The 240,021-nt window shown below is 33.5% G+C and overlaps 6 protein-coding genes across 15 annotated transcripts; 3 read left to right on the forward strand and 3 right to left on the reverse strand.

Moving 5' to 3' along the window:
* The first annotated feature begins 6,552 nt into the window (after nt 1–6,552).
* Nucleotides 6,553–149,752, forward strand: ACC (acetyl-CoA carboxylase). 3 transcript variants are annotated; one of them, XM_088229246.1, is made up of 48 exons: nt 6,553–6,745; nt 23,578–23,711; nt 26,206–26,366; nt 87,410–87,530; nt 88,343–88,450; nt 90,298–90,438; nt 92,063–92,243; nt 93,240–93,347; nt 95,439–95,533; nt 97,780–97,873; nt 98,671–98,786; nt 99,940–100,110; nt 101,081–101,243; nt 102,590–102,752; nt 103,324–103,468; nt 106,101–106,210; nt 108,134–108,300; nt 109,768–109,979; nt 110,311–110,604; nt 110,720–110,919; nt 112,170–112,339; nt 113,121–113,230; nt 114,545–114,673; nt 116,455–116,637; nt 117,378–117,517; nt 118,352–118,544; nt 119,118–119,225; nt 121,194–121,351; nt 122,885–123,065; nt 125,121–125,236; nt 125,376–125,496; nt 126,477–126,680; nt 128,190–128,291; nt 129,550–129,747; nt 129,849–130,019; nt 131,158–131,377; nt 132,634–132,772; nt 134,902–135,115; nt 135,712–135,916; nt 136,511–136,638; nt 138,240–138,354; nt 139,947–140,124; nt 140,416–140,552; nt 141,370–141,461; nt 142,827–142,892; nt 144,261–144,431; nt 145,739–145,879; nt 147,861–149,752. In XM_088229246.1, the coding sequence occupies exons 2-48, from the start codon at nt 23,628–23,630 to the stop codon at nt 147,990–147,992; spliced, it is 7,056 nt and encodes a 2,351-aa protein (XP_088085372.1). In that variant the 5' UTR covers nt 6,553–6,745; nt 23,578–23,627; the 3' UTR covers nt 147,993–149,752. The 3 variants fall into 3 exon arrangements, with proteins under 3 accessions (XP_088085372.1, XP_088085373.1, XP_088085371.1); XM_088229247.1 differs by lacking the exon at nt 6,553–6,745 and adding an exon at nt 7,092–7,121; XM_088229245.1 differs by lacking the exons at nt 6,553–6,745; nt 23,578–23,711; nt 26,206–26,366 and adding an exon at nt 68,828–69,550.
* Nucleotides 149,753–163,286: 13,534 nt separating this feature from the next.
* Nucleotides 163,287–171,103, reverse strand: pen-2 (presenilin enhancer, gamma-secretase subunit). Its single transcript, XM_088229261.1, has 3 exons — nt 170,951–171,103; nt 170,753–170,857; nt 163,287–167,163 (listed from the first exon to the last, which is right to left on the reverse strand). The coding sequence occupies exons 1-3, from the start codon at nt 171,009–171,011 to the stop codon at nt 167,024–167,026; spliced, it is 306 nt and encodes a 101-aa protein (XP_088085387.1). The 5' UTR covers nt 171,012–171,103; the 3' UTR covers nt 163,287–167,023.
* Nucleotides 163,528–163,966, forward strand: LOC148279879 (uncharacterized). Its single transcript, XM_088229260.1, has one exon. It carries the CDS (start codon nt 163,528–163,530, stop codon nt 163,921–163,923), a length of 396 nt encoding a protein of 131 aa, XP_088085386.1. The 3' UTR covers nt 163,924–163,966.
* A 2,879-nt stretch (nt 171,104–173,982) lies between the features above and the next one.
* On the reverse strand, nt 173,983–183,568 carry LOC148279880 (uncharacterized). Of its 4 annotated transcripts, none has more exons than XR_015822762.1 (4): nt 183,269–183,568; nt 180,526–180,766; nt 176,566–177,882; nt 173,983–176,527 (listed from the first exon to the last, which is right to left on the reverse strand). XR_015822762.1 is itself a non-coding variant. In XM_088229258.1 (3 exons), exons 1-3 carry the CDS (start codon nt 183,274–183,276, stop codon nt 177,043–177,045), a joined length of 1,089 nt encoding a protein of 362 aa, XP_088085384.1. In that variant the 5' UTR covers nt 183,277–183,559; the 3' UTR covers nt 173,983–177,042. The 4 variants fall into 4 exon arrangements, 2 of the variants coding, with proteins under 2 accessions (XP_088085384.1, XP_088085383.1); XR_015822761.1 differs by having other exon boundaries at nt 173,983–176,518; nt 183,179–183,269; XM_088229258.1 differs by having other exon boundaries at nt 173,983–177,882; nt 183,269–183,559.
* Nucleotides 183,569–186,116: 2,548 nt separating this feature from the next.
* Nucleotides 186,117–190,020, forward strand: LOC148279881 (uncharacterized). The gene is made up of 3 exons (XM_088229259.1): nt 186,117–186,328; nt 186,924–187,402; nt 188,661–190,020. Exons 1-3 carry the CDS (start codon nt 186,252–186,254, stop codon nt 189,362–189,364), a joined length of 1,260 nt encoding a protein of 419 aa, XP_088085385.1. The 5' UTR covers nt 186,117–186,251; the 3' UTR covers nt 189,365–190,020.
* A 5,858-nt stretch (nt 190,021–195,878) lies between these two features.
* LOC148279882 (uncharacterized) lies at nt 195,879–203,662 on the reverse strand. Of its 5 annotated transcripts, none has more exons than XM_088229255.1 (3): nt 203,357–203,626; nt 199,077–199,779; nt 195,879–198,318 (listed from the first exon to the last, which is right to left on the reverse strand). In XM_088229255.1, exons 2-3 carry the CDS (start codon nt 199,732–199,734, stop codon nt 197,354–197,356), a joined length of 1,623 nt encoding a protein of 540 aa, XP_088085381.1. In that variant the 5' UTR covers nt 199,735–199,779; nt 203,357–203,626; the 3' UTR covers nt 195,879–197,353. The 5 variants fall into 5 exon arrangements, 2 of the variants coding, with proteins under 2 accessions (XP_088085381.1, XP_088085380.1); XM_088229254.1 differs by having other exon boundaries at nt 203,336–203,626; XR_015822760.1 differs by lacking the exon at nt 199,077–199,779 and having other exon boundaries at nt 195,879–196,204; nt 203,336–203,626.
* Between the last annotated feature and the right edge of the window lie 36,359 nt (nt 203,663–240,021).

Raw genomic sequence — 240,021 nt, forward strand, 5'->3', positions numbered from 1 at the left:
TAGCACAGTAAGAAACACAATGGTTAAAACAATTTACAATAACTGTTCACAGAAACTGTGGGTAGTACTTTTGAGTGATAGTTATTTGTAAATATATATTTTATAAATATATTTTATATATATTTTATAAATATATTTTAAATATTTTTTTACTATTACAATATTTGAGTTTGTCCAAATGTTCGTAGACAAAAGACTGAATTTTACCCCCTCGGGAGTCATTAAAATCAACAAATTATAACAGGGATGGAGAATACCTTAAATAAGGGAATATGGAAGTCTAGGCATTTACAGGGCTTATGACCTGTCATTGGCTGGTTTAAGTGGCCACTTTACACACTGTGTAATATTCAGTTTTCAAAAAAAAATTGTTTTCAGGCGTTGCCTAGTATGTGAAATAATTCAGTCATATGAATCTGTTCGCAACAATAAAGGTTTCAGCTCTTTAACTTCACTAAAATCAACAAATGGAAGTATTGAAAAAATATGGATGTTCAAACATAGGCAAAACGGTGAATGTTACACAGTGTGTAAAGTGGCCACTTAAATCAGCCAATGACGGGTCATAATCCCTGTCAATGCCTAGACTTCCATATTCCCTTATTTTAGGTATTCTCCATCCCTGTTGTAATTTGTTGATTTTTTAACTATGTTTTAACTTAATTTTTTACCATGTTTTCACTACATTTATTGCTTTGTTTTTACTATGTTTTTGCTTCATTTTTTACTATGTTTTTACTTCATTTTTACTATGTTTTTACTACAAGTTTTACCACGTTTTTACTCCATTTTTTACATTGTTTTTCACTGTGTCCACTGTCTTTATAACTGCTTCTAAATATTGATTAATGTTTTTATTTTTTTACTGTCTTAGAACAGGGTAAATAACCATAGTTAGGCAGTCAAAGCAACTTTGTATAAATTATAATTTTGTGTATGTAATATAATATGATAATAAATAAATAAAAATCTATGCAGCCTTTACAAGTTCTGTGTGTGAAGATAATTCTCTTAACTTCCCATTGCAATCGGGGCCCTGGTCTACAAAAATCGGGAAATTTCAAAGCATAATAATATTTGTGAAAGTAAATTATTCTATCAAATCCCAAAAGGAACACTCCCACACTACCAGAAGTCAAACTAGAGGATGGGTCATGGGGTCTATCACAAACTCTGAATTCGGGCAAAGAAATTTCAGGTTTCTGGGCCCCAAAATATTCAATATGTTGCCCAAAGATTGCAAAACCATGACCCGGATTCAATTTAATAAATTTGTAAAGAATTGGTTACTGGGTTGAGGTCGAGAAAAATCGGAAAATTTACTTAAAATACATTCCTAAATAATAAATTAATATTGTAAAACTTCATAGTAAATTAACATGTAGGTAGTAATGTTATTGATTATTTTTTGCATAAATATGTCTGCCTTAAAACAGGTTGTACCTAGTTAGGCAGACTAGACATGATCCAGAGAAATCTATTACCTAAGTGTGTATGTAGTAGATAAAGTTATTGTTATTTTTGTTAATAAACTTTGATCATTATTATTATTATTGTTCTCTGAAATAGAGGCTAAGCGGGTTATTTTTGCAAAATGTTTTTTTTTTAAATCTAATGCGATACATTTTTTTTTGCATGCAGTATCGGCTTTTTATGACATAGTAATAAAAAAAATGATAGGCGCGTGTTCGCTTGGCATTTGGCACCGGTAATCTACTGGACGGATGGCGTGTGACCCGACAGAGTTGTATTGTGTAATTAATCAAATTTCAATAAAAGTTATTCATTAAAAATACCATATTACAGTCAATATTGCAATATTTCTTTTCATGTTCCCAACCATGTCACCAGAAGTCGAAATCTGTTATTTATTCAATCTTCTAAGAGCAACTTTTGTTTTTATGCCCCAATGTCCAGAATGTGTAGATTAGTCAATTCATCACACGACTTGGAATTCTTTGGGAATGATCTTCCGGCTTTTCGTACATTTCTTCGCCACTAAAACAGTCTGGGATGAAGATGGATTGACATGGTTTAGCTCGAAGTTTATATGTCTATCGTTTATATAAATATATACCATTATTATTACCCTTTTTTGTCTTTGCTACCGTTTATTTAATGATTAAAAAATCTACAGACATCTTCAGACTGGTTTTCGGTTTGGTTTTCAGACATTTTTCAGTACAGAGATAATCTATACAAAACAAAAAAACACGCAAAGTTTTGGGATAGATCTTCCGGCTTTCTAAACAGCGTGGGATGAAGAAATTCCAACCGTCATTGCGCTCAGTAGCATCAAGACGTGCTGGGATATTTATTTATTGTACAGCGCTCGTGAGGTGGTTTTCACAAAAAAAATGGCGCTGTATAAATTATCCAATTACAAACAAACAAGATGGATTGGCATGGTTTAGCTCGAAGCCTTGTATGTTGATCGTGTTTATGAATATATTGTATAGCATTATTTTATTGCCCTTGTTTGTCTTTGCTACATCGTTTTATGTTCTTTTTGTTCAGTTTCCTCATGTAACTGTTGTAATAGGGAAATATCACGTTTTTTTAAAACGTTTTTATGTTAATAAGGGTGTCTATTATAACCACATAAAAAAAACAATTTATAGTACATATAAATTACATTATATTATGTATCTACTATGTAGGTACAAATAAAATAATTTTTATTAAAGCTTACCTGTAAATAAAATCACCGTTTGCCACTGATGTAGAGTCCCCTTTACTCTAAGTCAGTTCGAATTTCCGTTGTTGAGTTTTTTGGAATGTTTTTGCCGATAAAATAAATCAGTCCAATCCTGTTAATTTCTGGACTTCTGGCCTTCAGGCACACGACATACTATTTTCGATATAATGAGATACAGCGTGTAATTTTGGTAAATACTTACATAATATAATAATTATTTGTCTTGGTAGGTCAGGGGAAAGCCACCCGTCGGGTCACAGGTCACATCCAACACCTCTGTACTAGCTGATTGATATGCATATTCGGATTGATATATTTAAAAAAAAAAGATTTTAGAGAAATCTGTGAAAGTTTATATTATAAGAGAAACATTGTATAAGATTTCGGGAATGTTTTAAAATATCTCTCACCGCAGTCTTGAATCTCTGTATGGTTGTTAACTTCACTCTGTGTGGTAGATCATTGCACATTTTCAGTACGTTGCTTAGCAGTCGAGAATTTCCTATTTTTGTTTTTACTGTCTGTGTATGGTAATTATGTGAAGTAATTGTGCGTGTTAGATACTTTTGTTAGTACGATGTCGCCATCTTCGATGGGGCCTAGTGTGAGTTTGTCTATTAGTTTGAGGGTTTAAGCTTTCTTATGTTGTCTTATACCCGTATGCAGAGACAAAACTTAAGGTTAGGAAAGTACATTCTAATTTCAAATGCAGAGAATAACTCGAAGATGAAGACAATAGAATGTACTTTCCTCACCTTAAGGTTTGTAGAGACAAAACTTAAGGTGAGGAAAGTACATTATAATTTCAAATGCAGAGAATAACTCGAAGGTGAAGACAATAGAATGTTCTTTCCTCACGTTAAGGTCTGTCTCTGCATACGGGTATTATTCTAAGATGTTGTTGAGTTTTGCACAGTGTTATTGTCGGTGTTAAGTAGTCTAGGCTGTATGCATTTTTTGATATTTTATTTTGTTGTCTTTGTAGTTTTTGTATTTTTGTTCTGTTTCCAGTTCCCCAAAAAGGTATAAGATAGTTCAGTTTGATTTTTACATAATTATGCCTAAAAATTAATCTGTTTTCGCTCTCTGTTGCAATAAATTTAGATCTAAAATATCATACATATTTTTAAAAATCCTTATTGAAATATCTACCAACAATAGGGAAATATCACATACTACGAATACCGATAAAAATATATGAAATTGATTTATAAAAATTAATTGTACATTCAAAATCAATATGGATATCGTGGAGACATTTTTTCATATACAGGATATTCTTTGAACCCTGTCACATCCGAAACCACGATTATCAGTATGACCAAGAAGACATATTGGCACATAAAAATATTTTTTTAGAACAAATAAAATAAAATATTTAAAAAAACAAATGGTTGCTTACTTCTGCAGGGGTGAAACGAGGGGAGGGGAGGGGGGAGTCTGATATACCGTCAACCGCGCGGCGGCGCCCCCTCGCTTCTCCCCTGCAGAAATACGCAACCATTTGTTGTTTTAAATATTTTCTTTTAAAATAAATTTTGTTCTAAATATTTTTTTTAATATGCTAATATGTCTTCTTGCCCATACTGATCATCGTGATTTCGGATGTGACAGGGTTTAAAGAACATCCTGTATAATTTTTAAAAATAAATCTTAAAACTAGAAAAACGCGATGCTTTGGCATTGATAATTGTGACGTCAAGATTCGCGATGAAGTTCTATAAAAATTTAAACGGTTAGGAACAAAGTTGAAAATTAACATGAGTCGTGACGTATTAGAGGCGTGGCCAATGCAATGACAGTTTTACGGGAATTCAAAATTACAATTTTAAGATATTTTTTATGATACCAAGAAGTAGCAGAAAAATTTTTTTTACTTGTAATTATTTCATGGAGTCATACTTCAATTTTTTTTTTTAAAACGTGATATTTCATTATTATATTAGGTTGCCGTTTTAGTGCCCCACGCGCCACGGAGGAGTGAGAGTACGAAGGAGCTGCACTCCGCTATCTGCTATCTCCGCTGTCTACCGTATAACGGAGAGCGGAGGTCAATGTGTTGCCATTGACAGAACTTTACATAATGCCTTATCGTTATTGTATCCGAGTTAATTTGAACCATTTCGTGCTAACCTTTCAGGGGAGATCAACTTTACTAATTATAATTTTCGGAAGTCAATATTTAAGTCTGCAAAAGCTACCAGTGCCGCTACTCGTATGTAGTATCTTCATCTGTACATATCGAGACGGTACACTTCACTTCTGTACTATCTCTATCTACCTCGGTATGTTCTACCGACTTGCCATCAGGACGTCATATGATCGAATCCAACCAATGAATGACCCCGAAAATTTAGTCCGCGTTGGTGGTCATTACTATATTAAAATTTAAAATAGTTCTTGTTTATGTTTTAAATCGGCTTCTGTGATAAAAAGTGCCCTCTTCAAAGCGATTATTAACTCCCATATACATATTTATCCCAATTCAGGCAACAAATGCTCGCTTGAACATGATTTTTATATGACTTTTGACAATTACCAAGAGGGTATGTTTAAAGATTGTCCGTATTTATCTACTGAGCGATTAAAAAGCCGGCTCCTTTAACTTCTCGATATGTACACTCTGGAAGATAGTAAATCAGTTGGAGAAAACATAATAACTATTTTTTTTTTATAGTGGCAACATTTTGACCCCACTGCTCTTATATGTTAATAGAACATAATCTAGGTACATTTTATGTGCATCTAGGCATTCGTTTTCAAAACTGACAGAGTTATGTCGCAATTTAATTCGACTTCAAAATTTACTCATTTCTCCCTCGTGTTTTTAATAGGTTTTTAAGAAAAACAGTGCCAACCTCAAAACGATCAAAAATTTCAGTCTTTGTCTACAGAAATCGAAACAAAATTAATTTTTAAATAAATCCTTTTTTAACATCAAAACATTCATGAAGTGAAAAATAAACACAATTGAGAAATATGACTTTTTTTACAATTTTAAATTAATAAGGGTCCATGGAATAGGTACTGTCGAGTAAAATTGTGTTTATTAGTAACAGAAAATATTTTTAAATTTTCCGCGAAAACGGTTCATTGCATTGGCCACTCCCGTAATACTTATTTATTTATGCCTTATTAAGTTAGTTCATAACATCTTAAGAACTAATATAAACTTTTGATAATATTACAATTTTTTTATCAAAATTTCTCAATAACATATTATTTCAAATTAATTTGAAATATTTCATTTTTTTATATTTCCTTTATTTCTTCAGGTAACTCATTGTACAGCTTCAATCCCTTGTACAATGAGTTTTGAGATTCTGTTTTTTTTCCTCATTGGTAATCTTATCTTTTTTTTACCCCTTGTTTCATATGTATGACATTGTTGGTCAAATTTTAACATTGTTTTTATTTTATTTATCCCCTTAATTATTTTATGTATAAATACGTCACGATTCGGTTAAATTTTAAACTTTGTGACCGTTTAAATTCAAATATAATATCGTCACGAATCTTAACGTCACAATTGTCAAGGCCTAACATGCCGCGTTTTTGTAAAGACATATTTTTCAACAATTTCGTATTAAAAATTATGTATGAAAACATTTCTCACAATATTCATATTGATTTTGAAAATGCAATTGATTTTTCTAAATCCATATCTGTGTTCGCGGTATGTGATATTTCCATGTTCAGGTTGAACTTGCCAAAAATGAGTCTGGCTCTTGTGTTTTGCGATACATTCAAAGTATCGTTAATAAGAAATAAAAAATATATTTATCGTCCGCGATCCCTTGATCTAAAGCCCCCCTTTTCGTGTTGTGATTCTGCGCATATCTATAGACTCCTCAGTCGCGTCTTTAACTTGTCATTAAAATCACCTCTCGGTACAGATAATATTACGTACATTATAAAGATCTAATTTACCAATAAATTCATTCGGCCAATTTCAACACCACCAACAGTGTCACAAAAGCGCCGGTTAAGCGTCAAGTTTGGTTCCGTGTTCTGCGAAAGGAGGATATCCACTGCCCGATTTGTAAAGTACGACAAATTTTTACTTAACACGTTTTTACTTGAACTCGCAAATCTTCAAAATATTGTGAAAAGCATTTTATTTTTCATTTGCGGAAGTGTGTCTGTCTGTTTGTGTTTTTTTCACGTCGCAGGGGCGACCGATCGACGTGTTTTTTTGCAAAGCCGGAGAGCTGATATCCACTGCCCGATTTGTAAAGTACGAAAAAAAAATTCTGTACACGTTTTTACTTTAATGCGCAAATCTTGAAAATATTGTGAAAAGCATTTTTTTTATTTGCGAAAGTGTGTCTGTCTGTGTGTGTTTTTTCACGTCGCAAGGGCGACCGATTTACTTGTTTTTTTGCAAAGCCGGAGAGCTGATATCCACTGCCCGATTTGTAAAGTACGACAAATTTTTGCTTAGCACGTTTTTACTTCAACTCGTAAATTTTGAAAATATTGTGAAAAGATTTTTTTTTATTTGCGAAAGTGTGTCTGTCTGTTTGTGTTTTTTCACGTCGCAAGGGGCGACCGATCGATGTGTTTTTTTGCAAAGGGATAGCTGACAAGTGTCACATGCTACTTTTCATCCCGCAAAACATCATACTCCCTCGGAAAAATTCATATTGTTAAACGACAAAACTAGTCAATTAACTAATTAGGCACAATTTTAGAGCCTAACATTTTTTTAATTTATCAAAATCATTGTCATAACACTCGCTCTACTTATAATGACGGTTGAGTGATCCCTAAAATTACTAATAAATATGGAAGTAGAACATTGAATTGTATTGTACCTTAATTTTTTTATTTAATTCCTTCTGACCTTAGATTTAATTATAACATGTTATGTAATAAGAAAAAAAATAGTAATTGGCTTCTTAATCAAGAGTTTTTTATATTAATGTTCTATAAATATTGTGTTCAAATTTTATTTATATGTATATTATTTTTTTGACTGAGCGGATACAATCTTAACTACTGCCCCTTATTTTGACTGTAATTGTTTATGTAAATATATTTATTTTTAAGTAGGTTAATATTTTATTTAGTAAGGTAAACTTCACCAACAAGCCACAGAAAGTGGCCTGGTGAGGTTTTTGCATTTATTAGGTATATATATTTTTTTTATATATCTTAATTTTTATTCATGTGTACTTTTACAATAAAAAAATAAATTTTAAAAAAATACCACGCGTGCAAAACCGCTCGTAAAAGCTAGTAATCTATGTGTGAGCAAAACTTGTATACTCGTACAGTTTTGCTTTATTTATTTATTTGACAAAGTGTTGTCTGCGTTACCTTACGGGCTGTTAAACCCATCACGTAATACTGTAGACTGTAAACATAAGTTAGAAATTGATTAATAGAAAGCAGATAGCTGCTCAACTGCCCATATGTATAGAAAAATAGATCCATATTATCCGCAGATGCTGTATTCAGTAATCTAATCGCCCTATTACTGGATAAATTCTGACTTGCGTTTGTACGGCTTCTGGGTGTATAAAACAGTGAATGAGATCTCGCTCTAGTATGATTATTGGGAACATACAAACTGATCTCTTTCAGTATATTTTAATTATATTTACTTCCAGAAGTCAGCTTATAGAAATGTTTCCAGAGAAAAATTTGGCGACGAGATTCGAGGGTGTTGTCATCCAGCATCCAGCTAGAAGCAATGATGTTTAAATTGAGACTTCATTACGAAATTAAAAAATATATATATTAATTTGTAGAAACACGCTTTTTTTTACCTTGTAAAATAATGAAATTCAATACATATTTTTGGGTCTATGTCAAAATCACGAATCTCCAAAATAATAGTTACAAGTTTATTAGGATTTTTAAAAATTTATCAACATCTTTCCCCTTTCCGCACCCAGTGGTGTATAGGGCACTGTATTCGTTAACTAACTAAATGCACTGTGTTTCGACGATCTGTTACATGAAGGAGGCGATCAATCTTACGCTTCAGGTGCCAATTAAATATTTCAGTTTAAACAACCTGTGATCAATCAATATTTCACGTTCAACTTGCTGGGAATTCAACCCGGGAACTCATGAGTGGTAGGCGAATACGCTAACCACTACACAACGAGGCGGACTTATCGCCACTCCCCCACTAATCTGATTTTATTTCACACACAGAACTGCATTCTAATAGTTGTGCCTTAGATAATAAAACACGGTAGTCCACTTTTTACCATTTTGAAGTTAAAAATGCAGAAATTATCGCAAAAGCCATTTTACACTTGAATAAAATACTAAAGTCCACTTACGTCATATAAATGTTTTATTTTTGAATTGAAATAAAAATACAATTTGTTTTAATGCAAAAAACCTATGTTTAATAAATAAAAAAAAAATCTAAATTTGTGGCAACACAGAGGGAAAACATTTTTGAGAAGGGAATATAGGAGTCTACGCATTTACAAGGCTTATGACCTGGCATCGGCTGGTTTAAGTCGCCACTTTACGCACTGTGTAACATTCACCATTCTACACATGCTAAACATCCACATTTCCGAAACTCTTCCATCTGTTGACTTTTGTGAAGTAAAAGAGCTGAAACCTTAACCACGTGGGTGAGATTCATCCGGCTGAACCAATTTTCCTACTAGGGAATTCCTGAAAACAATTTTACAATTTTACGCTTTGCCAGTATATTGTCGAAATGCGATCCCTCGAGCAAATGTGTTGTAAAACGATGTATGATAGGTGCACAAATGTCGAGATCCGTGAACTATGTAAGGCTAATACTTGCATTATCGACAGCATCAGGAAAGGGGCGCTGCGTTCATTTAGACATGTAGAGCGAATGGACAGCAAAAGAAAGGCTTAAAGGATCTACGATGTGAATGTTGATGGATGCAGAAAACGAGGAAGACTGAGAAAGACATATCACGATCGGGTCCATCAAAAACTTTAAGACATGTCAAAAGTAGGAATATTCGGCGTGCGTGCATAAGAAGATGTATGAATGTTGAGGAAGCGAGGTCTGTGTGCAAAGACAGAGTGATATGGAATTCCATTCTCTCTGCCTATCTCTACGGGGAAACGGCGTGATGGTTTGTTGTTGTTGTTGGGAACGTCTGAAAACAATTTTACACTTTACCAGTGACTTGATTAATCCAGTTTTTTTTCCCGGTTTTGTATTTACAAGCCTTATACTTGGCATAAAATCACGCCTATAGTCCTTAAAATATAGCTTGATTAGAATGACAGTTGTCAGCAAAAGTGACGACATAACTTTGTAGTGACGTCTAAGGAGTGATTTATATTGGCACACGAAAAATCATTCGTATCTGGCATGTTTATTTATTTTTTTAATACAATGCTTGACATATACATCAACATAATTTTATAAAATCAACCTTAAAACTAAAAAAACTAAAATAAACCTAATTATTAACGACGTTCTTACAAGGTTACGTCATTTTGCAAAAAAATTAGAAATGAACAAATTGATCAACGTAAATCGATAGATTAAAAAATAATTCATTTGTTGTTGTTCATGAAAAAAAGTATTTTATGTCTTATTTTTTGTAAATAATTATCTTAAACACACCATAATTGGCTTGTTTTTGCGTTTTTTTAATCAATTTGATATATTACGTATCTGATATATTTAGTGTAGGGTATTGTTCTTATAGAAAAAACCTTTTGAACTTTTTCAAAGATGGTGAATGGTAATTATATTTATTTATTCATGCATTTCATAATATATACAGTTTTTGATCACTTTGCCCAGCTGTATGAAACAGTACTTAAGATTTTCTTGTTGTATTACTGTAGAATGTTTTATTATTTAAACTTTCTACTGAATATGCTGTATAATTTTTAGGTTTATTTTTTTATAAATCTTGGGTATAAGGAAATTTATGTTTTTCAAAAAAATATATTATGCCAAATATGTTAGTATTATAAATGTTTGTAAAAGGCAGATTTGCTGTTTATGTTAATGAAATAAAATTTCGGAAACAGAGTTTCATGTTTACTTGATCAGTGATCATTAATTTCCCATCACTAGTGACATTAGTTTGGCAGCTGTCAGTTTAATCAAGCTATATTTTAAGGACTATAAGTATGGTGGTATGATTCGGATTAGGATGCCATCCTTATTCTACCACTATAATAAGGATGGTATACCCATCCGAATTATACCACTATATTTTGTCGTAAATTTATGCCAAGTTTATTATTTATAAGGCCATAATGCTTGTTAATAGAAAGCCGCGAAACAAATTTGACTACCCTGGCAATACTAACATAATAATGGTTAAATAATCGAATTTATCTATTTATTTATTTTATTAACATAAACGGCAAATCTGCCTTTAAAAACACTTATAATACTAACACATTTGACTTAATATTTATTTTTTTTAAACATAAATTTCCTTATACCCAAGATTTATAAAAAAAAATTAAACTTCAAAATTATACAAGATTTATATTTAAAAAAATAACCTAAGAATTATACATCATATTCAGTAGAAAGTTTTAATAATAAAACATTCTACAGTAATACAACAAGAAAATCTTTAGTACTGTTTCATACAGCTGGGTTAAGTGAACAAAAAACTGTATATATTATGAAATGCATGAATAAATTAAATAAATAAAATGAATTCTTTATTAAAATAATATTACTGGTGAATTCGCTTCTTACGCGCGAAATGTGACCCTACCGTATTCCCTTTTAATCCCAGCAATATTTTGACACTTGCAAACGACACAACACGGCATAGTTGAATTTAAATCGGCAGTTGCGTACTAAGCGACGTCTACAAAGTACCTAATGGCTAAACGTAAAATTAGTAATTTGTGAGTAGTTTAGTCGGATTCAGTTTGATGCGCGTATGCGATTTCTAGACTATTCTAATTCTATGACTCTTGAGTTTGAAGAAAGTTAAACGATCTTTGTAATTTTTGAGATTTATCGGAATTAATTCGTAGGTTATCATAACTTGACACGCGCTAAGATAATTTGTCGGATAGTCGCCAATAAACAATGGCTAAATATTCCCAAGAAATGTTTAACCTTGTAATTATGCGTTTCGCAACTGCATGGTGTATAGAACATTATATTTACGTCATTTTATTGTTGCATTTACTCACCTGACCTGACCCACGTTTTATGAGTCGCCCAGTTTTAGGGCTGCAGAGCAGCGTTTATTTTAATAATTAAAAAATACATATAAGAATTTGTTAACTTTTCGGTGGGACATATTTTTTTTAATTTTTATGACAGGTTTATATTACATTTATTTTATTTATAGATAACAATTTTATTTATAAACAGGCACTATAAAGTATCTAGAAGATATTTCTTCAGTTCTTTTTTTTTCATTTGAAGATCTTTCATGTTAATGATGGTTTGTGGGAGATCATTGAACAACCTTGGAACAACGCAATTTAATGTTCGCTCTCCGAAGTAATTAGTAATTCGGGGAACAAACAAGGAGCCCTTAGTTTTTAATCTAGTGTTGTGAGTGTGGGAAACTCTTTTTTTATATTCCGGATCAACAAAGTGATCCACAATCAATTTGTAGTCACAGAGTTGTTTTACCGGCAGGACATTACAGAATTTAAAATATACACCTTCGCCCATATATTTCGCCTCACGGATTATGCTATCCGGTACAATCCCCTCAACAGTCTCACCTGAATATCATAAATTTTACCCAGATGAGACTGGAAGGTGAGACCCCAGGCCTAGACACGCACTCCGTAAGATATAATGTATTCAATGAGCGAGGTATATATGTATCTTAACGTTTTGAAAGGTAGTATGCTTTTGATTTCATAAATCACCTTAAGCCAGTACCTTAATCTGTCGCAGATTCTATCAATGTGAACACCCCAGCTAAATTTAGAATCAATAATTAATCCTAAATATTTATGATTATTTACAACACCTATAATAGGACAATTACATTTATCTGATTATATATTTGAATTTAAATGAAGGCAAAAATTTATATGAGCTCGTATTTCTATTTCCATTTACATTTAGTAATATATGGTGAGGATACATGAACAATTTTAGTTTTTTTAGAATTAATTACTAAGCCATAGTTATGCGCCCATTTAACTCTTGTGTGGCTGTGATGTCACACGAGTCGACATAGGATACAAGACTTAATGTATGTCTCTTATTTTTTTTAAAATCATTAATTAGTATTTTTTGTAATGTTCAAATGGACATTTTCACACCCGATTTGGAAAGTAAAATTTGTATAACTATGCTATATGTAAATACAAAAAATATTTATCCTTGCTACGCGAAGAATGAATGTCCGCTAATTCAGCAACATATGTATACAGATACCTTATACAAGACAGAGCACGAAGATAAAAGTTATGACGTGTTATGACACGGAAGACAGAGACGCTGTTCCGCGGTTTGTGTAGTCTTAAACAGATTTAGTCTTCAGTCGGTTGATGACAATGATGGGAAACACACGCGCGTAACATGAGCGGCGTATTTGTGATTTTTAATTTATTTTGCTATAACAGGGCTAAATTATATGTCTATACCTATTAATTATGGAAAAATAATTATTAAGCAGTGTTCTCCATGTTTTTCTTCTTTTTTTTTAATGTCTGAGCTTTAGAATATTCCGTCTTTTACTAGTGGTAACACGATGTTACATCACCGCGCGCAAAGGGATTATTTACCACAGTCTTTTAAGAGTTAATGAGATTTGAAAAATCTTCTTGAAGCGTTTTTTGGGCAGTTTTTACATTTGAATGGCTTATTACAAGGGCAATTTCAATATCGTTTTTAATTACCCTTGTGGTCTATCGGCTTCTGGGCCGCGATTATGATGGGAAGCTAAGGACGTCACACCTTCGCCATGACGGTATAGTTGAAGATAAATTCTCTAGAGCGGTCGCGAAGATACACTACCGACCCCCCACCTTCAAGTTTTAGGTAGGTACATCGATATGTAACAAGGGGAAGCCTACGTTACAGTACACATATCGACGCACCTAAATAAATGTTTTTCTCGACAGTATTTGATAGACCCTTATTACCATGTATACTTCGCTGAGAGAAACTTAGATACATGAAGATTCCCGAGTTACGCGTATTGTAGTTGTAAATATCATGACCAAATGTGTATTTGAAATTTGTGTGAGCAGAAAAGTTTATGATATTCAGAATAGTATTGAAAATAAGTATTTTTGTCGGTCGGTAGATATCCTTGACGTGGAAATCCCATTTCAGTTCAAGAATGTTTCTCAGAGCTATGTTTCAAAGAACTTATATCTCCGAGATCTGATTTTTGCTGGCAAAACTTAATTTTACTCTGTGGATAAAATTGAAGATAAATGTTAACTTCCCATTGTAATCGGGGCCCTGGGGTGGTATTCCAAACGCTCTCGTATTCACATACAAAATAAGCGAGATAAAAGTGTTTTCAACGGCCGCGAGAGCGGTTCAGAATAGCACCGCTGGAGATCAGTTTTGCGTATAGCCGTCACCCGTTTGGCTGTGAAAAAATTACTAACCTCAATATTATAATTATGATAGCAACATAGTTTTTTTTTTCAAATATTTTTGTGTTTTGATTACAATGTGGGGTTTATTTTTGTAAGTATTATATCGTATTGGAAAAACAACAACTATCATATTGCAATTTCCTGGCGGCACAAATTTTGTACCTTTTTTTAAATAAAAAGAAATAAAAAATATATATAACTGTTTTCAAGCAATAAATAACATAATGAGGAAGTTCAATGGTTTTTAAAATTATTTTATTTGCTAAAGCTAGGGTTTCCTAGGACAGCGGTGCCCGTATCTTAACGGCCGTAGTGAACGGTGATGCGGTGGACAGCCGTCGTAACGTCGACTAGAGAGGGGTTTCCTAGAGAAACGGTGTTAAATGGTGTTGATAACACCGTTTTCCTAGGAAACCACTCTCTAGGCACCGTTACGACGGCTGTCCACCGCATCACCGTTCACTACGGCCGTTAAGATGCGGGCACCGCTGTCCTAGGAAACCCTAGCTTAACAGATTATTCAACTAAGCCAAAATCAAACAAAATAAAAAATACTATCGTATTATCGTATTGTAGCGCTTTGATTAATATTTAAAAAATAAAGTTTTGTATTTCTGAAATTAATCCGCGTGTGACGTCTCAAGTTCTCTTCCGCCTCTTCTCGGTCAGTTCTGCCGATTGGTCCGTTGTCTTACAGTAAACTGGAAATCTTTCACAACATTATTATTATTGGTTGATTCATATGAACTAGTGACGTCAATCTAAGTACTTCGTTTTTTTTTTTAATTTTCGTACATTTTCAAGAAGATTTGCCGTACAATTTGATGCTGTAATTTTTACTGCGCTTAAGAAAACATTATTCGCATTCAATTTCCCGTAGGGCTGAAGTCCCTCATTCAAAAAATATATTTATTTTATTTTTATTTATTTATTGCAAAACAATAATATACAAACTTAATAACAGGGAATCTATATAAAACCAATTAATGTAAAATGAAAACGGAATGTTCTCTGTTTATGATAGTCTACATCTAACATGGCACAGCCTGTTCTAAGATGGAGATTTTCTATCTTTATAGCATAAGTAGTCCTATACTAATAAAACAATAACATAAAAAAGAAAAACTAAAACAACTTTATTATAAATGCCTAGATAATCAAATGTAAGAAATTAAAAATCCTTATTATACAAATATAAAGTATATATATGTGCCAAGTATACATAAACATAAGTAATATAGTTAAATATATTATAAAACAAATATAAAGCAATGAAATACATAAAAATATAAATAATATGTGTACCAATTATATAAAGTACTACGTTTTTTGATTTACATATATTTTTCAAAAAAATCTCTTGCTACACTATTTATATGTGCAGTTATTTTTATTTTAAAATTAGTTTTACATTTTAAGTCTTTTATATTTGGCAATAAATCATTAAATATTTTTAGCGCAATTACATTGTATTGCTTTTTACCAAAGGCGGTTAATACAAATGGGACAATTGTAATAATTGTTTGTTTTTTAAGTTGGTCTTCTTTGTTTATTCTCAAATGTAATTTTAAAAAACTAAATTGTTAAGTGTCCTCAGCACGGAAAGCCCCAGTGAGGTCACATTATTTTTATTATTAATTATAGTTTGTAAGCGAAAAATATGAATAAATAAATAAATAAAATACAGTTAATTTGTGATGCTGAACGAGTATTTACATTTTGTTGGGTTCTTTTGACCTCACTATTAGACTATGTTTATCATAGAATCAAATAAAATTAATACCTAATAAAAATAAAATAAAATAAAAAAATTCAAAAACAATTAAATCATTGTTAAAAAGTAAAGAAAAACAAATAAATGAAAACATACAATTTCCTAATGGAATAGAGGGATCTAATATATCTAATAAATTTAACAAATATTTTATAAGAAGCGTGGAAGAGATAAATGAGAATATAGAACATATAAATTATAATTTTAACTTAGATGAAGAACAGGAAACCAAATTAACATTCAAAAAATTAACACAAAAAGATCTTTACGCAATAATTAAAACAATTAAATCAAAACCTAGTCCAGATGGAATTACAATTAAATTATTGGAAAAGACTACCCATCATAGGAAATTACTTATTGGATATTATAAATGAATCGTTATTGCATGGAGTCTTCCCGAAATCATGGAAAACATCATGTGTCATTCCAATAGCAAAAATAAAAAATTCAGTGAAGTGTGAAGAATACAGGCCCATAAACACCCTTCCAAAATATGAACAATTATTGGAATATATTGTAAAGAATGAGTTAGTTAATTTTTTGGAACAATGGGAAGTATTATGCAAAGAACAATGTGGATTTCGAACCAATCAATCTTGTGAAATGGCTATTAACTTGGTTTTAGAAGATTGGAAAGAGGAAACCGATAAGAACATGTTCGTAATTGCATTTTTTTTGGATTTTAAAAGAGCCTTCGAAACAATAGACCGAGAAATAATTATTAAAAAATTGAAAAAAATAGGAATAAAAGGAAAAACTATAAAATGGTTTGAAGAGTACCTTGGCGATAGATACCAAATAACGAAGGTGAATGATGAAATTTCCGAGCCCCTCAAAATTTCATTGGGAGTACCACAAGGATCGGTTCTCGGACCGGTTTTGTTTATTATATACATAAATGATATTGTCGAAACATTAAAATATTCAAAAATAAGACTCTTTGCAGACGATGCCTTAATATATATATCGGGAGAAAATTATAAAACAATTATGGACAGACTAAATCATGATCTTAATAGTGTATCACTGTGGCTAAAAATTAATAAATTAAAATTAAATGTTAACAAAACTAAATATATGAATATAGGAAACAAAAGAATAGAAATTACACCATCAATTGTAATAGAAAATGAAAAACTTAATGAAGTCACTGAAATTAAATATTTAGGTGTAATGTTGGATTCAAAACTTACATTTCACCAAAACGCTAAGATGGTAATAAATAAGATTGCAAAAAAAATATCAATTTTGGGAAGGATCAGAAGATTTATTGATAAGGACTCCTGCAAAACTATTTACAAAGCAATTATTGAACCACACGTTAACTACTGTAGTAGCATTTTATTTTTATCAAACAAAGAAAACATAGATAAACTAACTGTATTACAAAATAAAGCCTTTAGAATCATTTTGAAAAAAAAACAGATATACGAGGGTAAAGTCGATGGTAAATGAAATGAAATTATTAACATATAAACAAAGAATATTTTACAATACAATGATATTTGTTCATAAAATTATAAACTCTAGTAAAAAAACAGAATTTCGGAAAAAAATTGATCGGAACCAGCATGAGCACGATCACAATACTAGAGAAAAGAACAAAATTAGACTTCCATTTAGGAAAAAGGCAAAGTCACAAAATTCAATTTTATTTAAAGCAATTAAAAAGTATTACGAAATGGAAAAAAATATTTATGAAGAAAAAAACATATCAAAATTTAAAATAATGGTCAAGACATATGTGATAAACAATTTATGAATTAAATATATTTTTAATGTTATTATTAGAACACACATAACAATATGTATGATATGTGTGCCCTACTTTAAGATTTAAATAAAAAAAAATTAAAAAAAAACTTTACTATATCTACACCGCAAGACAAATAAATTTACGAGTTCTCAAAAAAAACTAAAATTGACATATAATGAATTATTCTTGATATTTAATTAGTTTTTTTTTATATTGTTTGACATATGTGATGACTACTCGTTATTTCAAGGTTAAAATAAAAAATCTTACTCATGAATTGTACTTAGAAATTGCCATTATATATCAGGTATCAGATTACCCGAACCTTAGAGACCCATAACGGTTCATTTATGGTCGAGTGTTTGTGATGGAATAATAAAAGACATGTTATTTTTTAATTCATATTTAAGAAGTAGGTTCTTATCGCTTTATTTTAAATTAAAGTATTTTACATTTAAACATATTTATAACATTTAAAAATATTTAGTACTTAGTGAATTCACCTTTATTTTTTATAACATGTAAAATTCTATTATTTAGAGAAGCGTAAAGCGAATCTAAAATTTCTGATGTTATTTCTTCTTCCCAAACTTGAATTAAGTTTTTTTTTAATTCCTCAATGTTTTTTGATTTTTTTTTCCCGACTTTTTTTTTCATAATCGCCCATAAATTTTCTATCGGGTTCAAATCAGGGCTATTCCCGGGCCACGTCAACGATTTTAAGCCAATTTTCTCCTTGAATTCATTGATCTATAAAAAAACAATAAATTATTTATCATGTGGTCACAAAATGCATTTAAAAATATATATATTTGTACTCACAGTGCGGGCTCTATGGCACGGCGCAGAATCGTCCTGAAAAATTGGGTCCGCGGTATACTGCGTAATGTCCTCGATTGTTGGAATAATATGTTTTTTTAACACTTTTTTGTACTGAATGGCATTCATCGTACCCTGTACAAAATTTAGAGGTCCTAAACCGTATGCTGTCATGCACCCCCAAATCATCACGTAGGGTGAATGTTTAACGGTTCGAGTGACGCACGACGGATGATATCTTTCCCCACGTTTTCGTCGAACTATCTTTCTGCCGTCTGGACCAAAAAGGTTGAATTTTGATTCATCAGAGAAAACAACATTTTGCCAATCCTCCAAGGTCCAATTCTGGTGCTCTTTCGCCCAATCCAGTCTAGCCTTCTTCATTTTGTCCGTGAGTAATGGTTTCTTTGCGGGACTCCGTGCTTGGAAACCATGCTCCAACAGCCGCCTGGACACTGTTTTTACTGAAAATGTTGATGTGCTGGTAGACTGCACCTCTGCGTGTATTTCAGGTGCCGTTAAAAATCGATCGCGCATAAAAATTTTTTTTATTAAGCGATCATCTCGGGCAGATGTCACGCGCCCCCGTCCGCTTCCTTTTTTCCGTTCTATGGATCCAGTTTCTTGGATTTTTTTAAATAAAAACCTCACTGCACCTTCTGAATACCCAACTCGACGAGATATTTCACAATTAGATATGTTTTCTTGCGACAATGTGATTATTTTGGATTTTATCGCAATCGACATTTGCTTTGCACTTTCCATGATTGTTGTGTTATGTTCACTCAAACGCGGGTAAAACAAGACTGTTGAGACATTTTAAAATGTAAATATTGTAGAAAGGTGACACATAGTGTCCTTAATTTATTAAACAAAAGAAAGAGGTATCGATAAAGGATTTCTTAGAAAAAGGGTTCAGTAAAGTCAAGGGGCGCGGTAGCAGGTAAACTCGTATTTTTTTTTTGTCTTGCGGTGTATGTTCAGGGAACAAATTGTTAAAATAGTGATGAGAAAGCTCGGTGGTTTTTTTGTATTTTTTTTATTTGTTAATAGACTCTTGAACTAAGCGAATTAAAAAATATATATATACCTATGTATCGTATTATCAGCGCTATGTTTTTATAGTATTTTTTTAAATTACTACGCTTGTAATGTCTCAAGTTCTCTTTTCCTTCTCAGTGAGTTCTGCTGATTGTTTAGTTGACTTACAGTAAACCTATAATCTATCGCAACTCTCAATATTCACCATCTCTTCAGTGTAGTGTAATTTCTTTAGTTAATATTTGTTTTTAATTTTTGTATAAAATAAAAAATTTTTTTTTTGTTAATTTTTGTTTTAAATTGTTGTATAAAATAATAAGATTCTGTTCAAACATGTCCATGTACTTGTATATTTTTTAAAAATTTGACGGTTTGGGTAGGTAGAAAGAAGTTGCCTTAAGACAATATGCCCGCCCTTATATGTATACAGGGTGACCGGAACTGAAACCGCCATAGCAAATTTTCACATAGAGGTCATTTGCTAATTATTCGACCTTACTTTCCTTAGCTAAAGTTTAATAGTTTGGGGGACATGTCAATTTTTGTACTTTTTTTTTTTTTATTACAAAAGAAATATTTACGTTCTCATGATTAACCCAAATATTTAGTTTTGAGGGCCATTTTCAACGAGTTGTAAATAACTCGCTATTAAAAAATAGAATAAAGTTGGGGTAGAGTGGGATTCGAACCACGGACTTTTGGTCCGTGAGTCCGAGACACTAGCCACGGGACCATAACCCGACAACCAAAAAAAAGGTGACAAACTATAGAACTAACTTAGAGTAGAATAAATTATTGAAATACAATTTCTTTATATCAGGTTGAATTTGATCGTAAAGTTTTTTTTTTAAGCGTAAAATCTTTTTTTTTATTACCTTAGTTTGAGGGAAGTTCCGACGTATTTTAATCACAAATGTTTATGACTACCAACAAATAATAAAAAAAATCTAAAATAATATAAAAAAAATAATTTTCTGAAGGCTTGAAAGTCATATTTTGGAGAAATCTCAATAAAGTATAAAAATTTATATATTTCCCAGACTATAAAACTTTAACTAGGGAAAGTAAAATCCAATAATTAGCAAATGACCTCCTCTATGTGCGAATTTGCTGTGGCGGTTTCAATTCCAGTCAGCCTGTATAAATTGTATATGTATACAGGGTGTTCTTTAAACCCTGTCACATCCGAAACCACGATGATCAGTATGAGCAAGAAGACATATTGGCACATTAAAATAAATTTTTAGAACGAATACAATAAAAATAATATATATATTAAAAAAAAAAACAAACGGTTGCTAACTTCTCCGTTAGAGATACGAGGAGGGGGGAGTGGGGAGTCTAACACACTGTTAACCCCCCTCGCTTCTCCCCTGCAGAAGTTAGCAACCATTTGTTCTTTTTAATATTTTATTTTTACAATTTTTTTTTCGTTCTAAATATTTTTTTTAATATGCCATTATGTATTCTTGCCCATACTGATCATCGTGGTTTCGGATGTGACAGGGTTTAAAGAACATCCTCTATAAAGTGTAAAAATAAATATCGTCGGTTAATTCGGAAGAACTAGTGACGTCGTTCAGAGTAGTTCTTTTTTAATTAAATCTTTTTTTTTCATACATTTTTAAGAAACATCGCCGTACAATTTAATGCTCAGTTTTTACCGCGCTTAAGCTAGGGTTTCCTAGGACAGCGGTGCCCGTATTTTAACGGCCGTAGTGAACATTGATACGGTTGACAGCCGTCGTAACGGTGACTAGAGAGTGGTTTCCTATAAAAATGGTGTTGATAACACCGTTAAAAAATAAAACCACTCTCTAGTCACCCCTACGACGGCTGTCCACCGCATCACCGTTCACTACGGCCGTTAAGATACGAGCACCGCTGTCTTAGGAAACCCTAGCTTTACTTTTTTACCCTAGCTAACATTTTTAATGTCCGATTTCCAGTAGATATTAACTTCATCATTATGTCAATTGAAGGAAACCATTGTGTTTGAAAAGGGAATGATAGTGACTGTGAAAGTTTGGAATTTTATTTCAGAAAAATAGTTATTTCTTGTACATGTTTTTTTTTCTTATTCAGATATGTTATGGGACAGTCGGCTACAAAAGTAATTTCTTGGTTCTACTTTTACTCGCGTAAGTTTTTCTTCAACCCTTTTTTTTCACTGCACTTTTGAAAGTTGTCGCTTTTTCCAAAAAATTAATTCAGCTAGATTGTGTAGAGCCGAATTTACGGCGATTTGCACTGTCTCAAAACAAACCGATTTTGAAATTTATTGCGAGAGAGAGGAAGCGCTTCGGTCAACAGACGGAAGATTTGAGGAAATGTGGATGTAGTCAGGCAGAATGGTGAATGTTACATTTGTTATTTTCTTGGGTTAACCTTTTCTTTTCTTTTATTACTTTCTTACTTTCATATTTCATTTATATTTCATTTTTTAGATCTTAATTTTAATATGTACTTTTAATTTTTTTACTATTTTTTTTTCTGTAGATATGAATTGAAATTCTCGATTTACTTTACTTTGTTTAATTTATTTTTTTATCTTGTTTTGATTACATTTATGAGCACACACTATTTATATATGTGTCTATTTTTTTTTCTTATATTTAAAATATATTTAAGTAAATTACTATTCTTGTATTATTTTACTCTATTTTTTTACTTAAAAATTTTTTTTAAAAAAATCTTTAAACTATTTTTATGTTTATTATTTTGTACGTATACAGTATTATGTCTGTACTCTTCTTATTTGATTATTAATTAAAACTAATGTCTGAGCACCCGATAACAAACTATTATCGAATAGTTTATCGGGACAAAATATATCTTAATACTTTGTTTTCTTTATAATGTATTAATATTGTAATAATATGTGTATTTTAGTGAATAAAGACTCTATAAAAAAATTAAAAAATACATAAAATCTGTAAAACATATTTAAAGTTCATACAGTAGAAACTTTAATTTTTTTTTTAATTATAAGTAATATACAAATTTACAAAGAAGAAAAAATAAACGAATTTGAGATAAATAAGTCGCTCAGTATCTCAATCACTAATAACTATCGACGTGCTAATAAGCGACGTGATAACAATTTCTCACCGTAGTTTGTTAATCGTATTCGCGATCACAATGGAACATCCGTGAACACCTAATATTAAATGTTAAAATATTTACGTTTCGCGACGTATAATCCTGCTGCGCAATCACATTTCAATTTCACCGGTGTAAATATGAAAAATATTCCAAAACTGCTATTTGTATTTATTTATTTTTTATCATGTTATTTGTTGCATTTAGCCGGCGGTTGGCGAGCCAAATGTCAAGAAAAGCAGTCGCCATAGTAATTGTAATTTAATTTTCACTTTTTTGTATTAGATACTCCTTACTTTTTCGCAAATGCAATATATTGTATTATTTTTTACAGTAAACGCCGATTTTTAGCCAGTAAACTGTATTTATTTACGAGGAAAACAAAAAACAAACCGACACGAGCGTTGACTTACGACTGCGATAACTTAAGCATGTTCATTATTGTTCATTGTGATCGCTCAAATGCTTAGCATGCTTTAAAGCACGTCGATAGTTATTTGTGATTGAGCTACATATACCACAATAATATAAAAATTCCTGAATTCCACACAAGTCATTGTTATAATTCGAAGAGTGCTATTCTTCATATAATTAGTCTGTGAGCTTGGAATGTCGAAGGGTACAGAATGGCGAGTTCTACGGACAGGGACTAGATATGAAATGCTTCTAACAATTTCTGGCTATCGATTAGGTTAGTAACAATTTTATAGAGAAAGCGCATATCCAACATAATATGCAAGAAATATTACAAATTAAAACTATTTTCCTATCTGCACTCAGTCGTGCAAAATTAAATGATCAAAAACGTATCAATTTTATTTATTTCAAAACAAAATATGTTTTTTTGTGCAGATTCGGCGCTGGAAGAGTCCAGTAGCGAGGGGCTCACGGCTCCTGGAGGCATGGAGCCAGAAGGGCAGACCAGGTGCTCGTCCAGCGAGAGCGATCCCTTCGAGAAGATTGACGCCGCCGAAGATGTGGAACCTGTAAGTATACAGTGTGTAAAGCAACCATTTTTTTATTTGATGAAGAATTGTGCAAAAAACCTTTAGGGATTATTATTGCATTGTAAGTGCCAATGTTCTCCTCTATAAGGCGTAGGTATCTTTTGATCCTGATGGCAGAGAAAAATCGGATGGATTATTTACCAATTGCTGTGTGGTATAAAAAGTTTGAATGAACATAATAACTGGTTGTCATTTTCAGCGTGCATTTGAGTTGAAACTCCCATCAGATTTTTAAATCTTATTTGTTAAATCTTAGGCAAAAAATCTGATTTATGGGCCAGTTTTTTAAAAAACATCCCGTAACCTCGTTTAAAATCATGTTTTTGCCATTTTCTTTTATATTTTCTACTTTGTTTTTTTCTACTTTCTTGGAATAATGTTTTTTCAATGTAGTATGTAGCGACAACCCTAGACGTGGGCAAAATTGTCAAAACACTAGCTAAGAAATCTAAGACAATTTTGCCCACTTAAATATCTATTGTGTTTGTTCAAATAGATATACAGAAATACGTTCTATAGCGCCTTTATTATTTATGCAATGAAATATATAAAACTTACTTGCCTCCTTTCAACACAAACTCCGCAGCAACAAAAGTTTCGACAATATTTGTAGATATGCACAAACAGACCTTTAAGTTTAACTTCAAATTTCAAGTGATCAACTGAAGCTGGCGGTAAACTAAATATTTAGTTTTGCCATGGAACTATCAAAATATACTTACCAAATGTAATTTTTATGATACCAGTAACTTTTCTTACTTTAAAACTTGATTTTGTTAAGGATTTCGGCAGTGGGCAAAATTGTCATGGCTGGGCAAAATTGTCATGTTTGACGGTAATGCAAAAAAGTTTTATCTTTTTAGCATAATTTGAACAAACGTCTCACCCTGTATTTAACTCAGTATTTTTTATATTGTTTGGTAACATGTTAAATATTTTAGGTATACTGTATTGCAGTGTCCTTTTGCCATGTTTATCGCAATATCTAGGAGCAGCTAGCTCTAGTACAGCCATACTAGTAAACCTAGTGTTGTAATCATGTACCGACTTGTGTTTATACTCGAAGTGCGACGCATGCTGACAAATAAATTTGTACCAAAGTAGAGCCCTAACAGATAATTTATTTACAGATTTATACATCAATGATATTGAAATATTCTGTCTCTGGCGGTATACATAAAACAAACGTCAAACCAAAACGAACACGCGCAACTAAATATGAAAATTTTCATTGAGACCATTACTGTGACCTTAAGAATTACCTAAAACAATTACGTTGAATTGATAAAAACGTATTCGTTTTTTTTCGTTTTTAAAGCAGTTTTATACACCATTCGACGTTTAATCATCAGTGTGGCCATTATATGAAGCAAAGAAAAAAATATAAATCTCTAAATTAATCACTCTCTAGGGGGTAGAGAAGATCCAGAATAGCATCCCTGGGGGGTCTGGTGATGTTCACATACTCCACTTTAAAACGGACGAGGAAAAAGAAGATAATAAAATATTTAACCCCATCACATTAAAAACCGCAATGATCAGTCTGAACAAAAATACATATCATATTTGCATGTTTAAAAAAAAATTAAGCGTTTAACAACACGAAAATTAATATCTACAAGATCAAATGGATGTTTTGACGAAAATATATATCTACAGGTCTGTTTGTGCATATCTACAAATATTGTCGAAACTTTTGTTGCTGCGGAGTTTGTGTTGAAAGGAGGCAAGTAAGTTTTATATATTTCATTGCATAAATAATAAAGGCGCTATAGAACGTATTTCTGTATATCTATTTGAACAAACACAATAGATATTGAAGTGGGCAAAATTGTCTTAGATTTCTTAGCTAGTGTTTTGACAATTTTGCCCACGTCTAGGGTTGTCGCTACATACTACATTGAAAAAACATTATCCAAGAAAGTAGAAAAAAACAAAGTAGAAAATTTAAAAGAAAATGGCAAAAACGTGATTTTAAACGAGGTAACGGGATGTTTTGTAAAAAACTGGCCCATAAATCAGATTTTTTGCCAAAGATTTAACAAATAAGATTTAAAAATCTGATGGGAGTTTCAACTCAAATGCACGCTGAAAATGACAACCAGTTATTATGTTCATTCAAACTTTTTATACCACACAGCAATTGGTAAATAATCCATCCGATTTTTCTCTGCCATCAGGATCAAAAGATACTTACACCTTATAGAGGAGAACATTGAAAAAAATGTCATAGCGACACGGAAACAACAGACTTTGATGCCTACTCAGTTGATGAATCAACAGATTTCTGAAAAATATATTTTTTTTAATCACCAGTGTGGCCATTACATGAAGTCAAGTGTCGTCACATCAAAAAAATTTAAATATTCATATTCATCACTCTCTAGGGGGTAGAGAAGATTCAGAATACCACCCCTGGTATTCAAACCTATCGACATAAAACGCACTGTATATTTGATTGTTTCTTCGTCAGGCCGGGCGCTACAAGCCCAACTTCACGCTGGGCGCGGAGGACAATGGCGAGGAGCAGGACTCGTTCCCCGTCACGGAGGCGGAGATCGCGCGGGCGCCCAGCTCGGGCAGCCTGACGCACGCGCAGACCCTCGCGCTGGCCGAGAAGCGGAGGAAACTGAGGTAGGTGCCATACAAATAACTTGGAGATTTGCAAGAACAAAAGAAAAGAAAGCAAGAAAAATGCCCACTCCAGTGGACAAACGGCAACGCATAAACAAGTCCAAAGTTTCTTTTAGATTTTTTTTTATTTCTCAAACTGCGTCCCATTCTACCGCACATTCGCGGAGACTGGACCGCTGTACACGTGCAAACCACGAGCCCACTGCGTGATATCGCATAATCGCATAATTAAATATATATATATATTTTTTTTTTTTTTTCGATTTTTTAAAAACTAACTTAACTTCTAAACACAGTTATATATTTTATTACTTTATATTGTATTTTTTTAAATTTATGTTGTTAATACACTCATATTTTTTATTTTTATACCAACTATAGGTACTTCTTAACACTGTTCCTATCTTTTATTTCTTTATATTGTATTTAAAACAAAAAAAATGTGTTTTTTATTTATCATCTTCTTTTTTTTTTCTTTTTTTTATATACCAACTTTACTTCTAAACATCGAAAAGACGAAAAAAATATTATGATGATTTTTAAGTAAATTTTATTTTCCCAGACTTTCGTATATATTTTATCTGTAAACCTTCACGGACGTAATTATACACTAAAAACTGATTTTAAGCACCATTTTTTCAAAATCGTGGCATGAGCGGTGGTCGTTCAAGGTCACAAACTTAAGGTTTTACCAATGACCCTATGTCCACCGATCCTGTTAAGTTTTAAAACATAATAACCCTTTTTATAAAGAAATGTGAAAAAAGTACATACCGAATGACCTTGAACGTCCCATACTTCTAATAAATCTCGACAACCTCCAGATGGATCTAAACCTGGTTTTTGCAGTCATGTAAAGTGTCCTAAAACAAAGCTACTCGTATTTGTAATATCTTTAAAAAATAAAAATAAGTACGTCAAATTCGTTTCTTACCGAAAATTACCGTAAAATACCGTAGATTACGGTATTTTACCGCGACTTTTGGTAAAATTACGTAATTTTACATCCATAGTGTTGAGTGAGCTTATAGAAACCGTATCTCAATTATCAATTCAATTCTGTTTTTGTAGATATTATTTTTCTATTGATTTCAATGATACTATTATTTTGTATATTTGATTATGTATGAATCTAAATTTGTATAATTTATAATTTACATTTTTAAATATTTATGTCTGATTATCTGTTTTAAATTGTATTCTTTGGAATTTTATTATTTATTACTTATACCTTTTTTTCTGGATTGTTATTATATTATTATTTTATTTACATAAACGACAAATCTGCCTTTTAAAAAAAATTATAATTCTAACATATTTGGCTTAATATTTTAATTTTTTTTTTAAAACATAAATTTCCTTATACCCAAGATTTATAAAAAAAATGAAACCTAAAAACTATACAAGATTTATATTAAGAAAATTAACCTTAAAATTTTACAGCATATTCAGTAGAAAGTTTAAACAATTCATGAATAAATGTAAAAAAATAAATAAATAATAAAATATTTTAAAGTAATATAACAAGAAAACGTCTATTACATACAGCTGGGCAAGATTATCTGTTTTAAATTGTATTCTTTGGAATTTTATTATTTATTACTTATACCTTTTTTATTGTAATTATATTATTATTTTTTTAACATAAACGACAAATCTGCCTTTTATAAAATTTTATAATACTAACATATTTGGTTTAAATTTTTTTTTTTTTTAAACAAATTTCCTTATACCCAAGATTTATAAAAAGAATGAAACCTAAAAATTATACAAGATTTATATTAAAAAAATTAACCTTAAAATTTTACAGCATATTCAGTAGAAAGTTTAAACAATTCATGAATAAATGTAAAAAAATAAATAAATAATAAAATATTTTAAAGTAATATAACAAGAAAACGTCTATTACATACAGCTGGGCAAAGTGAACAAAAAACTGTAAATAAATAAATATGATTACCATTTACCATCTTTGAAAAAGTTCAAAAGTTGTGTTCTATAGGAACAATACCCTACACTAAATATATCAGATACGTGGGAATAACTGTTGCCGAGTTCATGAAGTCTGTTTAATACGGCATTACAAGTATACACTGTCCGTGAATTGTTGCTACAAAACGGTGGCACCTGTCTAGTCATTCTTTCAGGCACCCTGCATATTGCATCACAGTCATTATATTTGAATCTATTTTATTTTACTATGTATTTTTACTGTTAATTATTATGGCTTGACACGGGCACAACTTTAAAAGCCTTAATTAGTTTACTTATGTTTAAACGAGTGTAATTTTGAATGAATAAATAAATAAATTTATGTGCATAATTAATTGTTACTTCAGTGAAGTGTATGCCCGTGTTTAGTGTGATTTTCTTTAAAAAAACGCACATCATGCCGTGTACCTGCACAGAAGTCGTGAACTTTAGATCCTGACGCTCGAATATATTATTTAATGGATTCCAGCGTCGTCAGTAGGAATTTGCCTACGCAATGTGCAATTATTATTTTTTTCATTTTCCCCGCAAACTCGAGTAGGCAATGTCAACCGTCCACCGTATCGGCAGTCGAAGGTGGCCGTATCATGTTATTGGCGGTAAACCGACACCGACCAATCACGACGGAGGACGCGAGTTCACCATTTTCCTAAAAGGGTGTTCGGAAAATGTACGTGTTTTTACTATACGTATGAAAAGTTAGAAGTGATTTATTTACAACTCGTTGAAAATGTCCTTTAAAATTAAATATTTGGGTTTTGAAAATTTGTATGGAGTCTTTATTCAATTAAATACACACATTATTACAATATTAATATATTATTAAAAAAAAAAACAATGTATTAAAACATATTATGTTATATTACATTATCTTATTAACATATTATGTTATTTTATCTTATATATACTTACTGTCAACTAATTTTTATTATTTGTTTTAACAATAATTTGTTAATACCATTTTTTTCATATGTATAAGTATATGTATAAATATATATTTATTTTGTTTAAATTCTTTACAAGTTATTAACATTTTTTTTTTCACTCAATTACTTTTCTTATATCCATTTTTTTTTCTTTTTTACTATGTAAAGTTTCACTTTTTATTTTGCATGGCAGTATGCTTTTTATTGTTTCTACATGTATAAAAAAAGAGTTGTTTATCTTTTAACAACAGAATGGTGAATGTTACACAGTGTGTAAAGTGGCCACTTAAACCAGCCATTGACAGGTCATAAGCCCTGTAGATGCCTAGACTTCTACATTACCTTCTCTTAAATGTTCTTCATCTCTGTTGTAATATGTTATCTTTTAAATTATTACTTACTATGTTTGTACTTACCTGTATATTTTTTGTAAATGCCCCTTGGGCGTATTGGAAAATTAAATTTTTTAAAAATAAATGTATATTTTGCCCCTATAAACTATTAAATAATATTTAAATTTGCTGCAACAGAGAGGGAAAGCATTTTTGAGAAGGGATATGGGAGTCTAGGCATTTACATAGCTTATAACCTGTCATTGGTTGGTTTAAGTGGCCACTTTACACACTGTAACATTCACCATTCTGCCTATGTTTGAACATCCACATTTCCTCAATTCTTCCGTCTGTTGACTAAAATGAGCTAAAACCTTTATCATGCGAGTCTGCAAGCATTTGGACATACTCAAAACATTGTGGTATTAAATAATAGTTTGTCACCGGGTGCTCAGACATTAGTTTTTATTAAGAATCAAAAATAAGAGTACAGACATATTACTGTATATATATAAAATAATAAACACATATTATTTTATTTTTAATGATTTGAAAAATTAAAAATATTGTTAAGAAGATAGAAAACTCAACAAAACCAGATAAAATCCAGCTTAATTTCCATTGATTTAAATGTCAACGCTGAGCACTGACCGATTCCTTTTAAAATGAATAATGCCAAAAACGGCCACTGCATACGCCACATGTCCTATGTGATGCATAATAATACCCTTGAGGTATTATATTACGAAAATGGCACTATATAAGTTATCCATAATTATTATTATTATCAACGGTATCCTATCAAAGAAAAATAGTCATTCGGAAATAATATTCGAAATACTAGTTTCCAATTAGAGAATCTTCAAATAATATTTGTAATCTGAAAGCTTGTTTTAGTACTAAAAACTCGCTTCCATAGTCCTTAAAATATAGCATGATTAGAATGACAGTTGTCAGCAAAAGTGACGAAATAACTTTGTAGTAACGTCTAAGGAATGATTTGTACTGACACACAAAAATTATCCGTATCACATATAAATCAACATAATTATATAAAATCAGCTTTAAAACTAAAAAAACTAAACCAAACTTAATTATTAACGACGTCCTTACAAGGTTACATCATTTTGAAAAAATGTTAGAGATGGACAAATCGATCAATGTAAATCGATCGAAAAAATATTTAATTCATTTGATGCTGTTTATGAAAATAAGTATAAATGTCTTATTTTTTGGTGAATAATTGTATTTAACATACTATAATAGGTTTGTTTTTGCGTTTTTATATCAATTTTTGGAAACAGAGTTTCATGTTGGCATGAAAAAACTGATAAAATCAATTTGATCGGTACATAATCACTGATCAGTAATTTCCAATCACTAGTGACATTAGTTTGGCAGCTGTCATTTTAATCAAGCTATATTTTAAAGGCTGTAGGTTTAAGACGTAAAATAAAGTGTATTTTTTTGTATGGAGGAATAAGCTGAGGTAATCGGGTAGTTTCATCGTTCACTGAGAACGGGCTAGGCGCTGATTTTTTTTGTAGGAAGATATGAACAGTGGTGGTAATTTATAATAAACAAAAATTTATTTAAACATTTTGATTATGTCCAAATGCTTGCAGACTGGCTGGATTTCCTCCCTAGGGAGTTGTTCATATTTAAATTTATTTCAACAGAGAGGGAAAAATTTTGAGAAGGGAATATGGAAGTCTAGGCATTTACAGGGCTTATGACCTGTCATTGGCTGGTTTAAGTGGCCACTTTGCACACTGTGTAACATTCACCATTCTGCCCAAGTTTGAACATCCACATTTCCTCAACTCTTCCTTCCTTCCTTCCTTCTTGGGCAGAATGGTGAATGTTACACAGTGTGTAAAGTGGCCACTTAAACCAGCCAATGACAGGTTAAATACTCTAAATTTTTTTGCCCCGTAAGGTAAAACTGAGATGTGTAGACTTTTCAAAAAATGTATTATGCAACATAGGGTTGTTGTACGTGCAATATAGCGAGAGATCAAAAGTAATTAATTTATTTATATTATTATTATTTAAATGTTTACCTTTTCAATTTATTTTTTAACTGTTGTTGCCTTTTAAGTATACTTATATTATTCTCGAAATTATTTTCTCTTTTCCGGTGCACTTTTATTCAGTCCAGAAAATGCACACGCGTGTTCTGTGTCGGTTCCTATTTTAAAATTCAAATTAATCAAATTATACGCATACGTACCTGGCCGCATTACTTATGCAACGAACAACCATACACTTGAAAAACCGCTATTGCTGTCCCCTTCCCCCGTCTTCTTCCCCTCTCCAAACTCTCACTGAAACCTCGAGAGAGAACGAGACAGAGGGACAACAGAAGAATAAACTAGTTACTAGCGATGAAAATTAACGTAGTTTTTACTTAATTAAATTAACATGCTAATTTAACTGAACGCTATTGTTATTTATGCTTAATTCCTGTTTCATTTATGACATTAAGAATCTGTAATTTCTTAAATAAATATTAGCGTTCTTGAAATTTACCTAAATATTCCGTTTTTTTAAATCCATTTTCAACGAGTTGTAAATAACTCGCTATTAGAAAGCTCTGACCCCTGATCCGCGATGAGTCCGCGACACTAACCAAGGGACCACAAACTGGTTCATTTCTTATTTTTATCGTGTTTAACTTTCATTTTTATTTCTTTAGTTAGTCTTTTTCAATATTTAATTTTTTTGCTAAGGGAAACGTTTTATATAATTTTGAAACCTGCCCCAAGCAAATATTAAACAAAACTTTTTCTTTAAACCCTTACTAAAACCTACTTATTTTTAGAGCTATCAAGGTTTTGTCATTAAACATATTTATGTGCTTTTATTGCTTATTTTGTATTTTTTATGAATTTGATTATGTTATTATGATTAATTTTTTTTAAATTTTTTATCATTTATACATCTTTTTGTTTATTTTGCCCAGCTTACAAGGGTACATACCCCGATCCAAGCTAGGCAATTACATTATCATGTATAATAATAATTTAATAGAAAAACAGACTATAAAAAATAAACTTACTAGTATACATATATTAAAACATTTATATAAATATACATATATTAAAACATATATATAAATATACATATATTACACACAAACATACACACATACATACATATACAAGATGTTCTTTAAGCCCTGTCACATCCAAAATTACGATGATTAGTATGAGAAAGAAGACATATTGGCACATTAAAATATTTTTTTAGAACGACTAAAATCTTAAAAAATAAAATATAGAAAAAAAAACAAATGGTTGCTTACTTCTGCAGGTGAGAAGCGAGTAGGGCGCGGCCGTGCAGTTCAGACTCCCCCCTCCTAGACTATCACACCCTCAATTTTAAATCTGGAAATATAATATATCACTTTAGTTTAGTTAGAATATAAGTTTAGGTATACAATTGTAAAGCGCCCTTGAGGTGATTTTTTACAAAAATGGCGCTATATAAATCAGCCAAATATTATTATTATTATTATACCAATGCGCATACACATATATACAAACATACATAAAATATACACAATTTAATTCACATATCATATACGCGAATTTTGCCTATTTAGTTCACATATGTAAATATGTAGCTATGAAAAATAGATATGTAAGTACTTAAATAAAATAGAAATACGAGTATGTATTAAAATATATTTGTCGGCCTCGTGGTGTGAGGTCCAATTATTGAAATAATAAGAAGAACAGAAGAATTTTGATAAAAGTACAAAATTAATACATATAATATCCCCTCATACCAGCACTTTTGCTGTTTGGGAATTTTTCGTACAAATAAAATATGTAATGTAATATGTAAAGTTTAATAACCTTGTATTTTGTGATAAATAAATAAATCAAAATCTAATAAGTCAACGCGTGTGGGAAATCTAAGTCAACGCTCGTGTCAGTTTGTTTTCCTCGTAAAAAAACAGTTTATTGGCGGAAAATCGGCGTTTACTATAAAAAATAATACAATATATTGCATTTGCGAAATAGTAAGGAGTATCTAATACAAAAAATTGAAAATTAAAATACAATTACTATGGCAACTGCATTTCTTGACATTTGGCTTGCCAATCGCCGGCTAAATGCAATAAAAAGCATGATAAATAATAAATTAATAAATAAAAATAGCAATTTTGGAATATTTTCAATATTTACACCGGTGAAATTCAAATATGTGAATGCGCAGCAGGATTGTACGTCGCGAAACGTAAATATTTTTACATTTAATATTAGGTGTTCACGGATGTTCCATTGTGATCGCGAATACAATAAACAACCGTGGTGAGAAATTGTTATCACGTCGCTTATTAGCACGTCAATAGTGATTTGTGATGGTGATGTGTGGCTAGTACACATTGCATGTAATGACTTTAATATCTCTATAAATATAATAAATTATGGTTTAATATTTTTGGTATTCCTCTGTTACACATTAACGTATCGGTTAAAGTATTTATTTTTTAAATAATGTAATTAATGCTTATTGGGAAGAGATAAATAATGTTATTTAAAAACCAGATACAAATCACCAATACATTAGAAAGTTTACCAATGCGTCGTATGATCCGGAGTACGTAGTTAAATAGAATTCCTAAAATATTATTTCCTCACGCATTTTCGACGTCTCACTCTTGATAATACAAGTATATTTAGGAGCGAGAGAGACGATTTCACGCGTCAAACGTGCAAACAGCAAAGTTTCTAGTACTTTTCCCAGGCGCCAGTTTGTAGCTGCCCGACCTTCGTCAAGGGCGGTTCTTTCGCCCGCACTGCGAGCATGAGCTTATGGTTATGATTTTAAATTTCGTATTAGGCCAATTCGGACGTAATACGGACCTGTGGTCACGCTCACTTCACAAATCTAGGTATCTTTTATTATTTGTGGTTGTGTTGTACGTCATTCGAAATAAAAATTTCTGCCCTAAAATATTTATTTAAAAGGGCGTTTTCACACCGCAGTGCCCTATGCACCATTCGGTGCGGAAAGGGAATGATGATGAACAGAAAAAGAAACAGTTTTGTGTATACAGCCATAAAGTTCTACGATTCACTTTCCAATGACTTAAAACATACACAAAACACATACACACTTAAAAAAACCTGTTTTTACAGCCCATGTGACGAGTGATATGAGATGTTATTTTATCGACTTTTTTTAGTTTCATAATATTATATATCCCCTAATACCAGCACTTTTCCTGATTAGGAATATTTTGTACAAATAAAATATGTTAAATAAAACGATGTATTTTGTCATAAATAAATAAATCTAAAAATAAAATTAAAGAATATTCTTCGAAATCGAGTACAGGGAGTCGATGGTAACTAAAATCGACCAACTCGTTCCGAAGATACAACTGAACTGAGCGCGCGCCGTACCCACACAAGCCCAAATTTAGATCCCCACGTGCAGTGCTGTGACGTCACCTCGCAACTCGTGACTGATAAATGATGGTCGTGGAAAACCTTACAAGACACTGAGAACGAACCATGATTTCTTTATTGGCATTTACTTCAAAACCGATACAACTTAGGTGAACACCTAATACACTTTTTTAACTGACTAAAAAATCGTTTTTACTACACGTCTTGAGGTACAACCCCATGGACTAGTGGAGGTCTATCATTTTAAGAATGGTTTCAGTAAATTTCCAAAAAACAAACATTGCGAGGCATTCCGAGGCAGTTGAGGCATTCCTCAAAGAAACTCTTCATCTCCGTTGAAATAATTGTGAATCTTAATCGACTCCCTAGGATATTAAAATATAGCTTTAATATATGTATTTATTTACTACGGAAATCACACAGTCTTTTTAACAAACTCAAGGTAGGTACAAAAAAACAATTTTAAAAAGTAAGACCAATTACAGATTTCACATTTATTTATATTATAAATACAAAAGGAGAGGAAGAAAAAATCAAACACTAAACAAAAATGAATATTATAAAAAGTACATAAAAGGGAGAAGACATGGTAGAGAATGAAGAGATAAAGAAAATTTTAGGGATGGGAATATCGATGTCTAGGCGTCTACAGGGCTTATGTTCTGTTATTGCCAGGTTTAAGTGGCCACTTTACACACCGTGTAACATTCTGCCTATATTTGAATAGATGGTATTTTAATCATTCCATCTGTTGATGTCTGTGAAGTTAAAGAGCTGAATTCTATATTGATATGGGTTATTTATTTATTTATTTATTATATATATACGGCCTAAGCCAATTACAACAGTTACATGAAGAAACATAAATGCAAGAAACTGAACAAAAAGAACATTAAACTATTTAGCAAAGACGAACAAGACAAAACAATAATAGTATACAATATATTAAAAAAAACGAAAGATCAAAAATTTTGAGCTAAACCATGCTAATCCAACTTCATCCCACACTGTTTAGTCACGAAGAGATCTACGAAAAGCCGAAAGATCTATCCCAAAAAATTCCAAGTCGTGTGATGAATTGACTAATCTACAGATTCTGGACATTGGGGCATAAAAAACAAAGTTGCCCTTAGAAGATTTTATAAATAGCAGATTTTGACTTCTGGTGACACGGTTGGGAACATGAAAAGAAATTGATTGCAACAGAGATGGGACATCACTTAAAGCATATATTCTCATATTCATTTGACTAAATTATTTCTCCCACATACAGCCTTTTTATTAAATTAAATTACCTACGTAAATTTATGTATATTAAAAATCTTTTTAGTAAAAAACAAGTATTTTTGATTTTTTTAAATCTTGAAGTAGTCACATACGAGAATTCTTGTGTGCTCCAATGATAACTCCCTATTTTTATTATATATTTATTTATACATTATTTAATGATGCAGATCTTTTAACTTGTTGTACGCTGATCATGCTGTTCCTTTAACACGCACCAACGAGGATCTGCAACAAATGGTCTAGAATGTATGATGTATGCTTGGAGAGCGAATTGGTGATGAACGAAAGTAAGTCAAAAGTGATGGTATTTGTAAGGGAAAATGAGGATACAGACTGCATAATAAATGTAAACAACGAATGTCTCGAACAAGTAGATGAATTTGTGTATCTGGGAAGCATGTTTTCAAGAGATGGAAGAGTAGAAAAAGATGTTGAAACGAGAGTGAATGCGGGCAAACAAATAAATGGCGCACTAAGCACTGTAATTGCTAATAAAAATATGTCTATCGAAGCTAAACTGGCAGTGCACAACGGAGTTTTAGTCCCGGAAATTATGTATTGAAGTGAAACATGGAACTGGCAAAAGAAGGATGAAATCCGAGTGAACGCGGTCAAAATGCGATCTCTGAGACGAATGTGTGGGAAATATATGTATGACAGGGTTACGAATTATGTAATCAGGCGAGAGTGTTAATCTGAGTCAGGTATACTTGATAAGAATAAAAAAAAAACTCTGAGATGGTTCGGTCATGAAGAACGAATGGATGACGAAAGAATGGTAAAACAAGTATATATATAGCGAAAATGAACGGTTACGTGAGACGAGGAAGACCGAGGAAGACGTGGCATGGTCAGATAAACTAAAATCTTAAGTCTGGCCGTGTCAATGCAGGCATAACCGACGGGCATGTATGGCAAGATGTATGAATGTGGAAGAAGCTAGAAGTATGTGCTAGGATAGACGTGTATGGCGGTCCATTCTCTCTGCCTATCCCTACAGAAGCGTGACGGTAGGAGTAGTAATTATTAAACTCACAATTTCTTATTAACCTTAAGTTTGAATTTTTATTTTCAAAATTCTTATGAGTTTTTTCCCATATTTTAATGAATTGTTTTTTGCCTTGCATAAAAATGTAATTTTGTAACTTCGCCCTTTTCCTAAATGGGTGTCTATTTTTTATCTTTTCCCTGGCATTATGATCATGTTCGAGATGGCTTCGATTTTTTTTTTCCAAAATTCTGCGTTTTTTTTTTAGAATTAACAATTTAACACACAAATGTGGTGGTATTGCGAAATTCTTTAAAAATCGTTCTTTTTAGACAAAACTTCAGGCACTTTCTAGAAGTTGCTATTGCTATTGTGAATTCGTTGCGAGTTCGCGTTGCTAATGCTAATAATTATGCCATAACTACTACCTGTTATGTTACTACGTTACCAGTCCATTCTGTCCGCGTTCGCCGCGAAGTTGCAACGCCAGGATTGTCCGTTCTCAATTCAAATTCAAAAAGTTCCAAACGAAATAAAATCGCTCTTCCGCGAAATCCAACAGGTACTTGAACTCGATTCGCGTGAAAAGTGCACTTGGAAAATGAATTATCGCGTCAGCGCACGCGGTGCCGCGCGATCTATTCTCTAATTGTTTTAAAAAGTGTTATTTATGTTATCATACGACGCCGACGTCTGTCTGTTTATGTGAAATTGATTCAGGCTTGGTAAAAATAGGCCTCTTTTGTGATCAAATGTTTGCGCAGATTACACGTTCCGCGTAAATAAAGTATAAAGAATTTGTTTCTTGTAAATATTTTGAAAAACGAATGCTGTGTTACTATAAGTGTGTTCGAATCAGTTCTTAATTAAGGTTGTTAAGTGCGAAGAAAAGATTTATGAAAGCGGGAACAATCGTTAGATTGCATATCTACATAATAATTTTCTATGGAAATTAAAAAATCATATTTTTACTCTGTTGATGCTTCTATACCTTATACTATAAATAGGAAAATATCACATATTGCGAATACCAATAAAAATGTGTGAAATAGATTTAGAAAATATAATTGTATTTTCAAAATCAATATAGATGTTGTAGAGAAATGTTTTAATACATAACTTTTAAAATCAAATTGTGAAAAAAGAGGCTCTACCAAAATGTGTCAGGTTTGGCCTTGACAATTGTGACATCAAGAATGCATTTTTTTTTATTTATTCATTAAAATACATGTATGTTTTACGAAAAAAAAAAAAACGTATTCCTTGCTCTATGAGGCATGTAGAAGCATGCACATTATTGAATCGGGTTGTGGTCCCGTGGCTAGTGTCTCGGACTCACGGCTCAAAGGTCCGTGGTTCGAATCCCACTCTACCTTAACTTGATTCCCATTTTCTAATAGTGAGTTATTTACAATTCGTTGAACATGGCCCTCAAAATGACATATTTGGGTAAATCATGAGAACGCAAATATTTATTTTAACCAATAAAAAAAAAAAACGAGAATGCTAATAATAAAAATTAGATCATAAAAATAAATTTCAATAAACATCTGAACAACACGCTTAATTTATTTTACATTTTACAATTTTTTTTTTTACATTTTACAATTTTTTTTTTTTTTGCACCACAACAGGCCAGGAGGCCTAATTACAGTGGTGAATTACATCACAGAGCACCCAGGCTTGAGAAAAATCACATTTTAATTTTTGTGTTCTCACCGGGAATCGAACCCGGAACCTTCCGTGCGTGAGTCAAGCGTCTTGACCACTACACCACGGGTCCAAATTTATCTATATACGGCATTTGTGCCATTTACATTTGTACAGGGTGTTCTTTAAATCCTGTCACATCCGAAACCACGATGATCTGTATGAGCAAGAAGATATATTGGCACGTTAAAATATTTTTTTAGAACAAATAATTTTTTAGAACAATTTTTTTTTTAAGTATCAAAAAAAGCAAATGGTTGGTTACTTCTGCAGGGGAGAAACGAGGAAGGAGAGGGGGGAATCTTATACTGCGCCGCGCTCCCCTCACTTCTCCCCTGCAGAATAAAGCAACCATTTGTTTTTATAAATATTTTATTTAAAAAAAAATCTTTGTTCTAAATATATTTTTATATATGCTAAAATGTCTTCTTGCCCATACTGATCATTGTGGTTTCGGATGTGACAGGGTTTAAAGAACACCCTGTATAGTATAAAGAGTGCTTGAAAATAAGAATTTTTAAAAATTAAGCATGATATATTATACTTGTAATAAACAAATTCTAAATTACTTGAAATACATACATATTTTAAAGTAATTATAAAATCAATCAAATTATAACTATTCTAACCCGATCTCCTGAAGTTAATTTGCTCATTTTTATAAGAATAGTACCATATATAAATCTATGCAAGTCTCGCAGCAGTCTCCTGCAATGGTCTCTTCCCTTAGACAAAATCCAAACTTGTACAATTCTCTTGAAAACGGCTTTGATTCGTGACGATGTTTATTTGAATTAAACGGTCACAGACTAAGTTCGAAATTGACCGAATAGTGATGTATTAGTGGCGTGAAATGTTGCAGGGTTTCAAGTGGCCACTTAAACCAGCCAATGACAGGTCGTAAGCCCTGTAAATGCGTAGACTTCTATATTCCCCTATAAAAAATATTTTCCCTCTATGTTGCAACAAATTTAAATCTAAGTAACTCTCTAGGGAGAAAGTCGAGCATGTCTACAAACATTTAGGCATTCTTAAAACATTTTTAAATAATTTTATAATTTTTCACAGTGCCTACTTAATATTAAATCTAGGCACACGGAGGTAATGAGTCGTAAAAATAAGTTTTTACAACAAACGCGTAACGGACGGTTTCGGTTTGCGCTTGCAATTCTCGACCTGGGCCCGTATTCTAATGGGAAATTAAAATTTATCCCCAATTTTATTTATAGAGTAAAATGAAGTTTTCTTCATGAATTTTTTTATTTATTTTACACATTTTTAATTACAGGTAACAGATAATTTTAATTTTAATTCAAATATACACATTTTTCACTTAATTTTCTATATGTACCGATAAATATAACGTTTGTAATAAGGGCTCCGATTACATTGAAAAGTTAACATTTATCTTAAGTTTTATCTATACCGTAAAATTAAATTTTCTGTATGAAAAGCAGAATACGTATTCATGTTTTTCATTTAAACACGTTCAATTATAGGTAATCGATGAAGATACTTTAAATGTTCATGCAAATATACTAATTTTCGTACACAAATATCGATTTTTCTTTATAGATAGTCGAAGATAACTCGGTTAACTTCCCATTTGTAACCGGGGCCCCGGGGGCAATTTCAAACGCTATCTTCATAGGTACATATCGAGACGGTATAAACTACATCGATATTTATGTACGAAAATGTGTATATTTGTATGGAAATTCAAAGTATCTTTGTCGGTAACCTGTAATTGGACGTGTTTAGTAAAAAAAGGGCACATACGGCCCGTTTTATTGCTGTATCTGCATCTAATTTGTTGTTGATAATCGATGGTTTTTGTCCGTATGGGCAACTCTATTAGTCGGTGGCGTATCATTACTCTAAAACAGTGATTCACAAAGTGGTCTTTATCGACCCTCAGGGGTCTATGACAATCTGCAAGGGGTCTACGTAAACGAAAAAAAAATTTGGGGTCCAAGAAATGAAAATGGGGGTCCACGATAGTGGATCTCAACATACACTGATATCAACAATATTTTTATTTTGTCCAAATTTTTGTAGACTAGGACTGGATTTAACTCCCTGGGGAGCTGTTTATATTAACATTTTACATCAGAGATGAAGAACATTTAAGAGAAGGTAATATAGAAGTCTAGGCATCTACAGGGCTTATGACCTGTCAATGGCTGGTTTAAGTGGCCAATTTACACACTGTGTGACATTCACCATGCCTATATTGAAACATCTATTTACTTCAATTCTTTCATCTGTTGATGTTTGTGAAGTTAAAGAGCTGAAACCTTTATTTGTGCGGGTGAGATTTATCTAATTGAATTATTTCACCTACATACTAGGCAACGCCTGAAAATCAGGGCTTATGACCAGTCAATGGCTGGTTTAAGTGGCCACTTTACACACTGTGTGACATTCACCATTCTGCCTATATTGAAACATCTATATTCCTTCAATGCTTTCATCTGTTGATGTTTGTGAAGTTAAAGAGCTGAAACCTTTATTTGTGCGGGTGAGATTTATCTAATTGAATTATTTCACCTACATACTAGGCAACGCCTGAAAATCAGGGCTTATGACCAGTCAATGGCTGGTTTAAGTGGCCACTTTACACACTGTGTGACATTCACCATTCTGCCTATATTGAAACATCTATATTCCTTCAATTCTTTCATATGTTGATGTTTGTGAAGTTAAAGAGCTGAAATCTTTATTTATGCGGGTGAGATTCTTCTAATTTAATTATTTCACCTACATACTAGGCAACGCCTAAAAATCACCCGCATAAATAAAGGTTTCAGCTCTTTAACTTCACAAACATCAACAGATGAAAGAATTGAAGGAATATAGCCAATGCTGAATCAACTGCTCCACAACTGTATGGCTTATGTTAGGTTTTTGTTGTTTTAATTGTGTGTTTTGTAATATAGATAATATAGATGTACATAAATACCTTGTTTTTAAAACTGTCTGAATAATTGTTAATTATGTTTGTTTTTTAAGTGAGTCTTCTTTGTTTATTCTCAAATGTAATTTAAAAAAACTAAATTGTTAAGTGTCCTCGGCACGGGAAACCCCAGTGAGGTCACATTATTTTTATTATTAATTATAGTTTGTAAGCGAAAAATATGAATAAATAAATAAAATAAAAATAGATGTTCAAATATAGGCAGAATGGTGAATGTTACACAGTGTGTAAAGTGGCCACTTAAACCAGCCATTGACAGGTCATAAGCCCTGTAGATGCCTAGACTTCTATATTACCTTCTCTTAAATGTTCTTCATCTCTGATGTAAAATGTTAATACATTGATATCTTATAATATAAATATATGTACATTATTTTTAAAAGTACCTATGAAGTAAAAAAAATATATACGTTTATAAAATTGTGTAAGTTGTGGATGTAGGCAATATAGCGAGGAAATTTTTAATTTCCTTTCCATCATCATACCCAGTGGAAAGGGGGTTCAGCGCTGTTACCAATCTCCTAGCGAAAAAAGAAACAGACTAGACATCATTGGCCGAGGAGATTTAAGATTAAACCTGACAAAATTGACGCCAAATGTTGATAATTTATTATCAAAGCATCTGGTTCATCCTTCCCACTAAAAACATTTACTTATTGCTTAGTTTATTTTATGTTTATTTTATTTTATATAACAGATACAAAATTTTATTTTGATTAGTTTTAATTTAAATTCAATTAATAAATGTATAAAACTTAACATTTGTTTTAACTTTAAGTTTTTAACACTAAACTTCACTGCAGTCGGAAATTTATGAAAAATCAATATCAGGTATGTAGGTCTACCAAAAACCGAAAAACATGGCAAGGGGTCCACGACACAAAAAAGTTTGGGAACCTCTGCTCTAAGGTTTTACTCAGTAGTTTTTGTTGTGCACACTATTTTTCATGGATATAAATCGGTAGAATTAAAACCGGTTAACATTATTTGATAATTCAATGCGGTTAACAAAGTATTATAATTATTTCCCGAGAGTGAATAATAGGTGTTATCAGTTTAAATTAGTAACGCCATTAAGGGACAAAGCGTAAATGGTTCAAGTTAGGGGGTCTACCAAAAACCGAAAAACATGGCAAGGGGTCCACGACACAAAAAAGTTTGGGAACCTCTGCTCTAAGGTTTTACTCAGTAGTTTATTGTTGTGCACACTATTTTTCATGTATATAAATCGGTAGAATTAAAACCGGTTAACATTATTTGATAATTCAGTGCTGTAAACAAAGTATTATAATTATTTCCCGAGAGTGAATAATAGGTGTTATCAGTTTAAATTAGTAACGCCATTAAGGGACAAAGCGTAAATGGTTCAAGTTAAAGTGATGTTTCGATGTCCTCCCACTTTCCTATCTGAGACATTGTTCCAGTTCCTAAAGGTACTGGACATAACAGACAGGCGCTGTGGCGCAGTTGGTAAGACGGCTAACTGTGAAACTGGCGTCGCGGGCTCGATTCACGCCAGTTGCAAGAAAAAATCCAAGAAAGAGTTCTTTCTCAATTGGTCTGGGTGTTGTGTATTTTTCATTACCTCCTTCCATATCCCCTCTATCCCACCTGCTGACAAGCCTCGAAAATGGAGGCTTAGCGGGTTGTTCCTTAAATAATTAAAAAATAAGACTTTTTAAAAAAAAAAAAGTGTTTTTCAAATTTCTGGTCATGCGGTGGTTACAAGAGTAGATCCCAGCCGAATGCTCGTACGAGATTTTCCTGTAATTTTGTTTTTTTTTTAGAGAAAAATAAATATTTGCGTTTTTATAATTTACGCAAATATTTAATTCTGAGGGCCATTTTCAACGAGTTGTAAATAACTCACTATTAGAAAATGGGAATCAAGTTGGGGTAGAGTGGGATTCGAACCACGGACCTTTGATCCGTGAGTCCGAGACACTAGCCACGGGACCACAACCCGATTCAAATTTTTAATTATTTATTACCAAAAACACGAACTACGTTTGTTCACAAGAATTTCTCTTTGTGGCCCCAAGAGTGTTCAATGTCCTGGATGAACTCTCCCAAAATATCAAACTCATAAACTTCAATCTGTTTTCAATGCAGCAGCAAGGCTTATTACGGGAGTAAAAAAATATTCTCACATCTCACAACATCTTCGAGATTTGCACTGGTTAAAAAGCCCAGAGAGAATAAAATACAAGCTTTGCCGGACAATTTTCAAATCCCTTCATAAAATGGCTACAAAATACCTATAGGACCTTTGTATTAGGGAAAATAAATGTCGAAGAAAATCTACTCTTAAGTTAGCATTTGATTCAGGAAGAGAATAACTTGTCGAAATCCGGCGCTCCCCAAATACTAGATTTGGAGATCGTGCTTTTGCCGTTGCCGGCCCCGCTGCTTGGAACCAATTGCCTTCAAACTTACGAATCATCGACAGTCCCAGTCAGTTCAGATCCCGACTAAAATCCCCCTTCTTTAGACTATCATACCCTCAATTTTAAATTTGAAAATATAATATGTCACTTTAGTTTGGTTAGAATGGTTTAGGTATACAATTTTAAAGCACCCTTGAGGTGATTTTTCACAAAAATGGCGCTATATAAATCAGCTAAATATCATTTTTATTAAGTTCTCCAAAACAAAAGCCATTTTCAGAAAGAGTGAACAAGTTTGAATTTTGTCTAAGGGAAGAGACCATTTTAGGAGACTATTGAGAGAAACCCGTCATTTGTCTCGTTATTTGTTGTTTTTCTTTATGTATAGTTTATAACTATGACTATGTTGGTTTTAAAAATAAATAAAATATTTTTTTTATTTTTTTATTTATAAATCATATAACACAAAGTATTTTATATTGTTTTATTGTGGATAACCTATATAGCGCCATTTTCGTAATAAAATACCTCAAGGGCGCTTTACATGGTGATTCTATTGTTAAGTTAATTTAATTGAAGCTTTTAAATTTGTAATTTAATTAAAATAATTTATTTTGTTGTCACGTGCTACGGATTTATTCAAATGATTTAGAGAACAAGTGGGTTTTAAGTTTTTTCCGAAACATCACTTCACTTTCACAGCCTCGCACCTCTGCTGGGAGAGCATTCCATGCCATAGGGCCTGCGACCGCAAATGCGCGCTCACCAAATTTAGTGCGCTGTTTGCGTAGAGGTATAATAACTCTTCCTCTCGCCGTAGACGTAGCTGATCTAAGCGTGAGACGCCTGTCAGCTAGTTCATCTGGAATGCATAGTTCCCTTAGATATTCCGGAGCCGAGTTGTGCAGTGACTTATACATAAGCCAACAGAGTTTGTATTCGACTCTCTGTGGAAAACGTAGCCAGTGTAGTTCCCGAAGTAGTGGAGTGATATGACTGAACTTAGAGATTCCGAAAATAAGTCTCGCTGCGGCATTCAATACAGATTGTAGGCGAGTCATTTTGTTCATTGGTAGACCTGCATAGATACCATTACAATAATCGACTCTAGACACTACAAACGCATTTATTAATTGACGGGCGGCATCAACCGGCAAATTTTTGCGTATGCATTTAATTTGTCTCAGCTGGTAGAAGCATGAACTTATCGTTCTACTTATTTGAGCGTCAAGAGATAGGTCAGAATTGAGTAAAACTCCCAGTAGTTTAACGGTGGGCAAAACGGCACTCCCTACATTGGGTAGAGCCGTATCCTGGATCAAATTCTGTCGTCTGGCTGAAGCCACCCACAGTTGTTCAGTTTTTGATGGGTTTAATGTTAGTCTGGTTTCAGCCATCCAGTTTCCTATTTTCTTGATGCATCCATCAATTAAATTGACAAGCACACTTCTCTCGCCTGGTTTGCAATAAAAATAAATCTGCGTATCATCTGCATAGCAGTGCGACCACAATCCACATTCTTTGATAATGTTCTCTATATCTTTAGTGTAAAGGAGATAGAGAAGTGGTCCGAGTACTGACCCTTGAGGCACTCCTGTAGACATCCGAAAGTTGGTTGAGCTTTTACCCTGGAACACGACTGCATATTCTCTTTTATTAAGATTTGAACTGAACCACATATGTGCCTGATCACGGATACCATAAGTTTTCTCCAGACGTTCAAGCAAAATATTATGGTCTACAGTATCAAATGCAGCGCTCATGTCCAGAAGAGCCATCAACACCAGATTACCAGAGTCCACCGACGTTATAATGTCAGACAGTGCTCTTATCACTCCCGTCTCCGTGGAATGAAAACGTCGGTATGCCGATTGCCTTACCGAAAATAAAGAATTCCGCTCGATATAGTTAACGAGCCTGTGAGAAACTATTTTTTCTAGTATTTTTGATACGATGGGAAGATTTGAAATAGGGCGAAAACTGGAAAGATCTTCCACATCTAGTTGTGAATTTTTTAAAAGTGGATTTACATTTGCTTTTTTTATGGCTCTCGGAACAATGCTGCGCTCCATGGATGTATTAAATAAATCTGTTAAAAATGGAGCTAATACGTTAATGCATTTTTTCAAAAGCCATGTTGGCATCGGATCTAATATACATTGTTTGTTGGGTAATGCCGCAACAATTTTACATTTTACAAGTATAATACGTTGAATTACATTCCCAGGAGTTACAACAACTCAATTCGATACATAAAAAATATTAACGTTTATAAAATAACACATATTGAAAACAACAAAGAAAAAAAGGAAGTTTAGCACCTTTATAACTAAATATACAACAACAATATATACGCCTAAAACCTTTTCTTACACAAACAGAATAAATATATATAAAAAAACGCTTTTAAGAATAAAAAAAATTAGTGAATCCACTAAGGGAGATAAGGTCATTAACATCACATGCCATGCAGATGATGCTGCCATAGTGATGATGAGAACATATCCATCTCAGTTAGTAAACATCTGGATGCCTAAGAAACGTCGTATAGTACAATGAACACATGATTATTGGAAACATAATTCGGATATACAAAACGTGTGTCAGACCAAATTATGGTGTATACAACAGAGGCGACGATAGACAGAGAGAAAATAAAAAATACGAAAAACCAAGTAGAAAAACTAAATAGAAAAACCAAATAGCTGCTCAGAACGTCAGAGATGAAAGTACTAAAGGCAATCAAGTTGTTCAAGTAAATTGCGTTCCATTAATAATTTGAGTATTGTTACAAAGTACAAATGTTTTATAAAAAAACGGTTTGACAAGAGACCAATCAAAAGGTCTACCGCGACAAAAAAACATCGATTTTCGGATTCGTTCGCTAATCAGCGTAGACTCTTACATTTATGCCGGGTAATCAGAAATCAATGGCCAACCAAACAGACATGGTTGAACCTTGTGACCGAATGTAAATACTACATTATGTGAATACTTATTAATAAATTTACATATGAATTTATCGATAAGCTAAACAACTAGTTTTTAGTATAAAATTTAATCCTCAAGTCTCGTCAAATACGTAACTATGTAGAGTTTTTTTTGTCGCGATATAAATTTTATGTTTCATTAATTAATTTGTTTTTATTTAAAAAACCAACAGTTCTGCATACATATTTATAGTAAACAACAGATGCATTGTAGTGAGTTATTTTCAACTCGTTGAAAATGGCATTCAAAATTTAATATTTGGGTAAATCATAAGAACTCAAATATTTATTTTTTAATAAAAAAAATAAAATTGTTAAGCCCCAGAACCAATATTTGCCCACCACAAATTTTACACAGTGAAGAAAATATTATAATACACTAGTGGACCTGACAGACGTTGTCCTGCCCGAACGTTGGCTTGCCTGCTATTAGCTTGGAAAAAGACTTTTCATTAATAAGTAGGTACCTAGGTACTTGTTCATGATTGAATTCCAAAAGTAAAAATTATTGATATTCAAATATTGAATTTAAGTAAACTTATACTTCACAAAAGTCAACAGATGGAAGAGTTGAGGAAATGTGGATGTTCAAACATGGGCAGAATGGTGAATGCTACACAGTGTGTAAAGTGGCCACTTAAACCAGCCAATGACAGGTCATAAGCCCTGTAAATGCCTAGACTTCCATATTCCCTTCTCAATTATGTTTTCCCTCTCTGTTGTAATAAATTTAAAAATGAACAACTCCCTGAGGAGGAAATCCAGCAAGTCTGCAAGCATTTGGACATACTCAAACTTTGTTGAATTAACTACCTGGTAAAAGAAGAAGTATAAAAAATGGAAAATTGTTTTCAGGCGTTGCCTAGTAGGTGATTTGGTTCAGCCGGATGAATCTCACCCACGTGATAAAGGCTTCAGCTCTTTTACTTCACAAAAGTCAACAGATGGAAGAGTTGAGGAAATGTGGATGTTTAAATATGGGCAGAATGGTGAATGTTACACAGTGTGTAAAGTGGCCACTTAATCCAGCCAATGACAGGTCATAAGCCCTGTAATTTCCTAGACTTCCATATTCCCTTCTCAAAAATGTTTTCATTTCTGTTGAAATAAATTTAATATATATAAACAACTCCCTAGGGAGAAAACCCAGCCAGTCTGCAAGCATTTGGACATACTCAAACATTGTCGAAATGTTTTTCGTTCATTTTATGTGGTGCTTCTTCCGAAAGAAATATTTGCTTGCCATATTTTTTTGATGGCTTAAAATTAACCCAATACTGAAATATTAATTCTTCAGTCCCGTGTATCAAACTACATTTTTTATCTGTCCACTGCACTGGGCCGGCATCAGTAATATTACTTTTTTGACTATGGCTTTATAAGCAGGAATCGAAAAAAAAAAAATAATTAAAATCATGGTTTATTAACAAAAAATTACCATTTCTTTGTCTATTACATACATACTTAGGTAATAGGTTTCTCTGAATCATGTCTAGTCTGCCTAACTAGGTACAACCCGTTTTAAGGCAGACATTTTTATGCAAAACTAAACAATAACATGACAACCTACTAGTTAATTTTTAAATATACCATGAATTATTTTAATATGTTTTTGAGAAAGTTATTCGATTTTTCTCCACCCAAATCCAGTAACCATTTTCTTACAAATTTATTTAATTGAATTCGGCTTATGGTTTTGTAATGTTCGGGTAACATATTGAACATTTTGGGGCCCAGAATCCTGAAATTTTTTTTGCTCGAATTCAGAGTTTGTAGTAGACCCCATGACCCATCTTCTAGTTTGACTTCTTGTTGTGTGGGAGTGTTCCTTTTGGGATTGGGTAGAATAATTTGCTTTCGCAAACATAATTATTCTAGATATATATATAATTGCCTTATATCTAAAATATTGAATTCTTTGAACAACTTGACGCTGGGGTACCTGAAGGGCTTTTTAAAAATTATTTTAACAATCGATTTTTGAGCAGATTCGAGAGATCTTATTTTGAAAGAATCTGATAGGGATCCATAAAATGCGAATGTTGTTCGTAAACATTCAAAAACAATTTTTTTTGTACCTAAAAAAATTAACATCCTTTATTTTTTTTATATGCATTCACGTCAAACGCAACCCTGGTAGGTCGATGAAAAAAAGATTTATGCTCCTAACTTTTTTTACACATTAGTTTGAAAATTTTAATATCAACGAACTCGCGCAGCGCTAAGATCTACATTTTGCTGAAAACCGCACGTAAATCACACTACAGAAGAATTATATATATATATAAAGAAGATAATATTGTGTAACGTCTAACATTCATATTGTTTACCTGTCGCTATATCGTACAAATCAGGTCACCAAATCAATATCACCTGACGGTTCTACTTGATTTTCCATAATCGATATGGGGTCTCTATTATGTATATGCGTCGAATTAATATGCGTTGCACAGAAACATATTGTTTTCATTTTATAAATATAAAATAATGTTTTCGTTCTCATGATCGGATTCTAAATTGAAATTGAATTCCGCGACACTAGCCACCGGACCCACAACTCGGCTCGTTTTACAACCTGTCATTTGTTTAAAAATATATATAAGGCTTTTACTATTCTTGGTAATTCTAGTCAGAAACAAACATTATTTACAAATTATATTTATGTTTTTCGTAGATATTTCTTGATAAAACTCCATAGTTAATGATTCAAATAAAATTATAAATAATATCACCAATAAAACTTTTTAGTGTATTTATTTATTTATTACACAGGGTGTTCTTTAAACCCTGTCACATCCGAAACCACGATGATCAGTATGAGCAAGAAGATATATTGTCACATTAAAATAAATTTTTAGAACGAATAAAATTTACAAAATAAAAATATTAAAAAAAAACAAAAGGTTGCTTACTTCTGCAGGGGAGAAACGAGAAGGGGGAAAAAGGGAGTCTGATATACCGTTAACCGCGCGGCGGCGCCCCCCTCACTTCTGCCCTGCAGAAGTACGCAACCATTTTTTTTTTATTTTTTAAAGTTTGTTCTAAATATTTTTTTAAATATGCCAATATGTCTTTTTGCCTATACTGATCATCGTGGTTTCGGATGTGACAGGGTTTAAAGAACACTCTGTATATACGGCCTAAGCCAAATACAAAAGTTACGTGAAAAAACATAAATACAAGAAACTTAACAAAAAGAACACAAAACTATGTAGCAAAGACAAACAAGGTCGAAATAGTGGTATACAATATATTCATAAAAACGAAAGCAAATGACTTCGAGCTAAACCATGCCAATCCAACTTTATCCCACACTGTTTAGTCGCGAAGAGGTCTAAGAAAAGCCGGAATATCTAAAAAAATAAAGGAAAATGTCACAAAAATGTATGTGATTTAAAATGCTTTTATTTCTTTTCAAAAATAAAAATAATACATTTTGCTTCGGCCACATTCACGTTCAATTAATTATCTTCAAATTATTGCGACAAATTTTAGTTCAATACTTAGTCTTTATATGAGAACCCAGATACCTAAGTTTAGTCTAAATTTGAAATGGCGTAATCTGCCTGTCAAAAAGTAATTGTATTTTAGTTACATAAAACTTTTAAGCTTTTTTTAAATAGAAATACCTTTAAAAATTATTGTTTTAATCTAATTTATGTTTTTTTATTATTGCGCGATTAAAAAAACATTCGTTTTAAAATGGCAAAATCGTATGATTTCCTCATTTTGCGTGCGTTTTACCAGACTACAGCCTTAATTTGCTGTCGACTGTATACACTAATCAATTATTTTTAAGTTGGTTTTAGATTTTGTTGTGAGTTTTTGGTTCATTGATCAGCATGATATATAAAACACCTTGATTAGGATATAACGCAGCACTCTTGGATTAAAATATATTCCAGATGTTGAATATAATGTGGCTGCAAAATTGCTACTCTAATAATAATTTGTTCGCTCAACAATTATTATACTGATCGTTCTAAATAACTCTTAAATCAAATTCGTATTTTCAAGTCGCCATTTTCAATATTTGTTTTTGCCCCTAGTCTTTCGCCACTTAGTATTTCAGTACGCCATAATTAGTATTTTTGAGACCCTTGGTTTGAATTTATATTCGATTATTTAAATACTACCCTTTAATTTTGACGGACGAGCGCTTTCGCCTAAGAAAGCATCTTCAGAACTGGTAAATTGCATACAACATTTTGAACTTTTATAATATTTAGTACAAGGATTGGGTAAAAAAAGATCGCATAAGTATTTTATTAAGAGACAGACAACATAAATATTAGCACAACTGGTTTGCAAAAACTGTTCATTTTTCGGAAAGTTTTATACCGAAATTGGAATTAAGTCCCAATAATTTTTATAATTCTTATTATTTTAAGGATAAGGAAAGAACATATGGAAGAAGTAACAGAGTGGAAAACACACTTTTGTCCAGATAATTAACAGCCAAATAAACAAATTTTTTCTTTAACGATAGAAAGAAAATATATATAAAATATTTACACATAAGCTAGTTTAATAACTATTCATATTAACATATTACAACAGTGATAAAGAACATTTAAGAAAAGGTAATATAGAAGTCTAGGCATCCACAGAGCTTATGACCTGTCATTGGCTGGTTTATGTGGCCACTTTACAAACTGTGTAACATTCACAATTCTACCTATATTTGACCTTCCGAGAAGTAGAATAAAAATTTAAAAACATTTTCAAGCGTTGCCTAGTATGTAGGTGAAATAATTCAATTATATGAATCTCACCCGCAACAATAAAGGTTTCAGCTCTTTAACTTCACAAACGTCAACAGATGGAAAAATCGAAGGAATATAGATGATCAAATATAGGCAGAATGGTGAGTGTTACACAGTGCGTAAAGTGGCCACTTAAACCAGACAATGACAGGTCATAAGCCTTGTGGATGCCTAGACTTCTGTATTCCCTTCTATAAAAAGTTCTTCATCATACAAATTAATATAGAGAAAAAAATATATATTCCGTTCGAAAATAAAATTTCGACATACGAAAATGACCATTATGTAGCGTTGACACCACGATAAAAAGGTTCAAAATTCTGTGCGCGAGTATAAAGGACAGACGCAATCAATCAATTCTAGAGTATTAATATTATAGATAGACAACTTAAAAATTCTTCTCAAACATGTACCTACCAGAATACATGTTTCTCGTGTAACGATGGTTTAGTAGTACAAAAAAAATGTTATAAGTATGGCAGCAGAAGTCATAATTATTTATTTAAATATGAATTGTTTAACAATGTTTTGAGTTTGTCCAAATTTTTGTAGATTCATTTTTTTACTGGATTCAAGTAAAAAAAATGAGAAATATTTTCAAACGTTGCCTGGTATGTGGGTGAAATAATTCAATCAGATGAATCTCACCCACATCAAAAAATGTTTCAGTACTTTAACTCCACAAACATCAACAGATAGAAGAATCGAAGGAATATAGATGTTCGGTACAAAGATTAATTATTAAAGTTATTTTAAAGAAACCCTCAACATTCAATACGGAAAGTCTATATAAAATATTTAAGGTTCATACAGTAGACACTCTTTATTAAATAAATTTTATCATACAAATTTGTAAAGAAGAAAAAAATAAAAGAATTTGCGATGAATAAGTCACTCAGATACCAAAATAATATTAAAATTCCTAAATTCCACACAAGACATGGTCAAAATAGCTTTGTCTTTAAAGGTGTAAAAAATAATATAATAAATACATTTTTTGAACACGTAAAAACTGCATTAAATGTTAGTATGAATGTATTATTATTTTATGTTTTTTTCTTTATATATTCTATGTTTTTATTTTTTCTTCTTATAAACTCTAATAAATAAACAACTACAACAGTGTAAGTAACTCTCCAAGCACAAGAGTGATACCCGTACGCAGCAGGGGCGAACCGTGTATAGAAGCTATTATGCGCAGCTTACCTTTATATTTGACTAATTATAATAATGTTTTATCGTAACTTTATTTACAGAAAAACAAATAAAAAATTAACATTTATTTTAAATCGTTTCCACCGTTTGTATTTTTATCCTAATATAAATATTAATATTAATAAAGCGCGCCCAGCGCCTGTGGTGAGCCAAGAAACTAGCCGATTATTCCAACTTATTTTTTCATACAAATAAGTGTACTGTATTTTGAATGTATTAACCCCAGTGTGGGTTTTTTCTCCTAGATTGAACGTGCAGATTACACAAATTATTTGAGGATTCTTGATTTGAAAAACAGTATTTCAAACATTGCTTCTTAAAGACTATTTTTCTTTGAGATGGTACTTTTGACATATGACCATATTTCTTTCATGCGTCATATTGCAGGACATATAGCGCTCCACGCGGCCGTTTTTAGCACTAATAATTACTAGAACAATTCGGCCAGTTGACATTTCAATTGAATACCTTATATCGACTGAATTCGTTGTGGTATTTTTAATTTATATTAAAGTAATGAATAATATATCTTTTTAATAGAACATAACACGAAGTTACATAGTTTGAGTTGATTTTATGGATGAGAGTTGTTGTATCACACAGAACAATATTAATTTATAGCATATATTACTTACATTATATTATGTACCTCCTATGTTGGAAATATATGATATTTTTTTATAGCTTACCTGTAAATAAAATCACCATTCGCCACTGGTATGCAGAGACAAAACTCAAGGTGAGGAAAGTACATTCTAATCTCAAATGCGGAGAATAACCCGAAGGTGAAGACGGTAGAATGTACTTTCCTCACCTTAAGGTTTGTCTCTGCATATGGGTATTAGTCTCTTTTTTTGGAGAGTTAAACTGATAACATTCACTAGATGTATAAAAGTAGATATGTATAGAATTTTTTAAAAACATGTACCTATTATGAAATTCATTTATAAAAAATAAAAATAAATAAATGATCGGAAACTCTGATAGAAATAAACTATATATATGTATATATGCAGAATTGTGAATGTTACAGTGTGCAAAGTGTCCACTTTAACCAGCCAATAACAGGCCATAAGCCCTGTAGATGCCTCGACTTCTATATTTCCTTCTCTAAAATGCTCTCCATCTCTGTTGCAGTATGTTAGAATCTCATAAATTTGTTTAAAAACCGAAAATATGCTTTAATTAGAATTTTTATCACTACGTAACACTTCATCGCTCATTGTTCGACGGTTCAAACGGCGTTCTGGATAGTCTGTTACATACGCTTATAGCAGTGTTTACCGACTATTTATACTAATCTAAATATGGAGAGTTCAACTAGGTACTTCTACTACTACTACTACTACCATCACGCCATTTCCCCGTAGGGGTAGGCAGAGAGAATATACCGCCACACACGTCTATCCTGGCATACAATCCTAGCCTCTTCCACATTCATACATCTTGTCATACATGCCCTTCGGTTCTGTCTGCTTTTGACATGACCAGACTTAAGATTTTGGTTTATCTGATCATGCCACGTCTTCCTTGATCGTCCTCGTCTAACGTTGCCGTTCATTTTTGCCATATATACTTGTTTTACCATTCTCTCGTCGTCCATTCGTTCTACGTGACCAAACCATCTCAGAGACTCTTTCTTAATCTTATCAATTATACTTGTCTCAGATTTACACTCTCGCCTGATTTCATCATTCGTAACCCTATCATACATTGATTTCCCACACATTCGTCTAAGAGATCGCATTTCAACCGCGTTCACTCGGCTTTCATCCTTCCTCTGCCAGTTCCATGTTTCACTTCCATACATAAGTGTTGGGACTAAAACTCCGTTGTGCACTGCCAGTTTAGCTTCGATTGACATATTTTTATTAGAAATTACTGTGCTTAGTGCTCCGTTCATTTTGTTGCCCGCATTCACTCTTCTTTCAACATCTTTTTCTACTCTTCCATCTCTTGAAAACATGCTTTCCAGGTACACAAATTCTTCTACTTGCTCGAGACATTCGTTTTTTACATTTATTATGCAGTCAGTAACCTCACTATCCCTTTCAAAACTAGGTACTTTATTTATTTATTTATTATGGATAACTTATGTAGCGCCATTTTCGTAATAAAATACCTCAAGGGCGCTTTACATGGTGATTCTATTGTTAAGTTAATTTAATTGAAGCTTTTAAATTTGTCATTTGTCATTGTACTGCACAAGTTTCTGAGAAACCGCTATTTTTATTTCAACCATTTACATTAAAATCTGCATAGTTAGCACTTAAACAGTAAATGTCACGCTGACATTATATGTAACATTTTTTTAAAAATATTTTTCATTTATTTTACAGAAACAAACGGTCGACAATGATATAATAAAAGATACGGTTTAAAGACAGACCAGCGAAGTTTCTAAATAAAAATCATACACAAATATTAAACCCTCTTAAAATAGTACAAAGATTAGTTATTAAAGTATTTTTTTAGAAACCCTCAACATTCAATACGGAAAGTCTATCTAAAATATTTAAGGTTCATACAGTAGACACTCTTTTTAAAATAAATTATATTATACAAATTTATAAAGAAGAAAAAATAAAAGTATTTGAGATGAATAAGTCACTTAGACATAATATTAAAATTCCTAAATTCCACCCAAGTCATGGTCAAAATATCTTTGTCTTCAAAGATGTAAAAAAATATTATAATCTCCCCAATGAACTAAAAACTATTAAATATAATATATCAAAAATAATATGTTATATATCAATTTAAAGTAAATCTAAAGAATTTTTTTGAACACATGTAAAAACTACATTAAATTTTGATTAGTATAAATGTATTATTGTTTTTCTTTATATATCCTATGTTTTTATTTTGTTTCTCATGTACTCGTATATTTTAAATTATATAAACTCTTATAAATAAACAACTACAAAAGTTTAGTGTTTAGATTTTATGTGTAGTGTATAGACCTTTTATAAAATTTATTTTTAAAAAAAAATTAGGTACAACCAAAGGGTGTATTTGTATGAGAGTAAGTGTTCAGGTGTGTGCAAGTGTGAACATCATTAAATAGCAAGTGGGATCGTATCGCAGCCAGAAAGAATGAGTCTTAATTTATTTTTAATTAAATTAAGGGGCGTGTTAAATATATCAATAGATGAAAAAAAAGCATTTTAGTTAGAGCAAGAACGATAGAGGAAAGAGTGTTGTGCATAGTTAGTGCTACAGACTGGCAGATGGAATAAATACTTATTTCTTGTCCCGCGAAAGGGGACGTTGAGATTAATTTTAGAGAGAAGGTTAAAAGAGTGTACTTTACTATTTAATAATTTATATAAATAGCATAATTCAGATATAGCGCGTCTATTTTCAAGGTGAAAAATCCATTTAATAACAGAATGTTGAGTGAATTTTTCTTCTGTTCAGTGTCGCATAGTCGTGTTTATTAGAGATGCCACGAATATTCGGCCACTATTTAATTATTATTATTATTATGGATTACTTATATAGCGCCATTTTCGTAATATAATACCTCAATGACGCTTTACATAGTGATTCTATTGTTAAATAAATTTAATTGAAGCTTTTAAATTTGTAATTTAATTATAACAATTTGTGTTGTTATCACATGCTACGGATTTATTCAAATGATTTAGAGAACAATTGGGTTTTAAGATTTTTCCGTAAACATCACTTCACTTTCACAGCCTCGCACCTCTGCGGGAGAGCATTCCATGCCATAGAGCCTGCGACCGCAAATGCAAACAAACAAACAAACAAACCATCACGCTGTTTCTCCGTAAGGGTAGGCAGAGAGGATAGAACGCCACAACACTATCTTTGCACACAGATCTCGCTTCCTCTACATTCATACATCTTTTCATGCACGCGCGCCGATTATTCCGACTTTTGACATGTCCATCTTTAAGTTTTTGTTGGATTTGGTCATGCCATGTCTTTCTCGGTCTTCCTCTATTTCTGCATCCATCAACATTCGCATTGTAAATATTCTTAGCCGTTCTCTCGCTGTCCATTCGTTCTACATGTCCAAACCAGAGCAGAGCTCCTTACTTGTTTTTGACGATAATGCTTGTCTCAGCCTTACATAATGTACGGATCTCAACATTTGTGCATCTATCGTACATAGTTTTACCACACACTCGCCTGAGAGATCGCATTTCTACAGCATTCAGCCTACTTTCATCCCTGTTTTTCCAAGTCCATACTTCGCTCCCATACATCAGGGACGGGACCAGGACTCCGTTGTGAACTGCCAATTTTGCCTCTTGTGACAAACATTTATTTGCCAAGGTCGATTTAAGTGCACCGTTCACTCTGTTCCCGGCCCTCACCCTCCTTTCAATATCTTTCTCAGTCATTCCATCCCTAGTGAACATACCGCAAATCCGCGTTCACTAAATTTAGTGCGCTGCTGGCGTAGCGGTATAATAACCTTTCCTCTCGCCGTAGACGTAGCTGATCTAAGCGTGAGACGCCCGTCAGCTAGTTCATCTATAATGCATAGTTCCCTTAGATATTCCGGAGCAGAGTTGTGCAGCGATTTATACATAAGTCAACAGAGTTTGTATTCGACCCTCTGTGGAAAACGTAGCCAGTGTAATTCCCGAAGTAGTGGAGTGATATGACTGAACTTAGAGATTCCGAAAATAAGTATCGCTGCGGCATTCAATACAGACTGTAGGCGAGTCATTTTGTTCATTGGTAGACCTGCGTAGATACCATTACAATAATCGACTCTGGACACTACAAACGCATTTATTAATTGACGGGCGGCATCAACCGGCAAATTTTTGCGTATGCATTTAATTTGTCTCAGCTGGTAGAAGCACGAACTTATCGTTCTACTAATTTGAGCGTCAAGAGAAAGGGTAAAACTCCCAGTAGTTTAGCGGTAGGTAAGCGATACTCCCTGCATTGGGTAGGGCCGTATCCTGGATCAAATTCTGTCGTCTGGCTGAAGCCACCCATAATTGTTCTGTTTTTGGTGGGTTTAATATTTGGTTAAATATTCGACCTATTCGGGCACTTTTTTTGATGTCCGCTTTTCGGCGCAATACTTCGTACCGTTCGTACTATCCAAACTTGATCAAATTAACGGTCGTCCGTTCTACACTTCACTGTACGAGTGTGTTATGTAAAAGAGAAATTTAGATTATGAATTATTAATCGTCGTTTAGTATAATTAGGTTCATTAGGGTCTCGATTTCCCTCGAAATGACGGCGTTCCGCGAAAGTGCGGCGAAGATAGTGTAGAATAGCCACACTTTACTCGGCAATGTTTCGTGTATGTCCAAATGCTTGCAGACTTGCTGGATTTCCTCCCTATTCATATCTAAATTTGTTGGAACGGAGGGGAAAACATTTTTGAGAAGGGAATATGGAAGTCCCATAATTTAAAATAATTTTTATGCTACTAATAATTAACAAAAAATATTTTTACTGGTCAGTATTTCATACAGTTTTCATACAGCACTGAAATCTTTCCAGACTAAAAATATCAGTTTTTTTGAGTATTTTTTTGTTGTGATTTCTTGATAGCTTTTCATTCCAAATTATTGAGCAACACTTTTTTTTCGTAACCTTATAGTTTATTTTTAGATTTTCGATTTTTTTCGCACAAAAATGAAAAATGCTCATATAACTTTAAAAATCACATATTTATTTAAAATAAAATTACATAGGTACATAACACTAACAATGATCAAAAACCGAAACATCAGTACTTTGTTGTTCCTCCTTTTTTTATGGATCAATTTTTTTAAAAAATATTATTTTTTTTTACATGAAGGTAAGATGATCAGTCTTTCGCTTCAGGTATCAGTCCAGGTACTATGAATTATTCTAGTGTAAAAAAGCTTTAATAAATAAATATTTCATCTCAACCCTGTCGGGAATCGAACCCGAAACCTCTTGCATGGTAGGCAAACGCGCTGGCCACTACACCACGAGGCCGACGTTTTCGTGTCGAAATATTTTGTCTATGGATTAATATGTCAACGGTTTAATTTTTTTTTTTATTTAAAAAAAAAAAATCCAGTAAATGGAGTCAATGGTTTTCACCAGAAAACTATTTTTACAGTTTTTATGAAAAGTTTTTTTAATGGGTTGTATACATGCTAACTTTTGATTTTATCAGTAAATAAAGCTCTAAAAATTACAACTCCATTTGAAACATGTAATGTGTACTGTCAGTTCCAGGATGCAGAACTAAGTTCGCACAGAGGCACTCCTTACATGTTGGTCCGAGATCCTTCAATCTTCTAACTAAGAAACTACAAAACATTAAATCACTGGTACAGTTTGAGATCTTGGATTAGCATGGTAGGAATAGATAGACACCTTCTTTAAAATATATATATTTATATAATGAAATAATGCAAATAAATGCTGTCTTTTGTTCTATCAGCATATGTTAATCTTGTATGTTTTGTTTTCTTTCTTTTTTTTTCTTTTTGGTTATGTCATACCATAATTATATGCTGAGTTTGTCTACTGACATTTCTTGGTGGAACTGCATTTTAATTATAGTAATTAAAATACTTTATAGTTTTATTCCGCTTTTTTTTTTTTTTTTTTAAAAACTAGTCTGACGATGTCGGTCACGACGAAACCCGGTCACTGGTAAAAAAATTATAAATAAAAGTGGAATAAAACTATAAAGTATTTTAAACTTTTAAATCATTAAAAAAGGAATGGCCCAAGCTCAGACGCTGAAGTCTTTGTGAGCATTTTTTCAAAATAGTGTTATAGCCTAATCTTGAGATGTATTTTTTTAAAGTGTATTTTTGTAATTAAAATTCTATGCAAATATATGTATGTAAAAATAAACAAAAAAATGTTTGCTCCAGTTTTGTCATTTAGAGAATTTTATCAGTATACCGTCGATATTTATAAGCGAACCCCGTTTTCCAATAATCGCTCCTTAATGAAATTTTTCCCATTCGCCGAGAACCTCGAATTCCTTTCTGTTCTAGAATGTCAGGTATGCAACCTCATTATATGTGGTGCCTAAGGATATCGATATAACTCATTCTCCAGCTTTCATAGCATTCTCCCACGCATAAATAATACAAAGGAACCGGTATTTTAATAAAATATTTCAAAATGGATAAAAAATTAATAAACTGAATTTTAATGGATGGGGAGGCACTTATAAATCAATATTAAAACCTCTCGTATCTGCTCAAAAATCAATAATTAAAAAGTCCTTCCGGCAACCCAGCGTCAAGTTATTTAAAGAATTTGATATATTAGATATAAGGCAATTATATATTTTTAGAATAATAATGTTTGTGAAAACAAATTATGCTACCAAATCCCAAAAGGACCACTCCCACACTACCAGAAGTCGAACTAGAGGATGGGTCATGGAGCCTACCACAAATTCTAAATTCGGGCAAAGAAATTTCAGGTTTTTGGGCCCCAAAATATTCAATATGTTACCCGAACATTGCAAAACCATGACCCGAATACAATTAAATAAATTTGTTAAAAATTGGTTACTGGGTTTAGGTACAGAAAAGTCGGAAAATTCACTCAAAAACATTCTTAAAAAATAAATAAATATGAATTAATATTGTATAACTGTATAATAAATTTACTAGTAGGTAGTCATGTTATTGTTTATTTTGCATAAAAATGTCTGCCTTAAAACAGGTGGTTCCTAGTAAGGCAGACTAGACGTGATTCAGATAAATCTATTATCTTAGTGTGTATGTAGTAAATAAACATTTTTTTTTTTTTTAATAAACCATGATTATTATTTTTAATATCGCAAAAACAAAATATATAATGGGAGGAAAAATATACCTACAGACCATTAGGATAAAATATATTAATATTAATAAAGTAGCTATAAATTCCGTGAATGAAATAAAATACCTCGGAGTATACCTTAGAAAATTGACGTTTTAATCATGTCTATGCGTAACAAAAATATTTCTTTGGACTTGATGACTTATTTGAACGTTGTTATGCAGAAAGCAGCCAGCTATAAGAAAATAAAACTGAAATAATAGCATTATATTACAACAGAGATAAGGAATATTTTATTGAAGGGAATAATAGAAGTCTAGGCATCCACAGGGCCTGTCATTTATTTATTTACATACTTAAGTTTATTGTACATTATTTGAGACATAAGTCCCAACTCCATGGGACTAAAAGTCCTGTGTTAAGATGGGACGAGCAATTATATGACACAGACACATAAGTATATCACCACAAATATAGGATCAGAAACACTTTTTTTTTTAAACATTCGTATGGCACATCAATATGGTAAACAGTAAACTCTAACATTCGGAAAATTATCAAGGAGTTTCCTACTCAAATACCTCCCACTAAAGAAATTCCAGTTTTTGTCCTTGAGAGCTCAATACGTTATTCTAAAATATAAAACACTCGGTGCGATAAATGAGAGATGTCTCTGAGCAAAAGTTGTACATGTTTTGGGTATGGCATAATTCATGCTCTGGGAAAACCTTGTACGGATATTTTGCTGAGACCTCTCTTTTTGTTCGACCAGAAGTGTGTAAGTGCTTCTTTTAGGTACAGTTGTCTCATATCCAGCACCTTCATGCATTGGAACAACTGTTCTGACGGCTGGTTTCAGTGGCCACTTTACGCACTGTGTAGCATTCACCATTCTGCCTATATTTGAGCATCTATATTCCTTCGATTCTTCAATTCGTTGAAGTTTGTGAAGTTAAAGGGCTGAAACCTTGATTGTTGCGGGTGAGATTCTTCTGATTGAATTATTTCACCTACATACTAGGCAACGCCTGAAAATATTTTTCAATTTTTAAACTTCTTTGACCAGGTGGATTTATCAACAAAGTTTTGAATTTTTCTAAATTTTTGTAGACAAGGACTGGATTAAGTACCCTACTGTTTGACGTAGAAAAACATAGTGGCGATCAAATTGAGGTAAATTCAAAGGTGTCATTACCTAAACGTTTATACAAGGCATGTTTTTGTAAATTTATTGATAATTTTAAGTTGCCAGAATTTCACTCGTCCATGCACTTTGTAGCTGCAAGACTCAGTAATCTAGCTTCAATAGGTAAATATTATCAACTATCAAATATCAAAATTTAGGAAATGAAGTCTAGAATTCCAAACGTCCATGCGCTCAGTATCTGCAAGACTTGTTGTTATCTAACTTCTATTTTTATAAATTTGTTTTTTATTTCATTTTTTTAAATATCACTAAAACTCTAAACTCCATTGTCAAATAAAAAAATAGAAATGTAAATAGGGGCTAGATTTCTTATTGTCCATGCGCTCTGTAGCTGCAAGACGTGTAATCTAGCTCCTATATATCATAACTGGAGACGAGAAACAAGAATCCTAGCCGTCAATGCGCTCTGCAGCTGCAAGACGTGCTGGGATATTTATTTATTGTACTGCGCCCTTGAGGTGATTTTCACAAAAACGGCGCTGTATAAATTATCCAAATATAAATAAATAAGTAAATAAGGCGACTGGCGTTCGGTAATTAGTTTGTTTTGCAACCAACATTCAATCTATTCTTCATTATCCAAACCAGTTTTTGATTGCTACAATTATGGGAATTAATTATTGAAGTTGCTTATTACGTTACGTGAAATAAAGCAGTTGTAGACCAATTGAAAAATCCAAATTAATCATCATATCCGATGGTCCAAATGTTCAGCTTTGGAACACCATATGCCAAGAAATGCAATATAATACATTTCGAAACACAAAAAAAGAACCATAACATGAACATAAAAATAAACAACGAAACTCTTAAAGAACTAGAACATGTGACTTACCTAGGACTCACAATGGACAGACAATTAAAATGGACAAAACACATAGACGGACTCACTAAAGTAATGGCATCACTACATAGCCTCTTCTACAAAATTAAAGATTTTATATCAAGAAAGGAAAAAATTATGATGTACGAAGCCTATGTCAAAAGTAAATTGAGTTACATGATCGCCTTCTGGGGAACTGGCAACAAGACAGACATAACAAGAATACAAAGACAACAAAATAAAATTCTTAAACTAACATACAACCTACCCTACCTGACCTCTACGACTGAACTGTACAAAAAAACACACCAGTTTGACATAAACTACTTGACTAAAATTGAGACCTTAAAAATTGTGCACAAAATAACACTGGGAAACATACAAGACGACGACATTATATTAGTCAAAAATGCTGACATACATAAATATAACACCAGACAACAAAAACACTATCATATTGAAAAAGCAAAGACAAACACAGGACAGTCAAAAATACTACATAATGGACTTAAACACTACAACGACCTACCTTACTACTTGAAAACTTTTAATGGAGACAAATTTAAAATCAATCTGAAAAAGCACATGATGACTGAACTAACTAGACTAGACGAGACATAAAATGACTAGACAATATTAAATTTCTAATGTAACCCTAACGGGTTTTTTAAAATTGTAAATAAATAAAAAAAATAAAAAAAAGTATCTATTACTTGGATGTTTGACTGGGGCCTAAAACGGAAGCCTTTTTTGAAACTGCTCTTGAAAGAATTCAGAGTACTTAAAGCTGTAGTCTGGTAAAACGCACGCAAAATGAGGAAATCAAACGATTTTGCCAATTTTTTTATTTTTTTATTCACAAATTTCATAAAAAATAATGTTTTTGGAAAATTCCAAACATATCTACGTTTACACATCTAGTAAATCTTATCACTGTAACTCTCCAAAAAAAAGGAGACTAACTCTTGTGCTTATTTATTTACTTGATACTTTATATACATATTGACCTAAATTTACTGTCTTATATTTCACTTAAAGATTCTTCTCATCGTTTCTTTGAATCCTTTAAAATAAGTATGTGTAAATTTATGTTTTTCCTTTTTTTTTATAAATGTTATTACTATTTTATTTTTACATCTGAGCATGTTTTTCATTCTTTATTTCAATTCTTAATTTTTAATCACTCTTACAAATTTTCTTCATTTTTAATATTATTTCCATTTGTAAATACTCACTACAAACTACAAACTTTGAAATATATTTTTTTCACTTAAATTTTAATTTTTAAACAACTTTCATTTATGTTTTTCTTTTTCCTTCTCTTTTTTTACACTTTCATAATTAACCTTACATATAATTGCTTTATAATATGGAAACTTCACTGGTCCATTAGAATTAAGTCTAATTGTGTAAAATATTAAACTTTGTAACTGTACTGTATGTTTCCTGAATAAAAGAAAATAAAATAAATAAATAAATATATACATATAAGGGCGGGCATATTGCCTTAAGGCAATTTCTTCCTACCTACCCAAACCGTTCAGTTTGAGAAAATCATAAATACATATTAAATCTTACAATTTTAAACAAAAATTAAAAGTAAAGATTAACAAAAATAAATATATATAGGAAAAAAATAACACTAAGCAAAGATTAACAAAAATGAATATATATAAAAAAAATAACACTATACTATGAAGAGAGGAGAGGGGATGAGAAGAAAAGAAGAAGGATAAAGGAACAATTTAAATATTTAGATAGTGACATTTCAATCTTGACTTAAATGAAAATAAAGAAGGGGCGTCTCTAACATTAGTGGGTAGATTATTCCACAGTCGAGCGGCTACTACTGTGAAAGAGGAGGCAAGAAAATTAGAGCGATGACAGGGTATTAAAAGGGTTCTCTCGTTACTGTGCTTGGAGAGTGACTTACACTGTTTTAGTTGTTTATTTATAAGAGTTTATATAATTTTAAATACGAGTACACGAAAAAGAAAAATATAAACATAGGATATATAATGAAAAAACATAAAACAATAATACATTCATACTAATTAAAATTTAATGTTGTTTTTACACGAGTTCACAAAATTTCTTTAGATTAACTTAAAAATTATTTATTGATATATTATTCTTAGTAGTTATTACTTTTAAAAAAATATGTTTATTGAAATATTTTAGTTGAAACCTATAAAATGGTATTCTCTTTTTTTTTTTTTTTTAATACAATTCTGGTTGTAATATTCAATTTCTAACAATACCGGTGGCGGTAAGGGCCGGGATGAAGGTAATAAAATACTAAATAAGATATTAGACGACATTTAATAATCATTTTTTTTGTGCATTTAAAAAAATTGTCGTTTGATTTAATGCTCTAATTTTTACAGCGATAAAAAACAATTTTTTGTATTCGATTTCCCGTAATGCTGAAGCAAATAAAAATAAACAAAATTTCCTTCAGTCCACTCCTGTCTAGTTTTAATGATCGTATCCATTTCACATTACGCTTCCCATCCTTACAAGATAAAAAAAACTTGATTTATTTGTTACTACTACTAGTATTAGCGCTAGTAGCGCCTTTGAGGAAGTTTATTACGAAAATGGCGCTGTATAAGTTATCCATAATAATAATTATAACTTTTTTTTTAATTTGCAATTTTGAATTCCCGCAAAAACGGTCAATTCATTGACCACGCTCCTAATACGTCACGATTCATGTTAATTTTGAACTTAGTTCCTAACCTTTAATTTTTTTATAAAACATCGTCTCAAATCTTGACGTCACAATTATTACATGTCGCGTTTGTTCTAGTGGCATATTTTTTATTTTTTTTTATGTCATGTATGAAAACATTTTCCCACAATACACCTACCCATATCGAGTTTGAAAATACAGTTAATTATTCTAAATCTATTTCGTATATTTTTATCGGCATTCGTATGTGATATTTCTCTGTTGTAAATAACTCTTAGCTAATTTCAATTTTAAACCCTTTTACAATGAGATTTGAGACGTGTTTACTGAACCCCTTTATTATTTTATGGATGAAAACCCTAACATTATATTTTAATAGTTAAAATGTGTTATTAGAATTAGACCCATGGACCTATTCCAATGTTCAATGCGATTTGTGTCGCACTGGCAAAGGTCTGACTAAAATCATGTATTTCTGACCAGACAAATAAACTCCGCTCCACTACTGTCGTTTATTTCTTGTTTCCGACCGTTATTCCTCTTCTTTCTTCTTAAGACAACACAGTACGCAAGAACAGATCAAAATGCTGATGGATTTTTTTCAACCGCAATTGATTCATTTTCATGGGATTCCGACAGACACACAATAAGTTTTTGGAAGGGAATATGGAAATTCACAGTTTGCACATTGAGTTATTATGGGTTTTATGCCGTGTGTCGTTCTTATTCTATCCCTACGTTTCGGATCGCATTACAGCGTTCATCATCAGGCCTAATGTTATTTGTGTAGATAATAATATGGCGCACTTTAATGCATTATTACGTATTTTTTATTTTATTGACATAAACGGCAAATCTGCCTTTTACAAACATTTATAATACTAACATATTTGGCATAATATATATTTATTTTTTAAACATAAATTTCCTTATACCCAAGATTTAAAAAAAAAATGAAACCTAAAAATTTTACAAGATTTATATTTTAAAAAAATAACCTTAAAAGTATACAGCATATTCAGTAGAAAGTTTAAACAATTCAAGAATAAATGTAAAAAAAAAAATAATAATAAAATATTTTAAAGTAATATAACAAGAAAATCATAAGTGCTGTTTCATACAGCCGGGAAAAGTGAACAAATAACTGTATATATTATGAAATGCATGAATAAATAAATATATATACCATTCACCATCTTTAAAAAAGTTCAAAAGGTTTGTTCTATAGGAACAATACCCTACACTAAATATATCAGATACGTGGTAATAAATATTGCCGAGTTCATGAAGTCTGTTTAATACGGCATTACAAGTATACACTGTCCGTGAATTGTTGCTACAAAACGGTGGCACCTGTCTAGTCATTCTTCCAGGCACCCTGAAGTCGATGAGAGATAATAGTTCAGGGCAATCCCACATTGAATTTACAATTTTGAATAAATTTAAAAGGTCTATAATTTTCCTTCTATCGTTAAGTTTTAACAAATTTAATGTTTTTAGTAAAAAATCGTAATTTAAAAATTCATGACTGATTCTAAGTTTAAAATTTATATACCGTACGAATTTTTTTTGGACTCTTTCAAGAGAATTTTGGTGACAGTTGTAGTAAGGAGTAAGGAGTCCATATTGTAGAGTTATACTCTAACTGGCTTCTCACTAATTTTTTTTATATATCATATAACACAAAGTATTTTACAAGTATAATACGTTGAATTACATTCCCAGGAGTTACAACAACTCGATTCGGGACATAAATAATATGAGCATTTTGAAAATAACACATACTGAGAACAACAAAGAAACAAAGCAAGTTTAGCACCTTTATAAATAAATATACAACAACAATATATACGCCTTAAACCTTTTCTTACACAAGCAGAATAAATATATACAAAAAAACTTTTTAGAATAAAAACAAGTTGTGAATCTACTAAGGGAGATAAGGTCATTAAAATCACATGCCATGCAGATGATGCTGCCATAGTGATGATGAGAACATATCCATCTTAGTTAGTAAACATCTGTATGCCTAATAATAATGAAGTATACATCAACTTCAAAGTGCCTATGTTTTTGAATTCCTTAGTCACACGTAACATGAAGCATTTTTAGAGATTTACTTGTTATATTATTTATGTACCTAATAAAGGATAATTTTTGATCAAAAACGATACCCAGGTCGCGCACCTCAGAAGTTGAGCCTAATTGCATATTACCCATCAAATAATCAAATAAAATTTGGTATGTATAACGTATGTTAAGATTGCATAATAATGTAGAAAGTAATGCTGATATTGATATCTTTAACGATACATTGAATAATTATAGGAAAATTGTAACCCAATTTATAAAATCAAATAGTCACTTATGTTAGTTAAGTTAAATAATTTGTAATAACCCATTACTAATACTTTATGTAATAACTTTTATAACAATCATATAATTCAATTAAGATTTTAATTATTTGTGCACGCTGTGTTCACATTTAATTGATGAACAATATCTAAAATAAAAAATTAAAAAAATAAAAATAAAATATGTGATTATTCTACCAATGTTATTTGTATTGTTTATTGTTTGTGAACCATAATAAATAAAATAAAATATCTATGTAACGTTGTGTACTTAGGATTTGTACCGTGGCGCAGTCGTTTCTGTTTGCAGCTTGTTAATTTAAATCCTGTTTCGGAAAAGAGTACAAACGATACTCTGTATAATCACCCAGAAAAACTCATTGTGCATCTGAATGGCCATAAAAAATCTAAGATGTTTTTATCGTCCGTTCTAAGAAACAATATTTTTCTCTCACTGGTAGAATATCTTTCAGTCTAGATAAATCCATTTTGGATTTAAATCCAGCATTCGTCTTTAAAAATACGTGCGTATTTATTTCGCATTATTTAACTTTTGATTTAGTTTTTCAAACCTAACAAATAAGGTTATTAAAAAAGTGTTAATGTGGTAAAACCGTGGTTTTTGGTTTGTTTAGCGTGGAGTTGCTCATGGTACGCACTTTGTGCCAGTACAAAAAGTTAATCGAATTCGTTGGTTCTGAATCGAGTTGTCCGCGGAACGCAGTTCCGAGGAGATCACCAATGTCTCCGAGTGCATGACCACCGAATGCGAGTCAGAAGTCACTCCTTCCTTCTTCCGTCGCATTTTCTCTTGGATCCGACCGCGCCACATGTTAAAGCGCCGCACCTCGAAACGGTTCGTGCTCGCCGAGTCGGGAGAGCCGAACCCCACGTGGGAGTCCGGGGAGAATGTCATTCCGGCCATCAATCTGGAAAGGCGGGCCAGCCTCGATCGGTACGGAGGCGAAGAGCGGCGCGCGAGCCTCGCCGAGCGCAGGCTCAGCCTCGCCGACCGGTTCGAGGACCGACGAGGCAGCTTGGCCGAGCGATTTGACGGACTGGTCGACCGCCTCGACGAGCGTCATCCCAACATCTCCGAGGAACGCGGGACCGCCCCGCTCGACCGTCGGCCCGCCCAGGGTGACGCGGACGACCGGGCGGGGCTGTACAGCGGGGCCAGGAAGGGGAGCTTGGATGGGTACGATGATGAGATGAGACGGGCCAGCTTGGAGTTCTACTGCGGTGGGATCGAAATGAAAACACCGGCCAGAAGAAAAAATAGCGAAGGTGAAGCACTCCGACACTCCAACTTACTAAGGCCGCCGCAGGCTACTTTGACGTGAGTATTGTGCAAATTGTTTTCACTTTTATTCTTATTTACTCCGCCCCTCTACCCCGGTTCATACAGGGTCGGGCCTCCTTGTACATAAGCGCCAGGGTCGTCTGTCCTGGGTTGTCATGAGGGGAACTTCTCGTACAGCCAACTACGCAATGTTACACCACCATATTGCAAGGGGTCAGCATCTCAATTTTCAATACAGATTACCTTTAATGACAGTTTTAGTGACATCGACATATTACATTGTAAATACCATAGTTTTATCAGATCTGTTAAAGACATTTTAAATTTATTTCCTGCTTGACTTTTAAATGTTAATTTGACTTTTAATTTTAACTTTATAACTTTTAATTTAAACTTTAACTTTAACTTTTATTTTTGATTTTAATTTTAACTTTTGATTTATTTCAACTCTTAATTTATACTTATTCATATGTACATCTACTACCTGCATCTAATAATCAATTATTGTTGGTTGTGAATTTTTACAAAGAAATATAAATGTTCATGGAAGCAGAGAGAGACGGGAGAAAAGTAGAGTTGGTGCTATACAATGTCTTCTCCCTTTTATGTACGTATTATTTAATATTCATATTTTTACTTTTTTAGAATTTAATTATTTTTCCCCTCTCCTTCTGCATTCATAATAAATTAGTGTGAAATCTGTAATCGGTCTTACTTTTTTAATTGTTCTTTTGTACCTTGTATTTATCTAAAGACTGTATGATTTCTTTAATAAATAAATAAATTTAAATAGGCACAAACGAATCTAATACATGTCAATCCACTATGATTTTACCGTGCCGTTTAGATTAAGATGATATGTGTGAAATAAACTATTCTCTGTCGGGTATCACGCGGCTGGTTTGTTTATTTGGAAATTAGAGCACAGAAACCACGTCCGTCTGCGACCGCCAAACGGCCGTTATGAATGTAATAAAAACCCAAATAAGACATTATTTAAAATTGAATATTACAACTAGAATTATCGTACTGAAAAAAAAATACAGTTCTATAAAAAAAGGTTTTAACCAAACTATTTCAATATTCTTTAATTTTTTATGGTATTACTGATTGCATAATTTTACGTAGAAATAAAGGCAAAATTTATGTGTTTTAAAATTCTTTTCAAAAACAAAAAAATAAGATTCTGCTGCGGCCATCTCCTTTTTAAGATTATTATCTTCAAATCATTACAAAAATTTTAGTTCAATACTTAGTCTTTATTGAGATCCCAGATTAATAAGCTTAGTCTAAATTTGAAATGGCGTAATCTGCCGGTCTAAAAGTAATTATATTTTAGTTATATGAAATTTTTAAGTACATTTTTTGATAGAAATTCCTATAAAAAATATTGTTTTTATCTAATATATAATTTTTTTTATTGCGCGATTTTTAACAAACATTCGTTTTAAAATGGCAAAATCGTATGATTTCCTAATTTTGCGTTCGTTTTACCCGACTACAGCCTTAATTATATCACTCCAAGATTGTAACTTTCTCCTAATAAAACCGGCTACCTTTCATTCATCCACTCAAGATACTGTACCGCGCTAGTTCAAATCTCGGAAAATATCAAATTAAAGCAGGAAAAGAGAACATTACAGAAAGGGAAGTTTACAGAGCTTATTTTTATTTTATTTTCTTTTATTTAGGAAACATGCAGTACTGTTACATAGTTTTATATTTTTCACAGTTAAGCTAGGGTTTCCTAGGACAGCGGTGCCCGTATTTTAACGGCCGTAGTGAACGGTGATGCGGTGGATAACCGTCGTAACGGTGACTAGAGAGTGGTTTCCTAAGAAAACGGTGTTATCAACACCAGTTAACACCGTTTCCCTAGAAAACCACTCTCTAGTCGACGTTACGACGGCTATCCACCGCATCACCGTTCACTGCGGCCGTTAAGATACGGGCACCGCCGTCCTAGGAAACCCTAGCTTTAGACTTAACTCTAATGGACCAGTGAAATTTCCATATTCTATAATAATTATATGTAAGGTTAAAGTAAATTAAAGTATAAAAAAGAGAAGGAAAATAAACATAATAGAAGTTGTTTAAAAATCAAAATTAAAGTAAAAAAATTAAGAAAATTGTAAAAGTAATTAAAAGTTAAGAATTAAAATAAAGAAAGAAAAACATGCTTAGATGTAAAAATAAAATAAAATATAATAATATTTTTTTAAAAAGGAAAAACATAAACATACATATACATATTTTAAAGGATTCAAAGAAACGACGAGAAGAATCTTTAAAGAGTCTTTAAATAAGAAAATAAATTTATATCAATTTAAAAAACATCTTCAAAATTGATGACACATAGTAAGAGCAGCAATATATTGATTTCATATACATATACAATATAAGTAATTAAAAGTTAATTAAAATTATAAAAACATGTCAATGCAGCAGAGAAAAAAGAAGGAATAACAGGTATAGCAAGTAATATTTAAAATTTGAAAAAGCAATATAAGGAGAAGATTTTAAACCAAAGGTAGTTGATAAAATTTTAGTAAAGCGATGGTCTGTCATCTGCTGCTTTAAGTGGCCACATTACGCACTTTGTAAAATTCACGATTTTACCCATGTTTGAACATACGTATTCCTTTAATTCGTCCATTTGTTCATTTTAGTGAAGTTAGAGAGTTACCTTTTTTGTTGGGAAGGGAGTCATCTGATTTTGTTATTTCACAGACTGGGCAACGCCTAAAAAAAATAAGTTTCTTCTTGGACCAGTTGGTTTAATTTATTTTATTTTATTTTATTTATTATATATACGGCCTAAGCCAATTACAACAGTTACATGAAGAAACATGAATACAAGAAACTGAACAAAAAGAATATAAAACTATAGAGCAAAGACAAACAAGGGCAATACAATAATGGTATACAATAAAAACGAAAGACATAAGACTTCGAGCTAAACCATGCCAATCCAACTTCATCCCACACTGTTTTAGTCACGAAAAGATCTACGAAAAGCCAAAGAATTCCAAGTCATGTGACGAACTGACTAATCTACACGTTCTGGACATTGGGGCATAAGAACAAAAGTTGCTCTCAGAAGATTTAATAAATAGCAGATTTCGGTTTCTGGTGACATGGTTGGAAACATGAAAAGAAATTGCTTTCAACAGAGATGGGAGGTTTGATTACAATATTTTGAATTTTTTCAAATGTTTGTAGACAAAAGACGGGTAGGGAGTTAAATCCGATATTTTGTCTACCAACATATCGAGAAATTAAAAATTTTATTTTAAAAGGGGTTTTGAATATCTCTAATTTAAAATATCTAACATAATATTTATTATTTCTGTGTCCCGTGCAATTTGTGCCGTGCCGCAGACGGCTGGTTTGTGTTTTAAATCGGTTTATGATTTTATATTCAATTACTTTTATATTAATGAAGAAAAAAAAAAATATTTTTGATAATTTTTATTGTTAATTTTATTAAAATACGTATTTTATTCATGTTTATTTTATTATTAATTCGTACAATAATAAAATTGAAAAAAATAAAATATCAAAAAAGCAAATGGTTGCTTACTTCTGCAGGGGTGAAACGAGGAGGGGGAAGGGGGGGATGATTTTTTACTAAAAACATTAAATTTGTTAAAACTTAACGATAGAAGAAAAATTATAGACCTTTTAAATTTATTCAAAGTTGTAAATTCAATATGAGATTGCCCTGAACTGTTATCTCTCATAAACTTTTTTTTAATTTATTTATTTTATTTTTTGCACCACAACAGGCCAGGAGGCCCAATTACAGTGGTGAATTACATCACCGAACACCCAGGCTTGAGAAAATTCACATTTAATTTTTTTGTGTTCTCACCGGGAATCGAATCCGGAACCTTTCGTGTGTGAGTCAAGCGTCTTGACCACTACACCACGGAGGCCGCCGCATAACACTGGGCACAACAATTACTATAAATAAATATATGAACAACTGTAATTTTGCAGAAGCAATTGCCTTATTGATTACGACGTAATCCAATTGTATGATTATATGAAAATTGATCAATTGTTAGAAACGCAAACCATTTTGTTAAAGTGATCACGCGATTTTTGCAATGATTTTTAAGCCTTTTTTAGAAAAATAAGGCATTCAACAGGCTTATGAAAGCTCCAATGGTTTGGCGTTAATAATGTATAAAACATTGAATTTACCTAACCTTAACAATCTTAGAATCAACAACATTTTTAGTTTGTCCAAATTTTTGTAGACAAGGACTGGATTCAACTCCCTCAGAGGTGCGAGGCTGTGAAAGTGAAGTGATGTTTCGGAAAAAACTTAAAACCCACTTGTTCTCTGAATCGTTTGAATAAATCCGTAGCATGTGACAACAAAATAAATTATTTTAATTAAATTACAAATTTAAAAGAATCGCTATGTAAAGCGCCCTTGAGGTATTTTATTACGAAAATGGCGCTATATAAGTTATCCATAATAATAAAAATAATAACATATTACAACAGAGTTGAAGAACATTTAAGAGAAGGTAATATAGAAGTCTAGGCATCTACAGGGCTTATGACCTGTCAATGGCTGGTTTATGTGGCCACTTTACACACTGTGTAACATTCACCGTTCTGCCCATATTTGAACATCTATATTCACTCAATTCTTTCACCTTTTGATGTTTGTGAAGTTAAAGAGTTATTTATGCGGGTGAGATTCATCTAATCGAATTGTTTCACCTACATTGTTGATACATTCACCTGGTCCATGAAGAAGTATAGAAATTGAAAAAATAACATTTTCAGGCGTTGCCTAGTATGTAGGTGAAATAATTCAATTAGATGAATCTCATCCGCATAAATAAAGGTTTCAGTTTTTTAATTTCTATTTTTTAATTTTCTCAATTTCTCAAAATCTTCATTTTTAATATTATTTCCATTTGTAAATACTCACTACAAACTGCAAACTTTAAAATATCATTTTTTCACTTTAATTTAATTTTAAACAACTTTAATTGATGTTTTTCTTTTTCCTTCTCTTTTTTATACTTTCATAATTAACCTTACATATAATTGCTTTATAATATGGAAACCTCACTGGTCCATTAGAATTAAGTCTAATTGTGTAAAATATTAAACTTTGTAACCGTACTGTATGTTTCCTGAATAAAAGAAAAAAAATAAAAAAATAATAATAATAATAAAAATTTATGCATGTCGAAAATGGAATCAAAAGTTATAAAATAATACGTATGACAGTGATGATATATATACACATATACGCATATGGATAATAATGAAAACAGCAGCGATGTTATATATTTATTCCCGAAGCAATCTCATACAGTGGTCTCTACCCCTCGATACAATCCAAATATGGATCTTCATCTTAAATATAGACGTTGTTTTGGAGAACTGAATATGTTCATCCAAGACGTTGAACGCTCTCGGAGCTATATATGAAAAGTGTCTCCGAGCAAACATCGTACGCGTTCTCGGTATTAAGTAGTTTAGGTTACGCGAAAACCTCGTACGGGCATTCTGTTGGGACCTCCTTCCGTAGTCGCCTGACCAGAAAATTGTCAATTAGTATGAATGTATTATTATTTTATGATTTTTTCTTTATATATCCTGTTTTTATTTTTTTCTCGTGTACACGTATATTCAAAATTATATAAACACTCACTTTCCAAGCACAAGAGTTAGTCTCTTTTTTTGGAGAGATACAGTGATAACATTTACTAGATGTATAAAAGTCGACCTGTAGAGATTTTTTTTAAAAACATGTACCTTTCATGAAATTTATTATTTAAAAAAATATATAATAAAACAAATGTTGCGATGTTAATACTATTAACATATTAACAAATAAAAATAAGAATAAAACCACTCAACTTCCTCATTACCACGTAAACTTGAAATTTTCGTTTGACTGCAATGTACGTTCACAATCAAACACTTTTGAACTCTAGCATTTGTAGTAGATAGTACTCGTACACGATCGATAGCTAATTTTAAAACGACGCGGTATTTAATAAATAACGAAACCAATATATTTATGAATATTATTACTCTGGCCGACAAACCAAAGTGTAATAATTCGCGATGGACAATACTGTACACCACACGTACAGTCCACGGTCCAAGGTAATCTGGACTCCAGGCATATTTAATATTTACAACCAATTCAAACATCGCGTTTCTTTGTATTATTGAGAACATCAATTGCCAGCCATCGGTTCTTCAGCTCGCAATAATGATATTAAAGTGAAGAGTGACATCAAGACGAATGGTTTTTACATAAGCCTGACTTTTTCCTTGAATATTTTATTGTGATTCTCGACAGTTGACATTGGCTTTGATATTAATTTATTTACGTAAGTCACTGACGTATGTTACATTGACACGCTATTCCTATTATGCTACGTAGCAAATATTGCGTTGCCCTCACAAATTTTTGAAGCTTGCATGATAAATCCATTTTCTTAGCCATTGTGTGCTATGCAGCTGGCTGTTGGGCACACCGATGTGAGTTGCAATATTTTAAGCGAATCATTTTAAGCGTACAAAGGAAACCTCTCCTGGCTCTTGCTAGAGCATATAGGACATGCCCGACGGATGCACTCCCGGTTCTAACGGGCTTGTCCCCTTTGGATCTGGAGGTACAGCGACGATCCGCGAATTTCCACTTAAATAGAAAGCGTTCCTCTGTTATTGGTGGCGTCCATCTACTGTCAACTGATGGAATGTCTCAATAAGATATCAAAAATGTCTTTAAATGCTTGGCAATTGCAAAGGGAATCTTTCCCTTCAGGGAGGGTTACCTTTCTTTTTTTCCTTCATTGGACTACGCAGTTTTTATCAGGTCATAGTAAATTTAATAACAAATTATTTGTTTTTAATATTGTCGATTCCCCTTCGTGCTGCTGCGGATATCCTAATCAATCTTCTGAACAAATCCTGTGGTCTTGTCCCTTGCCCCTCTCTATGATGATTCCATTCAGAAATTCCATTCATGACTTCAGTCAAAAACTTAGGTATTATCATTCATAAGCATTTAGGGTGGCACGATCAGGTTAACGAAGTTAGTCGTAAACTTTATATCAGTTTGCACTCACTTAAAAGATTACAGAATTTCGTGCCGATTAATGTTAAGCAAACATTAGACCAGAGCTTACTTCTTCCACTCCTTGACTACGCGGATGTATGTTATCCAGATGCTAACTTTGAATTGCTTGATAAGTTAGAACGATTGCAGAATATTTGTATTCGTTATATCTTTAATCTTCGCAAATTTGACCACATAACCGAGTATCGCACGCAACTACACTGGCTCAGTTTCAGGCATAGAAGAAACATTCACATTCTTCTTCACAATATTTTTAATAATCCCACTTCGCCTGTTTATCTGAGAGAGCTCATCCAACCTCTTTCACAACACGGACTATCTCTTCGTTCTAGTAACGAGAGAACCCTTTTAATACCCTGTCATCGCTCTAATTTTCTTGCCTCCTCTTTCACAGTAGTAGCCGCTCGATTGTGGAATAATCTACGCACTAATGTTAGAGACGCCCCTACTTTACTTACATTTAAGTCCAGATTGAAATGTCACTATCTAAATATTTAAATTGTTCCTTTATCCTTCTTCTTTCCTTCCCATCCCCTTTCCTCTCTTCATAGTATAGTGTTAATTTTTTTTTTATATATATTTATTTTTGTTAATCTTTGCTTTTAATTTTTGTATAAAATTGTAAGAATCAATATGTCCATGTATTTATAATTTTCTCAAACTGAACGGTTTGGGTAGATAGGAAGAAATTGCCTTAAGGCAATATGCTCGCCCTTATATGTATATATATTGTATATGTATATAAAGTGTCAAATAAATTAATATGATTACCGAATGGAGCTTCTCGCTACTATATGTGGCCCTGTTATAGGTCCTGTCGGATATACAGATCCGGTGGCTTCCAAAAATAATTTCACGACCATGAAAAAGTTTTGTAATCATTTCGGCGAATTGATCATGTCCAATCAATTTAATCCCAGTCTGTGAAGAATTCACTTCCCTCTTTTCTCAATCCGATGACGTGCATATTATCTACTTCTAGATTACCTCCTTGCTACCAGATTACAGAGCTCCTTCGGGCAGCTTTTCTCGTTCGGCAACGGGCATCTGTTCCCTGTATGCCGGCGCCGCCGAGGAGACTTCTCCCCTTTAAATTTGGAAAAAAAGTGTGTAGAAAATAATCACGATACACGAGCAGACGTTTGTGTGAGAAAGAAAACCCTGAGACATTGTTCTGTGACCGACCGATGTTTCGATTTCGGCCGATTTCGGCCTACAAAACGACTCTCGGCTGCGGTTTCGGTTTCGAACAAAAATTGGCCGTAACGGCGCATCCCAAAGCTGCGGTCGGGATGTGTCGGATGACGCTCGGCTGTATAAGCTATATGTATTTATGATTTATTAAATTTATTTAAAATAGCAAATGGCGTATTGGACCTTTGGACGTCGCGGAATCAATAAGTATTATCAGCCTTAAAGTACCTGTTGGAAATACTCACCTATAGGCACCTAACGTTATTTTTTTAATCTCCAGCTGTGCTATTCTGAACCGCTCTCGCGGCCGAAGAAACACTTTTATCTCGCGTATTTCCACACAAAAAGTTTTTTCTACGGCCCTGACCGCGACTCTCGCGGCCTCATCATTATTCCCTTTCCGCACCTGGTGGTGCATAGAGCACTGCATTGGTACACCAATTGCAGCCTATCTTGATCATTTTTTTGTTACATGAAGGTAAGATGATCACTCTTACGCTCCAGGTACCAGTCCAGGGGCTATGACATAGTCGGGAATTGAACCCGAGATCTCTCGCATGGTAGGCAGATGCGCTGACCATTACACCATTAGGCCGACAAAATACATACATACATACAAAATACACGAGAAAAACTGCTTTCTCGCGCCGCGAGAGCGTTCAGAATAGCACCCCTGGCAGTCGCAATTATTATTTCAATTCACCACTACCTAGACTACAGTCTACACCGGCCAGCGGCCAGCGGCTAGGTAACGAGTATGGTGAAATTGTTATTGTTCGTTTGTCTTTATATAATTATAGGTTAAATATTCTAAAGGCTATAAATTAATCGGTGTAAAATATCTTAATATTATTCCTTATTTACAAAAATTTTACTAAATGTTTTTTTTTTACGTATCTTTATAATAATGTATATATTTATGAATATGAGTGTATATATATGTATATATATGTATATATGTGTATGTATATGCACTTAAAACCCACTTGTTCTCTAAATCATTTGAATAAATCCGTAGCACGTGACAACAAAATAAATTATTTTAATTAAATTACAAATTTAAAAGCTTCAATTTAACTAAGTTAACAATAGAATCACCATGTAAAGCGCCCTTGAGGTATTTTATTACGAAAATGGCGCTAAATAAGTTATCCATAATTAATTTGATTAATTTAATTAATTTAATTATGTATGCATATGTTTACCAAAATGTTAACGAAAAGGCTGACAGTAAATGAAAAACGCATTTCATTCAGTTTTGTGATATTTGAAGAAAGGATAGGAACATGGAATGGATACCTACCTTTGATATGATGTGAATGTTCTTCAATCTTAACCACTGGATGATGAAATGCACTATGAAATGTAACAATGTACATATACCATGACGCGCGACGAATCCAAGAACTTTTTATGCAATTGTATGTGAAGTGTCAAAATGTTATATTGTTTTATTCCAAATCCAAATCTTCTAATTTTGTATTACTTCTATCTTGATGTTAGGTAGGTACAATAAGGATGGTTCAAGAGAAGGATGGGAAAGAAAGGTAATCGTGCAGGAATAGTATCGATTAATGCTGTTATTTACTTATCACATGTGTATGTATGTGCGTATATTAATATATGTTAATATATTTAATACCTTACTACCTATAAACCTATGTGGGAACATTTCCTTATTTTAACTTGTTGTTGTTTCTTTTAGTCTTTCCAATGTTATTCTTACTTTTAACTTCATTTATTTACTTATGTTTCACTGCTGCACTTGAATGTATCGCTAATATAATATAATAATAAAAGCCCATAGGGCGGTTAAACATTAACTTCTCTAACCATGCTGAAAGTATGCAGTACCATGGAATAAACTCTCTTAAAAATCGAATAATAATGTTAGACCAGTTATTTTTATTCAAATTAATAAAAAATAAAATTGATTCTCCTAACCTACTTGAAAGACTTACATTCCGTGTGCCATCTAGACCGACAAGACAAAATCTTCTGTTTTACACAGAAAACGCGTCAACAAACTATTTTAAACAATCTACAATACTTAGAATATGCGACCAATATAATAATATATTTACCGAGGCTGATATTTTTTGAGAGAAAAATTTATTAAACTTTATTATTATGTACATATTTTTTCATTTCGTTTCTTTTACATTTTTTAAATTTTTTTATTTAAATCTTAAAGTAGGGCACACATATCATACATATTGTTATGTGTGTTCTAATAATAACATTGCAAATATATTTAATTTATAAGTTGTTTATCACATATGTCTTGACCATTATTTTAAATTTTGATATGTTTTTTTCTTCATAAATATTTTTTTCCATTTCGTAATACTTTTTAATTGCTTTAAATAAAATTGAATTTTGTGACTTTGCCTTTTTCCTAAATGGAAGTCTAATTTTGTTCTTTTCTCTAGTATTGTGATCGTGTTCATGCTGGTTCCGATCAATTTTTTTCCAAAATTCTGTTTTTTTATTAGAGTTTATAATTTTATGAACAAATATCATTGTATTGTAAAATATTCTTTGTTTATATGTTAATAATTTCATTTCATTTACCATCGACTTTACCCTCGTGTATCTGTTTTTTTTCAAAATGATTCTAAAGGCTTTATTTTGTAATACAGTTAGTTTATCTATGTTTTCTTTGTTTGATAAAAATAAAATGCTACTGCAGTAGTTAACGTGTGGTTCAATAATTGCTTTGTAAATAGTTTTGCAGGAGTCCTTATCAATAAATCTTCTGATCCTTCCCAAAATTGAGATTTATTTTGCGAATATCTAAGCCATTCAAAAGCCCAAAAATTAAATTTACATTGTTTAAATCATTTGTTCATAGCTTGTTTGAATTTAATTCTATAATATGGTATCCTAATTATAATACTCGCATTCATATAACGCGGATTGAATCGCTGCAACGTAAATGTTTAAAATCGTTAATATTCAAAATCGGATCAAATACTTTCATAATTCACTCTTATGGTCGTCTAGAGTATTTTCATATCTTCAGTTTAGAATTAAGAAGGATTTTGACTGGTTTGATATTCTTGCAAAAATTATTATCTAACTGCATAGATGCCCATGATATTCTTGCTCAGATTAACCTTAATGTACCTCACCGTAACTCGCGTACCAATGCGGTCTTTGCTGTGGGAAATTATAAAAACAACAGAAAGTGGCAATATTTGTGTACATACTGTTTGTTTACCTAATAAAATAAATAAATAAATAACATAACCAAAAAGCGCTATAAATGAACAAATTTTCTCATTGAATTTATGCCTTTTATTTAATCGTGAATTTTATTTTACTTTAATTTAATTAAGCGACCGTCAACTTATTTCAATGTTCCGGTTTCGGCCAAAACTAGAACAGAAGCCGAAATTCGGTTTCAGTTCCGGCTGAAAATCTTCTTTCGGTCGATCACTTGGCGTTTCAGAGCCAGGCCGCGAAACTTCAGAGGAACGTTCTTCATGGTAATCTTTTAAGAAAAACTTTTTTTATAATGATTTGAAAATGGAGTAAATCTTTGATTTTCAAAGAAAACTAAACGAATTCCACAATAAAAAAAAAGGAAACGACTCGTGCTTGGAGTGGGATATTATAAAAATATAATCAGCAATTTACTAATAGCTTAGTAATTCAATATTTCAATTTCGATTTATTAATTTATACGTTTACGTACATTACAAAAAATATATGCAAGTCATAACAAGACGAAAAAATTAGCAATATAATTTGAATGCTTGAATTGCTTCGGGAATAAAAGCGTAACATCGCTGCTGTTTTCATTATTATCCATATACGTATATTGTATATGTGTATGTCATCACTGTCATACGTATTATTATATAACTTTTGATTCCATTTTCGACATGTATTATAAATTTTTATTAATTTTATTTTTCTATTACTATTTTGTATATTATGTATATTGTTTTAATTATTTTGCATATTTTTTATAAGTGGCCACTTAATCCAGCCAATGACAGGTCACAAGCCCTGTAATTTCTTAGACTTCCATATTCCCTTCTCAAAAATGTGTTCATTTCTATTGAAATAAATTTAAATATAAACAACTCCCTAGGGAGGAAACCCAGCCAGTCTGCAAGCATTTGGACATACTCAAACATTGTTTAAAGATACCAGTCTCAAAGATGTCGCGAAAGCGATTAAACTGGTCAACCAATTTTTGTGGATTTCAGCATCCTCTCCTTTTATTTCTATAATAAATAACAGCTAACTTCCACCAAGAATTTTCGCTAACAGACTTGAATTATAATTTCATCAAAAATCAAGATTTTTTTAGTCAATTGCTAAAACATATTTTCGCAGCTCCCTTAATAAATGCTACAAATAGTTGAGTCGCAATGCATTAGAATAATAATGATTTGAATACACGGCTTATTTGTGTAGCATTTATGTAGAAGGCTGAAAAGAGGCTTAAAAATGCTAATTTTGAAGTTACATAGCTGTAATAGTTACCTAACGATTTTATACTTTTGTTTGTAATAAGCTGTGCGTTTCCCTTTTATTCAAATTTTTAAAAATGTGCTTCTTTGATATTTAACTTTTTTCTAGATTTCTTGACCTACAACACTCATTTAAAAAATATACACGTTAAGTCAATATTGTGCTCAGTCACAATAATAACTAATTAATTTCTTATCATTCCCTTTTCCGATAAAAATAAACCAGGCAGGAGTAGGAACTGTTATCTGGATTGATCGATTTTTATCGATTGGCAACAATGCGTCACGAGCGCTGGTGTGTCGGAGCGAGATGGCGACGTTTGAGTTTTCCTTTATTTTTATTTTTCCGTCCGCCGTGGTGCCGTTTCGTTGGGCGGCCGCTAATCGCTGTCAAAATGCCGGTATCGAGATCGGGCATATCTCTCGCTATAAATAACGTTATAATCAAATCACATTCGGTTGAAATAACGATCGTCGAACTGGCACTTTTCTGGAGAAATTTCTGAATTCAAATTTGCAACATGGCGGCGCGATGCGGCTTGCCAGGCGCAGGGCTACCTGAGAGGTTAGTCGCAACTGTTTTTGGACTTTGAAGTAAAATTTTCACGGAATTGCGGCGGTTGATAAATTATTTAATGTGTGTCGTGGAATTTCACACCTCGGTTCGCTTTTTTGCTGTGATTTTGAATATCAATTTTCCGTGTTCATCACCTGACAAAAGTTCAATGTTTACGTTTTAAAGTGTCAACAAATAACGAAGTGAATATTCTTCTCGGTATTGTATATATTATTATATCGGGAAATGTTAAGCTCCACGGTTCAGTATTGATTTTTTAAAGACTTCAATGCCAGATTAAAGATAATTAGAGTTAACTTATATTTTATTACTGGATTCTAACTTGATCCCATTACGATACTTTAATTATACACCGTATTTCTGTTTTTATTTTTATGGACTCTATTCGAGAAAATATACGTGTTAATTTTACATAATGAAACGTAAAATATTAAACAATATTCTCCCCAATTTACCATTACCGAGGGTTACGGTATGTATTTATTTATTCATATTTTTCTCTTACAAACTAAGAATAATAATAAAAATAATGTGTTACCCGTGCCGAGGACACTTAATAATATACTTATTTGAAATGTATTTACATTAGAGAATAAAAAAGAAGACTAACTTAATGAACAGAGAAATACTCAATAGATTTAAAATATTCTTTCCAATATGCTCGTACATACAAAATGATACGTCAATCCTCAAACCACTCTCATACACACTTTTGTCTAATAATAATGTAAAAAATAAATAAAATTGAGCGGGAATTTCATACTCATTATAAAACGAAATAATACAGACTAAAATGGATACAAAGTCATTGGAACAATAGGCTTCTTTCCCCCTCCCTCCCTCCGGCAACTACACGTGGACTGGACCATCTTCTAGGAATTTAGCAAAAACATGTGTTTGCACTTGTGCGATACTGCAACAGTGACTAGTGTCTACCGAACATCTACAAAAGCTACCCTTCGGCTATTTTTATCTGTTATGTCATCCATAGTGTTGAATTGCTTTATCTGTTTAGTTTTTTATTGTTTACTTTTTAGCACGAACACTTTACAAATTTACTATTATGCTCAATGTTTGTTTTTGTAAATTTATTGATAATTTTAAGATGCCAGAATTTCACTTGTCCATGCACTTTGTAACTGCCAGACGATTAGCAATTTTGCTTCAATAGGTAAATGTTATTAACTATCAAATATACAAATTTAGTAAATGAGGTCTAGAATTCCAACCATCCATGCGCTCAGTAGCTGCGATACTTGTTATCTAACTTCTATTTTTATAAATTAGTTTTTTATATATATATATTTTAAATATTACTAAATCTCTTAACTTTATTGTCAAATAAAAAAATTAAAAATGTAAATAGAGGCTAGATTTCTTATTGTCTATGCGCTCTGTAGCTACAAGACGTGCTGTAATCTAGCTCCTGTAAATCATAATTGGAGACGAGAAGCAAGAATCCCAACCGTCCATACGCTCTGTAGCTGCAAGACGTGCTGGGATATTTATTTATTGTACAGCGCCCTTGAGGTGATTTTCACAAAAACAGCGCTATATAAATTATCCAAATATATATAGAGATAATTAACAAATATCAGACAGTTTTAAAAACTAGGTACATATATATGTCCATCTATATTATTTATATTACAAAATGCACAATGAAAATAACAAAAACCTAACATAAGCTGTACACTTGTGGAGCGGTTGATTCAATATTGGTTTGGGCGAATGAGACAATCCATTTTACTTCTACCTAGCTCCACTATCTATTTTTTTATAGCCTTCCAATTGTTATTAGTCTACCAGGAAGTATATGGGATTTAACAAAATATTCCAATTATATGTGGGAAATAAAAAGATTTTTATGCATTAATTATGAATTAATTAAGAAATTACGGTCACCCATATATTATAAGTTGCTACTACTACTACCATCACGCCATTTCTCCGTAGGGGTAGGCAGAGAGAATGGACCGCCACACACGTCTATCCTGGCATATATTCCTAGCTTCCTCCACATTCATACATCTTGTCATACATGCCCTTCGGTTCTGTCTGCTTTTGACATGACCAGATTTAAGATTTCGGTTTATCTGATCATGCCACTTCTTCCTTGGTCGTCTTCGTCTAATGTTGCCGTTCATTTTCGCCATATATACTTGTTTTACCATTTTTTTTTTTTAAAGAAATATTTTCGTTCTTATGATTTACCCAAATATTTAATTTTGGGGGCCATTTTCAACGAGTTGTAAATAACTCACTATTAGAAAATGGGAATCAAGTTGGGGTAGAGTAGGATTCGAACCACGGACCTTTTGTCCGTGAGTCCGAGACACTAGCCACAGGACCACAACTCATTCTTTCATCGTCCATTCGTTCTACGTGACCAAACCATCTCAGAGACCCTTTCTTAATCTTATCAATCGTACTTGACTCAGATTTACACTCTCCCCTGATTTCATCATTTGTAACCCTGTCATACATTGATTTCCCACACATTCGTCTAAGAGATCGCATTTCAACCGCGTTCACTCGGCTTTCATCCTTTCTCTGCCAGTTCCATGTTTCACTTCCATACATAAGTGTTGGTACTAAAACTCTGTTGTGCTTAGTGCTCCGTGTTGCAATGATAATAATTTTCCTCTTTGCAACAGCGCAGTGTAGTGTGCCAAATATTATTTATCCATTGACAGTATTATTATTTACTATCTTTTTATTAATAAAACATTTATGTTAGTTAGGTAAAATAATTTGTAATAACCTGTTAGTAATAATTTATTGTAATAACTTTTTTAACAATCATAGAATTCAATTAGGCTAGCCAATTAAAAAAAAATCTATTATAAACTTTTTTTCTTTATTGTGCATGCCGTGTTCACACACAATTGATGAACAATATCTAAAATAACATTTTGTGATTATTATACTATTGTTTATTGTTTGTGAACCATAAAAAATAAAATAATTTGATACATGAACAAGATATTATACTTAAATTTATTTCAAGAGAGAGGGAAAACATTTTTAAGAAGAATATATGGAAGTGTAGGCATTTACAGAGCCTATGACCTGTCATTGGCTGGTTTAAGTGGCCACTATTTTAAAAATAAAATATTTAAAAAAACAAATAATTGCTTACTTCTGCACGGGAGAAGTGAGGGGAGCGCGGCGCAGTATCACACTCCCCCCTCCCCCTCCTCGTTTCTCCCCTCCAGAAGTAAACAATTACTTGCTTTTTTTAATATTTTATTTTTTAAATTTTACTTTGTTCTAAAAAAATATTTTAATGTGCCAATATGTCTTTTTGCTCATACTGATTATCGTGGTTTCGGATGTGACAGGGTTTAATGAACACCCTGTATATATGTATTTTTAAAAATTATTTTTTATGTTTCTGATTCTATATTTGTGGTGATATACTCATGTGTCTGTGTCAATTAATTCTCGTCCCATCTCAACACAGGACTTATAGTCCCATGGATTTGGGACTTATAGGTCTCAAATAATGTAAATAAACTTATGTATGTAAATAAATAAATATATTATAAAATCTGAATCATTTTCAAAATTCAAATCTGGTTTGACCAATAATATTTTTTATATAATTTAAAGTTCTTTATGAAAAAAAAGATTATTCCTTGAATGTATAAAATATATCAAATGTATTCCTTGGCCCAAGATTCCCCAATGAGGAATATATTATAACCAAATTATGTACATTTAAATGTCTATGAAATGCCTAATAAATAAAAACAATATTAAAATAAGTAATTAATTAATTTATTTTTATTGCAATCTAGTAGTTTGACATCAAAATGAGTTATAGCAGGCTTTCATATAGTCATAAAAAGATGCTCATTCCATGGAGCCTGTAGCTCAATCACAAATAACTATCTACGTGCTTAAAAACATGCTAAGCATTTAAACAATCACAATGAACAATAATGAACATGCTCTACTAAGTTTATTTTATGTTTTCCTCGTAAATAAATACAGTTCATTGCTGAAAAATTGGTGTTTACTATAAAAAAATAATACAATATATTTCATTTGCAAAATAGTAAGGAGTATCTAATACAAAAATGTAAAAATTAAATTACGATTACTATGGCGACTGCTTTTCTTGACATTTGGCTTGCCAACCGCCGGCTAAATGCAACAAATAGCATGATAAATAATAAATAAATAAATAAAAACAACAGTTTTGGAATATTTTCCATATTTACACCGGTGAAATTAAAATATGTGATTACGCAGCAGGATTACATGTCGCGAAACGTAAATATTTTGACATTTAATTTTAGATGTTCACGGATATTCCATTGTGATCGCGAATACGATAAACAACCATGGTGAGAAATTGTTATCACGTCGCTTATTAGCACGTCGATAGTTTGTGATTGAGCTACTGCTTTACAAAAGGTTTCAACAAACATTTTCATTAATGAATTAAACACATGTCTTTTAGTTTCATCTTTTAACGTCTGCTTTTAACTTCTTTCCAGACCGTCTATGTCCCAAGGCACGGTGTTGATGCACAATAACCGCCTGCAAGAGAAGGACTTCACAGTTGCCACTCCCGAGGAATTCGTACGGAGATTCAAAGGGACGAGGGTTATCAATAAGGTAAGATATTTTGAACCTGTTTAGTTTGCAATATTTACATACATATTTATTTATTTTATTACCATAAACGGCAAATCTGCCTTTTACAAATATTTATAATATTAACATATTTGGCAAATTTTTTTTTTTTTTTTCAAAACATGAATATTTTAAAAACAAGATTTATAAAAAAAAAAAAAATCACACCAAAAATTATACAAGATTTATATTTAAAAAAATTAACCTAAAAATTATTCAGCATATTCATAAGTACTGTTTCACACAGCTAGGCAAAGTGAACAAAAAATTGTATATGAAATGCATGAATAAATAAATATAATTACCATTCACCATCTTTGAAAGTTCAAAAGGTTTGTTCTATAGGAACAATACCCTACAACTAAATATATCAGATACGTGGGAATAACTATTGCCGAGTTCATGAAGTCTATTTAATACTGTATTACAAGTATACACTGTCTGTGAATTGTTGCTACAAAACGGTGGCACCTGTCTAGTCATTCTTCCAGGCACCCTGAAGTTGATGAGAGATAAGATATTACTTCATGTTTTGCTTCATATTTTTTTTCTCTTGTTTCTTATAACTCGCGTACTGTGAACATTAGAAAATAATTACTAGCCCAGTAATGTTTTGTTCTGTATGTGTCTGTAAAGGTACGGTTTCCTGGGAAAGCGCTGCCATTATCTAGCGGTCGTAATATGTGGTGATGCAGTGGGCATAATAAGATGCTCTATGTCTTTCTTAAAATAGGGACTCGACTAAATCTGGGACGGTTGATATGTAATCTAATACACTATATTTTCCATTTCAGGTGCTGATCGCCAACAACGGTATCGGAGCAGTAAAATGCATGCGATCAATAAGGAGATGGTCCTACGAAATGTTCAAGAACGAACGTTCCGTGAGATTCGTCGTCATGGTACGTATAGCAATATGACGCCAGTTACCTGGAGTGTGAATCTGAAAATCTTCTCTTCTGGTGTATTATTAATAATCGTCAATATGCCGAAAATGAAGAATGGCACTCTAACAGTGTATCAGTGACATAGGTTCCATATAGGCAAATAAGTAGTAACTTCCCTATCAGATTGTCATAAAACACATGTGAAAAAGAACTCACTGAAGCTCCGACATCCATGGAAAATGTATTAAATAATAAATGTAATACGAAAATAAACAGGAGCAAAACCAAAGTAATGACTGTGGCCCGTAATGAGCAGCGAACGAATATAGTAATGTCAGGAGCACCTCTGATAAACGCAAAAGAATTTGTGTACCACGGAAGCAGAATCACCTGGGATGGGAGAACAAAAAGAGAAGTCGACTGCCGCATACATCAAGCGAGGCTTGCGTTTAACAAAAAATCAAAGATTTTTGGGTCTAATAATATAAATCTAAAACTCCGCAAGCAACTTGCCATGACATATGTATGGAGCATATTGATGTACGGTTGTGAGACATGGTGCCTTACCGAAAGAGATAAAAAAAGACTAGAGGCCTTCGAGATGTGGTGCTACAGAAAAATATCAGGAATTTCCTGTAGAGACCGCATAACTAATGACGAGGTTCTCAGCAGAATCGGCAAGGGAGAGGGAATGACTGAGGGGACGAATTACAGAATGTGCCCCCAGCGGGAATATTTGAAGCAAGTGTGCGAAGATTTAAACTGCGCCTCATATGTCGTGCTGTAGAGGGCAGCAGAGAATAGAGACTATGGAGGACGAGATGCAGGACGTTGCTGCAAACCAATCCCCAGGATTGAGACTGCGAAGAGTTCGACTAATTTTCCTCTGCCTGAATCAAATGCTGACCTAGGAGTATATTTTCTTTGACTGTCCACCACAGCTTAAAGCTTAGCAACAAACCGAATAGAAAAACTTGTGCACTTATTCTACAATTTATTTATGCTTTATTAAGTTAGTTCATAACATCTTAAGAACTAATATAAACTTTTAATAACATATCAATTTTTTAATCAAAATTTCTCAATAACATATTTTTTCAAATTAATTTGAAATATTTCGAACTTTTCTATCTCCTTTCAATTCAGTGTACAGCTTCAATCCCTTGTACAATGAGTTTTTCTCCTCATTGGTAATCTTATATTTTTTTATCCGCATTAAAATTATTTTTTATCCACATAAAACCAGCTTTAAAACTAAAATAAACCTAATTATTAACGATGGGACAAATTGATCGAATAAAAAAATTATTCATTTGATGTTGTTCATGAAAAAAGTATAAATGTCTTATTTTTTGGTGAATAATTAATAAACCCACTAAAATAGGCTTGTTTTTGTGTTTTTATATAAATTTTCGGAAACAGAGTTCCATGTTTGCATGAAAAAACTGATAAAATCGATTTGATCGAAACATGGTCAGTGATCATTAATTTCCCATCACTATTGTCATTAGTTTGGCAGCTGTCATTTTAATCAAGCTAAATTTTAAGGACTATAAGGATCTTATTTCGAAAATGATGTTTTCAAACAATTTAAGAATTTTTGCTGAACTCATACAATACAATATTTTTGTTCAGTATGTCTGAGAAGAAGCTCGTTTCAAAAGTGAATAAATGTATGGAGAAAACGACAAACTTAAATGTCAACCAATGTTTCCTCATTATATCCGAGATCTTGCTTTTTCCGTGATCTTTATAACTAAGTTCGACTGTATTCCCATATTCCCTACTCTAAAGTATTCTCCATCTCTGTTGTAATAATTTATTTTTCTACACCGTACAAATAAAAGTTGAAATGATTCCAGGTAACCCCCGAAGACTTAAAGGCAAACGCGGAGTATATCAAAATGGCTGACCATTACGTCCCAGTTCCGGGAGGATCCAACAATAATAACTACGCCAATGTGGAACTCATTCTGGACATTGCCACGCGAACGCAAGTGCAGGTAACATTTTCATTTATAATTCCGAGTCAGCCTGCGGTCCCGTGATAGGCTGACTCATGGGTCAGAGGTCTGAAGATTTTATAAAATCATAAATATTCAATTTTTTTTTTTTGTCTTAGGAATAAAACAAAACAAAACAAAAGCACGCTGTTTCTTTTCTCCTTAACTTTTTATTTCGGTTACTGTAGGCCTCGCGGAATAGCGATCAGCGCGTTTACCTTCCATGCCAGAGGTCTCGGGTTCGATTCCCAGCATGGTTGACATGAAATATTTATTTAAAAATGTGTTCTTATTGGATATTGGTGTACCAATGTAGTGCCCTATGCACCATTAGGTGTGGAAAGGGAATGCTGATGCTGCTGTACACTGGATCGGTTCTTTTTTTTATTTTCTTTTATTCAGATAGCAAACATGAAACAATATTACCACTAAATACAATTTTTACATTAATTAAATACATATATTTACATCAATGTTTCCCATTACGTAAAAGAAAAAAACAATTCTTGTGTACATAATGAAAAGTGAAGTCTTACAGTAGTTTATTTATTTTATTCTAATTATTAATATTTTTAGGATAACATATATAAATTACAAAAAATTATAATAGGAACGGTGTTTTTAATCAGTTCTACATAAATAAGTTGTATTCCTGACTGTACTTTTTATTTTCTTGTTTCATTTTATTAAAGAAAAATATTCCTGTGTAAGTATAATGATGTGCTGTAGTTGTTTTTAATTTGGGAATTAAGATATGACCACCTGTTCTTGGATCCACTTTTCCCTCTCTTGGCTAAGAAGTGTGACTTTCCATCTTATTTTATCATCAAAAAGATTACCGCGATGGGCCAGCCGTTTCTCAAACATTGATTTACAGTAAAGTTGAAAAATAATATGTTTTTTTTCTGTATATTTAAAATAATACAGTATTTATTTGTGAGAAGGGTTTATTTTTTCATTATGATGTTCACGTCATGAATATTGAATCAGTTCAACATCGATTTTTGAGAAAGATAGGCTGGAGGTTGGGCTTATCCAGAGACCTATATATGTATAATGAGTTAGAAACTACCTTAAATATATCTTCTCTTCAAGACCGTCGAAATAAATACGACCTTCTAGTCCTGTTAAAAATTCTCAACTCACTCTTTGATGCGCCTGAACTTCTGAGCTCAATAAAATTAAATATCCCAACTAGAAACCTCGGACAAAACTTACTCTTTCATACCGATAACCATAGAACTAACTATGGTTTTTATTCCCCTTTCCCCAAAATTCTGAAGTCTGCCAACAAACATACCAGTCTTGGTTTCTTTACTAACAAGTTGTATTCTTTCAAATGATCACTAAATCAAATTAAATTATCAACACCTCTCTCCCACTTCCACTCCCACAAAGTCTACTATAGACCATTGAGTCTTTCTACTTTTTTAATAATAATTTTCTATGTATTAATATGTCCTTAAAAATGCCCATTGGGCGTATATATAAATAAATAAATGTAATAAATACATATTAAACAGCAACCTCGTTTCTTCTGTCAATCTCTAACTGGGGTAGGAGCTCCAACCCTCAATCATCAAATCCTACAAATGTATAAATGTCTCGTATTTTTGTATTGCAGGCGGTGTGGGCTGGTTGGGGGCATGCGTCAGAGAACCCCAAGTTGCCCGAGCTACTCCACAGGAACGGCATAGCCTTCATAGGCCCACCAGAGAAGGCCATGTGGGCCCTCGGAGACAAGATCGCCTCCTCCATCGTGGCGCAGACGGCCGACATACCCACGCTACCGTGGAGCGGCAGTGGTAAGCCAAATGCTTTGCAAACATATTACTTCAGAGACGGAGGACATAATTGACTCTCTGTTATCATAGTAGAAGCAAAATAGACAGGACAATAATGTCATTTTCCAGCTCTGTAAAAAGCTTCGATCGTCCAGGACAGGACAGTTGAGCAATACCGTAGTTCAAGAACGGAACACTGCAAAAATGGATAAACTACGATGCGCGCGTGGTGAGCGTAAGTCATTGTCCCGTGGAGATCTGCCCTTCTATGGACAATATCTCGGTCCAAGTTTCTGTTCACACTAGGCCGATAGGATTAAGACAATATGTCTGAGGCTGGGAAAAGATAGTATTTTCGATTTAAATCTATAGCAACAGAGTAATTAAGCCAGATGAATTTCGAAAAAAAATTGTTTTCAGGCTTTGCCTAGTATGTGAAATAATTCAGTCAGATGAATCTCTTCACAACAATAAAGGTTTCAGCTCTTTAACTTCACTTATATCAACAAATGGTAGAATGGATGAAATATGGATGTTCAAATATAAGCAAAATGGTGAATGTTACACAGTGTGTAAACTAGCCACTTAAACCAGCCAATGACAGGTCATAAGCCCTGTAAATGCCTAGACTTTATTCCCTTATTTAAGGTATTCTCCACCCCTGTTGTAATTTGTATAAAAAAAAAATTAAAAGTTAGAGCATTTAATTGTATTTCAAATTTTCTTGAAAATGTATGAAAAAAATTACAAAAATTAACTAATTTGATCGATGTCACTAGTTCTTCCGAATTAACCAATGATAGTGTGATAGATTTCTGGTTTACAGGAAGCCAATTCAGAAGAGAACTTGTGAGGTCACATTACAAAATGATCAGTGATTTCAGAAGTACAAAACTTTTTTAAAAAATCATAGAGCTGATGATGTTTTTTTTCTTTTTTTTTAAGCTACTAACTTCCTCATTCTGTAGCTCTACTCGGATACATTTTCTAAGCATGTTGTCTTTGGTAATATTACAGAACTGAAGGCCCAGTACAGCAACAAGAAAATTAAGATTTCCTCGGAACTCTTTGCCAGAGGGTGCATCAACTCCCCGGAGCAAGGCCTGCAAGCTGCACAAAAGATCGGTATGCCACCTGTAACTGTTATCGCAGCTTCAGTGCTGACAGGCGCCGTGTCGCAGTTGGTAAGACGGCCAACGGTGGGACTGGCTTCACGGCTCCACATTGTCTTTTATAAAAGAAGTATTTGCGTTCTTATGATGTGCCCAAACATCTCAATATTGAGGCCATTTCCAATTAGTTGGAATTAAGTTGTTTTTAGAGCTCGGTTCAAACCGTCCGCGACACTAGCTTCAGGACAACAACCCTTTTTTGTCATAATTTTTTTTTTTTTTAATAAAAAATAAATATTTAATTTTGAGGGCCATTTTCAACAAGTTGTAAATAATTCACTATTAGAAAATGGAATCAAGTTGGGGTAGAGTAGGATTCGAATCACAGACCTTCGTTCCGTGAGTCCGAGACACTAGCCACAGGACCACAACCGGATTCATTCTTATTTTTAATTTTTAAAAGCAAAATTTTTTTGTTTTTTCATGCAAAAAATGTATTGGATTTTAACGGAAGTTTTGTCTGTTTTTTTCCCAAATGAACAAGAATACCCAACATAATTTATTTTTTTTACAATCTTCTTCTGAGTCTTCACCGTACACTGCACAAATATCGCGAGCAGCTTTGGCAGCTTTATTCCTTCAATTGAAGACAAACGGAAGGAGGTGTCAAAAATGCTCACTTTCGTCTACTTGACGTCACTTAAACACAATATCTTGTAGAGCAGAAATTTTTCTTTCAAATGACCCTTTACCATTTTGTTTTACATCTGGTGCGTATTTTTAAATTCGGAAAAAAATAGATACAACTTTTTTAACACGTCATAATACAAATATTTCTGTGGGTTAGGTCTAAAAGGGCCAATATCGAAAATCACAATATTAAATGTGAGTAATTTTTAAGGCAACTTCTGGTGTTTTTATAATTATTTTTATGTCATTGTTTAGGCGGCCTCCGTGGTGTAGTGGTCAAGACGCTTGACTCACACATGGAAGGTTCCGGGTTCGATTCCCGGTGAGAACTCAAAAAATTAAAATGTAATTTTTCTCAAGCCTGGGTATACCGTGATGTAAGTCACCACTGTAATTCGGCCTCCTGGCCTTTTGTGGTGCAAAAAAAAACTGCTTCACGTTTTTGAAACTACCATCAATAAAAAAAAAAACACTACCGAATGTGTATATACAAAAATACAAAATAGTAAAATACATATTTTTAATTAACATTGACCATCTACAAAATGCTGGCAAGAAAAAAACAAAATCTATCATTGGCCTCTTTAAACTCAAGACACCGATTTTTTTACGTTTTTATAATCTTAAAAAAATATATATATATGTGTTTCAAACCCCTCCATACTGCCGTCATAAGAAAGAAGGACGCATCTAACATTTTTTTCGAAAAGGAGTTGAATACATATACGGAATCAAAAAAAAAAACGCATCTACTAAAAATACATCCATCTTTCTAAAATAACCACAACCCTATTATTTTCACTAATAAATGAGACTAAACTGCAAAAAGTCTCGAAGATTACTAAATATAAAAGGCTGTTCTGACTTATATAATTATTAAAGACTGATTAAAATACTTATTTTTTCTTCTATTCCGTTTTTTAAAACATCTGAAATGAATGTACCTACTCGTTTTCAATTAAATTTAAGATCTGCTGGTAATTTCAAAGTTAATTGATTATTAGGTCTATTAACACTAAAAAAGAAAGACGTTTACTTAATTATTAAATAAAAGGGGTGTTTCTAGCTAGAAACGTCTTTTCATTGCAGTATAACATATTTTCTTATTTTTTTTTACTAAAAAGAAGATGAAAATGTAAATTTTTTAAATATATAACGTAAAATTTATTAAAATTAATATATATATTACGTTAGGACAAACCATAAAACATACTATCGCATAATAATGTACTTAATTTTTGTAGTATTTTTCACACAGCGAATTTTCCAATCTCCGGGTTACAAAATATTTATTTTCTCCATTTTTTGTTCAATGTAGAAACGTCCGTCTTTCTTATGACGGCAGTATAATCAAAATTAAAAAAAAAAAAAATGTTTTAGATATAATTCCAACATAAAATTATCTCTGTTAAAGGTTTTCCTGTGATGATCAAGGCATCAGAAGGTGGTGGTGGTAAAGGCATTCGAAAGGTGGACAACCCAGATGACTTTCCCAATCTCTTTAGACAGGTACCATCTCCATTAATAATTTTTATAATTTAAAAAATATCAATTATTCTAATATGAAATGTCAATCAACTTTTTGTTTTTTTTTTTAATTAAAAATTTTTCAAATGAGATATATGAAAAGCATAATTTGCTTTCCTTGCTTAGATTAGATTTAGATTTATTTATTTATGACAAAATACAAGGTAACTTTACATATTACATTACATTACATATTTTATTTGTATGAAATCATTCAATTTTTCCAATCATTTCAATATTGTTAAAGAGAAATCTTTACAAATGCTGGGCTTCATACACAGAATATCCAAGCCATTTAGAAATGCAGCATCAATAATTTGTTTGTATAATTCTCTTGTACGTAGCAAGTTGGAATTTGGAAGTATTGTTTGGTCACCTCATTATGTGATTTATAAAAATATAATTGAAACTATACAGAACAAATTTCTTCGTTCTTTGTCGTTTAAGTGTAACATGGGCAGAATACTTCAATGTTATGAAGAGCGCTTGGAGTATTTTAAAATTGAAAAGTTAGAAACTAGGAGACAAATTATAGATATGATGTACTTGTATAATATAATTCACAATAATGTTGATTCAGTGTTTTGTGTTCAAAGTGTGTCATTGTACGTTCCCCGTAGGCGCCTTAGATCACCTAATACATTTTACCTTCCAATTTTTACAAACAATATGGCACATTTTAACCCTCTTGCAAGTATGTTAAGACAAAATGGAAAAAAAAGTTAATATTGACATTTATCATGATAGAGCAAATGGTTATAAAAAAAACATTACTATGTATCTTAGATCAAATGCCTAATCCTTATTTTTGTGTATGTAAATTAATTTTAGTCTATTTTATTATATCTTATTTGTTTTTAATTTCTCTTTTCTTTTCTTTAAAAAAAAATAAAATCTTTCTTTATTTTTACCTTTCACTAAACTTAATCTTTATTTCATTTTCATTTCATTTTTTTTGCACCACAACAGGCCAGGAGGCCCAATGACAGTGGTGAATTACATTACAGAACAACCAGGCTTGAGAATAATCAAATTTTAATTTTTGTGTTCTCACCGGGAATCGAACCCGGAACCTCCCGTGTGTGAGTCAAGCGTCTTGACCACTACACCACGGAGGCCGCCAATTTATCATTACTTAAATTGATTTTACACTCTTATTTTATAAAATTTATGAAAGATGTTGGAGTTCTATAATTGAGAATATATGTAAAGAACGTTAGTTATGCTCACTTAAAAAATGTATGTATTTTATGTATTCTTCTTGAACTTCCAAATAAATAAAAAAAAAAAAATAAAAAAAAAAGAAATATTCCCAATCATCAAAAGTGCATCAGGGGGATATTATATATAATAACACAGTAGTTTAAACAAAAAGTCAATTAAAAAAAATCACATATCACTTGTTACACGGGCTGTAAGAACTATTTTATTTAGGTGTTTTTTAAGTACGTATATGTTTTGTATATTTTTTAGGTCATTAGAAAGTGAATTGAAAAATTTATTGCTGTATACAAAAAAATGATTATTTTTCTGTTAGTCCTAGGTTGTTCGCAAGTTGAATGATTTGACGCTCTCGTATTGATTTTATGTATGTTGTAGTTAAAATTAAATTTAATATTTGTCTTTATTTTATTCTTTTTCCGTCTTAAATATCATTTTTATTTTTTCTGTGTAGATTAATTCCTCTAGATTGAGCATTTTTGTTATTCTATATAAATCTGTGGTTCTAGTATATTTATTAAAATTAAATGTTACTTTTAGTGCTTTATTCATTGTTCTTTGTATTGATTCTTGCATCTGTTAACTACATTGCGACCATATTATTAATCCATATACAAGGTGTGGAAGTATAAAAGCATTGTATATCATTAATTTTGTGCTTTTATCAAAGACTTCTGTTCTCCTCATTATTCCAATAATTGGACCCAGTTTTTTTTATAACTGCTTTAATATGTTTTGTCCACGTTCATTTTTCATCCACTTCCAAACCCAAGTTCTTTACATTTGCTTTTTGTTTGTTTAATTTGCTCATCTTTAGTTATTAGGTTAAGTTTTTTTGGGGCGTTCGTTTTGTTTTATTATCATATATTTAGTCTTATTTGTATTTATTGTTAATGAGTTATTATCTAACTAGTTCATAAATTTATTCAGATCCTCATTGATGTTGTTTTGCAGTCCCGCTTACCTGTTGGAATGAAATTTTTAATGTCATGTGGTAAAATGTTCAGGTCCAAGCGGAAGTTCCCGGATCTCCGATATTCGTGATGAAGTTAGCTAAATGCGCTCGCCATTTGGAAGTCCAACTCTTGGCTGATCAGTATGGTAAGTTTGACTGGGTATCGACTTTTTAACAATTTCAATACAACCGATGCTTTCATTTTTATTTGTTTATTTAACTTTTTGAGCATACATTAGCGAGCCCATCGCCAAAAGGCAATTTCTTCAAACCTACCAATAAAATGTGTTACAGTTAAACCCCTAAATTACGTTTTTTAAGGGACCTATGAAAAATAATGAAAATGGAGGGAAAATGTAAATGGAGAATAAAAACAAACAAACCATCATGCCGTTTCTCCGTAACGGTAGGCAGAGAGGATAGAACACCTTGTCATTCTGCCTTTATTATTTATTTTTTTTTTTCACATTACAAACAATAATTAACCCTTACCAGTCCAATGTCAAATCTCATTCGACGTCGATTTTTTCCATATATCATACTTTGGAAAATCATAAAATATAGATAATAAGGCCATTATTATGTACATTTCAAAAATAAATCTCGTTTTTACTACAAATTAAGTTTTTATTTTTTTTATATGGAAAAATTCGTTTCTATTATTTTCCAAAGTATTATATATGGAAAAAGTCAATGTCGAATGAGATTCGACATTAGACCCGTAAGGGTTAAGAATAAAAATAATGTGACCTCGCAGATACATACAGATCTCGCTTCCTCTATATTCATACGTCTTCTCATGTGCGCGCGCCGATTATTCCAACTTTTGACATGTCCATCTTCAAATATTTGTTGGATTTGGTCATGCCATGTCTTTCATGTAAGTTTATTTCATAAATTAAAAAATTATTAAATAAATAACCGTGCGTCATTTGTTTTTCAGGTAATGCTATCTCTCTTTTTGGAAGGGATTGCTCCATCCAACGTCGGCACCAAAAGATTATCGAAGAAGCTCCGGCGACCATTGCTAATCCTGATATTTTCTCGGAAATGGAGAGGGTAAGCGGCCAGCGTCATTTATGCAAGAATGAGTGTATCTGGGAAGTATGTTATGGAGGGAAAGAATGATATTGAAAGGTGGGTGAGTGGCGAGAATAAGAAAAATTATAATAATTGGAAAATTGTTTTCAGGCGTTGCCTAGTAAACTGGTTCATCCGAATGAATCACACTGAGGTGATAAAGGTTTTAGTTCACAAAAGTCAACAGATGGAAGAGTTAAGAAAATGTGGATGATTAAACTTGGGCAGAAAAGTGAATGTTACAGAGTGTGTAAAGTAGCCACTTAAACCAGCCAACGTCAGGTTATAAGCCCTGTCAATGCTTAGACTTCCACATTCCCTCCTCAAAAATGTTCTCCCCACTTGTAACAAATTTATTTATTTATTTTTTGCACCACAACGGCTGATGAAGCAAGTCATCGTTTTCTATAGAATCCAATACAACATATTATGCAACTCTAACAGTGGTGTAATGGTCAGCGCATTTGCCTACCATGCGAGAGGTCTCGGGTTCGATTCCCGACATGGTTGATATGAAATATTTATTTAAAATGGTGTTTTCACACCAGAATATTTCATAGTCCCCCGACCGGTACCTGAAGCACAAAACTGGTTAAGGTACGCTGCGATTGGTGTACCAATGCAGTGCCCTATGCACCATTAGGTGCGGAAAGGGATTGATGATGATGAACAGTATTGCGCATAAAGACGAGAGCATCGTCCTGCAGTACATTAACATCGTCCCTACCATGGAGATATGAAGAACAAGAAATGTGGCCTATAAAGAGACCACAGGACGCAGTCAACGCCCAGTTCAGTCAGTCACTCAGTTCCAGCATGTAGTTCAAGTGCAGTTACTTCAACACCTCATCGCTGTAACCCTCGCGCGACATAATTCATTATTTATTCGCCATGTAATAAATACACCTTAAACAGCAACCTTGTGTCTTCTGTCAAACTCTAACTGGAGTAGGAGCTCCACCAACCCTCAACGGCATAATCCTACAGATATCATGTCTTGTATTTTGTTTAGACTCATGTGACATCGTAGCCTCACAAGGGTTAATTTATAGATGCAGAAAGCAAATAAGACTGAAGAGGATAGGGCGTTGCTGAATTGAAATGAGAAATGATTTGTCTGTTGTCTCGCCAGTCTGCCGTCCGCCTCGCCAAGATGGTGGGATACGTGTCGGCCGGCACCGTGGAGTACCTGTACGACCCGTCCGGCTCCTACTTCTTCCTGGAGCTGAACCCCCGTCTGCAGGTGGAGCACCCCTGCACCGAGATGGTCGCCGATGTCAACCTCCCCGCCGCCCAACTGCAGGTCAGCGGTGCCTTTCCCCTCGAAAGATCTGTTGGAACTTATGAATTCATTTGTTTTACTACTAAAAAACTGCGCTAAATAATTTCTCGAAACAGCGATGTAATGTTGTGTTGCATTAAGCAAAAGACAACATAGTTGTTAGGGAAATATCACGTTTTTTCTTTTACATTTTTAAAGTAATAAAGGTGTATGAAATACTGTCCAATAAAATCAAAAATCGCTAAATTTAAATTTGTAATTTTGAATTCCCGCAAAAACTGTCATTCCATTGGCCACGCCCCTAATACGCCACGATTCATGTATATTTGTTCCTGACCATTCAAATTTGTTTAGAACATGGTCATGAATCTTGATGTCACAACTATCAAGGCCAAAGATGTCGCGTTCTTCTAGCGACATATTTAAATAAAAAAATCTTTTTAAATTTATATATGAAAACATTTCTCCGCAATATCCATATTGTTTTTGAAAATACAATCAATTATCTAAATCCATTTCATATATTTTTATCGGTATTCGTAGTATGTGATATTTCCCTATTGTATAATGAAAGCTAAATTTCAGTAATTTCTTCAGTTTTAATTATTCTTTTATATTTCATATTGTGTATTACATTATTAATTGTTCACTGCTGTGACTATTTCTGTAAAACATTGTTTTGTAAAAGGTTCTTTGAACTATTTATGAATAAATGAATTAATGATAATCTTCCAATGAATAGAAATATTTTGTTGTTATATGAGTACCTAAGTTTGGTCTAAATTTCAAGGGGCATAATTTGCCAGTAGAAAAATTATTTCATTTTAGTTGACACAAAACATTCAAGTATATTTTTTTATCAGAAATATCTTTTTTATTTATTTTTTTAATGGCGCTATTTCGAGAGAACTATGTTTTAAAATGGCAAAATCACATGAATTCAACACGATAATTATGAAGACCACAAGCCTTAACGGTTTGTATATTTCAGATTGCTATGGGTCTGCCCCTGTACCACATTAAGGACATCAGATTATTGTACGGAGAATCTCCTTGGGGTATGTCGGAGATTGACTTTGACGATCCGAGGCAGAAGCCGCAACCTTACGGGCACGTAATCGCTGCGAGGATCACCTCTGAGAACCCCGACGAAGGTACGCGCCTACAATTTTCATTCATTCAGTTTACATCGCTCAATAGAAGATTTGAAAAAGTGAAATCACAGAAATCCTCCCAATAAAAAAATCAACATTCATTTGGCTAATGCATTGTAATGCTGTATGTTACTCATTACTTCTCATTACGGTAGATAGCAGCTTTTACGATGAAATAGATTACCAGCATGTGCCAGAAATCTGACGATATCATCGCCTTAGTTTTTGTCTGTTTGAGATTATGAATTAATGTTTCTCACCTTTCAAAGTATCTTATAGCTCTGTCATCTGAACGATGAATATGTTGACAGAAAAAAGATAAAACACATTTTTCAAATAACGAGTTTTTCAAAGAAGATGTTTATTCCTTGGAATACAGCCTAAATCAGTAGGCGGTCAGTAGTACAATAGATCTAAGTTTTTACACTAGATAGAGAAAACATCTTTAAAAGGGAAGTCTAGGCATTTACAGGGCTTATGATCTTTTGATTTAATTTTTTTTTTTTAATTAATTTGTTTTTATTTATTTTTACACCACAACAGGCCAGGAGGCCCAATTACAGTGGTGAATTACATCACAGAACACCCAGGCTTGAGAAAAATCTCATTGTAATTTTTGTGTTCTCACCGGGAACTTCCGTACATGAGTCAAGCGTCTTGACCACTGCACTACGGAGGCCGCCATTTAATATAGTAAATTTTCTATAGTAAATTAAAAATTTTATTAATTTATAATTTAAAAAAAAAAATTCTAATAAATTTAAATTTATTATCTGCATATAATTTAATTATCATCTATAGTAAATTAAAATTTTAATTTATTTATAATTTAAAAAAATAATTATAATTAATTTATATATATATATATAAATTAATTATAATATTTTTTTTTTTTAAATTATATATCTGTCATTGGCTGGTTTAAGTGGCCACTTTACACACTGTGTGACATTCACCATTCTGCCCATGTTTAAGCATCCACTTCTCAAAGATGTTTTCTCTTTCTGTTACAAAAATTTAGATCTAAATGACTACCTTAAAAGGAAATTCAGCCTGTCTACCAACATTTGAACATACTCAAAACATTGTTGAGTGGTACAGTAGTTTAAATATGTTTTGATAAAACAATAAAAAATCGTGTACGCCTTAAAAACAAAATATTTTGTAAAGATAATCCACTAAAGTTTCATAGAAAAATACTGTTTTATAAAGTTTTTATTGTCTTCTGTAAAGTTATCATTTAGTCAATTCCATTGTATTCAAATTAAGGCGACAATATGTATTTTCAGTTTTATAATATTGATTTTTAAGCCTAAATATAATCTGTATTTTTACCATGTTTCCAGGTTTCAAGCCATCGTCCGGCACGGTCCAAGAGTTGAACTTCCGTTCCTCGAAGAACGTCTGGGGCTATTTCTCTGTGGCGGCTTCGGGTGGCCTGCACGAGTTCGCCGACTCTCAGTTTGGCCATTGCTTCTCGTGGGGAGAGACGAGAGAACAAGCCAGGGAGTAAGTCACACTTTGCTATCATTTTATCTTATTCTCATTAATGGCAGTGCCCTATGCACCATTGACGTACGGACTACAAACCATGTCTGTGACACAGAAAATTAGCCAGAAACTAAAACGCCCACAACGATCCATGGAAAGACAGATGCTCGGTGTATATCTAAGAGACAAAAAAAATGAAGAAATGAGGCGCTGAACCGGAGTCAATGTCCCGAGTCGTGCAGCAAAATCAAAATGGCATTGGGCAGGACAATATATTTAGTATGTCCAAATGTATGTAGACATGTCTGGATTTTATTCCCTAGGGAGTTTTTAAAAAAAAAATATGTTAAGGCAACCCATTCTTAAAATGAAGATTAAAATTTATTGCAACAGAGAGGAGAAACATTTTTGTAAAGGATATATGAAAGCCTTGTCTACCAACGTTTGGACGCACTCAAAATGTTGTCAGATAATTTAATTTGAAGATTGATGAATTGAAAAAAAATTGTCAATGAAAATCAATAAATCCATTAAAAATAAACTGCATAGATATAAAAAATTAACCCTTTGAATTTTCACATACTTCCAGAAACTTGGTGATTGCTCTCAAGGAGCTGTCCATCCGCGGAGACTTCCGGACCACCGTGGAATACCTCATCACCCTGCTGGAGACGCAGAGTTTCCAGGAGAATACGATAGACACCTCGTGGCTTGATGCTCTCATATCGGAAAGGGTGAGAATATTCACTGATGCTGTTTATTATCACCATCCCTTTGCCTCATTGATCGTACGTGACATAAAGATAAATTAATCAGTCTTTTACTTTAGATGACACCTTATTTATTTTTAAGACGTAATTTTATCACTGAATGTTTTGGTTTTAACTTAATGAAAATCATTTCAATGAGGTATTATGATCAAAGACAAATTTTTTAAATAATGCCATCATCGTCATCGATGCCATCATCGTCATTGATGTCATCATCGTCATCGATGACATCATCGTCATCGACGACATCATTGGGACAGGTAAAATTCTATATTCCGGCTCGTAGATTGAGAGAAAAAGAAGTGCTGTTCATCGATCAGCATAGAACAAACCATAGCCTTGATTCTCAAATGACCCGTCTTTGTCGTATTGTTAACTCGAGTCAAGATCATCTGGACTTTTTTGGTTTAAGTTTACAAGGATTTAAACGAGCACTCAATAAATAGTCCAGATCTTGTCTCGATGTCCCTAATGTTTGTCAATGCTTCTTTTCTTATTTTTTAATGTTTGTAACTGTTCTTATATTGTAATATTTATCCCTATGAATTGTATAAATGGACAATGTCTGTAAATAAATTCTCTTGACCTTGAAATTTAGCCGTGCGACCACGATAAACTAATCCACGTCCACCGTGATCGGTCAAGTTTCAATCGACCTGATAAACACACGTGAGGTAGGGTTGAGGCGGAATATGGCACGAAGTGAAAGACGGATCGCTGCATTTGATTTACCAATGCAGTGCCCTATTCATCATCGGTTGTAGAAAAGGGGATGATGATGATGATTTTTCTTAGTGAATTTGGGAATTGTTCGTTATCAGATCGAAACATGGATTCTTTACCTTCAATATGTCACAAAAAGTATTGTGACTGCCTCTTACTTTAATAAATTTCCAAAATATTCCATTGTTTGGGCTCAGATGGGTATCAGCTTACTCCGAAGCATTGTAAGCCACAACTACATGATAATATAATACACAGATTTGCTTTTGTCATTCAAATCATCAGGAATATGTGTCTCTCCCAATGTAGTTAGTTATTATTTACTTTTCCTAGCATCTGTTCGGACGTTTAAAATGTTCAAAATGGTATGTTGTTTTTTAAAAATCTTTGTACTAAAAAATGTTCAGCCTTTTAAACTTTATTTATTTTACACTAAGCTAGCTCCAATTTATAACTATTGGATTTTTTTTTTTGTGTTTTTAAAACAATCCTAGGTCATTGCAAGACTATTGGTAGCGAAAAGAGGGCTATAGCCTACGTGGAACTGAAGTAATTAAGAAGTTTAGTGGTAATCTAAGCTCTTATCACAATACAATATTATTATTATTAATTTTAAGCGAGCAGCTTAAAGCTGATATGCTTAAATCTATTTAAACGAAAGTTAGTTGTTGGCGCACTTTAAATTTTCCAAAAACAAATCTTGTCCATTTTAGGACCCATTGAGACTACACATTGAGATCAGCTCTTGTGGCAGCTTATTCCAACCATCAACAACCCTATTGCTCGGGAAATGCTTCCGTGGATTTGAATTGAATCTCGTTTTCTCCAGCCTGAGACTGTGGCCTCGAACACAAGGATCTTGTTTAAGCTCGAACATGGGATCCAAATTTGGGCAGCTATAGTGACTGTTGAGTATCTTGTATGTCTATCGGGTCACCAGTCTCCGCATATGGAAGCCGTTTTAGGCTCGGCGACAACTTTGTAACTCGTCTTTGGACTCTTTCCAACAAGTTGATAATTATTTTTTTAACATAAACGGCAAATCTGCCTTTTACAAACATTTATAATACTTACATATTTGGCTTGATATATATATATATATTTTTTAAAAACATTAATTTCCTATTTAATTTGGTAATGTATCCAAAATAAAACAAATTTATTTGATTATAATTCTACTTTATTTTTTATAAAATATACAAAGGGTATATTGTGACGCGTTTCGTCTTGTTAGGACATTTTCAAACAAACTATTGTTCGAGTTTGTTTGAAAATGGTCCAACAAGACGAAACGCGTCACAATATACCCTTTGTATATTTTATAAAAAATAAAGTAGAATTATAATCCAATAAACTTATTTTATTTTGGATACATTACCAAATTGAATATGGAATTCTACCAATTGTCTGCATACACAATAAATAAATTAATTTCCCACTCAAGATTTATAAAAAAAAGTTAAACCTAAAAATTATACAAGATTTATATTAAAAAAATTAACTTAAAAATTATACAGCATATTCAGTAGAATGTTTAAATAATAAAACATTCTACAGTAATACAACAAGAAAATCATAAGTACTGTTTCATACAGCTGGGCAAAGTGAACAAAAACCTGTTTATATATCCTAACAAAATAGGGATTCCATATCTGAAAATCGTATTCGAGAGTAGGTCTGAAATATGTTTTGCATATTTTTAATAGCATATTCGGTTTTATATATGAGAAGGCTTTTTTTATCAAGTAGATAATTGAATTGGATTTTTTCGTTATGTTTAAAATGTGACAATAGCCTGTGTTTCTCGCGTACGAGTTTAAGGAATATACTCGCAATGATTTACAAATCAATTTCGTTTTCTTGTTCATTTTAGATCCAATCCGAGAAGCCGGACATAATGCTGGGAGTCATCTGCGGGTCCCTTCTCATCGCCGACAAGCTGATTTCTAGAGAATTCCAGAACTTCCAAACTGCGCTTGAAAAGTAAGTCATCATTTGCAGCAATATTATGAGTTTGTCCCAATGTTCACAGACAAGTACTCTAGAACCATTTCGTGATCCTGTAGCAGTGCTACGAACATTCGAGCGCTACTCTACTCGAGAGCATTTTTTTTCTACAAGTTGAAAATAACTCGATGAATGAAAATGAAAATACAGTAAAACCTCGTTTTTACGTTCCTCGATTGTACATTTTCCCGCTTTTTACACCGAAATATTTAGGTCCCATTTTTCTCCATACATTCTCATTCAATATTCCTCCCAATTAACGTTTTTTACGTTTTTCATAACCCCGGTTTTACGTCGAAATTTTTCCACAACTCATTGGATCTGTCAAAAGACGAGCCGCGCGCCGCCGCGTGAATGGAAAATAAAATCGAGGTAAATAAAAAAATGTGTAAATTATTGTCTCAAACTAAATTCAAAGTAGGTGCAGTGTAATTGACCATTTTGTTTAAGTGTCTAATTTTGACATTTCACTAAATAGTGACATGCAGTTGACGCATGTTTAGGAAGATTAGTCTTTACATCAATAAATTACGATGCAGAATGTTTAAAAAACTGGCAATAGAAAAATTAATTGATTTTATATTCTTCTTCTTCTTCTTCTTGCTTTTTTCACCCCTAACTGGGGTGTTCTAGCCAATTGATTTTATAAACATAATGTGAAAAGGAGATAGTTTAAACAATGTAATAATCCATAAGGGTTTATAAATAAATGTTCAAAAAAAAATATAAAAAATTATCACAAAAGTGTGAAATTGCCGCGATGTAAATGACTGTTGTAATTTTGTGGTGCCATACTAAAAAAATAGCGCTATATATATATAAATAAATTATATAGCGCCATTTTTGTGAAAATCACCTCAAGGGCGCTGTACAATTAATAAATATCCCAGTACGTCTTGCAGCTACAGAGCGCATGGACGGTTGGGATTTTAGTTCCTCGTTTTCAATTAAGATCAATCAAAAATTATAACAGATAGGAGCTAGATTACAGGACGTCTTGCAGCTACAGAGCGCATAGACAGTTAGAAATTTAGCCCCCATTTACACATTTTAAAAATTGACAAATAAATTTAGCGTATTAAAAAATAATAATAATATGAATTATAAAAAGGAGTAAGATTACAACACGTCTTGCAGCTACTAAGCGCATAGACGATTGGAATTCTGGACCCCATTTGCAAAATTTAGGTATTTTAAAGTTGATATATGAAAGCTAGATAACCAATCATCGTGCAGCTACAAAGCGCATGGACGAGAGGAATTCCAGAAAAGTTAAAACAATATCAATAAATTTATAAAAAATAGAGTATAGTAGTAAATTGGTCAATCAAGGAATGTAAAAATGAGGTTTTACTGTAATTGCTTGAGAAGAATTCTAAGCATAAGGTGGTTCGATTTTATAACTAACATTAAAGTCCAGGAACGGACGCAGCAGCCTCCTATATCGAGCGTTTTGAGGGTGGGGCGGTGGACCTGGCTTGGAAACGTGCTGCGCATGCCTCGGGAGAACCTAAACCCGGGTCGCCCCGTTTTTACACCTACGGGCTTCCGTCACCCTGGAAGACCGTCGATGACGATCTTTCGGCTTTCTTTGGCGGAACTGAGGGACGCGAGATTAACGTGGGAGGAGGTGAGAGCGCTGACTGACGATAGGGTCTCCTGTAGGCGTCTGGTGCTGTCCACATGCTCCACCTGGGGCAGATGTGGAAAAATTTGTTAGTTAAAAATTTATGCTATCTAATTTCTAAAAGCAAATTGAATTACGAATTCTGTTTTTTTTTAGAATTAAGAATGTTATAAACAATCTCTGTACTTATAATATTGGAACGTCTGACTAATGAAATGTTCGATCCACATTATCTTTTCGTGTACACAAAATGTGATAAAAATGAATTGCAGGGGCCAAATCCAAGCCTCCAACATTCTGAACAACGTGGTGGACGTGGAGCTGATCAACGGCGGCCACAAGTACAAGGTGCAGGCCACCAAGAGCGGCCCCAACTGTTACTTCGTGGTCCTCAACGGCTCCTTCAAGGAGATCGAAGTGCACCCTCTCACGGATGGAGGTATTCTATTTATTCTTACTTTTATTCCTGGTAGCTTATTTATTTATTTGACTGTTTTTTTTTTTAATTATTGAAAATGTTTTTTAAACATAATACCGAAATGTCACATACTACGAACATCGATAAAAACATGTGAAATGGATCTAGAAATATTTATTTTATTTTCAAAATCAATATGGATATTATGGAGAAATGTTTAACACGAGTTAAAAAATAACATTTTTGACATTTTTGGCCTCGATAATTATGACGTCAAGATTCGTGACGGTGTCCTGTTTAAATTTAAACAGTCAGAAAATTAGTTCTAAATTTAACTGAATCGTGACATATTAGGGTGTGACCAATGCAATGAACCATTTTCGTGGGAATTTGAAATTATAAATTTAATCATATTTTTATATTCTGCTAATAAGTGCAAAAAATTTTTTTTTTTACTCGGCAGTATTTCATAGACCCTTATTTATTTTAAATTGTGAAAAAAACTTGATGTTTCCCTGTTAAACACTTTTTCAATTTAAATAACATGTGAGGCCAAAAATCCAAATGAAAAAAAACTACCTAAAATTCTACCTTCATTTTCATTATTATTTAATATGATATTGTCTATAATGTTGTGTTGTGCTAGCGCGTTTTCTACCCCCTAGAGAGCATTTAGAATCGTACTGCTAGTCTCAAAACTTTGATGCTAGCATTATTATTAAAGATAACTTACATAGCGCCATTTACTAATGCAATATCTCAAGGCCGCTTTACAGAGTGATTCTATAAATAAATAAATTTAATTTAATGTTTTTAAATTTTTAATTTAAGTAAGCCAGTTTAATTTTTATCATATGCTATGGATTTACTCAAATGATTTAGAGAACAAGTGGGTTTTAAGTTTTTCCCGAAACATCACTTCACTCTCACAGTTTCGCACTTCTGCTGGAAGAGCATTCTATGCCATAGGGCCTGCGACCGCAAATGCGCATTCACCGAATTTAGTGCGCTGATTGTGTAGAGGTAAAATGTCTTGAGACTTGAAATTTCATGTCTCCAATGGAAGCCTTAATTGCGACGTGAAGGAAACACGAACAGATAAAACCATCTCTCCTTTATAATAAAGACTGATAAATTAAATAAAATAAAGTTTTTATTGGCTTAACAGAATAATATAAATTCGCATAAAGTATTGTAAAAAAATACTAAGAAATGAAATTAAGTATTTGAATATTATACTAAAAAAGCGTAATTAAAGTGGTTGATACCATCATACCCACCACATACTGCACACCGCTTCCGAGGACTTAAAAAAAGCTGCCCGAGGGAGCTCTCTGTAATCTGGTAGTCTTAGCGTCTTTGTGCTGAAAGAAGGTAACCCAGAAGTGCACAATGTGTCATTTGTACTAGATTTTTAAAATCATTGTTGTTCATTTTGTTTACCGGTATCTCGTAATAATATCATTTTTACCATTTTGACACTTGCAGGTATGCTCTTGTCCGTCGACGGTTCATCGTTCACGACGTACATGAAGGAAGAGGTGGATCGTTATCGCATAGTCATCGGGAACCAAACGTGCGTCTTTGACAAGGAGAACGACCCCTCTTTACTGAGGAGTCCTTCTGCAGGGAAACTCATCAACATTCTAGTGGAGGATGGCGGTCACGTCACCAAGGGACAACCATACGCAGAAATTGAGGTTAACCATTAGTAATATATTTTTTTTAAATACCACTATCCTCAAAATTTATTGCAGAAGAGGAAAACATTTTTGAGTAGGGATCATGGAAGTCACAATGTGATCCCTGTGAATAGAGGAAAAACATTTCTGATAAGAGATTATGGAAGTCGAAATGTGATCTCTGTGAACAGAGGAAAAACATTATTTATTTGGGATTATGGAAGTCATAATGTGATCTCTGTGAATAGAGGAAAAATATTTTTTAGTTGGGATTATGGAAGTCGAAATGTGATCTCTGTGAATAGAAGAAAAAACATGCATAAACAATAACGATTTATTTCTTTCAAAGGTCATGAAAATGGTGATGACGCTCTCAGCGCCCGAGTCCGGGCAGGTGATCTTCGCCAAACGGCCGGGGGCCATCCTCGATGCGGGCTCGGCCATCGCGCACCTCGAGCTGGACGACCCCAGCCTGGTGACCAAGGCCCTCGTGTACAAGGGCCAGTTCCCGCAGATAGACATATCCAGCCCGCTCGCGCCGGAGAAGCTCAACCACATGCACAACAAGTACAGGACCATACTGGAGAACACCCTCGCCGGATACTGCCTGCCCGATCCCTACAACGCCCCCCGCCTGAGAGAGGTTTGTCACATTTCATTCGTGGCACTGTAGCAATTATGCTTGTGAATGCGTGGGAGCTCCCACCCAGTTGAAGGTGAAAGAAGAAATCAACGATGTGTGTTGATGTGATTTTCAGGTGATGGAGAGGTTTATGCAGTCATTGAGAGACCCGTCTCTGCCACTGTTGGAGCTGCAAGAGGTGATCGCCTCCATCTCCGGAAGGATCCCACTGTCCGTGGAGAAGAAAATACGAAAGCTGATGACGCAGTACGAGCGGAATATAACCAGTGTGTTAGCACAGTTCCCGAGCCAGCAAATTGCCAGCGTGATTGACAGGTAAATAAAAAATATATGCATAACTAGCTAAGCTGACGTTGGCTTGCCTTGGGAAAAGACTTTTTATTGATAAGTAGGTACCTAGGTACTTGTTCATGGTTGAATTCCAAAACATAAAATAAATATTATTTCAAATATGACATTCTTTTTGCAAACGTCAAGCTCCGGTCTTCTCACCAACAGAGGGGTGGACTTGTGTGGGAACACGATTTTTAAAAATGTATTGAATTTAATATTATTTTAGTATTACCAAAAATCTAATAAAAATAAATAAATGGATAGAAATTATAAGGAATTTAAGGAAAGAATCTGATTGAGATCCACAAAGAACAAATGCTGTTTGTGAACATTAAAAAACAAACTTTTTAATAATAATATAAGAACATTGTTAAAAAATCACAAATCTGGGATATACCAATTAAATGGTAATGATTGCGATTCAATCTACATTGGAAAAACTAAAAGAAACTTTAGTATTAGAGTAAAAGAACACTTAAGATGCTTAAATAATAATAATTTTTCTGAATTTGCAAATCATCTGATATAAAATAATCATAACTTCAATTAAGACACTGGATTAAAAGTACTTCATGTTGAAAATAAAATATTAAAATTAGACAACTTAGAAATTAAAAAAGCGATTCACAATAAGAAAACAATAATTAATAACCAAATAAACAATATTTCTTTTAGTCCTCTCCTGGCTTACTTCGAAAATAAAGATATCAAATTACCACCCGTGTAAGGAAAAAACGACTTGATTTATTGGGTCCACGTGTAGTATTTAGTGAACATGATTTAAAAAAAAAATTGTGGTTAAAAACAAAGTTGTTTTATTTATTTTATTAAAATAAAATAAACTTATATTTAAAAATACGAGTTAGATTATAACAAGTCTTGCAGCAAAAATATAACCATATATTTCAATAAACATCTGGACGACACGCTTAATAGTATATAAATCTATGAAATATCCCGCAGCAGTCTCCTGCAATGATCTCTTCCCTTAGCGAAAATCCAAACATGTACACTTCTCCTGAAAATGGCTTTTATTTTGGAAAAATTAATATGTTCATCCGGGACATTGAACACCCTTGGGACAAAAGAGGAATTTCTCTGAGCGAAAGCCGTATGTGTTTTTGGTATTAAATAATTAAAATTACAGGAAAACCTCGTGCGAGCATTCTGCTGGGATCCTATTGTTGCTCTGAGTAAGCGTTCACACGATCTCCGTTACTTTTTGTTCGCAGCCACGCGGCCACTCTGCAGAAGCGATCCGACCGCGACGTGTTCTTCATGACGACGCAGGGCATCGTGATCCTTGTCCAGAGATATCGCAACGGCATCCGCGGCCGCATGAAGGCCGCCGTGCACGAACTGTTGAAACAGTACTACGCCGTCGAAAGCCAATTTCAGTTGGGTAAGCTGAGCTGATGTTTTATAATTGCATTTTCGCGTTTCACTTGTTTCGATCAATGACACTTGGCCTGTAGCTCAATCACAAATAACTATGGACGTGCTAATAAGCAACGTGATAAAAATTTCTCACCATGGTTGTTTATCGTATTCACGATCACAATGGAACATCCGTGAACACCTAATATTAAATGTCAAAATATTTACGTTTCGCGATGTATAATCCTGCTGCGCAATCATATATTTCAAAAATATGGAAAAAAAAAAAACTGCCCCGTGGTGTAATGGTCAGTGCGAATGCTTACCATACAAGAGGTGTCGGGTTCGATTCCCAGCATGGTTGATAATATGAAATATTTATTTCAGTTTCAGTGCTGCAGAGCAGCGTTTATTTTATAATTAAAAAAATACATATAATAATTTGTTACCCACTAAGTCTAAAGACTTTTCGGTGGGACACATGGTGGGACACATGTGTAACATTCACCATTTTGCCTATTTTTGAACATCCATATTTCTTCAGTTCTTCCATTTGTTGATTTAAGTGAAGTTAAACAGCTGAAACCTTTATTGTTGCGAAGAGATTCATCAGACTGAATTATTTCACATACTAGGCAACTCCTGAAAACAATTTTTCAATTTTTAAACTTCTTCTTGGACCAGTTGCTTTCATTACAATATTTGAGTTTGTCCAAATGTTCGTAGAAATCCAGTCTTTTGTCTACGAACATTTGGACAAACTCAAATATTGTAATTAATTATTGATTTTTATTGATTTATTTCAGGACACTATGACAAGTGTGTCACGGCGCTCAGAGACAAGCACAAGGATGATATGATCACAGTCACCAACACAATCTTCTCGCACAGCCAAGTCTCCAAGAAAAACCTGCTGGTAAGGGTGCCATTTTATTTTCTGAACAACTTCTTCTCTTAGTGCCCTGTCAGGTATCCCCGGCGTTGGCAATCTCTCTGCCGAATGTCTCTCTGTCCCGTGCTGCCCGTAAAATCTGCTCCACAGTCCTGAAAGCAGTCCAGTCTCGTATATTACGCGGCCGGGACATCTGTCTTCTTCCAGCCCCTAGGTGACCCTCAATCTTGCCCTTCAAAATTCAATGAAGCAAGCGGTACGCATTATATGCCCCAGATACGAAATTTTACAAACTTTTATAGTGGTTAAGAGTTCTCTGTTCGTTATAGCTTGACTTAAAACTTCCGAGTTCGTTGTCAGGTCTGTCCAAGATTTCTTAAGCATTCTGCTTTGCAACTTCATTTTGTTGATTATCATTTTCGGTAAAGGCCGGTATGAAGGTCATAAAAACGTACATAAGATGGTGTTTTAAATTAAATATTACAACCAGAATTATCTTCTTTTTTTAAAAAAAAAAAGAATACAATTCCATACAAAAAGGTTTCAACTAAAATATTTCGATAAATTGGATTTTTTTTTAGTATTACCGAAGGCATAATTTTACGTAGAAATAAAAGAAAATGTCACAAAAATGTATGTGATTTAAAATGCTTGTATTTCTTTCTTTCTTTCACTTTCATGTTCAATTTATTATCTTCAAGTTATTACAACAAATTTTAGTTCAATACTTTTTTTTTTTTTTTTTTAAAAAAAAGAAATATTTGCGTTCTTATGATTTACCCAAATATTTTATTTTGAGGGCCATTTTCAACGAGTTGTAAATAACTCACTATTAGAAAATGGAATCGAGTTGGGGTAGAGTGGGATTCGAACCACGGACCTTTGGTCCGTGAGTCCGAGACACTAGCCACAGGACCACAACCCGACCCACAACTTAGTCTTTATTGAGATCCCAGTTACCTAAGTTTACTCTAAATTTGAAATGGCGTAATCTGCCAGTCTGAAAGTAATTATATTTTAGTTACATAAAACTTTTAAGTATATTTTTTAACAAAAACACCTTTAAAAAATATTGTATCTAATTTTATTTTTTATTATTGCGCGATTAAAAAAAACATTCATTTCAAAATGGAAAAATCGTATGATTTCCTAATTTTGCATTCATTTTACCAGACTACAGCCTTAAGGAGACGTCCAAAATTTGTCTTTCCGTAGACCGCTGAGTGCGCTTAATTTTGTGAACGCTTCTGGCAGTGCGTGACACGGTTGGTTTCAAGACCGTATGTTGTCACCGAAGACTTTGGCCTTCAGATATAAATGAATCCTTCTGTTTTGCAGGTTACTCTCCTAATTGACCACCTGTGGTCGAACGAACCAGGGCTGACCGACGAGCTGGCCACGACGCTCAGCGAGCTCACTTCGCTCAATAGGGCGGAGCATTCTCGGGTCGCACTGCGCGCTAGACAGGTAAATTTAACTATTTTGTTAACGTGCCCTTAAAACTTCCGCTCTGTGTCTCTTCACTTAACCGCTAAGCTACGGTTTCCCAAGAAAGCGGTGCCGCTGGGGCGTGCGGTGGGGTTTTTAATTAGGGAAGCAATTAATATATAAGTAATTGGTACATAATAATATACACTGCCCTTAAACTAAAACAAACTAAATCCTTTATACGTATGATTAGAAAAAAAAACAATGATTTTACGTATCTAGTAATAAATTATAATTTATTTATTATTTATTTATCAAAAGCATACAAAAATGAACATATAAATTATCGAGTCATACTGAACTGCATAAAATGACAAATCAACCAACTTCACTTCACATACTATAGTAAATAACTGCGAAGTATTTTGTAGTATTACATTTTATTTGACTAAAATGCAGTGAAACCAAAATAAATATTATCTTACAATATTTGAGTTTGTCCAAATGCTCGTAGACAAAAGACTGGATCTCACCCCCTCGGGAGTCATTAAGATTAACAAATTACAACAGGGATGGAGAATACCTTAAATAAGGGAATATGGAAGTCTAGGCATTTACAGGACTTATGACCTGTCATAAGCTGGTTTAAGTGGCCACTTTACACACTGTGTAACATTCACCATTTTGTCTATGTTTGAACATCCATATTTCTTCAATTCTTCCATTAGTTGATTTTAGTGAAGTGTGTAAAGTGGCCACTTAAACCAGCTTATTACAGGTATTCTCCATCCGTGTTGTAATTTGTTAAATATTATCTTGTTGAAAAACATGACGTTTCAATGAAAAATAATTGGTCATTATTTGAACCCGAAAAATCAACATATGTAGTAGATTATAAACTTTTTTCTTATAACAAATCAACATTATATTGATGTAATGTTTGAATTAAATTCTAGATTTTTTCTACTTTACCACAATTTTTTATTTTTTTTATTTTTTTTATTTCAAAATACAAAAATGTACACAGCATAATTGTATTCCCCTGAGTTAGCAAACTCGTTAAAATATAATGTCCAGCGCCAAAATACCAAAATCGCATCTCTTTGCTGTGCGGCGCGGCGTGGCGTTGCGTTTGCGACGTATGTAAACTACATGGAAAATAATGTATCGATGTGTTTCGATTGCTTCCGTTGCGAAGTGAGAATTGAAGTCTGCGCTACTGCGCGTACGGCGCTGGAACAGAATTTCGAATTTGCTTCCATCGCGATCGTTCTTTAAATCGATACCCAGCCAGCCAGTAGCAAGTATTCCTCAGTTGCCAGTAGCAAGTAATTCCTCATTGGGAAGTTTTACCCCACCCGTCGTATTCACCAGACATTGCCTCTTCGGACTACTACTACTTGTTCCGATTGATGGCACATGGCCTGGCCGAACACCACCTCGTGTCTATGTCGATGAAGATACCAATAATTGGGTCGATTCGTGGATAGCCTCAATAGATGAAGCATTCTTCCGACGCAGTATCTGTATGCTGTCAGAAAGATGGGGAAAAGTAGAGGTAAGCGATGGACAATACTTCAAATAAAACATAAGGTTCCGTTCTTTCACAATAAATGACCAATTTTTGATAAAAAATAGCAGAAACTTATTTATACACCGAAGGAATTGCTCTAGCTGGTTTCTCTGGGCGAGACTATCCATGTGGGCATAAAGATACTGTAGATAGGTTTTTGTTTCCAATCAACATACCAACACCTTCTACAACTGTGAAATGTGGACCCAATCATTACTTTTTACTGAATCTCAATTCCCTTTCCCAGGTCCTGATAGCGGCTCACCAGCCGGCCTACGAGCTCCGCCACAACCAGATGGAGTCCATCTTCCTTTCGGCCGTGGACATGTATGGCCACGACTTTCACCCGGAGAACCTGCAGAAACTCATCCTCTCGGAGACGTCCATCTTCGATATCCTGCACGATTTCTTCTACCACACAAACAAGGCGGTCAGTATGCTCGGATAGAGACGCCGTCTTGAATATGGAAGGAATAAGCTGTAACAATTTAGTATGTCTTGAATGTTTAAGGAATTAGGTGTTACAATTCAGGGTCTGTCTCGAATGTGGAAAGAATTGGGTGTAACAATTTAGGGTATGTCTTGAATGTGGAACGAATAAGGTGTAACAATTTAATATGTCTTGAATGTGATGGAATTAGGTGTAACAATTTAATATGTCTTGAATGTGATGGAATTAGGTGTAACAATTCAGGGTCTGTCTTGAATGTGGAAAGAATCAGGTGTGATAATTTAGTCTTTCTTGGAATGTGTAAGAAATTAGGTGTAAGAATTTAGTTTCTGTCTTGAATGTGGAAAGAATTAGGTGTTAACAATTTATTATGTCTTAAATGTGATGGAATTAGGTGTAACAATTTAGGGTCTGTCTTGAATGTGGAAAGAATTAGGTGTGACAATTAAGTCTGTCTTGAATGTAAAAGAGATTGGGTGTTTTAATTTAGGGTCTGTCTTGAATGTGGAAAGAATTAGGTTTAAAAATTTTGTCTGTCTCGAATGTCAAGGAATTGTTAGATGTAACAATTTGGTTTGTCTTAAATGTTGAAAAAATTAGGTGTGAACAACGTACGGTACAGTACGATATAAAAATAAGTAATACTAAACAAAAAAAATAAATTGATACATTGTATCAAATATATTGAAAAAATATATAAATACTGTTGTCTCTTGTAGGTTTGCAACGCGGCTCTCGAGGTGTATGTAAGGCGGGCCTACATATCATATGACCTAACTTGCCTACAGCACTTGGAACTCAGCGGGGAAAAGAGTGTGGTGCATTTCCAATTCCTCCTGCCGACTTCTCATCCCAACAGGTAAAAATATCAACTGAAACATAGTCCTTACATAATGTGCCAACATTGAGGAATGAACATCTGCAAAGTCATTCATTTAAAATCACAGCCTCCTTCATCTCCAACTTGTTGTGGAACAGACTTCCCGACAAAGTGACCAGTACAACAGGTTCATGTGTTTAAAATCCATAGAAAACAATTTTATTTATCAGTCCATAGATGTAGCTATATAAAAATAAAATAAATGCGTTAGAAGTGCCAAATAAAAAAATATCACCTAATGGCCAGTCCTATGAAAATATCATCTGACAATCGCCTGCACTATTAAAATATTAGGTAAAAACTGCCCTCACTAGTAAAATATTAACTAAAAACTGCCTGCACTAGTAAAATATTAACTAAAAACTGCCTGCACTAGTAAAATATTAACTAAAAACTGCCTGCACTAGTAAAATATTAGCTAAAAACTGCCCGCACTAGAAAATATCAGCTAAAAACCAGAAGCCAAGAAGAAGCCTCTTTCTTCTCTAACTCACATAGTGTCCATGCGGCTCGACTGTGGAATCATCTCCCATCCACCAGCAAAGATGTTACTACATTATCTCTGTTTAAATCACGTCTGAAGAAACATCTCCTTTCTCTTCCTTAATATCTCCTCCTTTCCTCTTTCCTCTTTTTTCCCATTGAGTAATAGTTTTGATTTAAGATAATTTAAAAATGTACAAAAAGTTAAATAAATAAAAAGAAGCTGTCAAACTAAAAAACAGGCTTCTGACGTTACCAATATCTCCCACTTTAACACTAGCGCCACCGTCAAGCTTCTTCCAAAATATGTTCTATGTTTCTTTTGCGCAGGATCCCTCCGAACCAGTCGGAGATCTGTCTGACGCTGGGCAGCTCGGAGGCCTCGGGTCCGGCGGAAGCGGCGAGCCCACTGCGCACGGGATGCATGGCGGCCTTCTCCTCCTTCCGCCAGTTCCAGGAGTACGCTGACGAGATCCTCGATCTGCTGGAGGACTTCTCCAGCCCGGCCTTCATCAACAACAAGGTCGCGTGCTCAAACAACTGCGTTAAGCCCGTTATTTATTATTTAATTAAAATAAGGACACCATTTTTAACCTCTCATTATTATATTAATTTTTAAGCGAGCAGTTTAAAGCTGATATGCTTAAATCTATTTAAACGAAAGTTAGTTGTTGGCGCACTTTAACTTTTCCAAAAACAAATCTAGTTCATTTTTGGACCCATTGAGACTACACATTGAGGTCAGCTCTTGTGGCAGCTTATTCCAACCATCAACAACCCTGTTGCTCGGGTAATGCTTCCGTGAATTTAGATTGAATCTCGTTTTCTCCAGCCCGAGACTGTGGCCTCGAAGACGAGCATCTTGTTTATGCTTGAACATGGGATATTGCTGCCAAATTTGGGCAGCTACAGGGACTGTTGAGGTCAGTCTATCAGGTCACCCCTTTCTCGCCGTTCCTGCAGCTTTTTTATTTAATTACTTACCGGTTTAGTTTCTGAACGAAGAAAGATAGTTTTGATGTTTCTTTTATTATATTATTTTATGATGGTATTTGATGGTATTCAATTCATTTAAAATTATTTTTTTTAATTACAGGATCTTCAAGCTCTACAAGACGGGTTATCTGAAAGCCGTGACAGCACCAGCATTAATGTGAGCATGTCGGAGTTCGGCAGACAGAACACTATTGAAAATGACTCATCGGTAATCACATATTATATTCAAAATGTAAATGAGGACTAGATTTCTAACCGGCCGTGCTCTCTGTAACTGCAAGACGTGTTGTCATCTAGCTCCTAAATATTATAATTATTTACCAGCGACGAGCCGTGATTTATTTTACAGGTCATCTACAAAAAAATGTTTATCAATTTATACCTACATATAAGTACATAATTAAAAATGACTGTTTTTTTTCTGTGGTTCTGTGAAAATCAACTCAAACAACAATTATTATTAACCACGCGATAAGCGTAGCTTTATTCTACACTATTTTGATACAATACTTGCACAAAAGTTTATGAACAAATATCACAATGGCATTCAGCAGATATTTCCATTATAATTTAAATGTCAACACTGAGCCCTGGCCGATTCCTTTTAAAATGAATAAAGATACATATGTATTAAAAATACAACATTATGGAAAGTGGAAGCATGCATATTATTTAACAATGCTAAAAATAAAAATTATTATACAGGTTGTTCGGTAGAACGCTGAACATACGAAAGTGGGAAGTAGGTGGGGTCATCTGCTACTCAGCCCCAAAGATTTGACCTAGGGCCCAAGATTTTTTTTATATGATTTAAAAAAAAAAATGGAATTTCGTAATTCATACCTTTAGCTCCTATAACTTTTTTTTTATGGGCAGATCTGATTTTTATATATTTAAAAAAAATCTTAGTGGTTGATAGGTCCTTTTAAAATTAATATTTGTTTCATGCTATTGCTAGAAACAAAGTTATGGACCTTCAAACATAAAAAAAATAGTTTAAAAAAAAATTAAAGCTCAACTTCGAGTTTGTTTATTTATTTATTTATTTATTCACACTCTTTATCAAAATACAATTCCATATTCACTTTGCCCAGCTAACAAGGGTACATACCCCGTTCCAAGCTAGGCAATTACATTTTAATATATTATAATACTTAACAAATTAATATAGAACACAGACAAACAAAATTAAACTTATTCGGATACATATTTTGATTCATATACATACAGACATACACATATATACACACATGTATATGTAAATATACACATATATACACATGTACATACACACACACGTACATACGCCCATGCGCATACACGTACATACATTTATAAAAACATAGACAATTTATGTATGTATAAATATATATTTTTAAATTATTCCTTATTTTTTTATATTTTATTTTTGACATCCAGTAAGGTTCTCCAATCCGTGGCATGCATCAACTTTTCTGACTCCCTACGACCAATGTCATGAAAGAGCGAGGTCAACACCTTCCGTAACTTGACAACACTCCCGTCTTTCCACGATTCTGGCAAAAGGTTATGGACCTTTTTGCCTACGTTATAGTGTTGTCTCGATGCCAGAACAGTGTTGACCCCTTCACTTAGTATCAGATCCCTATTAGAGTATCTTGTATTATGGTTGTGGTTGACGCTCGGGTAAATGTCTCTCTTTATGTGTGTAACCACTACCGTTCTCAACTACCGTTCTCAATATATACTGTTGAATAATATTCAGTACTCTGAATTCTTTGAAGAGCAAGTCACTTGGATAGCGAAATGTTTTTTTTAAGATGACTCGGATTAAAGATTTCTGTGCAATTGCTACATTGCTAAATTGCTGAGTTGCATTTAAAAAAAAAAAAAATGAAGGAAGGCTTTTGATTTTTTCACAACATATCTAAAGTATGAGCTTTCTAACGGAATGTAGTTGGTTTTGATATCCTTTTTGGAACCAGAGTTATTCGTTGTTGCCTAGCCGGACCATTTCGACGAAATTCCGCTTATGTGGAAAGTAAAATGTTTTGCAAAATTTATCAGTGCAAAGGTGAAAATAATGAAACGGCTTATTACTGGGATGTGGAGTGGCATCCGGGAGGATGGAGTGGGAGTGGGATCCGGCCTCGTCAGCAGGCATCTGGACATAATCAGAATGTTGTAATATTTCCAGCCCAAAGACCCGATCCACATCCTGTGTGTGGCCGTGAAGGACCAGGGGGATATGGACGACGGAGAGATGAGCAATTTGTTTGGGGAGTTCTGTCTACTGCACCAGGAGGAGCTGTTCCAAAGGGGGATCAGAAGAATCACCTTTGCCGCATTGAAAAAGTAAAACCACACACGTATATATTTCTTATCGTTACTTCTGTAGCTCAATCCCAAATAACTATTGACTTGCTTAAAAACAAGCTACGCATTTTAGCGATCGCAATGAACAATAATGAACATGCTTAAGTTATTGCAGTCATAAGTCAACGGGTGTGTAATCTCTAAGTCAACGCTCGCGTCGGTTTGTTTTTTGTTTTCTCCGTAAATAAATACAGTTCATTGGCGAAAAATTGGCGTTTACTATAAAAAATAATACAATATATTACATTTGCAAAATAGTAAGAAGTATCTAATACAAAAATGTGAAAATTACAATTACTATGGCGACTGCTTTTCTTGACATTTGGCTTGCTGACCGCCGGCTAAATTCAATAAATAGCATAATAAATAAATAAACGAAAATAGCAGTTTTGGAATACTTTCCATATCTACACTGGTGAAATTCAAATATGTGATTGCGCAGCAGGATTATACGTCGAAAAAGGTGAATATTTTGACATTTAATATTAGGTGTTCGCGGATGTTCCGCTGTGATCGCGAAAACGATAAACAACCACGGTGAGAAATTGTTATTATGTCGCTTATTAGCACGTCGATAGTTATTTGTGATTGGGCTACTGTAGTTCGCCTGTCTGTGTCCGGGTGGATGAAGAATGTATTTATAGGAATTAAGTTGCTGGGGGTTGTGGAGCTCCTACCCCAGTTAGAGATTGATAGAAGACATAAGGTTGTCGTTTAATGCGTATTTATTACATAATGAATTAAAAATTAATTAAATTATGCAGCGCGAGTGTTACGGTAATGAGGTTATCATAAGTTCTTCTACCATAGCTTGCCATCCACGTACGGCACATCGCATCTGAGGATGCAAGTCTCCTTAGCGGTGCCCACATACACGGCAAAATTGCTCTTTTCCGAACAAAAAAAGCTGCCTGCCGGAGCTCTCTGAAATCTGGTAGCCTGTGCATCTTTCTTCTGAAAGAAGGCGATCCAGAAGTACATTATATGCACGTCATTGGATTAGGGAAAAAAGACTGAGATTAAACTGATCATCAATTCGCCGAAATGATTACAAAATCTGATTGAATCGGGTTGTGGTCCTGTGGCTAGTGTCTCGGACTCACGAACCAAAGGTTCGTGGTTCGAATCCACTCTACCCCAACTTGATTCCCATTTTCTAATAGTGAGTTATTTACAACTCCTTGAAAATGGCCCTCAAAATTAAATATTGGGGTAAATCATAAGAATGCAAATATTTATTTTTAAAAAATAAAAAAATCTTAAATTTTTTTTGGAAGCCACCAGATCTGTATATCTGACAGGACCTATGACAGGGCCACGGATAGTAGCGAGAAGCTCTATTTGGTAATTACAGAGAAGGGGAAAGGAACAAGACCACAGGATGTGATCGGAAGATTGATTAAGATATCCGAAGCAGCACGAAAAGGAATCTACAATTTTAAATTTAATTCTTTATTCAATATTTTCAATTCACAAAGTTTTTCTACCATAGATATCATGTCTCCGTTTCAGGCGGCAGTTCCCCAAGTTCTTCACGTACCGCTCGAGGGACCAGTACAGCGAGGACCGCATCTACCGCCACCTGGAGCCCGCCTGCGCCTTCCAGCTGGAGCTGGGACGCATGCGCACCTACGACCTCGAGGCTCTGCCTACCTCCAATCAGAAAATGCACCTCTATCTCGGCCGGGCCAAGGTACCGTCTTCTACTCATCCTTAAAACTTGTTTGTTATTGTAATTGAAATAAAGACTTTATTCTTCCTAAACAAATGTCAACTCTGTGTCACAATTTCCATATTACGTTGTTGTTAAAAACGTACATGGATATGTGGGTATTAGAAGCAAACAGAAATCTCCACCAAAAACTGAAAATCGATTATTGCTGCCAAAATAAACTATTTATAATAACCTACCTACCTAAATAATAGCGTAATTCAAAACCGGCTCTAAATCTCGCAAAAACAGATTTCAATTATGCTACTTGACACAGCAAACTTAGCATTCTCCATTGAGTTGGTGATGCATAATTACAAATCTCACTATTCTTTTTTCAAAGTTTTTGGCAAATATCTCAGTAACTCCTTCAATGGAGATAACCTCAAATGGCGTCAGAACGACACTAATATTGTATTTACTTAGAAAATGTATCAAAATAAAATACAAAGAAATGTATCAAAATACCATAGAATTAAGAATAGTCCGGAAGGAGCGTAGAATCATATTTGAATACATTGGACTGTATCCAATAACTCCCCCACTATGCCTCACTTTCGCCGCGCGCATTCGTGATGCCGCCGCGTAATGTTGCACGATGGGAAAAAATATAATCATTACACAAATGTAAGGTAAAAAAAAAACAATCTGTTAATTTCTTAAAAATTTCATTGTGCACGTGAAAATATTGACTGACTCAACAGAGTAGATAAGTAAAGGGTCATTTAATAAGAGTAATTGAATGAATGAACTTTAAACTTAAAATATAAAACAAATTTTATTTTACATAAAACAAAAATTTTAATATCATGTTAAATAATTTTTGATGTTTTAAAGATAATGTCGGTCAAATTTCACGATAGATTTATTTAATCCGAGATCCAATTTGCATTAGTTCTCTCATTAGATGAGCAAAGTAGGGTAAAAAAATTGACTACCCTGGCAACACTAACGAAATGTTCATTTTGTTTCTTCGACAATCTGACAGATAGAAAAATTATTAAAGTAAGTTATTAGTAATGCATTTGTTACATACACATTTATTTGCTAATTACACATGAAATGTAATTGCATCCTGTTTCTTTAAGATCCTAGCAGTATTTCTACACTTTAAAAGGACACAACACGGCATAGTTGAATTAAAATCAAAAGTTACGTACTGAGTGACGTCTACAAAGAAACTAATGGGTCAAAACCTAAACCTACTTATTTTTTAGTAGTTTAGTCGCCTTCTGTTTAATGTGCGTATGCAGTTTCTGGACTATTCTTAATTCTATGCAAAATACAATACAAAGAATTTAGACACTTGAACAAAAAGAACAATTATTCTGCACTCACATAGAATTTAGTTTGAGACAATAATTTGCCCTTTTTTTATTTGCCTTGATTTTACCCTCCATGTTGGACAAACGCGGCGGCGCGCAGCTCGGCGTCTATTGACAGATTGAATGAGTTTAAAAAAAATAAATGTGAAACTTGTCTTATATAAATTGTAAAATGTATCAAAATACAAATCAAAATAGCCTTTGAAAAAATTAGACACTTAAACAAAAAGGTCCATTACACTGCACCGACCTTGAATTTAGTTTTAGACAATAATTTTCCCTTTTTTTATTTACCTTGTTTTTAATTTCCATTTGGGCAAACACAGTGGCGTGCGGCTTGCATTTTGTGTCACATCAAAGAATGTTAATTGTGGGGGATATTTTAATGAGAATGCATCGGAAAAAATAGGACCTGACTATTTCAGCGTAAAAAGTGGGAAAACTTAAAATTGAGGAATATAAAATCGAGGCTTTACTGTATTTGCAATATTCATTGGATTTTTAAAAATTATTTATAATTATTTTTTACATATAATATTACATTTTTTACTACAAGACTTACCAAGCCAATTTATATGGCTTGTCGGTAAAGATCCTTTACAAGAAAACATATGATCACACTACATAATTGTATAATAATAATTACTACTAACTTAAATATAAGGATGAAGTGCTGTCTTGTTCGGTTATATTAATGCTTCTGTCAAAGCAGGTGGCCAAGGGTCAGGAGGTGACGGACTACCGCTTCTTCATCCGCTCCATCATCCGCCACTCGGACCTCATCACCAAGGAGGCCTCCTTCGAGTACCTTCACAACGAGGGAGAGAGGCAAGTCACAAGATGCTTAAATTTTAAGAGACTTGCCCATTACATACTGCGCATTGCTGTGAAAATTTAAATAATTTATTTATCACAAGGAATGGTCGTTGGGCGCCGTTGTCGATAATCTGGATATGTTCTGTTGCAGAGTGCTGCTGGAAGCGATGGACGAATTGGAAGTAGCCTTCTCTCACCCCCAGTCCAAGCGAACCGACTGCAACCACATTTTCCTCAACTTCGGACCCACAGTTATCATGGATCCCACAAAGGTTGCTATTTAATATCATACTTCATCTTCTCCTCGAGGCGTGCTATTCATCAGCTTCTATCTCTAGCCATCCTTCTCCAGTTTCTGCTCCATTTTGTTTTTAAAAATTTTTTGGTCGCACATAACATTACTTATTTATTTTTTTACGGACATTGTCCATTTATACAATTCAGATAAGATACAGTTAAAAACATTAAAAAATAAGAAAGAAGCATTGACAAACATAAGGGACATCATGACAAGATGTAAACTATTTAGTCCAACAATGTTTGAGTATGTCCAAATGCTTGCAGACCGGGTAAAAGAAGAAGTATAAAAATTGGACAATTGTTTTCAGGTGTTGCCTAGGTAAGGTGATTTGGTTCAGCCGGAAATAGTCAACAGATGGAAGAGTTGAGGAAATGTGGATATTTAAACATGGACAGAATGGTAAATGTTACACAGTGTGTAAAGTGGCCACTTAAACCAGCCAATGACAGGTCATAAGCCCTGTAAATGCCTAGACTTCCATATTCCCTTCTCAATTTCCTCTCTGTTGCAATGAAATTGAATATTTATTTAGTGCTCGTTTAAATCATCGTAAACTTAAACCAAAAAAGTCCAGATGATCTTGTCTCGAGTTAACATTACGACAATACGACATTCTATGCTGATCGATGAACAGTACTTCATTGTTTCTTTGGTAAAAAGTAACCTCAAAACAATTTAAAATTAAAATAAATTTCAATTAACGTAAAAAGTGCTTACTTGAAGACAATATCTGTCACTTCTAGTTTGTAGATATTTATACCATGGTACGGTACGGTATTGATGTACTTATCTCGACGATACTGGATCGGCGGTGTTTCTTCGTAATCGCCCATGAAAATACAAGCCGTTGATTGCTAGATGAACCTAAGCGACTTATAAATAGTTTGAGGCCAAGCGGCTTTATTTTTGGGAGTCTAGCTAATTGTATTTATGGTGATTTGACTTCTGCAGATCGAGGAGTCGGTGACCAGCATGGTGATGCGCTACGGCCCCCGGCTGTGGAAGCTGCGAGTGCTGCAGGCCGAGCTGCGCATGACCATCCGCCTCGCCCCCGGCGCCCCCACCCAGAACGTGCGCCTGTGCCTGGCCAACGACTCGGGCTACTTCCTCGACATCTGCATGTACACGGAAGTCACGGACCCCGCATCCGGAGAGGTATTGTAATAGGCAGAACATCTCTGTAAATTTGTCCGAAAATCAGCCAATAACTGAATCCATGTGGAAGTATGGCAATGTAATTATATTTGTTATTATAATTTAATTTTTTTATTTGGCTTAAAAATAGTACAAACATTATAATATATGAATGTCTTATATTAACTATCATTTAACTATATATTAATTATCAATTAACTACATATTATTCTTTAGATATTATGTATACTAATGTGTTTTTTTTATATATACCTAATTTTACCTAATTATTTCTATATGTATGAATTAAGATATTTTATTTTGTAATGTACATATATATGAATAAATAAATGATAAATGAAAAATTAACATTTATAAACTATATATGTACACTTGAAACTTACATTTCGTCACAACGCTAAGGTTATATAATGAACAATTAGAGCATTACATTATTTATTTATTTAAACACTTTGCAGGCTTTTACATGTTTTACATATATAAACAACAGACATATATTTTACACAAAAGTAGCAAAATTCTTATTTATATATTATGTAGGTGCATATAATATGCATTTGTGTGTTCGTTTTGAATCAACGTTCGCGTATTGTCAAACCTTATTTTATTGTTGTCATTATTTCGTATTTACTGCATTTTGTGGTTACCTACCGTGTTGTATAGGACTCGTCGCACATTATTCATTCGATGTGTATCAGTTAAATTTTAAAATAAAATCCTTTTTTTTTTTTCAAAGTACGGTTTTAAAATTTAACATACTTTAAAAAAAAAAAAAAAAAAGATTTATATCATTTCGTCATTTGAATTTTAACAAAAAGGTTTCTAACTTTTTACTAAGCTCTTTATTGTACCATTTTTAATACAATTTACAAGTTTTAAACAATTATTTTTTATACTTATGCACCCACACACACGCACCCTCTCCCTCATTCATTCCCATACGCACGTGTATCCTCTCCCTCATTCATTCACGCATACACACATTCACATACACATGAATACAAACGTCACACAAATACAATTACTAAACTTCTTTTCTTACATATTATGTGTCATTATATTTACAGTGGATTTTTTTAATTGGCTTTAGTATTGTTAAGATTTTTCTAATTATTTTGTTTATGTAATAGCTGTGAAAATCCCAAATAAAATAAAATAAAAATAAAAAAAAAAATAAATCATTTGAATAAATTCTTAGCATGTGGTGGAAAAGTAATATGAAAAAGTACATTATTTTTCTTAAATTAAAAAGTTAAAATTAAATTTATATCTTTATATAATCACTTTGTAAAGTGCCCTTGAGGTATTATATTACAAAAATGGCGCTATATAAGTTATCCATAATTATTATTATTATTATACAATTTAAAACTTCAAAAGGATTTTCTTCCTGGACCGACGCCTTCAGTCGTCTTTTCATAAATGAGAGACACGATTTTGACGGCTTTAGCTGACATCACCGCGAACGTGCTGAGGCCTTGAATTATATTAATCACACGTCTGTTTCAGATTCTGTTCCATGCCTACGGACCGCGACAAGGCCCAATGCACGGTCTGCCAATATCCACTCCTTACGTCACCAAGGATTATTTACAGCAGAAGAGATTCACCGTAAGTCATGAAAAAATATTCATCAATCCTTTTAAGGTCCGAGTTTTGATCCCTTCCAGTGTATAAATAAATGTATTGACTTTGGATGTCATACATAATACAGAAATACAATTCTTCTTCTTGCGGTGCCTTGTCAGGTCCCCCCGATGTTGGCGATCACTGCAGCGAAAGCATCTCGGTCCTGCGCTACTCCGAGTAGTAGCTGCTTGTTGGATGTACTCGCCATAGTGATTCCCGGGAAAAGATGACCAGAGTGGTTTCCCGTCGCCTTCTCTGGTGGACAGATGAAAGAATTGAAGGAATATAGATGTTCAAATATGGGCAGAAATGGTGAATGTTACACAGTGTGTAAAGTGGCCACTTAAACCAGCCATTGACAGGTCATAAGCCCTGTAGATGCCTAGACTTCTATATTAGCTTCTCCTAAATGTTCTTCATCTCTGTTGTAATATGTTAATTATATTATTTTAGTAGTAAATAATTTAATCAAAAGGAGCGTAGTTATATATTAAATGAATGGTTTACATAAAGCAGAGTTCGATAATTCCAATTGCTGGTTAATTATTACTGCATTAAGTTTAATTTTATTAATTTCTAATGATTCTAATTTATCAAATTTTTTCCCTTTGTTTTCAAAATGTATGTCCAAATGTTTGTAGACTGGCTGGATTTCCTCCCTAGAGAGTTATTCAGATCTAATTTGTTGCAACAGAGAGGGAAAACATTTTGAGAAGGGAATGTGGAAGTCTTGGCATTTAAAGGACTTATGACCTTTCATTGGCTGGTTTAAGTGGCCACTTTGCACGCTGTACCACTGTACATCCACATTTCCTCAACTCTTCCACATTTGGAAGTACTAAAACATTGTTGATTAAATTAACTGGTAGAAGAAGAAGTATAAAAATTGGAAAATTGTTTTCAGGCGTTGTCTAGTCGGTGAATTGGTTCAGCCGGATGAATTTCACCCACATAAAGTTTCAGCTTTTTTACATCACAAAAGTAATCACTTTTTGTTAATGCGTTGTTCGAAATCAATGATGCACCAGACACACAGTAAACACGACCTCACTCTTCCGGCTCTGGAAGCTGACTGACAATGTGCAACTTGTTCAAACTTGGCACTGACTATCTCGATGGATCGGGCTATCGGACTTATTACTTCAAATGGACGTAGCGTCAGCAGTTGCTGCTTTAAAAATTCATTCACATTATTTTTTTATCGCTCTCGCATATAATTTTCCATTTCGTTTGTCCTCAGGCCCAGCAGTCCGGCACGACGTACGTGTACGACGTGCCCGCCATGTTCCGCCAGATGGTGGAGCGCATGTGGCGCCAGCACCTGGCGGAGCGACCCGAGGCGCCCCCCGCCCCAGAGCAGCTGGCCACCGTGATGGAGATGGTCCTCGAGCCCGACGGGACTCTGCAGGAGCACAAGAGGCTTCCGGGACAGAACCAGGTATCCTTGAGTTAGTCGTGCCCGCCATGTTCCGCCGGATAACAAACGTGCGTCTTGTAATCGAGGAAATATGGTATTGAATGGTCGGTGTTTGTTTGTAGATCGGCATGGTGGCTTGGCTGTTGACCCTGTTCACCCCCGAGTACCCTGAAGGGCGGGAGGTGGTGCTGATCGCCAATGACCTCACGCACTTCATGGGCTCCTTCAGTCCTCGTGAGGACATGCTCTTCCTCAGGGCGTCGGAGCTGGCCAGAGAGAAGAAAATTCCACGGGTAACAATTCACCAACTGATTATTTTTTTTGAAGTAGGGAGGTTTCTGCCAATATGAAACTGATTCTTTCTAAATCTTGGGTGGCTAAAGCGTCGACCCCGTATCTATACCTATAGTAGGGCCAATTGAATAGGTCACATTTGACACTTCATCAAAATTCAACAACATAACCTCGTAAGGGCGGTAGTAAAATATTATTTATATTTTCGAATTTAGAACTGCACAATTGCTTAACTTTTTTCAATTACAATTACATATTTATTGTAATAATGACAAAAGAAGGTAATTTTATGATTTACTTTCACTAATAAACCATTCTAAACATAATAATCTTTTCCTGTTCTAAACGTCGTTACAATGTTGCATCAGTGAACCCTTTTTCTTTTTAAACACTAGGGATGTTACCCAGAAAAATCGAATGTTGATAGTTTTGTTAAATTATGTACATATCTTATTTTGTTCCTTAAATTTAAGATAGAAAATAATAATGGGACAGGGATTCGACTTATGATTTTGAAAATAAAATTACAATTAATTATTATTATAAGTATTTTTTCATAGCAACTGAATTCAATCCTGTCATTCTGTCACATATTGCCAAAAAATAATACTGTCTTTTAAGGGTAACAAATAAAGAAAATAAAAAATACAGTTAATAGAGCACAAAATGTTTTAGAGACAAAAATATGAAACTACGCTTTCGTCTATATGACCCTAACTTGCGCTTACATTAGTAAATTAACAAAATGATGTAAAAGGTGTTTTATTCTTCTGACTTTAAACAAAACGCTTCATTTGTAGTTTCACACAAATTTATCTAGGTAACTACTTATCGGATGAGTTTAATCTTTTTGTCACTAACAGGATATTTTGTTTGGATATCAGATTAGTACTTAACACAGAACAGCATTTTTTGTAGTTTCGCCCTTATGACCCTAAGCCCCCGAATTGAAATCTGTTTTTGCAAGATTTAGAGGCGGTTTTGAATTACGCTATTATTAAGGTAGGTAGGTTTTTATGCATAGTTTATTTTGGCATCAATAACTAATTTTCCATTTTTGGTGGAGATTTCTAAGTTGAACTTAAATTTAAGAACACCTTGCTTTATTTATCTGGAGTATGGTATGTGCTTCCGCAGCTGTACCTGTCTGTGAACAGCGGCGCGCGCATCGGTCTGGCCGAGGAGGTGAAGCAGCTGTACCGCATCGCGTGGGAGGACGGAGCGGCTCCCGACCGCGGCTTCCGCTACCTGTACCTCAGCCCCGAGGACTACAGTCGCCTGGCGCAGACCAACTCCGTGCGCGCCGTGCTCATCCACGACGAGGGCGAGGCGAGGTACCGCCTCACCGACATCATAGGTAACCCGTTCAGTCGTCCATAAATGTTTAAAAAAAATGGTTTTCATCTAATCTATTTTTTAATGAGAAAGGGAATAATGAAATGTTTGAAGCGGCAAGATATTATTTTTTTAACTTTTTGTACATAATGCTATTTGTACATTGGCGGGCTTATTGCCAAATGGCAATTTCTTCCAACCAACCAATAAAATAAAAGTTTTGTTTTTATAATTCAAGTTACAGAACATATTCAATAGAAAAAAAAAAGATTAAAAAGCTAAAGATATATAAAAATAGAAATAAACGTATTTGTGAAAGGAGGAGAGATAAAGGAAGAGAAAGGAGATGTTTCTTCAGACATGATTTAAACAGAGATAATGTAGTAACATCTTTGATGGTGGATGGGAGATGATTCCACAGCCGAGCCGCATGGACACTATATGAGTTAGAGAAGAAAGAGGAATTGTGGATGGGTATTAAGAGAGTGCCTTGAGAATTAGAACGAAGAAGTAAATCATGAACTGATAAGCGTTGACGGAGTTATATAGGAGCGTTAGGACTATGAAGTACATTGAACAGAAGTGAGAGGGAGTGATAGTCTCTCCGCTGTCTAATTTTGAGCCATTTCAGTTGCCTACGATAATCAGAAATGTGGTCATATTTCCTAAGACCAAAAATGTATCTTATGCATGTATTCTGCAGTCGTTCAAATTTATCGAGTTGCTCACAGCTTAAATCAGTCATGGAAACATCAGCGTAATCTAGAATGGGTAGTAGTAATGCTTGTACAAGGGTGCATTTAGTATTAATGGGTAAGAATTTTTGCAACCTTCTAAGTGAGTGTAGACTGAAAAATATTTTGCGGCTTAATTCATTAGTATGAGCTCTTGTGGCAGCTTATTCCAACCATCAACAACCCTATTGCTCAGGAAATGCTTCCGTGGATTTAGATTGAATCTCGTTTTTTCCAGCCTGAGACTGGCCTCGAAGACGAGCATCTTGTTTAAGCTCGAACATGGGATCCAAATTTGGGCAGCTATAGTGACTGTCGAGTATCTCGTATGTCTCTATCAGGTCACCCCTTTCTCGCCGTTACTGCGGCGTTGTGAGACCGAGAGTTTCCAGTCTCTCCACATATGGAGGCCGCTTTAGGCTCGGCGACAACTTTGTAGCTCGTCTTTGGACTCTTTGCAACAAGTTAATATCCTTTACAAAATAGGGAAACCCGTATTCGATATAAATATTATATTTACTTATTAAAACATTGTTATTTGCAGGAAAAGAGCCTGGATTAGGCGTGGAGAACTTGCGCTACGCTGGAATGATAGCGGGCGAGACAGCGCAGGCGTACGAAGAGATCGTTACCATTTCTATGGTCTCCTGCAGGGCTATCGGTATCGGGTCGTACCTGGTCAGGTAAATCAATACATCACTACTTAATTGTTCTTCATCATCTGTTGCACCAATATTGCAAGAAGAACCGAGCATCCATCCGTTCAAGACCTGCAGTGCGATTCTGATTGCTGTTTTAAAACAGTTGCCCTTCCGAAAAACCTAAAACAGATTTGCAAAAATAAATCAAATAATCTAAATTGCCAAGCACAGAAGTAAATACCAAAATACATTTCGGTTAGCGCGAAAAAGTCAATGCCCAGCCGCATTCTCTTCTGCGCTTCGCCCTAACTTAAAATATTTATCCATGAGACCTATCTACTGTATACTTGTATTGTAATCTCCCGAGGAAGAAGTACGTACACATAGACGCATAAAATCTCCCCGGCCCGTCTGCACCCATCTTGTCCATCTATCTTGAAATTCGAAATCTAAAAAAGGTATTTTCACAATGGAGAAGCAAATTAAACTGAAACAATGTCATGAAAACTGTGAGCCTACGCGTTTCAAAGAAACCCGTTTAAATATTACTGCGGTGTTAAATTGTAAGTTTTTGACCCATCCATCCAAACTCGATACAATATTATCGAAATATCCATACAGTAATGAGGCACTTCATCAACGCACTATTTCTTTAAAATGCTGACCCTGCCGATTGTATAAAAAGAATGCTAATTTTACTAGTGGCTCAATTTTAGTGTAAGCTCGCATAAACAATAAAAGTAAAAAGGCCCGCCCAATTTACATGTGCATTTTACGTTGACAATTTCTTTTACATACAATATTGATAATTTCACGTGGGTAATTTATTATAAATTTTTAATTAATATTTAAGTACATTTAATACACATGTAATCCGAATGAAAACATAATTATATGTATAAATGAAATGACATTTTGTGAATTTAAAAGTCTCTGTTTGCATTTAATAAAAGTTTTAAGCCAAAAAAACATAAGTTTATTCCATAAAATAAGGTTCCTACAAAATACATTGAATAACAATAAGAAACGTCTTAGAAAATTAGTAATTTTTTTGTTTCTTAATTATCAAAAATTGGGCAACGGAAAAAACTCACATGTTTTTTTGTATTTTATTTTTATTCATAACATAATATTTAAAATGATAGGGAAATGGGATGTCAAAATAATTATTTTATATACTTAAATTTAGACATTTTGTGAGGGGGTTGCCAACTGCACTAAACTGTTATTTAAACGTCTTTACTTTAATTTGTGAAACAGTAACTGTTATTGCTATTTTTATTTTTAAAAAAACTCAATGCCCAAATGTTCAGAGTATCAACCCTGCATCATCCTAGTGACGACGCGTCATCTCACCTAATAATGACAAAATATGAAAACCCAATCCACATATGGACCCCTTCTATGTATAATATCGTAACCCACAAATTGTCGATTTTGAGTTTTTAATATATTTGGTCTTTCTTCTTCTCTGGTCTCAATCCTGGGATTGGCTGGCAGCAACTACTTTCATTCTCCTTTCCTCCATTCCTCCCTGTCTTGTGCGGCTCTTTTAAAGTCAACATATGATGAGCAGCGCACATCCTCTAATAGGCCCTCCAGGTACTCTCGGCGTGGGCGTCCCCTAGAATTTGTCCCCTCGGTCATCCCCTCCATTATGACATGCAGGAGGCCTTCTTGACGTATTACATAGCCGATCCATCTCGCTCGCCTTTCGGACAAGGTCCTGAGCAGGCGCCTTCCACCTTTGATTCTTCGGAGAACCTCCTCATTTGTAATGTGGTATCTCCAGGAATTTCCTATTAGTCTTCTATAGGACCACATCTCAAAAGCCTCTAGTCTCCGTTTATCTCTTTCGGATAGGCACCATGTCTCGCAGCCATACAAGATACTCCATACATAGGTCTTGATTAGGAGTATTGTTAGTTTTAGGTCTATATTATTTGATTCTATTATTTTTGACCTTTTATTAAATATATATCTTTCCTTCTGGGAGTAAATAGAATAAATGAACATGGAAAACATGTTTTTACAATATTGTGATCAAAACATTTTCATTAATTTGTCTTGCAGTTTGTAAGAAAAAATTCCAGTTTCAGTTATGCGGTTTTTGTAAAAATCTCTTTAATTGCAAGAGAATAAATAAATCAAGATATAATCCTGTGGCGCAGGTTGGGCCAGCGCGTGATCCAGATAGAGAACTCTCACATCATCCTGACCGGGTACATGGCCCTCAACAAGCTGCTGGGCCGGGAGGTGTACGCTTCCAACAACCAGCTGGGCGGCGTGCAGATCATGCACAACAACGGCATCACCCACAAGACGGAGCCCGCGGACCTGGACGGAGTCTACACCATGCTCAAGTGGCTGAGTTACATGCCGAAGGTGACCCACCGCTTACTCACTCTTGTGTCTTTGGGCCTTACTTATTAGATTTCCTTATACCGGGTTTATATTAAGAATAACTATACCCGGTTTAACTATTTATAACCGATATAAAAAAAGGTTACTTATAAAAATATTCTTATATTATACAGTTCTTACAAGGTTACGTCATTTTGCAAAAAATGTTAGAGATGGGACAAATTGATCAATGTAAAGATGTATAAAATAGATCTGTATAGAACTTGTGTAATAAAACATGTACCTGATAAAAAAAGTATAATTGTCTTATTTTTTTGTGAATAATTGTCTTAAACACACTATAATAGGCTTGTTTTTTCGTTTTTATATAAATTTTCGAAAACAGAGTTTCATGTTTGCATGAAAAAACTGATAACATCGATTTGATCAGTACATGATCAGTGATCAGTAATTTCCCTTCACTAGTGACATTAGTTTGGCTGCTGTCATTTTGATCAAGCTATATTTCATAGACTATAGGACAGGCTAAATGTGTTGAAGTCACCCAGAACAATAAATTTTATCTTCATTGTCAACAATATGTTGACACGGTATTGTTAAAACTTTTTCTTCTACAGGACAAGATGTCGCCAGTGCCGATCGTCCCACCGGCGGACTCCCCGGATCGCGACGTGGAGTTCACGCCCACGCGAGCCCCTTACGACCCGCGCTGGATGCTGATGGGCCGCGCGGCACCCAACGGGGGACCCTGGCAGACCGGCTTCCTGGACCGCGGCTCCTTCTCCGAGATCATGCAGCCTTGGGCGCAGACAGTGGTCACCGGTAAGGGAGGAATCCAAACCCTATGAACTTGTCATGCCATGTCTTTCTCGGTCTTCCTCTATTTCTGAATCCATCAACATTTGCATTATAAATATTTTTAGCCGTTTTTTCGCTTTCCATTCGCTCTACATGTCCAAACCGGCGCAGGGCTCCTTTCTTGATTTTGTCGATAATGCTTGTCTCTGCCTTACATAATGTACGGATCTCAACGGTTGTGCATCTATCCTACATAGTTTTACCACACATTGCCTGAGAGATCGCATTTCGACAGCATTCTGCCTGCTTTCATCCCTGTTTTTCTAAGTCCATACTTTGCTCCCATACATCGGGGTCGGGACCAGGACTCCGTTGTGAACTGCTAATTTTGTCTCTTGCGACAAACAAAATTTAAATTACGATTTATGAAATTGAAATTTTTAAGGATTGATTAGTTCAATGACAAAAAAAGTGTGAAGACCCAGATAGGTTTTCGGGTATGTATGTGGATGGAGTGATTTTGCTGATAAACTTGAATATCAACGTTATTACGTACCCTGAGCCGTTATTTAAAATCTGTCTGCGGAGACTGTAGCTGGTTTGTTTGTTTGATTCCAGGGAGAGGCCGACTGGGAGGTATCCCTGTAGGAGTGATTGCTGTGGAGACGAGAACTGTGGAAGTCACTCTACCAGCAGATCCGGCCAACCCTGACTCTGAAGCCAAGACCATATCGCAAGCGGGACAGGTATTAATTACAGAATTACTTTTACTGTATCCGGGCGAGTCCTGGACGAGTGCTTTTGACTCGGTGGCTGCTGAGAAAAGGGAGATTGAGTGTAGGAAAGTCTGCCCCGTAGTTAAGTGATTAGCATGTTTGCCTGCCATGCTTGTGTTCCTGTGTTCAATTTCTGGGATGGTCAGCATGAAATTTTTGTATTCGGTGGTTTTATTATTATTTTTTTTTTTACACCACAACAGGCCAGGAGGCCCAATTACAGTGGTGAATTACATCACAGAACACCCAGGCCTGAGAAAAATTTCATATTAATTTTTGTGTTCTCACCGGGAATTCAATTCAATTATTTAAATATAACATATACATTACAAACACACATTTAATACGTACATATTATAAAAAAGAAAAAATACATGAAAGAGATTCATGTCAAAGTAGTAGGAGAATCCTGCTCCGGAAAACCCCTTCGGATACATGGAACAGATCAATATCCAGAGCGATGTTGTTCAGCATAGCGGTAGCTCTTCCAACAGGCATAACCATCGGCAGGTTGGTCCAGTATATCGGAATATGAAACGATCTATGCTGACGCTGTCTTAGGTAATTATCAGGAACATACAAACCAATGCTCATCATAATCTCAGGATTATCGACAATACCGCGCAACAATCGATAAAAATGTGTAGTCAAATACGCATTCCTCCATGGCGGCCTCCATGGTGTAGTGGTCAAGACGCTTGACTCACGCACGGAAGGTTCCGGGTTCGATTCCCGGTGAGAACACAAAAATTAAAATGTGATTTTTCTCAAGCCTGGGTGCTCTGTGATGTAATTCACCACTGTAATTAGGCCTCCTGGCCTGTTGTGGTGCAAAAAAAAAAAGTGATGTGATTCCTAGAAAGTGATGTGATTCCTTCTAGTCTCTAAACTGTTGTAGCCGAGCATACCCTGGAGAAACTCGGTCGGGTAGAGCCGAGGATAATACCCGCACTTTCTCATGTAGAGATACCTCAGAAACTCCTTTTGGATTTTCTCTATCATAAGAGAGTACTTCAGTTCATGTGGCCCCCAAATCATCGAGCCACTCTCGAGTCTACTTCGCACCAAGGAGTTGTAAAGAGTTCTCAGTACGCGGGTATTCTCAAAAACCCTGGCAGTACGCAGAACGAATCCCAACATCTTCAATGCATTACCACTGTACCACTGTCGAATCGAACCCGGAACCTTCCTTGACCACTACACCACGGAGGCCGCCTTTTACACTGCAATATTTCACTGTCCCTGAAGTGTAAGACTGATCACTTTGATTTAAGAAGAGGAAGGGGTAGAGGGTTTAAAGTTACCCGATTTGTTCATTTTCATATAAAAAAGTGGGCTGTATTGAAAATTTATTTAGTTAACAATGTTTTGAGTATGTCCAAATGTTTGTAGACGGGCTGGATTTTCTCCGGGTCATAAGCCCTCCATAATTCCTTCTCAAAATGTTTTCCCTCGCTGTTGCAAAAAAATTAAATATGAAGATAATGAATATTTGTTTTTGAAAGCTTTTTTGATGATTATTAACCTGTTTTATTTATAAATATGTGTATACAATGTATTGTTATCTTCAGGTGTGGTACCCTGATTCTGCCTACAAAACTGCCCAAGCCATCAATGACTTCTCCAGAGAAGACTTGCCCATCCTTATCTTTGCCAATTGGAGGGGATTTAGTGGAGGCATGAAAGGTACGTGAAATTTACTTCAATTTCAAATCATTTTCGATGAGCAAATTCAGTGCTACGTAAAATTGTGTATAAAAAATGTAGGAACTGACCGAAGTTTCGTAAAGTAAAACGAGTTTCGGAGTCAGCCCTAAACTTCGACTGAACCGAAATGTGTCAGATTACATTAGGCTGTACTCGAGTGGAAATCAGCTCAATCAGAGATATTTGATGTTGTACATTCAAATAATTATAGTTCTAAAAGTATAGCTTGATTCGAATGACAGTTGTCAGCAAAAGTGACGACATAACTTTGTAGTAACATCTAAGGAGTAATTTATATTGACACACGAAAAATCATTCGTATCTGGCATGATAATTGATTTTTTCAATACAATGCTCGACATATAAATCAACATAATTATATAAAATCAGCTTTCAAACTTTAATAAAACTAATTATTAATGACGTTCTTACAAGGTTACGTCATTTTGCAAAAATGTTAGAGATGAGACAAATTGATCAATGTAAATCGATCGAATAAAAAATAATTCATTTGTTGTTATTCATGAAAAAAAGTATGTAATGTCTTATGTTTTAGTAAATAATTGTCTTAAACATACTATAATAGGCTTGTTTTTGCGTTTTTATATCAATTTTCAGAAACAAAGTTACATGTTTGCATGAAAAGACTGATAAAATCGATTTGATCAGTGATCATTAATTTCCCATCACTAGAGACAATAGTTTGACAGCTGTCATTTTAATCAAGCTATATTTTAAGGGCTATAGTTATTGTATTGCCATTGATGACTATGGTTAGTAGTTCTTCGTATTTATATATTTTTTCTAATTCCTTTATAATAAATTAGTTAAATTTCCTATAGCGTACATTGAAGAACTATTAAAGACTGGGTTTTCCTTAGTGGGAGGGATTTGAGTGGGAAACTCCTTGACGATTTTCCGAATGTTTGAGTTTACTGTTTACCATATTGATGTGCCATATATTTGTTCTTTTTTATATAATTTTTGTGTTTCTGACCCTATATAATATTTGTGATGATATACTCATGTATATGTGTCAATTAATTGCCCGTCCAAACTCAACACAGGACTTTTAGTCCCATGGAGTTGGGACTTATGTCTCAAATAATGTGCAATAAACTACCTATAAGTAAATAAATAATTTACTTTTTTTATTACAATGAACCGAAAAGTTCTAATTAAATTTTTGCCTCGTATTTCATTGTGTATCTTATTTAACACTTATTTCAATGAACTCCTAAGGTTTAAAAATAAAAATGCCTTATTTTGGACGTTTTGAAGTGACTTTGAAGTCAAAATTGTAGGATTTTAATAATATATATTTTTTTTTATTCCAGTAAAATGGCGTAACAGTGCAGAGCCAATTCTACCATATAAAATAAAACATATTTAATGTTGAGATAACTTAAAATATAACACATTAATAAAAAAAAATTACTATAAAATTTCCTATAAAATTTAAACTTAAGTACAAAACTAAAATCAACAAAAATAATCAAATGGGTTCTGAAGTTTTCCCAGCTGCCCAGCTTATGTTTTTTACTAATAATAAAATAATCGATATCTCGCAGACATGTACGAGCAGGTGATGAAGTTTGGCGCGGAGATCGTGTTTGCCCTCCGCCGGGCCTCCGGCCCCGTGCTGGTGTACGTGCCCCCGGGGGGCGAGTTGCGCGGGGGCGCCTGGGCCGTCGTGGACCCCACCATCAACCCCACCTTCATGGAGATGTACGCCGACGCCGAGTCCAGGTACGCTCTTTCAATATGACCATAACTAATAAAAATAACGTTGGACTTAATTCATTTTCCAGACCATGGATATTGCAACGCTCATTGTTCACATTGTATTAAAGAGAAATTACGAAATATTTGTCAGCAAGGAGACAAACTGGAGTCACTTGAACCTATAGATCTCCTGGACTCGCATCGGAACATGTGTCGGAGTCCGGCAGTCCTTGTGGTCGCACGAAAGTGGGTTGTTGCTGCTGCGGGCGGTCGTCTAAAGCGATGCGGACACTGAGAACGCTGTTAATTTTGCAGGGGAGGCGTGCTGGAAGCGGAGGGAATGGTCGAAGTCAAGTACCGGGAGAAGGACATCATAAAGACGATGCACCGAGCGGACCCGGAGCTTGAGCGCTTGGACAAGGAACTGGCGACCCTTAAGCTCGGAAGCGACGGTAATTATTCTATGACTAATATATTTAAAAAATGCATACCCCGTCTTTTTAAATAAAACACACGCAGTAAAATTCCTGTTTTACATTTTTCAAGGGAGCAGCAAAAAAATTTTAAAACTGAGGAAATGAAAAATGTATGGAAAAAATGAAATTACATAAAAGTATAATCATTGTACAAAGAAAATACTAAATATATTGCAGAAAAATTTTAAAAACTGACATAATTGGGGATTATTCATATTCACCTCTGATTTCATCAAAAATATTTTGTATTTTTTCAATCAATACTATAATGTGTTTTTTTTTATTGAATTTTAAAAAGACATGTTTAAATAATTTTATGTATGTACTTAACCTTAAAAAGACGAAAATAAATATGAAATTTTATATTTCTATCGGCAAATTTCCGCATCGTAAGTTATCGATGTAAAGACTTTATTCTTCCTAAATATGCGTCAACCGCATATCACAATTTTGTAAAATGTCAAAATTACAAAATTGTGATATGCGGTTGACGCATATTTAGGAAGAATAAAGTCTTAAAGTTAGACATTTAAACAAAATGGCCAAGTTTGATACAACAATTTACACATTTTTTTTATTTACCCCTTTGGGCAAACGCGGCTCGGTGTCTTTTGACAGATTGAATGAGTTTCAAAAAACTTGAAAGTTGAAACAGAGTTAGGAAAAACGAAAAAAAACATTAATTATTGGGGAATATTTGAACGAGAATGTATGGGAAAAATGGGACATAAACATTTTGGCAGGAAATGTAAAATGTAAAAACGAGGTTTTACTGTTTATAATTTATTTTCAGATTCGAAAAAATCAGAATTGGCGACAGAAATATTAGCCAAGGAGAAAGAAATCAAAGAACGGGAGAAACATCTGATGCCCATCTATCATCAGGTACTAATATTACATCATTTGGTTTATTGAAGAAGTATGGATATTCAAACATAGACAGACAGCGAGCACTCAAACAAGTCGCAAGCCCTTTATTTTTGGCAGCTTCCGTGGAGTAGTAGTCAAGACACTCAACTCACGCACGGAAGGTTCCAGAGTCGATTCCCGGTGAAAATACAAAAATTTAATGTGATTTTTTTCAAGCCTGGGTATTCTGTGCTGTAAAATTCCCCCGCTAATTGGGCCTAAAAAAGCATTTTTATGACAAAAGCTGCATTTTTTCACATATAAAACAGCTTATTGCAATAATTTTTGCATTTTTAACTTCAAAATGGCAAAAACCAAACGTGTTTTACCTTCGTTATCATAAATTTTACTAATAGTCCTTAAAATATAGCTTGACTAGAATGACAATTGTCAGCAAAAGTGACGACATAACTTTGTAGTTACGTCTAAGGAGTGATTTATATGAACACACAAAAAAGCATTAGTATCTGGCGTGTTAATTAATTTTTTTAATACAATGCTTGACTCATAAATCAACATAAATATATAAAATTAGCTTTTAAACTAAAAGAAAACTAAATTAAACCTAATTATTAACGACGTTCTTAAAAGGTTACATCATTTTGCAAAAACGTTAGAGATGGGACAAATTGATCAATGTAAATTGATTGAATAAAAGAAAAATCATTAATTTGATGTTGTTCATGAAAAACAGTATAAATGTCTTATTTTTTGGTGAATAATTGTCTGAAACACACTATAATAGGCTTGTTTTTGCATTTTCATATCAATTTTCGAAACTCTGTTTTCGTGAAAATGAAAATGATATAAATTTTATCCGTTTTTTCATGCAAGAGTTGTTCATGAAAAAACTGATCAAATTTATTTAATCGGTACATGGTCAGTGATCAGTAATTTCCCATCACTAGTGACATTAATTTGACAGCTGTGATTTTAATCAAGCTATATTTTAAGGACTGCAGTATGGAATTCTATCAAGATTTGTCAATAAATAACCTAAATCCATTTGTACAGACTTACGCTTGTGAAAAACTTTAACTGGAAGTATGTATTACTTTTTATCCTTATTAATTTAATTTCTTTCGTTTCTCCTTATGACAATATAAAATAAAATGTGGTTCAAATATGGGCAGAATGGTGAATGCTACACATTGTGTAAACCAGCCAATGACACGGTCACAAGCCTCGTAAATGCATAGACTTTAAAAATCCCCATCTCTAAAATTTTCTCTGTTATATCTCTTGTAATATCTTAAAATACCTTGATAAGGTTTGAATTCTGTTCCCTTTTATGAATCCTTGAATTTCTCTAAATATTTTATAAAATGAATTCTTTTCTAGGTTGCTGTGCAATTTGCCGAACTCCACGATACGCCGGAGAGAATGCTAGAAGTGGGAGCTATTTCCGTGAGTATTTTTGTATTCTGTCGCTGGTGTCCAGACCGGAATCCCGGACGAGTCCTTTCGACTCGGTCGCTGCTCTCAGATTGAAATGCTGAATAAGGAAATTGAGCAGGAAAAAGTCCGTCTTGTACTGTAGGAAATAGCCTATCATGCTTGGGTTCGATTTCTAGGAAGGTATGCGAGAAATATTTGAAAAGGCGGTTCTACACTGAAATGTTTCTTGTACAATGGAAAATTAACATTTATCTCCAATCTTATCTACAAAGTAAAATCAACATAATACAACATACATGAGAAGGTAGTATAGAAGTCTAGGCATCCACAGGGCTTATGGCCTGTCATTGGCTGGTTTAAGTGGCCACTTTACAAACTGCGTAATATTTCTTCTCTACAGTGTTTTTCATCTCTGTTGTATTATGTTGATATTAACAGCCCTAGGGGGGGTTGAATCCAGTCCTTGTCTACAAAATTTGGACAAACTCAAAACATTGTCTAAAAAGTAATATCAAATTTTCTGTACGAAAAATGTAATGTACAGTTAAACCCCTAAATTACGTTTTTTAAGGGAGTGGCGAACAAAATGTAAATGGAGGGTACTGAAATAAAAATATTTCAATCAAAAAATTAATTTTTATTTTGAAATTTATAAAGAAATGCTTGCTTGACCCATTTTTTTATTGTAACTTTTTAAAATATAATATTTTTAAATAATGAATGTCCGTAAAACACAATAAGCATCTTTAAAATGGCATCAATAAATGTTCAAACAGCAATCTGTTTGTAAAATTACAGCCGAAAAACACAAAAATGTTGGGAATCAATATCTGTAAAGCAGAAACACACAAATTGCCTTTAAATTACAACTAAAAATACACAAAAATGGCGGCAATAATTTCATCTATCGATTTAACTTACCAACAAGTTGGTATAATTATAGAGACTAACTTCAGACTCTTGAGCTGTCAGTTTTCAGTAGGGATTGCAATTTCTTCCTACCGACAAGTTGGTGCAATGACTAGAGACTAACTTCAGATTCATGAGCTGTCAAAAACGCTGAAATGGCGGCAATAAATGTCCGCAAAACACAATAAACTGTCTTTAAAATCACAACTAAAATTATAAATTTCTCTGACAAAAAAGTTGATATAATTATATAGACTAACTTCAGACTCTTGAGCTGTCAGTTTTCAGTGCGGATTGCAAATTTCTCCGACGCTAATTGTGGAAAAAAAAACCTAAAACTTGGTTTAAAATGTACTACAAAATTCAATGGGACTTCAAAAATTATATGAAAATCGCATGAAAACGCAAATTGCGGGGACATAATTTTGAAGTATACACATTTTTTTTCTCTAAATCTCGTCTTTGTAGGAGGTGATTTCGTGGAGGAGATCCCGCAACGTGCTGTACTGGCGCCTGCGCAGGCTGCTGCTGCAGCACCGGGGGGCGCGCCAGCTGCTGGCCGCGCGGCCCGAGCTCGGCCACGGCCAGGCGGCCGCCATGCTGCGCAGGTGGTTTGTGGAGGACCGCGGCGCCGCCGAGGTGACCTTTATTATGTTACATAATATTATATCCCGCATGCACTGACACGTCAGGAGGCCCCCATGCCGCCCGGGTGGTTTCTGGAAGACTGCGACGCCATGGATGTATCCTATCTTTTTCTTTTCAAAAAGTAACAATGAATCCCGTCACAATATTTGGCTTGATTATTATTTTTTCAATAATACGAAACTAAATTGCTTGCAAATGCTCTCACTCAGTCGAAACAAAATTGGTTGAAATTTTGACTTTTGAAATATTCAGTTGAATGTATTTTTTTTTTGTATGTTTTTTGCATAAAATACTTATTTACACACTGTTGTAATTACTGTCTGTTGCAACAAATTTAGACCTTAATAACTGCCTAAATAATCCAGCCCGTCTCCAAACATTTTGACATACTCAAAACATTGCTGATTAATCTAACTGTTAAAAGAAGAAGTATAAAAAATGGAAAATTGTTTTTAGGCGTTGCCTAGTAGGTGAATTGATTCAGCCGGATGAATCTCACCCACATGATAATGGTTTCAGCTCTTTTACTTCACAAAAGTCAACAGATGGAGTAGCTGAGGAAATGTGGATGTTTAAACATAGGCAGAATGGTGAATGTTACACAGTGTGTAAAAAGTGGCCACTTAAACCAGCCAATGAAAGGTCATAAGCCCTGTAAATGCCTAGACTTCCATATTCCCTTCTCTAAAATGTTCTCCTTCCTTGTGGAAATTTGTTAAATTAATGACTACCTAGGGCAGTGGTGGCCAGCATTTGTGTACCATGCGCCAATTTTTTCACAGACAAGGTCAGATGCGCCATACAACTTGAACTTTTAAAAACTTTTAAAGCCGAAAAATTTAAAATACGGATTCAGTTATGCCGCCTATTTTAAAATAATGCCACGTTTGGCGCATGCGCCACAGTTTGGCCACCACTGCCCTAGGGGGTGAAATCCTGGCTTACAGCTGAACGTTCATAAGCCCTCTAAATGCCTAGACTTCCATATTCCCTTCTACTCAATCTTCATTATCAAGGTATACTTAACTTATTAATATTTTCATTTTAACAGTGATTACTAAATATTACATGGACCTAATAAGTAATATTTACAAGAACAGCTTGACAAAAGACTCTATATGTTTCGATGTAATATTTAGTAATCACTGTTAATATAAAATAGGATGAGATTCATTAGTTAAGTATACCTTGATAAAGAAGCCTGTGTAGCTTTGAAACCGGTCGGTAGAAAAAAAAAAAACAAAAGTGTTTAAAATATAGTTGTTTTATAATTAGTTAATTATTTATGATTTCTTCAGGGCTACCAGTGGGAGAGCAGCAACCAGTCGGTGTGCGAGTGGTTGGACAAGCAGCTGTCGGACAGCCAGTCCGTTCTCAGTCAGAACATACGCGCCGTTACCAAGGACGCCCAGATCAGCAGGATCAAGGAGAGCTTAGACGTAAGAACTCACTACGTTTATCTATCTCAACATTTTATTTTAGGGAGGAGACTAAATATGAATGAAAAAAGCAAACTGCAAAATGTAAAAATGAATACAGTGGAATTATAATATACCAGAAGTCGCGAAGAACCAACTTTGTATACATCGTACTGTGTCCAAAAGTCCCCCTTTCTACCTGCATCACAATATCCATCCGCATCCGCCAACAATATACATAAATATAATGATGAAAGTAGGTTAAATGCTGTCGAGATGCGATCGCTCAGGTGAATGTGTGGTAAAACGATGTATGATAGGGTAGAATCAAGAAAGGGGTGCTGCGTTGGTTTGAACATGTATTGAACGCGTTTAACTCACAAAACGCCATTAAACCCGCTCAAAGTTACTGCATGATGTGGTGTTTTTGCTGGAGGTGTCATCGAGCCTAATTTTTTCAAAAACGCCGCTGGCCAAACGACTAATGTGGACGGCGAGCGCTACAGAGCCATGCTCAACGTCTTCTTAGTTATGCCCAGTGAGGTGTTTATATAGAAAAGAAAAAAATATGGGCAGAATGGTGAATGTTATACAGTGTGTAAAGTGGCCACTTAAACCAGGCATTGACAGGTCATAAGCCCCGTAGATGCCTAGACTTCTATATTACCTTCTCTTAAATGTTCTTCATCTCTGTTGTAGTATGTTAATATAAACAGCTCCCCGGGGAGTTGAATCCAGTCCTTGTGTACAAAAATTTGGACAAACTCAAAATATTGTTGATAAAAATAAAATTTTATAAAAATTGGCTTAGATTAAAAATCTATTAACAAATAAAAAAAATTACAAAAGGCACGGAACTTCCTCATTCAAAAGCAGAACTAATGTTTTTATTCATAAAAAAAAATACAGCTAAATAATATCGGGTGACAATTTTTGCACCACATTGTATTTATAAGTTTGAAAACTTCATATTTTTAATTGAATCGGCATTCACTTCGTAACACTTCATTATAAATTATTATGAAATATGCCAACACCTTAGATAAGAATAAAAACCCCCTGCTCTAAGTTTCACTGATTAATCTGTTTATTTTTTGTTTAGATTCGATGACATTGTGAACAATATTCTGTGTTTATTATATTAGTTTTATATCACCCGTCGATGGGAGGAGTGCTCTCCCGAAACTATAGTTGTGTTCTTGTAAAAGAATAAAATTGTGTAACACTGATAACAAAGTTTTATTTTCATAATAATTTATTGAAAACTTCATCTCAAAACTTCCTTTTTTGACATTCATCCTTTATATCCTGTACCCTTTGTATGTTCATCCAGGATATTGAATACTCTCACTAATTCAGAATAAATTTCTTAGATATATTAATTTTAAGATGGGGCTTTCTACTAATCAATTAAATTATAACAAAATTTTAGACTCTTAAATTGACTAAATTGCAAGAACGAAGAACATCGACCGATCTTACGACTTCATATAAAATAATAAAACCAATGTTTGCTACCCCTGATCTACTGAAATTGATTTCATTCTATGTACCACCTAGATTAAGCAGAACATCTACAATATTTTATTGTCAAAATTCTCGAACGGTAGCTCAATATAACTCACCTATTGTTAGATTACAGAATACCGGGAATGAATATGCATCACATTTTGATATATTTAGTTTATCTCTGCCTAACTTAAAAAATAAAGTGACCAACATATTTTTATCAAAAAGAGCAATTCATCTTCAGCAGATTGGGTTGGAATAGTTATAATTTGATTGATTAATGTATTTTGTTATTGTATAATTTCTTTAAAATATATATGTATTTCAAGTAATTCATAACGTGTACACTACGAGTATATTAATATTTCATGCTCGATTTTTTTTTTAATATTTTTATTTTTAAGCACTTTTTATACCACATATATGTAAATGGCAGAAATGCCATATATAAATAAATAAATAATGAAATTTATTTATTTTTTGTCTCATACAGATATGCCCCGAAGTTGCGATGGATGCAGCGTCAGAAATATTCCGACTCCTGTCTCCCTCGCAGCGCGCGGAGATCATACGGACCCTCACGCAAGTGGAGCTCGAGGAAGAGAAGCAGCAATCTATGCAATAGGGCGAGAAGCCGTCTCATTAATCACACAACTGTATTCTTCAGACCGTATAAGCAATTAATAAGGGAATATGGAAGTCTAGGGGCTCTGGCCTGTCATTGTCTATCTCGATAACTCTACAGGGGGTGGATTCCAGCCCTTGTTTTCAATTTTTCACCAGGTGAAATTATTCAGCCAGAAGAATCTCACCTACATCAATAAAGGTTTCAGATGGAGGAATCCAAGACATACGTATGTTTAAACATCGACAGGACGGTGAATGTTACATAACGTATAATGTGATTACTCTAAACAGCCAATGTCATGAGCTTAATTTCCCAGGGGATAAGTAAGAGAAGATAGATTGCCGCTTTCTCTGCATTCATACATCTTCTCACGCGCTCACGGCGATTATTCCGACTTTTGACATGTCTATCTTTAAGTATTTCTTGAATTCGGTCATGCCATGTCTTTCTCGTTTTCTGCAACCATCAACATTCACATAGTAAATCCTTTTTGCCGTTCTTTCGCTTTGTATATATGTTTATTTCCATATTCCCTTCTTAATAAGGTCTCCATCTCTGTTTAAATATGTGTAACAGTTTTCCGACAGTTTTGTAAGGTTCGGTTTTATAAACATCTATCAAACTTCCGAAAGTGTAACGAACCGTTGGCCGTTCGTTACAATAACCGACGGTTTTGTGCTCTATAAAATATTTTTGCTAACGGACGGTCGCCGGTAAGCATTTTCATAGAAATTCGAATTTTAGTCGCAGCTTCTATATTTTTTGTCAATTGTCTATGAAAAAACTTTTTATCTAAGCTCTTTCCGTCAAACCCGAACGTCGCGAATTGGTATTCACTGAATTAAAAAATACATCAAATACAAATACTGACAATTTTGAATGAAGTTTTTACATGTATTTTTACATTTTTTTCTGATGCATCAGACTAAAGTTGATTATAAAATACCACCACGCAGAGTAAAAAACATATAAAACTGGTAATTCAACTAAATCCCAAAATAATGAATATCTGCATGTTAATTGGGTGGAGATTTGATCAAATAACAATGTGATAAAACAACTGTCATGTCAAAAATGGCAGCGGCGCCGAAGGTAACAGACCGTAATGCGTTTAACCGGCCGAAATCGGCCAGTAACCATTTAACCATAGATTTAATGACTCGTAACGCTACGAACGTTTATAAAACGCAATTATCGGCTGGTATACCAAATATTAATCAAAAATGGTATCGAGTTAACGAACGGATGTTTATAAAACCGGCCCTAAATCCGCTAAAATCCAAGAAAGGTTTTTTTCCCATTGGTCTGGGTGTTGTGGTGTATTTTTCATAACTGCCTTCCATATCTTCTTTCCCGCTTAACTCTTGTACATGGGAGTCAGAGCCACGATTATAAACGCTATCTTCATCGGTGCATATCGAGACGGTAAATTTGTGTATATTTGTAAGAAAATTCAAAGTATATCTTCGTTGATAACCGGTAATTGAACATGTTAAGAAAAAAAAAATTGTAAACATATCATATTTTTCATACCGAAAACTTAATTTTACTTTGTAGATAAAATTTAAGCCAATTTTTTACTTCCCATCAGAATATAGGCCCAGGGCTAAATACGCTGACGTCAATGTGACCTGAGTATTCTTTTTAAAAATAAAAATAACCCCATTTAAATTAATATATCGAGTTTCTCTTCTGACATTTCTTGGTGGATCTGGGGTATTTATTATATTGTTTATTTTTGAAAAAAAGAAGAAAAACAGTAGCGAGCGGTGCTTTTTTATAGGTAATCTGCAAAAAATGTTCATTAATTTCTCCCTACATATAAGTAACTAGCAGACCTGACAAGACGTTGTCCTGACCGAACATTGGCTTGCCTGCTATTATCTTGGAAAAATACTTTGAATTGATAAGTAGGTACCTTTTTTTGGTTGAATTCCAAAAATAATTAATTTTCAAATATGGAATTCTTTTTACAAATGTCAAACTCGGCTCTTCTCACCAATAGGGGTTCAGTTTATTCATAAATGTGAGTTTTTTTAAAATTGTATGTTAAATGTAAATGTTAGTTAATATTATATTAGTATCACAAAAAATCCAGTAAAAATAAATAAATGGGAAGAAATTATAAGGAATGTAAGGAAATAATCTGATTGAGATCCTATAAAAGCTGAACATATTTTCATTTTTTTTGTAAATGCATTCTCCTCGAATGCAACCCTGGTAGATCGATGAATAAAACATTTGTGCTCCTTACTTCTTTTTTACATATTAGATTGAAGATTTTAATATCTACGAACACGCACAGCGCAAAGATCTATATTTCTATGAAAACCGCATGTAAATCGGTTTAGCCTTTTAGGAGGAGTTCAGTGACATCACATGTACAGAGGAATTATATATATAAAGATAAATGTAATGTAAATGGCTATTTTTCTGAGGTTCTGTGAACGTCATCTCTCCACTTCAACTGTTGACAAGAGAAGATTGTTACCATTAATCCATCAAATCAACTCAAACAGCAACTATTATTAACTCTTGTACGAATGTTTATGTACAATGACATTCAGTAGGTATTATTTGCATTATGATTGAAATGTCAACACGAAGCATCGTGCCGATTCCTTCTACATGTAGAGCGCCACATGTCCTATGTCATATGTACAATATAAAAGAAGAATAGGCCTTAGGAAATCATATTCAAAACACGATTTTTCAAATAGACAATCTTCAAATAATATATCTAATCTGCAAGCTTACTTAAGGAGAAAATAACAGCAATCGATTTTAAGAATTTAAATACAGTATACATATTTGTATGACAAACTAAGCTGATGTAATCTGCTAGTTTCTTCGTTCATATTTATGTTTATTTTCGGAGGAATATACATTTAAACGGTGACAGTAATTTATAAAAAAAATAAATTATTCTTCCATAAATATAACTACGCTATCGCTTGTATAGACGATTCGCCCCTGCCCGCTAAGCCTCTTTTTTAAGAGGCTTATCAGCAGGTGGGATTATGAAAATACACCACAACACCCAGACCAATTGAGAAAAAAATATTTATCGACTTCTTTTTTACAAATGGCGAGAATAGAATCCGCTACGCTAGTTTCACAATTAGCCATCTGACCGACTGCGCCACGGCGCCTGTAATTAAAACGTAGTTTTAGTTTTGACGACTTGTTGAAAAGTGGTGAAAACTAAAAAATATATTTTATTTATTATAAATATTGATATTTAAATTGTTGAACGCGGGATATCATGAAGTGCTTCAAATAAGATTTTTCGAATGACAAATAAGTTATTTTTAGTCAAATAAAGAATCAAAAATATTTTGAGTTTGTCCAAATTTTTGTAGACAAGGACTGGATTCAACTCCCCGGAGAGCTGTTTATATTAACGTATTACAACAGAGATGAAGAACATTTAAGAGAAGGTAATATAGAAGTCTAGGCATCTACAGGGCTTATGACCTGTCAATGGCTGGTTTAAGTGGCCACTTTACACATTGTGTAACATTCTGCCAATATTTGTATATCTATATTCCATCAATTCTTTCATCTGTTGATGTTTGTGAAGTTAAAGAGCTGAAACCTTTATTTATGCGGGTGAGACTTCTATATTACCTTCTCTTAAATTTTCTTCATCTCTGTTGTAATATGTTAAAATAAGGAATCAATACAATCAAATCTTTGTTTTATTTATTTTGTTACAAGAGTGTTGTATTTGCCTACCTAAAATCTTAAACATTTTGTATGTGACTTGTTCTCTTATCTTCGTTCGTAAAATGAGTTTCTTGTGGATCGATTGATGGCAATTTTAGTTATAAACATTGTCTCAAATTTATGTTTAATGTACTTTTCTGCTCAATGTGAATATCCTTCACAATAAACTATGTTTGTTATATTGTATACTTTTATAGGAGAACTGGGAATGTTGGCGTGCGTAAAATTTGTAAAACTATCCCTCTGGAATATGCACCTCGGTCCCGGGCAGTAGGGAATGGCCCCTACACGCTTCCTATGCCCGTCCATCCCCGAATATTGCTTCCCAGGGTATCTACCCTCGGCCCACACCGCGTCGACTCTATTTTACCCTCGATGATCAGATGCAACAGCTCATATTTTTCACCCCGAGTACATGACCAAACTAAGACACCCTTTGAACTTTGATGTTTTTCAGCAACTATCCATCAACTCCCTATCAACTCCAGCTCTCTGAAGAGCGTTTGTGTTGCTGATCATATCCATCCGGTGTAGTGTAGCATTCGACATCTGTACCTTATAGCTGAAAGGCTGGAAATCACATTTAAAAAAAAATGAAGTTATGAATGCCATTTTGTTAATATATTTAGATTCTATTAATGCTAAAAACATTGGTGTCCTCCGGTATACCACTATTTTTATAATTCAATTCATTTATTTTAAATATAACAAATACATTACAAAAATATATTCAATACGTACATATTATAAAAAAGAAACAAAAATACATGAAAGAGACTCATGTCAAAGTAGTTGAAGAATCCTGCTCCGGAAAACCCCTTCGGATACATGGAACAGATCAATATCCAGAGCGATGTTGTTCAGCATAGCGGTAGCCCTTCCAACAGGCATAACCATAGGCAGGTTGGTCCTGAATATCGGAATATGAAACAATCTATGCTGACGCTGTCTTAGGTAATTATCAGGAACATACAAACCAATGCTCTTCGTAATTTCAGAATTATCTATCATACCGCGCAACAATCGATAAAAATGTGTAGTCAAATACACATTCCTTCTAGTCTCTAAACTGTTGTAGCCGAGCATACCCTGGAGAAACTCGGTCGGGTAGAGCCGAGGATAATACCCGCACTCTCTCATGTAGAGATATCTCAGAAACTTCTTTTGGATTTTCTCTATCATAAGAGAGTACTTCAGTTCATTTGGCCCCCAAATCATCGAGCCACTCTCGAGTCTACTTCGCACCAAGGAATTGTAAAGAGTTCTCAGTATGCGGGTATTTTCGAAAACCCTGGCAGTACGCAGAACAAATCCTAACACTACTGAAATAGCTTGATCTAAAACACCAGTACTACTGTAGTGCAGTAATAATACTCTGCTGGTAATTAAAGCAATGGATACCGAATAAATTCCACAATTTTTATAACGAACTATCTCTGACGCAGCAGATTAAGTCTTATTTTCATAACCAACCATACTTGACCATTATGTAATTTTTTTTCCGTTAATTTCATTATTTTACTTTGCCTTTTTCCACATGCTGTTTACTTTTAATTACTGTTTTATCTCTATTAATATCACGTCATTAAATTTATATTTACCAGTTTCTTTCATAAATAATTCATGTTTTAATTAATGGCACGTAATTTAATGTTTTTGGCCTTAAGATAGTTTTATGAATGCATTGTCTTTCATCCAATATTCTGCATTACTTTTTATACTGAAGTCCGAGAAGGAATTAGCGCAGTTAGAACAAAAAACATTGAAGTCCCATATGTATTTAATTGTCCATATTTTTCTTCAATATCCTTATCAGAAGCCTATAAATCCAAAAAAACAGTAATAAATTGTGTTTTTACTTCGAGGGATACATTTGAAACAGTTTTACAACTTCAAACCGCTCTCCTGAACAATTTACCAAATGTGACTTCCAGCATTTCAGCTTTAAGGGACAGATATTATTCTAATTCTTTAAAATGGGGGTCAGTGCTCTATGAGCTCTTTAAAGAGCCTGACTACTGGGTGCAGGTTCCAGCATCTAGCATTCTACAGCGTACCCGCATTTCAAACGCTTCTAATCGGTTCATGTTGCTTACTTTGAGGGTCCATGGTTCAACTTCTTATAAGAATACAGCCACGCGTAGCATCTAACCTTTCTCTAATGAAATTTCAAATTAAGATTGTCGCTGCAGAAAATAAGTCTCATTTTTTCATAATTATAGTTCTTAAAATATACTTTGATTTTAAATGACAGCTGCCAAATTAATGTCAAATGTGATGGGAAATTACTGATCACTGATCACTGATCATGTACCGATCAAATTGATTCTATCAGTTTTTCATGCAAACATGAAACTCTGCTTCCAAAAATTGATATAAAAACGCAAAAACATGCCTATTATAGTGTGTTTAAGACAATTATTCACCAAAAAATAATACATTTATTCATGAACAACATCAAATGAATTGATTTTTATTTGATCAATTTACATTGATCAATTTCTCAAAAATGATGTAACCTTGTAAGAACGTCGTTAATAATTAGGTTTATTTTAGTTTTAAAGCTGATTTTATGTAATTATGTTGATTTATATGTCAAGCACTGTATAAAAAAATAAATAATTAACACACCAGATATGAATGATTTTTCGTGTGTCAATATAAATCACTCCTTAGATGTTACTACAAAGTTATGTCGTCACTTTTGCTGACTACTGTCATTCTAATCGAGCTAAATTTTAAGGACTATAATTATTGTCGTGCGCGCTGCCTCAATTCTGCATCTGACTTCAGTTTTTGGGTTGAGATGTTTATAAGTAAGAATTTTCCCTAAACCTCTCTTATTCTACCACTATTATTTGGCATAATTTTATACCAGGTTTATAAGTAAAACCCTGTTCAATATTGAAGCATCAGTTTAAAGCTGTTAACGATAATATTAATAACCAAAAGTTGCGACTCGCATTTTAGAAAGTCCTTAATTGATATGCCAACAATCCCAGTTTGATAATATTTATAGCTAATATGGAATGTGATATGTTTAAAGATATGACTTGTAACTGGTGGCTTTGAATTTGGTGCGGAGTGTATGAATGAATGTACATACTATTATTAAATTAATATTTTATATTCCAAATGAAATCTATTTTTATGTAAAATTATACGGTCTCATGTTTGAATTTGTATCAGCCATCTGACGGCATTAAATTTTTTCTAAAAACATACTGTAGAATTTATATATTTACAACCAAAATATCCCCTTTAAATAATTCATGAAATTTTAAATTTATTTACTTTCGTACCTGAAAGTGGAAAAGAAATGAAAAAGTGTCGATTTTGTTTTGTAATTATCGGTGTAGGATGGTGTAATGCTGGTGGAAGCATGGGAGCTCCTACCCCATTCGGAGATTGAGAGACGAAAACGACATTGTCTGTTGATGTGTATTTATTACATGTTGAATAAACAGAGTGGCTGTGTAAATGTTTTACTTGAGTAACTGAGTATCTGCTTAAGTACTGTTTTCCATATCTTTTATTTCCTAGTGGGGAATTGAGGTCGTGTACTATTTCCCTGGCTGTCAGCAGTTTTGATATTTTGATACAGAAAATGTATGATTCAATTTCTGCATTGTCCTTGAGACGATAGTAGGTCAGGTGACAGAGGGCATTGGTTTCCGGGTGAGTCCTACACTGGTATCTCTAAATCTCTTCTTGTTCGGTTGTAATACAAGCAAAAAATTACCGTTAAAAATTGCTAGCACGAATTCAAACATTTTTTAAACTTAGCTGTAAAAATGTCTTTTAATCAAAATATGAACAAACTTTAATGAGATGTTAAAAAACCACAACACGATAATCTGTTCTCATTAAAAAATTTCTACCTTACATTTTTTTGCTGGTTATCAGAAAGTGACAAAGGGGTATTTTCACCTTTTTTTAATAGGCAAAAAATACAATGGTAACTATCGGATATTTTTTTACACGGGTTTAAAATACGCATATTTTGAATTACCTAAAACGAGACGTTTCGCGCCCTATGGGACAAACGGCATGTATTACATTACCACTCCATACTTGTACGCAATGCTAGAAGCGCACTCACTCGGTGGGCGTGACATGTCAGATCACAATAACATGACGCCAACTGCGAGCCGTTTTGTATGTCCTCATTTTTAAATCAAAAAATTATGAACGAAACTTGTTATATCATTAGAACTGCAAAAATCGGTTTTAAATATTTCAAATTTTTTAAATGTTGTTTTCGATTTGTGAAAATGCCCTTTTTCCATTTTGCTTTCTAACCTCAATGTAATATTTTCTGTAAACTTTAAATGGTTGTGAAGTAAGAATGTTCGGCTTGTAAAAATTAATTAAAATATTATAAATCAATGCCAAAATATATGTGTCTATAACAGCTAGAGATGCTAGGTAATAAGTACACTTACATACTGAAGATCTGTTGTAAATTCAGGACATATTCGTCTCTTGGTCAAGAAAATCGGTACACCAGTGCCATAGCAAAATTAAGTTGATTAAGCATCGTGTAATATTTTTGTACGAGGGCCATGAAATCAGCTGACAAGGTATTCTGTGGGTAAATATAGTAATAAGTATAGTAAAGTATTTACATAAAAAAATTATGTACGCTAAGAAAAATATGTAAAGTTTACTACAAACTATTATTTCTATGTGTAATACTTGGACACGGATAATCATACCTAAATCTGCGTCTAAAAAGGCCAATGTTTGATTTCATTTTATTCTTATCAACATTTTGCAGAGTGTTGATGTCAATAAAAAATATGCATACTAACCTTTCCCTCACTAAGCATCCAAAAATTACACATGATCCGAACGGGGGGACCAAACGACCAAGCGCCTACTTGCATATGGCGTCAGGAGAATACAACGTTGGAGGTGTTTATGACCGTGCAATAATTTATTCATGTTTTCGCGTACACATTCGTGTATTTTATTCATTTTTGTTAGTTTGCCAAATGCTTATCTTTATTCCGTGCCTCATGTCTGAGGATGGTGATTACGCATGGCTCGTCTGTGGACAGTCTCCCTCCATCTGGAACGGTCTTGTGCTCTTTTATATGCTTATATACATAAAGTTAAATCAACCATTGTATTATTTACGTCTTTTTTGTTTTAATATTTTTAAAAAAAAACAACTTATTCAAAATTTAAAAACAAAAACAGGAAAATGCTTCTTTCACAAAATATACGGCAAATAGCTTTAATAATACTCGAGTTATGGAATTAAAATCGGTCTATGGGGGATTCGAATCCCCCCCCTTCGCTCTGGCTAGGTTAAAAAAATATTCTACATACCTTCATATGCGGTAGTGTTTTTTTTATTAAAATATAATACAGTCAAACTTGGTTATTACGAGGAAGAAAGGACCGACTGAATTTGCTCGTTATAAGCATTACTCGTTATACCAGAGAAATATTTTTTTAATTCAATCCCCATTGCATACTATTGAAAATTATAATAAATGCTTACAAACATACCACTTTCTAAATTTCAAATTCAGATAAATAAACATTTTGTATTTTTTCTCAATGTTGACAATGTGATAAGAACAGAGAAAACTTCACACAAACTTCAACATATTTCGCGCCACGTTTTATTTTACAAATAATTGCCACTTTTTTGCAAATTGTAACATTTCAGCTTGTCACTAGATGTTCACAATTCAAGGTTAGGTTTTAACTTTCTGAAATCACCTACTCGTAATGTACATTATGCATTGACCATAGAACAGAAATAAAAAACATTGTAAAAACCCACGAAACGAAGATGTCATTCATAAACTATCAAATAAGTTGTAAATTGTAATGAGGTGTCGAGCCTGTGCTTACTGAGTTCACAAAGCTTGAATTTTTTACACGCAATTTCAACCATATGCGTGATACTTTGTCAATGTTGCCGGCTTTCGCCTGTTTCCACACCAATTAGGTACTCAAACACTTACATTGTATCATAAACGTGCATCGATTCCAACGCCCAGCGGCATTGGTAATAAGTAAGTCCTCCATTTGGGTTTTATTAGATTGGTTCTTTTTTCAAAAATGGTGTTTTTAATCAAATGAAGAGTTTTTGACCAACTGTTGACAGTATTTTTGTTATATCTTTTTCTTATAAACTTCTCAGAAGCTCGTATAAAAGTGAATAAATGTATAGAGAAACCACAAACTAAAATGACAACTAATGTTTCCTCAATATATCCGAGATCTCGCTAATTCCGTGATCGTTATAACCAAGTTCTACTGTATCTTCAAACAGTTATTATATGTTACAAAAAATTACTTTGCCGTAATGTTGTGAATTAGGACATTGGTCCTTTTAGACCCAAGCCACATAAATATGGGTAAAAATGCCTTTGCTTTAGGCACGAATAAGTCTTTCCAGCATGTTAACTTTGAAAAATATATATATGCTAAAACTAATAATATGAAGAATTATAAAGCCAACAAATATATATTTATATGTGTGCGTGTATTTTTTCTATCGTTTACAATTAAAACTTGGTTAATTTTTATTGATTTTGCCGTGCGCGATTTTCACAAAAATTTGTATGGATTATTATTTTCTGCCAAATGAAAATATAGTCATGAAAAATTTAGCCTGAGATGAACATAGGAGCCGGACGGACGTCGCGTCGCTTGAGGTATAGTAACTCACGTGTGGTTCTGGCCTACTTCCTCTCCTGCACTAGATTTTTCCCCACTTGTTAATTATTTTTAAAAATTTAACAAATCAATACGCTGGTACAGTGTACCGATGCAGTGCCCTATGCATTATTCACTTTGTGACTATGTATGGATGATCGCATTCAGAAGAGACAAATATGTCAACATATAATAAATTTAAAATATTTAGTCACCTATAGTACAATTTTTCTAAGAACAGTCGCCTGACTTTTACTTCGGGATGTGCTGACTCCCAAATTGAACCCACTTTATGTCAATTTCTGTACTGTTATTCCAATTGTATTATTTCTATGAGCTAGACTTATTTAATTATGAATGTCAAAAAAAGGAAATTTTGAGATGGAACATTTTAAGTTTTCAAACCTCTAACAAACTTGTAAATATAAAGGAACCTGCTTGATGTCTATTCTGTTTTTTATCATCTAAATGGTTTTATTCATATTCAATTATTGCTTTATTTCCAGTATTTGACTGTATGCATTTTTTTTCTTTTCACGTATCTTGATGTCAAATTTTATTAAAGTCGGGTTGTGGTCCCGTGGCTAGTGTCTCGGACTCACAGACCAAAGGTCCGTGGTTCGAATTCCACTCTACCCCAACTTGATTCCATTTTCTAATAGTGAGTTATTTACAACTCGTTGAGAATGGCCCTCAAAATTAAATATTTGGGTAAATCATAAGAACGCAAATATTTCTTTTAAAATAAAAAAAAAAAAAAAAAAAAACAGTAAACATTTAAACTGCCGGCAGGTGCCATTATTTGTTGAAATGCCATCTACTACGCACATGAAACATTTCTTTTTTATTATAAAGAAAAAGTAAAAGAATAAAATTACTTCAATAAATCAAAAAAGTTTATTCAATGTTGCAATGAAAATGTTCACATCACTAACTAAAGTCTTTAGTATGGAATGGATTATTTCTAAATTTTAAATCAACAAATAAAATATGCCATGGTCGCTTAGATGTCAGAAAGTTCTTAGAAAAACCGTATTGTAGAAATCAGAAAGTTCAGAGGTTTTCGTTATTTTCATTTTCATTATTTAAAAAAAAAATTTTTTTTTAGTTGATTTTTATGTTTTTAAAGAGCACCACATGTATGAAAACATGTTAAACATAGATTCCTGGAAACTGGAAATTTATCACAACCTCAGAGTAATAATGTGCTAGCTATAGAGGGGCCCTATTGTTATTTTGCATAGAATAGAAGGAAACCGTTACATATTTTTGGTTAGCGACAACTTCACTCTGCTGGCGGACATTTTTTTTTATTTGACAATAGACGCGTAACGGCCGCTTTCATCGATGTGCTTGACTTTGTAAATAACTTGGATATTTACTCGTTACAGTAAATAAAAATCGACAATGTTGAATTGCAGTATGTTTGGTTGCAGCAGTAGGAGCCAAAGCTGTACATATTTAAAATTAATTACAATGCAAATTAATATCAATTCGGCAATTCTTGGCCCCGAGTACGGCCCATTGTTTTGCTGCGAACTGTAGCTAACTTAATAGTCATAGAATGGTTTTTCTACGTTTGGGCTCCTCTATAGCATGCGCATTATTACTCTGAGATCAAAACACATAATTGACTGGCTATGCCAAACCGCTGTTGACCAGAACCTAGAGCATTTTAAAGTAGTTCATTTTTATCAAAATATATTTTTTATTGTCTTTTTCATACGTTTTGGAGAAATTTTGCGGTACGATAAATGCTCTAATTTTTACCGACTATAAGAAAACATTATTTATATGCAATTTCCCATACCACTGAACTTTTCGCATTGTTACATTTATTAGTATTTTCAAATGTATATATATTTAAAGTTTTTTTCACAATATAGTGAGGGGTTTTTTTTTTAAATTTGTAGTAAAATTATCGACAAATTTAATGTTACCTGTACAAAATATCTTTTGTATTTATGAATAACATGTTTTTTTATCTAGAATAGTTTCCACTTTTCTTGAACTGGCTGGCCGAACAGTTCACAAAAAGAATATTTATTTTTTAAGACTTGTTAATATTTGTATAATTAGCTTTTAGCATTTGTTGCACAGAATGTTACAAAATTTTCTTATTTCTTCTAAGGGGCAGCTGTTAATTTAAGTTTTTAACAATGAAAAAATGTAATTTTTATGATCAATAAAATATTTTCTTGTTATTTAATTATTGGGTTTTATTTTATGCATTTATTTTTCTTGTTCACACTGTTTAGGGTGATTTGGATCATTACTTAAATGCTAATTATTTCCCATTATGGATTATTAATAATTTATTTTAAAAAAACGAAAAACTATAGATATCAAATTGGAGTCTATCAATTTCAGTGTCAAAATACGACGTTTTTTGTCAAAAAATACCAACTCATACTTGTAATACAAACAAATTTATAAAATAAAAATAAGTGCTTGATGTGTAAAATTGGAAGGACATATTCCTAGCAGCTTTACTAGATACAAAAATACCTATTCTAAAAATGCATATATATAAATATATTATGAAGATCGTCAGTATACTGGTGAAACCCTCTAAATAATGAAATTTGAGAAAACAAGTTATAAATGCAGTTGTATAAAATCGGGTTGTGGTCCTGTGGCTAGTGACATGGAATCACGGATCAGATGCCTGAGGTTTGCACCCTGCTCTACCAAAACTCGAATCCTGTATTCTAATAGTGAGTTATTTACAACTTGTTGAAAATGGCCCCCAAAATTTAAATATTTCATAAATCATAAGAACGCAAAAGCTTCTTTTAAAAAAAAAACATTTTTTTGAGCTTAATCAACTAACCCCTCTGAGGTTTAGTTTCAAGTGTCCTGGTGAAAACCCACTCATTTACTAGATAATTTTTTTCCACCCCTACTAGTTCTCGAAGGAAGTTGTCCATTTGGGAAAAAAAGGAGTGAGCGTTGGGTTCGGAGGGAGGTTTTTTTTACCTTGACTTTTTCTGCGCTGTTTTTTTAAAGGATGATGACGGGAAGGTTGAGCAATCGTGGCTTTTCTGAACATTATTGCTGCTTCTACGTACGATATGCTTTTTTCAGCTATCGTATGTTTAATATTTTGTTGCCTATTTAGATCAGGGCATAGCTTGCTGGTGGCAGAGTGGTTATAGGAACAATGAAGGCATTTTATATCCACCACTGCTATCGTGCAGGACTCGCATTGTGTGAGGATCTGCAGACGGTCTTTGTACGCCCATATTTACAGCATTTAAAACACTGGATAGTAGGGAACACATTGAGTTCTATAGGGAGGGACACATTAAATAGGTATATGGATATATGGGAGGGCAGAGATTCAAGTCGAATACGTCGCCATTACTCGATCTGTAGTTTGGTTGTCGAGCCTTGAGCACCTTTTCTAAATCCATTCTCATCCGAGGTACCTCTACCTCGGGATTCTCCACAATATCCTGTTTGGACCAGTGCGAAGGGATGCCTTTGGTGACACCCTGTTAGGTTCCTTGGAAAGTCGGAATAAATACATTGTAATTAGCCTTTTTGGCTATCTCAGTACTTTGGTTACATGTACAATGAATGGTGCGCGATCCATTCCATTATACATACGGGATTGAACTTTGGTGGGTGTGGTGGTAGATGTGGTAGTAGGTGGTAATGCGTTTGGGACCTGGGAGGTACCAGGGATTGCAGGAGATGGAGGTCGAGAGGTTGATCGTTTGTGTGAGAGGGAGTAGTCTGAGTCGGAACTCGATTTCCTCGGTTTCTTTGATTTGGCCTTTACTGGCGGGGTCTGGAACTGAATCCATAGTGCCTCAGGAAGAATCAGATTGAGTTGTGGATCCATCCAGTGGTTTCTCTTTATCATCCATGATTTAAAAAATATTACAAAAAAATAAATTATAATTATAATATAACCAACGGAGGTGGGGTTTTCTGGAGGGAGATGACATGAACTGCGATTGTGGAGAAGTGCAGGATGATCCTTATCTGCTGCGGTGCCCACAAACCGCAGTTAACTTGTGATGAAAATGATTCGAGGATGGCGAGGAGGACTGACAAGGCGATATCTGTCGTTGCACACTGAAATACTAAAGTGGCAAGGTCTAAAGTCCGGATCCGATAAGTAAGTAATTATATTTACAAATGTGGAAAAAAAGTTTTGTTACCTGGACTCTGGATCTGGTTCAGGACAATTGGAATAAAAGAATCTAAAACAAACTGATTCTACTATAGACTCTTAAAAGTAAACAAATATTATATCAACCCATTGTTTTTTTAACAAATTAGTATGTTATTTTCACTTTTAAATATAGGAAACACAGTTATAATTTTCTTCGACAAACAAAATCAAATGCCGCCAATGTAAGTCATAGACAATCCCACAAATTATACTCCGACAATCCTCCAAAATATGTTGAAATAACTTTTGTTGTGAGTGATTTTTCTCGGTATATTCAATAACGCATTTAGAGGTTTTTACCAGTATACCCACGGAATGTAATAATGAAAATAATATGAATATACCTACAATAAAAATAAATCATTTGCAAAAATCAAATATTACAAAAACGTAATAAAAAAAAACACTTTGTAGGTATAATATGCGTGCATTATATGAATTATTGAGAAATTTACAAAAAAAAAAATTTTAAACGTTTATTATGGTGGATTATCAACTTTTATTTGTATAAATAACTCGCGTATTTTCTAATTGAATTCTAGAATGCCGATTTCATGAAATTTAAAAAAATAACATTAATTCAAATATACCCCCAAAATTTGTAAAGCGTGACACCAACGTTTACAGAGAAAATCATTTTTGTCTTTGGTATGAATACTATGAATTTGTAAATTTGGCTACGATATTTTATTTTTGACAACCTGTCGGTTGACGTTTGAAAATTGAAAGTTCAGATTATGAGCATTTGAAATTTGAACATTTATTTCAAATATCAAAAAATGTTTTAAGTTTTAACTGCAGTTTTTTATTGCTCTATACAGTAAATAATCATTTAAAAGTCTAAACACAGTGTCATAATTCATCGGACGTGTGTATAAGAGGGTTTATCGTTGTTTATTCGTTGAAAATCAGAGTATTTTGTATTCTGAGTTCACGATGTTTGCTCGCCTGAGAAGTCACGCCGAGACGATTGAGGGCGCAATCCAAGAATTGGAGAGGAGTCTCGACATGAAGACAAAGTTAATATTTTCGATAGCTAATTCCGAAGTATCAGACAGCTCCGTGGAGTATATGAATAACATGATTGCGGAGTTGGAAGAAATGGACGCGTCGCTGTCGAAAACGGTTTCCGAAGCAAAACATATAAATTCCAACAGCCGGAACGAAGTAGACCACACGGAGCAGGAGGTCCACGCCATGAACGACCAGCTCAATGCAATAGAGAACCATTTGACAGACTTTGGATTCGTGAAAAACGGTGACGCTAGTGAAAATGGCTCCGCAAACCACGACGGTGATCAATCGTCTAATTTGTTGGATGATACTTATTAATTGTCCTAGATTTCTTCTTGAATAAACTGTTTTTATTATTGTTTTCCTTTCTCTTATTATTTACTAGCTTTTTACCTGCGGTTTCACTCGCGTGGAATACTACGTAGAACTCTAATAAGAGAGAAAATAATTTATTTTTTTAATTGTCTTTTAACAATAATTTTCCTGGTGAAACCCTCAGTCATTCTCACTTTGTGTGAACTGCTACTCATGTCACCATTTTATTTCTAACAGTTATTTTTTGTTAGATTACACACTTTCTATCGTAACTATCCTTCAGAATGTTCTACTTCAGTACCTTTAAAGAATGATTTCAGTAAATAATAGCCCTACAAAGTACATTTTTTTTGTATTAATACAAAAGCTAAGTCTAGCGTGGTTTTTAAAGTTACTCAGAAACTAAGGAATTGGCTTTTTAAGTTGAAAGTTCAAGTCTGACCCGCTCGGGCTTAAATTCTGCATTTTAGGTCAAAACTTTTGTAGATTTCATTAATGTTACAAAGCTGATTATTTTATGCGTGAAAGTAAAATAAAAAAAGAATAACAAAAAAAAAACCTTCCAGAAATAAAAACTGATCCAGTTGAAAATTTTTAAAAACCCATTGAAAAAATCATAACTTAAAAACAATGCAAAATCGCAAAACATATATGGGGGTGATTCGGATACTAAATTCTAGGATCAACTATCACATGCACTCGCCTATCCCTGGGCTCCACAGATATGGTTATCAGTATGAGGACAAGGCTGATATATTTAGGTGGACTTGATAGTTATAAAACGACTCTGATTTCTTTTTTTCTCTTATGATATAATTCTTAAACCTTTCTTTGTTTAAAAATGTTTTTCTTTATTGCATTTTTATACTTATGCATATATTTTGTTAATATTTATGGTTGCTTATGTGTACTTGTCACTATTGTTATAGTTATGGAATTTTATAATTTTTTGCTAATTTTTTTTTTCCATATTAATGTTTAATTTATGTCAATTTATGCCGTTTATGTAAAAATAAATATGCACCAATATTTCACCTTTGGACGTCACTTCTCCGGCCATCCTGTATATAAGTTTGGGGTTTTTCAAGCAGATGTGAAGGTCTACATAATTTAAATTAGACTATTATGAGTTTGGAGTTTTTTAAGCTGATGTAAAGAACTGTCGAGTGTGGGAAGCCATTTCTTGGTTCATTCATGCATACTGTCCATGTCTTGCAGCATGTATTCAGTAAAAAAGTTTTTTTTATTTGGAGAATTGAATAAAGAACATCTTTTTTATTCAATATCGTATTCAAAACAAATACAGATTTTCACAATTTTGGCCGAAGTTGTTTTTTGTTTTAATGAGTTTTAAACCAATTATGTAAGTTTTTCACACATTCTGGCAAAAGGATTGCACCAATAGCCAAACAGTTTAAACAGATTTGCTAGAATAAGTAATAAGACCTACGTAATTGGTTAAAAACACATTAACATGAGGATGAACTAGAAATACACATAGCCAATTAAAGGGAACGATGTGTTGATTTTTTACCAAAAAAAATCTTCATCTTCGTGTAGATCTGTCATGGCAGAAAGCTGCTTCTTTTGGGAAGTTGAGATCCAACTGCTCCTCCATCCTTTGGGTGGTCTTCTAAGAAGATGATGATAATGTGGAATTTCCTTAGCAGCAGTAGAAGGAGTTCTGGAGTTTCCCATTCTGTTTACATCTATTTAGAATCAGTTTCTTGCTCTGCTCCATCGCAATCTCCGAAGCTACAGGTTTGTCTTATTTCTTCATTGCGGCTTCGATCTTAAAGCGTACTCCCTTAGAGTTTTCATTTCCGATGCTCTAAACAGATTATTCGAGCTAAAAAATCTTAATAAAATAAATAAAACAACTTTGTTTTTAACCACTCATTTTTTTTTTCCACCGACTGGTTTCAAAGCAAACAAGCTTCTTCGTCAAGGTTTACGTAACTAATGAATTAATTCCTATTTTATTTTTATCATGTTCACTAAATACTACACGTGGACCCATTAAAAAAAGTTTTTTTTTTCCCTTACAAGGGTGGTAATTTGATATCAATATTTTCGAAGCTAGACATGAGAGGACTAAAAGAAATATTGTTATTTGGTTATTAATTATTTTTTTCTTATTATGAATCGCTTTTTTAATTTCAAAGTTGTCTAATTTTAATATTTTATTTTCAACATGAAGTACTTTTAATCCAGTGTCTTTATAGAAAGCCTTTCTACACAACTAATAATATAGGAACATTGTTAAAAAATCACAAAGACAAAGTCCATAGATATAATAAATCTGGGATATACCAATTAAATTGTAATTATTGGGATTCAATCTACATTGGAAAAACCATAAGAAACTTTAATATTAGAGTAAAAGAACACTTAAGATGCTTAAATAATAATAATTTTTCAGAATTTGCATATCATCTGATTGACTGACTTTGTCTTTGTGATTTTTCAACAATGTTCCTATATTATTAGTTGTGTAGAAAGGCTTTCTATAAAGACACTGGATTAAAAGTACTTCATGTTGAAAATAAAATACTAAAATAAGACAACTTAGAAATCTTAGAAATTAAGAAAACGATTCAAATTAAGAAAAAAATAATTAATAAACAATATTTCTTTTAGTCCTCTCCTGTCTAGCTTCGAAAATATTGATATCAAATTACCACCCTTGTAAGGAAAAAGACTTGATTGATTGGGTCCACGTGTATTATTTAGTGAACATGATAAAAATAAAATAGGAATTAATTCATTAGTTACGTAAACCTTGACGAAGAATCTTGTTTGCTTTGAAACCGTTCGGTGGAAAAAAAAAAAAAAAATTGTGGTTAAAAACAAAGTTGTTTTATTTATTTTATTATAATGAATAACCACAAAGTTAGTGCTTCAAATATAAATTTAAATAAAAAAAAAACTTATTTAATTTAATGAATGCACAGAGCCGGTTTCAAAACCGACTTTGAAAGCGCAATGATGATATATAGAACTAATTTGCTTATAAAACATAAATAACCGACACTTTTAAAATTTAGAAAATTAAATTATATTATGTAAAAATTATATTATTGAATATTAAATAAGAATAAGGCTAGGCTCTGCCGACGGGAATTATGAAGCTGATTTCATCTCCGAAGCTGCCCCACGATGCTCGATTGATCTGGTAGATGGACACCCACGCAGCGATTATTCCCGCCCACACTAGAGCTCCGATTGCAGACCAGATCACATCTAAACATACAAATTACAAATCTTCATCTTGGTGGTAGAAATAATTGAAACGCAACCATAGTTTTGTGAAAGACAACTCAAGTTGACTTGTTAACAAAGATTCATCATCATAACTATTCCCCTTTCAGCTCACAATAGTGCAAAGGGCACCGCATCGGTAAACCAAATGCAGCGTAGCAAGAATATCTGTTACAAGAAGGTAAGGTGAGCAGTCTTACACTTCAGGTGCCAATCCAGGAACAATAAAATATTGCAGTTCAAAAATCTTGTAAAATCACAATCACTCAAATGTAATTAATGGTCTTATTTCTTTTATTTTTTTATTTTATTTTATTAACATAAACGGCAAATCTGCCTTTTACAAATATTTATAATATTAACATATTTGGCTTTTTTTTTTTTTTTTCCAAAAACATGAATATTAAAAACAAGATTTAAAAATAAAAAAAATCACACCAAAAATTTTGCAAGATTTATATTTTAAAAAATAACCTAAAAATTATACGGCATATTCAGTAGAAAGTTTAAATAATAAAACATTCTACAGTAAAACAACAAGAAAATCATAAGTACTGTTTCACACAGCTAGGCAAAGTGAACAAAAAATTGTATATGAAATGCATGAATAAATAAATATGATTACCATTCACCATCTTTGAAAGTTCAAAAGGTTTGTTCTATAGGAACAATACCCTACACTAAATATATCAGATACGTGGGAATAACTATTGCTGAGTTCATGAAGTCTATTTAATACTGTATTACAAGTATACACTGTCCGTGAATTGTTGCTACAAAACGGTGGCACCTGTCTAGTCATTCTTCCAGGCACCCTGAAGTTGATGAGAGATAACAGTTCAGGGCAATCCCATATTGAATTTACAATTTATAATTCTTAAGCAAAAAACAGTTTGGAAAACAAATTGGAATTTTTTTTCTTAATAAGTTTCATACATGCTAACTTTGAAACTAAACCTCGGAGGATATAGCGGGTTTTATCAGTTGATGACATTTTGACAGTTGGGACTGCCCAAATCTATTAGCACTCGTTTACTTCAAGGTACCTGGACCTGGACGAATGACTCGTAAAGTACCTCCGTTTTGTTGCAACAATTCGCAAACGGTGCACTCGTATAATGCTATTCTGAATTGACTGTATGTACTCGGAAATAACTATTCTGACATTGCTGATATTTTCAACATAAAGTGTAGTCTATATGATGGTGAACGATAACTTACATTTTTAGAAAAAAAAATTGCGTTCTTGATGATTTACCCAGATATTTAATTTTGAGGGCCATTTTTAACGAGTTGTAAATAACTCACTATTAGATAATGGAATCAAGTTGGGGTAGAGTGGAATTCGAACCACAGACCTTTGGTTTGTGAGTCCGAGACACTAGCCACAGGATCACAACCCGATTTAAATTCATTTGTTAGGCTATAGGGTATATTTTTTTACCTGTAATATATATTTTAAATTTTATTTTGCATTCTGTTTACTTATTTTTCTACTTTTTGTGAATATAAATTAATTAGTTTTTGGATTGTTATTTTTAAGATTAAAACTAAAACATTTTTTCTCTTTCTTCTTCTTTGCAGTCTCAATCCTGGGGATTGGTTTGCAGCAAAGTCCTACATCTCGTCCTCCATTGGTTTCTATTTTCTGCAGTCCTCTTCAGCTCGACATAAGAGGCGCAGTTAAAATCTTCGCACACTTGCTCCAAATATTCCCGTCGGGGGCGCCCTCTATAATTTGTCCCCTCAGACATTCCCTCTATGATGTCATGCAGGAGACCCTTATGGCGCATAATGTGGCCGATTCATCGGGCTTGCCTCTCTGAGATGGTTTTGATTAAGTGCCTACCTTCTTCGATTCTGTTGAGAACCTTGTCATTAGTGATGTGGTCTCTCCAGCAAATTCCTAATATTTTTCTGTGGCACCACATCTCGAAGGCCTCTAGTCTTTTTTTTTCTCTTTCGTAAGGCACCATGTCTCACAACCGTACATCAATATGCTCCATACATATGTCTTAGCAAGTTGCTCGCGGAGTTTGAGTTTGATATTATTTGACTCAAAAATCTTTGATTTTTTGTTAAACGCAAGCCTCGCTTGATGTATGCGGCAGTCGAATTCTCTTTTTGTTCTCCCATCCCAGGTGATCCTGCTTCCAAGGTACACAAACTCTTTCGCGTTTTATAGTGTAATTATATTTTGTAATTTATTAATTTTCAACAATATTTTTAGTTTGTGCAAATTTTATGCAGACTGTTACATAGTTAGTCACACTGTTACACAGTGTGTAAAGTGGCAACTTAAACCAGCCAATGACAGGTCATAAGCCCTGTAGATGCCTCGACTTAGGTAATAACCTTTTCTAAAATGTACTTCATCTCTATTGTAATATGTTAATTATTTATTTTTGTTCAATGTTATGATTGAAGATATACATGTTCTTTTTTTTTAAAACCTTTTTCTGACTTTTTGATTTTAATATGCTATTTCATATGATTTATTTCTTGCGCAATATTTTACCGTGTACATTGTATGAAACCACTGTGTTATAATGTATATATAAACTATATTTGTTTTTTTTGTCGTTTAATAATAATAATAATAATAATGTTTGGATAATTTATATAGCGCCATTTTTGTGAAAATCACCTCAAGGGCGCTGTACAATAAATAAATATCCCAACACGTCTTGCAGCTGCAGAGCGCATGGACGGTTGGGATGCTAGTTTCTCGTCTTCAATTATGATATATTACAATTATGATATATATGAGCTAGATAACAGAACGTCTTGCAGCTACAGAGCGCATGGACAATAAGAAATCTAGCCCCTATTTACATTTTTATTTTTTGAATTTTTATTTGACAATGAAGTTTAGAGTTTAAGTGATATTTTAAAAACGAAATAAAAAGCAAATTTATAAAATTAGACGGTTGAAATTCTAGACCCCATTTTCTAAATTTTGATAGTTGATAACATTTACATAATATGATAAAAATAATATGATAGCTAACATCACAAAAAGTCTTGCAGCCTCAAAACGCATGGACAAACGGAATTTCAACAACATAAGAATGATTTTAAAAAGTTAATAAAAAATAATTTTAAGAAACGCAATAATAATACATTGAGCAAAGAACTAGTAAGTATGGCAATTAAGTGAACATGTAACAGCACAAAAAGTAAAATATAAAAAAGTAAACAAAGATAGCATTCCTTAACTTATTATTTATCTACTTTATATTATTTATAGTGTTTATTTTTGCATACTATCTATTCTTTGTATGGCACTGCGCGCCGCGTATTAATAAATAAGTGAAACTCGAAAATTGACATAGAACCCGATTTTTTACTTTTTCTCTCTAATTTCGTCATTTGGAGAGTTTTATCCGTATGCAGACTATACGTACATGCTTTCTTAAACCTGTTAAACGGAACTTAATTTCTGGATAAACTTGTAAAAAGACTTAAATGTAGGACACGGGAAAAATGATACCTGAAAACAGGATGGCCAGTAAAAAATACAGGACAGTTAGCCACCCCAATATTACACCTTACACCCCAACTTACTTACATTTTTTAATCTGCTTTTGTTCATCGTACTCTGGTTTTTTGAATCCCTCAGAGAAGAACCAACATGCGTTTACGGCCCACACGAAAGGAAGGAATATGAATCCGACTGTAAAAAACATGATACAAAAATTGCATGAAATGTAGAGATTAAAATACGCACAAAATATATTAGTGAAACATATCAAGTACAACCACAAACCTCTGAAGTAAAATCTACATAAGTGTAACTTTTGATCATTGGACACTCTGTTTAAATCCATTTCGATAAAATGTTTATTATATTTTTGAGTTGAATGCTAGAAATTGACAATACTTTGATGACACATATTTTGACAGTTCGGAACTTCATGGAAAATAATAATTTTATTATTTCCATAGAGTTCAAAGTGACTACTTGTAATAAATGCGCGGGGCACATTGATCCAAAATTATAATTTCCTACTCCTCATCTAATGGTGCATAGAGCACTGCATTTATACACTTATTTTATCTTATTTTGATATTTTTTGCTACACGAAAAGAAGAAATCCAGTATTACGCTTTAGGTGCTAGTGGAGAAATTGTAAACTGTTGCTGTGTAAAAATGCAATATTTCGTGTTAACCCTATGGAAAATTGAATAGTTTATTGGATATAAAAATGTTTTCTTACGTGTGGTAAAAATTAAAGCATTAAATTGTATCCCCTCGGGGGATAACATAACATTATAACACAGTGGCTTCATACTTATTATTTTTGAGATACATGTAACTCAAAAATGGAAACTACTACTTAGAAACATCACGTGAATACTGAACCAACCAATTATAGCGTTATTATAATTTTCCGGGTAGCCATCTTTTTTAAAGTTTAGTGTGTTTTTGACAGCTAAAGGATTTTATTTTTAAATGGCTGCACAACTCAGCGATGGCAACTCGTGACATCATGGGCGGAGTAATTTCAAAGTTACAAAATCATGGCTTAGTTTTGATAGTTTATAAATAAATATATATATTTTTTTAAATAAAAAACACTATTTCCTCATTGACAAGGCAAAAGGTTATTGTTTTTCAATTTACTGGCTTTGTTTTTTTAGTATGAAATTTAGGTCATTTTCTGTTTCACTGTCAGCAATTTAATTTAAGTGCTAGATAATTAGTAATTTGGATGTTCTAATTATTTATTGTTTAAATGCAGAAAATGAATGATTCACCTTTTGCACTGTCCTTAGGACGATAGTAGGTCGGATGACAGTGGACATTGGTTTCCAATTGGGTTAGATGCTTTAAATCACTGTTTACATTTTCACATGTGAAGTCACCCTTTCCGCCCAGTTTTACAAATTGGATTTTTTCAAGTGGGCGATCACTAGATTGGTTAATAGTGACAACATAGGTAGGTGTATTAAGTTTTTATATATTTTGGAGAAGTTTCGCTTACAATTGAGGACCGTTTTAATAAAGCGAAATATCTATAAAACGATTTTTTTCAGGAGAAGGTTTTTTCATGTTAAAAATAAAACTATTACGATTTTAAATAAAATAAAAATTAGATTTTATAGATATATAAAACCCTTCCACAAGTACTAAAAATCAACAATGTAGAATCAGTAAAATTATTTATAAAAATGTTCTAAATTCATGAATTTCCACAAAAAATAAATATCTGCATATTTTTGTGATCGGAATGTATGGAAAATTTATTTATGTTGGGAATTAAATAAGTTTGCTTTTGCATGAAATCATTAATGAAATGAAATCAATGAAATCATTAAATTCATTAAACTGATTTTTTTGGAATTATATGTCTACTGACATATCTAAGTACCTATGTAAATATACACATTTAGGTATATACCTCCTATATATTGTTTACATACGTAATAGCACAAATAAAGTGATAACAAAATATATTAAAAATTAATATTTTTTTAGTATTATTATTATACTTCTTTTTTCTTGACCAAAATCATGTTTTGTTTGTGGTTTTTTTTCGATTTAAAAAAACTTAACACCCCAAAAAAATATGTGGATATTTTGCTTTGTGAAAACTCTAAGTAGGGTAGGTATTTCGTTTTGTAAAAATTCACGATATTTGAACCGTTACAACTTCGCATGTATATCAATTTGTTAAAGTTTTATTTCACAAATCGATAAAGCTCACATGGAAGAACCCATTTCAATGAAAAAACGCATTTGGTTTTTTGTAGAAATTTTACTTTGTGAAAATGGTCCTCAATTGCGTGTATTTTTTAAATAAAAAAAAAATCTCAGTTATCATTTTGGGTTATTAAGTAACGTTATTTAAGAAATTAAAATAAATTACTTACAGTTGTGATTTTTTGCTTCTTTTTTTACCTGATTCCGTGATTTACTTGAAGGTGTAAAGTTAAAATTGTGTTTTAGATGGTAATTTTATTATTATTATAGAAAGTCAATATCTTCCAGCCAACCAAAATGCCAACGACCGGTTAAAAGAAAAATCGTACTTTTTTTAACAATTTTTGTAATAAAAAAATACACATATAATTTTTTTAATTCAAGCTGTTTTTTAGTAGGTTAATAGAGCCTGAATAAGAAAGAATTTATAAAAATATGTACTTATAAATGTCAAACCTCACTACAGCGTCGCTGCACTTCAGCGGTGCTGTGCGTCAAAATTTTGTATGGAAAGCTGCGCAGGGTAGCGCAGGTGTATTGCTGTTTGTTTCATCCAAAACTGTGAAAAGAATAATTCATTTTGCACCACTCTAGTACTGAGTGATCTTCAAAATGACACTATTTAAAAAAACATAGGATGGTAACAGTATTATAATTTTTTAAACGACTGATAAATTTTCTAAAAATGAAATATAAGTGGCGGCCTCCGTGGTTACGACGCTGGGTGTTCTGTGATGTGATTCACCTGGCCTGTTGTGGTGTAAAAAAAAAAAACTTAAAAATGAGAGATTTTGCGCTCTATAGGACAAGCAGCACACACTGAATTACCACGCCATACTTGTACCCAACGCTTTTTAGAAGTGCACTTGGCAAGCATGACGTTTGACGTCAAAATGTCGTGACACCAACTGCGAGCCGTTTTTTCCAAAAGTTATTGAAAATACTCTATTACTGTTTTTATAAAAATGTTGCTTTATCATGCAACCTATTTTGTCAATTTCATCAAAACCATTTAATATTTAACTTTTTTTGATGCAACCGCCTCCTCAGATAAATTTCACTTAGACTAACAATGAAAGACATAAAATGTATTATTTGTAACAACTTTTAATATATTTATTTGCACATAAAAACAACAATATTTAAAACATCTTTATTGTGAATACGATTAGAAATGCATCGTAATACCTAACCGCTTCTTAAAATTATGTAATATATTATAATATTTATTATAAAAATAAATTATGCTAAGACCTCTCCGAGGGGTATTCATTTTTAAAAGTGCGTAATATTTTTTATTTCTTTCTTAACCGTAGCACGAAAAAATCACAATAAGACAGAGATGTCTCTAGAGAAATCACTTTAAAAGTAAGTGCCTGGACTTGTATATTCCTTTTGTAAATAATCTCTCATCTCTATCTTGAATCGTATGTTTACACATACATTTTGATGCCCAATTTCGAAAATTGCCAAGTCCAATTTGTCGGTTTTGAGTCAACTCTCTCTTCCCGGTGATGTGTGGCTAGTACACATTGCATCTAATAACTTTAATATCTCTATAAATATAATAAATTATGGGTGAAGATTTTCGATATTTCACTGTTAAACATTTACGTATTGATCAAATTAATTTATTATTAAATAATTAATACTCATTGGGCACAGAGAAATAATTTTATCAGAAATCTTATATAAATCTCTAGTACAATCAAAAGTTTACCAATGTGTCGCATTTTTGCATCAATGAAATAAAAAAATAACGAACATATGACTGTCTCAAACAGCCTTTACGTCTCCCTCTCGATACTAGAGATATTCGCGAGCAAGATCCATTTGCTCGTGCTGTAAGCGTTAGCAAATGGTTTTTTCATGTTTTCAGCGATTATATTTTATTATCACTTTTGACTTCAAATATAGTTGATTGAAGAGGAAGTCTATGATTTTAAATCTCTCAATTTGCATGTATATTTTTATACACAGCACGGGAATGGTTAAGACCACTACCACATAGAGAATTTTGTGCACAGAATTATCAAAAAACACAGTAAATAATTTTATTGCAAACAAAGTAATAAACTTACATCAAATTTGAATTAAACTCTTATAAACTACTCTCTGAGGCTAGCGATGCACATATCCCAACGTTGATTCCCTGATTTAAAGCATATTATCTCTGTTATCTGGTCTCCATATTATGATGTTTACATCAACATTATTGAATCAGTTCAACATCGATTTTTAAGAAAGATAGACTGGAGGTTGGGCTTATCCAGAGACCTATATACGCATAATAAGTTAGAACCTAGCTTAAATATATCTTCTCTTCAAGACCGTCGAAATAAATTCGACCAGAAGTCCTGTTTAAAATTCTCAACTCACTCTTTGATGCGCCTGAACTACTGAGCTCGATAAAATTAAATACCCCAACTAGAAACCTCAGACGAGACTTACTCTTTCATACCGATAATCATAGAACTAACTATGGTTTTCATTCCCCTATGCCCAGAATTCTTAGATCTGCCAAAGAACATACCAGTCTTGATTTCTTTGATAACAAGAATCACATTAAATTGTAAACACCTCTCTCCCGCTTCCACTCCCACCGAGTCTACTATATACCATTGTGTCTTTCTACTTTCTTTTATAATAATTTTCTATCCATACACATCTCTTAAAAATGCCCATTGGGCATATTTATAAATAAATAAAATAAAATTTCTGAAAGGCTTCTTTTGGAAGTGGCCCTCTCCGGAATGGTGACAAAACGTTTCACTTTTAGCACATTAAAAAAAAAAGTAATTATTTACAAAGTATAATACATTTTAATTACATTCTTTCTAATTGGGAAGAGCCAGAAGTCGCACAGTGCTAATTCATAAGGCAGATGTGGACAGACAGGAACCTTTTTATCATATACTTGAAAAAATTGTGAAAAAGTTTTATATGCAAAAATAAAGAGGAAAAAAATTTTTATATGTATTTTCTGTTTTCAAAATTTTGTCACCAAAATATTTCAATAGCAAAATAAATCTTTTAACTGGAAATATTGCAGAAATAAAAAATTGACTTAAAAATTTTGGAAAATTGGTCATCCATCATCATCATCATCAAACCGTTATCCGCACCCGATTGGGGCATGGGGCACCGTGTTGTCAAACCAAATGCAGCGTATCTTGATCATGTGTTACATCTGCAGGTAAGATGATCAGCTAACGCTTCAGTTGCCAATCCAGGGACAGTGAAAGATTTTAGTGGAAAACCACATTTGAAAACAAATATTTGAATATTTCATGTCAACCTTCCCAGGAATCGGACTTGGGACCTCCAACCTATACACTATGAGGCGGACGTTTCTTTACTCGATTTACTTTATCAAGATTTTTACCCGCGAGCGTGCAAAAGCACTCGTCCAGGATTTTGGTTATATTTCGCACACAACTGTATTCTTCGCTTGGACACAGACAGTCATGTTTGAATATTATTATCTATTTTTGATCAAATACGCATGTGGAGATTTTTCAATCTTCCCTGAGACATTCTGCGAACTCACTTAAAACATATAAATTTAGAGTTCCATTCAGTCTCAACTTCTTGTTTGCTGCTTGTAAAAGTTCATATTGCACTTGATAACTTTGAACACTGACATTAACATTAACATTTTTTTTTAACATTAACACGCGATTGGGAGTAGTCCGCTGTTAATTTTACACAGTGCGTTAAGTGGCCACTTCAACTACACCCCTGTCTGCGCCCGATGGTGCTTAGGGCACCGCATTGGTACACTTAAAGCAGCGTACATCGATCACCTGTTACGTAAAGGTAAGGTAATCAGCCTACACTTCAGGTACATGAAATATTGCACTGTAGAATCACCAAAATTAATATTTCGTGTCGACCTTCCCAGGAATCAAACTCGGGACCTTAAGCACGGTAGACGAATGCCCCAACCGCTACGTCGAAAGCACTCGTCCAGGATTTTGTTTCTGTCCACGCACAGAACTGTATTCTCTTTCCGCTCGGAGGCCACAAGCTAATAATTCCATTTTCTGTTCGGCAAAAACTCCATCTTACTCAAATATCTGGCAAATAATGAAGTTTAAAAACAAAAGGAACTATTTTACATAGATTTTAAACACAAGTACACATTTATTGTACTATGGAAAAAGGCTAACCCTTACTTGGGCGTGAACTGTTTGGTGTTTTTTTAATAAACTTAGTACCATAAAATTATACCCGCAGTCATCGCAAACAAATGGTTTCTCTCCGGTGTGAATTCGTTTGTGTGTAGACAAGTGTAACTGGTCTCGACACGCATAACCGCACATTTCGCATGTGGGAGGGTCCGGACCAGCGTGCTCCATCTTATGCCTGTTCAATTCGTCTATTCGCATACACGTATAAGGACACTTATCGCACGTGTGATTCTCAATTTTTCCGTGCGTTCGTTTGTGTTTCTTCAAGTGGCTCATTTGCCTCGAACGGTAATCGCAGCGGTCGCACGCGTACGGCTTCTCCCCCGCGTGCGTCATCTTGTGCAGTTTGAGGTTGCCGGGACGCGCGCACGTGTAATCGCACGCGTCGCACTTGTACGGCTTTTCGCCGCTGTGCACCAGACTGTGCTCTTTGAGGCTGCCCGGCTGGATGCACGTGTAGGGGCAGAGAGGACACGCGTACGGCCGGATTCCGGAGTGCGTCAGTTGATGTTTTCGCAGGTTGCTCGGTCTGGAGCACGTGTAAACGCACTGGTCGCAACGGTAGGCAGACATGCCCGCGTGCACTAATTTGTGTTCGCGCAGAACGCTGTTTCTAGTGCATGCGTATGGGCATATGTCGCATTTGAATGTTTTGCCGCGCTCGTGAGTGACTTTGTGTCGCCGTAAACTGTCAATTAGAGCGTAAGTGTTCGGGCAGAGATCACAATGGTACGGACGCTCCTTATTCCGGTGTTCGTTGACCGATTCTTGAATCGGTTGGCTTTCCTCTGGCTCCACAGCCTGAAAAATCAGTTACAATTGAAATTAATCAAAAGCAAAAGGTCCATTTTTTGTATAATTTCTTCCAATATTATCTTTTATTTGCTGATCTGGGCCATTTGCTTACGCAGCAATTTGCCTCCCGTAACTTCAAACTTGAATTTATATAAAACTAAATGTTATCTTAAGTGTAGGTACATTTAAAAATAAGTTGAAAGGGATACAATATGCAATAAATCAATGGACCAGAGTGAGACAAATTATTGAAACACGTGTTGGCGGTGTACTTTAAGAGAAGATTCTATTCCATGAAAAACATTAATTGTTTTATTACAATGTACACGGTCCCACTAAGGGGGCTAATAAGGGTGAGTTTTTAAATTCTATCTGCTGATTTATTAAAATTCTATCGCTATTATTTTTATCAAATAAGTGGAAGTGTACTAAGTATTTTTAAATTACTAGCTTTTAATATGTAAATATAAGTTATTACATCATTACAATGGAAATCCATAAAGAATGAGGAACTTCAGCCCTACGGGAAATTGGATACAAAAATGTTTTCTTACGCGGGTTAAAAATTAGAGCATTAAATTGTACGGCAAAGTTTCTTGAAAATGTACAGAAAAAATAATAAAAAATATTTTGATAAAAACGCATTACTTTAAATGACGTCACTGGTTCATGTGAATCAACCTATGATCCGAGAGCTATGGAAGATTTCCGGTCTGCTTGTCGCTTCTGGACCAATAGGAAGAACTGAATGAGAATAAGCGGAAATGAACCTCTGACGTCACACGCGGAGTTATTTCAGAAATAAAAAACTTTGAAAAATCGTAGCGCCGATAATACGATATATAAAAATTTAAAAAAAAAAAATTGACCTAGTTTAACAGTCTATTAACAAATATTTTTTTTTTAAAAACCACTGAACTTCCTCATTGTCAATAAATAATGTAAATCAAATATTGGGCAGTATTTAAATTCATACTAAGTGGGCATACATAGAATATATATAATAATAATAATTATTATTATAATATATATATAACAAACATAGAAAGGATTGAATGAAAAATGTACAACGAAAATTTTTAAAATACCTACATTATAAAAACAATAAAACGCTTAGTACTTACAGCCAATCTGACAAACAAAATGGATTTTTTACCCTTGAAAATAGACCCACTGTATCTGAATTATGCTATTTACATAAATTATTAAATAATAAAGTAGACTCTTTTAACCTACTCTCCAAAATTAATCTTAATGTCCCCTTTCGCGTGACAAGAAATAAGTATTTGTTCCATCTGCCAGTCTGTAGCACTAATTATGCACAACACTCTTTCTTCTATCGTTCTTGCTCTAACTATAATGCTTTTTTTTTCATCTATGAAGTACTGTTCATCGATCAGCATAGAACAAACTATGGCCTAAATTCTCCAATGACCCGCCTTTGTCGTATTGTTAACTCAAGACAAGATCTGGACTTTTTTGGTTTAAGTTTACAACAATTTAAACAAGCACTAAATAAATAGTTCAGATCTTGTCTCGATGTCCCTTATGTTTGTCAATGCTTCTTTCTTTTTTTTTAATGTTTTAAACTATTCTTTTATTGTAATATTTAAACCTTATAAATTGTATACATGGACAATGTCCGTTAATAAATAAATAAATAAATTAATAAATCTATAGTTATATTTTACATGTCCCTAATTTATATAAAAATAAATTAAGACTCCTTATATCTGGCTGCGATACAATCCTACTTACTATTTAATGATGCTCACACTTACACACACCTCAACACTTACTCCTACACTAATACACATAAACACACATCTGCACTTACTCTCATACAAATACACATAAACACACCCTTTTGTTTGTATGATTCTTATTTAGAGACTTTGCTGGTTTGTCTTTAAACTGTATTTTTTTTAATGTTACTATATCATTGTCGACTGTTTGTTTCTTTAAAATAAATAAATAAAAGACCGAGGGCAAAAAAAAATATATTGAAAACGGCGACTTGAAAATACGAATTTGAATTACGAGTTATTCAGAACGATCGCAGGAGGTAATATAGAAGTCTAGGCATCTACAGGGCTTTTGACCTGTCAATGGCTGGTTTAAGTGGCCACTTTACACACTGTGTAACATTCACCATTCTGCCCATATTCGAACATCTATATTCCTTCAATTCTTTCATCTGTTGATGTTTGTGAAGTAAAAGAGCTGAAACCTTTATTTATGCGGGTGAGATTCATCTAATTGAATTATTTCAATACTTTTTCATGGACCGGGTGGATTTATCAACAATATTTTGAGTTTGTCCAAATTTTTGTATACAAGTACTGGATTCAACTCCCTGGGGAGCTGTTTATATTAACATATTACAACAGAGGTGAAGAACATTTAATGAATCTCACCTGCATAAATAAAGGTTTCAGCTCTTTCAAAAATTGAAGGAATGTAGATGTTCAAATATGGGCAGAATAGTGAATGTTACATAGTGTGTAAAGTGGCCACTTAAACCAGCCATTGACAGGTCATAAGCCCTGTAGATGCCTAGAATTAAATATTACCTTCTCTTAAATGTTCGTAGACTTTTGTTACCAAGTTACTATTTGTGATATAATCGATAAATTAAATATTAGTCACCTCTATTTTGATGTGGTCCGGCAAGCAAGGTTGCCACTCGGGGGATCGGGAAGGGTCAGGGTAGGACAGGGCGAGACGGGAGGAGACCGGGGCGGGTGAAACGGGGTAGCGCGGCAGGGGGATGGGCGGTGCGGGGCGGGAATCCGACAGAATGTTGATGGTGGAAATAGAGAGAGATGGGGTCGGCACAAAACGGGAACCGGAGCGAACTGAAGCCTCTTCTGGTCTGGGCAATGCGTTCCTGAAAACAAATATACTTCAAAGTAATAAATAAAATAATCAGCAATATTTTGAGTTCGATCAAATGTTTATGGGCAAAGATTGGAATCCACCTACGAGGAAGTTATTAAGATAAACATATTACAACACATGACTTTGTGTACCTCAGCTCCTTTACCTCCAACAACGGCAGTTACAGACCTGAGATTGATCGCAGGAGTCAAAAGGCCAAAGAAGCAATGAACCGCTTGGAGAAGATTTGGCGAGATCGAGATATATCAATAAACACAAAAAACGGTTGATGGAAGCCCTGGTATTCTCCGTTTTCCTATATGGGGCTGAAACGTGGACAATATGTGCCTACGAGAGGAAGAGGATCGATGCATTCGAGATGTGGTGTCGGAGAAGGCTGCTGCGTGTGCCTCGGACAGCCAGAAGGACGAATGCATTGATACTGGAAGAGCTCCATTTTACAACTCGTCTATCAGTGGTGTGTTTGAGAAGGATACTGTCTTTCTTTGGACATATTGCTAGACGTGAGCCAGACAATCTGGAAAAGGCAATAATGTCTGGCCGAGTTGAAGGTAGGAGAAGCCGGGGTAGAATGCCATATAGATGGACTGACCAAATAAAGGTGGCTACGGGGCTAAAATTTGATGAGTCAGTACGTCGGGCCGAGGACAGACTAGAGTGGAACAGACTAATCAGAGGTGTTCATGGTGATGACGATCCTCAGCATTGAGGGACCAAATTGGAAGAAATTACAACACAGACGGAGAACATTTTAGAGAAGGGAGTGTGGAAGTCTAGACATTTACACCGCTTATGACTTGTCATTGGCTGGTTTAAGTGGCCACTTTACACACTGTGTATACTTTACCATTCAGAAAATCGTTTTCAGGCGTTGCCTAGTAGGTGAAATAATTAAGCCGGGTGAATCTTTTTTTTATTTTTTTTTATTTAACTTTTTGTACATAATGTTATTTGTACATTGGCGGGCTTATTGCCAAATGGCAATTTCTTCCAACCAACCAATAAAATAAAAGTTTTATTTTTATAATTCAAGTTACAGAACACATTCAATAGAAAAAAAGATTAAAAATTTAAAGATATATAAAAATAGAAATAAACGTATTTGTTTATAAATTACCTTAAATCGAAACTATTACTCAATGGGAAAAAGGAAAAAAGAGGAAGAAGGAAAGGAGGAGAGATTAAGGAAGAGAAAGGAGATGTTTCTTCAGACGTGATTTAAACAGAGATAATGTAGTGACATCTTTGATGGTGGATGGAAGATGATTCCACAGTCGAGCCGCATGGACACTATATGAGTTAGAGAAGAAAGAGGAATTGTGTATGGGTATTAAGAGAGTGCCTTGAGAATGAGAACGAAGAGGTAAACCATGAACTGATAAGCGTTGAAATTTTTCACACAGGTATATAGGAGCGTTAGGACTATGAAGTAGATTGAACAGAAGTGAGAGGGAGTGATAGTCTCTGAATCTCACCCGCATCAATAAACGTTTCAGCTCTTTCGCTTCACAAGGTTAACGGACGGAAGAGATGGGAAACATGAATGGCCCATTTCACACCACGGCAAAAATCTATGGCGCATGATAAAAACAATATGGTGCATGGATATTTATTGTTTTACAATTATATATTTATTTAATGCCTGGTAAACGCAATAACCAGTACACCATAAGACCGACTAATCTCCAGTCGATTTCCTTTTGCAGGATTTTCACCTGAGAGTACTTGCTAAATTTAAATAATGATTTTGATAAAATTTGTACCAAAGTAGAGCCCTGACAGATAATTTATTTACAGATTTATACATTAATGATATTGAAATATTGTGTCTCTTATTATTATTATTATTATGGATAACTTATATAGCGCCATTTTCGTAATAAAATACCTCAAGGGCGCTTGACATGGTGATTATATTGTTAAGTTAATTTAATTGAAGCTTTTAAATTTGTAATTTAATTAAAATAATTTATTTTGTTGTCACGTGCTACGGATTTATTCAAATGATTTAGAGAACAAGTGGGTTTTAAGTTTTTTCCGAAACTTCACTTTCACAGCCTCGCACCTCTGCTGGGAGAGCATTCCATGCCATAGGGCCTGCGACCGCAAATGCGCGTTCACCAAATTTAGTGCGCTGTTTGCGCAGAGGTATAATAACTCTTCCTCTCGCCGTAGACGTAGCTGATCTAAGCGTGAGACGCCTGTCAGCTAGTTCATCTGGAATGCATAGTTCCCTTAGATATTCCGGAGCCTCTGGCGGTATACATCTTTATGTAGTAGCAATTTGATCGACGGGATAATGTGTCAATGAATCCCCGTTTCTTTGTATTAATTATTATTACTATCAATTATTAATTTACAGATATTTTTACCGGGTAGTGAAATGCACTTATCCACATACTGCAATACCGCCTTCGCCATGAAAAATCTGGGTCAATTAAGGTTACGCTAATAAACTAAACAAAATAGCTCGAAGCACACATCAACTCACCCTTCCATTTGTTATCTGTATGTCATCAAGCAATTCTCGCGATAATTAATAACACAACTCTAAAATAACAAACATAATATAACAAGTCCTGTTGACATATTTCCCTCGAGTAACCCCGCTTCCGGGGCAATGATCATGTAAATAAATACATATTTAGAGTAATTAGGTTACTACGATTGATTTCATTACGCAATCGAAAGCTAAATCAAAGAATAAACACCGGAATCACATTAAAAATATTTAAAGTAACAGCAAGAACGGCCCTGACAGACACTGACAGTTCTCAAACTTGTATCTTGTATTTTTTAAAGAATAAAATGGCGACATTTTTTGTGAAACAAAAAAGTGTCAACTAAAGTACCTACTCCGAAATTATTTCAATTTATCAGGCGGGGATAGTTAAAACTAAAGAAAATAACTTGTTTTCGGTAAAGATAATGGGTCAACAAGTAATTCATGTTGATAGATGGTGAAATATTATATTTAATTGACTTATTTCAATTCTGGAGCCATTTTCAACGAGTTGTAAACAACTCACTATTAGAAAATCGGAACCAAGTTGTGGTAGGTGAAGTTCAAACCTTAGATATCTGATTCACGATTCTGTGACACAAGCCATTGGACCACAACTCGAACGTTGATTTTTGTCAAATGTACAAATTTTCCACAACAAATTTTACTTGTACATTGTAAAAATGCCATTCATTTTTTCTGACCATTTTGCGTGTGAATATTTTTGAATAAAATCTACTTCTATATCATTGCCGGCAGCAAAACATAAAAGCTAAAGTATTTTTTACGCTCTGATTTGATTTTTGGTATACTGGATCAAACTTTTTTGTTCTCGAGCCTTTATTATTTGCATATCTTGAATTTTTTTTTGCGAATATGATTATATCGGTTTCCAATGTGACAGGGCTTAATTTGCGTACTGTATTTACTAGGCTTATTTGTAACAACATAAACCCATCATTACAAGATATTAGATAAGAAAAACTTCTTCTGTATTGTTTGTTATCTCTGAGAAAAAAAATTTACCTACATTCTGTATTCCGTAAGTAATTTAAATTAACGTGCTATAAGTAACATCTTTTATTTATTTTCATTTAATTTCGAATCATAAAGTAAGACTCACATTAATATATTCTTATTTGTGCCCTTATATAAATGTATAATGTAATACGTATATTATTTGACGGGCGCTGTGGCTCAGTTAGTCGGACGGCTAACTGTGAAGCTGGCGTTCAGCTGGCATTCACGGCAGTTGCAAGAACGAAATCCAGTAAGCATTTTTTTCTCAATTTGTTTGGATGTTGTGGTGTGTTTTTCATTACTTCTTTCCATACCCTCTCTTTCCCACCTGCTGACAAGCCTCTACAATAGAGGCTTGAGGGGTTATTTCTCTTTTATCTAAGTAAAAAAAAAATTTTTTAAGACATTATATCCTAACCTTATGTTAGAATTTTTATGTTTTTTTTTTTAAATGTTTTTTTCCTATACAATGATATTTTTTACTGCCTTATATAAAATTCAATTATGTGACTTCGTTTTTTTCTAAATGGGAGTCTGATTTTTTTATTGGTTCTAGCTCACTCTCATTTTTTTCCTAAAATTCTGTGTTTTTTATATAGTTAAAAAAAATTAACACAAATATCATGGTATTGTATACAAATCTTTTAAAAAATACACATTCAAACAAACATACACGGGAGTAGGTACTTTTTGAATAGAAGATAATGCATTTATTTACATTTTACAACACTAAGTTCTATTGTCTTCGGGCTATATATAGCAACCACAGACTACAGATATATTTAGACAGGAAACTATGGTACTATATCTAAGTACTTTTGGCGTCGATCGCAGCGCTGTCTAGTGTGGCATACAAGAAGCTTGACGATGGCGCGAAAATTCAAATCACTGCGTTGCATTATATATTGATATTTATTGTACAATATCAATACAAAATTGCTTAATTAAATACAAGTATTAGCACGCAATTTAATCTTTCTGTCTTGTATTTAAAAAAACAATTTTATATTGATATTGCACAATAAATTTATTATGGAATAGGAATACATAAATAAAAAATTTTAAAAACATTTTTAATAGTTTTATTTTACTGTTAAAATAAATCGCTCGATTCTATTATATACGTCAGAAAGAATCGAGAAAGAAAACTGACACTTGTAAAATAATATTATATACATGTGTAGTTAGTATATTGGATTATCAAAAATAACAATTGAGTATTATTTAAAAATTGTGCAGCATTGTGATCAGCATTGGATCCCTGCTATTCCTGGATGAAAAATATTTTCTTCGTGCAGATTAAGAGCCATGGCATCAACAATCACCATTCTGAAACAAAAAAATATTATTAATGGTGGATAATTTATTTTATTTCACATTGACATTTCTAGGCTGCTGCTTAGGAATAAAACAAGAAGGAAGCACTTATAAGCTTATTAAGTAATGAAATGAAGTGCTTATATGGCAGGTAAGAAGAAAAGGGTATGCATGTATCTACTTTATTGTCTGCGCTTCTTATTCTTAAGTCTTTTATTATAAGACTTTCTAGCTTGTAATTTGAGAGGATCAACAATGCAAGACTCTAATTTTTTTCGCCCAGTTAATAGAAAGTTCATTTGTTTACACCAAGAAAAAATATATAATCGTAATACTAAGTTGACAATAAAATCAAAAAGATGGCCTCTATGTGCTGGACAAGATAAACATGCTGGATTTAATTTAGATAGTACTATTTCCTTCAAACTCGACATAACATGAAACTTATGGCAAATAATCGGTAATAATCGGTAATAATCGGTTGTTACGGCCACGCCACCATTTTGAATTTTGACAGCTCCCAGTTTGGGTCCGTATAAAACGAGTGGTTTATCTCTAATCAAGACGTTGGTCCATGAGCCCGCATTAATACATAAAACACAATATATGTAAACATATACGGTCTTCGTGTGTGATGGCTAAGACGCTTGACTCACATACGGAAGGTTCGGGGTTCAATACGCATTGGCAAAACAAAGTGACCAATCACAGGTTAACCAATACTAACTCGTGTTTTAATAGCCTACTTCATATTAAACACTGTTTGTTTATGTGTTAGTAAAAGTTGTCTTAGAATCAAACTTTACATTTCAATAAAATTCGTCTTCGTTTAGGCAATCTTGAAAGATTAGAAATAAGTAAAGTCATTAACTAAAGACTTCCCATACTAAAACATCAATTAAGCTAACTTCCAATTCTAATTTTAAAATATTCCCGTTTTGCTTCATACTTCTTTCTTTCATTCTTGTGTTCTTTCCTTACAATAGTTTATAATATAAATAGCAACGCGAGTAATATCAAGTTAGTTTAAGTCCTGATGATGAGCGAGTCACCTCGAAATCAGTTGACGCATAACTAAAAATGAAATAGTTAGCAAATAGTGTAAAATGTCATACTACAAAGCGAAATTTTTTATTTATCTTGGAAAAAAAAAACAAAAATAACAATACACTTTATATTGGCTCGGAAGTGAGCAATCACAATACTTGTACATTAGCGCACGAGTTTCAAACAGGAGATAGCATTTTTTTAACAAGTGCATAATTTTATTTCAACTTTAATATAATTATCTATTTTATAATTGCAGAAGTTTAATAGTCAGGTTGAATATTCAATTTGTATCTATCCTTAAGTACGCGATTATGGAATTCGCTTCCATGACTGTTAAAGCTGAATCTCGAGAAGTACCGCTATATCCCTACAGAAACGAGGGATCAGATTTCGCCACCGTCAAGGCTGAACCGGGGGCTAACGATGCACAAAGAGATATTCTCCATCCCACAGAAGTACCGCAATATCCCCACACAAGCGAGGCGCTGGCTTTTGCTACTGTGAAGGCTGAACCGGGGACCAGCGATGTACAAGGAGATATTCTCCATACTGGAGAAGTACCGCTATATCACTACAGAGCCGAGGAGCTAGATTTTGTTATCGTGAAGGCTAAACCGGGGACCAGTTATAAAGAACAGAATTTAAAAGACAATGATGTACTGACCTTTAAGGAAATTGACGTTGATTATCCTGATATAAAACAAGAATATTTGGAATCTTCGCACAACACTAAAGGTTCATTAATTCTACTTTTCAGATTGGCATTCGTTGCATTGGTTAGTTTAGTGTTTAAAAAAAAAATAATATGAATAGATCTTGCTATGCTTTTCTTAATATGAATAAGGGAATAAGCCGCCCGTTAGGCGTTTTCAAACAAAACAAACAAACTATCACTCCGTTTCTCTGTAGGGGTAGGCAGAGAGGATAGAACGCCATATCACTCTATCCTTGCATACAGACCTCGCTTCCCCTACATTCATACATCTTCTCATTCACGCACGCCGATTATTCCTTCTCTTGACATGTCCATCTTCAAGTAGGTATTTGATAAACTCGATCGAACTATGTCTTTCTCGGTCTTCCTCGTTTTCTGCACCCATCAGCACTCGCATCGTAGATCATTTTAGCCGTTCTTTCGCTGTCCATTCGCTCTTCATGTCCAAACCAACGCATCACCCTTTTCTTGATTCTGTCGATAATGCACGTCTCAGCTTTACACAGTTCACGGATCTCTACATTTGCGCACCTATCATACATCGCCAAATATTATTAATATTATCGTTTTACTACACATTCGCCCGAAGGATCGCATTTCGACAGCATTTAACCCACTTTCATAATCATTTTTCCAATTCCATAGTTCGCTCCCATACATTAGAGTTGGCACTATAACTCCATTGTGAACTGCTAGTTTAGCCTCCTGCGATAAACATTTGTTTGCCAAAGTAGATTTCAGTGCACCGTTCACGCTGTTTCCGGCACTCACTCTCCTTTTTATATATTTCTTGGTCTTTCCATCTCGGTTTTCAATTTATGTATTGAAATTTGTGAGTGCCTACCTAGACATGAGATAATGATTCATAAAATAAATATTAATAGTAAATATAAAAACCCACCAAGCCATTTTTTGTGTCTTGTCTTGGAGATTTACCTATGTAAAGTTAATCCTACTTAAAAATAAATATTTATATTTATCTACACAATGACTGTCGAAGTAAAACACAGGAAGATTTTTCTAATGATGAATTTGATTAATTGAAAAAAGAATTATTACATCAGAACATTTTTCTTATATACATCAATTCATATTATTTTATTCACCATTAATATAATGATTCTTGGTCAAGTAGTCGATTCCTTATTTTACCCTTGTTACATTTAAGCATTTGTACTTCATTGCCAAAAGACTTGTTTCAAATCAAATAAGTTCCTGATTTTAGTCTAAATATATTCAGTGGGATAATCTGTTGAAATGTTTTGTTTTTCTTTTTAGATCCTAGAAGCAGCGGAAAAAATCAGCCTAAATATCCCGAAGAGAGTAATACAAGTTCATTGCATGTTTTACACAACACAACTAATACTGTAGAAAAATCGCACTTTTCGTCACAATGTTTAAATAAGGGTAAATTAAAACCCTACATTCTCACTCATGCTTATATGAAATCGTTTTCATGTTCAGAGTGTAAATATACATGTTCACGGATTAGTCGTGTGAAAATGCACATTCTCACTCATACTGGCGAAAAACCATTTTCATGTTCGGAGTGTAAATATTCATGTGTTCGTAAATCTCAATTGCAACAACACATTCTAACGCACAATAGTAAGAAGCCGTTTTCATGTTCAGTGTGTAAATATTCATGTATTCGTAGAAGTCATTTGAAAAGACACATTCTCAACCATGCTGGTGTGAAAACCTTTTTGTGTTCAGAGTGTAAATATTCATGTATTCATAAAGATGATTTGAAGAAGCACACTCTTATTCATAGTGATGAGAAACCGTTTTTATGCTCAGAGTGTAAATATTCATGTGTTCGTAAAGGTCAATTAAAAAGACACGTTCTTACTCATATTCGTAAAAAACCTTTTTCATGTTTAGAGTGTAAATATACATGTATTCGTAAAATTCAATTACAACAACACATTCTAACGCATACTAGCGAGAAACAACCTTCATATTTAGAATGTAAATATTAATGTATTCGTAAAATTAAATTGGAACTACACTTTTACTCAAAGTGAATTTATTTACAACATATTTTGAGTTTGTCCAAATTTTTGTAGACAAGGACTGGATTCAACTCCCTGGGGAGCTGTTTATATTAACATTTTACAACAGAGATGAAGAACAGTTCAATCAGCTCTTTAACTTCACAAACATCAACAGAGGAAGGAATATAGATGTTCAAATATAGGCAGAATGGTGAATGTTACACAGTGTGTAAAGTGGCCACTTAAACCAGCCATTGACAGGTCATAAGCCCTGTAGATGCCTAGACTTCCATATTACCTTCTCTTAAATGTTCTTCATCTCTGTTGTAAAATGTGAATTTATTTAAATAAAACACTAATTTTTTTACCACATAAGAGTTTAATATACAGGGGTTTGGCGCATCGTTTGCCAAATTGAATTGGCTGAAAGGAGAGATCGTTTGCTATCTCATCAGTCCCAGAAAAAAATTATCGGCCAAACGTATTTTTTATTTCAATTTTTTTTTACTAAGTACCTATTGAAAATCCGAAAATTAATCATTAAAATTTAAAAAATGTTTTGGGTATAGTATACAAGTTTTATTTTAGCTTTAATGTGCACTTTTGTATGGTTTTACTAATTAAAAATTATGTGCCAGTAATGTCTAGTTTTTTTTTTAATAACTCGCAAAGTTTTTGAAAGTGGTAAACATAAACTTAAAACTCTAATTTCAATTGCAATTTTAAAAAAAAACTAAAAGTGATCATGATCTTCGAATTCTTTTTTTATTTTTTTTATTTTTTATTTATTAATAAAACATATAAGACATGAATATCATGATATTATATTCCCAGGAGTTGTACGAAAAAACTCATTTGGGACGGTACATAAAAAAATAGTACATTTCTTGTAACAATACATAGTATACATTTAAACAATAAAACTTTAAACAAATTTTAACAATCTATGAACTTAATATTAAAAAAGGAAAGAAAACATTTAAACAATCTGTGAACTTAATATTAAAGAAGAAAATAAAAACATTCAAACAATCTGTGAACTTAATATTCAAAAAGAAAAGAAAAGCATTTAAACATTCTGTGAAATTAATATTAAAAAAGAAAATAAAAACATTTAAACATTCTGTGAACTTAATATTAAAAAAGAAAAGAAAAACATTTAAACCTAAAACACAATATATAGACTATTCACAGAAACTGAGCTAAAAACTATCACTTTCAAAAAGATTCAAGAAATAGGTCTTCATTTCTGGTCTTTGAGATTTACCACTCGACATTTCATTTTTAAGGTCATCAGGCAGTTTATTAAATTGTATACGACCAATGTATTCCAGAGACTTTTTGCCGAACTTCGTGGAACAAAATTTAGAAATGTGAAGATTTTTTTCATGTCGTGTATTATAGTTGTGAATTTCATGATTACATGTAAGTTTTAAATTTGTGTGAGCAGAAAAGTTTATGATGTTTGAAATAGTGTTAGTGATGTCATACAGTGCCATTACCTTGAAAGGAAGTATTTTTGTGTTACGATAAATATCCTTGACATGGGAATCCCATTTCAAACCAAGAATGCTTCTCAGAGCTCGGTTTTGAAGAACTTGAATCTCAGAGATCTGGTTTTTGTTAGCGAAACCCAAATACAGCATAAATAGGATAGGTGAGAATGTATCATAGCGTAATAGACGGCAAACAAACAGAGTGAGGAAGCAGACCACGAAGTCTATGCAAAAGTTCTGTAGTTTATCTTCTTTGCAACGGTGTGCAATATACCATAAAAACCTTTTAATAACTTCATTAATTAGCTAAAATCATGTAACGGGACACATCTGTCTGATATTCGATATTACTTTAAAACACCAGTTTTCGCATAAAGTACATTCTTTAATGGGTAGGAACTGCTATTCGACTACTGTGCAGTAAAAAACATATTTTACCTCTTTCTTACATATGGTACTAACGTTCCTAAGACTAGAAATTAAAAATTAAAAGTCTGTTTAATTAAACATTTATTTAAAAATTACAATTGTTGCTCTCTGTTGTGTATGCATGCGCGACATCTTCGTCTAATTTCTTCCTCCGTACCTACGTATTCAGTTTTGTCGTCATTTATTACATGCAGATGTGGATGATCCAGACAGATATCTGTAATCTGTGATCCAGACTTTTTAAAAAGTATTCTTTGGACAGACGAGTCAACGTTCACAAAAGAAGGAATCTTAAATTTACATAATCTTCACCACAGGGCCCCAAAGGATCAAAACGTGTAAAAAGACAGGTCATTCCAAAGACGATTTAGTGTAAACGTTTGGGCAGTAGTGATTGGAAGGCATGTGATCAGACCACATAACTTGCCTGATCACCTTTCTTTGCAGTCTCAATCCTGGGGATTGGGAGTTTTTGATGATCAACTTACCCGAGTTGTTAGAAGAGGTGCTGATTTTTAATGAAGACAGGTTCGTTGTTTTCCAAAATGATGGTTGTCTGGTACATTGGCGATTAACCGCTAGGGAGTACCTAAATGACGCTTTCCCAAATTCGTAGATTGGGAGGAATGGCCTTATTCATGGCTCTGCGTTCTCCAGACCTAACTCCATTGGATTTTTACGCCTGGTGACGTGCCAAAGAGCTCGTATACGCCACGGAATTCGAAACTCGGGACGATTTAGATTTAGACAAATTGATGCGGCTTTTCTTAAAATTAAGAAATAAATGCGTTTACGCACTACTACAGTGGAAATTAAACAGATGTCGCGCGTACATACGCAACAGAGGGCAACAATTAGTCGGGTTGTGGTCCCGTGGCTAGTGTCTCGGACTCACAGACCAAAGGTCCGTGGTTCGAATCCCACTCTACCCCAACTTGATTCCATTTTCTAATAGTGAGTTATTTACAACTCGTTGAGAATGGCCCTCAAAATTAAATATTTGAGTAAATCATAAGAACGCAAATATTTCTTTTTTTAGAAAAAAAAAAAAAAAAAAAATTGGAATTTTTAAATAAATGTTTAATTAAACAGAATTTTGATTTTTAACTTCTAGTATTGGGAACGTTAGTACAATATGTAAGAAAGAGAAAGAAGATATTTTTGACTGCACAGGAGTCGAATAGCAGGTCCTACCCATAAACGCATGTAATATATGCGAAAGCTGGTGTTTTATACTAATATCGAATATCAGACCGATGTGTCCCGTTACATGATTTTAGCTAATAAGTGAATTTACATAAACTTCAACAATAAAAAATAGGGTCTAGATTTCTAACTGTTCATGCGCTCTGTAGCTGCAGGATATAATGTTTTCTAGAATTCATATTTGATTTTGTTAAAAACACGCCAGTCACGTTATTTGTAAAACATAAATGAAGGCTGGATTTCTAACCGTCCGTGCGCTCCGTAGCTACAAAACGCGTTGCAATCTAGCTTCTGTATGCTATTAAAATGTCATATAATTGAAAACGGGGGATTGAATCCCAACCGCCTATGCGTTCTGTAGCCGCAATACGTGTTGGGATGTTTATTGTAAGAAAATGGCACTATAGAAGTCATCCAGAATAAATAAAAAAGCCTAATAGCCCCGCCACACTATGCTCCTTGCGCTGCTCGTGCCCATGCCCCTCGCGCTGCCGCCCTCTCGCCCGATGTTGCCCTCTACGCCCACACACTGCTCAACTCGCGCAATTAATCGCGACGTTCCGCACTTGTCATTTGTCTTTCTATACAATGGACGATGAAACTGTGACAGCGTGCGCGCTATGCATTTTTAATACTGCTAATATTTTTATGTTTTTTATATATTTTTTTATTTCCTTTTTTAATTACTATAAAATAAAAAAGTACCTTATGGTCTTTAACAGAATATTTTCTTTTCTCTTTCTTTTACAACACAAAAATATTATATCTGTCTATTTATTATAGGAGCAAAAATTCATAAACATTTCTTGTATACCCACGAACAGGCCATGCCTTTGCAGGATTTTTGTTTGCTATTTGTACAGTTAATATGTATTTCATTAATATGTATTTCATTTAAATGTAAGTATCCTTTATTTTTTTAATAGGTACTTTGTTTCACCTCTTCTGTATAATGTTAAAAAAAAATTACAAAAAATAGTCAAAAAAAATGTCATACAAAGAAATATACATCATTTAAATATGACGTGCGCGTCTTGTGTGAGCGCTCGATGCGTAACGTGACCGCGCGATTATGTGGCCCCACTCGCGCTCATATTGCCGGCCCTTTGACTCGCTCTCAAAAAACCGAGAAAATAGGGAGCGATGGGCACGACGAGGAGCATGACGAGCGGCATGACGAGTAATGTTGCCACACTACGTCTCTGCCTCCTTTCCTCGCTACTTCCCATGCCACTCGTCGAGTGTGTGGCAGGCCCATAATAGGCTTTCCTTTAGTCTGGCAACATTATCTACATACCTGGAATAATTCTAAAATGGCCGCCATTCCGCGTACTGAGTGACAGGCCAGGTGACGATTCCGAAGGGGTAAACGCAGTATAAAAAGGTTATAATCTCCAAGCTTATATTCGCTACGATGCGCGATGGAATGATCTTCACTATCAAAAGAGACACCCTAAGGTAATTTCCCTTATAATTATTATTACAGAAATAGAAGCTTTACTAAGCTTTTTAGCATATATAATTAAGAATAGTCCAGAAACCGCATACGCACATCAAACAGAAGGCGACTCAACTACTCATAAATGAGTAGGTTTACGTTTTGACCCATTCGTTTCTTTGTAGACGTCGCTCAGTACGCAACTCCTGATTTGAATTCAACAATGCCGTGTTGTGTCCTTTTAAAGTGTAGAAATACTGCTAGGATCTTAAAAAAACAGGATGCAACCACATTTCAATTTTCACAAAAAAGGCGCTATATAAATTATCCAACTATATATTCTACACAAGAAAAACGTTTTTGACAGTGAATTATCATGTGTGATTTTAAACAAATTTTCGCGAAAAACGTGTATTTACATTTTGAACATGAAAATGGTATCTCACCATTGTGAGGGAGTGCTTTTTCAAACGACTCTTTAGTGAAAAAGTATATTTACACTCTGAACATGAAACCGGTTTCTTGCCGGAATGAGTTAGTGTGTAATTTTAATGATTTCATTTGTATTCATGCTCTAAACATGAAAATGGTTTTTCAACAGTATGAGTGAGCACGTGTCTTTTCAGACTACTAATTTGTGAAAATGCATATTTACAATCCGGACACGAAAATGGAAATCAAATATGATTCTTCACTCCTTCTGGACTTTTGTTAATTATATGCTTGCATTATTCGAATGCTGTAAAAATAACTTTGACTTTTTGTATTTTACTTACCTACACTTAAATAATACTTACTGTAAACTTAATTTTTTTGCCTAAAACTTCATTTTTCAAAAACATAAAATTACGTACCTACTTATTTTTATGTTTTGTCTTTATTTATATATACATATATAATCTATCTAGCTTAGATCAGCTACATCAACGTCGAAAGGAAAAGTTATTATACCTCTACGCAAACAGCGTACTAAATTTGGCGAACGCGCATTGCGGTCGCAGGCCCTATGGCATGGAATGCTCTCCCAGCAGAGGTCCGAAACTGTAAGAGTGAAGTGATGTTTCGGAAGAAACTTAAAACCCACTTGTTCTCTAAATCATTTGAATAAATTCTTAGCATGTGGTGACAAAGTACATTATTTTTCTTAAAATAAAAAGGTAAAAACTAAATGTATATCTTTATATAAACACTTTGTAAAGCGCCCTTGAGGTATTATATTACTGAATTCGCTCTATATAAGTTATCCATGATTATTATTATAAAGCAAAATGTAATTCGACACTTTATTGAATAAATATAAAATTTAATTTAAAAAATAAATGTACAATGCATTTAATCTGCATAAAAAACTAAAAGAACTGACTGTAGAATAGAATAAGAGTAAAGAAATTTATAATATACCAGGGATTATCCCCCAATATTGGTAAAAATCAATATTTATAACATTACCCAAAAACCAGCAGCTGAAAAACGTAATAACTATCCCCTTATAAAGGTCGAACCGCACTACGGCTGCGCCGGGCGACAAAACTTTTTTTGGAATGCCGCGAAGTGTAGCCCAGCTATAGTGGTGTTTGTTTGATACAAAACAGCGAAAATAACATTCCATGTTGCCACGACGCGCAGCGCAGTGCCGCCCTAGTGCGTTTTAACCTTTAGTCGGTAGTAGACTCCGCTGCGCACATTATACACCGATATAACGAGCAATAAAAATACACAAAAATACATAATACGATCTATTCTATATTGTTCCTCGGTATACCCGAAGTCCGAACCCGCATGTGAACCAAATCTTCTTTATTAAGGATCCAGCACTTGACTTATATATACCATGGCTCAATACTATTCAAATACTTAATTTATTCAATAAAATACAAGTGATAATATATATTAATTTATTTAATTAACAACTTTTTTTTTCTTCCACCGTCTTAGACCCAGGATCTGTTTTTCGGTTCTCCACTCCTGGGAAACTTATAACCAGCTATCTCTCCAACTTTTTGGTGGTCTTCTAGGTGGACGTTGGCCTGTGGGGATCTCGTTTGCAACACCACGGGACGAGTCTTTCGTCTTTCGCTATATTTTCATAGTCCCGCCAGAACCGCCTCCTCTTCTTGCTCCATTGCACAATATCCTCAGTTTTGCAGGTTTGTCTTATGACGGAGTTTCTAATTCTATACCAGAGGGTTCTACCTGCAATGGATCTGAGAGTTTTCATCTCCGCTGTTCTCGGGTTTCTTAATCTTGTTTTACCTGCTTTTGTTTCCACACTGTAAGTCATTATTGGCCTAACGCATGTCTTGAATATGCGGACTTTGCTATCTATTCGCATATAAATAACATTGACTCCATATTTATGTTTAATTCGCTGAATGGCTTAATTGATGTACCATCGTTACCGGAACAAGTGGCATTTAATGTTCCGATCCGCCGGTTGCGAAATAATAATGTGTTGTTCCTCGATCAACACAGCACGAACTATGGCTTGCATGCACCAATGTCCCGATTGTGTCGTATTGTAAACTCGAGACAAGATCTGGACTTTTTTGATGTAAGTCTTTATAGATTTAAAGATTCACTAAGATAGACCGGATTTGGTCTTAATGTAGTAAATTTTTTTTTGTCCTAGCTTTAATTTTATTTAATTGTATTTTATTTTATTAGTGCCTGTATTTATTACAAGAAATTGTATTTACCATCGTTAGAATGGACTGCATAAGTCGGTCAAATAAATAAATAAATATGTTTATTGCGCCACACTAAATTTCTCAGATAGCCAGTTGTTACAGAGATTGCTCTCTTACTTTAGAGTATAAGTCGCTATGAAGCCCTATGGCTGGATATTTATTTATTTATGATGTTTATACAATGTTAATGTTTATACAATAGGTACATTCAATATCATTTCCTTTTTATTTATGGATGTAGCCGCTTAACTGGCCCACAGGCACGTTCCGGAGTGTCAGTGTATTATTTATTTTATACATAATAGTCCCTGCATACTTTCACATCAATTGTCGGGTCACATCAAAATATTATAGGTGTAAAAATTCAAAAGAAATATGAAAAAAGATTTTTTTTAATACCTACATTAATAAAATGAGAAAGGACTTTCAAGAAATATAAATTATATTCTGATATATGAAACATATTCTTCAGCTTCCTGTCTAGTCCTTTTAGTAATCCGTTTATGGACTAGAGTTTTAAAAAGATTGTTTTCATTTTGTTTACCGATATATCTATGCTTAAAAGTTGTAAAGCTTAGGGGCCAGAAAATTATAGTAAAAATTATATAATGAATATTTACTAACATTAGTTTATTCCCATGTATCGTTTTTACACATTTATTGAAAGTAATTATTTAAAGAAATTTCGTATAAATATTCGAATAAAAATACGAAAATATTAATTATGCTTGTGAGTTATGCTATGTTTTTTTAAATATTCAATTCGGTAACAGGTATATTCACATTCTGAACACGAAAAGGGTTTTTCAGCGGTGTGAGTTAGAATGTGTGTTTTCAAATGACTGATTTGTGAAAATATTTTTTCGCACTTTAAACATGAAAATGGCTTTTCACCAGTATGGGTGAGAGTGTGTCTCTCTAAATCCCCTTTCCGTAAACACGTGTATTTACATTCTGAACATGAAAATGGCTTCTCACCTGTATGGGTGAGAAAGTGCTGTTTCAAACGACTCTTTAGCGAACAAGTATATTCACACTCCAAACACGAAAACGGTTTCTTACCAGAATGAGAATTCATGTGTAATTTTAATGATCTCTTTTGTGAACAAGAGTATTCACACTTTAAACATGAAAACGGCTTCTCAACAGAATGAGTGAGCATGTGTCTTTTCAGACTACTAATTTGTGAAAATGCATATTTACATTCTCGACACGAAAATGGCTTTTTACCAGTATGAAGGAAAACATGTTTTATCAAATCGCTTTTCCTTAAACATTTATACTCACACTCTGAACATGAAAACGATTTCTCAGCAGTATGGATTTTCATATGTAATGTTAAATAACCGTTTCGTCTACAAGTGTATTTACACTCAGAACAGGAAAGGGGTTTTTCGATAATATGCATTTTTACGTGGGCTTTTAAATACCTTTGTTGTGAACGTGTAAATTTACATTCTGAACAATCGAATAGTTTATTATCAGTGAGAGTTTGTGTATGGGCGCCTAAATTATCCTCATTTGAACAATTTACATTAAATTGTGGGGAAGACTGTGGTTTCTCTGCAGTATTGGTTGTGTTGTCTGATGACTCTTTGTAAGAACATTTTGAGAGATTCGACCTTCGGGAAACAGACGATGAGCAATCGCTGTTTTGAGGTTTACTTCTGCTTCTTCGAAGACCTAAAAAAGATGAGGTGAAGATTTTATCAAATTTCATGATTATCTCAGCAGAGGCAGATAATATTTTGAAAATATGATAACCGGAACCTCTTTTTACACGGTTACTACATGGCATGGCTTAAAAAACTTAAAACCCACTTGTTCTCTAAATCATTCGAATAAATCCGTAGCACGTGACAACAAAATAAATTATTTTAATTAAATTACAAATTTAAAAGCTTCAATTAAATTAACTTAACAATAGAATCACCATGTAAAGCGCCCTTGAGGTATTTTATTACGAAAATGGCGCTATATAAGTTATCCACAATAAATAAATAAAAATGGCGGTTCGATTCCCGTTGAGAACACAAAAATGAATAATATTTTCTCAAGTCTGGATGTTCTGTACTGTAATAGGGACTTTGGCCTGTTGTGGTGTAAAACAATAAATAGTAAAATCAAGTAAACGTAATGTTGACCAATCGTCATATTCTTTCCGCACCCAACGGTTCATAGGGAACTACATTGGTAAACCATTCGCATTGTATCTTGATCATTTTTGTTACATGAAGGTAGTCGAGGGACTATGAAATATTCTTGTTTAAAAACGTATTTTAAAATAAAAAAATTGTGTCAACCATGTCGGGAATCGAACCCTAGATCTCTTGTATGGTAAGCAAACGCGTTGACTACTACACCTAGAGGCCAATTTAATAAATAAAAAAAACAATATTTTAAAAATCTATGAAAATTATAGTGGCGTTAGTAAAACTTACCATCATCCTCAGTTTTGCAAATGGATTGCAATTCTTGTTTTAAATCAGGGTACTGAACATCAGCTTTTGTAAAGGTCACTATATCATCATTTACACCATCCTGATATTTAGTACAGGTTCCAAGTTCAGCCTTTACGGTAGCAACACATGGCTCTACGCTTTTAACAGGACCTATCGTCCCTTCCTGAGTATGGAAAATATCTCCTTCTACACCACCTGTACCCGGTTCAGCTTTTACGGTAGAGACACCTAGGTCCACGCTTCTATCGCCACATGGTATCGCTTCCCTGATATGAAGAATTTCATTTTTTAAATATTTAGTACGGAGTTTGTCCGCGGAGGGAGCAATAACTGGCTCTGTACATCTATCCGAATGTGATACTTCTTCCTCAGTATGGTAAACATCATCTGCATAGCCAGTCCACGGTTCAACCTTAATTTTAGAAAGATTAGGCTCAATATCAAGACATGGTGGCTCTTCCCCCGTTAAAAGAATACCACTTTCTGTATTGCCGATTCCAGGTTCAGCTTTCGCGTTAGCAACAAGTGAGCTTTCTACATTACTTGGATACGAATCATCTTCAGAGGTATGTTTAATATATTCGTTTACGTTGTGGGTTTTCGATTTAGACTTTTTACTAACTTGAACGAGCTCCATTTTTATTTTAAACTATTCTTTAGTTATGACTTTCACTCGAATATCCTAAAAAAAAGTTAAATAATGGGCTAGAATACCAACCGTTCATGCGCTCTGTAGCTGTAAGACACGTGGCATTCTAGCTCCTATACGCTTTTATTTGAATCGGTTTATGACTTTAATGAAGATTAAAAAACATAATCGTAAAAACAAAATAACCAAATGTACAGAAGTTTTCAGTGGCAAACATGCAAAATTTATTTATTTTTGGAACAATAAAAATTAATATCAACTGTCACATACACATAGGTACAAAACTAATACATTGACGCGGGCCAGTAATCTTTTATAACTATCCACAGCGTGCGAGTTAAAAAAATTATAAGGAATTTTTAAAACGAACCATTTATTTTCAAATAGGTGTGTCAGATCAGATAAAAAGAACGGCACTGACAACTAAACATTATGCCGTTTACGCAAAGAGGGGGAGATAATATAACGCTTCACCAAGACATCTTTACATACGTATCTCACTTCCCATATGTGTATTCATGTATTTTCTCGTGCACGCAAACCGATTATTTCGGCATTTGACATGTCGACTCTTTTCACTACTTTAACCCTAGATCACTAACCATTCGTATATTAGACTGCTGGCACCCCGAGCTTTTCCTGTTTCTATAAGTTCCCTCCGCCCGCCTCCTTCCCCACATCTGGTACCTTCGTAAATAGTGAAATTGTTACCCACACGCATCGATTGCGGACGCACGGTAATCAGATCGGGATATATCACGTAATCGTCGTCGGACAGACGAAGCGTTGGTAGTTCTGTAACTTTTTTATCCTTCTTTTAGAATATAATATCTCATTTTAAGGAATTTGTTTTAGATAGTAAAATTGAAATGTAAATAAATATATAATACCCATATGTAAAACGAACTCCCTCTCTAAACACGAGTTTTCACTCTATTAGAGGAAGAAACGTTGTTATTAATAGAGAAATATCACATACTACGAATACCGATAAAAATATATAAAATGGAATAATTATTGTATTTTCAAAATCAATACGGATACTGTGGAGAAATGTTTTCGTCAAAAAAGAAATTCAATAAAAATACGTTCGTAGAAAAACGCGACGTGTTTGGACTTGGTTGTTGTGACGTCAAGATTCGTGATATTATTTTACACAAATTTCAACGGCCACAAACAAATAAACATGAATCGTGTCGTATTAGGGGCGTGGCCAATGAATTCAGTGTTTTTACGGGAATTCAAAATAACAAATTTAAAAGTATTTTTTATTCTATTGTGGGGGTCATCACCATCAAGCCGTAAAGTTGACAGGGCCGAACAGCGTTTTAGCCCGCAACGCGTAACCTGGCGGAACGTCAGCTCGGACAAGTAATTAAACGTCGTGCAGCAAAAGAATATGCACATTCCATCTTGGCATTTCGTGTCGCTCGTCCACCAGCTCCTGGCCAGTGTTCGCTATTGTAAATTCCTTCTGTACAAAATTGTAAGGATGTAACTCGTGTGTATCTACTCGATAAATAACTTCAATTGTAATCCATCTTTCTCATTTAACCCCAAATCAATTCACGTGCACCCATCCATACACTAGGTACTAATAATTAGCAAAAAAATATTTTTTTTACTGGACAGTATTTCATAGACCTTTATAACTTATATTTTTACATAATTGAACATGGTGAAGAAGGCAGTAGTCAAGTAACAAGTATAACTATCGAGTAAGCGAAAAAAATACAGCTTTTGCTCCGCCGAAAACGTCGCATGACGAAATACTTCTGCAAGGGCTGCATAAGACCCATTTGTGGCGAACACACTGTTTCTATGTGCAGCAGCTTTACCATGTAAGTTAATTCCAAAAATATCTTTATTATTTGATGGCCTGAAAATTAAGATTGCTATGTAAGGTAATTTGTTATAAAAATATAGGTTTATTGATTGATTTGGTGTATATTTTGTAGAGCTCTATATTTAAACTTATAATATAAGAAATTAAACACTGATTTGAATCTACTTAACACTTTATTTTATAAAGTTTATATTTGGAGCGCTAACTTTGTGGTTATTCATTATAATAAAATAAATAAAAACAACTTTGTTTTTAACCACTATTTTTTATTTTCCACCTACCGGTTTCAAAGCAAACAAGCTTCTTCGTCAAGGTTTACGTAACTAATGCATTGATTCCTTTTTTATTTTTATCATGTTCACTAAATGCCAAAATAATATTTCTTTTAGTCCTCTCCTGTCTAACTTCGAAAATAATGATATCAAATTACCACCCGTGTAAAGAAAAAACGACTTGATTTATTGGGTCCACGTGTAGTATTTAGTGAACATGATAAAAATAAAAAAGGAATCAATTCATTAGTTACGTAAACCTTGACGAAGAAGCTTGTTTGCTTTGAAACCGGTCAGTGGAAAATAAAAATTAGTGGTTAAAAACAAAGTTGTTTTTTTTTATTTTACTTTATTTTATTTTTACAAACATAAAAACAAAAATTTCGTGACAATTGTTTCGCCTTGTTAGGGCATTTTCAAACGAATGTGAAGATTAGATGGATTGAATGTCCTTATATAGTTATATATAGTTCAAGATACTTAAGTAACAAATAAAAATAATTTTATGAACTATAGCATGTACATCAATCATAATTGCAGGGAAAACCAATAGTTAAGGACTTTAGGTATTCATAATATTTCAATCGTGTATTAAAATTATAAAGAACACCAACCTATAATAATGTTATTGATATATTTTCCACAATACTATCTAAAGATATAAAACTATAAAGCTTCATTAATTATTTTACAATGCATACATGTATGTCAATAAATACTTAGGTACTTTGTTATATTTTTTCCGAAATTCAAATATAAACACTTTCACATTCTTTTGAAAATGCCCTAACAAGGCGAAACAATTGTCACAAAATTATTGTTTTTATATTTGTAAAAATAAAATAAAGTACTTAAATTTATTTCAACAGAGAGGGAAAAACATTTTTGAGAAGGGAAAATGGTAGTCTAGGCATTTACAGGGCTTATGACCTGTCATTGGCTGGTTTAAGTGGCCACTTTACACACTGTGTAACATTCACCATTCTGCCCATTTTTGAAAATCCACATTTCCTCAACTCTTCCTTCTGTAGACTTTTGTGAAGTAAAAGAGCTGAAACCTTTAAAATGCCTAGACTTCCATATTACCTTCTCAAAAATGTTTTTCCCTCCCTGTTGAAATAAATTTAAATATGAATAACTCCCTAAGGAGGAGATCCAGCCAGTCTGCAACCATTTGGACATACTCAAACATTGATAAAATAAAGTTTTAAGTAGACACAAATCAGTGTTTGATTTCTTATATTATAAGTTTAAAATAAAAGTGATTAAATGAATATTGATGTTCTTTTTCGATGTCTGGCAGACGAAATATTAATTACACCCTTACTCGAATATAAGGTTAGTGAGCTAGGGTTAAACGCACTGTACACATACAGGATATAAAGTGATTATAACAACTCAGTTTTACGTTATTTCTTTTTTGCTGTTCAGCTATGAAAAAAAACAATAATATAATAAATATTTTACCAACCATTCATAAGAAAATACCTACATAACGCAGAAATCATTTTGAATAACTTCACATTTTACTGTTCTGAACTAAAAGGTGTGTATCATTGTACTAGCTGGAATATACAGTTATAATAAATAGAGAGCACACGAATGGTTATTATCTTTACTTTTTTAGTCTCCAAAACCAATTGATTATAATCATAACAATGATCGTAACAGAAGCCACACAAAATTTCTTGCTTCCTAGAGGAGAAAACAAAATTTAACCCGACTAAAACGTCCGAGGACGACTAGAAATACCAGCCGTCATTTTGCGAGTATCGTACATTGTAAGCGCATGCGTCAGTGTTATATAATAGACAATAATAGTATAAGGTGATAGACAATATTTATTATTCTCGATGGTGAGAACCTACTTAATTTTGATTATTTATTTATTTCTTATTTTATTCCAAGGGGCAAATTGAAAACAGAAGTTTTGGAAAGCGGTATTATAAGACTACTCGTGGACCAGTCTAAATTCCAAGAGGGTTGTGATTTGTAATGCAGCGCTGGCTATATTTTTTTCGACGGCACACAGTATTTTGTTTTATGCAAGCTAGACGCTAGACATTCGTTTTTGAATTCCTCAACAATGACTTCATGGAGGTATTCGCAGGTTTTTTGTACATGGAAAATTTAAAGAATTACTTCTATTTACAGAATTATTTTACAATAAGTTTGTATGAATGTTATCAATGAATTTGCACTATCTCTTTAAACACGTACTTTTACGTAGATTTCGATTTCTTGATAATTTAAAATATTAATTTCAGCGAACAATCATATGATTGAACCGGATTGTAGTCTTGCGGATAGTGTGGCAGACTCATAGATCAAAAGTCCGAGTTATACCAATTTTGGGAGCAACCTTCCGAATTCTATTGGAATTCTACCGAATTTTATACATTTCCTTGTTTTTTTTTCCATATAACAAAATTTCAATAGAAATAAAACGAATACATATTATAATAATTTATTGTTTGTTTGCTCACTTAGGTTGCCATATTATGTCTATTGTTAAAAAAACTGCTTATCTATCGTACATAAGTATACGTATATGTAAGTACATATAATCAATGATATATTAATTAAATAAATTGGTTGGTATTGGCGAATGGTGATTCCCGGTTATTTTCAAATATATAATATTGTGGTATAATAAATCATGACCATAGAATTTCATTACATTATTGAAAAAAATATATCTCTTTGTCTATCTTCTGAGGAGAAACGTAAGGCGATCACCTTTCAAAGAAAAAATGATAGAAATGTTTTTCTTTAGTTAATTACCTATCTTTTTTAATTCAGTTGAATCATTGTTTTAAGCGATTTGTTTAGTACTTCAGCAGTTACACGTTTTTACATGACAACAAAGTTTGACTTATGATTGTAAAAATGGCCAGGACATAGAGAGACAGAGAAGAGTCATCAATGCCAAGGCTTCTATGCTACAAAACGCTTCTACCTGCAAAAAAAAACTATTTGTACAGAGTCATTGACAGGCTTACAATACGCAATACTTGAATTTCCACAGAACGGGTATTAATAGACATCACTGAATATATTTTATGAAAATACATTCAACTGATGTATCTTTGTGCATAAAAAATGCATACATAGGTAACTTAGTGTGATTTAATTTATTTATTTTGCAACATACACTTATATCAAAATATTAATGCTTTAAGCCCTTGAAGAGTTTGTTAGGTGACACAAAATACAGTATTGTTGAAAAAGATATTAAAATATCAACATAACCTCAAAACAATAAAATAAGATTTATCTGTATTCTGGGCCAGTTTTGAAAGCCGGAATCAATACATTTTGGTGATTCTCATATTGCACTTATTTTGGCTTTCTATTGTTCATTTATCAAGCGTTTTTGACTATTTAAAGTAACGCCCTCAAGCAAAACGGCGCTTTAATTTTGAACAATTGTCAAATTTATTTTTGCTTCCCCCCCCTCCTCTTTATTTATTTTTCTGAATCTACCTAAATTAAGCGCGAATTTTGCGTACCCATTATAAAACTAAATAATACAGACTTAAAATGGATACGAAGTCATTGAAACAATAGGCATCTTCCCCCCTCGGCAACTACGTACACATGGGCCAGGAATTTAGCAAACAGCCTGTGTTTGCCACATGTGCCACTGTGACTACCCAAAATCTACGAAAGCTACCCTTCGAATATTTTTACTGGTTTTGTTATCCATAGTGTTGAAACGGTGCTTTATCTGTTTAGTTTTTTTATTGTTTACTTTTTAGCATAAACACTTTACACATTTACTATTATGCTCAATGTTTATTTCTGTAAATTTATTGATAATTCTAAGTTGCTAGAATTTCACTCGTCCATGCACTTTTTAGCTGCAAGACGATTATTAATCTAGCTTCAATGGGTAAATGTTATCAACTATCAAATATCTAAATTTAGTATGGGGTCTAGAATCCCAACTGTCCACGCGCTCAGTAGCTGCAAAACTTGTTGTAATCTAACTTCTATTATAACAAATTTGTTTTTTATTTCTTTTTTTAAAATATCAATTAAACTTTATACTTCATTGTCAGTCAAAATAAAAAATAAAAATGTAAATAGGGGCTAGATTTCTTACTGTCCATGCGCTCTGTAGCTGCAAGACATGGTGGGATATTTATTTATTGTACAGCGCCCTTGAGGTAATTTTCACAAAAATGGCGCTGTATAAATTATTCATACATTTAATTTAAATTTAATAGGTACCTATTTTTGCTTGATCCTGTCTGGCAACGCTGGCGTACGTTTTGCGTTTACGGAATCTGTCACTAAACTTATCAAACACTCATCAAATTACAAGCTGTGATTAGTCATTTTGAAATATTTTTTCGATGCGTTGTGCGTAAGTGCAGAAATACATCAATAAATACGCCGGTAACCCTTTTTTAAAATTTATATTTTAAATGTTTTGATTTAGATATAATCGTACCATAGACTATAATGGATTAAAATTTAAAGTTTTATGGCTATTGAATGCTTAGATATACAGGTAGGTCCTATATTAATTTTTCGAGTAATAATTTTACATAGAAAATTCCGAAAGATAGGTATATATTATGTGTTGATCTGTGGTTTACTAGTTTGAATCAAATTATGGGAATAATTGAAATACAAGCATTCGAGATATGCAAATAATCGAATGCAAACATCGAATTAATCTATTTTTTTCCCGTGAAATGTCAGAAAACGCCACAAAAAAAAACGTTGCTGACATTTATTTGAAGCATTGAGGGGGGGGGGGGGGGTTTAGCATATACATGTGTAATAACAAAGTACTTCGACATAATAATGAGAAAGTTAAGCCCTCCGGGAAATTGGATATAAAATATGTTATATTACGCACCGTAAGAATAAGAGCTATAAATTATTCGTTTAAATTTCTTGAAATGTATGAAAAAACCATAAAAAACATTTGAATAAAAATTAAATAATTTAAATGACATCACTAGTTCACCGAAATCAACCAATGATAGAATGTTGTGATAGTTATCCTATTTCTGACAGACGTCAACTTAATACGTCGCACGCGGTGTAATTTCAAAATAAAATTATAATCATAGCGCTGATAATACGACACACAAAAATGTTAAAAGTTGTGAATGTTTACCCACATCTTAATCAGCTCAGGTTAGTCCCTTATTTATATTATGAATATGATCCCATAGCAACAATTTATTTAATATTACCTACTTGAATTTTATTGAACACGAACGATATTTTACACTTCACAAAAATCATTAAAATTAATTTCCATTGCTTTCGAAATATTATGTCAGACAGAACTCATCAAATGCATTTCCCAAAAAGCGCCTTCGAATCATTTTATGTCGAAATATTAACCAAGTCCAAGTAAACTTTTCGTATTAATCTCTCGAGAAACCATTCCGAATGAATTCTCTCGAAATATCAAGTCTGAATTCATATCTCGATTGTCTCGGAATTCATTCGGAATTCATATTTTGATTGTCTCGTAAAACCTCTTGAAATTTCAAGTCCGAATTCATATCTAGATTGTCTTGAAATCCGTTCCGAATTAATGTTCCGATTGTATCGAAATATCAAGTCCGAATTCATATCTTGATTGTCTCGGAATCCATTCCGAATTCATATTTACGTTGTCTCAAAAAGTCATGTCCGAACTAATATATCTATTGTCTCGGAAAACCATTTCGAATGAATTCACTCGAGGTATCTCGATTATTTTTTGTAAAGTCCGAGTGAGCTCGATTCATTGAAAGCATTTCAAAATATTCGATTATTTTAATCCGATTATTCCCACCGTTAGTTTTGATTTTTGATCTTGAGTTTGAGTTTTGGCGGTTTTCAGATTTTACTGTGGTTAGACTCGTTGCTCAACCGATCTTCCATTTATCTGTATTAATATGATTGGTAAGTTAATTACTTGTTTTTTTTATCTCATTTATCAATGTTTATGTCTGTTATAAAATATTAAAATCAAGGCTTAAATCAATATTATGGAATATACAATCAATCAATGTGTTAAAACCAGTCTCAAACTGAATCTTAGTGAATCGTGTGTGAAATTTTGTTGAGGTTCATCATCAATCCGGCGTATTTCGATCATCCGTTCATGAAGGTAATCTGTGGCCTTATTCTGTAGTGTAACTAATTCGTATCGTATCAGAGGGAATGAGAGCGAAATACGATTTTAATTGCGTTAGAGTGAGTGGATATATGACGAACGAACGAACTTACGAAACGAAATTGTGGCAGAAAAAGCTTCCTGATCTTTTTTCTGTTGGCTTTTGTGAAGTCAAAGAGCTGAAACCTTTATTGACGCGGGTGACGCATCAAGCCCTTGCTATGTCCATATTCCCTTCTCAATCCCTGTTGTAATTTGTTAATCCGAATGACTCTTTCCAATCCAGTCTTTTGTCTCCAAACATTTGGACAAACTCAAAATATACATAAAAAATCTAGGAATACTAATGGGTGAACATCTATGCTGGCGAGCTCATACTAATGAATTAAGCCGCAAAATATTTTTCAGTCTACACTCACTTAGAAGGTTGCAAAAATTCTTACCCATTAGTACTAAATGCACTCTTGTACAAGCATTACTACTCCCCATTCTAGATTACGCTGATGTTTCCATGACTGATTTAAGCTGTGAGCAACTCGATAAACTTGAACAACTTCAGAATACGTGCATAAGGTATATTTTTGGTCTTAGGAAATATGACCACATTTCCGATTATCGTAGGCAACTGAAATGGCTCAAAATTAAACAGCGGAGAGACTATCACTCCCTCTCACTTCTGTTCAATGTACTTCATAGTCCTAACGCTCCTATATACCTGCATGAACAATTTCAACGCTAATCAGTTCATGGTTTACCTCTTCGTTCTAATTCTCAAGGCACTCTCTTAATACCCATTCACGATTCCTCTTTCTTCTCTAACTCATATAGTGTCCATGCGGCTCCACTGTGGAATCATCTCCCATCCACCATAAAAGATGTTACTACATTATCTCTGTTTAAATCACGTCTGAAGAAACATCTCCTTTCTCTTCCTTAATCTCTCCTTTCCTCTTTTTTCCTTTTTCCCATTGAGTAATAGTTCTGATTTAAGGTAATTTATAAACAAATATGTTCATTTCAATTTTTAATATATATTTAGCTTTTTAATATTTATTTTCTATTGAATATGTTCTGTAACTTGAATTATAAAAATAAAACTTTTAACAATGTTTGATTATGTCCAAATGCTTGCAGACTGGCTGGATTTCCTCCCTAGGGAGTTGTTCATATTTAAATTTATTTCAACAGAGGAAAAAAAAATTGAGAAGGGAATATGGAAGTCTAGGCATCTACAGGGCTCATGACCTGTCATTGGCTGGTTTAAGTGGCCACTTTACACACTGTGTAACATTCACCATTCTGCCCATGTTTGAACACCCACATTTCCTCAACTCTTCCATCTGTAGACTATTGTGAAGTAAAAGAGCTGAAACCTTTATCACGTGGGTGAGATTCATCCGGTTGAACCAAATCACCTACTAGGCAACGTCTGAAAACAATTTTCCAATTTTTATACTTCTTCTTTTACCAGGTAGTAATTCAACAATGTTTGATTATGCCCAAATGCTTGCAGACTGGCTGGATTTCCTCCCTAGGGAGTTGTTCATATTTAAATTTATTTTAAGTGGCTTGTACCTGGTAAAAGAAGAAGTATAAAAATTGGAAAATTGTTTTCAGGCGTTGCCTAGTAGGTGATTTAGTTCAGCCGGATGAATCTCACCCACGTGATAAAGGTTTCAGCTTTTTTACTTCACAAAAGTCAACAGATAGAAGAGTTGAGGAAATGTGGATGTTCAAACATGGACAGAATGGTGAATGTTGCACAGTGTGTAAAGTGGCCACTTAAACCAGCCAATGACAGGTCATAAGCCCTGTAAATGCCTAGACTTCCATATTTTCTTCTCAAAAATGTTTTCCCTCTCTGCTGAAATAAATTTAAATAAATCTTTTATTTTATTGGTTGGTAAAAATTAAATAATAAATATTGTAACAAAAACTAAAATGTCAACTAATGTTTCCTTATTATATCCGAGGTCTAGCTATTTCCGTGATCATTATAACCTAGTTTGACTGTATTTCTAATTTCTTCTGCATTACATAAAAATGTTAGACCATGTTTGACCACAAAGTAAATGCTTTAAATATTATTAATGATTATTTTCTTGTTCAACGGTTCCAGATACTCTGCAGCCGGCGTGCTGATACAGTGATCTATGCACCATTTGGTGAAAATCACGGTAAGATAAACAAATCACGCCAATTTTCATAGACATGCCATGTCTTTCTCGATCTACCTCGAATTTTGCATCCATGAATGTTTGCATCGTAAATATTTTTAGTCATCGTTTCACTGTCCATTTTTAAAAAAAATTTTTTTTTTATTTAAATTTTTTTACAATAAACATAATAAAACAGAGTATAAAAAAAATAAAGCATAATTACATATCAATGAAATACATATTAATAGAAAAATAGCAAACAAAAAAATCCCACAAAGGTATGGCCTGTTCGTGGGTATACAAGAAAATGTTAATGAATTTTTGCTCCTATAATAATAGTGATACTTTAATCCACAAATTTGGAATATCCAGTGACCAGTTTCATCGCTTTCGCGACATCTTCTAGACTGGTATCTTTATTAAAGAGTTCAATGTATTTATACAAAACAGAGGTAAGGATAGATAATTCAAAGTTTTATGTAAGTAAATTAAATAAAGTTATTTTTATCTTAAGGATCATTATCAACAAATTTTCTTCGGGTTAACTAATGAGTTGATATAATGCTATTTTAACGAGTTTAAGTATTTTATTTTATTTTTAGTGTCCCATCCTTAGTGAGTGTGGTTTTGTAAATAATGATTTCTGAAAATTTTATTTACAGTACCACACTCACGAAGGATAGGACAATAAAAATAAAATAAAATACTTAAACTCGTTAAAATAGCATTATATCAACTCATTAGTTAACCCGAAGAAAATTTTTTGATAATGATCCTTAAGATAAAAATAACTTAATAAATTTACTTACATAAAACTTTGAATTATCTATCCTTACCTCTGTTTTGTATAAATACATTGAACTCTTTAATAAAGATACCAGTCTCGAAGATGTCGCGAAAGCGATGAAACCGGTCACTGGATATTCCAAATTTGTGGATTAAAGTATCACTCGTCTTTTATTTATAAAACAATATATTTGTCTTAGATTTAAAAGTTAAGCTTCTTGGAACATTCGCTCTACATGTCCGAACCAACGCGGAACTCCTTTCTTGGTTTTGTCAATAATGCTTATCGCAGCCTTACCTAATTTGTGCACCTATTGTGCATAGTTTTACTCCACATTCGCCTGACAGTTCGCATTTCAGCAGCATTCAGCCTACTTTCATCCTTGTTAAGAATCGGCACCATGACTCCATTTTGAACTGCTAATTTTGCTGATTTAGAAGACATTTCCAAGATGCTAAATTGGAATAACAAAGGCATAAAAATAGATGGCAAGTATCTAAATCACCTCCGTTTTGCAGACGATATAGTAGTAATAAGTGATGAATCGGTCTGGAAATAAATATAGACAAAACCAAGATTTTGAGTCCAACACCTAGCAACATATGTGCTGGAAGTAAAACTATCGGTGCTGTTGACGAGTACATTTACCTTGGGCACAAAATCTAATTGGGAAAATTTAATCTAACCGAGGAACTGCCTAGACCTAGACGAATCGGGTTAAGTTGGGCTGCGTTTGGAAAACTGAAACACGTCTTCAGAAATAAAGAAATCCCAAATAATCTGAAGGCCAAAGGCTACAACTCTCGTGTTCTGCCGGTGGCAACATACAGTCTTGTCTTGAAACCATGTCACTCGCTGCTAGAAGCGTTCACAAAATTAAGTGCACTCAGCGGCCTATAGAAAGACAAATGTCGGGCGTCTCCTTAAGAGACCGAATAAGGAATGAGGAGATAAGACACACAGACGTACAAAGGTGACCGATATTGCAGAAAGAGTGGGAAGACAAAAATGGCAGTGGGCGGGTCATGTGGCGAGACAAGAAGTCGATAGGTGGACCCCCAGAATACTAAACTGGAGACCCTACGAAAGTAAAAGGAAAGTTGGGAGACCGCAGAGGAGATGGACTGACGATGTCGTCGGACTCGTGGGGCATGGATTGAAGCAGAGTGCCCGGGACAGAAGAACATGGAAAAATTTGGAAGAGGCCTCTATCCAGCAGTGGAGAGAAACGGGCTGATAAGAAGAAGAGGAAGAATATTAAGTGTTCACGGATGTTCCATTGTGATCGCGAATACGATAAACAACCATGGTGAGAAATAGTTATCACGTCGCTTATTAGCACATCGATAGTTATTTGTGATTGAGCTACTGGTATAACGAGTAATGCTTATAACAAGCAAATTCAGTCAGTCTTGTCTTCCTCGTAATAACCAAGTTCTGTGCTTAAATTTGAAAATGTTTATTTCAGATGAAGCTGGGAAAATAAGCTGCTAGTTTCCTCCTGCCTTGAGTAAATATACCAGGATGGTCGTAGACAGTTTTATGCAAATCTTGACTAAAGTCGATGATCTTCCCGACGTCAAACAGCAGTGTGTGGACTACACTCGCCTAACTGACGGCGACTCCGGTGAGTGCTCTACGTTACTCGACAATATCTTAGTACAGGGAGCGGCAAAATGATCTGACGGTTGTAAAGTAAAAATAACAATTATGTATACAATCAGAGGAATAATACCCCATTTATGTATGATAAATTAAATGTTTTACCAGTTAAGGGTATTTTATGGAGCAAAATTGTTATCCAACAGATGTTCAGCTCGATATATAAAAATAAATTAGAACACAGCTATCTAACAAGATTTACATCTGTTGATGGCCTAGTAGTACCAAAATTTAAAAATAAATATGGACAACGTACGTTGGATTATATTGTTCCAAAAGTATTTAATTTGTTGCCACTTGACATGAAAACATGTCATAGTAAAAATAAAATTAAGTTTCTATTACGTAAGTGGTTAGTAGATAAAACGTTCCTATATTGATTTATTATTTATGTAATATTTATGTAATACATTTTTTAATATTTTTTACTTATTTTTTTTTTTTTTACATATATACATTTTTTGAAAAAAAAAATAAAAAATTTTATCCCTCATTAATTACATTTTTGTTATTTTCTTGGGTTTACCTTTTCTTTTCTTTTATTACTTTCTTACTTTCTTATTTCATTTACAAATGTAAAATGTTAGATCTTAATTTTAATATGTACTTTTAATTTTCTTACTAATTTTTTTTTTTTTTTTTTTTTTTTCTGTAGATATGAATTGAAATTCTAGATTTACTTTACCTTGTTTAATTTATTTTTTATCTTGTTTTGATTACATTTATGAGCACACACTATTTATATATGTGTCTATTATTATTTTTTTCTTATATTTAAAATATATTTAAGTGAATTACTATTCTTTAATTTTAATTGTATTATTTTACTCTATTTTCTTACTTAAAAAAAAAAAAAAAAATCTTTAAACTATTTTTATGTTTATTATTTTATACGTATACAGTATTATGTCTGTACTCTTCTTATTTGATTATTAATTAAAACTAATGTCTGAGCACCCGATGACAAACTATTATTGAATAGTTTATCGGGACAAAATATATCTTAATACTTTGTTTTCTTTATAATGTATTATAATGTAATAATATGTATATTTTATTGAATAAAGACTCTAAAAAAAACTAAAAAATGAAAAGTGGTATGAAATGTTATATTGCTTATTAAGGGTGTTCATGTAAATTGATGAAAATAACATTAGAACAACTAATTTCATCCGTTTAAGATCTGATGATAACCTCTATTATGTCCTTTTTTGGACCAAGCATTCTTCCAGTCTTGCACTGAAGCTGTCGAATGCCCTCTCGAGCAGGAGACAGGTTGGCGATTTTTTGGCATATGGATTATTTTGCGGGGTTTGTTTGTGTAAACTCTCGCTTTAAGGAACCCCCACAAGAAAAAAATCGCAATTGTCAAGGTCTGGGGAGCGAGCTGACTCGGCGGCCGTATGGGCAGTTGCCCATTTGAAGAAGTATAGAAATTGAAACTACAAAAATTTGGACAAACTCAAAATATTGTCGATAATTCCACCTGGTCCTTGAAGAAGTATAGAAATAGAAAAAATAAGATTTTCAGGCGTTGCCTGGTATGTAGGTGAAATAATTAAATGAGATAAATCTCAACAGAGAGGGAAAAATTTTCTGAGAAGGGTAAATGGAAGTCTAGGCATTTACAGGGCTTCGAACATGGGCAGAATGGTGAATGTTACACAGTGTGTAAAGTGGCCACTTAAACCAGCCAATGACAGGTCATAAGCCCCGTAAATGCCTAGACTTCCATATTCCCTTCTCAGAAAATTTTTCCCTCTCTGTTGAAATAAATTTAAATATGAACAACTCCCTAGGGAGGAAATCCAGCCAGTCTGCAAGCATTTGGACATAATCAAACATTGTAGATAAATCTCACCCGCGTAAATAAAGGTTTCAGCTCTTTAACTTCACAAACATCAACAGATGAAAGAATTGAAGGAATATAGATGTTCAGATGTGGGCGGAATGGTGAATGTTACACAGTGTAAAGTTGCCACTTAAACCAACCAATGACAGGTCATAAGCCCTGTAGATGCCTAGATTACTATATTACTTTATCTCAAATGTTCTTTATCTCAAATGTTCTTTCTTCAAACTCCCTGGGGAGCTGTTAACATTAACATATTACAACAGAGATGAAGAAAATTTTAGAGAAGGTAATATAGAAGTCTAGGCATCTACAGGGCTTATGACCTGTCATTGGCTGGTTCAAGTGACCACTTTACACACTGTAACATTCACCATTCTGCCCTTATTTGAACATCTAAATACCTTCAATTCTTTCATCTGTTGATGTTTGTGAATCATAAGCTCTGTAAATATCTAGACTTTTTTTTATTATTATGGATAACTTATATAGCGCCATTTTCGTAACAAAATACCTCAATGGCGCTTTACATAGTGATTCTTTTAAATTCGTAATTTAATTAAATTAAATTTTATTTTATTTTTCAATTCTATATTAATTCTATATTACCTTCTCTAAAATGTTCTTCATCTCTGTTGTAATATGTTAATTCTTTATCTCTGTTGTAATGTGTTAATATTAACAGCTCCCCAGGGAGTCGAATCCAGTCCTTGTCTACAAAAATTTGGACAAACTAAAAATATTGTTTTCCATTATTTATAATTTATAAAAATATCCAAAACATAATTTAAAACTTTAACCGAAAAATTACAAATTTAACGTTGATGTCTTGAATGGTTAATGGTGACGTTAAAATAAAATATAAATAAAACATTTTGTTGAAGAAGTATTTATTGAAATTATAACTTTTGTTTTAAAATTAAAAAAATAAATTATTTGGATGAACCTTATAGGATGTTATGAGTGTATTTATGTCCGGCTTTATGTTTGCGAGTAGCAACCGCAAATCCCCACGAGCACTAATTTCTAGTCGGTTTCTTTTTTTTGTGATGAGGCTCATAACGGCACTTAATCCACGTTCTACCAAATGGGAAGGCGGAAAAGCAATCGACAGCTTCTGTACAATAACCTATAATGCACAGAGCGTTTAATTTGAACTTACGCCACCTGGCCTTAATCAGAATTCCATTTATGTTTCTAGATGCGAGCAAGAGCCGAAGAACATCTGCTGATTTGCTACAGGACCATACGAGCGAATCACCTACTGCTGTGTCCAAGAAAAATATATTCTCCTCCTCAAAGAATCAGACAAAGGGTTTACATGATTCCAAAACGTTTTCCTGCTCAGAGTGTAAATATACATCAAGCGTCAAAAGGTATATCAGCAGACACGTACGTACTCATCTCGAGAAACCATTCTCATGCTCCGAGTGCAGCTTCTCTTGTTTCCGTAAAGAATCTTTGCAAAGGCATGTTTTAATTCACAACGTGGACTTTTGGTGTGATATGTGTTCCTACAAATGCAGTGTAAAACGGTCCATAAGATCGCACATTTTGAAACACCATACTGAGAAGCCCTTTCAATGCTCCGAGTGTAATTATAAAACTCATCATAAGTCTAGTCTTAAAACCCATAATATATACATTCATACTAAGGAGAAGCCATTTTCTTGTCTACAGTGTACATATACTTGTTACCGAAAAAGTGATATGCAAATGCACATGGTGGTTCATACTGGGGAGAAGCCGTTTTCGTGTTCCGTGTGTGATTTCACATGCGCTTGGAAGAATGGATTGAGATGCCACAAGTTGACTCACACCAATGAGAAATTGTTCGCTTGCTCCCAGTGTAATTATAAAGCTAAGTTCAAGTCTTCTGTGAAAACTCATATGTTAACTCACACTCTTGAGAAGAATTACTCGTGCTCAAAGTGTAATTATACATGCTCACTTTTGAATACTTTAAAATCACATATGTTGGTTCACAGTGGAAAGAAACCGTTCTCGTGTCCACTGTGTGAACATACGTCTAGACAGAGCAGCCATTTAAAAACACACATGTTAACTCACACCGGCGAGAAACCGTTCTCTTGCTCCCTGTGTGATCACAAGTGTACCCAGAGAAGTCATATAAAGGTCCACATGTTAACTCACACTGGAATAAAATCTCACTCTTGTCTAGTATGCAAAAAGACTTTCGCACTGCCGGGCTCATTGAAATCGCATGTGCTCACTCACACCGGTGAAAAACCGTACGCATGTTCTTTGTGTAAATTCATATGCTCGCAAAGTTCCGCCCTGAAAAGTCACATCTTGACCCACAGCAGTGCGAGACCCATCTCTTGCCCACAGTGCGAATACACCTGTAAATCAAATAAGCAATTGAAGTCACATATGATAACTCACACTCGAAAAAGGTACAAATCGTCGCGATCGTAGAACAACGACGGATGTGCCAAAAGTGCAACATTGACCTTTTTTTATATTTGATCTTAAAAAGGTTATATTTGATCTTAAAAAGGTTATATAAAGGCTTAATATTCCAGTAGCTCAATCACAAATAACTATGGACGTGTTTAAAAACATGCTAAAGCTAGGGTTTCCTAAGACAGCGGTGCCCGTATTTTAACGGCCGTAGTAAACGGTGATGCAGTGGACAGCCGTCGTAACGGTGACTAGAGTGTGGTTTTCTAGGAAAACGGTGTTATCAACACCATTTAACACCGTTTTCCTAGGAAACCACTCTCTAGTCGACGTTACGACGGCTGTCTACTGCATTACCGTTCACTACGGCCGTTAAAATACGGGCACCGCTGTCCTAGGAAACCCTAGCTTAAGCATTTGAGCAATCACAATGAACAATATTAAAATTTATTTCAACAGAGAGGGAAAACATTTTTGAGAAGGGAATATGGAAGTCTAGGCATTTACAGGGCTTATGACCTGTCATTGGCTGGTTTAAGTGGCCACTTTACACACTGTAAAATTCAGCATTCTGCCCATGTTTCAACATCCACATTTCCTCAACTCTTCCATCTGTTGACTTTTGTAAAGTAAAAGTACTTTTCAAATTATAAGTATCAAAAAATAATTCGGAAAAACTGACACCTTGTGATCTTTCAATTCCTGTGACTACAAATATTAACTTTTCTTAGATTTTTTTTCTGTAATGTAACATATATAACTTTTCTCTAAATTTCAGTTTAAAATTAAAACGTTTCTGCCTCAGTTTTTGATAAAATGTTAGATTTTTGCCCAACATTGAATTAATAATAATTACAACGCCAAACTTTAATCGACTGTGCTGAAAAAAAAGTACTACGCTATTTTGGCAAGTAGCTTTAAAAAATGGCGCGTTTAGTTTGAATTCTAAAATGGTATAACACTTGCTAGAAAACTTCTTAATCGAGAAAAAAAAAAGTTTTTTAATTAAATCTATTTTCATGCCAACTCTGTTTAATTAGATAAAATGTCGGTAATGCAACCAGTCAAGTACTTTACCAAATTTAAAAAAAATATTTTTCTGACAACTGTCACGACTTGGCCTATCACCCGTTTCCGGGTTGACGTTGATTTCTGGGACCCTGTATATACACCGAAAGACAAAAAAAACTATGAGCCCGCCAAAAAACTAAAATTGACTTATAATGAATTATTCTTGACATTTAATTAGTTTTTTTGTATTGTTTGACATATGTGATGACGATTCATTACTTCACGGTTAAAATAAAAAATCTAACTCGTGAATTGTACTTAGAAATTGTTTTTTTTTATTTTTTTATTTCACGTTTTAAATAACACTTTTTTTTATATGAATACCTCACTGGGCACAACCCGTGTCGAGGCATTCATTTACATGATTTAATATATTATTATAATTTATTTATAAATTTATTTCAAAAAAATATTATGCATACTTAATAACAGGGAATCTATATTATAAAACCAATTAATGTAAAATGAAAACGGAGTGTTCTCTGTTTATGATAGTCTCCATCTAACATGGCACAGCCTGTTCTAAGATGGAGATTTTCTATCTTTAGAGCATAAGTAGTCCTATACTAATAAAACAATAACATAAAAAAGAAAAATTAAAATTACTTAATTATAAAAGCCTAGCTAATCAAATGTAAGAAATTAAAAATCGTTATTATACAAATATAAAGTAAATACAGAATGTTCTTTAAACCCTGTGTTGTCCGAAACCATGATGATCAGTATAACCAAGAAGACATATTGGCACATTAAAATAAATTTTTAGAACAAATTCTCCCCTGCAGAAGTAAGCAACGGGTATTTTTAATTTATTGTTTATAAAGCGCAAGAATTTATTTTGTACCCTTTCAACAGCATGAAAATGAATTTCATAATAGGGTGACCAAACTGAAGAATTGTATTCAAGTCTACTCCTTACTAAAGTGCAGTACAATTGTTTAACAGTAAATACATTTTTAATGGAATTATGGAAATTTAACATGGAATGCAATACTCTTTATAGTATTTAATTCTAAGTCAAAATGTTTTTTTTTAATATTTATTTTAGAGTTTTGAACGTAAAGAACGAGGTTTAGAAGCACTTTGGGTGCAGATAGCCTCCCCGAGCAGCACATGTGTCTGGAAGCGAAGTGAAGAGTTATTTGAGTAATCAAATAATCTCCTGCCTTTGTTATTTATTATATCTACTGTGCCTATCTCCCGCGAGGATGAGGGGTATGTCCGCGGGGATGACACTGTCCAGCTCTTCCGTGAGCAGGGCTCGACTTAGGGGCCCGCAGGCGGCTATGAGTTTAAGTGGACCAGAGTTCTTTGTGTCAATAATATTGTCACTGGATGCTGACATAAATTGGCAGAGGTCAATAGAAATTTTTGACTATGATCACTGTGCCGCCGCTTATGATACATTTAATAGCTAGGGAAGCCGATCCTTTGGTTCGGTTTTAACTGTTTCATTTTGAAGTAAGACATCTATATTTAAAAATTAAAAAAATGTTCCGTTTGTGATCTTTAAGCTTTCTCTAGTGGGCACTGATATTCATATCTTAAAAGCAATGTAAGAGCCCCTTCCCGCTGACCATGAATTTTTGTCACTGTGACTTTTTGTCATTAATATTCCTATATTAGTTTATTCATACCGGTGGGAAACCGTTCTCATGATGTAATATTCCTAAATTAGTTTATTCATACCGGTGGAAAACCATTTTCATGATGTAATATTCCTAAATTAGTTTATTCATACTGGTGGGAAACCATTTTCATGATGTAATATTCCTAAATAAGTTTATTCATAACGGTGGAAAACCGTTCTCATGATGTAATATTCCTATATTAGTTTATTCATACTAGTGGGAAACCATTTTCATGATGTAATATTCCTAAATTAGTTTATTCATACCGGTGGAAAACCATTTTCATGATGTAATATTCCTAAATTAGTTCATTCATACCGGTGGGAAACCGTTTTCATGATGTAATATTCCTAAATAAGTTTATTCATAACTGTGGAAAACCGTTCTCATGATGTTATATTCCTATATTAGTTTATTCATACTGGTGGGAAACCGTTCTCATGATGTAATATTCCTATATTAACTTATTCATACTAGTGGGAAACCGTTCTCATGATGTAATATTCCTATATTAACTTATTCATACTGGTGGGAAACCGTTCTCATGATGTAATATTCCTAAATTAGTTTATTCATACTAGTGGGAAACCATTTTCATGATGTAATATTCCTAAATAAGTTTATTCATAACGGTGGAAAACCGTTCTCATGATGTAATATTCCTATATTAGTTTATTCATACTAGTGGGAAACCATTTTCATGATGTAATATTCCTAAATTAGTTTATTCATACCGGTGGAAAACCATTTTCATGATGTAATATTCCTAAATTAGTTTATTCATACCGGTGGGAAACCGTTTTCATGATGTAATATTCCTAAATAAGTTTATTCATAACTGTGGAAAACCGTTCTCATGATGTAATATTCCTATATTAGTTTATTCATACTGGTGGGAAACCGTTCTCATGATGTAATATTCCTAAATTAGTTTATTCATACCGGTGGAAAACCATTTTCATGATGTAATATTCCTAAATTAGTTCATTCATACCGGTGCGAAACCGTTTTCATGATGTAATATTCCTAAATAAGTTTATTCATAACTGTGGAAAACCGTTCTCATGATGTTATATTCCTATATTAGTTTATTCATACTGGTGGGAAACCGTTCTCATGATGTAATATTCCTATATTAACTTATTCATACTAGTGGGAAACCGTTCTCATGATGTAATATTCCTATATTAACTTATTCATACTGGTGGGAAACCGTTCTCATGATGTAATATTCCTAAATTAGTTTATTCATACTAGTGGGAAACCATTTTCATGATGTAATATTCCTAAATTAGTTTATTCATACCGGTGGAAAACCATTTTCATGATGTAATATTCCTAAATTAGTTTATTCATACTGGTGGGAAACCATTTTCATGATGTAATATTCCTAAATAAGTTTATTCATAACGGTGGAAAACCGTTCTCATGATGTAATATTCCTATATTAGTTTATTCATACTAGTGGGAAACCATTTTCATGATGTAATATTCCTAAATTAGTTTATTCATACCGGTGGAAAACCATTTTCATGATGTAATATTCCTAAATTAGTTCATTCATACCGGTGGGAAACCGTTTTCATGATGTAATATTCCTAAATAAGTTTATTCATAACTGTGGAAAACCGTTCTCATGATGTTATATTCCTATATTAGTTTATTCATACTGGTGGGAAACCGTTCTCATGATGTAATATTCCTATATTAACTTATTCATACTAGTGGGAAACCGTTCTCATGATGTAATATTCCTATATTAACTTATTCATACTGGTGGGAAACCGTTCTCATGATGTAATATTCCTAAATTAGTTTATTCATACTAGTGGGAAACCATTTTCATGATGTAATATTCCTAAATAAGTTTATTCATAACGGTGGAAAACCGTTCTCATGATGTAATATTCCTATATTAACTTATTCATACTAGTGGGAAACCGTTCTCATGATGTAATATTCCTATATTAACTTATTCATACCGGTGGGAAACCGTTCTCATGATGTAATATTCCTATATTAGTTTATTCATACTGGTGGGAAACCGTTCTCATGATGTAATATTCCTAAATTAGTTTATTCATAACGGTGGAAAACCGTTCTCATGGTGTAATATTCCTATATTAGTTTATTCATACTAGTGGGAAACCATTTTCATGATGTAATATTCCTAAATAAGTTTATTCATACCGGTGGGAAACCGTTCTCATGATGTAATATTCCTATATTAGTTAATTCATACTGGTGGGAAACCGTTCTCATGATGTAATATTCCTAAATAAGTTTATTCATAACGGTGGAAAACCGTTCTCATGATGTAATATTCCTAAATAAGTTTATTCATACCGGTGGGAAACTATTTTCATGATGTAATATTCCTAAATTAGTTTATTCATACTAGTGGGAAACCATTTTCATGATGTAATATTCCTAAATAAGTTTATTCATAACTGTGGAAAACCGTTCTCATGATGTAATATTCCTATATTAGTTTATTCATACTGGTGGGAAACCGTTCTCATGATGTAATATTCCTATATTAACATATTCATACTGGTGGGAAACCATTCTCATGATGTAATATTCCTATATTAACTTATTCATACTGGTGGGAAACTGTTCTCATGATGTAATATTCCTATATTAACTTATTCATACTGGTGGGAAACCGTTCTCATGATGTAATATTCCTATATTAGTTTATTCATACTGGTGGGAAACCGTTCATCAACATCATCTTCATCCAAAAATGTGACAATGACAAAATTGGTGTGGTTGTATATCTCTATACAGGGTGTTCTTTAAAACCTCTCACATCCGAAACCACAATGATCAGTATGGGCAAGAAGACATATTAGCATATTTAAAAAAATATTTAGAACCAAGAGTGAGGGGAGCGCGGCGCAGTATCAGACTCCCCCCTCCCCCCTACTTGTTTCTCCCCATTGCAGACGCGGCATGACGGCTGGTGAGCCTTATCGCTGCCTACAGGCATTCTTTCGTCTTCCTGCCTCTTACTTAATTTTAATACTTTACATAACTACTTACATACTACCTACACCTATGATTTAAATATTACCTTACGCTCTTAAAATACAAAGGAAATACAAATATATTACTTAACACTAAAATACACACCAATACCTAACGCTTAAATTCACAAAAGTCAGTTAGTACTACAATAGTCATAAATCACACTCATTGTGTCCCTATTTTTCCCCTGTCACCTTCCGTGCTTCCGTCTGCGGTGGCTAGCTTCGCTGGCACAATTTCCAGATGCTCACTGTAGGATCTCGCCCGGTGCGACCCTCGCCCGCCTGCACACGGTGCGGCGTGGCCGGCTTCCGAGAACTACGGCCTCTGCCATGTGTGGGTGCACACTGCACAGGCGCCCGGCATTCGCTCTTTCCGCGCTGTTGTTTCACGTTCCCGCCAAAATGGACACAAAATTTTGTGCATTATTCGCATGAACATATAATCTCAATTATTATTCATGTTGCACTATTACACTGTGTTGCCAGAATATATAACTTTTATTTATGCTACACAAATAGACATATTATACGACTTTTATTTATGCTTCACAAATACACAATAGGTGGGTACACAAATATAATGGCCCTTAGTGGGACGCGCTTCGTATTCCACCTTACGTATAACAAATTGTCTTCTACTCTCACATATTAAAACATATTATTAAATGGTATTTTTTACACAGATCACTTGACATTTTTCATTGTTTCCATACAAAATTGTTTAGTTTGTTTTGTTCATTCACTATTAAATTAAATAACTTGTAGGAGTCTCACACAACTGCGACCGGCCGGGCCGGCTGCGCCACCAATCACCTTATTGATATGTAGGATAAAGGTTGTTGGGCTTGGCTGGAGTTCCTACCCCATTTAGAGATGGACAGAGAAGACACGAGGTGGCTTTTTGGTGGTTATTTATTACACGGCGAATAAGATACAGCATTTGGTTGTGTAGCACGAGCGTAGCGGCGATGATGGGTTGAAGTAACTGCACTTGCACTACATGCTGGAGCTGAGTGAACTGCACTGATCTTGTTGGGCTGACTGAACGAGCTGACTGATGTCGGCTGCGTTCTGTGGTCTCTTTATAGACCATATTCCTTTGTAGTTCATTTCTTCATGGTAGGGACGATGTGAATGTACTGCAGGGCGACGATCCCATCTTCATGTGCAATATTGCTAGAGTTGTAATATAAGTTATATTGGATTCAATAGGAAATGATGCCATAGCATCGTCGGTCATTAGTCTACTTCAGGTGAATTAATTTAACACGTGTGTGTCATCGGCTATGGACTATGGACCCTATAGATATATTAGTTTTAATAGTTTTTAGTTCATTGGGGAGATTATTGTAATTTTTGACACCTTTGAAGACAAAGCTATTTCGACCATGACTTGTGTGGAATTTAGGGATTTTAATATTATTTTGGTATCTGAGTGACTTATTCATCTCAAATTCTTTTATTTTTTCTTCGTTATAAATTTGTTTAGTAGAATTTATTTTACAAATAGTTTCTCTTGTATGAACTTTAGATAATTTATATAGAATTTCCGTATGAAATGTTGAGGGTTTCTTACGAATATTTTCTACGATGCGGTTAACAATAATTTCGGAAGACTACGATCGTGGATCCTGGTAGTAGGTGGCGGACGGCAGAGGTAGAGAGAAGATCAGCGCGTCGGTACTTTTATGGCTTACCTACGTCACTGACCCTCTGGGTTGCCAATGTCGCAACTGTCTCTTTCGTGGGCTATGCCCGACGGTTGGCGGTACCTACTTCGGAGCCACCACAATAGCATAAAGATTATCTTTTATTTTGCAAAAAATTATGAATTGTTTTTTTTTTTCGCAATATGATGCATCAAATACATTTTTTTTGTAAAATGTCGAAAAGGACATAATTTTTTTTAAAAATGAAAATTGAAGTTGAAATCATTTAAATATATTAGTAATCCTGCAGCACTAACAGTAGTATCGGAATCCCAATGGTCTTTTCCGTCTGCTATTATATAATATTTTTCAACTCTATTTTATGATCAACAACCATCTTGAGGATTCTGCTATTGTAATTTCAACTGAAGAGTTTTCCGACTTTCCAATTTTCCAAGCACAAACTATTTTTATTATGACGTCTGCTCCGAACGACAAACTAAAACTGACTTTCGACATTTTGACACTGAGATAGAACAAACTGACGTGGATTAATCATCATCCTCATAAGCTCGACCGCCCCTGGGTGGGCCTTGGCTGAATCCAGGAGTCTCTGTTTCCGAGGCTCCTTGAATTTTTCGTAACAGTCCGTTTATCTAGGGTGGGGTGGTTAACCTCACGCCAAACCCCCTACCGGGAGGATCAGGGTTTATCTGTAGGGGTCTTGTGGCGCCGAAGATTCGCCATCGCCCTCTACTATCCGCTATGACCTGTACGGGTCACATTGCCCGGGGCTCGCGGCGCGGACGCTAGAGTCGGACTTGAAGGTAGTGTTGCTAGATTTCTGCAACATGCGTTTCTCGGCATTTGCTGGCGACTGTCCTCCAGCTGGACACGCACCTCCGGGACGCTACCGACCTTTCGAACTGTGAACGACGTGTATTAATGGAATATTCAAATCCAGCGGTGGTAGCTTTACAGCAGTTTTCATCTCGGGAGCACGCCGTACCAGGGTCATGTTATTTGAGAATCCAAAAAGTGAGGAATACATTTCTCTCGTAGGAGATTTTTGGAATTTCCCTTTTATTGCTTCGCATTGTACCTGTTATTGAAGGTTTCTCCGCCATCAAAGATTGTGTCCCATCACAACCCTTTGACCCTGATTTACCTCGCGGGCATTGTTTATTTTGCCTGTATAAATTTGGGCATTACAAATATATCCATAGCCACCCATATTTGAATGCCATACTTACCAGGCTTACTTCTAATGTATACTTTAAAAGAACATCTTCCCCTAAATGCAGCTAAGCGTTCGTCTATTGTCAAGCGAGAACCGGGAGAAAAGTTTTTTAAACAATTTTGAATAAATTGTTCAAACGCTGATTTTACTGCCTCGTCTTTTTGACCTGATTGGACCATTCGTTCCTCTCTCGTGGCTTTGTCATCAAATCTATTTTGGTAAAAATAAATTTGAATCCGTCACGAGACATCGCACCCGTAAAAAAGAATTGTGTAAATAATTTGTTTGATGTCCAAATCTCACTCAAATGCTGCTTCCTTCCTCGGTTTTTCCCAACTGGCAATAAAATACCAATGAAAGCACGCATTTCGTCTTCGGCAATTTTTTTGGCCGTAATGTCCCTTTCTTCATAATACTTGATAGTAAAACATATTATTTCACTTACCATGTAAAGAGCAACAAATGAAAAAAAAAATTCTTTCATGGTCCCCGCAGTTTCAGATACTCTAGCTAATTTGGACGTAGGGCTAATTTTTTTATGGGAACGTGTTTAAAAAAAATTAAATATTTAAGCCAATCAACAGGCTTAAGCCCTAACAGATTGGCATTATTTATTATATATATTATATATATATACGGCCTAAGCCAATTACAACAGTTACATGAAGAAACATACATGCAAGAAACTGAACAAAAATAACATAAAACTATTTAGCAAAGACAAACCAGCGCAGAAATTCTTTTGGTGGTGAAAAACTAAGCAGTGTATGAAAAAATTATTTGCAATCGGTTATATAGGCTATTGCGATTAAACTAAATTAAGACGGTGGGCATAACAGTGAACAGATAAAGCATTTGGGCAAATTGTTCTAACTTTTGCCTGAACTCCATCTTGTTGACCGGCCATAACGGCTGCTCCCCGTCATACGTCGGCACTACAAGTTTATCTTTACACTCAAATTCATTTATAGACTTTTCAATAGTGAAAAATAGTCCATCTGCCTTTCTATCGCCACTCACGTCTGTATATCCAACAAATCTTTCTTCTATACTTCCAGCTTGGTGATGTATTTTTAAATTATTTTTTAACAAAATTTTTTAAACCAAATTCTTACAATTAAAATCCTGCTAAATTGTTTGTATTCAACTCGTCAGCAGGTCCTTCTATAGGGTTTTCCAATAAGAGGTTTCATTTTGATATTTAAAAAATACTTGTGTTTTTTAAGAGAAATCAATGGATGTTTATTTCATTGTAAAGAGGAAGGTATGCCATTAACCAAACTCGACAATTCTGCAAATTAACGTAGCCTCCGAGGTGAAAATGGGCCTCATCAGTGAAGATGATTTTTTGATGAAAATCTGAATCATTTTGATGCATTTCAAGGACCCAATCGAGTTCTTGTGTAACTAAACTTTAAAAGCCTTAAGACCTAAGTCTTTATGCAAAATACGGTGTAATGTCGTTTGTGGAATGCCGAATTCCAAAGATCGACGAGGAATCGAGGAACGTGGGTTTTCGTCAACACTACGGGCTACAGCAGCAATATTCTCAGTTGTTCTTGAGCCATGCACACGGTTTTGATTCTTCACATCACTAACTTGTCCCGACAGCTCAAATTTTTTCACTAGTTTCACTATTGCCGGCTGAGAAGGTGCTTCACGAGGACCCAAAAGTGCTTTAGTTTTGCGATCTGTGACTGCAAAATATTCATCATTTTTGTAGTAAATTTTAACAATTTCAATGCGTTGTTGAAGCGTGTATCATTCCATTTTTAGTAATGGCGTAGTTTTTACTTGTCAAATGTCAAAAGATGACAACCTCTTATTGGAAAACCATGTGTATTGCTTCAATCTTTCATAGTTACTTAACCAACATTAATCATAATTTTATTTTAAAAACATTACATATTATTTCACATTCTATTACATTCTTCTTCTTATTGCGGTGCCTTGTCAGGTCCCCCCACGATCACTACAGTGAAAGCATCTCGGTCTTGCACAACTCTTGTATTCCGCAGCCAGGACAACTGCTTATTAGACGTACTCGCCATAGTGATTCCTGGGAAAAGATGATCAGAGTGGTTTCCCGTTGCCTTCTCTGGTAGATTTTTCGGTCGGGGTTACCTTCCCTTAGCTGGTTGGTTCTGGTTTGGAGGCGCCAGAAACTCGCCTTTCATCTTCTATTACATTAATAAAGATTAAAAACTATCATTAATACAAAAAACTTTTTTCCTTTAGCCACAATTTGAGCATACGCCTCACTGCTGTATTTAACTCACTATTTTTTATATTAGTTTGGTAACATGTTAAATATTTTAGGTTTACTGTATTGCAGTGTCATTTTGCCATATTTATTACAATATCTAGGAACAGCTAGCCCTTCCATACTAGTAAACCTGGTGTTATCATGTACCAATTTGTGTTTATACTCGGAGTGCGACGTATGCTGACAAATTAAGTTGTTCCAAAGTAGAGCCCTAACTGATAATTTATTTACAGATTTGTACATCGATGATATTAAAATATTGTGTCTCTGGCGGTATACATCTTTATGCAGTAGCAATTTGATCATAGAATTTTGCAAAGTTTTTATAAAATTTATTTTAGTTTCACTTGATAAAAATTGTTTATCTGAGAAACATCTGTGGATTCATCGATTACAATTGATACGTATTTTGCAGCTTTAATTTCTCTCTTGATTTCATCCAGAAGAACATTCGAAATACAGCGACGGTTGGATGTGCGCCGTCCTGCTGGAACCGCATTTCGACTAGGTCCATATGGTTCCATTTGGGCTATATGAAATTGGTTATCGTCGTTCTGTAGCGCTCCACCGCCTCACCAACGTCGTTTTCGAAAAAGTACGGACCAATGACGCCGCCGGCCCAAAATCCACACCAAACGGTAACTTTTTGAGACTGCATTATCACCTGGTAAACCTTGCGTGGGTTGGTGTCGTCCCATATACGGTTATTTTGCTGGTTAACACAGCCATTCATCCAAAAATACACCTCGTCGCTTAAACTGGTTTTTCGGAAAAATAAAAACAACCAATAAAATAAAAGTTTTATTTTTATAATTCGAGTCACAGAACATATTCAATAGAAAATAAAGATTAAAAAGCTAAAGATATATAAAAATAGAAATAAACATATTTTTTTATAAATTACCTTAAATCAAAACTATTACTCAATGGGGGAAAGGAAAAAAGAGGTAAAAAGAAAGGAGAGATTAAGGAAGAGAAAAGAAATGTTTCTTCAGACGTGATTTAAACAGAGATAATGTAGTAACATCTTTGATGGTGGATGGGAGATGATTCCACAGTCGAGCCGCATGGACACTATATGAGTTAGAGAAGAAAGAGGAATTATGGATGGGTATTAGAGAGTGCCAAATGAGTGAAATTTTCACAAAAATGGCGCTATATAAATTACCCAAATATACATAAGGTAAACGGCTATAATACTGACCCATTTCGTGTCTTAATCTGACAGACATTTTTATTCATTTTTTGTTTTTAAATACCTGGTAATTGAAACTATATAATTTTGTCTATTTCTAAAATTGATGAATTTACTTCAATACGTTAAAAAAATAAAAGTAAAAAATCAAGCAATTTAAATAAATAAAAAATATTAAACATATCCAGATTTTGTATTCATTACTGACATACTGAAAATGGATTTCACTCTAATACTGACCTATGGTGATCCTATTACTGACCGGGAGTGAAATAAAAGATTTTGATTTATTTATTCAATATATTTGATAATAAATCTAACAACACATAAGAAAAATATCAATTAATAATCATTTATTTATTTATTTATTTATTTATTTTACTAGGTAAACAAACAGTATGTACACATATATTGCCAATTTCTTTGTATATTAGAGTAAGAAACTCATGCACACACCAAAAAAATTGTTTACACTTAATACAATAATTTAAATTATATTCAATATAATAAATGTAAAAGTAACGAAATGAAAAAATATTTATATAATAATAATGTTAAATGTCTGCTTCTCTCAAAATTTCAATAATTTTTGACCTAAATTTACATACATTGTCACAAAAAATATCAGCCTCGGTAAATATATTATTATACTGGTCGCATATTCTAGGTATTGTAGATTGTTTAAAATAGTTTGTTGACGCGTTTTCAGTGTAAAACAAAAGATTTTGTCTTGTCGGTCTAGATGGCACACGGAATGGAAGTCTTTCTAGTAGGTTAGGAGAATCAATTTTGTTATTAATTAATTTGAATAAAAATAACTGGTCCAACATTATTCTTCGATTTTTAAGAGAGTTTATTCCATGGTACTGCATACTTTCAGCATGATTAGAAAGGTTAATGTTTAACCGGTAGTCGACCTGCTTAAAAAATTTTTGTTGGACCCTTTCTAGTCTATTAATACTTACATTATAGTAAGGTGACCAAATAGGAGTACAGTATTCTACCTGGGGACGAACAAATGTTTTGTAGAGTTTTTCATATGTCTCCGCATGTTTAAAAGGCTTTGATACTCGCATAATAAGTCCAACCATTTTATATGCTTTTTTTAGGACTGATTCAATATGAATATTAAACATTAGTTTTGAGTCAATAATAACACCTAAGTCGCGAATTTGACTATCTGTTATAGAGATCGGGGTATTATTAAAAGAGTAAGGAAAGCTGATTGTTGTTTGTTTGCGCGAAATACAAAATGAATGACATTTACTAATATTTAATTCCAGTAAATTTTGATTACAATACTGAAAAAGTCTGTCGAGATCTTCTTGCATTTTTGCACAGTCAGTGTGAGATGTAATGCAGGCGTAAACTTTCATGTCATCAGCAAAGGATATGAATTTACAATATTTAAAGCATTTGTTTATATCATAAGTATATGCGTTAAATAGTAGAGGGCCCAGGTGAGAACCCTGTGGTACACCAGAAGGTATAGTTACAAAGTGTGAATTATAGCCTTCAATTGTTACACTCTGTAACCTTTTTTCTAGGTATGATGTAAACCATTTGAGTAAATCCCCATGGATACCCATGCACCGTAATTTATTAATTAAAATTTGATGATTTACCCTGTCAAATGCTTTGGAATAGTCGGTGTATATGACATCTGTCTGATTGTTACTACGCAAGTTTTGCATAGCAAAGTCTGTGAAAATTGTAAGATTCGATAAAACTGACCGTTGTTTTAGAAAACCGTGCTGTTGATTTGGAATATATTTTAAAATAAGGGGATATATGCGATCGTATATTATTTTTTCAAAAAGTTTACTAAATACCGACAAAATTGATATTGGGCGATAGTTTTTAGCTAAATTTTTTGCTCCCGACTTATGTATTGGAATGACAAGTGCTTCCTTAAACTTTTGAGGGAAAATTCCTTCTTTAAGTGATCTGTTAAAAAGTAAAGTCAGCGGAGTCACTAGAGATTGCGCACAGCGTACAACGAATAAAGGTGGAATCCCATCGCTGCCTGCACCTTTGTTTACATCGAGCTTAATTAAATATTTAAAAACTTCTACCTTGTTTAAAATTATAGAACCTATATTATCAAAAGCCCATTGATCTGTGGTATTTTCTTCTTCTGTGAATGTAATTGAAGCTGTGGTTGGTGATGAATAAATAGAATTAAAGTATTTCAGGAAGAGATTGCATACGTTTTCTCCCCCTGACACAACTTCATTTCCAAAGCATATGGTTTGTGGAGTATTTGATCCTCTATTCCGATGTTCAATGTAAGACCATAGCTTTTTAGGATTTTGTGGTATTTCACGTTCAATAGTGTTGATATAACATTTGTAGCAGTCTTTTTGAACTTTCTTTTGTCTTGATCGAAGTAGTGAAAATTCAGAATAGTCACGTGGATTACCATATTTTATCCATTTTTTATGTATTTTTTTCTTTTCTTTTATGATTTTTATCAAAGAGGAGTTGTACCACTTCGGATATTTTTTTGGATTAAATAACTTTTTCGGAACATATGTAGAAATGGCTTTATTGATACTGCCATAGAAATATTTTATGGCAGAGTCAATATCTTCGATCTCACTTAGAATCGTCCAATTTATATTTGTCAAAAATTGTTAATTTGATTGTAATCACCGTATCGAAATAGTAAAACTTCCCTTTGAGCACCAAAAAGAGAGCTATTTACCGGTTCTACCAGAAGTGTGATCTTTAATGCAGGGTGATGGGAGTCTTCCTTTACTAAAGGTGAATCACTGTGCAGTATTTGGCATTCAATATTACTAATAACCAAATCAAGTATTTTACCGTTGAGATTCAAAATGTTATTATATTGTAAAAGTCCAGTGTAGTATAGGGTATCTATAAATGCAGCGTCAGTGTGATGACTTACGGAGTGCGGTATAAGAGAATTGTTATGTTGTCCAATAATCCAGGTGATGTTTGGCATATTGAAATCACCCATCACTATTACAGCGTCACCGGGACATTGGTCACGGACCGAACTTAATAATGATGAAAAAGAATTTACCGCTGTGTTGTAATTGCGTCCTTGAGGTAAATAGACACACGCTATGTGAACATTTTGGTTTAAGATTAATTTGCCGGCAGGAATAGTTATCCATACGCACTCCGCTGTGCATGCCAAATCTTCGCGAGCGCGAGCTTCAAGCTCCTTTCGGCAGATAATCATCACCCCGCCTCCGCGGGATACGTTACTTTCGTGGTAAGGTCTATCGGCCCGGAAAATACTGAAGTTCAATATTGGAGCTAGTTCGCCATCAAAGATATCATGGAGCCAAGTCTCGGTTATGCCGTATATAGAATAAATATTATTTAGTAATATGTTATGGAAAAATGTTTCGACCTTGCTTCGAAGGCCTCTACAGTTTTGATAGAATATCAAAGGCATGACAGGGCAAAGCACCAAATTATATCGCTATTAATACATATTATGATTTTTTGAATAGAAGGTAAAATGTAAGAAGTCTCTATTTTTAGAAAACATATATAAGATATACAGTGGGTAAGTTGTTTAATGGATTCGCAAAAAAAAATTTTTTGACGTAACTTGTGTTTGTACCACTCAGACCGACCAGACGAAATCAATGAATAAAATCTTAATAAAATATATTTAAAGATATTTGCTTGAACTAAAGCCTCAAAAAATGAAAAAATATAGCATAATAAATACAAATAATCATTATTTAGCATAATTGTAGAATAAAAGCATCTGTAAATATGAAATTTGGTTGCAATCAGTAAACATTCAAATTTAAAAAATATTAATCTCACAATTTCAAATTTAAGTGTGATGGTTTTAGAAACAAATAAATAATAAGTACAGAGATATGAATAAATTAGAGGCAGTGAAACACCAGTCATCGTCTGTATAACCATAATTAAAAATGTACTGTGAATAGTAAGTTGCATAAGTATAATGAAGTAGTGAAACTGATATAATTTATAGTATGCAAAAATAGGTAATATAGTAAACATCAGCTGAAATACTATACAGTTTTTTATAACAAGTTTTGTACATAAATATGACATGTTAGTTTTTTCTAATTTTAATTGCTTATTAATGAATTCAAAAATGAGATTAAAAGTTCTGCCAGACATAAATAAAGCGTGATGTTTTAATATATATATAGTTTTAATCACCCTGAGAACAGATTGTAGTATACCAATATTAGTAAATTCCATTACCATATAAAATATAAAAAAAGTAATAAGTAATATTTTCAACATATAAGTTTCTGAGCTCATTTTACAAATAATATTGGTCTTTAAATGTAAATTCATGATTGTTTGCTTAATGTATAAGTTAAAAATGATAATATTTAGTAATAATAGTTTACAACATGAAATAATATATTTCCTTTTATACATTATCAGGCAGTTCACACTATTACAGCGAACATGTTTTATTTCACGGTAAATATTGATAATATTATTTCTACCTGCAAACGGTAGCGCCGCGAGGTACATAAACGGGCACATTTTAAAAATTGCATTCGTGACTGTTATGAACAGACGCATGTCGTCCTCGAAAGCATAGAATGAGTTATTAGTTCGAACTGTCAAAACAGTTTCCAATGTGTAATTAAGATTAAACATGCATTGTGATAATGTTTTTGCTTTACAGATTATATTTAATTTGTTGAAATTGATAGGTTTTATTAGATAGAGGAAAGTATGGACGTAAAAATCGACTGCAGTATAATCTGTTATGATCAAAACATAGAATGTAAGATAAATAACCTGAAATGTGCTAAAAAAAAAGCTAATTATATTTATAGGCAAACTATTAGATATACTCGGATGCAAAAAAATAACAAATATACAATGAATGGTTGTAGTTTTTTGTAGTTCCATGAAAATCACGGTGCAATGATTATTAGTGAGAAAAATTATATTAGGTGAGTTTATCGAGGTCTTGAGTATTAAGAATAATCCGAGCACCGGACGAGTCATCCCGCCGAATATATGTTTTTCCATTTTTGGTCCAGCAGTACTTCCAATTGTTAGACTTCGCTTTAGATCGAGCAGCAGAAAAAATCATTTTATTTTCAAGAGAAAGATGCTCTTGGACGAATATTGGTTGTGTCGTTCCTGTGATTCCTAGGTGTGATGCGTTGAGTTTACTAGTAGTATTTTTCTTATTATATTGACGTACTGCTGCAAGTATCACATCACGTTCCCTGGGAGATGTGAGTGATATGACAATGTTCTTAGGTCTTTTATTTTCTATTTTTTTTGGAACTCGACTGCAGGTAATAATATTATCCACTTTGAGAGGCACAGAGACTGTGCGGCAAAGCGAAGTAAACAAATTAATAATATTCTCAGTATTCCTTTCGGGTACCATTTGTATCTCAATGTTATTATTTCTAGCCGACTGTTCCATTATATTAAGTTTCGATTTTAATTGACAGAATGATGTACTAAGGAGAGAATAATCATTAGACATTGCACTGACCTTTTTATTGAGATTATCGTTTATTTTTATGATGTCGTCGTATTTTTCGGATAAATACTGGATGGATGTGGTAATATCCTTCAATTTCTCAAAAAGCTCTTCCCGAATTTTTTTGAACTCTTTGTTGATTGTGGAAGTGATTTCAGATAAAATATTTAAGTAAGATTTTTCATGAATATCAACTTCCAACGAGGTTTTGGGCGAGTCTCTGCTTAAATTCCTTTTTGATTTGGGATTTGTTGACATTTTAACTTTAAAAATATAATTATTTTGACAGGAGAAAAATAACTGAACTTTTACAGCTAATAGTATTGTTGCAATAATCATAGAGGTAACTAAAAAAAATAGTAAAATAATTTTTACTAAAAGAAATACCTAAAATATTGATTTACTTATCAGATGAACAGCGTAATATTGTTATATCAGGGATGGAGTAAATTCCCCTCGCATTCAGCAATTCCGGTTCTGGAATTGTTTTTATAATTTCTTCAGAAGAATACCATATAGTATCCTCTTTTTCTGGCCACCTCCAATTCTGGCCACTCATAACCATTACTCTGACTAAGGCGGAACCATTATCTTTGCTCTTCACCACAATCCCTGGAAAATATTCTTCTTCAAACTTTACAATTACATACTCATTCAATTTATAACCGCCAAAGTCATTTAAACAACTCCGTTGCACTTCTGTTTTTTTTATCTTTCCTTGTTTCTTCTCAAGCACCACATTTTTTTTCTCCTCTTTTAATCTTTTCCTTTCCAATTTTTCTTCATCTTTTTTCATTTTGTCATCTTTGACCTTTTGCTGGTAGTTAATATAATCGTTTGATGAAACAATGACAGTTGGAATTCTTTTTGTAATTTTCTTTTTCTCTACCACTTTATCTTCTGGCCAAAACAGACACTGCTTAAAGGGCGTAAGAGCATTAATAATTGTTTTAGAATTAGGAGTTTTACAAGGCGTCGCTTCATTGAGATTAGTATCGCTTGTGCCCGCTTGTTCTAGGAGTTCTCGATCTAAATTTGCGGTAAGAGAAACGGACATTGGTTCACTGTTTTTCTCGGGAATTAGTTCACTATCTTTTACCACCATTGTCATAATTTCAGATTCATCACCTGTTGTTGACCAAAAACTATCGTCAAACGCTATGAGAGACTCATTCAACGTATCGTTGTTAACGAAAGTTTCATACCCTAAATGACATTCGTCATTATTCCCTGTGACCAATCCGATATTTTCATTGACTAAATTCTTCGTAATTTTCCAAATGTAGAACAAATTTTCGTCTTCCTTTGGACCATTCCATGTATCATTTGTTTGATCATTAAATGCATCAATTTGGTTGTTTGTCAGTAAATTTTCAAATAAACGTAGAAATACGGCGTTGTATTTGTTGTTAGGAATTTTCAACAGATTTTGAGAAGTAACGACGTGCTTAGGACAAGACGATGATGGTGTTGACGTGCAAGGACGCGCTTTTTTAAAATCAAGTTTTCTATAGTTGACTCCTTCTGGGGAAAATGGATACAACCCACAAGTCCTAAATCCATTTTGAAGAGTATTCATATTACCAGCTGTTTCTAATACAGTTTTTAATAAAGGGGCAAAATCTTCTCTCATAAGCTTTTTACCCTCATTATCAATTTTCCATTGGTGAACTCTCTTTTTCCATTCTAATTTGACTGGACGGAATAGGGCTACATCGAGGGGCTGCAATATATGAGTTGCGTTTGGGTACAAAGCAATCAATATAATTTTATTATCCTTACAAAACTCACTGAGCGCCAAAGTCATGTGCGACGAATGCCCGTCAACATATAAAATTATAGGAAATACTATCTGGTTCTTTTTGAGCCATGGAAAAAAAACGTTTCCTATATATTCATAAAACACTTCTCCAGTCATCCACCCGGAATCAGATCTGCCCATTCCCCAACCATGTGGCATTTTTCTGGCTAGCGAAAGTGGTATTCTTTTATATTTATAAATTATCATTGGGGGGGGGAGGTCTCCTGCTGCATTAGCCATCACAAGTGTGGTAAGACATTCTTTTTCATCGTTGTGTATAAAATTATAAACAGATTTCGAACCTTTTTTCACTATGACAGACGACTCCTTCGGACTTAAAAAAAAAGCAGTTTCGTCACAATTATAAATGCGTTTTGGGTCATTCAAAACATCTGTGTAATCATTTTCATCGATATAGATCTTAACAGTAGAAAACCATTGCCTTAAATTTTTTTCGCTTACGTTCGCCCTTGCTCTAATTAAATTTTGTGACACTCTTTGCGAAATGCCAGGGTGTCTTTTTAAAAATCCTTCGTACCAACGCCTGCCAGGTTTTCCGTCTTTGAAGGGATTTTCGCGTTTTAATTTCAATAATAGTAATTGAACACTGTCAAGTAACTGGTCTTTGGTCGCCGGAAATCCCCTTTCTCCAATAAATATTATCCAATCGACTATCTGACGTTCTTCGTGATTAGTTAGAATTGTAGGATGTCCAACTATTCTTTCTACAGGATACTTGCCCTTTTTCTTGTATAACAATGTTGTTTTTGGGATTTTATACAAATTGCTGGCCTTGTATATTGTCATTCCTTTTTCCACAGCTAACAACGCATCTTTCACTGACTGTTCACTATACTGCATTCTTTTAGGCGCCATCATATCTAAAACAAAAGGTTTATGAAATTTATATTTTCAAAAATTCCATCTAAAGTAGCTTAAAACGTATGTTTTGAAATCCAGTTTTACTTAATTTTATCTTGTGTTATTTATACATCGTATACAATAGTGTTTGGTAGTCAGATATTGGATCAATTTACAAGTAAAATTTAAGTTTTATGTTCCGTTATTTAAAAAATGCGTATTTAAATATTACATTGGAAATAACTTTGTTAATTTTATTTTAAATCAAAATAAATATGTAAAAATATGTCTCGGCACAGAACTTATTTACTGACATAATATGTAATACTGACATCAGATTATAAAATGTAATACTGACCGAAATTTGTTTCTATTACTGACCACTAACTTTACTCATTTATAAGATTAAAATAAAGCAAAAATATATAAGTCAGAACTACATTTCCTAATTCAAAATTCTTTGTGCTCTACAAATCACACAAAAAATGTGTTTTTAATTTTGTTTCAATCAAACTAATTTAAATTTTTGAAATATTCTCACTGAACTTATTACTGACCCATAGGTCAGTAAAGAAAACGACTAAAATATCAGCCGGATGCAATACTGACTGCTTAGGTCAGTAAAAGAAACAGTCAAAAAAATGGTTGGATGTAATACTGACCACTTTTATTTTTAAAATTTATGATACAAATAGTAAAAATATCTTACAAATACTTTGTTTTATGAAATATCAAGAGTCAAATCCTACTGACTGAATAGAAATATAACTGAATAACAATTGAATACAGAAAATATATGGTTTAAAGTAAACTTTGAAAATTAGGCTTACCTCGTAAGGATTTCCTGTGTACTGCTGTTAGTCACCCGGTGTCCAAACTCTAACTGATTTTTTAAACAGAAAAATTCGAATATCAACCATAGAACAAGTGTGAACAATTAACAGATGCTGTGTTCTAGTGTTGCCAATATTCATAAATGTGTTTTTTTTTTGCTTTTTCCTATTATCTTTGTTTTTGTTGAAATAGATCAGTAATACGGGCACGGTCAGTATTACAGCCGTTTACCTTATAGACCAAAAAATAGATGTATTTGCTATAATTTTATCAAACTTCAAGAGCCAATTATTATTCTTAATTTAAAAAAAAATAATAATCGAGTTTCTAGTATTTTCATTTGTTTTTTATGTATACATGTTTTTTTATATTTCAAATTGTATTTTTATATTTGTAAATTGTTTATAACCTCTGTGTATGTAAAAGCCCTTTGGGCGTTAATAAATCATTGATCCGAATGTAATAAATAAACTGTGATATTTACTATTGATAAATTGTCTTTTTTCTTTTTTTACCCTTGAAATACTTCATGACTATGGTAGCCGTATGTGCTGTCACATCACCGAGTCATATCATCATCATCGTTTCCTTAACCGCACCCAGTGATGCACAGGGCACTGCATTGGTGCTTAAATTGTATATCTCTTTACAAATTTACAATTAAAATATATATATATTTATTTATTTACACCTTTTATCAAAAATAAAAATTTTCGTTCACTTTGCCCAGCTAACAAGGGTATACACCCCGTTCCAAGCTAGGCAATTACATTCTAATATATGATAATAGTTGAAAAATTAATAGAGAGCTCAGACTAATAAAATATAAACTTACTTGTATACACATTTAAATAAATATACATGCACACATACACATATATACACATATATATAAATACACACATTTATACACATGTACATACACACACACGTACATACATTATGCTCAATTTTTGCAAATTTATTGATAATTTTAAGTTGCTAGAATTTCACTCGTCCATGCACTTTGTAGCTGCAAGACGATTAGTAATCTAGCTTCAATAGGTAAATGCTATCAACTATCCAAATTTTGTAAATGGAGTCTAGAATTCCAACCGTCCATGCGCTCAGTAGCTGCAAGACTTGTTGTAATCTAACTTCTATTTTTATAAATTTGTTTTTATTTTATTTTTTTAAATATCACTAAAACTCTAAACTTCATTGTCAAATAAAAAAAATTAAATAGGGGCCAGATATCTTTTTAATTTTTTTATTTTATTTATCTATTGAAATCTACAGTCATATACAATAATAAGGTTATAATATAATAGGTACTTAAAACTAGACTAAAAATGATCTCAAACTTTTGATTATCAATATACAAAATGTGTCATAAAATAATTTATATTATACAAGAATAGAATTTAGAAAACCATAAATAAAATGTTTGTACATATTTACAATTGTAAATTTAAAATAAAATTAAATGAATGCGCTCTGTAGCTGCAAGACGTGCTGTTATCTAGCTCCTATATATCATAATTGGAGAAGAGGAACTAGAATCCCAACCGTCCATGCGCTCTGTAGCTGCAAGATGTGCTGGGATATTTATTTATTGTACAGCGCCCTTGAGGTGATTTTTACAAAAACGGCGCTAAATATACAAATATAAATACATATATATCTCGATTGTCGTTTTTGTTACATAAAAAGTAAGCTGATCAGTCATGCACTTAAAGTGCCAGTCCAGTAACTATAAAACATTGCATTGAGGGGATTCTAAGGCCCACCATCCGCCTGCAGCTTATACATACAGATATATAAGATACCGGCTGAGCATGGAGGAAAGTAAAAAAAAAACATTTGCGAACTTATTCAGTCCATTCAACAATGGCCAACACTTTTCCTTATAATACGTACAGATACAATTGAAGTAAAACAAAACTAAAAAAATAAATAAAGTCAGGACAAAAAAAACCCTAAGGAAGAAATATGAAAATTTAAACAAAAGGTAAAAAAAAAAACTTATAAATGAAATATATGTACATTGTAATTATTAGAGCGCACATAAAAATATTTATTTGTGTGTG

Source organism: Micrasema longulum, unplaced genomic scaffold, assembly GCF_059751315.1.
Source record: "Micrasema longulum isolate JH-2025_06_02 unplaced genomic scaffold, ASM5975131v1 h1tg000654l, whole genome shotgun sequence".
NCBI classification, from domain to species: Eukaryota; Metazoa; Arthropoda; class Insecta; order Trichoptera; family Brachycentridae; genus Micrasema; species Micrasema longulum.

Coding starts and splice junctions, on each gene's coding strand:
- LOC148279879 (XM_088229260.1), top strand. CDS start 163,528: ATGTTTGCTCGCCTGAGAAGTCACGCCGAGACGATTGAGGGCGCAATC.
- ACC (XM_088229245.1), top strand. CDS start 68,967: ATGACCACCGAATGCGAGTCAGAAGTCACTCCTTCCTTCTTCCGTCGC. Junction 98,787..99,939: donor TTTTCTCGGAAATGGAGAGG/GTAAGCGGCCAG, acceptor TTGTCTCGCCAG/TCTGCCGTCCGCCTCGCCAA. Junction 117,518..118,351: donor CCGACTTCTCATCCCAACAG/GTAAAAATATCA, acceptor TCTTTTGCGCAG/GATCCCTCCGAACCAGTCGG.
- LOC148279882 (XM_088229255.1), bottom strand. CDS start 199,734: ATGGAGCTCGTTCAAGTTAGTAAAAAGTCTAAATCGAAAACCCACAAC. Junction 198,319..199,076: donor TTGCAAAACTGAGGATGATG/GTAAGTTTTACT, acceptor CATCTTTTTTAG/GTCTTCGAAGAAGCAGAAGT.
- pen-2 (XM_088229261.1), bottom strand. CDS start 171,011: ATGGATTTAAACAGAGTGTCCAATGATCAAAAGTTACACTTATGTAGA. Junction 170,858..170,950: donor ATGTAGATTTTACTTCAGAG/GTTTGTGGTTGT, acceptor TGTTTTTTACAG/TCGGATTCATATTCCTTCCT. Junction 167,164..170,752: donor ACAAAAGCAGATTAAAAAAT/GTAAGTAAGTTG, acceptor TTGTATGTTTAG/ATGTGATCTGGTCTGCAATC.
- LOC148279881 (XM_088229259.1), top strand. CDS start 186,252: ATGGCTAAGACGCTTGACTCACATACGGAAGGTTCGGGGTTCAATACG. Junction 186,329..186,923: donor AACAAAGTGACCAATCACAG/GTTAACCAATAC, acceptor TTATAATTGCAG/AAGTTTAATAGTCAGGTTGA. Junction 187,403..188,660: donor ATCTTCGCACAACACTAAAG/GTTCATTAATTC, acceptor TTTTCTTTTTAG/ATCCTAGAAGCAGCGGAAAA.
- LOC148279880 (XM_088229257.1), bottom strand. CDS start 183,198: ATGGCGAAGGCGGTATTGCA. Junction 180,767..183,178: donor ATGGCGAAGGCGGTATTGCA/GTATGTGGATAA, acceptor ATTTGTTTTCAG/GAACGCATTGCCCAGACCAG. Junction 177,883..180,525: donor CGGACCACATCAAAATAGAG/GTGACTAATATT, acceptor CTGATTTTTCAG/GCTGTGGAGCCAGAGGAAAG.